The sequence below is a fragment of the Thalia democratica genome, chromosome 7, assembly GCF_965202585.1.
Source record: "Thalia democratica chromosome 7, ktThaDemo2.hap1.1, whole genome shotgun sequence".
NCBI lineage: Eukaryota > Metazoa > Chordata > Thaliacea > Salpida > Salpidae > Thalia > Thalia democratica.
In genome coordinates this window covers 43208527-43496884 of record NC_139171.1, presented here as the reverse complement: position 1 = coordinate 43496884, position 288358 = coordinate 43208527, and the positions used below count along the sequence as shown (strand labels likewise).

Below are 288358 nucleotides of genomic sequence, written 5' to 3'. Positions count from 1 at the left end.
TGTATTTTAATACTAAAAAAAAATACCAAATACCATCACAACTATTTTCAGATGAAGTCTATTTAACAAAAATTTGAGAAATTCAAATAAACAAATGTTTATCTTGTGGTTATTAAATTTTTAAAATATTTAATATAATAACATACAATAATTATTTTGCAATGGTGATATACAAATTTGTTAAAATTTTGCTACCCGATCAAAATAGCATATCACTCGTGCTGTTTGTTTGAAATAGTTTGACGTTATAACTATTGTTCTAATTTAAAGTCTAAACAATAGTTTTTAAATGACCACCCACAAAGATAAATAGCGGAATAAATGTCTAGGATACCAACCTAGTATATCTACAAAAAAGCTTTTTAATTTTCTCATAAAAACCGAAACACAACTTTTATACTTAAATAGTAATAAGTTTCTAAATATGTCATTATTTGTGTCGTTCGTAGAAGCCGTTGTTTTTTCTCACCTTCGAACATTTTTTACCACCTAAAGTTACGAGGGATTGCCCAATCATGCATAAAAGTTCGTAATTGGTCGGCTTAGAAATAAGGCACGCACAAACAGTCGCCATCAAAGAAAATTTGCCAGCAAACAAGTTAACAGCGCTACAACTACCATTTATGTTTATATTCGCCCTAGGAGACCACCCAAACCCTTGTGAGGGGTACGATAATCCATGGGGTGTTTGCCTTCTGTCACTTATTGAGGTGTGCACAGATGCTCGGTTGCCATCGCAACAATCAGCAAAATAGCGCTTTACGCTTCGATGAGCTTCGTCAAAAACTCGTCGCCGTCGACGAAAAGTCATTACTACGTTTGTGCTCGATGATAAGCGATAATAATTGACTAGTTTCGTTTATTAATGCTGGTGTTATAATTTCGTTCAGTTTTAAGCATCTTATTTTAACTCCGAGCTAAGATATGAAACGGCTTTTTAAATTGCACGCAAACTGCAAATAATGTTATACGATCATCTTTAAATCTTCTAAAAGCAGTCCGACGATAATAAAGACTTTTTAGTAAACGTGTTAACACAAAGGTAATAGTTGAAAAGAATCAGTATGTTAATTTCTATAAATGAGTTTGAACTTTTAATTACATATTAGGTTTAAAATAGGTATAAATTTTATTTTTAAAGTAGCAGAAAAAAAATCAGTTTGATGTACAATACTTTGAAAAGTGATACAAAACTTAAAAATTAAGCTCATAAATAAAACGTGCAAGTTATTAGTCATCATTTTAACCGGTAACTCATTCCACGTGTTTTTATGCCTACTTTGGAAAAGTAATTACTGATTGCCTACATTTCGAAAAAAGCTCAAGTAAAGTCTTGCTTTAAATTTCAAATAACTTTCTTAGTAATCCTAAGTTAGTAGCTCAGGGGCATTTTAATTCGAGTCAAGGATTTGAACAAACGAATCTTTTAAACATTAAACTTTGACTTTGTCAGTGAAGTTTTTGACAAAAACTTATACACATAATATAGTTATTATAGTAACAAACGCATGTTTATTTTAAAAACATACTTTTAAACAAGAAGTTGCATAACAAATTTTTTATCTCTCATTTAAGGATGACCAAAGACTTAATATTCTAAATTATCGTTTTGTGTTTTCTAATATTTTCAGAAATAAATAAAAATTGTTAAAATACATTATTAGTTTGCAAAAAATTTACTAGAAAATTTCAAAGAATTGTGTTTCATTATTATAATATATTTCGATTACTAAATTACTTACTTATTGAAAACAAATAAATAGCAATCAAAAACATAGCTTAAACAAATAACATGTTTTACACTGATATATACGTGTAAAAGTATAAATCAAAACAAAGGAAACTTTGGTGTTAGTTTAAAATCGTTTTATTACTAAAGTTTAGAATATTAGCAGATTTTAAAGTTTGAAAATAACAGTCAAGTATTAGTAAAATTAATTTAAGTAGTTTTCCATACTCTAGAAAACTATTTAAGTCATTTTAATACACCATGAAATAAAAAAAAAATTAAAAAAATATAAATTAAAAAATGGCATATTATTAACTTCCATATTAGTATTGTAGTTAATTTGAAAATTTAAAACTTAATTGATTTTTTTTAATTCCTTAAAAAAGAAAAAACTAAATTTATAATAGTATGTAATATAGATATCATGTTCTTATAATTAAATTTTAAAAACTTAATAAGTTAGAATAAGAATGGTGAGTATTACAACTAAGATGTGATTTATCATAAACTTCACAAATATCAAAGTATAGAATTATTTATAAAAACATCAAGAAAGTCGTAACTTTAAATAAAAATCAAGAGACAAAATATATATACTGTACATAAAAACTGCTTTGTATAACAAAGTACACAATATCTTGATTAAAGTAAATGGCAAACATACTGTATTTACTATTAGAATGATTATATATCACAAATAAGTTGTTTCTATATTTTTTTAAGAGTTTAAATGTAAATTAGCTAAATTTAGTTCTCATTGAATAGTATTTTTGCCATCATAAACAATAGATATTATTGCTAAATTAAAGATATTCAGTTTCTAACTGTGGGCAGTATAGAACAGTTAAAGTATTTATGTGAAGGATTAAAAAAGACTTTTGAAAAGATATGCGTATATAATGATCAATTAATAAATTAACTAGACTTTAAGTATATAAATTGTTTGTTTTATACTTGGTTGTTATTTCTAATATCAAAAGTAGCTGGAAATTTGGTTTATATCTGTTATAGCAATGCCTGTATTTCCTTTTTTCTAAAGATTTAACCAGCATTTATTACGGCCATCTTAAACAAAGTTGAAATGCTTCGCGTCATCAATAATAAACTTTACTACTTGGCCATCAACAACAGTGTCCAAGACAACCTACAACCGGTTTCGGTCTGACCAAGCGGGGTTAAGTACAAAGTACTGAAGCGACTGTTTGTCGGTAATGTTGAAAAAATTAACTTTTCAAAAATTATTTTAAAACTTATATAAAATTTACAAAAATTACTTTTTTTTTTAAATATACAAGATAGCGTAAAAATTGTTTACCATAACAGAACAGGTAGAAATATTAAAAAAATTAAGCAACTCTTACACAACGCCAAAGTTGGAAGCTATCCGACTAAAACAAGTTCGAACTACACTTCACGCTGTTGATAAAGTGTTACGATCTTTTTCTTTGTAATATTTGTCGTTTTATTTTAAGTGTTATACACAAAAGTTTAAAACACAGTTAAACAGTTATATTCTAATTTTTTAATAAATTTATAAAGTTAAATTTTATTTAAACTGGTATACTAAATTTTACTATAGTTTAAAACTAAAAGTTTAATAAATTAAAAAAATATCTAAAATTACCGTAGATATTGAACATTAAATTAACTAAAATGTTTTTTTCTAATATAAACTATACTTTATTTAATGTTTAAATAAGTTAGCTGTATACAGTACACTAAGTGAAAATTTTAAGCAGTCATTTAAAAGATGTTTCAGATGTCATAAATAGTTGCAAATAAACACATTTAGAAAATTACTACCATTAATTATAACTTAAAAGTATTTGTATATGGTATTTTAGGAATTTTTAAAGATTCTACACGTTTTATTAGAAAACTATAAAAGGATAACGAATAAATAGAATGCGATAATTATTTGTTCAACTGCAACCCTTTCGAGCTTCTTCTCTTTTCCAACGCTTACTTTTTTTTACATTTTTTTTTCTCGCCTTTGTAAGTAAATGTTTTGCTTTTATTGGTCAGTTTACTTTTTTGGTCATCTAAAATCTACAGTACTAGTCGGTAAAAACTCAAAAGATAACAGGAAAATTTCAAAATAAAAAAAGTTTGTTATTTTGAAGTTCAGCTTTTTCAGATTTTTAAAGGATACAACTAAACAACTGTTTTGTTAAAGTTCTTTGATCAATAAAACTATTTGCAAAGCTATTTACTATGATAAAATTGCTGTTATGGACAAGTTAAATAATACTTCATCGTCAACTAAATTAGAAACAGATCACTTAAGCACAGCAGCATGGTTTACAGACGGTCTAGAAAACAATTTTTTACAAGACAAGCTTTCATTACCTCAATCATCAATAGGAAATTTACCATATCTTTGGCAACAGCAGCAAAACTTAAAACTGTCGTTTGGAAGGTTTCAACCGATAAGCAGCGATAATTGTTTAAACAAGCAATTAGGAGTTCCTCCTTCTATCAACAATACTACAATTAGTAATTTGCTATCTGGAAGTAACAGCTTGTGGGCACAACAAGCAGCTTTAGTTCAAGCTAACGCACAGTATTTTCAAACACCGAACTTGTTTACTCCATCTGCATTTCAAATACCTAGACCTGCAACAAGTAGTACTACAGACTCAAGTTTTTCAAACATTGGAATAGAACATCAAATTAATCACATTAACGAATTGTCTCGAAACGGATTTCAGACACAATTAGATGTTTCAGCTCCTTCGAATCTTAATAACCGATCGATGTTCAATTTATCCCTCTACTACCCCTATTTGTTGCAACTAATGGCCTTTTACAGGGCAAAAAATCAAGCAGTTACTGAAAAAAACTTTAAGTGTAACCTTATGCAGAACAATCTTATACAAGGTTTGTTTCAATCAATAAAAAACAACAAAAATTTGTATAAAAATGATGCTTTGCAAAACACAACTTCGACCCAAAGTACCAACGCATTGCATGTACCTTCTACGTCTGAACACAAATCTTCATCAAAAACTGAAAAATTTAAGGATTATACTGAAGGTTTAAGAACTTCTGTTGATCAAGGGGCTCAGACCAAAAACAACATATCGACTTCAATATTTAGCACACCTCATCAAGTGTCAATGACTTTACAAAAAATGTCAAGTTTACAAGCTTTTAACCACGCTTATAAAGAAAAAGCAAACATAAGTTTACATGAATCATTTAGAAAAAATGTTGGCGCTAGCAACAAAGATTCAAACAATTGTACGATAAAAAGGACTCATTTTAATAAAGGTCTAACCAAAAAGGTTCCAACTCATAAGGTTATAACTAGTAGCAACGGAAAAACAAGAACAAAAAAGAGGTATATTTGTAAATACTGTGGACGTGAGTTCAGTAAATCCTACAACTTGCTTATACACGAACGAACTCACACCGATGAAAGACCTTATACTTGTGATATCTGCGGGAAAAGTTTTAGAAGACAAGACCATCTAAGAGACCATAGGTTAGTTTTTTTATTTTCAAAAACTTGATCAGATAAAATTATTAGGTCGGATAACTACTATTGTTTTAAACTGTTTCAAAGAATTTTTTTTATTTTGATAGCTTTTGTTTTTTTTAGGGTTACTTAAGATTTTTTATGTTTAAGATAAAACACACATAAAAAAAGCTCGGCGTCAATAACTACTACGTATAAAATCATTCAATTCATTAACTAAACTAAAAAAAACTTAACTTTTTACCTTTTTTTTACAAACAAAAATGGTTTTTTAAACTAATGGTCAAAGTACTTCAAGTTGTTTTATTTCAAAACTTACTAGTTACTTTTAAAGTTTATTTAATTTGAAAAAAAGTTTTTAAACAATGTTTAGATAATTGTATTTATAAATTAATAAAAAACATCAAAAAATTAATAAAAGATACGTAAACATTTTTGAAAGTTTTATGACTTACGTAGAAAAAGAGATTTGTTATACTGTCTTTTTATTCTAGTGTGTTTTTTTAAACAAATTAAGTTATATTCAAAAAGTAAAGCATTAATGGTGGTTCTAAAAAATATTATCTATACATTAACAATAACTTCTATCAATATTATCACTTACTTTATGTTATAACAATCACCGTTTTTATTTACTATTCCGGACAATTATTTATGAATATTAATTTTAGCAAACATAATTTTTTTTTTTAATATTAGTTTTTATATAAACTGGATTTATAAATCATCTTCTATATATACAAAAAAATATTAAAAATCCAAGTTTACATAAAAATTTATATTAAATAATATTTTTTCTGCTTGATAAAATAAATATTCATGTTTTGTATATACCTAAAAGACATTATAAGCTTACACACAAAGTTAAACGAAAACACCTCTAAGTAAAAAAAAATTAAACCCAACCATATACATGTAATAACCATCTCAAATTGTTTGAAAAAACTTAAGAAGGTTTTAATAACTTATTAGTTTAGTTTATAATTTTTAAATATGCAAACACTTTCTATCTTTAAATATCCTTTACGTAGAGATTAACATTGTTTTACATATTTACTAAAGTGCATTTCAAACTTTGTGGCGGCTGTTTTTTTATATATTTGGTTTTATTTTTATTCATTTCAGATAACTTCACTAAACTTTGTTTTAATTAAATAAACTTATTTCGATTTTGTACATTTAATCGTGGGAAAAAAAGTAAATAAAAACGTGGTTACTGAGTTAAGGGTAAGTCAAACAAGATGCTGGACAAAGTTCAATAGATGGGTGATGCTTTTGTACAGCCAGGTGCAACAATTCATCAGAAGTGTAATATAATACACCGCTTTTGATCACATTACGCCATTTTGACATTTTAAAACACAGAACGATAGAAATAAATTTGAAATAGTTTAATGTTAAAAGTTTAAAAGAGTCATATTTTATCGAATTTATATATTCCAACTTTTTTTTATTATTCGAAGAACTGTTTTATGTCTTTTATACAATCAACTGAATTTTAATAGTTTTACATCTGTTTAAAACTAAACAAACTTTTAAATACAGAAACAAAATGTAAAACAGTATAAAAATAATAAGGTGAACAAATTGTCTAAAAAAAATTTAGTTATACAAATAGATATTAAAGTATTGGAAACTAAATTTTACGATTTAAAATGATAACTACTGAAATTTAAACATAATTTCGATATACCTCGCCAGTCCACAAAGGCGTATTATACTTTTTAAATTTATAAATAAGATTCTAAAGTAGATGATGTATCTAAACGAAAAAGATAAAACCCCATCCGTCAAATTTTGCACGTTAATGATCCAAAACAGCCCCCGTTGCCACTTATTTGATGAAACCAAATAAATGTGCTTCAGGCGAAACTTATAATACAAAGATTCAAAACACACAGCTGTCTGCTTGGGTGGTTTAATGCAGGGTGAAATAATACCACCCATAATTTTGCTCCCATGCCAAAACAGTTACGGTGATAGGTGCTTAGCTAAAAGTTTCAAAGTAGCTTATAAGGTGTATTTTCTTTAATAAACATTCATATATTTCCTAAAATTATATGATGAAGGATTAATTAATGCTTTTTTTTTAATAAGTGAAGAAATACTAACGATGAAAACAAAAAAATTTGAAATAGCTTCTTTGAATGCTTAAAAACATCGTCGTATTTTTTTTGTTTAAGGTGTGCAGAGTAAAAAAAAAGCTATAAACTTTTCGTCAATTGCAATACTACTTTGGTATCATAAAATTTATCAGTAAATTCTAAACTCGAGTTGAATTGCCTAAGGGCTTAATTTTAGTGGAAAGCTGCAAGCTTTAAGTGGTTTAACTAAATTTCAACCGTAAGGTTTAAAAACGTATCCTACCAAGAAAAAAAAAATAGTTAGTAATGTCTTTAAATCACGTAAATAATACAATAATTCAGTGCATTATTCTTAAAAAAGATGAAAACAAAACAAAAATTTTATAAAAAAATATTTGCAAAAGTGGTAATTCATATGTTGTAACATAATTTATTTGATTTTTTTTAAGCGATCGAAAGATACCTCATTTAGGGGAAAAATTGTTTTTAGATGTTACACAAAACTTATTAGAAACAAATAACTAATTTTTTATAATTAATTTTATTGTTAAAAAAAACAGTTTGTAGAAAATTTATTTGTTGTTGAAATAGTGTACACATTTAAGACCAGGAGATAAAATACTAAAATAAAACCAACTCAAAGTAAACAGCAGTGAAAAATTTAAGCATAACAAGAAACCTGTGTATAGCTCTTTGCAATTATGTTTATTGGAATGAAGTTGCTGTGACGCATTTATGAGTAATACGCAGCTATAAAAAAACATAATCGTTAGCAGCCATTTTTTTAGAAGTGGTGCTATGGTTATTTTTAAAATAATACTTTGTAATCACATTTAAAGTATACATAGTTTCTCAAATTAATAAGAATTTTTTTGTTAGGATATAGAATTAAAAAATTATTAGAATTAAAAAAATACATTTTACATTTATCTCATACAGTTTTAACAAATATTTTTCTAACAACTTGAAACGATCAATTAAAAAACAAGAACAATAAATTTTTGATAAACTTAGAATCAAGAAAACTTCTTACATAAGTGACAAATATTTGATGTTAAAAGTTAATTTAACTTTTTTAAGTAATGTTAAAGTAGCATGAAATTTAAAAGTTGTGTAAAAACAAAACAAGAAGCGTGAACTACTTACCTACTTAAAGAATAAAAGAAAAATATTAATAATTTAATACTTCTTTTCAGTTAACTTTAAAGTCAAAGTAGCAGTTTTTTAAATAACAACTTTACTTTATACGACCAGATATCGAAAGAAAAGAAATAAATAAATATTGTATTGTAAATTAAAAATTATTGCAATAAATTTAACCGTTGGAATGACTTTTGATAAATTTAAAATCAAATTGCAGTGAAATTTTATCAAACTATACATATCTATTTTTTTAACAATGTTCGATATCTTTTCAAAGGAAAAATTTAAATTTAAAAACTTCTATATAGTTTTTAAAATTTACTATTTTTTTTCTAGTTATATATCAAAACTTAGATGAAATAACCTTTAAATTGTAAAAAAATAGATGGATAAAAACTATAAACAAGATTTAAAGTTTGGCATTTAACAGTTCTATAAAAATAAAAATATACTCATATATTTTAATTTATTTCACGAATCTTAAAATATTATTTAGTCAATTTATTTATGTTTAAGTTGTAATTGCTTAACCATTAATTTGCAAATATTTTTATTTCAGGTTTATCCACAGCAAAGAAAAACCGTTTAGGTGTGAAATTTGTGGCAAAGGATTTTGTCAAGCAAGAACACTTGCAGTACACAAAACTCTTCATATGAAAGTAATTTTTGTTTACTAGTAGTTTTGAAACTAACAAAAAGTTTTTATATCTTTAATTAACTATGAGGTTTTGAACAATTGTTTAGTGCTTATAAATATTGTTTATTGAACGACAAAAAAGCGTTCAAAATAGTTGGTCCTAGGACCTGGTGGTTATACTTACAATTCCCACCTGCACAATTCCCACCATTTTTTTTCTTTAATATTTTTATTTTTTACTAATACTTTTACCTTTAACCGTTACCATTGGCCGGTAAGTGGTTTTTAAATTTTATCGGGAGGGAATTGATTGCGAGTTGGAACTGAGTGGTTCCCGACCTGGTGTACGAAACATTCTACGATAATTTCTATACAGGTCATCCATCAAAAATTATTCAGAAGTTAAATAAATTTTGTTTAATGAAATTTTCTTTAATTTTAATATATAAGTAAATTATCTGATTAAACTAATACTTAGATACATAGATACATATAAAAGTAGACTTAAAAGCACTTTTAATGTAAATAAAATATATTAACGACTTGAAGCTTTAAAGCTTATCAAAGAAAATTACAGGTAATTTTAATACTTTTTCAAAAAGCAAGTAGTTTAAAAGCATTAAAATAAGCTAAAGTTATTTTTGAAACAAATTATTTACACCTTTCAGAATTAGCTTTAAAATCGGTTCAACTTTTAAGCATTTTTGAGTTGTCTAAACTTAAAAAAAAAAGATAAAGTTTAGCTCAAAACAGCAAAATGTCAGTATACTTTTTTTTTGATGTAATTTTTTATCTAAATAAAATTTGTTTACACAATTAAAGATAAAGATCTAAATTTTAAGTGCATCTTTCTAAGTAAACTTTATGACGAACTACAGTTTAATTAAAAATATAGAAGTAAGGCTTTTTTATTAAAATAAAGCAAGAATGCTAAACACGTTTTGTAATAAAATATGACACACAGATATATTTACTCTTATTCAATGATAATGTCGTTTGTTTGCTGTAATACACATATGTAAATCTGGTAAACTCAAAAAACGACTATACTTATTTGTTTTCTTTCTATTTTGTCTATATAACGTATTTTGATGCCTGACTTTATACTTAAAAAAACTTTGATAAAATGATCTCGTGCCTCAGTATTTGAAATATTCCTGTCAGTTTGTGTATGAGAAAACAATGAACGCATAAAGGGTATTCCCCAATAGTAGCTTACACGTCTTCAAAATGAGTGGCATATTTTTTCAATAAAAGGGATTATATTTTTAAATGTTGACCACCCACAGACAAAATTATTAAAAGAACACTGTTAAATATCTATTTTAAAAAATGTTATTGAATTTTAAATAGTATGTATATAAATTTCTAAGGTTGTAATACAAGCAGTCTAATAGTTAAAAAATGTTTGTTTAAAAAAATATATACATACAAAAGATTTATTCCAGATTAAATAAATGAGCCTAATCTAAAACCACCATTACTTTCAAAAGATCCATCAAAAAAACATTAAAGTCCAGTTTTAATAATGTTCAAAAAACTTTACATAAACTTACACTTCCGTGTTTGTTTTAAATACAACCATTTTTTATTATTTATTTTCGGAAATATCAATTATTAAATAATAAGACTTTTAATATGTTTAGTTCATATAATAATTAACAAGCAATGAATTATTTTAAATTGATCATTATGAATTATTTTGACTTATTAGTTTGTTATAAAAGCTTAACAGTTTAAGTAGTTATTTCAAATTAATATTAAGTTATGCCTTTTTGTAATAAATGACAAATTTTTATTAGAATCTTTTTCGATGCATATTAGTGTGCACATGTGCCTACTTACAGAAACACTTTTCTATTGCATAGCTAAAAACCGATTTTAATGACTTGTAGATTCTTTTCTCTAAGGCAGTTGTTGACCTACTTTTTTCAACTACTGATAAATAATTCAAACAAAGACACACAGTAGCTTCAAAAATTACTGTAAATATATCCTTTCTTTTCCAGCAGAAGTTTCTATTCTGTAACTAATGTAATGTACACCGTATAAAAAGACTAATTAATGCTATATTTAAGCTGATTAGATATACATTTTGTTTCGACGTTTAAAATTAATTATGACAGAAACGTTATGCTTTTTGTTTACTTCTCGGCAATTTTTTTTCCTAATTAGATTTAATTAACACTACAAATATTTTGTTACAATTTAAAAAAAAGCTCGTAAATCAGTAGTTATGAGTATAAAATAGTTAAATTCTGTTTTGTTTTAACGTAAGTATGTAAATAGGATCCACCTTTCAAGTGTAGTGTTTGTGGAAAAAGTTTTAATCAGAGATCAAATTTAAAAACACACCAGTTGACTCACACAGCAATCAAACCTTTCGAATGTAATAAATGCGGGTTAGTGTACACAATTGTTTAGTTGTTTATTTGAAACAGCATCACATAATTAGCTAAACTTACGTGTCATGCGTTAAAAGTAATTTTTAATGACATCATGAGTACTTTTCATCAAAATCTTGTTCTTTATTTAATTTAGTACTTATTAAGTGACGACAAATAGTTATAGCAAAAAAATAATTTATTTTTAAGATACTACGGAAAGATCTTACACTTGCATTTAAATATTTTAAGCGTGTATAAGTATAAACATGAAAGGTTAGAAAGACTAATAGTTACGATATTTTAATTGATGATAATATTTATCACACTAATTCAAAACTATATTGCAAGTAAGTGAAAATTACAATTAGTTATTGTATAAAATTATATCTATTAAATTTTATTTTAAGTCTTATTACATCAAAAATAATCTTGTACCAGTTTTAAAATACTTTAATACGGTTAGTTTAATCAAACAGAAGTAAAGTTTTATTACCAAATTTTATATAGAAAAGTCTGTACAATGATAAGTAAAATTACCAAAAACTTAATTGAAATAAGTTTCATAACAAATGTAGATTCTCAAATGGAACTAAGCTACAAATAAAAAAAAATGTTTAATTATTTTGCACTAAAACTAGATGTCATAAAAGTATTTTTCGATAAAATGCTTTAAAAAAATTAGACTTTAGAATACTGGATTTAACCGACCATATATTTATCTGGTTAACATAGGGATTCCGACAATAACTTTTTAGCTATAGTTTTTTAATTCATTAGATACTAAGGAAAGGCAATCAGTAAGCAGGTGGGATGTTTAAGTTTAACAAATTCATTCCATGAGTCAGAAGGGCGTTGGTAACAGTTATAGTTTAAAGGTAGCTGTGACAAGAAGTTAACGTGGAAAGGTAGTTGCCTTGACAATACAGGATGGGCTAAACTACTAAAGTAGTAGTCGCGGAGAAGGCAGAAATAAACAAACAAAACTTGAGTCATCGCATCATCTATAAAAATCTATAGCCTAAAGCAAATTTCGCTAAGGCGGTTGAATTCAATGGTTGTGCTTTTTCCATCCTAGATATATGTATTTGTTTGTTGTTGAACATTAAAGCACAGTTTAAAAGTAAAGTAATACTAGTTTTTTAATGTAGCAGAATAGCTAGGAATTTTCTTTCGTACACAATAGAAAGTTTGTATAAAATGAGCCATGTTTTAAAAGAGTTGGTTTATATATTCTAAAAAATATATTTGCAAAATTTACCTTTTTATAAGGTTAATTGTAGCGCCTAAAGGTAGTAGTTAGATGATTTTTTAAAAGTGATATATAAACTACATGACTTACTATAACGATCCATCCTTTACTTATCCAATATTCACTTTTTATTTCAAAAAAATACTAATTGCGCTCTTTTTTTACCAGTTTTTAACAATTAAAAAAAAATCTATACAATTTTTTTGCAGAAAGGTTTTTAGACGAAACTGTGATTTGAAACGTCATATGTTTACGCATTGCCACCAAGATAAAAGTGACAATTTAAGCAATGGTATAAAAGAAAATAAAGTAAGCACCTATGGAATTCTTAACAACATCCGAAACAACAAAGACAATAGTAGTAACGGTGTGATAACATCTTCTGTGCGTCATTCTGGTGATATGAGCTCTCAAGGAACAAATGTTTCATGCTGCAACGGAGACAAATTGTGCTCTCATAGTCATGGTGCACCTTCAACAACTGCTTTCCTACTTCAACATATTTCTACACAGCAGTTTATACAATCTTGCTTTGATTCGACGAAATTTCAAAAAGATATTTCTAATGTGAAAGTCGAAGACAAAGTCAACGATATATAACTTTAATTAGAACTTTAAATTAAGCTTTTAAAAAGTTATCCTTTTTATTAAGCTCGATACAGTATAAAACATATTAATGTAAAAAACAAAGTCATTTAAGTGCCTTTTACATAACTTAAAAAAAAAATCTATTTGTTCTAATTTTCAAACGTATGGAACGTCCGTTTAAAACAAAGAAAACAATGTTAAAATGTTGTTGGCTTTTAAATTTCTACACTTTCTATGTTACAGAGCAATTTTCACTGCTATACTTATTTATTTTAAAAGTAAAAATAGTATTACACAAAAAATACAAGTGTATTTGATATTGATGTTTTTAAACTATATTACGGATTAAAGGATATTTTAGTATAGATAAATAATTATAAAAATCACTTAAAGAGTTTTTTCAACTTTTCTAGCAATAAAAAACTGAACATTGACTAAAATATAGAAAATTTGATTGTTTTTTAACATAAAGTACAAACTTGTGGCTTTGTAAATACATGTTAAACTTATGCTTGAATTTAACAAATTTTTAGTTGATTTAACAAAAGCGTCACTTTTAACTTCTAAACAGTAAGAATGTTTTAAAGTTTTACACTCTATATATTTAAAAAAAACATGTGTTTAAATGTATTTTTAAAAACCTACGTGTTATAGAACAATAATTAGCTTCCTATCATTATGTAATACTGTATCTACAATTAAATTATTCTTACTCGATAAAACTTCTTTAACTTTGATTAAAATTTATCAGTTTAACTCTATTGTTTCAAAAAATTTAATTATAAGTTTGTGCAATCATAATGCATAAAGTTTGTACATAAAAAAAAAGCTTCTCTACTGTGTATAAACTAAGTTAGTACTTTACTTAAATTAAGTCGTTTTTGCTTTATATGAAGTAAGTCACAATTACAATAGCATATATTATTTTTTAGTTGATTGATAAAAAATATTAGGACTTTGGTCATTACAAAATTGCTTTAAACAAACTCTATACGATCATTACTTTCTCACAAATTATGTAACACATTTATTATACTTTTACTTATAGCAAATAAACCAGTTAGGATTGAAGTTAAAATATTTTTATATTTTTCTTAAATTTGTGAAACTTTATAACATTCATTCCAAAGTTTTAAAAGAAGGTTTTATGCGAATGGTATCTAATTACACTTTTTAAAAACATATGTTACATTTTTAACATATAAAAAAACAATAAGTTTTTTTAAAGTAATATTCTGTTTAATATAAAATAACTTTAACTAATTTTCGGACTAAAAAAACAAATTTGATTAAAACATAAAACTATACTTAACTATTTCTTGTCTTCAATAAATATCTAACAAAACTATTTGAATTAAACATTGAACATTTAAAGCTGCTTGAAATAATCATTTTAGTTTGTTCTATATGCTTCACTCTTTAAAAATGAAGCTGCTTTTGCTTTATTTTTTGCTGCATAAAAAAAACTGTTATGTTTTAACATAATGATTATTTCCATAGTTTTGTATAGATATACGACTTTTTTATGCTTTTAGTGTTATGTGTTGTATTTTTTATTAGCTTCGTAATAAATTGAATAGTATAAACATAATTCGGTTTGTTTAGTAATCTAAAAACACAAAGAAGCAGTTTAAAATCTTTGTAGCCTTAAAAATTTTACTTTTGTAATGTTAAATTTTTTTTCTAGTTGTAATGTATCTAAAACTTTAAAAAAGATAGAAAAATAAGTCAAATAATTAAAAATGTTAGTTTTTAAACTATTTACTGAAAATCAAAAAAGTTCGTTCGAACATTTGACCCTGAATTAATTTTTATAAGCTAATAAAAGTTATTAACACATAGTATTTTTTACTCATTCAGTAACTCATACGTTCAAGATCTGCAATACAAAAAACTTTTATAAAATGTATGTTGAACACACAAACTTGAAAAATATATATTTATTTGAACGTATATAGACAACCTGTTATAATAGTTATTTTAAAGCTTAGTTTAACTTATTTTGCTATTTTCATTGCTACAAATTAAACTAAAATTTTTGTTTTTAAATATAAAGTAGTTCTAGATCCATAACTATAACTTTAAGCATCACCCAACTTAAGTAAAAATTACAATTTACCTTATTTCTTTTTAAACAACCACAACTATTTTTCAACAAAATAATAAAACGGCTTTATTTTAAAGTCTTTATTTAGTAAACAATATAGCATTAACATTCTTATAGCTTCTGTTTTATTACTAAAAACTAATGTTTATTTTAGAAACATATTAAAAAAACATTTAAAAAAAGTATTTATTGGTCAATAAAAAAAAAAGTTAAGTAAAAAATATAAACTTATTACTAGATGTAACTTAGAATCCAGTTTTTTTTTACTTTTAAGGTTTTTTAAGTATTTACAAACGGTTAATTTTTTACTAGTCTGCTTTTTAGATTAAATAAAACTATATAACTTCATTTAATTATATTTTTTACATAAAATATCCAATGATGTAATATAGACAGCAGCATTAAATATATAGAGCTTAAATTCCTTTATCATGTTCTAAAATCCAAAGTTGAACTTTTAGAATTTTAAAATAATCAGATATAAAAGCTTAACCTTACAATTAAAATTTACATAAACTACCTATTTTATCATCGTAGCAATTCCTAAACAGTTAAAAGTAATTTATATAGCTTAAAGTATTGCGTTTTTATTGGATTAAGTAGCATTCAATGTACCTTCTTACCTTTGTAAAGTTGAATCAACAAAATAATCTTTTTTTATGGAAAACTGAAGTATAATAAAACTTAACTTTTCTAATTAATCTGTTTTTCATTAAAAAATATTATTTTAATGAAAACTTTTTTGAACAATAAAATCTTAAGCTGAATATTTTTATTAAAAAGCTTCTTTTTTCTACAAGTATAATCAAAAGCTTTAAACATAACGATTTTAACAGTATTTTTATGTAAAAAAGGTAGTTGAGTAATTATTGCAATTTCAAGTTTATAGTTACAGTCACAATTTACAATAAAAAAAAAGAATGTTGAGTATTATAAAAGCTTTTTATTAAATTAACTTTAGTTTTAACCACTTAGAATTTAAAAAAATCATTGTTGGTTTTCTCATCTACTTCTTAAGACTTGGTTTAAAAAGTTTGTTTAATTAGACAAGTGTAGTATCTCTAAAAAGCTTACTGTAGTAGGGTGAACAAAACTTCAAGCTACAAAATTTCATACTTAACACAAGTTTAGCTAATTAACGATATTTTGCGTGTTTTTATCATTTGAGTGACTTTCAACTTAAATAACTAGTAAATTTATAGAAAATGTTGTTTAGAATGTTACTTTTTTCTAGAGACATTTTTTATGATTTGATTATAATAAAACACATAACTTTTTGTTTAAAAAAATTCGACAGCTTTAATTGAGTTTGAAAAAAGTAAAGCTTTAAGAAAAGTAGTTTTTCAAATTTGTAAGTAAATAGTACTTTATGTACAAAATATATTAATTTAACACAATTTAGGTTACAAAGGTGTTTTGTTAATACCGACGTTTTTAAACTTAAATATATCAAATAAACTTTGTTTTTTTAGTTTTAAGTTGGTTTTGTTAAATTTACTTTAAGAGAAAAAAGTTATATTTATCTAACTTGTTTTTTTAGCAATCTATTGATTAAACTACAATTTTATTTTATCAACACAATATATATACTAGAAATTTTTGAAGTATAAACTTTCATACTTTTTTTAATTTGCTCTTTTTAAAATGCACACAGTATACTTGATTAGCATTTATTTAAATCGTATGGACATTTAAATGATAATTTGAGTTTTAATTCAAGGACATTTTTTTACAGATATGAAGTATTAAAATACTTAGAATTTGTAAAAGCGAAATGTATTTTTATATTCTGTTACCTTTATAGAAGAAATAACAAAAAACATACTAAAGCATAAAATTTAAGCCTATATTTTTATTTGATTCATCTTGACTATTTTATATTAACTAATTTAAAAAAGTTATAAGTATATACGTATATATATATATATTTACGTTAATTTTAATTTTAGTTGTTTGATTAGTTAGATGGTAGATCGATTTTTGTACTGAGTATTTGTAATGTACAATATTACGTCATACTGTTTTTTGTTTTTTTGCATAACTTTTGTATCTTTGTTTAGTACAGTGCTTTTTATTTTGAATTTAACTGGCTGATGATTAAAGCTTTACGAAAAATTAAAGCTTTATGAAACATATGTACCAGAATTTTTAAAATCGCCATTTCAATAAATTATATTAACCTAAAATTGTATATATATATATACATATTATTATAAATATTGTTTTGAAAAAATTAAAACATATGTTTCATAAAACCAAAAACCATCAGCTAGTACGGTGTGGAAAGTGTTTAAGTTAATTTAATCACGTTACTTTCTTTCTATTTATATAAATATATATATATATTTATAATATATTAAAGGTTTTATACAAAGTTCTGATCGATAGTGCTCGACAAATCAAATTGGAGCTTAATATTTATTTAATTATATAAAAACTATAATTTATAGTTTTTATATAATTAAATAAATATTTATAATATATATACACAAAACACAGGTACAGCTTTAAGCATGAAAAATATGGAAATGCGACAACTTTATCACAGTATATCTGGAACTCAAAAACAACAGAGTTAATTTCAAAATTTACTGGGAAATATTAATAAGAACAAAAAACAAATACAGTTTAAAAAATGGATGTAAATTATTCAACGCGGAAAAAGTAGAAATTTTAAACGTTAAAAAATAAGAATCTCTAAACAAAAAAAAAAGAATTGCAAACTCGTTGTTTACATTATCGAAAACAATTTATATAAAAACTGTGTTCTTAGAAATGTTCAAAGTACACTAATTAATTATTCTATTTTTAAGTAATATATAATTTTATTACTGTACTTAGAAGTTTGCCTTTTAATGAATAAAATACTTGGCTGAGGACGCGTGTTGAACGCAGAAACAGTTGTTCCAGGAGAAGTTAACTTTTGTGCAACTTAACTTATATATATATATAAGTTATTTAACTTAATAAATTAAATTTTTCACACTGAGCCCACCTTGAGGGCTTTATTAATAAAAAGGTTTATTTAAAGATGCAAAACTCAAAGGACAATATTGCCAAATGTCCTTTGAGTTTTGCATCTTTAAATAAACCTTTATATATATATATATATATATATATAAAGTCGCACAAAAATAAACTTCTCTTAAAACAACTGTTTCTGCGTTCAGCACTCGTCCTAAGCTAAACACCAATCTATATATATATATATACAAAATAAAAAGGTTTATTTCAAGATGTAAAACTCAAAGTACTCTAGTTTCGTGCTTATGCACTCATCAGCTTCAAAATAAGTTTAAAATAAAGCACAAAACAAAACACTCAAATGAAAGTTAAAAAATTTAGCATAAATATATTATGACGTAATTTTGAAACTATTAAAAATCATGCAAAAAGGCTTGTGCAAAAATTGATTTACCAATCGACAAATTTATGCTAAATTTTTAAACTTTTATTTATGTGTTTTGTTTTGTGCTTTATTTTAAACTTGTTTTGAAGCTGATGAGTGCATAAGCACAAAACTCGAGTATTTTGAGTTTTAAATCTTGAAATAAACCTTTTTATTAATAAAGCCCTTAAAGTGGGTTCAGTGTGAAAGATTTGATTTATCAAGTTAAATAACTTAATTCTATATATATATATTTATATATACATATATACATATAAAATAAGGTGGTTATTCAAACTCGAACACCTTCTACAGCGCCCACTTGAAGGAATTTTAAATAGTTTATTAGAAAAATACTATTTTAAAATAGTAGTACATATGTTACATAAAGCTAAACGTAAAAAAAACAGTTTTAATCATTAGCTAAATTAGTTTAAAATAACAAGCACTTTACTGAACAGAGATGCAAAAGTTATACAAAAAAACATGTTTAATGTGATGATTAAAGCGTTTAGCTTTGTGAAACATATGGACTAGTATTTTAAAATCGTATTTTTCTAATAAACTATACATGTATAAGTTTTAGCGTTTTTTTTACGGTCGCTGTATTTGATTGTCCTTTTTTTCTATGTAAAAGAGTTTGAAACTATTATTGTTAGTATTTTGTACGAAAGTTAAAAGTAACTTGTAATACTTTCTGCTAGTATCTAAATAAAAGTTAAAATATTTTAAGATTACGACTTAAAGAACTTTCCTCAATTAAAAATAATTTAAGTGTTAAGATAAACTAAGCTTATTTTTTAGCATGAATAACGACTAAACCAACAATTTTTAAAACAGAAAATTAACTTCTACTTAAGTCACTTAGAATCGTAAAAGTGTTTAGTTTATTTCATATTGATGACTATCGTTGAAGTAATCCAATAGAGATCATTGTCTACATGGGAGGTCTCTGCACAAGGTGTTAAGAAGGGGTGAAGCTTTTGAGTAATTTCAATCACTAACTATGTTTAAAGGGGTCAAACACCTGTTTAAAACTTACCACATCTTTCTGTGCTTTATTTATCCAAGCGTGAATTGTGTTTCTTTTTCAAGCTAAACGAAGTAAAAGTCGTTAAACGTTACAATTAGGTATATTGTGCATGTGGTAGACATTACAGTATGTGCGTGTTAAAAGTTGAAAGTATAAATGCTTGGATTTAGAAGTAGATCAGTAATAAGCTGCTATCTTTTCAGACCACCCATATCATACCTTGCTTAAATAACTTGTTGTAAAGACTACTGTTCACATTACACTACTTTTTACATGCAAAGAGTACTAAAAGTAAACGGCTACATGACAATTCAAATTCGGACAATTCAAATTCAGACAATTTAAGTTCTAAAAATTTATTCAAAGGGCCACAACTTAAAAAGTATTATATATTTTAGGAAAATTAAAAATATGTGTGTTGGTCTTATTAATATCTACAAGCCTTTTTTTTTTCTTTTTGTAAAATATTAAACACTTCTTAAGATGTTAAAAACATTATAAAAATAAGTATATTTTAAAACTTATTTAGCCACATTTAAAAAAATAATTTAATATTAAAAAAGAAAAAGCTTGTAGATATTAATAAGACCAACATACACATTTTTTTTTCAAATAAATACAACTTTTTAAGTTGTGACCTTTAAATTATTTTTAGAATTTGAATTGTCCGAATTTGAATTGTCGTGCACCCAAGGTACAAGGTAAAAGTTGTTTTTAGTTTTGAACTACTATTTAAATTAGAACAGATTTAGTACAAACCATTTCTATAGTAATATCTTTGTAATTAATCTAAAAAAAATTTAAACGACAACAAATTGTATATGAAAAATTCAGTTAAAAAATATGTTGAAATCTAATAGTATGTGAGTTAACCTAAACTGAAATAAATTTTAAAATTGATAAGATAACTACATGTTCTTATTATTAAAAATGTTAAAAACTTAGAAATCTTTTTTACATTTTATTTTCAAAAGTTGTTTCTTTTATTTGATTTCTATATTAAAAGCTCTTATATTCTAATAAAAGTAAAGAAACTTGAAAAGTTATAATAATATTTTTAAAGTTTGAGTTGCAATAGTAAACTTACAAAGTCAAAAAATCTAAAGACTTTGTGCAACTTGCACAACCAATTGCAGTGAAATTCGGTTCGTGCTTATATGAAATATTAAATATTTAAAATCATTACTATTTAGTAAGAAATTTTCAAACACATAGTTGTATATTAATAGTTACTTTTTTTTACTTATGAAATGCAAAAAGACAAACTTGAAGTTTTTAATAGATCGTGATTATAAAGACAACTTTTGTATTAGATAGACAAGTGTCAACATATTTTGTGGTCTATTAGGAGACATCGCAGCATACAGTTTTGTGGTTTGCACCACTTAAAATTTTATACTGTAAGAATGGATAGATAGCTACTAACTACTTGCCTGCAGCTACTACTTTGGATACAAAGATGATAAAATGTTGGAATACTTTCTATTTTATTCAAACAACCGCAATTTCTACATATCAGTTGTGTTTGACTAAGTTACAAGTGCTTAAAAAAATTATTGCTCCTTTTTAATTTATACTTTTTAAACTTTTATAAATTTATTTAAGATCTGGAAAGTTAGCCCGCAACATACAAACTTCATAACTATTTATAAACAGGCTTGCAGTTTACAATAACTTCAGGATTGAAAAATATTAGTAAAAATTAGGTTGCAGAAATAAACACTAAATAATAAATTGTCAAGTATTATATGCCTTTGATAAATAAGGTCAATTTTGTAAGTATTATGACATCATAAGTAAATGTTTATTTTCACTGCCATTCACCAAAGGTTCCAAAGGTACGAAACGTTACAGAGTGTAAATAATTGATTGGTCTCGTTCCAATTACTTCATATAACTTATATTTTATTAAACCTTAAATTACGATTTATTTATTTCTATATATCATATGTTTCAAAAATATTTACAGTTTAATTTTTATTTTTTAATTTGTTATAATAACTCTAAGACACAGTATTTTTATCCGACACAGTACTACATATCTAATATGTTAAAACTTCTACCAACAAGTCATTTTATAATATAACTTTTAACTATTAACACTGATTGTTTAATTTAAAAATATATACGAATATACTTTATAGAAACAGAAAAATTATTGATTTATGATAAAAGTTCTTAACAACCTTCGATTTATAGATTCTAATATTTTTTTATTACAAAAAGAATTTTTGATTTTGTGTTTTAAATATATAAAGTAAACTTTATATATAAGTCGTTACTTCATTCAACTTATTTAATAAGCTAAGTAGCTTTTAAAAAAAGTTTAAACATTTATATTGTTTAAGCTGAAATGTTTTCTTTACTAGAGCTTTAAGTATCAAACTAAATTAGTAATGTTACTTTTCAACATTTTTACAAAATTCTTGGAAAGTTTTAAAACGGACATATTTTTAAGGCCTTAACCTAGATTGAAAGTCTAGTTAGTATTTATATTATAACTAATTTTGTCTCTAATATTTCTTTATACAACAAAATTTGAAAGCTGTTAACATAACATTTTGTTTAAGAGTATAAAATAGAAAGTTCCATAATTTAAATAAGTTATCAACCATTTAAAGTAATACAAACAAAAAGTTTGAATTATATAGTGTAACCTAATTGTAGTTGTTACATTTTATTCTTTGATTTAAGATACTGGCAATGTTTTATAATTTTTCTTAAACATTAATATTTAAAAAAATATTGTTAAATTTTTTTTTAGATGGTTTCTTTTTACAAAATAGCTTTGTCTACGATAGAATAAACCTTGGTTTTGTTTTTAATTTTTTAGTAATGTGTAAAAAACAGCTTAATCAAATTAGATAAGTCAAACTGATTATGTATAAACATGTACCACTTTTAGACAGATGACCGAGAGATCATTTTAAACAGCAGTTCTTTTATCCACAGTTTTAAGTATTACGTTCAAACAAGATATACACAAAACCTCTAAAGTTTTTAGTATTAGACAGCAGCAAAATTTTTATTAAAACAAGAACAAAAATTTGGTAAAATCAAACTTAAAAGAAAATCTTGACGTATATAATAAGCGTGCTTCTTGAAAATTAAATAAATTTTTTACGCCTGTAGAATTTTTTTTCAAACAAAACAAACTAAATAAAATGTTTCCGATGTTATAATTAATTTACCGAAACTGAATGACATTTAAGGTTGAATTTTTTCTAATACCTTAAACTTGGAAATTATAAACAATTTCCGATATGCATTCTCAAATAGTAGTACTATAGTTGATTTGTAAAGTTTACTTTATCAGTATAATAAACGAAAGTAAAGATTAATTTTACTTATTAAGATTTATTTATTGTGATAATAAGTGTTTGTTGATCTACTTCCAAAAGTTAAAAGATTTTCCCATATGGAATTCTTGTATTACCTATTCTTTTCATTAGTGGAGGCAGCAAATGACAATATCTGTATCAATAAATCTTTTGTATGTTGCCGTAAGAATGCAAATGTGTTGTCAAGGGAACGAATTATTATAAAATTTTGTATTGAATTTCGTGTTATGATATCTTCTGTTATCAATTTTTTGAAGCTGGTAAAGTAGCGGAACTAGAAAAAAGTTATACATATTTAAAATTGCAAGAAATTAAAATAAGTATGAAAGAACTACTTTTGAAAATATTTAATTTTTTTACAAAACTTTATAAATAAACTTAAATAATTCTTCTTTAACTTACTCATAAATAACTTTTTGTCAAATTTTATAAACATTTTGTTAAGTTCAGGGATGAGTCTTGTTGTAATCTAACGGGGTTTCCCCTAATATTTGCTGAATCAGCAAATAAATTATAATTTTTCGATTTATAGTTTTAAAAATTTATTTTTTAATAATTTTTTAATATGTTTGGGTAAGGTGGATAAGGGTATAAATTAAAAAAAAATACTTTGTTGAATCAGCAAATATTAGGGTAAAACCCCGTTAGATTACAATCGGGATTGGCAGCCTTTTTAAGAGACGGGAAAAACTTTCCAGAAAGAGTCTTTTGCGGACCGCGGTTATTTAAATAAAAATTATAAAATTATAAACAGATGACTTTAAATCAAAAGTGTAACAAAGTATCAATAATTGATATAAAAGCCTAATTCTAACTTTTTATTTATGTTAAAAAAAAAATATGGTTTTGGCTCATATGTACATCGCGGGCCGCAGATTTCGGCTTTTTGGGCCGCATTTGCCGACCCCTTGATAAGCTCTTCATCAAATAAACATTTCTCAAAATATTTGTTTACAGGTTTTCAGCCTGCGAGTTCTAATTAATAGCGACTCTATTAATTTCCAACTTTTTTAAATGAGTGATTAAAAACTTAATGTTGAGTAAAATATAGTATAAAGACTTCAAACATTTATTTATTTAACTTTGTAAAAATGTGTTTTAATTGTTTATTTAGACAGGGTCAGCAAACTGCTTCCAGCAAAGCAAAAATATGCGGTCGGTGATGTACTTTTCTACATAAACTGTGCCTTCTTAAAAATTTTAAAAAGGTAGTGGTAAAAACTTATACTAAGGCTTCTAATTCATAAGCTACAAATTAATCCTCTTTTACTATGCTTTTTACCACGTTTCGGTTTAAAACAGTAATTTTATACTTCTAACTACAAATGTTTGAAAAAACTTCGGCCTACGGTATATTTTTCCATAAAATGCGGCACGCAAGCAAATTATTGTGGAAAACTTTACCTGTGGCTAATTAAAGGCTGTCGAATGCCGACCATTGATTGAGACACTATTATAATTATACATACTTAGTATTTTAATATTTGAAACAAATGTTTGTATCGTAGAAAATGTAAAAAAAAGATTTTTATTGAGTTATACACCTATGAACTTGTAGTATAACTTTTAATGGGTGCACGGCTATTCAAACTCGGACAATTCAAATTCTTAAAAAAAAATTGAAGGGCCACAACTGAAAAAGTAATGTATATTTGTCAAATGTAAAAGATACATATGTAGATTAGGTTCTACTAAAATCTACAAGCTATTTTTTTTCTTTTTGCAAAACATTAAATACTTTCTGAGATATGGCTTAAATAAAGTAAAAAATATAGTTTTTTTAGTAATTTTAAAGTATCTTAAAAAATATTTAAGAATTTAAAAAAAAAAAAGTGGCTTGTAGATATAAAAAAGATCTACATATGTTTTCTTTTTGAGATACTTCAGTTTTTTAAGTATTTAAAGTAATTATATATATTTTTAGCAATTATAGTCTTAAAAGTATTATTTTTAAGAATTTGAATGTCAGAGTTTGAGTTGTCCGAATTTGAATTGCCATGTAACCCTTTTTTTGTTTAGATTGTTTTTTGTTTAGACACTATAACAATTTAAAATACAAAAAAATTATAAAACATTTACTAAAATCTTAGTTACTTTTATTAGAAAACTCTTTAATTTTTTTCTTCAAAATGATGTTATCGTAGGACTTAAATTGCTTCACAAAGCTTCTGCGTAAAGTTGTTTAAAATATTGCTTCTAAACTAATCATCAGGCTTAAAAGCTTTAATATTTATGTTTAAAAGACAAAACTAGGTTTATATAACAACTGTAAAGCTTTTATGTTTATGTACTGATATAAAAGTTTTTACTAGTAAATAAACGAAACAAATGTATTGTAGACTTTTTTTAAGTTTATTTAATACGGTTTTTATAACTATAAAACTCTACAGTTTTAGAATTAAAATAGTTTTTTATTTTTGTCTAAGTCTGTAAAACACAAGAAAAAAACTAAAAAAATTAATAGCTAACTAGATTTTTAGTACCATATCCTAATCAACTTAAAAAAATCATTTTATATCGTATTACCATATAAATATTAAGTTTAATTTATGTAAAACGTTTTTAGAATTGAAACATAATTATTACAAAACATAATTTTTTAGTATACTCTGTCTAGAGGGGTTACATGACAAATTAAATTACAAAATTTAAACTCTTTAAACGAAACATATTAAAAAGGATATATCTCAAAAAAAAAAAGCGGTTTAAGTTTTTTTTATCTACAAATGATTTATTTTTGCAAAAAAAAGACTTTCTTGAAAGCGAATTTTAAAAATTACTTAATACTGTATTTTTAATCTTATTTTAATCATATCCCAAAAGGAAACTAAAAATTTTGTAAAAAAAATAAATTGTGTCTATTTTTAATAAAGTTACAACCGCATTTTTAACTTTTTTTTTGAAATAGATATAACTTTTTTTTATATAACCTCTTAGATGTATTTTTTTAAATTTTGAGTTGTCAGAATTTCAATTGTCCTAATTTAAATAGTCATGCCACCCGAGGACGGGTCAATGCACAAAGACACTTTTGCACGAAGTGTTATTTTTGAACGAGAGTAAAAATAAAACAAAAATAAATACCGACCAAGGGTAAGGGCTAGGTTAGGGGTAATATTTTTTTTTGAGAAACATATAGCTGAACATGGCATCCTTAATAAGACTGAAACTACTGGGTTAACGTTAATTCTGACCAAACAAAGACATGTGGGCATATACGTTATGCACTGACCATAAAGAAAGAAACTTTACAAGCTTACGGGAATTTTTAATGGAAAAAGATGAAGTTTTACGACGAGTTTTACTACCAAAAAAACAACTCCACTTTGTCAGTGGTCAGGACCTCAACAGTGAAGTTAAAAAGTAGCTTGCTGATTTGGAAGACAAGGAAATATTGCAGAGTTTTCTTTGTTTACACCTAATACCAAAAAATTTGAAACGTAACATATCCAGTAACCTATTCCTAGGTTTAGAAAAGTTCAGAAGATGTGTGATGTCAACATGTGGAGAAGACACGAGAAAAACAAGAGATGGGAAAACAGAAGGTAGTTGTATCAAGAAATAAAATGAGCAGTTCTCATACCAAAAATAAACTGCAAGTCCAACAAGTTGATTATGGGCAAGGACATCCTAGAAACCCCTTTGGCAGGTGTTTCAAAAAACAAAAATAGCAGTTCTTTTACCAGAAAATAAACAGCCATTCTAACAGGTCAATTATGGGACCTTCTAAAAAATCCTTTATAAGATGTTTTAAGAAACAAAATCAGCTATACTTTTACCAAAAAAGTGATGAAATGCTAGTCCAAAAAAAAAGATATGGACAGCCTAAGTCCAAACAAAACTGTCAAAATTCAAAAAGTTCTCAAGAAAATACAACCAACAAACAAGTGATTTTTTGCAACAGCAGCAAAGAAGCAAGTCTAATTTTACTCAGAGTTCTTATTGATCGAATTAGTTGTTCAGTCAGCAAAATCAAAGTTTAAAAAAGCAACGACATCTATAAGCACAACCAATAAGAACAGTAAAAGTCAAAATATTCTTACTACTGATGAAAACATTGTCAGACCCATCAAGGTGTCACCAACTAGTTTGACTTTTGAATCAAAAAGTTGGTTTCTCAAACCACCTCATCTCCACCAACTTCACATATTAATTTTCATTCGTCAAAAATTGATTTACCATCCCTCGTTTTAATTCTTAAACTGAAAATTATTCTTTATAAGTTGCGCCTTTGCAAAGTAAGTTAACCAAATTTTAGCAAAATGGGCGGTTCTGGCCTGACATGAAGTTCTCAAACATATCATAATTTCCAAACAAAAAAAGTAAACAAGTTAGCCAAATTAAATCCAATCTTTATCACCATGTTTCAATTGGTAAGCGTACTGTAACAGCCAATCCACAGTTTTAAACACAATATCTGGAACTATTTTGCTCAATATATTTTTTATGTTGCAGGAAATATTAAAAATTTTAAGCAAAAGCTCAGCAAATACTTATTAGAGTAATTTTGAAAGAATGAAATAGACTTTTTTGGTTTTAATCATCATAAATATTTTTATTCTTTTGGAAATATTTTGGTAGATGGATATTTTAACTTTTGGAAATGTTAAAATATTTGTATTTTTTTATTTTTGGAATTTTTTTGATTTTTTGAAATTTTTTTTTAAGGATTTTTCTAAGACTTTATCATGTGATTAAATTGTGAGAACTTTATAAACATGGTTTATTGGGGCCTATTTAAAAATACATTTTTTTATATTTTAAAGTGTTTTACACAAAAAATTAGGTTGAAAAGTATTTTCCTCAGATTTACTTAATAAAAAATTTTTTTAGTCAAAAAGTTCTTAAGCAAAAATGTTATTATTTAAATGTAATTTCAGAGGTTTTTTTTAATTCATATGTTTTTTTATTTAAAGATGTTGTAATATGCTGTGGTCGATTGAAAAAGCTTCTAAACAAAATTTCTAGCTAAATTTTAAACAAATCTAGTAATTTTAAAGCGATTTGATACAAATGTTTCGTAATGCTCAGTAGGGTCTCTCACAAACGACTCTAGTTTTGTAAAGTCAAAAGAAAAAGAAAAATCAAAAATAATAGCTGAAATAAATAATAGAAAAAAGCACTTTATTTTAAACGGTAATAAAAATAATTTGTATTGTCTACGTTTTTATTTTCGTTTTTAAAGGTTTGTAAACGGACATAAATTATTTTTAAAGTAATTAATAAGTCTGTACGTAAAAAAAAATTATATAAAGAGAAATTAAAAGAGAAATATTCTTTGCTTTCTAATAAAATAGACAAAGTATTGAAAGCAGTAGCATTTAGTAGTCAGGTGGTGCGTTGAGTGTTGCAAATTAAAGTTAAATTTAATCGAAAGTTTAGATTTAGCCAGTTCGCTATCTAAAGGTTTAATTATGAGCTTGTTTGTTATTGAGCTTCATATTTGTGTTCATCTATATTGTTATCAATTATTTAAGTTTTTTGTAGTGATAATTTTTATTTGTGTTTTTTAGTTTGTAAATAACTATATATTCTAAGATGTCTTCTATACTCTTTATATCCATTTTGATCCTTAAACAACCCCTATATTGCGATAATACAAAACAACTTATGCTGACTAAAGTATGTTCTTAAAATAAAAATAGTCTTTCCAGTAAGTTTTTGTTTATAAATGGCAATTCAGTTTTCAATATAAGTTATAAAACAGTTTTGTTATTTTTTAGTTTTAACTTACTTTTTATTAAAAATTAAAATAAAAACTTTTTTGTTTTGAATAATAAATTATTTTTATATCTGAAATTAAAATATTTTTGAATAACAAATAGTTTTTTAACAGTATTGTTTCGATTTAAGTGATAAACCATAAGTTACAATTAAGTGATATTTGTGTTTTCTTAGTTTATTTCATAATTGAAACAGTTTAAAATTAAGAACGTTGTTGTGAACCAAACCAGTTTAAAATTAATAAAATACAAATATTTTCTTTTTAATAAATTTTTTTCTTTGTTTTCCTTTAAATGTTAGCCCGTAAAGCTTTTTAAAAATCTAAGTGTTTGCTTGGTATGTAAGATTTAAAACTTTTCTTTGTTTAATAGCCACTCAAGTAGAACCCTAATAATTTTTTATTCTTCATCCACTGTGGGGGCTTAACCATCCTGGCCCAATGGACAACAGTGATATGCTGAATTGACAACATTAAATCCCTTTGTTCATGAAAGAATTTGATAACTCAAAAGTAACTACAACCTTCCACTACCAAGAGGTAAGATGATGCAGTGAAGTTAAAGGGACTGGTCATTAGATATAGCGGTGGAAAACCAACCTTGAAGATCCAGCGACGAAATTCGGACGCGGCGATAAGAGGGAACGGTTCAGACAGAAAGAAATGCTTGAAAAATTTAATGCTTGTGTATGTTTTATAAGGTTAGAACCAATTTTTTGTTTTTTTGAAGATATATAACTTTTTGAGGTATGTATTTTAGATTTTTTTTAAATTTGAACAGTCCAATTTAAATATTCGTGCACCCATGTCTAGGCTTGTAACGAATGGCAGTTTTGTGAATTGTGTTTTTGACCATTTTCGTTTGATACTGATAAATAATGTTTACATTGAGTTCCATCGAGAATTAATTTACTACAGTTTTCTTGCTGATTATAAAATTTTGTAATTGAAATATATCTTTATACTGCTGATTATTAGTATTTAAAATATTGACATTATTTTAAATTGTTAATTATTTGAATTAAATTGTAATAGAATGTAGTTAATAATGAATCAGGTGATCTAGATTATAAGATATATAGTATTAAGTTTACAAGTCCTTTTATTTAGCATTTATTTGTATTTAAATATAGTAGAAATAATTCCTTAACTCAGGCCTTAGGGATTATAGGCTAAACAGTTTTTGCTATTAAAACCATGTTATAATCATCTTTTTAACAAAAACGAATTGTAAAAGCTAGAGTAATTTTTTTTTTTTTTATTTGAAGTAAGTTTAATTATAATTTTTTTTAATATCTTAAAAAACACGATTTAAAATTAGTTTTCACCGTACTAAAAAGGAAACTTTAAGGCTATAAATTAAGTTATTGTGGAGTAAGTCGTCTCTATATAAGTTATTTTATTACCTTTATTGAAGTAAACAATTGACAATTTTTTTTTTTACTTTTAGAAATAAAACGATTACATGACAATTCAAATTACGATAATTAAAAAAGAATTTAAAAGTTTTAAGGGACAAAAAATCTCAAAAATACATCTAAAAAAATTCAAAAATTAAAGAAATTCGATGTAGGTATAATAAATAAGATTACGATAGTAAAATAATTTTGAAAAAAAAATATTAAAAGAGATATTTCATAAAAAAATCAAAGTTATATAAGTTTAAATTGTAAGAACTTGAGTTGTCGTGCACCCAAAAAAACAAGTTGCAACGTTTTTTCGTCTATAACTAAAAATGCTTTATAGAATTTTTTTAGGTCATTACGTGTTTTATAGTTTGTTCTCGTTTTAGGCTGTCAAAGTTGTTGCAAGCTTTTTTAAAACCGAAAAATTGTGTTTTTTTCTTAATTTCAAACAAACTAAAAACTGTTTTCAAACTAATTTAAGAAATAAAATACTTAAAATTGTATTTTTTTATTTTTAATCAAAATACATAGTGAAAGTTATTTCAAACTTTTTACTCGTATTTATAATCAAAAGAACAATTTTAATCAGTTATGGGCTTTTTCAAACGTTTAAGTTTTTTCAATATACCCTCCAAAATAAATTCCCATCTGATCAATTCCAACCCAAATCAATTCCCAACCCTAGAATTCCCATTCTAATCAATTCTCACCCGATCAGTTACCACCCAAGTTAATTGTCACTTTTGTACGACGTCATTTTCGCACCGCTTTCATTTTTGCACAAGCGTTACTTTTGCACGAGTATCCAATTTTGCATGACGTCACTTTTGAACAAGTTGTCAATTTAGCACTAAACGTAGCTTAATCACAGCTGACAGTTTTATACAGTTTAACTTGTGAAACTAAAATAAAATTATGTTTATTAAAATTTTGAATAAGTTGAATTTATATTTTGTAAACTTAGATAAAAAGCAAATAAATCTTAAACTATACTTTAATTTGTATTGTACTTTTTTTTCTTTAATACAAAGCTAGTAAATTAAAACAAACTTATCCTAAAATTAAAGTTAGAAAAAGTTTTATGGCTAATTAAAGTTTATTTATATATTTAAAAAACTTAGAAATTTATAAAATGTTTACTTTTTATTGACAAATTTTTTTAAATGAACTTAATAAAACTACTATACTGTCAAACAAGCAATAATAAACTAAAACTACGACACTGTTGTTTTATTTTACTTAAAAAATAATTTTTAAATAGAAATAAATTTAAACATAACTTTGATTTAGTTTAAAAATAAAATACAAATAAAGAAATAAACATAAAAGTCAACATTAAGAATTTAAAAGTAAAATAAATACACAGATGTACAAAAACACGAATCAGGATTGTGGAAAATGTTGTTTATAAGTTTTGTTAATAAAATTTTATCTTTTTAAGTTTAGTTGTAGACAAGATTTATATAAAATTCTTAAATCAGTCCAGAACACAGTCAATTTTTTATTTGTTGTTTTTTTTTGCATCAATAATTAGAAAAAATCGAAAGATAGTTTAGAAAAACCTACAAATTTATTGCTAATTAGTTAAGCTCAAAACGTTTTCGAATAAAAGTCTGCCTTTAGTAAACTTATGATAAACTAAAATATTTTTAAAGGCTAAAAGATTTATTACATTATAATGATATTTTTGTATGTAAAAATGAATTTAAATGAAAACATACTTAAAAAACACTTTTCCGATATAAACCTTAAATCAAAAACTATCTTAGTAAGTAACTGTTTGGTGTAAGTTATTGTTAACAAATAGTTACTTTTTTCGATGAAATAAAGATAAAATACTTTTTCTAAACAATACTTTAGGTAATTATAAAAAGCTATATTAATAAAAAACTGTATCTTACAAACTTCTTGATGTTAAAGTATTATCGACGAATAAAAAAAATTTTTTAAACAAAACCTAAGTTTAAAATAGGTAATAATAAACTATTAAATTAAATTGTTTTTAAAACAACTTTTTTTTCCTCAAGTATTTTTTTTTAATTAAAACTTTTACCAAATAAATAAACGATTAAAAACCTTTCTGAAACAAAAATTATTTTTATTAAAATTATCCTAATAAAAAATTGGTTGTTGTGAAATTATTGGTTTTATAAGCTTGCTATTATCTATTAAAAGGCAGTATTGTTTTATTTATGTTTATTTTTGCTTGTAATAAATTGACCCATTTACTCTCTAAATAATTTAAGTTCGTATGGTTGCTTGTTGAGTCTGTAAAGGTGACTAAATATGCTTCTTTAAAGGTTTTTCTCGATGTTTGATGTTTGTTGGCATAGTGAAGTTTGAGTGCAGCTCGATCATTTGTCTCGTTGGTGGTCATATTCTTCCAGTTATGTCTGTGAGAGCATCATCTTTGGGAAAAAAGACGTAATTGTCTTTCCCATGTAGTGCTCATCACAGACATTTCACTTTGCCACATAAATTTCAAAATTTTTGCAATTCAAATTCTTTTTCAGTTCAATAATTTTACCACTTTTTGATTTTATTAAATTATTTTTTTCATCATTCCGCCTACTCCCCCTCGGTTGCATAGTAAACATTTTCCACAAGGGAGACCCGCCAATTGCAACACTATATTCATGTGCTTGGATCTTATAGTTGGTTAAAAGTGCTGCAACTATTTGTGGACGTTTACATGCCACTAAAACATTCGAGTTCAATTCTCTTTCTTTCTTTGTAAATTTTAAAAGTTTTGGAAAGTTTGTCGTCCAAACACTTATATTCTCGTTAATTTCTCTTGCCTTCCTCATTGGAGGTCCAAACCGATCTTTCCATTCTGCTGTGATTTTAACCATATCGTCAACTAAAGCTTTACAGAAGGAAGACTTTAAACACTTATCTTTTAAAGACTTTATTGCTTCTAGATAATCACTGTCAGGTTCGCACAATCTCCATAGTCTTATTGACTCTTCGAGTACAATTGATTTGTAAATGGAGCGTGTATGGTGTGACTTTCCATTTACAAATACACATTTTTTTGTTGTTGGTTATATGTAGTCTTTACATAAAGGACGCCCTTTTTGTTTTGTCAGTGACGTGGTTTACATCCAAAAACTCCAGTTCGTCACCATATTTTTTTGTACATATTTCTCTAAAAACTAGTTTTATATTGTGTTCTTCAAACGCTCATTTAAATCGTCTTTTAACATTATCTGTAACATCTAATGTCTCAGATAAAAAGACAATATCATCAATGAAGCGTTTGAAGAGTTTTGTTGTTTTTATTGTAGTTGCAATCGGTATTATAACGTGGTGCAGTGCTATATTTGAAATTGACACTGAGTCGTGTCACCAGTTATAATTCCTTTAGATCGTTTGTAGAAGGAGTTGCCGTTTTTAACTACAATATTTGACAGAAAATTGTGAGGTCGATCAGGACTTTTCTGATTTCTTTGGTGTATTTTGTGCGTTTTTATACAAATTTGAATAATTTTTAAAATATTTTCTAATGGAAACAAATAGTTTTTAAATAAATAAAACAACAGTTTGATAGTTTTAGTTTGTTATTGCAAGTTTGGCAGTATAGTAGTTTTATTAACTTTATTTAAAAAATGTTTAACTTATCATATTACAGTTTGAAAATATTCCTTAAATTCTTATGTTTATTTTATAACCTTTTTAGACTTAATTTAAAACTATTAGTACATGTGTAACGATACGTTATTTAATTACAATTTTCTAATTGGAAACACTTTGTTGTTTGGCAAGCTATAAACAACAACAAATGAGATGTTGACAAGTTATACTACAAGAAGTTTGAAATTGTTGCTATAACAACTGTCATCACTCAAAGAAATCTCTATTGTGAGCTGGGGTCATTGTAAGAGACAGTAGTCTGAGTTCTGAGGAAAAAATTGGAGTGGAGTTGATTGTCGTCCAGTAGATCCACCTTTTCCTGTGTGCTAGTGACTAATTTTATTGACTTTTTTGATAACCAAGTTGCTTAAATTGTCTTCAGACAAATTTAAGTGTTCTGTTGATTTTTGTTAATATTGTTTAAAATTTCATAACAGTTTATAAAATTTTATTGATTTTCTCAAACCTGAGTTTTTTATTGTAATTTTTGTCTAATTTTAACTACTTTATTCATTTTAAGTTTTTTATATTTTGTTACAAATTGGTTTACTTTTAAGTTTTTAGTATATAAGTTTATCCCAACTGCTTTGTATTTTATATTATTAAATAGTTTTTGTTAAAGTAAATTCAAACTATGTCACGGGTCAGTCCAAATCCAGAGTGTCTTCCAGACACTATGATTCAAACTCGGGCTAAGAGTGCTCGCATTCAGAGCCTAAGACCTCTTAGCCATGAGTCAACCTTTAACCCCCCTACCCTTCTAAACAAACCCTTGGAAGTTTGTGTGCCAACCTCCTCTGGTTTCACATGTTAGTTTTTTAACATAAAATAACGTTTAGTCTAAAAATAGTTTTAAAAAATGTAGTGTAAATGTGTTTACCCCGTTTCGTGTGTAGAAGCAGTTTACAGCAATAATTTAAATAAATTAATATTTTGTTTTAAAGTTTCTGTCAAGATTCGTGTGTAATTAATGTTAGTAATTTTTAGTACAGTAACCTCTCGCTTGTTTACGCACATTGTGTCCACAGAAAAAGTGCGTAAAGATATGAGAGATCGTAAAGAAACGAGAGGTACAAAATATACTCACTATAATGGCTGTTTTTTTAATATTGCTTCTAGTTAAAAGCAGAATGGGCACTTTCCCACTTTTAACTATTTGTTTACTTTATTTATGAATGTGAAAACAACAGAAAAAACTATACATATATTAAAAAAAAGGATTTGAATTTCTATAAAATAATAATACGAGTAGAAATAATTTTACTATTTCAACAATAAGTAGAAATTATCTTTATTTATATGTGACATTTATATTCTATTCTTCTTACCAAATTCAATTTATAATTAAGCATTTTTTTACAATTATAAAATCGTATTTATTAATATATAGGGCAAGACTGCTGTATTATTTCTTTGTGTTTTAAATTCTCATTATTTCAATATACTTTCATTATTAAACACAGTCATATTTATTTTAGAATTTTTATTTAATCTCTTAATGTTAACAAAATTTCTGATATACTGAGGTATAACTAAATGTTTATCAATTAGTCAAGGAACATAAATTTACAAAGTCTAAAGATATAGAGAGGTGTGTTAGCATTCGAAAACATATTTTAATTTAAAAATATACATTAAACCTATTTTGTGCAATATTAAAAAAATTAAAATTTTCATTTTTTGAATTTTATAGAATTCTGAAATGCGTAACTAAACAAGAGTGCGTAAAGATCCGAGAGGTTACTGTATTTAAGTTTATGTTTTACAAGCTAAACCTGTCATACAACGTGAAGTTTTTTGTTGTAGAATGTTTTTACTGGTATTCAAGTGTGCTTTTCAGTTTTGTACGTAAGTTGGTATAAACTTTGAAATGGAAAACTTTTCAAAAAGAAACTGCTTCAACTAGGATACCCATAAAAGGATACAATTCATAAAAAGACCTACCGAACATTTAGAGTTTGTTTTAATTGCTTCTACATTGTTTGCTTTAGTTAGAAACAAAAAAAATACCTCAGTATTTTGATGACGTCATACAATATTTTGGATAGTTTTGATTTAAAAATTCCACAAAAAAGTTGTAAAAATACGTCGCGCTGAAAAGTAATTGAACAATTTTACATTTAAAAATTCCACAATAAATGGCTTCATTAAAAGTCGTACTGCTAGTTTTTGGAGCTTTATTTTTGTAAACACAAGAACAAGCGTCTCTGTTTATAAAAATTACGCTTTCTATGTGATTTTAAATTGTTAACAAATTCAACCACATGTATAAAAAAAAAAAACTTAAATATTTACTAAGTTTTAATGAAATGTAATGACAATTATAAAGTGGGTCGTTTTTAATTATGTGCAATTTTATTTTAGTCATGTGTACTTTATAAACTTATTTACTAAGTTATACCTACAGATGAATACAAATTTAACCGTAATTAAAAGTAATTTTGAAATTATATACTTGAAACTTTTTTGACATGATACAATATGACTTCTTCTATGATATGATTTTCGTATTAAAACATTCTTGACCAGTTAATATAATGATTAAAGCCGGTAATGTGATGTGTATAGATAAACTAAAATAAGGCATAACTAACCAATTTAATTTTTAATTAAATTAAAAGAGACTACTCGCATTTTGTTTAAAAATAAACAAAGTAAAGTTTTAATTTATTGTAGGCTGTTTAATATAATTATTCATATAATACTTTAAACAAGCCATAAGGGTTCTAAAACTATTTTTAACAAATTTAATTACTTGCTCTTATTTCTATTTAAAGCTTAAGTTAAAACTGTAAAATTATTCAATTATAAAAGTAACATCTTATTATAATTTGAACTTTAGATCGAATTCAAAGTTAACTTTAGTTGTATACAAAACTATATATCTCCTTTAATTTTGTTTAATAAATAAAGAATAGTTTGGTTTTGGTACTGGTTTTAATTAAAAAGTTTAAACATAACTGACTCATTTTCAAAAAAAAAAAAGTTTATTTATTAATTTCGTTTAGCTCTCTTCAGAATAACATTGCTAAAAACTATGAATATTGTAGAGTAATTTTAGTTATATATAATGAATTTGAAAAGTCTAACAAAAAATAGTTACGTCATAAAGAATAAAAGTCTGTTTAGAAAAAGTTTGAAAAATAGAATAGAGCTATACTGAACTAACTTAAAGTAATTTATAAGACAAAATTGCTAAAACAAAAACATTTAAAATAGTATAAATTTTTACCTTAAACTAAATTAAATAAAAAGCACATTAAAAATACGACAATAACAACAACGAAAAATAATACTACTAAAGACCCTATTTGTAAAGTTTTAAATTGTAAAAATCTCTTTGTTTGCAAATTTTTGGCTCGCGAGATCTAATAAATAGAGATTCTAGAACTGAAAGATGGTAGGTGTTTCTAGCTCGGGATAGGATTTCGAACCTATTATCCAGGTAGTTCTCGGCACAAACAGGGTTGTTGAGGAGGTGCTGATGAATAGATGACTGTTCACCTTTAGGCTTCACGTCGTCATTAAAAATAAACCTTTTAAGCTTTTTCGTGACATGCTGCTCTCGCCTGACGTGGAAACGTTGAGATGTACGACCTACGTAGTCATTTCCGCAATGACATTTAAATATGTAAACTACATTACTCAAATCATGGGTAGGTGTGGCATCTTTTACGATTCCGTTAAGTGGGCGGTTGGTGTTGTACACAACACGTAGCGAAACGCTGTTAAAGGTGGATTTTATAGCCAATGAAGCTTGCTTAGCCAGTCCTATTGAGTTTTCACCCATATAAGGAAGGCGGAGGTACACTGGGCAAGGATGTGGGCCGAAAAAGGGTAAGCGATTCATTTTGGACTGAGTTGCCTTAATTGTCTTCTTGATGACTGTTTCGGGGTAACCTAGTGAGAGAAAAATTTTGTAGATGTTGTCAAATTCTAGATTCAAACAGTCAGCAGTGCAAATTTTAATAGCTCTGTTAGTAATGCATTGTATGATCTTCAATTTTTGTTTAGTGGGACAAAACGAATTCCAGGAAATGTAGTGTGGACTAAAATTTTCTTTTCTGTAGACAGAAGTAGAAAAGGTGTTGTTACTGTTTCTAGTAATGTTAATGTCTAAAAAGTGAATTTTACCGGAAACTTCTTCTTCAACGGTAAAAGCTTTTATTCTTTATGACGTAACTATTTTTTGTTAGACTTTTCAAATTCATTATATATAACTAAAATTACTCTACAATATTCATAGTTTTTAGCAATGTTATTCTGAAGAGAGCTAAACGAAATTAATAAATAAACTTTTTTTTTTTTTGAAAATGAGTCAGTTATGTTTAAACTTTTTAATAAATAAAGAAATGAAACAATTTCGCATAAAAAAAATATTATTTTAAATTATGTTAATTTTTAACACACACAACATTAAAAAAAAACGTTTTATTTGCATGAATATATAAGATTCATGCTTTATTATAAAACACAAAAAAAATCACTAGTTTCAAAATAATCCAAACATATATTGAAAAAAATGTTTTTTAAGCAGAAAAGAAAATATCTATTTATTATACTTTTAAAACTTGAACTATTTAATACAAAAACAAATAATTTCTTCCATTAAATGTTTGAAAAATAAAGAAAAAGTAAAAACACGTATATAAATCTAAAACATACACTCTTTAGTATAATAAAAAAAATGAAATGTCATTAGTCCTAGGTAATCCTGTTAAAATAAGCAATGTTCGGTTATTAATATATATGCTATTAATATTTAAACAGAAAACTAACACTAAAAAATCTAATTTAAATGTTCACTGATAGTTATAGATCATAAAAAAACACAATTCTGATTTTATAAAACAAACAGTTAAGTATGTAACCATGATTTACTTTTAATTATATAGTCAAAAATATAAATAGACTAACTCATACAAAAATAATTTCCTATTACAATTGAACTAAAACAGCACTTAGCAAAAACAAAGTTAAATCTAACAGATAAAGAAACTAAAACGAAATACTGAAACAACTTGTGCACTACTAATTTATACAGGCAAATATAGTACTTTTATTCAATCACAATAAAAGTATATGAAAAAGAGTTCAAAGAACTTTATTTGAATGAAGTTCCTAAGTTTGTTTAGGGCCACTCAACACATGACAAAGTGTACACTTTGACACATTTTGAAGTTGATAGAGTTGCAGTCAAATTACAATTGAGATCATTCATAGATAGTAATCCGATCCTAAACTAAATGAATAGTCTAAAAGTATTTGCTTGAATTATCAAGAACAAAGATGCGGTTGTAAAAAAAAGAGAAAAGTACATACACTTTACAATGGACTCAGTATCTTCTTAATCAATGTAAGTGTGAGCATCACAAATATGGATGGGAGTTGACCACATTGCACGCAGTTGACACTTGATATATTACATATTATTATTGATTATTATTAACACATTCTATCCACATGTAAATGGTCTAGAAGATATTTCAGCCAAATTACTAAACACAGTTTTTAATTGTAAAGCTCTTGAAAACGAAGTAAGTATAACAATTCAACGGTCTTCAAAACTTTTGATACTAACAAATATTGGCAGCCAAACTATTTTGTTGTATAAGGCAACTTTTTATCAAAAAGCTGTATTTGCAAAAAAGGATTACTTTTTGAAAACATGTTCTGTTTAGTCACTATAAAATTTATGCGAACAACTCAAAGAATAGGATTCGATTAAAATAGTTTGGTATACAACAAAACATTCTTTAGATAAAAACTTTATCAGGGTGGTCACTTTTGTTATTTCTAAAGAATTTAAAAGAGCTCTGTTTCATTACAAAGGTACCCAACAATTGTCTATAAAAAAAATAGAGTTGATCCAATGTCCATCAAAAAAGTAAAAGTTGATATTCTTAAAAGTAAAAAATTAAAATACAATTGATAATCCAAATTTAAATAATAAGCAAACTAAAAGTGTGAAGTATAGAATTAAATACAAGCATAAGGACTTTAAAGAGAAAAATATAGCAAAAAATCTAGAGAGTTGCTTGAAGAAAATAGATGATGGACTCACCCAGTCTATCAAAATTTTCAATGATCCTATACTTACTAACGTCTATAAAAATTTACCTTCATTGATTCTTTTCACAGAGGATCAGTTTGTTTACATGGTCACATGTTCTGCTCAACTAGGTTCAGTTTTAAGTGTAGACAGAACTATTAATCTGGAAGCATATTTCTTGACAGCTATAACTTTCAAAAACAAAATAGTAACTTTCAGAAATAATTAATAATAGTTCTAATTCAGTATTTTTAGGTCCTTGTTTCCTATACAAACAAGCCAGAGAAGAAGATTATAACTTTCTTTTCTTTTATATAAAATCAAAAAATATAAATAAATTTCCTACACTCATTTTTTCAACCCTATGCTTTGTCACAGATGGTGAACAAGCACTTGTAAATTAAATCTACAAAAGTTTTCCTGACAACACAAAGCTTAGGTGTCATATACATATTAATAAAAACGTTTATTCTTTAGATAAAAAATTTATCAGGGTGGTCAAATGTTGTTTTATCTAAAGAATTTAAAAGATCTCTGTTTCAGTACAAAGGTACACAACCAATGTATTGTAAGAAAATTAGATTTGATCTAATGTAAATCAAAATAATTGAAAATTGAATTTATGTCAAAAATAAAAAAAATACTGATGACCAAATTTAAAGAGTAAGTCAATTAAACAACATCAAGTATAAAATTAAGATCAAGCACAGTGGCTTTAAGGAGAAAATTAAAGAAAATATATGTTTATGGTTTTGAAAAAGTGCGAGTTGCTTTAGCAATTTTCCTACTACCAGGTTTTTTAGCAGTGCTTTGTAAATGTTTAGGTATTCTAGTATAACCACTATCGGAAACTGAATATCTAAATGAATTTTATATAAGATCTTTATAGTGGTTGTTTTTGGCTGCTTCACTGAATGATAGAAACTGATGATATGAAAGAAATTTGAAGTTTATAGTCTCATTCGTCATAAATCGAATACTTTAAGTTATTATACTGGAATTTTACAATTGATTTTAAATTATTTATTAGTTCTGCAATACTTGTCTTTGTCCAATTCACATAATTCTTAATGACATGGTTAATTGATTCTAACTGGTTTGTTGTCAACGGATTTAATAATTTTTTTCCCATATAGGTTAACTTACATACATAAATTTTTTTTAATGAGCTTTTTTATACAACTTTCTGTTTTTTATCTATCACAAAATTCAAAATTTCTCCTTTTGTTTCTGCAAAACTTAATATATCTTTAGAATTAATTAAATTGTTAAATGTAAGTTATATTGTAAAATGAAGTCTGTGGGTAATCCCAATTGTAGTTTGACTGCAACATTATCGACTTTATGAGGTGGTTCAAAATGTACATTTTCTTGATATGGGTCAAGTGGCCCTAAACCAAACTTAGGAACTTCTTATGAAAAAATCTCTGTAAACTCTTTTTCGCCTAAGTGTTTCCACTTTTGAATGAAATTAAATGCTTCTTTTGCCATTTTAGTAACTCAACACTACAAATATACCTGTCTGTAAAACACAGGGTTGCCACTCGTTTTTTTCCAGGTTTTTAAAAGTACACATTTTTGGGTCTATTTTTAGTTTAAAGTTAATTTCTATGTAAGAAAATATGTTAAATACTGTAAAAACATTGAAAACATACTGTAAAATTACTTTAAATGTGTTTATAAATAAAAAAAAATTTGATGATGACAAAAAAATCTTATTTATATGATAAATTTTTGTCTCAAATCGAAATTTTATTACTGAAAATGTTAAAATTAAAAAAAAATTTCAGGTTTTTCCATGTTTATTGATAAAAATTCCAGGTTTTTTTTCAAAATTTCTCAAATTCCAGGTTATTTTTGCCAAAATTGTCAAATTCCAGGTTTTTCCAGGATTCCTGGATTAGGTTAAATGGCAACCCTGAAAACATTAAATTTAATTTGAAAATAATATACTTAGGACTTGGGGAGAGTGGGGTTATTCTTTTTTGTATAACTTGATCTTACTTTGTTGAATTTTAACTAAGCTTTGAGTTGCTTTTTAAAGAAATTTTATATCAAAGCAGTTTTGTGAGAAATAGCCTTTTTAAGTCAGAGAATACAATAGGTTCCTTATGGTAGGGGTAAACTAAAACTACTAAAAATCTTTCTCCTCCTACATTTTTGAGATCAATACCACAAACAGGTTTTTTTTGAAAATTTTCTCCATGTTTTCAGATTTTTTTAAAGTTTTTAAGGCAACAAGTATATTGATCTATTTATAGCATAAAATAATAAATTTAAGGTAAATAACTATCTTAAATAGTATAACAACACTAAAAAGATACAGTAAAAGTATTTAATACGTGTTTTTGGTTAAATAAATTTATTGATACAAATAAATACTCAAATATATGATAGACTTATCATATCTAATTAAAACTTTATTATTTTACATATAGAAATAGTTTAAAAATAACATCTTTTTTGGTAGTTTTTGTTTAAAATACCATGTTTTTCCTTTTTTTTCTTAATTTCACAAACTTAAGGTTTTCCAGTTTTTGTTTAACTGTCAAGTTCCTAGATACCAGGTGTTTTGGCAACCCTGCTCAAATTTTAAGGGAATATATCTTCTAATATTTATCAAAAAAAAGAAAACAAAAAAAAAGATGATAATACAAACCTACTGTACTCTCCTACTATAATGTTATATCTCAAAATTTGTTTTAGTATAAAAAATCTGTATAAGGCTACTTTTAGTTTACTTAAATATCTGTAAAATAACATCAAGTTGTAATAAAAGTGACCTACACCCTTCTGTAACTACACTAAGTATTTTTTTTAATTTCCTTTAATTTTTTTCTAAATTTAACATATTACAGTCTTATTTACTATTCTAGAAAACAAAAAGTGATCAGAATTTTAAGATATTCTAGGATTTTATACAACATACCAAGATTCCAATAAATGACCACCCTTTTAGCTTTATTTTAAACTAAAAAAATGCTAGATTTTATTGAATTACATAACTTATGTATAACTCGTTTTAATTTTTTCTATGACTTAAAGTCATCAATAATAAACTATATGGGAAAATTATAAAAAATAATAGTTTAATTTGTTTTTGAGTTTGAAATTGTAACTTACACAAAAAATATCAAAGTTATAAGTTATATTTCTATAACTTTAATAACAAAGGGAAATGTTTTGTACTGTTTTAATTCAGATATAATAATTTTTGTATTTAAATATAAAAAAATTGAACTTATCAAAGGCCTAAACAGCAATTTTGCTCTGTTTACAAAGTTCGAGCTTCAAAACTACCCAAAGTAAAGTTAATGACGTCATCGAAATATTGGGTACTTTTTTTGCAAAATTGCTGCAATCAAAAGTACCCAATATTTAAAACTACCCATAAAAAGTCCTACCGTTTTCTGCTTAGTAATTTAACTACTTAATTATCACCTAGCACCGAAACAAACGACCTTAAAAAGTAATTTTAGGCAATTTTTTTTTAATGTCCTTATAAATATATTTTTAATAATTCGTTTTATAACTTGAATATGATTTTTTATTACTTAATGTTTAAAAACTTTCTATATCTGTTAAAACTTGTACATTTTAAATCAATTAACTAAAATAAATAAATAAACTTATAAATGTTTACTTGTGTTATAAACTACAATAAAATATTTTTAGTTTGTTTTATGTTTCCGTACCATTTCTATGGTTTGACAATACACAAACTATTTTTAAGAAGTTTTAAGTAGTTTGGCTCATATTACAGAGGAAAAACTCATTTTCACAAAAGAAGTCTTGAAACATTAAAAAATTACAAAAAATGCTTAAGTTCCATTAATAAATATAAAGGTATGTTTTTATAAATTCTCAATTATGTATATGCCATCAAGTTTTTTGTTGAACATTTCAACTTTTTTTTTTAACTAGGTGTTACTTACAACCTTTAAAAAAGATATACACATAGAAACAAACAACTAAAATAGATTTGTTGTTTAATGTTATTGTAATGATATTTATTAAAAGTGTTTCTACTCAAAACATAAAAAACTGTTGAGTGACCAAAAATTATCGTTAAAGACCTTAGACTGTCCTGAGTCCTCATGAATTTATTTTTAATTTTTGGCAAGTGCAAAAACTAAAATAAACTTTTTAGTATCAATAAAAATAAGAAAATATTGAAGCTAGATCAATAAAATCTCACTCAAGATTTGTAAAAAACAGGCCTGATTTTTCTTTTTAATTATCAAGCTTATAACTTAATTTCGAAAAATCATAACTGTCCTGATCAATCTGAGTTTTGAATGTCGATCTGTAATCGATATCTGCCCTGCGTTGTGATAATAGTTAATAAGTTTACAAAATAACTAGTTGTAAACACTGACAAGTTTAAATTTATTAAAGCACTATGACGTTTGCTTAACGACGAACTTTTAATACAAAATGCTATTCTTGTTGTAGCAACGGTCAGTTTATTGTTGAACTCTGGCTGATGACATATCATTGAATTGGAACTCTGAGTGGATTGCAGTTGAGTGTTTAAACTTTTGTAAATTTGTTGCTTTAAAAGAAGTACCAAATTATAGATTAAACTTTGTTGCTTATTAAAGAAATTATTGAATTATTCTTTAGCTTTATCAACTTTTTGTATAATTTTACTTGAGTTAATACGTATTTTTTAAATCACATTTGTTATAAAATATTGTTAATTAAACTGTGCTGTGTAATTTATAACCGGTTGTTTTTAATTTAAGCTATTATTTAAGTGATTACTATACCATTAGAATGATTAAGACTAAGAAGGGCTTAAGACAAAAAAATAAGTTAACGGGTCTTGCAGATACTGAGCCATCAGTATCTGCTGACTTCAGATCTATCCAGAAATGTCCTGGTCTTATTATGTTAATCTGTTCTATTTATCCAGAGTGTGTGGCAACCCTATAGTAAAATTTTAGATGCATAGCAAGACTATTTTAAACATAAGGTTAAAATATAAATTTTAACACTTTTTTATTGATTAAGATAAAAAACGACTCTGAACAGATTGTAACTTTTCACAAGCCTGAATGTGTGGCAACCTTTAGGATACAAATATTAGGAAAAAAACTTGCAAGTTTCTAACAAATGTAAAAGACCTACTAAAGTTTTCAATACCACCATTTAGTTTTTCTTTAGAAATAAAATATTAAATAGAATAAAAATTTATTTGATGAAGAGCTACATATAGATTAATTACTTAACATAATACTAAGTGTGATAAAATTAACTTTTTACTTAATTATTGTGCAAAGCTTAAGTTAACATTGCAAACTATAAAAATGTACATTAACAAAAGTTATTTAATAACTAATAACTTACAAAATCAAAGATTAATGGTTTTTACTAGTTAATTGACAATCTGTCTTTAACTTTTTTTTTAGTTTAAACAGTAAAAAAAGTAAAATATTTTCCATCAGGGGGTATAAAAAAAAAAAGTTGAAGTACAAAATTTTAACCACAAAATATTAACTTAAAATATAACTGTTTAATGAGCCAAATCAGTATTTTTGCGGACGGCATGACATTATAAGTAAAAACATGCTTGCGGACTGCAGATTTACTCTTCAAGGGCCGCAGTTGGCTAGCAGGTCACTTGTTGCCTACCCTTGTTCTAGAGTCTATGCAGTTCAGGAAACGGCAATCTTTTATAAAGAATGCTTAAATTTATTCTAAAAGGTATTTCGCGAGCTGAAACTGTTATAAAACAAAAATCATGGATCACCGTAAGTTTTGAAGCTATGTTAATTCACTTGAAAGCAAAATAGTATGGATTCAAAATTTAATAAAACTATTGTGAAATAAAATATAAAGCAATCGAGTAACTAGAACTATTTACAAAAAGCTTTACTTTTGTTGATTTTATAGTTTTATAGCTAAAAGTTTAGTTGCGAGCAAAATTTGGCCTGAGTTTGCAAATTCTGGTTTAATTTAATAAAACATTGAACGGAGATGAGCTAAACAAAAGTTGATTTAATAAAGCTTCTTTACTTTTTTTATTTTATTAAATAGTAATTATTTTAATAACTCTACTAGTTTAAACTGTGCTACCTAAAGTTTAAAAGTTAGACCTGAACCTGATAAAAACTTAATTTAGTGACCTTTTTATCACAGTAAATTCATATTTTATTTTCTCCTCTATACAAAACTTAGACTTTTTTGTTTGTTACTTAGTTATTTACAGTACATCTGTTAATTAAAATAATTTATTTTCTTGATAAAAATATGCAATTATTTTGAAATACACGTATTTTATTATACTAAATAATAATATGTTTCATAAAAGTTCTCAGGAATAAATATTTCAAAACAGAACATTATTTGACTTAATAGTAGAATACTTTAAATTAAATTTCCTATGTTTTCAATGAAAACTTTATTTTAGTAAGTTAGATTTAGCTTCATGCAACAAATCGTCCGTAGCTGTATTTGCATCCTTATCTTCTAAATTAACTAGAAGAACACTTTTAAACTTGTTTTCTGTAACAAAAGCTTTCAGATTTCTCGTTACAGTAGAAAACAAGACAATTACGTACTTTTGCGATTTTTCCCATGGAATATCTTTACAAGACTTAATCTTAACAATTGATGTTTTGTTACTTACACCATCAGACATCATCGTCAAACTTTCAGAGAGTTCTTTGTGTAACCTTTATAGTTTAACAATTTAATTTTATTACTTAATTTTTAGCAAGTATCATTTTAAGTTTTTTTTGCAAATAGCTATCAAAAGTGTTATTTAAAAGTTTTGTTAAGTGTATTTAGTTAAGAGGGTGGCAACTGGGTTTTGATAAATTTATTCAAGGTTTTTGAAAGTGTATGTATTTGGGTCTTAAATCTTGAAGTTAATTTTAAGATTTAAAACTGTGTTAAGTAGCATTACAACCAGGGTTCGTGCGCGATTTTTTTTTCATTTAGCCTGACATTTTTTCAAAGTAAGGAAAATCCCCTTTAGAAGTCATTTTAGGTATTGGGGGCCTTGATTAGTACTATTGTAGTTTCCGACTTCTATCAGCTTTATCTCAAAAATATTTTGAGCTTTAAAATCTGTAACAAGCAACTCATAGCTTAGTTACAACTCAATAAAATAAGACTAAATTGTGAAAAAGGTGATTGACCCCTATGCCCTTAACATAACAAATTCAGTGATAAGTTTTAAAATAAGTGTTATATCTAATCTATTACTAGTGTAAAAATTTAATATATGTTACTAAACACAATTTTTCAATTTAGTTAAGCACTAATTAAAAGCATTATAACCAGAAGATTTATAATAAAACGACGTGCATTGTCGTGTTTTATTATAATTCAAAATGAAATGCTTACACACGAGTATTAAAATAAGTAAAAAATGTTTATTATTGTATTTTGACTAATACTTAAATATAAATCCTAAACTCTAAATAAATACAGTGATTGTTGATGTCATATCAGATTTAAAAAGCTTACACTTGAATTAAAAAAAAACCTTTAACATTTTGTTGTTGTATAGAAAAATGAATTGTACCTAAAATTTGTACTCCCACAAAACTTAGTACTTATATCTTAAAGCTAAGTTTTATTGTTGTGATTATATCTAATAACTTTAAACAGACAGTAAAATATATGAATAAGCTGTAAAGAGTTTTAATCTAAAAAGTATTTGGTATAAAGCCTTTAAATTAGAAATTAAAACAGTTTAACTAATCAAGCTCTGAAAAACGTAGCTGATGTACACAAATTTAAACGAACAGCTAAGTTGTTGAACTAAACTGTAATGTTTAAACTGTTTTTTTTATGAATTTTCATAATTATGACGTATATAATCTACTCAAAACAAAATAATAAAGATTTTTGGTTTTTTTTTAGAGATTCAGCAAAAGCATTTATTTTTACAAATAGTGACTGGTTTTGTCTTTAATAACAAAATTTTTATTTAGAAATAAATTCACATCCCAATTTGATCTTAAAAAGATTTCTCAATTTTTTTTAATCAAAAATTTTCAAGCATTTGAAATGAGAAAAACTGAGATTCTCAAATTTTAAATAAAAAAACTGATTTAGCCTGATGTGTTTCAACTTTTTAAAATAAACTGATTTAGCCTGATGCGCACGAACCCTGTTCAACATTTAAAGATAATGTAAAGCTATTTTAAATGTGTTTTTTAATAAAATAATAATATTAATGACAATTTTCTTTATCTACAACGTTAGATATTTTGTGTCAAATCAAAATTTTACTACTTAACATGTAAAAATTGTTTAATACTCCACATTTTTTAGTGATTTTGTTCGAAGTTCCAGGTTCTCTTTTTTTTTCTAATTCCAGATTTTTTAGCATAAGTTGTGAAATTCCAGGATTTCAGGTTTAATGGCCACCCTAAATAAATTATTCATTTAGTACATTACCTCATTAACTATCATATTTAAGTGAACTAGCTTTTAAAACAATAGAACAAGTTAAAAGTTGTTACTTATCATTAAAACTAACACATATTTTTTTTAGTTTAAATTGTAAGTTTTCAAAATATAAAAACATTTAAATTAAAACTGTATGAATGAAAAGTTTATTAGTTTTAAGTATGTATTTCAATTCTTCAAATACCTGTTTTCGTCTGACTTTTCTAAATCAAATCCATCTCTACTTAAATTTAAAAAAATAATTGTATAGTTACGAAAGTTAAATTTTTCTTCTAGAATTGCCCATGTAATTTTTGTTACGATTTCTATATCAAAAATAGTGTCATTCATAGTTTTCATACATTGAAGACTCCAATTGTCAGCACATTGACTCATTGTTATAACCTAAATTAGACACAATTATAAAATATTAATCATTAAATCAAAATAAAAAGAAGTTAAAATATTTTTTTTTAATTATACCTGATGTCTAAAGAAAAAAAACATAATTGATTTATTTGTGCTTTTAATATAAAATAATCAGGAACATAATACCTTTTGACAACCTTGTAAAGAGGCTGATTTTACAAGTTCTCCTAGCTCAACTTCATTTTTTGTGTCACAACATAGTAAAGTTACCGGAAGCAACTTTTTTTTTGCTTTTTCAAGTTTTAGCAACCTAAAAATTTAATTGTTCATAAACTGATACTATAAAAAAAAGTTATTATAATTTTGTTTAACATTGCTTACGCCAAAATAAAAACATTATTTTGAAAGTTAAAAACTTTAAGTGTAATTTTTAATTACAACATTATTTATTAACTAGTATGTACTTTTTAATTATGTGATACAGATATATATCAATAATACACTAAGTCTAACTGATACAATATGTTTCACTGTTCTGTTAGACAAAACAGCTCTTCAGTCAGTTTATTACAATAACATAGATATATGTATATTACAGTTCACTGTAGTTTACTGCTGCAAATCAGTCATTATTTATAATAATTGTGCGTGGTCGAAGAAGGATATAGGTGATGGTTTTGATATATCGCAGGGAAGTTTTCATGGTGCAGAAGTATGCGAACTAGTAGGGTTGCTTATACTATATGAAATTGAGAGGGAAAATATCTTTGAGCAGAACAAGTTTGGAATTTATAGATACGATGGCTTAGCGTAGAAAGTAAGTTAGGTCCAACTATTAAGCGGCTTTCGAAAAGGCTCAAAAAGGTGTTCAAAACTCGACTTAAAACTAATTATAGATTACAATCTTGTAAGAATTGTTTTTTTGGATGTAGATCTAGACCTTCGCAATGGCACTTATGCACAGTAGAGAAAACCAAATTTCCAAGCGACATATGTCAATCTCCCATCAAACCACCCTTGATATGTTGTAAACCAAGTACCTAAGCCCATCATTAAAGGTTGACAACTTAATCTAAGGATGAAAGATCTTTAACAGAGCAAAACAGCACTACCAGGAAGCATTAGTTAAAGGAGGTAACAAACGCTGTTAAAAATAACGCTGTTAACGATAAAAAGGCCAAAAGGAAAAGAAAAAACATTCTGTACTTCAGGCCTCCATTTGTCTGTCGGTAGAGACAAAAATTGGTAATCGGTTCCAGGAAAGTGATAGCCGAAACTTAGGCCTAAAGTACCCGTATCACAAAATTTTCAAAAGCAAACTGCTGAAAATTTCGTACTTGTGCATGGCAAATATGAAGAGCCGGATAATGTCTCATAAAAGCAAATATTAGAAGATAAGGCAGAGGAACGAAAGCAATGCAATTGCTGAGATAAAAACATGGTGGATGGTAATTGTTTATTAACAAATGTTATCTATATAGCGACGGTAATTACATCAGATAAAAGTAAGCAGTGTGTTGGCTCATCAGCTTTACCAATTAAAAGTAAAACACATAGCATAAATGTTCTTTTAACAACAGTAAATACATACTAAAAACTACGCTTTCGAAATATATTTGGGATTTTAAAGATAGAAATAAAGATTTTAGCAATAACTGGGAAATTTTGGCACAAACAAAAAACAAATTCAATTTAAGGGTATGGGGGAGGAGGAGGATCCAACATTAATGTTTACTAAAAATAAGATTGGTTATTATATAAAAGCTTCAAGTACAAACTACAAGCCAGTTTTTATAGAATTAAAAATCTTATTTAACTTTTGAGATATTGTAATTTTTGTAAAAAGTTTCCAATACAAACGTATGGACCGCAAATTTTTTGGGTTTAATTGTTTCAGAAATTTTCAAAATCACTAAAAATCCATCTTTTCCTTCATTTTTTGAGCTAGCGACCTCAAACTTTCAGGAAGCGTTCCTTTTATAGTTTAAAAGACTTTGAATGTTGCGATTTTAAAAATAGAAATTTTAGATGAAAAAATACAACAAAAAATAGGTGGTTTTTTATAATAAAAACTATATTTTTCAAAACTTAAAAAATTGCAGCATTTAATCTTTTTAAAATTTAATAATAGACTTTCTGTGAAAATTTGAAAAAGATTGGTTAGAAATTGAAGAAGATAGATTTTTAATGAAATAGTATTTTTTCGTATTTTTGTTTTGCACCTTCCATTAGGAACCTATTGAGATCACCAACTTTGATTGGTTATATCTCAAAAATTACTTTAAATTTTTTTAAGCAGTTAAAAATTTCTTATAGCTCAGATAAAATTCAATAAAATAAGACCAACATTTTAACATCAAGGTGGACTCCCCCCTGTGACCTTAATATGTATATATATAGAAGATTATGTGATTATATATACTAAATCACTTTTCACAGAGCTCACTTGAAGGGCTTTTAAATAATTAATCAAGAAAATCCGATTTCAAAAATACGGTGATAAAAAGAGCACAGCCAATAGCAGATAGTAATAACCCTGTTTGTAGGCTGTGCTTAAAAGTATCAACGGCCGTTGTGTATGTGTTGAAAAAAGAGGGGTGCTAACATAAGAGGAGTAAATTAATATCGTGTTGTCAACATACGAAAAAGATCCTCTTAAAATACAATAAATTTTAAACTATTTTGGACAAAAATCATTTATATGTAGTTTTGAGAATTTAAGTTGTTTGTTAAAATCAGGCAAACTTCGGCCCGCAGACCAAATGCGGCCCTCAAAATCAAAATCTGCGGCCTGCGAAGTAATTTTTAGCCAAAAAAATACTTTTTAAAAACATAAAGTAAAACGGGTTTTGCAATAAAAACTTACAATTAGGCTCTCGATTTAATAAATACTCTTTAAAGGTGCTATTTTATTGCTTATTTTTTTATATTTTAAGTTTAAAATAGTATTTTCCTACTAATTACTATGTTTGTTTTTAAATTACTGAGGCCCTTGAAGACTTTTTTCTAAAAACTGGGGCCCGCGAGCAGTTTTCTCTGAGAAAATTGGCCCTCAAGTCACAAAAAGCTACCGACACCTCGTTTAGATGGAAGATTAATTTTTGAATTGAATATTTGTACTGTACAATTCATAATAGTATTGTCATAGTGTTTTTTGTATTTTTGTATAACTTTTGAATCATTTTTTAGCAAATTGCAATTCATTTTTAACCTACAGCTGATGACTAAGAATAATTTTATTGTTCTTTTGAAACGAATTTTCTGTATTTCAAAATTGAATTTTCCTAATTGATTATTTATAGATATATATATATATATATATATATAAATAACTGCCTTCAAAAGATTTCTAGCAATCAAAGCATATTTAAGGAAACAACCCAACACTACCAGGAAGAATAAAGTGGATATGATCACGAGTTAGCCTGTAGCCAAAAATACAAGAAGAGTAAGAAGAAGAAAAGAAGGAGAATAATATACTATACTTCAATACTCCATTCTGCAAAACTTTAGCAACACGGGAAGGGAAACGCTTTCTAGAGATTATTGATAAAAACTGTACTGAAGACCATCCATATATAGTAAAGTTTTTAACAGGAAGACACTAAAAGTTTCCTATTCCTGTATGTAAAACATAAGACAACTATAATGGCACACAATCAAAATATGTTAGACACGCAAGTGAAAGAGAATCAAATGTGTGACTGTAGAAAGCAAGAATGTCTGGTTAATGGTTAATGTTTAACGGAAAATCTGATTTATAAAGCGACCGTGAAAAATGAAAACCAAACCAAGTTTTATATTGGCTCTACTGGACTAACATTCAAAGATCGTTAAACAAAACACAGGTACAACTTTAAACATTAAAAAACATGGAAATGCGACAATTTTATCACAGTATATTTGAAAACTCAAAAATAACAGAGTTAACTTTAAAATTTACTAGGAAATACTAACAAGATCAAAAACAAATACAGTTTAAAAAATGGATGTAAATTATGCAACGCAGAAAAATATAAAATTTAAACATTAAAAAATTAGAAATTCTAAAAAATAAATAGTAGTCATAACTATTATAAAAAATTCTAAAATCGAAATTTCTGTTCACTATTATAATAAACTGTAACTTACTGACGATCACATGAAATTTTACATTTCAATGTGTGAAACAGCTGTTTGAATTATAGTTTTTATATAATTAAATAAATAAATATTAAGCTCCAATTTGATTTGTCGAGCACTATCGATCAGAACTTTGTATAAAACCTTTAATAACATATATACCACAGATGTTCTTGTGCTAAAACTTTATTTCAACTAACGGCGTTTCACTGCTCTCGAATAAATTTAAGAACAGATCTACGGAGTCTCAAAAAGCTCTAAGAATAGGTATTTATTCCAATAAGCTTAGCTTATCAGGATCTCCAGGATTTAACGCATTTTAACGTTACACCCATTGGTACATCAAAGCTGTTCTTGTTATGCTTTTACGACCATGGTTCACCCTCGTGGAACAGTACTTAACAGTATACATATATATATATATATATATATTAAAGGTTTTATACAAAGTTCTGATCGATAGTGCTCGACAAATCAAATTGGAGCTTAATATTTATTTATTTAATTATATAAAAACTATAATTCAAACAGCTGTTTCACACATTGAAATGTAAAATTTCATGTGATCTTCAGTGAGTTGTTGTTTATTATAATAGTGAACAGAAATTTCGATTTTAGAATTTTTTATAGTAATTATGACGTAGTAATGGTACAGTTTATTGTACGATTAGTTGAATTTGAAATACGCTGTAAATGTTATTCTATGCTTTTTAGGAAAGTTTAAAAAGGTTATTTTGGGAAAAATGTTTTAAGCTATTAGAAAAATTTTTTAGGCTGTTGGGAAAAATTTTATAAAATGCTATAAAATACTCGTGTTTGCCGCTTCGATTTTATTTTGTTTTAATATTTAGTTGGTTTTAATTTTGTTAAAAAAGTATTTTTGATAATGGATGCATATGTTTTGTCTTTCGCTTTTCTTGTTTAGTGTTACGTTCTTATCTGATTTTTCGATTTCTATTTTTTCTAAGTTACAAAGTTTGCAGCCGAATTTAGTATTGAATTTTAATTTTGTCCTGTTTAATATTTCCCATTTAATTTTGTAGTCTGTATTGTTATCTTTTAAGTTCCATATGTAATTCGCTAGTTCTGTTGTGTGTCTTTTGTTAATATTGTTGAATGATGATTTGTGGTTTCTGTATCTTTGTTTAAAGGTATTTCCTGTCGACCCTATATACTGCTTTGTTGTTTTATTTGATGTTACTGTTGCTTTATAAATTATATTTGACACTAGGCATTTGTTATTTAAAGGGCAAGATTCTTTACGGCAATTACAAAGTTTATCTTTTATGGTGCTTTTATCGTCTATATTGCTTTTGTTTAATATTTTGTTGTTGTGAGCTATTATTTTACTTCTGAAATTATTTGTGCAACTGTAAGATATTTTGATTGTGTTTCGGTTGAATATTTTATGGAATGGGTGGTTTTCGTCAAATGATGTAGTAATCAGGTTTAAGAATTGTTTGCCTATTTTTGAACTTATATTTAGACTGAATGGTGGGTTGAAATATATTATGTCTCTTTTTCTTTGTTTTTTATTTCTTTCTGGTAAAGTGGTCTTATCGTATTTTAAGGTGTTTTTATAATTGGCCGAATTTAATGCTTTTTGGTATTCATTTTTTACATTGCTGAAGGATTCTTCGTTATTAGATAGTTTTATTAGACTTCTGTTTAATTCTAGTTCACCCGAAACAATAAACAGAAGACTAATAAAACTATCTAATAACGAAGAATCCTTCAGCAATGTAAAAAATGAATACCAAAAAGCATTAAATTCGGCCAATTATAAAAACACCTTAAAATACGATAAGACCACTTTACCAGAAAGAAATAAAAAACAAAGAAAAAGAGACATAATATATTTCAACCCACCATTCAGTCTAAATATAAGTTCAAAAATAGGCAAACAATTCTTAAACCTGATTACTACATCATTTGACGAAAACCACCCATTCCATAAAATATTCAACCGAAACACAATCAAAATATCTTACAGTTGCACAAATAATTTCAGAAGTAAAATAATAGCTCACAACAACAAAATATTAAACAAAAGCAATATAGACGATAAAAGCACCATAAAAGATAAACTTTGTAATTGCCGTAAAGAAGTGTGGCAACACGGGTTGGGAAGCGCTTCCTAGAGATTGTGGACAAAAACTTTACTGAAGACCATCCATATTGTAAAGTTTTTAATAGGAAGAAACTAAAAGTGTCCTATTCCTGCATGCCAAACATGAAACAACTTATAATGGCACACAATCGAAAGATGTTAGACACGCAGGACAATGAGAAGCGAATAAAGAGAGGCAAATGTGTGACTGCAAAAAACAAGAATGCCCAGTAAATGGAAGTTGCCTAATGGAAAATATTATATATAAAGCGACAATCATAACTGAAAATCAGACTAAGTTTTATGTTGGCTTGACTGGACTATCGTTCAAGAATCGCTACACAAAGCACAAGTACAGCTTCAAACACGAAAAACATAAAAATACGACAACATTATCGCAGTACATTTGGAAACTAAAAAATTACAAAGTCAATTTTAAAATTCAGTGGAAATATTAACAAGAACGAAAAATAACTATAATTTAAAAAACGGATGTAAATTGTGCAATGCGGAAAAAGTCGAAAATTTAAAACTTTAACTTTTGCATCCGTGTTTAGTAAAGTGCTTTTTATTTTAAATCAACTGGCAGATGATTAAGGCGTCTAGTCTTATGAAACATATGTACCAGTATTTTTTAAATCGTACTTTTCAATAAATTATATATACATATAATATACTGTACTTATATATATATTAAGTACAGTAACATAAAATAAACTTTTGAACTTTTGCCTGGAACAGCCGTTTCAGCGTTCTAAACGCTACCTCAGCCAGGTGTTTTATTCGAAGCAAACTCATAGTACAATAACAAAAGTAGATACTACGTAATAATAGCATGAGTAGTATACAATTTTAAAAACATTACAAATATGTTAACAATGTTTGTTGAAGTTTTTTTAGAACTCAGAATATCAAGCATATATAAAACTTAAAAACATAACAACGTCAATTAAATAGCTAATATACTTTTAATAAAACAAACTTAAATGTAAATTAAATATAAGTTTTATTGAAATAAATGTATTGAAAGCTAACTTACCTTTTTCTTATTAGTTTGTTGATATTAGTACTAGGTAAAGATGTTAAAGCAAACACAGGGTCACTTAGTAGGGGATTAATCTTTTTTCTTATTTGGTTTGATACACAGACTAAATTTAAATTTTCAATTTTTTCGACAGGAAATGCCTAATGGAAAGTATTAAGCCATTAAGTATTCAAAATATATTATTATTGAAGTTTATTGTCAAACGAATATATGTTAAATAAAAAACAAAAAACTTTTAGTTAATAAACAGACTTTAGACTTTGACTTATTTTTTAGGAATTATTTCATAAAGACACTTTAAAAAAAGATAAAAAATATAATAATGAAAAAAAAATCATATTAGTACAACTTTTACTTCATTTATTCAAATATATTTATTTAGGTTAAAATAATTATAGTATATTCAACATATTGTTTACTAAGTTATAAAAGTTGTAATTTTTAGTGTAGCTACTTTTTCATAAACTCAAATTTTTTTAACATAATTTTATCTAAGCTGAAACAATTAAAAGAGAACAGTAGTTTTATCCAATAAATTAACAAATTATCAACCATTTTTAGGTATTGATATTTTAGAAACTTTAACTAACTTTCAAGTTATTTTCATGAGAAAAATAAAGAGTTTTTACAAAATCTTTAAATTCTAATGCCTTTTTAATGTTTTTGTTTCCACTTAACAGCATTAGCTTATTCGATTTTCTAAAGCTTTCTTTGGATAGATTAGTTACCAAGTTTGTTAAATTCAGCGCAGTGGTAGTATTTATAGTAGTTATGTTTTGGTCCTTAAGAAAATCATGAACTTTACTTGCAGTTTTATTATACGAATCATACCTTTTAAGTTTTTTTTTTGCCTTGTTTGAATTTTTTCTTTTAGTGTCTAATTGTTTATAATTCTGTAAATAAACTTCATACTCTTTATCAGTAAGTTTTTTAGAAACTTTTCTGCGTCCATTGAAAAATGAGGTGTGCGAGAAACGACATTTACTAAGCTTAATAATACAAGCTAACATTTTGGTCTAAAAATAGCATCATAAGTAACAACTACAGTTTGTATTTTTATACACATTTGTAAATTATTAACTAAAAAATGTACCTTTCTAATTTTATGATTATGTTTTTTAGTAAAATAACACAGTAACTGAAATATATGACAACTTAATAAACATAACTACAAAATAAGACAGCAAGGTTAGTTAAACAATTTATATACCAATACATTTTACAATAAAGTTAATTATTATAAACTAATAACACAATTTCTAGGAAAAAAAAAGGCCATTCGAGTGTGTCTACCTTGATTTTGAACAATTTGTTTTGTTGCTTTTTATGCTGAACAAGATTTAAATTAACTTTCCATATATAAAGAATCAAACTCATTGAATTCAATAAGTAACTTACGGTTTCTACAAACCAAATAGGCTAAAAAGGTACTAATGTAGTAAAAATCTATTTTTTTCATTTTTTAACAAATATTCTTAATTAAATAGCTAGTCTAATACTAATCTTTAAATGATTACCAAAGAAGGGATATTTTATTTTTAAAATGAAAGTTTTTCGTCTAATAACCTATTTTTTGGTTACATAACAACTAAAATTTGGCCAATTCAAATTCTTAAAAAAATATATAAGAGACCATATCTCAAAAACTATTGTATATTTGAAATATTAAAAAAATCATTTGTAGGTCTTGTCTTCATCTACATTCTATATTTAATTTTTTGCAAATTTTGAAAATTTTTGAGATATGGTCAAAACGACTTTCAAATAAAAGTAGCTTTTAGTAGTTGTTAAATATATCAATAAATATTTTAAAAATTTAAAAAGAAAAAATATCTTGTAGATATTATTAAGACCTACATATGTATTTTTTCAATTATTTACTATTTTTGTCTATTATATATTTTCTAAAAATTTGAATTGTCAGAGTTTGAATAGCTGTGCACCACTTTTTTTTAATATAAAACTCTTTTATTTTGATACATTTGTCTTTTCAAGGATATAAATATTTTCAAATTTTTAAAAACTGTTTTAAAAACTTGAGTATTCTATCTTTGAAACAAAAAGAAAAACTCATAAATTATAAAAGGAAAAAAAAAATCTAGTCATACATTTGTATCTGAGAGTTTAAAAAAATTTAATATAACTTAAAAGTTAATGAAAACTTTTATGTTGTAAAAAAACTGACTTAATTAAGCTTAAATACAAACCCAAATTTCAATTTCAATGTAAAAGTCATTACTGTTTTATTATATTGTATAAGATTAAGACTGGTTTTTTGTATATTTCTCATGTATCATTTAATTTACTTTACAAGTTACGATGGTTCATAGCAATATAAATTAAGGGCATAGGGGAGATTATATTTCCACCTTTAATTTTACAAGTTAATCTTATTTTATAGGAGTTTATCTGAGTTATCAGACATTTTTAACCGCTTAAAAAAATTTATAGTATTTTTTGAGATATAACCAATCAAAGTTGGTGACCTCTATAGGTTCCTAATGGAAGGCTCAAACCAAAAACGCAAAAAAAAAACTACTTCATTAAAAATCTATCTTCTCCTTCATTTTTCAACAATCTTTTTCATACTTTCACATGAAGTCTATTATTAAATTTTAAAAAGATTGAATGCTGTAATAATTTTTAATTTAAAAAATATAATTTTTAATTAAAAAATTTTTTTTTTGCTTTTTTAATCTAAATAATTTTTTTTAATTGTAGCATTCAAAGTCTTTAAAACTATAGGAACGCTTCCTGAAAGTTTGAGGTCTCTAGCTCAAAAAATGAAGGAGAAAATATATTTTCTGTGACTTTTAAAATTTCTGAGAAATTTGACTCTGAAAAATTTGCGGTCTATACATTTGTATTGGAAACATTTTACAAAAACTACAATATCTCAAATGTTAAATATTATGATTTATTTTATAGGAACTGGCTTGTAGTTTGTACTTAAAGCTTTCATATTAGAGCAAATTTATTTTTATGCCCTTAAATAATTTTGTATTTCTTCTCTGTAAGTATGCCACATTAAGACAATAAAATTATTTTCATTAAAAAGTTTTGTTTTTGTTCAATGATAGGTCTTTATTCATTACATTATTTCAGTACGTAATTAATGGGTCAAAAAACTACAACCAGCAAGCATGTTTTTATTTCAAATGGAATGTGGCTATGAAAGGTAAAACCTGCAGCCAACATGCAACTTATATCTGCAAAATAAAATTTTGAAACTTACACTATATATTTTGAGGTTTGAAATGAAGAGCAAGAAAATAAGTCTCAGGTACATTCAGAGAAAATTCGAATTTGACTCTAGGTTTTTAGCGTATAAGATGAGTTAAAACAAACTAAAACTACTCACCGCAAATACTTATATTTTCAAAATTTGGCAAGTGAAAATCAAATGCCTGCTGACCTAACTTTATAGTTCAAATTAAATTACAAAAATTTAATTAAAAGATTGTTGGACAAACAAAAAATGTAATTTATACTCAAGTTTTTTTAATGATTTTGTTCAAATTCTAGGTATTTTGCTTACATTATCAAAGTCCAGATGTTTTGAGGTTTACAACTCTGTATTGATTCAATGTATAAATTTATTATAAATTGTATTAAGTTTATTAGTTTCATAAAAAAAATTCAAATATAATGAAATACAATTTAACCTCAGGCCCTAAAGTTATATACTGTTGTAGAAGATTTTTAAAAAGAATTTAAAATAAAGACTATATACATATAAATAGTTGTAAGAAAACTCTATAGTGTATAAGATTAGAAAATCTCTAAAACTAATGTACTATAAAATTTTGCTTATATCAATTATAGTTAAGTATATCAATCATAGTTAAGGCAAATTACTATACAGCTTATATCAATTAAAAGTTTTTATAAGTTAAGAAAACTAAATTCTAACAAAGATTCACTGCATTACCCTAGTTTATAACCTAAAAATATCAGTACCTACTCCCTGTTTTCAACAAAAAGCCCTAATAAAAAATTTCAACAAGTATAATTTCACCTTTCTCTTAAGTGATTAAGCTTTGCTATCTAAAAACAAATAAAGAAAAACAATGCTATGTTCTAGAACAGGGGTTCCCAACCAGGGGTGCTCGCACCCCCAAGGGGGTGCGAGGCAGCATTCCAGGGGGTGCGAGATGGCTTTTCATTTTTTATGATAAATAAGGAGATTTTCACTCTCTGATAAAGTTTATAAAGTTGAAATTTCAATTTGTTATAAAAAGAAGTTGGCGCTAATTTTCTGAATAAATAAATTTTATTAATACATCATAGAGAAAAAGCGCTTTTCTAGAAGTAAATTCATTTTACCATATTTATTAGTAGCTGTTAGTTTATAATTAAAATTTCAGTAAAGCTTTCTTAGAGTTTTACACCTTTAATTTTAATCATTTATTCTTTAAATATTTTATTTTATTAACGGGCCGTTAATTGTTTAAAACAGTTTATGAGCTAGCATACATTTTAATTGAAATATTTATATAAAAAATTAGTATCTTCAGCAGGTTTTTTATTAGCTGTTAAGTCTATTACATTTATAATGTAATCTTTTTTTAAGCTTAGTTGTGCAGAAAGTGGTGCTTAAAGATTTAACATCAGTAAATTGTAAAATTCTCAGCAATTACAGTGTTTTATACCATTTAATAAAACTTGTTTTTAGCTTTAGTGAAACTAATTTTTATAAATCAGCAAAAGTGTTCAATACATCAACTTTATTTCTATTCATTCCTTTTTTGAACTTAAACCGTCTACCTTTTTCAATCTACTTTTTTCTATTTATTTTGTAAGCATACAAACTTTTTTTTTGTATTTGCTTTTATACATATCTTTTGACAACTTAAGACTAAACATCTTTTAATTTTTTTTAATCTTAACTCAAACCTTTATTATTTTGAAACCTCCTAACTGTTAATAGTTTTAAAAATAAAAGATTACATAAGCTTAACTTAGAACAGCTGATTTTTATTTTTTAAGTACATATATTCATAACAAAATGTATAAAAAGTTAAGTTTTAAGTTTAAGCCTAATATTTATTACTTTTCTAGTGGTTTTTTCTCACTTCTAATACTTATTCAAATCTTAAATAACTAAATGACGAAGTCATAGGCTGAAGCATTGTTTTTGTATAAACTTTATGAAAAAAAAAATCTTAGTAATTAACTTTTTTATTTTTCTTAGAATACAGTTTATTTAATTAGTACTCAATCATGTCAAAGATAAGGAAGTAGAATGATAGTTAATTAATAAATAATTATAGCATATAGTGTTAGGGGTGCGAGATCAAATTAACAGACTTTGGGGGTGCGGGGCATCAAAAAGGTTGGGAACCACTGTTCTAGAAGAAATAAAGTCCATCATGGCTTTTCATTTGGCAAACAATAACAAAGTTTTATTTGAATATTAAAAACAACAAAATAGGAAGCTGAAATCCTAAAGTAAGTGTTTACTTATCCTGCAATTAAACAGTACACCAACAATCTAACTTTGTAATCACTGCCACCAAAGTGATTACACAATTAGCTGTTACAAATTAATTCATGTAATTTTAAATTGACAAAATACTATAAAATATAATAAAAAGTCCAAAATAGCCTGGAGTTGGCTTGACTTTTTAAAAAAATTCAAACGTCATGAATTAGTGGCAAGCCTGTGGGTAGCATATACTGATAATATAACCGCTTAAGGCCATAGGGGGGGTCCAACTTTTTTTTTACAAAAATAACTTTGGCTTTTATATGAAAGCTTTAAATACAAACTACAAGCCTGTTTTTATAGAGTTCAAACATATCATTTAACTTTTGAGATATTTTATTTTTTGTAAAAAGTTTCCGATACAAACATATGGACCGCAATATTTTCGGGGTCAATTTTCTCGGAAATTTTAAAACGCACTAAAAACCTATCTTCTCCTTCATTTTTTGACCTAGAGACTTCAAATTTTCAGGAAATGTTCCTTATAATATTTTGAAGAATCTGAATGTTGGAATTTTTGAAATTTTAGAAAATAAAAATTTTATCCACAAAAAACTAAAAAAAAAGGGTAGTTTTTTGACAGTAATTTTTTTTTTATTCAAAATTAAAAAAATTCCTACAATAGATCTCTTTAAAGTTTAATGATACACATTCTGTAAAAATTTGAGAAAGAGTACTCAAAAAATGAAGGAGGAGGTAGATTTTTAGTGAAATAGTCTTTTTTCGCATTTTTAGTTTTTGCCTTCCATAAGGAACCTATTGAACGCCCTTTCTTTGATCGCTTATATCTCAAAAGTTAATTTGAGTTTTTTTAAGCGATTAAAAGTGTCTGATAGCTCAGATAAAATTCTACAAAATAAGATCAAGTTGTAAAAAACAAAGTGGACCCCCCCCCCCCCCCCCTATGGCCTTAATGTTAATTAATAACAAAATAAAGTTGTAAAACTAAATAACAAATATAGTTCACTGCATAAGCCTAGTATAAAATTCAGTTACATAACACAAAATGAATAACATGGGTAGGTGTTAGATACGCAAAAAGGGACATTTTTACATGAAAGATTACTTTTGTATAAAGACACTTTTGCACGGGTTAAAGTATTTTTTTTAAAGTTTTTTTTTTTTATTATCACAGTTACCCCTAACTGTTTTAGCCTGATGTTTTTGAACTTTTTCCAAAAAAAAAAAAACGATTTAGCCTGATGCGCACAAACTCTGACAATGTGTTTTCATGATAATTGCCAAATGTAAAACAATTTTCAGCTGAAAACTCTAAGATCACATCTATTTATAGCATATACACAATTGGCTTTAAGTAATAGTCAGCAACTCAACCCCAAGCTCATATACAGTTATCCTACTAAGATTAAAAAAAAAACTCTAGGGATATTTATGGAAAGATAGCAAAACTCTAGATGAAAATTCAAAAAAGTTGAGTTTTAGATAACAACTGCTACTGTTTATGTTATTATTGAACTAAATTATTATATCAATTTATATGTTGATATACTTAGTTTTGATGATGTACTTTTTCATCAGTGTTAATAAGTTTACTTTTACTGACCAAAGTTGGATGTTTCCAAGTTGTTATGTATATTTTATATAGTTTATAGCAGTGCTTCTGAAATGGGGTTCCGCGACGCTTCTCAGGGGTTCCGGAGATTTAAAAAGAAATTTGAAAGAAAAAAAAACATAAATCGTAAAACTTCAAAAAAAATGGAAAACATATATAATTATAGCATTCATTGATCTGCTTAGTGTGTATCTAGCGGTAGGACTTTTAATGGGTATTCATTATTAATAGGTGTCCTGGTTGCCTAAATTTTTTGAACTTCTATTTTTAGTGAAGTCATGAAAATACTTGTATTATTAATAAGGCTAACAATGTAGGAGCAATCAAAATAAATTCTAAATGTTTACACAATAAAACTATATAAAAAATCTTTATCAGAAACTTATTTCTGGTATATTATATTGTTTTAAATGCTGTAAAAATGTTTAAAAAGATGTCTATTAGCTTGATTTAAAATTTAATATGTATAAAAGCTTATTTTTTACTTAAAAAATGCTATTATAATTTTTAAAAAATCTGGCCAGGTCTATAAAATTTTAACAGAAATTGAATTTTAAATAGTTTTTTTTAATTTACATGATAAAAAATGATACTCTAATTTTTAAAAGTTGTGGCCAGGTCTTTAAATTTTAACAGAAATTGAGTTTGAAATAATTTTTAAAATTTACATGATAAAAATGTTTAAATGTCTATGTGTTAGCAAAGTTTTAAATTTTGTTATTTAAGTAATTGCTTTTTCTGTTTAATTATTATAACTCAATGATTTTTTTTTTGATACTCATTTATAAAAAAACTTCTGTTAAAGTAATGAAATGTGTCGAAAATTATTTCATCAGCAAGGGTTCAGAGTGGAATAAATATGTCAGCATTTGTACTGACGGTGCAGCGTCTATGACTGGGTCCAAAAATGGTGTAGTGAGGAAAATGAAGGATAAAGCAGTTGAAGCTAAATGGATACATTGTTTTTTACATAGAGAAAATTTGGCAACAAAACATCTTCCTTATTGTTTACAAGAAGTTCTCTCAGCGTCGATTAAAACTGTTAATTTTATAAAGAAAAGTGACACAAAGGCCAGATGTCTCAAAGACCTATGTGAAAGTTTAGATGCTGACCATCTGCGACTTCTTTATCACAACGAAGTTCGCTGGCTGTCGAAGGGGCGGACACTGGTTCGTCTCGTTTAATTAAAGAAGCAGGTGTTCACCTTTCTTAAAGATGAAGGTTCAGAATTAGTGAAGTTCTTTGAAGATGATGTTTTTTTGACCAAGCTAGCTTATCTTACCAATATTTTCGAAGAATTGAACGCTCTGAACTTAAGCATGCAAGGGAAGCAAAATTCCATTTTTGTCATGACAGACAAGATTGAGGCGTTAAAAAATAGAATTAATTTTTGGAAGAAAAAGGTTAGCAATGGTAACTTTGCGATGTTTCACCGGTTTGATGAGGCCCATGAAAAATGCATAGAATTCAACTTTTCTGACAAAATATACAACCACCTTGATCTTTTGTCTATAAAGTTTCAACATTATTTTCCTGAAGATGTTCGCATCGGAAATTTATGGATTTTGAATCCTTTTATGTGTGATATTGCTTCAGAAGAAGTGAATCTTCCTACAGATACAGAAAACGAATTGCTGCAACTATCTGAAGATAGAAATTTAAAATTGAGTTTCAAAGGGAAGGAGCTTTTAGATTTTTGGATATGTGCAATTTCAGAGTACACTGTCTTAGCAAAGCGTGCAGTAAAATTTCTTTTATCATTCACCACCACTTATCTTTCCGAGTCCGGCTTTTCGCATGTAACAAAAATTAAAACAAAGCAAAGGAACTGTATGCTGACTCCAACCTTATCTGCCTGTCTCCGTCTCAGTCTATTCAAAATCCAGCCGCGCATTGACATGCTTGTTGCAAAGAGACAAGTTCAAGTTTTGCACTAAATGTTTTTTATTTATTTTTTGTTAGGCAACTTACCCGTTTATTACGGTAATCTGTGAACTTTATTAGGTTCATGTTCATTTTGTTATTGTTTGTAGCTCTCATTTTGTTTTTATTATGCAAGGAAAGATTTTTATGACGATGCGATTAATCATGTTTGCTTTCGTTTATTTAGTATAGAATCATAAAATACCTATTGCCTCTGGCGCACTTTGAGTTTGACTCGGCTTAATACTATTACAATCAGTATGATTTCTAACAATGATAAAGTTTTGATAAAAAATTCGTTTTTCACTGAAATTCTTTTGTTTTTGCAGGAAATATTATATTAAACATTTTATGTAAAATTAAATTAGGGGTTCCGCAGAAAAGTTGAACTTTGGAAAAGGGTTCCGCCACTAGAAAAAGGTTCAGAAGCACTGGTTTATAGCATATAATAGAAACTGTAAGTAGTGGACATTTAATCAGAAAATCTCACAAAAATGTCCACCTCAGTTTTTTTATTTGAGTATTAAAGCTTTCATCATAAGAAAAAAGCTTAATAACTTTTCTCTTGAATTTTAATAATTAAAATACTTTTTACATATGGAGCAATGCTAAAAATGCAAATGTATGACAACTTAGTAGATTTTATTAGTAATTTTAGCAAACAAACTACCATGAAAAATAGTTTTAAATAGTAATGCAATATCCTTGAAAGAATATTTAATCTCCTATGTTTTTAATACCAAACGAATTTTAGCTACTATACAACCTGTAATAAAAAACAAACTACTTTTATAAAAAGATTATTAAATATGTTTGAAGATGATTAAAAACAAAAAGGTGTCAAGAACAGGTGATTTTTGGACAATCTAAATAACTCTGTATACTTAAATTTCCACTGCTTTATTAATTCAGTCATCTGATGATTTTTGGATTTAAAATAGAAGAACTTGTTTGCCTGTGATAGATAAACACCCTGTAAATTTACACCACTGAGAAAAGAATTTACTATCAAGAACTTTTTGTCCAAGTTTTTAAATCATCCTCACCTAGCCATGAATTATTTAAGTGTGGTAATGTATTTTAGCCATATTTATATTAAACTTACTATACTTTTTTTAACAAACCTGAAAAATTTTATGAAAATAAAAATCAAGATTAACATTTAGTAGACTTACTAAACTATAAGCATTATCTAAGTTAAACTTAAAAAACTACTAATTGAGAAATATTAAGAAATCTTATTTTCACTATTGCTTTTGTCAGAGTTTGTGCGCAATTTTTTTTCATTTAGCCTGACTGAGAACAATTTAGCCTGACATTTTTTCAAAGTAAGGAAAATCCTCTTTATAAGTCAATTTAGGTATTGGGGGGTCTTGATCAGTACTATTGTAGTCTCTGACTTCAACCAGCTTTATCTCAAAAATATTTTGAGCATTAAAAATCTGCAAAAAGCAACTCATAGCTTAGTTACATAGTCATACTAGCCTCTTTACAAAAATCCTTGAATGTGTTAATTGAAAAGTATATTACAGGCAAAGAACTGAATATCTATTGACTGTAAACAACTAACTATGAAATGTTTTTGAAGTTCACATTTTTTCAAGCATTTCTATTGACAAATACCAACATATTGCTAATATTGCCCAGCTTTTACTGAAATTAACGCTACAAAAACCAAATGCTCATGAAAATAAATTCACAATATTAAGACTTACTCTAAAAAAATCCAATTTCCAAGCATTAGAACAGACAAAAACTGATATTCTAGTAATTTTAAATCATTTGAGCTGACAAAAACTTTCATTTAAAATTGCTATGGCTTATATTTTAGGATACTATAAGTTAAATATTAATGGGGTAGGTAAAATTATATATGATTTAACACACTCACTTTACCCCAAAAAAAAAATTTTTAATGGTAGAAAACCATCAGACTTACTTTTCCCTCTACAACAATAAACATTTTTTGAAGGTCAAGCAAGAAATTTGTTATCCTGTAATTCTACCTCCCCTTTAAACTAAACTAACCAAAAAATTTAAAAAAAAACTCTGTATTTAACAGAAAAAAATCCCTTGGTGACACGTCATTTGGCAAACACTCATAAGGTTAAAATCTCAACACTAAAAACCACTAAGTGTAGGAAAATCATAGAGCTCAAATCCCCAAGCAAGTAATTGTGGATGCTACAACAAAAAACACATCAACAATCCAATCATGTAATCACTGCCACCAGTGTAAACTCACAATCAGCTATTATATACTAAAATAAACCAATATCTAATTAAAAGTATTAAGTTCTATAAAAAAAAATAAGGATTAAGAATTACTGTAAGTAGGAAAGAATAAATACTGTTTGTATTTTAAAATATACATATATGTCAACAATACAATCAATTAAATAACAAGTTTTATACAAATTTGTTAGTATTAACATGATATAAAAATAAATAAAAAAAGATATTAATTTGTATTAATTTTATACTTTTACTTAGCATTTCTAATAAAAAATTAAAATTAAAAATTAAATAAATAATAATAAATGAACTATCTTAAATCTTAGACAGTAAAAAAAGATAACAAATAAAATAAATTAAGATTAAGTATAATTTATTTCAATAATTCCTAACAATCACTCTTTCATTACCAAGACATTCATAAAATAGAACACCCATCATAATCTGATGCCCATATAACATGAATCAAATTTCAACACAAACAAAACATAGATACAGAAGTAATCTAGATATACTCCTTCTAGTTATTTAAAGAAAAAGTTTTTATAACTTAATTTAAAACAATCTTTTTTTTTTAATTTTTAGGGACACTAGACCATAACTTGTGACCCAAAGACCTAAAGTCTTGTTCTAGGTCTTTTAACGTTGCAAGGAGTAGAGGTTAAGAGTCTTACTCTTACTTAAGACTGATGGTTTTTTACCATTAAAAAAATCAAAATAACATTAATCCTAAAATTGACAAAATTTTAAGTCCACAACTTAGATATTTTATGATTATAATTCATCAATTTTTTTTCTTTTTGGGGTTTTTTAAGTAATTTTATTCTATATTGCATAATAAAATATTAACCGATTAGAACTCAGAAGTGCCTTAGATTTGAGCTGACAGTTTTTCATTTTGTTATAGTTTTATTATCAAAGTTTGTTGAACGACAAAAAAACGTTCAAAATAATTGGTCCTAGAACGTGGTCATAGCGCAACAGGAACTTATAGATAGATTTTGTTTTATCTTTAATTAAAAAGTTAAATTTTTCTGATAAATTTAGACATAAGGCAGGTAGAATAACACGTGGACGTGATAAGCTCAACCTCACTCGCTTAACCTTCATAAAATGTTTATCGTTGCAGAGGGGAAAGTGAGTTCTGGTGTTTTTCTACCTTAGAAAAAAAAACTTTCGGTTATCAATTCACATACAAACGGAGTCTTGCTAAGGACAAAAGCATAAAACAAAAACAACAATCGTTTTAAAATAAAGGGAAGTTAAAAATAAAATTAACCTAAAAACTTCAACATATAAAAACTTCTTTATTCTTTGTTCTTACAGTATAATTTGTAATGAATTAAATAGCTAAATGAAATAGCTATAATAATTAAGGACTATGATTATTTTTTTATATATAGTTTTCATAATAAGATGTAACGTTAAAAGGCGATAAATCCTGGAGATCCTGTATACCACAGATGTTATATACCACAGATGTTTTTGGGTTAAAATTTTATTCCGACTAACGGCGTTTCACTGCTGTCATATAAATTTAAGAACAGATCTACGGAGTCTATAAAATATTAACACACATTAGAAAAAAAGCATGTATAGTTATGTACAGTGTTTATGTGGAATAAAAACATAAAATCATAAAATTGTCTACAAAAAATACAAATTTAATAAAAGCAAACACTAACCTTTGAAAACTTGCCTATTCTTAGAGATTTTTTGAGGTTATTGTTTGCTTTTATTAAATTTGTATTTTTTGTGGACAATTTGATAATTTTATGTTTTTATACCACATAAACACTGTACATAATTATACATACTTTTTTTCTAATGTGCGGTAATATGTTATAGACTCTGTAGATCTGTTCTTAAATTTATTTGAGAGCAGTGAACCGCCGTTAGTCGGAATTAAGTTTTAACACAAAAACATCTGTGGTAGTTTTTATAATATATCTTTCCTGTGAAGAAACTTTAATGCTTAGCGTTCTTTTTTGTATAAAACTAACTATTTTATAAGTTACTAGCTATTTTTGCTTCTGGTCTACAAGTAGGGTAGGGTCTTCTTGAATAGTAAAAAAAAAGTATTTTGTTTTAGGAAAATCTATATTCACTGAGCAATTAAGATATTTTAGTTATAACTTATAAATAATAAACAATGAACTTCACCGAACCGCGCGACCAACAACAACGGCATCCGAGACAACCTACGCTACGACCGGTTTCGTCCTTTTTAGGACTCTTTAGGCAGGCATAGTAGCAAGAACCGCTGTTATGATCTTAACCAAGCGGGCTTACTTAAGTGCATATAAAAAGAAGCAACCGTTTGTGGGTAGAGTCCGAAAAAATTGACGCAGCCAAATTGTTCACAGCCCAACGTCTAAGACATTGTCAGCTTATTTTGAGATTTTAGAGTCTACGCTCATATTTATCAATTTTAGCTAGTTTTTATAGATGGCGAAAAAATCTCAGTTTTGTTGATGATTGGCCGAAAAAAAAATGGCTAGTTATAAGTTATAACATAAAAAACTGCTATTTTTGATTTCAAAATGTAAGTTTAAGGTTAGCTTCAGATTTCCACTGCTAAAAAAATTCCCTCAGATACACAGTAACAAAAAAATATTAATATTTTAAACTAGAGCGAAAAAAAATGTTTACATATATAAAATATGATAAATAAAGAATTTTTTTTACATAACAGAAAATTACACGACAATACTTTATTTTTAAAACTTTATTATGCCAAAATTCGAAAATCTTAAAAAAAGTATCGAAATTTTTAAACCAGAGCGAAAAAAACCTTACACATATAAAACTAAATAAATAAAAGACAATTTTTTACATAACAAAAAATTTTACGACAAAAAATTTATTATGTCATAAATCGAAAATCTTTAAAACACGACAAAATTTATAGTGAAAAATAACTTATAACTTTATAAGCTTAAGTGAAGCAACTAGTTTTAAGTTAGTTTTATACAAAACAAAAAGGGATATGTGTTAATTAACTTAAGTGTAATATTTTGTTTATTAACAGTAACTAATATACAATTAAAAAAAAATATATATATAAGAGTGTAGAATAATACAAAATTGATGTTAAGTATTGAAATTTTAGTAATTTTATAGGCTTAAATAAATGTTTTAAAACTATAGCTGACTAAAGTTTTTCATTGAATTTCAAACATTAATGTTTGAAATAAAATAACATATAAAACTAAGAAAAAATTTTTGGTAATAAGTTATGTAACTAGCGATGTACACTAACAAACTTTATTTTTGAATCTTATAAATTGTTGATGTCTTTTGAACGACAAAAACAGCTCAAAAAAGTTGGTCATAGGACCTGGTGCACAAAAAAGCATTTCAGTTATCGCGTTGTTCACCACTTGGATACCTTTTAACGTATTGTCTAACTATCTTATATATAAAAGTAAATCTAATGATTTAATAATAATAAATCTAATAAAACATGTTTTAACTTTTATTTTAAATCTGTAAAAAATTTAAAATAGGCATCCTTGTTCAAATAACAACGTAATGTAATTTGTAATTAAATTAGACTTAAGAATTAAATACTTTTATTCGAAAATTTTTTATATCTTTATTTTGTATTAGGATTATATTTCTATTTCGAAAATTAGATTTTTAATAGTGAATAAAAATAAGCACTATATAACTTTAAATATACTTAATAATTTAAAATTTTTGAAACCATTGTTTTTCTCTTTTTAAAATTTTGATACAAAAAAGTTGCGGTCATTAACCAGCTTGTCTAACTTTTCAGTGCAGACGTTTTTAAAACGCCAATTTATGGGTTAGCCAGAGACCAACTCGCTGTAAAATAGAGAATTTACTCATAAATTCGGATGGCAACAGAATTTCACCATTTTAGAAATGTTAAGAAGTAATGGTCTCATCTTACCCACTATAAATTTAACCAAAACAAGCTTGGTCATGTTCTAAAAGTGGGCAAAGAACGAATCCCAAAGTCTTTGGTATTTAGAAATTTATCTAGTTGGCAAATGCAACTGCGCAACTTTGCAAGGACAAAAAGTGGTTTACATGTAAATGGTTTATGATAGCTGTTTATAAAGTTTTGTACATTAGTTAATAATATGATAAATTAAACTGAAGAGAATTCTTTTCAGCCGTAATATTTGACTTAAATAGTTTTTTTTAAAGTTTCACATCTATTTAAATTGTTTTTCAACTATTAACATTGGAAAAGATAAAAATTAGTTTCCTTCTTTTTAAAAGCTAGTTTTCTGGAAATGTTAACAAGCTCTAATATATAGTATGTAGTAACAATTGTATGTTGATATTAATTTTTAAATTTTGTAGAAGTAAATTGTATACTAATTTACATATCTTGTTTTTAGTAATTTGCTTTTAATAGTTTAAACTATTATTTAAATGGACGATGTCGGTAGGAAAATTTCTTCCAGGTTTCTAAAACTATACGTTTTAGAGTCTATTTTTAGTTTAAAATAAAGTTTAAGGTAAAAAACTGTATTGAATAGTATTATAAAAACAAAAGGTATCTTAAAGCTTCTTAGAATGTGTTTTTTTATAAAAAAATTTTTGATGATAAAAAAAAAATTATCTGTACGATAGATTTCTTGTGTCAAATTGAAATTTTAGTACTTTACACGTAAAAGTTTCTTAATATTCTAGGTTTTTTAATTTAATTTTGTTCAAAACTTCAGGTTTTTTAGTGATTTCAAGAAAAAGTTTGTAGCTGAGTGGTCTAGTGTGTTGGCATAACAACATTTAGGTTCTATGATGCTTATGTTTAAAGCCGAACAGTGGTACATTTTGTAATAATGTTAATATTCTCATTTACCATTTCTATCAAATAAAACATTTATAATTTATTATCAAACAGGTATTATAACATAAGGTATATCACCCTTAGTTTTACATTTTTTTATCAGAAAATAAATACTAAAAAAGTTATTGATTCCTTTATTTCATAATTAATACTGTAGTAACACATAGATACATATTTATCAAATTGAAATTTTATTTTTTTTGCACAAAATTATTAAAAAATAACAAAAGTATCACAAACGTGTTTTCATCAAAAACAAAATGAATAGAATCAGAAGCAGTAAAATATAATAACAAACTTACATAATGTTAAAAGTTTTTTAGTTTGTAAAATAAAAATAAATCATGTTTACACTCATTATTCAAAACTATACTAAAATCAAAAACAGTAAAAGTATGATCACCAACTTAGATAAAAATTGTTTAAGTATGATTTTTTAGACTGCTACAAAAATTAATACAGCTACTTATAATTGTGAAAATAAAGATTAATAAAATGTTTAAATTTGAGTAAGAAACATACTAAAAAATGTATGCAAAGTTTGTTACACCTTTATTGTCAATTCCTCTGAAAGCTACAGTAAGCAGGTTCTAACTTTGATGTCATGTTATTTTTTCCAAATCTTACTTAAAGTCTATGTTAAAATATAATTATCAAAGTACATATATAAATTTTACTGCAAGTAATTTAGCATGAATTTGTTTTGAAAACATAAACAAAACGATTAGTTATATCTTAAACGTATAATCTATCACATATATATTTTTATTCGAAAAAAAGCTTCTTTAAGTATTCCTTTTTTGACTTGCCTACCCCTGATTTAAGGGCATAGGGTGGGGGGATGCATAACTATTCTAACTCCGACGCAATTAAAGTTCTTGGATTTTTTTAAGAGGTCATGTCTCAAAAGTAATAAGTATTGAATAAAAAGGTTTTAAATTTTAAGGGTTTTAACTAAGATATAGGTTAAACTTTTTTAAAGATACACCCAGTTTAAGTCAGAGAGTATAATAGGTTCTCTATGGGAGGAGAAGGCTAAATCAGAAAATAAATGTAAATCACGAAAAATCTTTACGTTAAACAAGATGTTTTCTTGTTTACTTGTATGCTTTCTGCCTTAAAATAAGTAAATTTCATTTAGTTGTGAATAATGAACTTTGAATATTGTAAATGAAAACGAGGGTTACTTTGGCACAAGTGTGAAGTTAGCTTGGTAACGTTTTTCAATAATTTTTAAAAAATGTCCAAACTTTAGACCCAATTATTTTCCTTATCTTAATAACTAAATAATTTTTTTTTAGTCTAGAGAATGCTCCTTTGCCTTTAACTAAAAAAAAATCCATTGGGTTGGGGTTTGTATTTAGTGGTGTCGCCCCTTTAAAAACTTATCGTTCTTTTAGCTATTTTACTTATTTTAGCTTTTCTCCAAAAATAAATAAAGATTTTTTTTTTAACTTACATATTAAACTATGTTTATTATGATGAAAAAATTTTTTTTTATTGAACTTTTTTTAAGACAATTTTCAAAATTTCCAAATTAAAAATTTTAAAAGTATTCAAATTTATCATGGCTTTACTGCAAATATATAATATTTTTCAAATATTTTTTATTTTAAATATTCTTATTTAACTTAAGGAAATATTAATTTTTCCAATTTTTTTATTTATGACCTAAACAAGTTTTACATAATTCGAAGGACTTCTGGCTCAAGTGCAATTAATTTATGTAAAACTTTCACATTAACATTTCCTTTACATTAAACTTATTTAATAAGAATGTTTATAATAAAAATTATATGAAAAATATTATATTTTTGCAGTAAAGCCATGATAAACTTCAGCATTTTGGAAAGTTTAGTTTGAAGATATTTGAAGATGTCTTAAAAAAAAACTTTAAGGAATAAAAATATTATATCATAAAAAAACTAATTTAATAAGTAAGTTAACAAAAAAAAATCTAAATTTATTTTTGTGAAAAGCTAAAATATGTAAAAAGATAATTAAATTAAATTAAACGTTAAATTTTCAAAGGGGCCCCACTACTAAATTCAAACACCAATCCAATGGATTTTTTAAAATTTAAGGCAAAGGAGCGTTCTCTAGAAAATAAAAAAAGTTAGCTTTAAAGATAAGGAAAATAACTGGATCTAAAGTTTGGACACATTTTAAAAATTGCAAAAAAAGCTATTCGAGCTAAAGTAACCTTCGTTAAGTGAAAAGTATGTGAATTAAAATCATTCAAAAAAGTTTCAAACACTTGCATATTTGAGGATGGATTTTTAAGGCTGAAAAGACTTTGGTATATACTCAACCTTGAAACAAAACTTTATAGATAAATTACTTTAAATTTCATTAGGATATTACAAACTAATTTATAACTATCAACTGTGTTATATTATAATTTTTTTATTATTTTAAGTTATTGTTTTGTATTTTCTCATAAATTTGTATTTTCTAATTTCAAAAAATGGTTTTACATTACATATCGTTTTCAGCTTAGCATCAGTTGTTGTTAAGCTACTGTTAATACAGTTTCTGATTGGCTAAAAATAAAGTTGGCTCTGGTTTGCTAAAGCTAGTAGTGGAAATATATAGCGACCCATATTTTACTAAAACTGAAAAAGGTTTAAAAACCCTTATGTTGTTTTTGAGTTTTAGTTACATATTTTAATAAATGATTAAAATGTCATAACATATAGTATTTAAGCTATTCTGATTTTGTATAAAGTATTTTTAAGAAAAAATAAATTGTTATATGTTGAAGTTGTTAAGTCAAGAAAAATTTCTCCTCATTTTAGAATATTTAACTCTAAACTTTCGTACAAAAAAAAATCGTTGTGCAATGCGCATCATTTATGCACTCGACATTTAATATTTAAGCCACTGAAAAACATTAAATGCTAATAATAGTAAACATTGTTACAAACAAACAACAGAAAGTTCGATTACAGAAAGTAGTTTTACTATATGTAACAAAATCCTGATTATAAAAATTAAAATTGTTCAACACGCAAAAAAGAAAGAAACGTGGTATGGTAAAATATTTTTTAAGCCATTTAGTAAAACAAGCAATTGTAAAGGTTAATAGAAGTATTTAAAAATACTTTTTATAAAATGTGAGTAAACTAAGTAAATAATATAGAACGTATTTTACAAATTAATTTATTATTATTTTTTTTTGTTAAAAGCTCCTTAGCACAACATTAATGTATAATAAAATTAATAGAACTTCTTATAAAAGTAAAACATAATAAGCTATATAAGAAAAAAACTTTTATAAAAATCAATTTAATTTAAAGAAATATAAATGAATTCTAAATGTTCTTTGATAAACAAACTTTTTCTGTTTACAAAAAAACTTGGCTTACACAATTGTATAATAGGTAACTGAAAACGGGTTTCAAGTTTCAACTTGAATTATATTTAAAATTTTTGTTCTTGATGTTACTGACGCACTTATAAGTTTTTTAAGTGTTGGCTAATTAAGAAAAGTAAGTTTTTAGGTTTTTTAGATAAAAATTAAAATATTTTTGCACATGCTGATCCATCCTTAAGTTGAAATTTTAATAAGTCTTATTTACGTATCACTATCACAGTGACATCTGAACTTATAGATGACATCAGTGGCGTAGCGTGGTATTTTGGTCAGGGTGTGCGCAATTTATTTTCTCAAAAAATCCCCTTAATAAAAGCTTTTGTAACTAGCTATAAAAAGATCTTTTTATAAGTATTATCATTTAAATAAATTCATTAAATAAAATAACTTCGAATTTACTGTTTTAAAAAATACTTATATATTACAAAATTTAAAAAAAAAAAAAAGGATATATTTCATTAGAATTACTTATACTTGCACAAATATAAACTTATCAAATAAAAATTGTTTTTACTACTTACAACAAACTTTATATATCTAAAAATGAATATGTTCAATAAAGCAAAAGTATATGTTTTATTTGCGAAAAAAAAATCAATCTCGTTTATATACAATACAACAGTGATAACAGTTATAATAGCACCTCATTGCACATAAGTTAAATAAAGTTATACAGAAATTAAAATAGACCAACTTTCTAATTGTTATTACAATTTATTTCAATTTTATAAATAGTTAATAGTATACTTTTTAAATTTAATTCATCTGATTGCATTTGTTTAAAATAAAATCACAAACAAAGTTTATTTCATATAGGCCGACACGCTTTTTCTTGTATGTTTACAAAAAAAAAAAAGATCAGAAAACTAGCAGTAGTCTTAACATCTATTGTATCATAAAAAAAAAATTGTAAAATTGTTTAATTTTCCTTTTAGCGTGACGTATTTTTGTGAACTTTTTGTAGAAAAATCTGTCATAAGGTTATACTACTGCGGTGCATTAATTAGTTGCGTTCATTTTAAGTCTAAATTCTTATGAAGTTAATGAAGTTATAAAAATTTTCCTTATGGCGTTTTTCATCAACATCGGTGCGCACTTTTGCTTGCGCACCGAATCAGTATATTTGGTAATTTCCCTAGTTTGTCACTAATTGGTATTAAAAATTTCGTTTAACTTTTCGAATACTAGATAAATATAGTTAAAAAAGGCAAATTAGGCTGAAACAACAAACAATAAAGGATAAAGATATTAAATTCTTTTTTTACTTCTTTTCTTTTTTTGGGTGGCACGCATGCGCCAGTGTCCCTCCCCACGCTACGCCCCTGGATGACATGATGTTTTTTTTCTCGGGGAAAAACATCCCTTGTAGATTCAACTTAGTGTTCAGTTAGTGTACGAAACGTACATAAGGGTCGGCTGCAGTAGATATGGTGTAGGACTTGATAACCGAAAAGTTTTTTCGTATTCCAGGTTCTTAGACCAAACTTTTTGAGCGCTTTTCTTTTTACAACAAGTAAAGTTTATAAATTCAATAACAAAAAAATCAATGAGGCGTAAAATTTTAATTTTACTCATAAACAGTTCTTAAATATGATGACTGATTTTACCAGCACTATTTTCTAAAATAACCAAAAATATAGCGTACTCATCATTAACTGTTCACTAAAATTAACTCACAAATGCTATCCATTAAAAATATATTATATACTTTTTTATAAAAAAAACTGAACATTTTGAAAAGTTGTGGTTTTTATAACCACATCTATTTATAAAACAAAACTTAATTATATTACGTGCCATTATTAGTTTAACTAAAAGTTTCTAATGCCCCCTAGCTCATTTGTTAGTATAAACCAATAGTTTTTCGTTTTAATTTGATCAGTCTTGACAAAAATGTGCGAGTAAAATTTTATTTTACGTACTTCTGCAAATAAAAAGTTTTTATTATATAGTCTCAAACCAAGTAAGTTTTTAAATACCATAGCATTCTAGGTTAAATGTTTTTACTGTAATTATGAAAATTAAATTTAGTTTTAATATTAGTAAAAGTTATTTTGATATTCAAAAACTACACCTTTTAATCGTAAGATAAAAAACAGATTTTGAAAAATCAAAATTCAAGGATATTTGTAATATCTAATGTAAGTATGTCTTTATTTAACTCTTGTAACATAAGCTCTTTTTATATAATTATATTTCAAGTTTTAGAAAGTGCATAAAGTTAAAACTTTATTTTTATTGTAGCTACTTGAAAAAAAGTTTGCTTTTTTCTAAGAAGTAATTTTTTCATGATTGCCTTTCTTAAAACCAAAAACGTAAGTTTGAGTCAGCAAAAGTCAACTTGAATTCAACATTAAACTAGCCTGATTCGTCCTATAGTTTTGAAAAAATATAAACTCTAAAAGCTAAAGTTAGTTAATTAATTCGCTCCTATAGTTAATGAATTTTGATTATATAAAAATAATATTTAGGTTACAAAAAATTTTAAAACAAAATAAAACACACTTTTAACCTAAAAAAAAATTTAAAGTCATAAATCTAGCCTCACATTTAATAAAACATCGCTACCAGGCTAAGTTCTTTTTTTAAGTTTTCAAACACCTTAATTCAAACTAATTAAAAAGTATATATACCAGCCTGAGTTGGCTAGAGTTTTTACTAAATCTTTGTTAAGCCTGAGTTTGAGGCAACCCTAAATCATACTAAAATCTTTAAATATGTATAACATAGTTGCCAATTTTTAAAACAAAAAAGTTAGTCAGAAAGACCATATAGCAGCCTGAATTGCATCAAGTTATCCTGCGTCATTCTGAATTAAAAAAATGTATACAATTAATAAAACTTAATTACTTATAATTGTCATAGGAAAAGTAAGTGAACTAAATAGTTAAATGAAAATTTTACGACAACTAAACAACTTACTAGATAGATAAAATACAATTAAATTTCTGATAAACAAATATATTTCATGGTATCTTCTTAGTTGTTTACGTAGCAATAAATGGTCTTGTTTTTTTAAACTTGTGTACTGAAAAGGTAATAATCGCACTTTAACTGAAAATAAGAGTAACTACCAAAATAAATTTTGTAAAAACAAATATACAAGCAATCTAAAAGTTAAATTTTAATTACAGTACAAAAATTTAGACATTACAGTTTATAAACCCAATTACAAAAACAGAGAAAAACTGTAGTCAAAGTTTTGCTTTTAACAAAGTTTAGCTACTCTTGATAAAATACAAGTGGCTCCTATTTTATTCAGATCAAAAGTGCTATAACAATTTTTGATTTCGTTAAGACAGTTTTTAAACTATAATTATTTGCACGTTCAAGTTGTTTAATAGATGCTCTGACATAAATGATCGTTTCGAAGCATTCAATACTTTTGGTAGGTTTATTTTCTTTTCCAGCTGTTTTTAATAAGTTTTCTACACTCGTTGGTAGATGTTCCTTAGTTCTCGTACTAATAGTCCAGATGTTATTCCGGCATAAATTGCTTTAAAAAAGGATTTATACTTATAATACCTTACTAAGTTCGCATATCGGATTTTTACCACCGGGTCTTTATAGTGGTCTAGACGTGAAAATAACTCTGGGTTTCGCTGAGTAACAAAATTAATATTAATATTATTTCGTCAAATGTTTAATTCTTGTTAATAAATGTTAATCTAAAAGTGACATGACATTTTTCTGGTCCTGCAGTCTTTATTCAAATATTTAAGGTAAGTTTGAACTGCAGGGTTGCCAGTTATAGAATAAAAAATTGCCTTGAGTGACCAAAAACGTCTTGAGCTGTTTAAACTATCCTGAGTTTAAAAAAAAAGCTTATACCTCAAGTAAATTTTTCTTTCTAAAAATAAAAACAAAAGCCAAATGTTTATAATGTTTCTACTTTGATGGTCAAGGCCGCGTCGCTCACCCTCGCTCTGTTTCTGGGAAACATCTGCTCAACACTGCTCTTTTAACGGACAAAAAATCTATATGTGCTTAGTAGCTTTAAAAAAGTAATAAATAAAAATATCGGAAAAACATCTGGACTATTCAGTGAGAGAATCAAGGAAAATTTACTAAAGAATATAGCCAGTATTTATTTCGGCCATCATCAACAAAGTTAAGATGTTTATGCCAGCGATAACAAACAATGAACTTCACCGCACGATCAACAACAACAATATCCGAGATAATCCTACGACCGATTTCGTCCTAATAAGGACTCATTCCTGCCTGAAGAGGACTAATTAGGACGAAACCGGTCGTAGGATTGCCTCAGATGCTGTTGTTGTTGATGGTGCGCTGAAGTTCATTGTTTATTATATATTTACTTAAGAATATAGAAAACTTTAGTAAAACAGTTGGAAAAGTAAACATATCAGTGTATGTCCATTTCAGTACATTTAGTTTAAAAACGTGAATGTGCAAAAAATTATAGTTTAAACAGACTTGAAATAACTTAAAATTGTTATAGCATTTATGATTTGATTTAATTAGAAGTCATTTGTATTTTTTTTAAGAAGCGAACATTTATTATTAAGTGTATCTGTTGAAATATTACTAGACAAAATCCAAATATATAGTGCTGATATTTAAATTTAACGCTAACAGGATTGAAAGTACATTGTGACTCGTAAAACTTTCTTTAAAAAGTCTTCCCGTCGACCTAATGTAAATCCAATCACTACTATTATCAATATACTTTTGTTGTACAAAAACTCTAAATATAAAAATTATTAAACTATCAATTTGTTTATCAAACTGTTAGTAAATTATCATAATTTTTAACAACAAGACTGATCTTTATCTACATGTTAATTTTTTTTATTCAGAATTGAACAGAAATTGTATGAAACATTTAGTCATAAAGTATACTTACTGTTTACAAAAAAGTTAAAAGAAAGATAAAACAATTAGATTTAATTTTTTATAATGAATCTATCTAAATTTAAAACAAAGATAAATACTCGAAAAAATTCTATAATGTTTCGAATTAATTTGCATAGTTATAAGATGAAGACACTTTGTAATCAAATTCCTTTTGTTTGCTTAATTCTGGTTTCTCTAAAAATATATAGATTGCCTCCAACTTCACGAGATCATATACACTATTGCAATGATGGATTATTTTAAGTCTAGATATGTCATGTTTTCTAGCACAATCTCTATTATTTATTAGATGTTCTGCAACATAAGATCTTTTTGTTGCGTTTTTGGTTGCCGCTGTTTTAATTTTAAGTTCTTTTTCAACACACAAACAGGTAAATGTTCTTTTATCCTGGTTTTTAAATGCCTCGATGTCTGACCGATATAACTCTTTTCGCAGGAGAAAATTAACTTGTACACTATACCACTCATGTCTATAGAAAAACAACTTTCACTGGGCAGTACTTACACTACAAATCTTTTTGTAATAAGAAACGAAAAGTAAACCTAATAAAGACACTTTACCATAGAGCCTACAAATTTATTCTAATGAATTACTTCATTCAAAAGTGGATGAATAAAAGATATTTCGATAAAAATGGATACCCACCAGATATGATCAAGAGGGTTATAAAATCACATCACAATAACCTAAGATATACGAACCAAAGAAGTTCCCAGCAGTTTTAATACTACCATATATTAGAGAATTACCACGTGTATTTGAGAAAAAAGTAAGAGATTTAACAAAAACATCTTACAAACAAGTTAATTCAAGAGTCATATTTCTCTTAAAATCTCTATATAAAGTGCAGTTGAAGGACCCAATACCAGACAAAAGTAGTATAGTGTACAAGTTTAATTGCTCCTGCGAAAAGAGCTATGTAGGTCAGACTTCAAAGCATTTAAAAACCAGGATAAAAGAACATTTATCAGCTTGAGTGTTGAAATTCATTGAAAAAGAAGCTGAAATTAAGACAACGGCAACCAAAAAAATTTTCAGATGCAGAATTTCTAATAAATAATAAAGATTGTACTAGAAAGTATCATTGCAATAGTGTATTTGATCTCGTGAAGTTGGAGGCTATCACTATATTTTTAGTTATAAGATATAACTAATATCTAAATATAAAAACTACTGCGATTTTTTGTACCTTCTTCCAATACAAAAAAATTACAGCTAATTAGTTTTTTCACATTAATACTTTTAAATAAACGAAGATAACTTGTGAAAAAAACATAACAACTTAAATTTTGTGAGTTCTAGCATAATAAGGAGAATCTTAATCAAGTATGTTTAAATAAACAGCTTTTAAAACTGAATTCTTAAAATTAATACAAAAAATTGATTTCGTGCATATCTTAACCGTTCCTTATACTGCTGGATTTATATAAAAGTGTTAAAGAATAATAAAACTTCATACTAGTTAATTTAAACGGGAACGGGTTGAAATTGCACGAAGGGTCAATTTTGAACGAAGACAAATTTGCAAGAGGGGACAAAATTGCACGAAGACTATTTTGCACTAAGGTTCATTTTTCCCCAAGAGTAACAAAAAAAGATAAATAAATAAAAAGCAAAGAAAAAAAAGTTACTAACCGAGGGTAAGGGGTAACAGTGATTGAAAAAAATTATAAAAATTATTGTTGAAAAAAAAATCATAAAAATGAATGAAAAAAATAAATTATTTTAAAAGAAAAAAAAAGCTACCGACCGAGGGTAAAAGTGATAGTAAAAAAAAAAACTAAAATTATGTAAGATAAATTTAAACAAAAATAAAAAAATTAACCCGTGCAAAATTGTTTTCGTGCAATTTAGTCCCCTCGTGCAAATTTGACACCTACCCAATTTATAAATTTTCTAAAAAATATTCTGGTTAATTTTCATTAGTTTTATTCTTGCTAGTTATCAAAACTATATTTTATACAAAAAAAAAAAGTTTGCAATGTTTTATTAATAAAGATAAACAGTGAAAATAGTAATGCACTTTTAAAACATATTTTACAAAAATAAAGTTTTGATACTATTTAATAGTTACAGATGTTAGTCAAATTTTTAAAGTATACGTATATGTAGTTAGAACAAAGTAATTATTAAGTAAATACTTACCTCGTTTACTGAGCCAGGAAGAAAAGTTGTAAAGAAATTAAATAAAAGTAAAAAAAAAACATTACGATTTTTTTCATAGTTTTGTGGAGAACGGTTTTTTACTATATGCTTTAGAATGTTAATTTATAATTCAAATAGCTGGAGATTAGTTATGTTGAATATTTGTTTTACTGTTTAAAAACTTTGCATTTTGAAGAAACTTATTTAAAAACATTTTTAAATAGACTCAGTAAACAAAGAAAAAAACTGATTTAGTTACTAAAACCTTATTATTTATATATATGTATGGTATACTATCAAAATCCCCGTGTTCAAAATCCACCTGATTTTTTTTTTAATTAATTTATTATATATATTCTTAGCATTTATTTATTTGTTTTTTACATTCACTGTTACCCATATTCTTTACCCTCGATCGGTAAGCGGTTCTCCAATTTGACTGGGTGGATTTGAACGCGGTGGATTGTGTCCCATATGTACACTTGGTTTGTAAAGTCCGTGGTTATCAATGTAGGTTTAATTATTTTTAAATTTTACATAAATTTGTTATATTTTAGGATTATTAAGATAGCTTAGACTAAACAAATTATAAAATATTTTTGTAGTAATTCAATATTGAAACAAAACAGTTCATAACAAAAAAACAGCGAATATTACAGGGTTGCCACTGGTTTTCGGGAAATTTTCATTAGGTTTTCAAAATTTTCTCCATGTTTTTAAAAGTACACGTTTTTGGATCTATTTTTAAATTAAATTAAGTTTAAGGTAAAAAATTGTGTTAACTAGTATAAAAACAAATTATACAGTAATCTTCCTTTATTCTACCAACATATGTTTCTGTGTGTCAACGAATCAACACACTTCAACTGAGTTCTGTAAAAAAATAATTACTGTAATGAGAGAATAGAAGCATAGAATAAAGTAGGTGTATACATGTTTTCATTAAAATAAGATATTTTCTACAGATAATAGTAATTAATAGGTGAAATACTTAATATTAAATCCGACTGTTATAAAACTATATAATATTTGTGATTATTAAGTCTAAAATAAGTAGAGTAAGCTAAATTACACAACAAAACATAATATAAAAAAACAACTCACGTTAATGGGAAAGATAACTAATTCAAATTTTATTGTTGTTAATTAGTGAAAAATACATTCGTTACAACTAATAGTTACGTCACAATGTAAATGAGGTTATTTAAACTATTTAATTTGTATTGCAAAGAACATTAATTTAGTTTTTATGTAATCTATTTTGAACAAAAATAAAACATTAACCATTAGTTAGTGACTAGTTAGTTAACTAGTATAGCAATATTGAAAAGATACTATGAAGCTACTACTTTAAATGTTTTTATAATAATTTTTTTTTGATGATGACAAATTTTTTTTATCCATATGATAGATTTTTGTGTCAAATCGAAATATTACTACTTAGCATGTAAAAATTTTCAGATTTTTCGGTTATTTTTCTTCGAAATTTCAGGTTTTGTGGCAACCCTGCGATAAGCCGTAGGCATGTAAATTTAATAATCTCAAATGTTATTATTTGTTCTAATAAAATATTTGACATGATTACGGCAATATAGACTTATATAAAAATTTAATTGTAATATGACAAAAAAGTTTTTAGAATTTGGTTTAAGATACTGGCGAGTTTTGTTCCATATCATCATTTAGTGAGTGATAAGTAATTTCTAAGTTATATTTGCTTCTTCTCTGAGGTCCTGTTATAATTATTTATAATCAGTTTTAGTACTTGTTAGCTTAGAATTTTCATCAAAACTGTTGAAACAAACAACAGTTCAATCTATAATAAATTTGAAAGTAGCATTTACTTTTAATTTAATTACTAACTTTACATTTACAGTAAAAGTTTGTTAATTAAAGACTAAAAACTTTTTTCATGCTTATACTAGATGTCAAAGAAGTATCACCAAATAAATTTTCAGCTATGTTAATAATTAGGTAGCTAATAAAAAATAAAAAAAAATATTGTGCACAGATCTTTTTCTAGAAGTTAGAAAAGCAAAAATAAAATCCTCAAGAATTTATTGGCTGCATGACGACTTAATATCTGACTTTTTAATTTCCGACTTTTCAATTTCAAGTAATTGTGAAATATCTCTTACAATAACTTTTATTTTAATTAAAATTTCTTCACGATAAATAAATAAGTATATATATATATAATTTATTGAAATGACGATTTTAAAAATAATGGAACATATGTTTCATAACGACGAAAAATATTGTCTTTAATCTTCAGCCAGTTTAAATTTAAATAAAAAGCACTTTGGTAAACAAAGATGCAAAAGTTTACAAAAAAACAATATAACGTAAGAATTGAACATTGTACATTACAAATATTCAGTACAAAAATCGATCTACCATCTACCTAATCAAACAACTAAAATTAACGAATACAACAGTTAATTGACTATAAAATACTTCAAAATTTGTTGTATTTTAAGAGGAGCTTTTTCATATGTCGATAAGACGATATGAATTCACTCCTCTTATTTAAACAACCTTCCCTTTTTAACGCATACATAACGGCTGTTGATTCTTTTAAGCACAGCCTACAAACAGGGTTGTTACCATCTACTATTGGCTGTGCTCTTTTTATCACCTCCCAAGTTAATTTAAAGTCAACGTTTTTGCGCTTAAGGCCGCAAACATACTTCGAAAGCTCAGTCTCATTTTCGCATACCACCTTTAAAGGATTTTTTTGGTTAGCATACCGAAATCTGAATTGAGTGGAGCATAAGCAATATTTAAACATATGTTCCAGTATTTTTAAAATAGTCATTTCAATAAATTATTTAAAAGCCCGTAAAGTGGGCTCAGTAGAAGGTGTTAAAGTTTGAATATTAACCTTATTTTATATATGTATATATATATATTAAAGGTTTTATACAAAGTTCTGATCGATAGTGCTCGACAAATCAAATTGGAGCTTAATATTTATTTAATTATATAAAAACTATAATTTAAACAGCTGTTTCACACATTGAAATGTAAAATTTCATGTGATCGTCAGTAAGTTACAGTTTATTATAATAGTGAACAGAAATTTCGATTTTAGAATTTTTTATAATAATTATGACGTAGTAATGGTACAGTTTATTGTACGATTAGTTGAATTTAAAATATGCTGTGAATGTTATTCTCAATCAACAAAATCGGCGAAAGTCTGCAGAACAAGTCCGGACTTTCGTTTGCCGTGAGACAAGCTCAAATTTAACAAAAGGGTTGATCATGCCAATTCGATCATCAGACCACAAGTTTCGGTAGACTGGGACCGGTTTCGTCCTTATTAGGACTCATCAGTCAGTCACAACCGAAAAACTTGTAGTCGTCAATCTACAAACGGTTTATCATGCTTTCGCATGAAGCAACCATTTGCTGGCAATGATTAGTGACGTCAGCATTGTCTTTGCCGTGCAACGTTTAAAACATTGTCCACTAGGCAAGACATCTGGTACGCTCGTTTTAGTACAATCAACAAAATCGGCGAAAGTCTGCAGAACAAGTCCGGACTTTCGTTTGCCGTGAGACAAGCTCAAATTTAACAAAAGGGTTGATCATGCCAATTCGATCATCAGACCACAAGTTTCGGTAGACTGAGATGTTATTCTATGCTTTTTAGGAAAGTTTAAAAAGGTTATTTTGGAAAAATGTTTTAAGCTATTAGAAAAATTTTTTAGGCTGTTGGGAAAAATGTCATAAAATGCTACAAAATATATTTCAACCCACCATTCAGTCTAAATATAAGTTCCAAAATAGGCAAACAATTCTTAAACCTGATTACTACATCATTTGACGAAAACCACCCATTACATAAAATATTCAACCGAAACACAATCAAAATATCTTACAGTTGCACAAATAAATTCAGAAGTAAAATAATAGCTCACAACAACAAAATATTAAACAAAAGCAATATAGACGATAAAAGCACCATAAAAGATAAACTTTGTAATTGCCGTAAAGAACCTTGCCCTTTAAATAACGAATGCCTAGTGTCAAATATAATTTATAAAGCAACAGTAACATCAAATAAAACAACAAAGCAGTATATAGGGTCGACAGGAAATACCTTTAAACAAAGATACAGAAACCACAAATCATCATTCAACAATATTAACAAAAGACAACATAACTAGCGAATTACATATGGAACTTAAAAGATAACAATACACACTACAAAATTAAATGGGAAATATTAAACAGGACAAAATTAAAATTCAATGCTAAATTCGGCTGCAAACTTTGTAACTTAGAAAAAATAGAAATCGAAAAATCAGATAAGAACGTAACACTAAACAAGAAAAGCGAAAGACAAAACATTTGCATCCATTATCAAAAATACTTTTTTAACAAAATCAAAACCAACTAAATATTAAAACAAAATAAAATCGAAGCGGCAGACACGAGTATTTTGTAGCATTTTATAACATTTTTCCCAACAGCCTAAAAATTTTTTCTAATAGCTTAAAACATTTTTCCAAAATAACCTTTTTAAACTTTCCTAAAAAGCATAGAATAACATTCACAGCATATTTCAAATTCAACTAATCGTACAATAAACTGTACCATTACTACGTCATAATTATTATAAAAAATTCTAAAATCGAAATTTCTGTTTACTATTATAATAAACTGTAACTTACTGACGATCACATGAAATTTTACATTTCAATGTGTGAAACAGCTGTTTAAATTATAGTTTTTATATAATTAAATAAAATTTATATATATATATATATATATACCTAAAGAAAAATTTAAAAATTAATTAAATATGGCTATTTTTTTATTCTTATTTACTTTTTTAATAAGTATCATATTTTTCCCATCACAATTTTATAGTTTAACCCCTAAAGTTTTCTTTTTTGAATGTCGAGTTACTTTTGAGATAAACTTTAAATATTTTGTAACCCTTTTTATCGTATAATGGTAAATTTTACAATGGAGCCTGATGAATCCTAATAAGGACAAAACTAGATCTCAGAATGTCACATGTACTGTTGTTGATGGTCATATAGTGCAGTATACTGTTTTTTGTATCACACATTTAAAAGGTTAGTGTATAGAAGGAGTCTGACAAGAAATTAAAGTGGATTCAAAATTTAAAACCATTAAACACTTAAACGTGCAGTATATATACTTAAACTTATGTACTTTTTTAAGTTTTAGTTGCTAAAGTTGTGTTATTATTGGTAAAACTAGCAGATCTTATAGCGTTTCTTTTTAAATAACTCAATAAATTAGTGATGGTTGAATTTAGACATAAAAATTATACGAGAGCCAATACTGTTTACCTGTTTCGATTTTTATAGTTAAGCATAAATATTTTATGATATCAAAGGAATTAAATCCAGGTTTTATTTATCGATAAACTAACTTTTCACAACTTTAAGCTTTTTTAAAAATCAACTCATTTAAGCTTTAAACTTAATTTATATTTTCAAAAAGCTGAACATAGAAATTTAGAAAAAATAAAATAAAATCTGTTTAAGATAAAATTAACTAAAACAAACCAAAAAAAGATAGTACTACAGGTAAAAATATGAGACCATGTGCAGCACCAAGCAAAACTACACTTAGATACATTCGAAAGTAGAAAACCGTAAATATTTGTGATTTGCTCAAACCCAAAATTAATATTCCAACGAATTTCGTCAACGTGATACCACTCATTACCTGTAGATGTTCAAGTAAAACTAAATGTTTTGATTTTAACTTTCTATCATTAATAAAACTTAAATTTATATTTTAAAAAGCAAAAATTGTTAAACAGAATAAAACCAATTTCAAATATACTAAAAGCTTAAATTAACTAATTCCCTACTACGCCACAAAAAAAATTACTTTAAAATAATTATGTTAGTTGTTTAAACATAAATATTAAAATTTTATGAAAACCAAACCGAAGATCCTTGTTGGGCGAGAGCATCTTTAGCACGTTGTATTCTGGTGTTGCTACTAGAAGAAATAAAACCACTAACAATATGTGCGCAGAACTCCACCGAAATTCCTACTGTCTGAAAAGAGTAAACGTTTTCAAACTTACTTATAAAGTCAAATAATGTAAAACTATACTGCGTATAACTACAAAAACTAATGTCTATTTATACTATACTGAGTAAGTTGTTTTAGGAAACAAACTCTATCTTCATTTAGTAAATTTTGATTGTGTTTTTGTATAATTAGTGGATACCAGGGGCGTAGCGTGGGGAGGGACACTGGCGCATGCGTTTCACCAAAAAAAAAAAGAAAAAAAAAAAGTTTTATTTTTATCATTTAATTATCTAATTTCACTGCTTAATTTTTTTTTCAACTATTTTTATGTAGTATTCGAATAGTTAAACGACTTTTTCGAATACCAAACATGCATAGCCGGGTTCCGGTGCGTAGAGATCATTGTGTACTGGCTTTGATGAAAAACTCCATAACAAAAATTTTTTAAATTCATAAAAATTTAGACTCAAAAAGCGCACAACTATCGTAGTGCACCGCAGTAGTATAACAGTTATGATTGATTTTTATACAAGGAAAAAAGCTAACATTTTGTAAACAAACCATCAAGCTAAACCTATCCTTGGTGATAATGATTCAAGAATAAACAAATTGCAACAAAAATAGCAATAAATAACTACTAATAAAGTAAAAATAAATTAATAACAAATAATATTAATATCATATTTTAATAAAATAAATAATAAAAAGCAAAAAAATTTAAATAAGTTAAACAATTATAAATAAAATAAAACAACTAATAAATAAACAGTTCATACTGTGATTACAGTGTTAATCTTACTTTACAAAAAGTTTTATTTACATTTCAGCAAACTTAAAATTTTTAGCAAAAGTAGTTTCTTTTTTACTTAGATAATAAACAAATCAAATGTTGTTATTCTATCAACCATAGAATTGAAAAATTTATCAATTTTTGAAGCAAATTATTTTATAATTTGTTTAGTCAGATTGTGAATAAATTTTAAGCAACTTGTAGAAACAGACCTTTTTCAAAAAAAATTTAATCGAAAAGACAAAACTGATTTATTTCAAATTTATTTTATTTCAAATTACATTTAAAAATTGTATTTAAAAAAACCTGTTTTTCTGCAAACTTTTTGTAACATTTAAAAAATGCTATCGTTTTAAGATTTTAGATAAACTGATTTTAAGATAAAGGAAAAGTTATATATTTGGTAAATTTTTAAAAACTTAGAAAAAATTGACCTTTAAAAATTTATCTCTTAATTATTTCGTTTTGTATCAGAAACTTTTAGTAAACTTTTTCCTCACACTCAGGATAACTCAGGATTTTATGAAGTTTTTGAAAACTTTAATATGATTTAGTACAGCTCAGGATAACTCAGAATATTTTTTTTAACTCAGGTTGACTTAGGATAACTTAGGCTGGCTTTGTTTTTTTATAAAAAACTCAGGACAGTTTTAATGTTTCTAAAAGCTTTTAGAAAAGTTTTTTTATAGATTATGAACGATATCTAGTTAATTTAGTTGAATTATGTGTTGTTTTGATTCAAAGAGTGGCAAGGAAATCTTGATATCCTCAAACTTCATTGATTTTTTTATACAAAATGTATATAATAATATTTAAAAAATTAGTGAAAATTTGCTTGATAAACTTTTAGATTGTTACTAAAACAAATATGAAAAGTACCAAAAGTAGTATTGTATGGAACGTTACAAATCTAAAAAATGTCAGATTAGAAAATGATCTTTATATACCATTTGCAACTTAATATCAATAGGTTCATTTTGTTTTTTATATTTTATTACACAAAGCTTTTCAAAATCATACAAGATTTCTTTGTCAAGTGATAAATTTTAAATGAAATTTGAAAAAATTTTCGTTGAGTGAATAGCTTAAAAAATAACTTTAAATTATGACGTATGAATAAATTAAAATTAATACAAAAATTAGAGATTCAGTAATTAAAACTAAAGGCATGTTTATTAATAGATTGTTAATAATTTTGTTTTACCATTTAATGCTACTTGCGTATTTAAGTTAGGTCGCTCTTCTTCAATCAATATTGATTCCAGGCAGTAAAGTTTGCTTTTCTTACATCGTATTAAAACTTTAAAATTTTGAACAATGTCAGAGTTTTGACAGGAGGTGCAATTAAAAAGATGTTCAAATATTGCGCTGTTTTTATCTGTTCCGCAGTGGTCTGTAATTCGTCGGAATATTTGCCGTGATGTTTCTCCAATGTAAGAGATGCTCTGATCTGCAGAGCAGGTATATTTAAAAATAACATTTGCGTCAAATACTTCCGAGCATTTACTTTTGTTGCTGAAGTAGTCAGAAACCTTTTTGCTGGTGTAGGCTGGTTAAATACTAATGTTGTGTTTTTGAAATATGGATGCTATTCGTTTTTGGAATCTTATTGAACAGCTTCCAACGTAAACTGTTGTGAAATAAGCGTAGTTTTCGGTTTCTGTTTTCTTTTCATTTTTTGTGTTAATATTTTCATTTTGTTTAAATGTTGAATTGTCGATTTTGTGAGCTTCAAGAAATTTGTTGATTTTCGACTCTATAAGGTTTATTGGATACTGATTCTTGAGTAATAAGTTTTTAATTTTTGTAAGTTCATCTTCAAAAGCGGTAAAATTTGAGCATATATTAATCGCTCTGTTTATTAAAGTTTATTAAACCGAGTTTCCAAGATTTAGGACAAATACTAGTATATTGCATAATTAGACCTGTGTCTGTTGGTTTTCTGTACACATTTGTGTGTAGTTGGTTTGATACTTGTTTTACTTCAGTGTCGAGAAACGGTATATAAACACGTTCAAAAACCTTCCTATAATAGTACTTAAGAAAATGATCTGAAGTTGAAAGGCTCAAAAATTGAAAAATAGCAGACCAACACCAGATATTACTATTACTCAAGACTGCAGTTTCAGTGGTATGAAATTTTTGTTTTAAAATTGTTTATGTTTCAGATTTTATTCATTTGTAAAGATTTATTTTTATAGTTTTATAATATAACAAAGCTAAAAATATATAAATTAAGACAAAGAAAAAGCTTTTTAGATTTATTTAAATTTTAATACTTAAGATTTTTCATTTATGTTAAAAAATTAACTATATAGATGAAGGTAGTATATTAAAATCTGATCTAAAAGTGTGAGTTATTTCGAGTTTAATACAATTCTATCTTATTGATATAAAATAGAAATTGATTTTTATTTTCTTATTATTATTAAAAATAGTTAGCTATTTTATATGAAAGGTTTAGCTTTAAAAAATGTATTAATAACTTTGGTATTGTTTTTCAAGTTACTTGCAATAGAACATTTTTTTAAATATAAAGACTTTTGTATTTTATTAATTCGTTGAAAAAATATTTTTTTATGCTTTTTTCTTGTTATTTAGATATTTAGTTTTACTGTCATAAAGTCTTACGTTTCAAACTTGCCATAAAACAGTTTTTCACTATGTCTTGTGTTTTACATTTGTCATTCAATATGTTTCTTTTTTGACAACTTTTGATTCGTATTGAATCAAAATTTAAAAATATGCAATAAACTTAGTTCATCTTGCTTTAACTTTCTTATAATTCAGATTTAATTTTCTAACTTACATTAAATAAACAAGCAATCTATTCTATTTATAACATTTCATTTTCTTTTGCTAAATTTTTTTTATGTAATATATATAATGTGCAATGATGTGCTGTTATCACTGTTGTATTGTATATAAATGAGATTGATATTTTTTTCGTTAATAAAACAGATACTTTCGTTTTATTAAATATGTTATTTTTTGTAGATATAAAGTTTACTGTAAATTGTAAAAAGTAATTTTTATTTAGTAAGTTATATTTCTGCAATTATAAGTAATTCTAATGAAGTCTTTTTTTTAATGTTTTAATTGTGAAATATATAAGTATTTTCAGAACAGTAACTTCGAATTTATTTTATTTAGTAAAACTATTTCAATCATATTACTTAAAAAATATCTTTTTATAGCTAATGACAAAAGTCTTAAGTTAGGGGATTTTTTGGAAAAAATTGCTGACTTAAGTACCACGCTACGCCTCTGGTGGATACTATAAAAATAGCATAATTAAACGCGTTAAAAAAAAGTTTAAGCTAATTGTAACTAAAAAAAAGCTCTTTTTAATAAAAAGACTAAATAATTAACTGTCCGTCAAATATATAGTCCGATATTCCTTAAGTATTTTATTCTAAATAATTAATTTACAAAAACAACTTAACTACCATAACAAGATTAACGAGAGAGACAGCATTGAGTGGAATATCCCATAAGTACATGACACCGAACATATCCACTGTTATCATGCTGATCGTCAAGCAAACAAACAAAGCTGATACAAAATCAAGTCCAAGCAGTACAAAAGTTACTCCGAAAATTGCAGCCAGGGACACGACTGTTTGAATTTTTTAAGTTTTATTTTTAAATTCTAAAAAGAAGACTTATAATTAAAACGAACAGTAAATAATGTTAGAACTTTTAATAAACTATAACTAGAAAATTCCTTAATCTTACAGAATATTTCTAATATAAAACAAGGTTTACCACAAAAAGTATTAAAAATAATGGTAGTTTTAATTAATATATTTATCGTTGTAAGGACTAATTCAGTTAAATTAAAGTTTGAATACGTTATAGTTTACTATAAAATAAAAGTATGAGCTATGTATTGAAATTTATTTGTAACACTCTGCCGCGATTAGAGGTAGAGAGTTGGTCGCTTTTTATTTCGTTCACTTCTCTCAAAATATCTTATGTTGATCAGCACTCGATTCGTTTGAATGCGGTAGGCTTTGTTATTGTCTCTTACGAGCAACCATGCATGTTTTAGCAGTTTGTTAAACATCGTTACTAGCAGTGGCGTCGCGTAGTATTTTTCTTAGGTGGTGCAGAAAAAAAAATCCGAGTTTAACGTGATCGATTTGCCCCTATTTGAGTTGTCCCTGCTCAATTGCCTCTGCTCGACTTGTTCTGCTAAAGTTGCCTCTGCTCGAGTTGCCTCTGCTCGAGTTGTCTCTGCTCGAGTTGCTTCTTCTCGAGTTGCTTCTGCTCAAGTTGCTTCTTCTCGAGTTGCTTCTGCTCAAGTTGCTTCTTCTCGAGTTGCTTCTGCTCGAGTTGCCTCTGCTTTTTTCCACTTAGCTTACTTACCGCAAGATATTGATTTTTCGGTAATTATTAAAGAAATTTTGCTGTTTTGAGTTCAATTGCGACAGTCAGCTAAGAGTTTGCGGCAGTGAAGTGAACAAAATGGTAGTTTTCCAAATTGGAGGTTTATAAGATATTTTGTTCTAAAAATAACGAAAAATTTATAGATACTGAATTTTTTCTTACAAAATTTTAAGGTGGTGCAATTGCGGCAGTGCAACACCCCACGCGACGCCCCTGGTTACTAGCATAAAGATGTCGATTGTTTTTAACTTAGGCTCTTAGGACGAGGTCTTTTATTTTTCTAGTAAAATTTATTGTATCTTTTATCTTTATGTGTTAATAAATTTTTACTTTCTGCGCACATTTGTTCATTGTTAATACACTTTTAATTCACAGTCTCGATTTCAGTTATACAAGTAGTATAAGTTATTTAACAACTTCATAAACCTACTTCCAGGTAAACAGTAGTATAAGTTATCTAACAACTTTATAAAGCTACTTTCAGTTGAACAGTAGTATAAGTTATCTAACAACTTTATAAACCTACTTCCTGTTAAACAGTAGCATAAGTACAATAAACCTACTATATTAATTAACTAATTCAGTCTAAACACTAGCTAAAGAACTAACTTAGGATATTACTGTATTAGCGCGTTAAATTCAATTATAACCAGGTCCATATCAAAATATAAGTAGCATACACCTTAAACGGTAGACTATACATATATGAGTAGATGCTTCAATGTTGAACAGAGCGTCAACTAATTTACATAGCCTTGCTCCATCTCAAATACCACATAACCGAGTTGAAAAAATGCTAATGTTGCTATGCAAAACGTTTGTTTGTTTAAACTTGTGTGGCTTTTAACCTATTAGTGCAACTATGCCACACAATACTCTTCGAACATGAAAAATTTATGTAAAATACAAAATCTTACCTAAATTGAAAATAGTATCTTCAACAATAGTTAAATACTGTTCATAAAAAGGATAAAAAACGCTATATGGAAACACTTGGCTTGATGTATTCCGGGATATTTCTTCGCTAATTCTGTTTGCTTGTTTTAAGCAAGAAATGAAATCGCTAGAAGTTCTCGTGATAGTGTGATACGTCATAAAATATGTAGCTAAAAATATTTTTTTATCAAATTTATTTTATTAGTTTAAACACTTATCATAAAGAATTTTATTATCACGACATGACTATAAAAAAAAAGACAAAACATAAAAAAATTAAATAGTAAATTTTTATTTTTAGTTAAGTCAGATTAAAGAAAAAAACAAATAAAAAACAACACTTTCTGTCAGTTATCGAGTTTAATAAAATTAAGGTTAATCATGATACTTAGTTCAAGTTAAATTTTTACATAAGCCAACCTCCAACTCTAGCGCTTGTTTCATTGTTTATTATTGTTACTGCGCTATTGTATGCAGCATGTCCACTAAAAATTATAGAATACTAAAATATTATTAAAGATTACTAAGGATTTACTATTTATCTGTATGTACTTACATATTATATATAAATTATGACTGCTACTGTAATTTTACTGTTTATACATTCATTAATAAACTAAAATTAAAAGCTTACGGTCAATATCAAAATTATGAAATAGATGAATATTTTTTCAAATCGGTAAGCAGAAATTAAATACAGTAACCTCTCGCATCTTTACGCACTCGTGACGTTACGCACTCTCGTTTAGTTACGCATTTTAGAATTCTAAAAAATTCAAAAAAAAATTTTAGTATTTTTTAATATTGCACAAATTAGGTTTATTTTATATTTTTAATGTAAAATATGCTAACTCACTTCATCATATCTTTAGACTTTGTAAACTTATGTTCCTTGACTAATTGATAAACATTTAGTTATACCTTAGTATATCAGAAATTTTGTTAACAATAAGAGTTTAAATTAAAGAAATATGACTGTGTTAAATAATGAAAGTATAATGAAAGTTTAAAACACAAACCAATAATACAGCACTCTTGCCCTATATATGAACAAACATCTAAAAACGAAATCTTATGAAACTTCCTAGCAAAAAGTAGCAGTGATACTGATTAATTTAGAGTTTACATTTAACACAAATGCTTAACTATAAATTGAATTTGCTAAGTAGAATAGAATATAAATGTTTAGTATCAAATAAATCACATATATATAAAGATAAAATCTACTTATTATTAAATTTAGTAAAAATTTTCTATAAGTATTATTATTTTATATAAGTTTAAATCCTTTCTTTAGATATATGTATAGTTTTATCTTTTGTTTTCATATTTATAAATAAATTAAACAAATTTTTTAAAAGTGAGAAAGTCTCCAGTCTGCTTTTAACTAGAAGCAATATCAAAAAACAGCCATTATAGTAAGTATATTTGGTACCTCTCGTATCTTTACGATCTCTCGTATCTTTACGCGGTTTTTCTGTGGACACAATGTGCGTAAATAAGCGAGAGGTAACTGTACATGCTGCAGAATAACAGTTGCGTATGCTACTAAGTATGGACTTTTTAATGATAACAAAATATAAATATTGATTATTTATACAAAAAACTTTTTTATTACCTATTTCTTAAAAGCATTAATTAATTATTATTCGTCGTACTAATTCATATATAAACTATTTGGAAAAGTAGCTTATAATAAGAACTTTAACCATTTTACTTATTAGAATGACATTTAGATCTAGCCAAGGTCGGCAGGTGGTCACGGGCTAAATAAAGAAAATAAATGTCTACTTTTCACGGGTAAAATTCAATTTATAGTAAAAGCAAGCTCGCAGGCCGCAGTTTGCCGACCGCTGATCTAGACATTTACAAGCAATTTAGAGTCAACACTTTTTATTTTATAATAACGAGCTTATAAAAATAAACATTTAAAATGTCACAAAAACTTAATAATTATATACAACACTAACCCTTTACTACAGTTTATGCCAGGGTTGTCGTTCAAAAACCAAGGTAAATAATCTATAAATTCTGAAGCACTAGGACGCACATTTTCACGAACTTCAACAAAGTTTCTACATGACGTGCAAGATTCAGATTCAATCTGCAAAGTAATTTTTGTCTGCATTTATATAACGAAATTAGGTATTTGAGCCTCCTGTATACATTAATAAATAATGCAATTTTAGAATAATTAAATAAAACAAAAATACCTTCGAAATAGATAAAAAGTGATACAAGCAACAAATTGCTAGCAAAAAAGGTGTATTTCTATTGAGTTAAACATGTTTAGTTTTATTTGGATGTGCTAGCTTTTAATTTATTCAAGCTATTTATAAGTTTATTATCAAACCAGTTATGTATAAATTTACTCTTAATAATTGTAGCTTGTTATATTAGTAAACTATTTTTTTGTTGCAATTCTAGACAAGCTTAGTAATATCATTAAAATTAAATATAAGTCTATGCGGCAGTTTTTTAAATTTGTATACAATTCAACTTGTAAATAACATTTACTCATATCAACGCCATTAAGCTACAAAGAAACCTATTCTTGTTTTTTCTAAGTTGTGATGAAGAAATAAAAGTTTTTCGCCGCTTTTTAAAAGCAATCGATTTCGCTTTTATTCGTACAAGTTACTAGCTTCTGAAAATAAACTTTTTCAGAAAAAAACAGAAGATGGGGAATACATACTTATACCTTATAAACTTTTTTCTTTTAAAAAATAACAAAAAATATGTAAATTCCGCTAAATTTGATGTTTAAAAAATTTATGTTGTGATAATTTGTCAAAGTTTAAAAAGAGATAACCACATGGATAAAAGAAAATTGAAGTTTTATAATCAAGTCTTTCAATAAATTTGGTCATATAACACAAATTAAGTTATATAATGGTAGTGTTACTAGTACATTCTATTCTCATTTAACATCTAAAATACATTTGTGAAGTTTAAAAAATCTTAAAACTACCCAGAGTTTTTTATATAAAACTTAGTAAGCATTATTTTTTTTTTTCAATGTTTAACTAGGCATTAGTCTCTTGAGTTATCTAAAATGTTTAAAAAACTAAAAAACATCCAGAGTTACCCTGAATGTACTTAGTATACTGAGTTTGTGGCTGACATTCTAGTTTAATATAAAAATTATCCTTAAGAAATTTCTTTTTATGTATATACAGAAAAAATTATTTAAAATAGTAGGTTAGTACAATTTTGAGAGGCAGCAGTGGTTCAACAAAATTTTAAACTTTTCACCGAAATATATTATTTTACCATATACTATTTTTAATCTTAACTTATTTTGCTAAAAAGAAACTTATTTTGCAAAGTAAAAAATTAAAAAAAATTGTTGAACAACTGCTGCCTCTTAAAGTTAAGTAATTAAATATTAAATGAGCTGTATTTGTAGAGTTTTTACATTATTTAATATATTTAAATGACAATAAAATAGTTGAATTAAAATTGTAAAGACTTTTAACAAACTGAAATAAATTATATAGTCAGTAAAAGAATTTAATCTGCCATAAAATTTAAATTAACAATTCACTATTTCTACTCTAATGGATATATGTACTTATATGTCTACGACAAATGATTGAATTAACTAAACTTTAATTAGTCTGTTCCGCTTGACTAATATTACATATATTAAACATTCAAAACATAATAATCTAAGTATATAAAACTAAAAGGAGCTGATCGCAAATAAAGAAAAGTCTTTCCAAAACAACTGGATCTGGATCTTTTTTAAATTAGGATCCGGCCGGATCAGGATCAAAGCAAAAAACAGCCGGATCCAGATCTCGGATCCTGTAGACCACTAACTAGAAATAAAACTATCATAGATCACTAAAAAAAACTCAAATAATTAAATAAAATTATATAAACACGGTTCTAGTACTTTGACTCAAAGAGATCATTAAAATACCAAAATCTGTAGGTTACTTCCAAGGAACAAAGTTGATCAAAATGTAAACTTACAACCATTTAAAAGGGAAAGTGTACTAGATAATTTTTGGATGGGTAGGCATCAAAATTGCACGAGGGGACAAAATTGCACGGAGACACTTTTGCACGAGGGGATATTTTTGCACGGGTTGAATTTTTTATTTATTTCTAATTTTTAATTATTATTATTTTTTTTAACTTTACTATCACTGTTACCCCTAACCCTTACCCTCGGTTGGTAACTTATTTATTTTTATTTTTTCATTATTTATTTACTTTTAATTTTTACTATCACTTTTACTCCTAACCCTTACCCTCGGTCGGTAGCTTTTTTAATTTATTTTAAATTGATTTATTTTTGTTTTAACATTTTTCTTGTTTTTTTAATACTAAATTTTATTAGTTATATTTTTATTTATACTATTACTGTTACTTTTTCAGTAAAAATAAAACTTTGTGAACAAATTGTCAGTCTAAAATTGCAAAGGTTTGCGTACAAACCCTATGGTTGTTACACTTAGGACAACTCAGGCAGGGTGGTCACAAAAACTGGAAAAACATGGAATTTGTTAAATTTTGATAAACATAGAATTTTGTACAAAATTCACTAGAAAACATGGAATTTTAAACAGTTTTTACGGGTAGCTGTCGAATTTTCATAGCGTACAAAATTGCACGAGTTGAATTTTTTTATTAATTCTTTTTTTTGTTTTTTTTTTACTATCACTGTTACCCCTAACCCTTACCCTCGATCGGTAACTTATCTTTTGTATTTTATTAATTATCTTTTTATTTCAATTTATTTTTTTTAGTATCACTGTTACCCCTAACCCTTAATAGCTTTTTTTATAATTAATTTATCTTTATTCTTTTTTTTTAATAATAATTTTTATTAGTTATTTTTTATACTTTTATTTTTACGCTCACTGTTACCCCTAAACCTCGGTCAGTAACTTTTTTTTTTGTTTTTTTTTTTTTACTTTCGTGCAAAAATGACCCTTGGTGCAAAATTTTCTTTATGCAATTTGATCCGTTCCCGTTTGGATATATCCTGAAAAAATTATAATAAATCTGCTCTCTGACATTTTGTAGTGTTCGAATATATTTAATCAGATTTCAGTACTTTCATAAATAAAATTGTTTTTTTTCAAATAGAATTTAAAAATAAGGATTATTGAAAAAAAGTTATTCTAAATAATAAAAAATATTAACCAAGAGAGATTTTAATTAGAGAATAACAGCTTATTAGTTTATTTTTCTACTATAGCAACCCTATGTCTTGATCACATTATATCAAGTTTATAGACAAACATCAAAAAAAAACTCGAGAAAATATCAAAAAAAGTTTTCATAATTTTAACAGGCATCTTTAAAAAAAATGAGACTTTTCAATTCTTATAATCTTTACTCACTTTGATAAAAATAATTTACAAATAGTTTAGAGAAGATCTCGTAACATATATTTTATAACTTATAAATATATTTATGGTAAAACTATGTAGTGAAGTCTTACTGAAGCATTACAAAACTGCTTGTCGTCAAGACTTGATTGGTTGAATCTACAGCAACCCGACAACGGAAGCAGCCAATCATAGTAATCGTCTAACCAAGAACTAGCTGGATATGCTATAGTTGAGCTGTTCATGATTAATTTTAATTAACAACTCTAAAAAAAATTTAAAAAATATTCAACTTCATTAATAATTTTCTAATAAGTTAAATTCTTTAAGATTTTTACTGATAACATGACTATAACAAAAATCATAAAAATATTCTGATGATACAAAAACTTATTGATTTAGATGCTACTTTATTTATTAAGGAGAAACATTCTAGTAATTAAGTGATAAACATAGACTTACAAATTTTGAAAAGCTTTAATATTCTTAAGATTAAACTATAGTGAAATAACCTTACAACGTTAAACAGTAACATTTTTTCATAAGATAAGTATCATTTTAAGAAAACCATTTTTTACTAAAATAAAAGCGTTTGTGTATGTGCTTATCAGGCACGCAGCTAGTTTTTTTTTTCATATAATATTAAATTAGTTTATTTGTTTAGCTTCGATAAACTGTGCTTATTTAGGTTTAGTATATATTTATAGATATTTTAGTAGTGCTTAAAAAAGACTGTAGAATATAGAAGTATTTACTAGCTCTTTAGCATTTTTTGTCTTAGTACTTGTTAACAAACAAGTTTTTATAAAAGAACCTGGAATTTTATTTCAAAAATTTCAAAAGCTTTTTTATTTAAGATACATATATGAATTGAAAACAAAACTTACTGCTTTGTATAAATGATAAAAAAGGTACTTAAAAGTAATACAAAGGGAGGGGTAACTTAGCGATTTACTATCATTTATAACTCACGATAATTTAAAACTTTTTATGCTGTATGTATAACAGTTTAACTAGCTTATTCAAATAACAGCACACATTTCATTATTTTTTATACTTTTTACTTTCAACGAAAACTTATAAAAATTATATCTTTGAAAATTGAACTGAAATTTAATTATATTAAAATAAAAATGTTTAAAACTTTTTAAAACATAAAATAACATAACAATAGAATGTAAATTTAGACTTAAAAAACTAAATGTCAATGTTAGAGAAACATTACTTTTTACTGTTGAAAATTTTTTGATTTAAAATCATACTGAAACGAACGAACAATAAAAACTTACAACAATAAAATTAAATTTTAAAAGTATCTAAGAAAACGACTACTTTAAAACTACACAATATAAATATTAAAAAAGTCTAGTCTGGTAAACGAATTTTTTCTGCTAAACAGCATGTGCAAATCTTAACAAGCTGGTCTTAAGGTCTTTTGGAAAAACCTGAGAAAAACTATTTTTCTGCGATTTGACTTAGTTGATAATCATGAGTGTGCCAGTAACTACGAGGAGAGATTTTCAATGTTATTGCTAGCTGAGAACTCTTATGAGCTACATATTCTAGAAGCTTTGTGTAACAATCAATAAAGCCTAATAAGCAGAAAAAGTTTGTTTATCAGGCTAGTCTGAGAAAAAAAAACTTGAAAAAGTGAAGAAAAATAGAAGTCTACTCACGATTATTAACGGAAAACTATTGCATGGCAAATTATATACACCATTATATCTAAAAGATAGTAAAACTTTCAAAATTAAACGCGTAATCAAATTGATTCGTTTTATAGTTTAAATATACAGAACTTACTTAGTCTTCAAATTTAATACAGTTATATACTGTAAATTATTTATACTATAATTTATGGGTCAGTATTATGGTTGATGTACAATACTAGGGGGGTTAGATGTTACTATTTGTATCCTTTTCTTTTATTTGTATTTTTTCATGAAAAAAAGTAACTTAGATAATTAATTAATTTGTTAGTTTAGTTTACAAAATACTCATTTAAATGAAAATTAACAGAAGTATTTAAACCGAGCGTTTTTAGAAAACCGTGCGAGCAATTTTTTAAACTGATCTCGCTTAAAAATTAATACTTTCAAAGATCCAAAAGTTAATGTCTGTTTTATATACAAAACAGAGAACAGTTATTTAATTACGTACAAAAATATCTTTCGTTTTAAAAATAAGTAGTTTCTGTTTATGAACTTTAAGTTAATGCTACATTATGTAATAAATTAAATATTCTAATACAAAAAAATCATGATACATATTTTTTGTATTCACTTGTATACAAACATTTGTTCTGTTTTAAAAGCTGAAATAAAACTTTAATACACTTTTTGAATCAAAATGAGTTAAAAATAAATTAAGTATAAATAAACATTTTTACTACATTCTTTGTATACAAACATAAATTTATATATTCTTCTTAAACATCTTTTTAATGCAAGAATAAAAGCATAAGTTAAAAAAAACCATTAAACAAGTCAGAAAAAAGTTTAGTGCTATAAAAATATTTAGTGTTCTTCTGTATTTTGCACTTTAAATGGTGTAGTTTAATTCAACGGTTACAATAGATAAAATATATTGTAAATATATATGATATAATTTATAAAACTATCTAGCAAAAACATCTAGTTATATTTATACTTTCTTTAAAGTCCACTTTATGTAAATGGCATTTTGTAACCTTAAATTTTAATTTTTTATTTTATATGTACTTTAATACAATTTTTTTTTATTGAGATATTATACTGACGAGGCTTGGTTGAATGGGCTAAATAAAAATTTTACTAGTTAATCAATGTGTTGTGTAAATGTTAATTTCAGTTATGCACTTGAAAAAGTAATGAAAATACCAATAAGTTTTTCTAAAAATGGCTAGAAAAAAGCTTCTTACTAAAATACTTAGTTTAGTTTGGGCTTAAAATATTTAATTATGCTTATTTAAACTTGTTATTGTAATTCGCTTTAAATTAAACTATTGAAAGTACTTAACTTAAGTAGCTTTAAAAAGATTAGTTATATTTTATATTCATAGTTTATTATAAACAAACCAATTTTTCACTCTTATATTTAAGGGTAGGAGTCAAATATGCACGAAGGGACAATTTTGAACGAAGGGTCACTTTTGCAAGGGTTGAATATTTTAAAATTATTAAATTTATAAAAATAATTTATTTTTACTATCACTGTTACCCCTATACCTAATCCTCGGTCTACAACTTTTTTTTTAACAACTTATTTTTGTTGTTTAATAGTGATTTTTATTATTTATTCTTTTTAATCATTACTTTTACTATCACTGTTACCGCTAACCCAGGACACGTTCGGAATCCATCCGCGATCAAAATCCACCCAGTCAAATTCGAGAACCGCTTACCGATTGAGGGTAAGGGTTAGGGGTAACAGTGATAGTGAAAAATAAAAAATACGTAAAAATGCAAAAAGTAAATAAAATAAATAAACTTAAAAATATATCAGGTGGATTCTGAACACGGGTGGATTTTGATAGTATACCCGCTAACCCTAACCCTCGGTCGGTAACTTTTTTTTACTCTCGTACAAAAATGACCCATCGTGTAAAAGTGTCCCTTTGTGCATATGTAATGCATCCCTGTCTTGAATATAAAATGAAACTGTACAGCCAATCATAATCAGCACATTGCTAATCACTTATTATTGTTATGCATAAAACTGCATTGATGTTGCAAAAAAAGGAAAATATATTAATTTCTTATTATTGCAGTCACTTCAGTGTTGTCAGGCTACAAATCCTTTTTTTGGGTTTTGAGTAAGTGAAATCAGTCCACTTATAGCTCATTTGATATGAACTTGTAGCCTGTTGGAACTCAAGTTTTATATTTAGATTTGAGTGGTGGAATCAGTCTACTTATAGCTTGTTTGATTTGAACTTGTTGGAAGTCAAGTTATGTATTTGGATTTGAGTGGTGCAATCAGCTCACTTGTAGCTAGTTTGATTTAAACTTGTTACTTATTTGAACACAAACTCTGTACTTGATTTTGAACAGTTGAATTTGAACTCAGCAGTTAGCTTCAAGTTCAAAATAAAATAATTTTTTTAACTGTCTATTTCTACAATTCTATTAGGGGCTTATACTGTTACATTGCTAGGTATTTTATATTTGACTTATTCACTGATTTATACAATTTTGTTAGGACTAATAATTGTTTAAAGTATTTTTTATATTTGACTAATTTCCCTATCTTGTAGATTTGTATTTGTTTGTATTGAATTTAAAGCTTAATAAATTCATTATCTTACATCGACTTTATTTATTTGAATTATCTCAGTCTCAATTATACCTAACATGGACCCTAACTATAAATCCCCCTCTAGTCTAGATGTAGCAAAGCTACCCTCTAGAAAACCTTCCCACGATTTAGAATGGCCACTAATGTGTCCACCTCTCCCGGGCACTCCCCCTGTAAGTTACACATATTTCACTCATTACCTATATTTAGATATAAGAAATCATCCCTATTATTTTGACAACTGATGATCTCTTATATCTTAATAATTGAGTGCAACACAGTTTTGTTTATAATAAACTGTGAAAATAAACTATAACTTACCTAAACTTGTAATAAAAAACTGCTCTTAGAATATAATGCTTCAAAATATGTCTTTCTTAAAAATAAAGCTAAATGAATGAGAAACTAACTCGTTAGAACGATATGATTCGATATTGATAGTAGCAACAAGTGAGTTGTTATTGCAACCACTTCCTCCACATATTTGGTTCGCTTGATCTTCTAGTTCGTACCTTTGGTTGTCCTTTACGACGAAATAAACAGGAGCACCAGTAGACAGATACTTTTTCATGGACGAGAAGTAAGTAAGGACGTAAGAATCACGTGGCATCGAAAGAGACTGATCGAGACCTATTTGAACATTGTGAAGATTGGCAACACTGAAGCAAGCAACACCTAATGAGAAAAAATTAAATTAAGTTCGGAAAAAATTAATATTTAAGGAATTTACTCATCAATTTCTTTGCATTAATAAAAATAAATAATGAACTTTTCCACAGGATCAACAACAGCAGCACCTGTTAATAGCAATGCTGTTGTTGTTGGTCGTGTGGTTAAGTTCATTATTTATTATTGATGGCGCGAAGCACGTCAACTTTGTTGATAATGACCGAAATAAAAACTGGTTTGCAATAACAACATAGGTATGAAAGTACTTACAAAACTAAGATTAAAAATAAGTACATATATAACTAAAATTAACAACTATAGAACAAAAACTAAAAATAACTTAAAAGAAAGTTTTAACGTATTGAAATCAAAAAATTATATATGTAACTAATTTATTAAAAAAAACCTTTATTCTAAAAAGATCTCTTTTGTAAAATTTTGAAATCTTTTAGTTAGTCTTGATTTTCAGGTATAAACATATTTTACTTTTACTTGAAGCAAGAGTTAAGAAATTTTGTTTTAGGTGTCAAGTATTATTTCAATCTAAACTAAAACAGTTATTTTACTCAAAAATTAAAACTAAGATAATACATAAAATTGAATTTTTAACTATTTTAAACTTATATGAAAGGATTTTTACTTCAGATTTTAAATTTTTTGTTCAGTTTGATCGAATAAGTAAAGCTTATGTGCAATATAAGATATTTTGAAAAATTTATCTAGTTACTTAGCATAATAAAAATGATGTCTCGTATTAAACTGTATACCTTGATCAATTTAGTTTGTAAATAATTTATCATTACTTAAATTGGCTTTGGTTAATTTACAGGTTAGATTATTTTAAATAAGTATCTTGTTTGTAAATCACATTTGTATGCAAAGCTATTAACTTAAAAGTATTGAAAGTTTTTGTTAACTTATCATAAATATCTAACACATGAGCTATGCAATATACTTACATCACTTAGGTTTTTAAAAAACTAGATTCAGTTCGCTTGGGTATAAACAAGAACTGATCATACAAAACCTATTTATAAACAGCTAATACTTTATAAAAATAATTTTATAATCTAATTTGGTTATAACTCATTCTATTTAAAGTTTTATCATTTTTACAAACATAGTTTTTAAAAATTACACTTGTGTGTTTCGTTGACAAAATATATCTCACTTTATACCGTCTATAGTAAAAAAAACTTAAAAAGTACACCTATGATAAAGCTTTAAAATAAATTACAAACAGTTTCAATACAAAAGTATATAATAGACAAGTTATCAATATTTCAGATGATTGAAATTAACTAACCAATAAATATGTATAATACAATGGGTCGCACATATTTGTTTAAAACAGAAGGAGCAACATAGTTTTTGAATATTGTGTATAAATAACCCTCTTTCGAAGCTTCTTCAACTTGAACTTCACCAGTTGGTAAGCAACATGCACAATCATACTTTCCTTTCTCCTGCAAACAACGCATATCATTCAATTTAAATAAAATAAACTCCTTATTACAGATAATACTTTTACACACAAAACTTATTTACAATTGCGATTTTACAAAAAAAATATTTATCAATATTTACTTTAATTTTATATATGGTAAATTATACATAGGTATTAAAAATATATATAACTAAATCCAGAGTTTTTACAATACTTATCAAATGACAATAACAGATAAATAAATTATAGCTTATATAGATTTTAATACAGTCAAAACAGCTCTTATCTAATTGTATTTTTTGATTTGTAATTTATGCTTATTTAACAACTCTTACTTATCAAAATATCATTAAATTAAATATCTTTAAGTATCACTTTTAAACTTTAAATGCTTAAATACTATCTTCAAAAGTAAATAAAGTTTAAGCAAAAAAAAGAGAAAACGGCGTTGTTTAAAAAACAAATAATTTAAAGCAAATACTCTAAAGTACGGAGCAAGTTTAAGTTTTTATATAGAATGAATTATTAAAATTATTTATAAGTTAATCCATTTCACTGTTTAACTTCAGTTAGATTTAAAAACAATTTATATTTTATCTCATTCTATTTTTACCTAGAAAAATATATAAGTATATAACTTAAAATATCTTTTATGTACTTATTTGTAACTTAAATTGTGAAAAAAATAGTCATTCCTAGTTTGTTGTAAACAAATAGAACTGTGCCTATTTACTTTTTTAATGTAGATAAAAAAAGATAATTAGGAAATATAAATAAATACATTTAGTAGACTATTATTTGTAATTGGTTAAAACTTAGTTTTTGATTGAAGTTTAGACTAACGGTAATTTTTAAACTAGATTTTAAAAGTAACAAAATCTTAGTTTAAATAAGCTAAAAGAAAAATTTTGAACAAACTTTACGTCGGGCATCTAATGAAAGTATAGATACAAAACAAGTGATCTGCAACAAAAAATCACAAAAAACAGCCAATCCTGCAAACATAGAAAAAGTCTTTACAGCAGGCATGGTCGATAATCCCCCTGAATAAATATAAAAAAACGTTATCAATTTTTACAGTAGTTATTTACAGCATAAGCAAAAAAAAAGTGTGATAATAATTTTAGTTGTGAATTAAATAAAGTCTTCGGATTATTTAGTTTAACATGATACTAAAAAGTATTGAATGAATAATATAAATGATTGAAAACTTGTACAAAAGTATTTTGAATTAACATAAGTTAATTAAAATACTTTTTATATTTATTGTTTAATTTCAAGCTATGACAACAAACCTAGAAAAAAAGCAACTGTTTCACTTAATGCGCTCAAGAAAATACTTGGTGCAACTTCACCTACAATCCTTCCCAACTGATCTTCCAAAGACTCCCCTGAGCGTCGTTCATCTCTTCAAAATAATAGAAATTAGATTTTCATTTAGTACAGTGTAGAACTTTTACATTTTTTTCAACATAAAGTATTGTTGTAACTATTTTTAATAGGTTACTACAAATAGTAAAATCTAAAATGAAAATATTTAATACGTTTGCTATTACCACAGCTTATAAGTGTATTTTTACAAAAAACTAGACTTTTAATTATCGAATTAGAAATAAATGACTAAATAACTAACCTGTGATACTTTTGAACGATGATAAAAATATTGTCTACTCCAACTGCCAAAGCTAAAAATGGTACGACTTCAGCTATAATAAGGGTTATTGGTACATTGCAGTACGAAAATATTCCTAATGACATAATAACAGAGAAAAAAACAATAATAACTCCACTCAATCCAACTGTTAATTGTAGCTCTATCTGCGTAGAGATTATAATGAGTAGTAAAGTACATATAGTTTTTATATAATCACTACTTTCTATGTAAGTCAGTGAATGATAAAAGAGGCTCTCCACTTTTCAAGGTGCCAATAATAAACTCTACCTGTACAGTTGTTTCAGCGTTTTTAAAATAGATTTTAAAACAGAAAGTTTATGCTAATATAAAAAACCGTTTTGTAGCTTGTTTCCTTGCGTCGGCTGCAGCACTAAGTTTTTTGGAGTTTTGATCATTTATAAATTTATGCAAAGGAGGTAAAGTAATAATACAGCAGTACATTAATAACATCTCTAAACTTCTATCTCAAACCTACTTCACTCTAAATTTTAAGTCTTATCCCTAACCCACCTTACCCAAACATAAAACAAATATATCCAAAAAAAAAGTATATTAATTAAAATTTAAAACAAACAAAAGCTAAATTTTAGCCAATCAGAAGGGCCTATATTTTTCGGTTGACAGCGTTCTTTCTGTTCAGAAACTTTTATTTTTACTCGTTTAATTTTTTTTTTGCATTACATAATTTACACCTATTTTTCAGACTGTAATAGTATTTCGTTCTAGCTTATATTTGCCAATTAATTCTAAAATTAATTTTATTATTCTAAAACTTCTTAACATACTGTTATAAAATTTGAAAAACTTTTTCCTGGTGCATAACTTATTCAAAGCATATAACAACACACATTTCATTATTGTTTATTCAAGTAATTTCGACCAAGACTTACCGAAAACTGTATTTAGTTAATTAAACTGAAATAAAAGTTTACTGTAGTGATAACGTTTATAAATTTTAAAAACTACATAATAATTGAGGTTAAAGCTAGAATTTGATAATTTAACTTAATGTTAGAGATAGAAAAACTTACTACTGTTTAAAATTGAAAATTATTAGTTTTAAAATAACAGTGAAAACTAATAACGATAAAGCTTACAATAATAAAATTACACTTTTGAAATATTTAAAAAAACGATCACTATAAAACTATAGAATTCAAAAACGTCATTTAACTTTTGAGATATTTTATTTTTTGTAAAAATTTTTTGATATAAACGTATGAACCGCAAATTTTTTGGGGTCAATTTTCTCGGAAATTTTAAAATTAACTAAAAATCTTTTAATAATTAAAAAAAAAAAATTCATCACAAAAATTAAAAAAAAAAAGTGTTTTTTTTTTCAAAAAAAAAAAAGTTTTTACAAAAATTTATTTTAATTCCAAAGTAACGTTTTTTTGTTATTGTATAAAGATTAGACTGTTCACTTTGAAGAAGATTGCTTGAAAAATGTAGGAGGAGATAGATTTTAAATGAAATAGTCTTTTTTCGCTGTTTTAGTTTCCCCTTCCCATAGGGAACTTATTATGTGGCCCGACTTTGACTGGTCATATCTCAAAAAATAATTGGAATTTTTTTAAACGATAAAAAGCATCTTGAAGCTTAGAAAAAACTCTATAAAATCAGACCAACTTGTAAAAACATGGTTTACCCCCCTATGGCCTTAATAAGTCTAGTCTGATAAACAAACTTTCTCTGATAAATAAACTGGGATTAAATGATTGAATACATAAGGCTTTCAGAATATGTAGCTGAAAAGAATTCTTAGCTCGTATTAAAACTGAAAAGTTCTCTTTTTTGGAATTATACTGGTGTTGTCTAATCGCATAAAATAGTTTTTCTCAGGTTTTTCCGACAGACCATTAAACCGGCATTTTAATATTTTTGGCACATGCTGATCAAATCGTAAATGAAATCTTTGAGACGTCTTTCCAATGTAGTCACTACCACACAGGCAACTTAATTTATAAATAATATTACTTTTTTCTTGGGTGAGTGAAACGCTTTTGTAAATTCCACTTCAAGGCCAGTTAGTGTGAAAAATAGTTCTTAAACAAATAGAGCAAAAATTTAGTATACTTCCTCAGAAACATTACCTGGATAAGAAAGTTTTAGATACACTGGACACTTCTGAGGGCCAATCATTCTTAAAGCTGTTGAACTTTTGTTCTTGTTATAAATTTTGATACTAAGTTATCTGGATAGCTAAATGATAGGAAAGTATTTAAAAGTATTTCAAACTCGCCTTCAAGATAGTAATGAGAACAAAGTTTAGTGAAATTTTTCACCATGCCCGTTAAAACAACTAACTTATGCTTGACCGTACTACAAGATGCCAAGGAGCATATAATGCCTCTGAACTTAATTTTCAATGGATTTTAGCAAGAAGTTCACCATTGACTGATCTGATCGCTTGACACAAACATCTAAACAATTTAATGAGATATTCTGTTTTTCTTCCTTTTTTGAAAACTTAAGGTTTTTGTAAGAATTGTTGAAGTAATTTATAAATTTTTTGTTCATTTTAAAAAATAACAAAAGTGTCATGTACGTATCGAAGATACACAATAAGACTTACAGTTCGAAAATAGCTCACTTTCTAGGTAGCAAAGAAAAATGTTAGCCAAGATTGGATCCAGAGGTTAAACAATTTCCACCCAAATGTTATAAAGTTGAAGCATTGACAAAAGCGGTACTCATTTTTTAAACTGCATTTGTGTTTTGTGTAGCAATTTTTGAAAGAAAATCCGGTCGAGCCAACAAAATAACTGGTGTCATTTTCTGTTAAGCTTTTGTCATCAACAAGACATTCTTATTTTTCAGAATCGCTTTTATTTTCCATATCTAACAGTTTACAATAGTATGCCATTTTTATTGTTTCATGTTTAGCATACAAAAAATAGAATAGTTTTAGTGTTTTCCTTATACAAAACTTACTGTATGACGGATCTTCAGCATTTTTTTTTACAATTTATAGAAACCCGCGTCGCTTCACTTTTGCAAAAAGGAGCTTTTAAGTATTTCATATTTTATCTTCATTTTATCTTGAAAAAATTTAAATGTGAAAAAACCGCAATCTCTAAACAAAAGGAACGAACTGTGAAGTGATTGTTTACATTACCGCAAGCAATTTACTTAAAAATGACTGTGTTTATCTTATTATTACATGAAATATAATTTCATACAAGTTTTTACGTATGCTTATAATTTTCTTTTTAATGAATAAATGTATTGCTGATCAACGCATGTTAAACACTGAAACAGCTGTACAAGGTTTGTTTCTGTGTATAAAACTAAATTAACTGCATACTTCTTTTAGCTAAAAAATGTGAAAGTAGAGAGGCTTTTGACAAGGAATTGTAGTTGCAAATATATATTATTTATAAAACACTACGATTTTTTTATCCAATTGCTTCCCTGTCATAAATAGAAAATTTTATTTACAATATGTACTGGACTCTATAATTCCTTGTGGAGAGCCTCTGTATTTTCACATTTAGTTAGCAAAAAGAGTTATAATTTAACACCATTTTTTTGTGTTTAAAGCCTCTTAAGTAACAAAATGACTGCAAACACTTCAGACTTACGCCAATCTATCTTGGGTATTCATTAAAAATGTACCACTAAGTAACAGTAAACATTACTTGGTCAAAACTTACCAAATGACTGATTAACTAGTTGGTATAATTTGATGGAAAGTTATCTATTTTTATTTGGATGATAAGGAACTAGTTAAAAAAGAATATGGTGGAACTTTTCCATCAATAGAAAATCTTAAAAAAGATAAACATCTAGAAAGGTTTGAAAAGGATTGATATGATTTGATAATATGTTTAAAGATCATAAAAATAAAAAAAACGTTGTTTATAAAAATGGTTTATGGTTTAAATTAAATAAGAAGATCAATTAAGTTATTTACCTTTGCTGGAAAATAGTTAAACATATGTAAAATAGAGCTTTAAGCATTACAAAAAACCGCTCGAGATAATCAAATTGCAAAACGTGTAATAGTAATTGAGTAGAAAAGAGTAATATAGAAGCACAAAAACTAAAAGTAGTTAAAAAATTTTACCCATAAAATTTCAACTATAACATGGAAGCTTATATACAATTGAAATAACAAATCTGAATTTTTGACAAACAAATTTTAGAAAAAATAAAATGTCTAAACCAAATATTGGTCAAGTAGTTAAGAAAATTTTAAATAAGCTAGTTAATTGAATGAGTTATGTTTTAAAATTGAATAAATTGAAAAATACCAAATCCGTTACTAACTTATGTAGTAAAATTAAAATCAAACAGGAGCAGATTAAGTTTGATGACAATGACTTCTACCAGAGTATTTCTAGCAATACGCTGCTAGAATTAAATTTTATGTTATTATCTATTCAGGGTTGCCGCTCGTTTTTTCAAAAAGTTTTCCAGGTTTTCCAATTTTTTTCAGAATTTCTTCCAGGTTTTTGAAAGCACATCTGTTTTTGATAAGTTTTAGTATTAAGTTATTATTTAGTTAAAAACACTGCTGTTTAAAAGATATAAATTACTTAAGAGTTACTGTAAGTATCATGGTTGCCACTGAACAAGCTGAGAAAAATTTCCCTGACTTTTCCTGACTTTTTACCAAAATTTTCCTGACTTTTAAAAATCAAACTCTTAAATTAAACTTATTCTAAAATACATAATCTAACACTTGAAACTATATAAAGCTGTTCAATATGTTAATAAAAATTTTTGCAGTTTTATAAAGAATATTTTACTAATTTACACCAGATGAAGACATTGAAAATAAAATTAAATATTTTTGTAAATTTCTAGGAAAATTTTGGAATTTTTTTCTGACTTAAAAGGATTTTTAAATAATTTTTACCATTTAAAGGCTTTGGAAAACAAGAAATTTTGTAAACTAAAACTGACAAAATCTGACTTTTTTTTAAATTTTATCAAATTTCCTGACTTTTTTTCAAAACCCCCCATTTTTTCCTGACTTTTGTTATTTTTTAAAACTTTCCCTGGCTTTTCCTGATTTCCTGACCGAGTGGCAACCCTGAAGTATTGCAATTTATTTTATCATGTTGGAACCTGTACTAAATTCTTCTAAGATGGTTGTTCAAAAGCCGTTATGATGGTTTAATACAAATAGCTAAAAGTCTACTTAATTTTTTTCTTAGTTTGAACGTGTTATCTTTATTAATTCTTGTTTACTATTTTATTGAATAATTATTTGATATTTTAAATCTATTTAAACTATGATATTAAATGATTGTGTATATTTTAATGAAACAGCAAGTGAAACTGCTATTTCATTAAAATATACATATATTGTAACTAATCTTAATAATATTTTTCAAGCTTTATAAAACTTTTTAGAAAAATTTTATGAAAAAAAAAAATTCTGAAGTATATTAAATTCATCTTGTGCTAAAATAGAATAATGATAACATACAAAAAATTGCAAAATTTTTGTTACAAGTAAAAAGTTCGGCTTTTATTTCTTTCCTAATGACTTCCACTCACGAACAATATCAACAAAAAGTTAATGTTAAAACATTATTGTTTCCATAACAACAAAGTAAGCTAAAACTACAGATTTATAAGTCATAAAAACTAAGTATCCTAACATTATTAATTTTTTTTTGAATATTACTTTTTGTTAAAAATTAACAAAAACTCTAACTTAAAAAGTTTCAGGTTTTTTGTTCAAAATTCCAGTTTTTTTGCCTAAATTGTCAAATTCCAGGTTTTTCCAGGTAAAGTGGCAACCCTGTCTATTTAATAAATTGATTGCACAACTATCTTATTTAATAGGATAGGGAAACAATTAGGCCAAAAAAATACCTTAGTGTTTTATAATACTAATTACATATACATAATTTACGTTAAGTTACTGATTGTCAAATTAAATGTTTTTCAAGGTAGAACTAAATTAACTTGATAATTTCACTTACTAATACTCTATTAAAGTTGCATCCTCTGAATCTCCCAAGAGATATTGCTACATAAGCAAACATAAGTAGATATGAAATAATAATTGTAGAAACATCAGCACTAGATTCTCGATTTATTTCATCTTCTATTGAACGTTCTGATGAAAATGCTATAGAAAGATTAGTATTTGGCCGGTTTTGGTACAGTTTCATGAAACTCACAAACCTATAAGAAAATTTGTTTTATTTTTATTACGGGGTTAAGGTTATAAAAGTAGTTTATGAAAGAAGAACAACATAATCAAATACTTTATTTTTAGAAATGTATGCATAAAATATTACTAAACAACCAACTCTTTTTCCCAAGTCATAGCACGCTCAACTTTTTCAGTGTCATTGTAATAATTAATTACAGGCACAGTAACAATGGCTGCTCGTGCTTTCCAATACTCTTTAGTTGGATACCCGCCGAGTGCTACGTATGGATAAACCGGACCTCCATAATCACCAAGACAAGACAGATTGATGTCGTCGATTCCGTCATCAATAGACTGCGGTGATTTCAAACACGAAATAAGATGATCGTGGTAATCTACAAAATAGTTTTAAACGTAACTAGTTTTAATTTTAGTTCGTAACAGTATTTTTGTTTGTATATGCTTTATAAATTTTTATTTTGTAGCTATTGTTACCTTTGAAATAGTAATTATTAAAGTATTGAAAAGTTTTAATTACAAACCAGCAACACCAAAATCGTCTGTTTTATCTATATTTTCGTGCTTGTTTTGAAAGTAGTTTACAACTGACATTGTAGAGCATAGATCATTAAAACCTTCAAGAGGTTTCAAACAAATATCTTGTAATGTGATGTTTTTGTTATTGTACAGTGCTTTTATGTCAAAAATTTCTTCTTGCAGAGATAAAATCTGTTTTAAGATTTTTTTTACTTATTAATTGCTAAAATAGAACTTTTTTTTTTCAAATATGTTTATATATTAAACACAAATACTTTTAACAAAAACAATAAATCAATCATTTTTGTTAGTTGCCTAAAAACATTAGATAAAATTTAAAAGTATATCTAATAAGTTATCTAATTTAAAAGTAATACTTTAAATAGATTTTTTTTTTCTAATTTTGAACAAAAATTTTTACTTCGTGCAAGATGCTTTGTTGCAAAACAGGTCCAAACTGCCAGTCAATGCCATTTGAGTCAGTGTATATAGAGTAGTTTGAATTAGGAGCGGTTATTATAAGCTGTTCTGTCCTTCATAAAAAAAAACTTCTTTCATTATGCAAATAAATTTAAAAAAAAATTTTACCTAGTAAGAATCAATTAATATAGCTAAAGATACTTATATTATAAGCTATGATGACGTCATAAGGGATGTAGAATAACATAAAATACTTCAAAAGTTGTATTTTTGTAGTTTAGTTAAAAACTATGCAATGTTAAAACTGCAAATTAATTTAAAACGGATGAACTAAGTATAAGAAATAAACATAACGTAGTTTAGTTGCTCAACACCCCTATGATATCACCATAAATCGTATCTAATCATAAAATTCATAAAAATTATTTAACGTTTTCTACAAATCGTTTGTGCCAACAAGCTTCTTATTGACTATAAAACACATAAAGATCTTGGAAGTCTGAAATTAAAGTTATAAGAGAGTAGTTTAAAATATAAAATGTATGAAAAACCTGTAGAATGGCCCAAAATGCATATCAAAATAGTTTTTATTTATCCTGGCATCACTTGTAGGTGACGACCAAAGCTCAACTGGGTCAGTTGTTACTTTAATTTTTATAAATCCCAATCCACAGACAAGAACTACAATAAAACCTTAAAAAATATTAATAGTTAATAGATTTATTTAGTTTAGCTTGAGGCTATACTAAAACATTATTAAGCATCAAATGGATTGATTACATCATAAACTCTGACGTGATCCTAAAGGCAACAAAATTGCTGCAATTAAACCTTTTTTAAAGTTATACTTACTCTAGGAAGTAAAGTAACGAAAACGAAAAAACAAACGCTCGTCAAAAATATACTGTATAAAAATTATTAAGTGGTTGCTGTGTAGTAGAAGCATTTGAAAAGAAGCATATACATCTATTAAACAAGCTCTGTGAACTTATATTTGTAAAAAAAAATTCTTAATTTGTATTAACTGATTCTGATCGTTAAATTTAAAATTAATTAAGCTACCTCTTAAGTTAATCACAGCATATTCGAAATCTTATTTGAGAAAAAACGACAATGACTCAAATGATGAAATTATAAATAAAAGCTCAAACATACTATGTGGTACTTACTGTGGCAAGATATGGTAAACAAATATTTACTTTAGAAGTATATTTATTCTATTATTAGTTTATTTTGTCGTCTTCATTTTGTGTAACTGTACTAATAGTGTTACTTATACATATATATAATTAGATCAGGCTTTCTAAAACATTTTTTCATAATGACCCCTTTGAGAAATAAAAAAGCATTTGCCCCCTTCAATAAGGTTTAACAAAAACTACCATTAAACACGCCTAAGATCTTTTGTTTAGCTCTTCATCATAAACTCTAGGATATCTAGTATAAGTCAGGGTTGTAAAATTTTATTTGAAAATTTTTCCAGGTATTCTGAATTTCTTCTAAGGTAGTGAAAGAACTAGATTTTTTATTCATTTCTAGTATAAAGCTAAATTTAATGTAAAAAACTATCTTAAATAATAAATCATATTTAAAAGATTTTGTAACGTTACTTAAAAGTTGTTATATAAAAAAACACTTAATGATACCAAAAAAAATACATATAATACAATGATAGATTTTTCGTGTTGAAAATAAAATTTCATAATTTCACATGTAAAAATTGTTTAAAATTCCAGGTTTTATAGTGATTTTGTTTAAAGCTCCAATATTTTTAGTGTCTCAAATTCTACGTTATTTTTGCCTAAATTGTCAAATTCCAGGTTTTTCAAGGATACAAGGTTTTTTGGCAACCCTGGTAAGTTTCAAATTATGTCCTTATGCCCACTGTACTAGACGCGCGCCCGTGGAAAAAATAACTTTAAACGATACAAAAAAATTATTGTATTTGATAGATTTTTTATATCTAGTAAAAGTTTCGTTGTTATATTGTAAAAAATATTAGAAATTCTAGGTTTTTAAGTAGTTTTTGTTCAAAAATACTAAAAATTCTTGTTTTGTTTTATGACAAATGTCTAAATTTATTTTATATAAATTTAAAACAGCTTTAAATATTAAATATAAATCGGCTGTACTTATTAAAAATGCGACTAAACACCGTTATTATTCTGTCTAGTTCTCAATCCTAACAAAGCTATTGTTTTTATAAGATATATTATATATATTACTAACATTTTGTTTGTTACTTAAAGTGTGATTTGGAATGATTACTGTATAAAAATTATATTTAAATACCTAATTCCAAGGCTATTTACAACATAAAAGACATTTATCTAAACTACAACAAATGCTATTAAAATCGCTTTTTTAAATTATAGTATAAATATTTTTAAAACAATGATGTAGAAAGTTTTACAAAAACTACCATTTTACAAATTATAGATACTTAGGAATGTTTTATGATCTTTTTCAACCAAGTAATAAGATCTAAACTATAACTTATAAAAAATAAAATTCACTTTTAGAAAATATATAAACTATGAATAAGGTTTTAGTTATTAAAATAATAACTATGTATTTAATAAAATTGTGTGACTTGTTAATACCTTCATGTAAATAGAAAACTAAATGATGCAAATGAGTAAGTAGTATGTAGTGAAACCAAAGTAATTTTAAGTCTAAATTATAAAAACATTAATTTAAAATTAACAGACTGTTCAAAAAATCTAAACAAGAAATTTTAACTATTGCCTTATAAAATATCAAAACTTTTAACGCAACTTGAACAAAGAAAACTGTCATAATTAAAATTAAATAAAAAACTAAGTTTAACTTTCAATCATAAATAACTTTGAAATAATATTACTAAACTTTTAAATGAGTTTAAAGAAATTTATTAATAAGATTTTAAAAAACACTAAATTTTGATTATGAAACAAAACTTGGTTTCTTATGCAGTTTTTCAGAGTAGTTATCTTTACTCAACAAAAAAATTACACTAATATAAGATAAGATAAAATTTTGTTGCAAGTTGTTTAACCTTACTGAATTAAAAAAAAAACTTAAAAACATTGTTCTCTCAAAAGCTTAGGGTTTTATTTATTTCAATTCAATACTTATCGTTTGCGATTCATTAATTGAATTGAAGTATGTACTTTGTATTTGAATGGCTTATAGTAAGAAAATAAATGTTTTAATACCTTAGTTAAAACACACACAATACAAGTATATATATTTTTAATAATACTAAAAGCGTTATAAAAATTATTACACTACAAACCTAGAATTAGAGTTTTGATTGGGTTGTAAGCACAAAAAGTCGCTATCATTCTAAAAACTTTGTATAAAAAGTTGTCAACTTTTATTCTAAGTTTATCTAAGCAACTTGCTTGTTCAACCGATATTTTGTTGTTGAGCAAACGGCTCCCAGAATACTCTCTGTAAGTATAATTTTTGTACGTTAATTTTAAACCTATAAAATGTAAATCTTTTTGTATAGCCTACTTAAACTATGTACACAAAATAAATTATAAAAACACAAACTTGTCGTTAGTGTTGCCAAGATCGTTGATAAATTCAGATACATTGTTATCATGTTGAGAACGAGAAGTTGAATAAATTGCAACATAGTAAATTATTAGATTCAAAACTGTCGATAATTAGGTCTTTTATTAGTATTTACTAAAAAAAAAAAAATAGCTAACTTCAGTTTGTAAAAAATACATAAACACATGCATACATCTACTATATTTCAGGGAATCTTCGTAATTTCTTATTTTTTTTTTCAAATGTAATTATCAACATTTACTTGTTATTTAAAAAACTTCGAATACAGTAAATTTGTCTATGATTGAAACTTTTTCATCAATTAAGATTGAATATTTTAAGGAGGTAACAGCTTTTTTTGTGGAATGTAATTTAACCTAAGATAATGTATCAAAGCCTTATTACAAGTTAGTTGCAGAAACTCTTATTAATACTTTTTTTAAGATATAGTTACTTCTAAAAATGGTTGGTACAGTGAACTTAAGTAAGATTTTTTGTTCACGTTTTGCTTTTAAGTAGTTAGAAAATAATAAAGTAAATAGTTTGCATATATTTTTGAATAACTAAAATGTAGTTTAGGTTTTTAATTAAAAGTCAAACTCTTTAAAAGTATATATGGTAAATAAAACTTTATCGGTATCTATTTTTCGTAAAAAAAACAAACGAAAAAGATTTATAATTTAGACACACAGTAATAAAAATAGCTGCAAAATATCAAATAAATATAAAAACATAAAGAGCAAAACTATAGTATTGTATAATTAGTATTTAAAAAAAGCTAAATAGTATATTGTCGATTAGTTTAAGCAAATATATCTATAAACAAATGTTTTAAGCTAGAGGTATTTCAGATATTAAAGGTAGATATATAAATTAAAAACATAAAGTTATTGAATAATAAGTACAACTTTTTTTAATTCTAATTATATTTAACCAAACTTTTAATAAACAAAAATTTTTGATTATAAAAAACTTACTAGTAATACCACCAAAATATGCGATAGCCATTACGTAATACATTCCATCAATGCTTTTAACCCAAGGAACATCTTTTGGTAGGTTAGAAGGCGTTGGGCATTTTACAGGACAATCAGAACAACTACAAGAACCTATTATACACATTTATAAAGCTATCATCATTTTTATTATTGTGCAATTTTGGACTTAGGCACTATAATCTTAAAAGGACACACAAGAAGAAAAAGACTTATTTTCTTTAACGAAATATTAAAAACTACTTTACTATAAAAAAGTATTTTTTTCACTAAGGATGCTAATTAATTCTTAAACTTTTGACTAAACGCAAGCAATAAAAGCAATTTACAAACTATTACTTATTAACTTTAAATGGTAAAATACTTAACAATAATTTTATTAATAAGTCTATTAAAGTCGTTATTTGCTATGAAAATTTATGTTTAATGTTTTATTCTACCTTCTCCAGTTATTGAATTACTTTCATTACATGCAGTAGTCTGGTATTTCATTCCAGAAGACTCGGAAAACTTCATGGTTATTTGAAATGGTGTTTGTCCATTACTGTAACTTCCAAGGTATTCCATTAATTTCTGTTTGTATTTGTTTAGTCTTTTTTTCAAGAATAACTCATGTATATTAAATTTGAATTACTTTAAGTGTATACTTTTGTTAATATCCAAGCAAAAATATTTAACAGTTTTATTAGTAACTGCATCACAAAAAAATGTAAACTTTTCTATACTACTATTCTCTACGACAGAATAAGAAAATTTATTTTATTAAAACATTATATTTATAGTCAATTTGCTTGAGAAGGTCCAACTTTTTTTTGAAACTTTAAAGATATTTTTATAGTGTAGTTTTCTTTACCTACACTGAGACAAAAAATATGTAAAAAAAAAGTTCCTTACTAATGTAGAACCTTTATAAATAAATATAACTATTAGACTGCAGAAAGTATTACAATATTATAAATTAATTTAGCTGTGTTTAAATATCTAATATCCTTCCTAAATTTTTATTGGTGACAAACTAAATGAGCTACTTAATTTCAGAGTGTTTTTTTTTTTAATTATAGGCAGATATTCTATCTTTTAGTCTATTATTAATAAAGATGGTGTTACTTTGAACAAAAAGTATTTGCTCTACAAAGTAAGTGTTTAAATTAATTTTTGGAAAAAAATCCTTTGTATAGTTGCAGTAAAAATAACTATATGGTTAGTAGAAAATCGTAATTTAGATGAACATAATCGTGATTGAAATATTTTATGTATAAGTACAACAATATATCAAGGAATTTATTTTTTGATTTTTATTCAAGAATTTTTTGAAAAGTATAAAATTTATAAGGTCAAAAACGTATATTGCTTTAACAAAAGTAAAATCAAATTGTACAGTAGTATTCCTTTATTGTACCAACATATGTTTCTGTGTGTTAATAAATCAACACACTTCAACTGGGTTCTGTAAAAAATAATTACTGTAATGAAAGAATAGAAGCATAGAATAAAGTGGGTGTGTACATGTTCTATTCTATGCTTCTATTCTTTCATTACAGTAATTATTTTTTACAGAACCCAGTTGAAGTGTGTTGATTCGTTAACACACAGAAACATATGTTGGTACAATAAAGGAAGATTACTGTACAATATGTTTTTATTTATATTCCAGTGAAGTTACTTCACTAGGATCTTTTGTTAGCAAACGATTAAACCAATATTTTGAACAGTTTAACAAAAGTATAAATTTTTGAAAAAAATGGTTTTTAAAATTTATTTATTTGTTACAATTATTCAGTACTGGACACCTAGTCATACGGTAAAGACATATCAATTAATTGATTAATGCCGAGACTGAACAATGTAACAAACGAAAGTTTTTTAAAAACTTTTTTTTATATAAAAAAGTTATTTAGATAACTAATATCTAACAGTCTATTCCAGAAAAACAAGCAAATTTTTAAACTAATTTTCAGAAGTAATGAAAGTAGATTTGTTTATATTAAACATAGTATAACAAGTAGTAGCTTTCTGCTTGTTTCTAAGGTTAGCATATTGAGAAAACCTTTTTGTTAAACTTAATAAAAACTAGTACTCAGAAATTCAACAGAACAAACAAGTATAGTAGAAAGGGTAGTATAACAAGATTAGTTTACGAAGAAGTACAACGAAGAAGTCAACAATAAGTTTAAGTACCAGGCGGAAATTATAATTGCATGAGTGCAATGTAATCATTTTAAATATAGTGAATTTTCCACTTGTTTTCTAGAATTATTACAAAACAGTCAACAATAGTTTAAATGGAAAATTACAGAAAGCTTTTTTCTTGTGACGTAATAAAGTAGAGAAGAGAGTAAAAACCAGAAACAGATTTTCTTAGTAAGTTAAAAAAATGTTTGTTGTTGTTTGTTGGATGGAACGGGCATTAGAGACAGTCAGAATTAATGCAGAGAAACATTTATCGTATTGAAGTAAGATAGAAGAACATAGTCGTTAATAAGTCTTAGCCGATTGTTAGTTACTAAGCTTACGAAAGCCTTGAGACAGTTGTGGTAGAACTGTGTCACTTTATCACATATTATTGTTTTTGTACTCGTACTATATATATCACAATTCACTTAAAATTGTGACGCTATCATTAGCTTGGTAGTAATATTCATACATTAAATTTAACGAGCGTTCCATTTGAACGTTTGTAATACTGAATTAAATAAATTATTAGATAATGTCGTCTAAACGCTTATCGTTAGGCGACATAAATAAACGTATTACTAGGTCGCAGGCCCAGGAAAAAACCCAACATTATCAACCCCCTAACTTGACTACGAGCGAGCTATCGGTCAGCGGTTATAATAGATTTTACATTTACTAATTTATATATATATTTGTTTCCCAAATAAAAGTAACATCAGCAGCTCAGTAGGCAACTAATAACAAAGGGACAAAAGAGAGGGTGACAATATGTTAGTAGGCGAGAAGGAAATCTGAAGAGATTGCAAAGGACGTAGCTAAATGCATTTAGTAAGTGTGATCTTAAGAAGAATCATTAAAAACAATATCGGATTTCTTCTCTACAAGATGGGAAAACAATAATACCTCAAACCTGTCCAAAAGCAAAGAAGACTTGATAAGGCAAATATTCTTCTTAGAGATTTAAAGACTTGCGCAACAGAGAAAATTTTTGTTTTGTTTATCAATATGTCATTACAATTGGTGTTTCTTTTAATAATAAGAATGGACGAGTGTATACAAAGTGTACTTAGGATTGCCTTTTTTTTTTAAAGTTCCAGGTTTTCTGATTTCTTCCAGGTTTTCTAAAGAGCATTTTTTTTAGTCAATTTTGTTATACAATTAAATAAAATTTAAAAATCTGACTTAAATAGTTAAACAATATTGAAAAGATACTGTAAAGCTACTATAAATGTGCTTTTAAATAAGAAAAAACAATGATACAAAAAAATCTTAACTATAAGCTGTACTTTTTATATGTAATTGAACTCTTATTACTTTTAGGGTTGCCAACGATTTTTTGTAAATTTCTTCCATGATTTCTGAATTTATTTCAGGTTTTTAAATAAAAAGTCTTTTGGTCGGTTTTTAGAATAAAATAAAACTTTAGGAAAAAAATACTATCTTAAACAGTATAACAACGTTGAAAAGATAGTGTAGAGATACTTTTAATGTGATTTTTAATGATGCAAAAAATTTCAATGATACAATATTTTTTTTTAATCTATATGATATATTTTTCGTATCTAATCGAAATTTTGTTACTTTACATGTAAAAGTTGTTTAAATTTCGAAATTTTTCCAGTTTTTTTAACTATTGAATTAAAAACAAACTTGACAGAGTAATCTATCCAAGAAGGAGATTGAAATTTAAAGTTTTATTATTTAAGAAACACAAATATACTGTTTCACCGCAAAGCGGATTTTCAAATTGTGAATCTGTAATTAAATAATAATATTATATGTTTTAATTTTTTGAGAATTAATAAAAAGATCTCAACTTCTATTTGAATAAGATTCTTTATAAGAACTGACTAGGTATTTGACCGAAACTTTGTTGCATTACAAAGTCTTAATAGAATAAAATATAAAATAATAAAAGTAAAGATGACAAATAAAATGATATTTATATGAATTAAGTTATATCTTGATAAAATTAAATTAAAAAAAACTAATAAAAACGTACTAAGAAAAATATTAATGCTATAAAACCTTAAAAATACAGGGTTGCCATTCGTTTTTTCAATTTTTTTTCCAGGTTTTCCAAATTTCTTACAGGTTTTTAAAAGTACACATTTATGGGTCTATTTTTAGTTTTAAGTTAATGTTAACTGTGTTAAATAGTATAAAAATATTGAAAAGATACTGTAAAGTTACTTTAAATGTGTTTTATAATAATAAAATTTTTGATGAAGACAAAAAATCTTAATTATATGATAGATTTTTTGTGACAAATCAAAATTTTACAACTGAAAATGTTAAAATTATTAAAAACTCCAGGTTTTTTCAGGTTTTTTGATCAAAATTCCAGGTTTTTCGAGGTTATTTTAGCCTAAATTGTCAAATTCCAGGTTTTTCCAGGTAAAGTTGCAACCCTGAAAATATTAACTAAATTATAAGCTATAAACAGGTAAAGGCAAAATTTGAGCTATAGTATATAGTAAGGCATGAAAATTAAATTAATTTAAAAAACTAAAAAAATAAAATTAAAAACTATTGAGTCAGAAATTAATTTGTCATGAAACACGCTGTGTCCTATCGTTAAATTATAACGTATTAATGTTTAAGGGCATAGGGGGGTCCAACATTCTTTTTTTACTAAAAATAACATTGGATCTTATATGAAAGCTTGAAGTACAAACTACAAGCCAGTTTTTATAGAATTAAAAAATCTTATTTAACTTTTGAGATATTGTAATTTTTATAGAATGTTTCCTACAAGATGTTTAAAATTCATTAATGATTGTTCTGCGAAAATTCTAATTTTTTTTCTCAAAAATGAAGGACTAGATTGATTTTTAGTTAAATGGTAAACTTTAGTCTTTTTAGTTTGTGAATTTTATAAAAAAACCTATAAAAATCTCTAACTTTGATCTCTTATATCTCAAAAATTAGTTCAAATTTTAACAAGTGGTAAAGAGTAACTAAAAGCTTTACTAATTACGTAAAAAATAAAACAAAATTTCAAGAGAAGTGTTTTTCGCCCTCTATGTCCTTAATTTTATAGAGAAACATCATTTCATTACTCTGAAAGACATAAGGGATATCCACCTTCTAAATTAATACTTTATCTTTTGTTGTTAAGTTTTATACCAGCTATCAACATTTTTTAAGTCGCTAAAAAAATTCAAAGTTACTTTTAAGATATATGTGATCTAAGTTGGTGAGTTTAATTTGTTATGTATGGAAGGTACAAACTAAAACAATGAAAAAGATTAACTAACAAAAAAATTTCTACTCCTTCATTTTTAAGTTATCTTTTTCAATTTTCACATTAAGTCCATTACTAATATTTAAATGTTACTATTGAATTTTTTTTTATTAAATGATTCAAATGCCTACTTTTATCGTTGGTTTTCAAATCTAGAGTTTCTGTTTTTATATTATATTCAAATTATAACACTAAAAAACTGTTAAACTATTTAATAAGCACTAGACTGCACCACACAACCATCAACAACAGTTCATGTGACATTCCGTAAACTGGTTTCGTCCTCATTATAACTCACCAGACAGACATAGTCATGATGAACTGTTGTATCAATAAGACCAAAAGTGATGTGTACTTCCGCACTGGAGCCTGATAAGTGTTAATGAAGACGAAACCAGGTCATAGAGATTTTTGTTGATGGTCTTGGGAGGTAGTCTTGTGCTTATTGAACAATTGCATAAAAAAGCATCTCTGCTTTGCTGAATGTAGCCGTAAAAACTACTGTCGTGGTGAACACTCGATAAATTTATTTAAAAGCGGATGTTGTAAAGTGTTTTACGCAGATTTCGTGACGTGCTTCCAGTATTAAAAAAACAAACATATTTTTATATTAGGAGTTAAACTTCGTTTGAATTAGTATAAAATCAGCACTTTTTCTTAAAAAAGGCAGTTCTAAAAACCATCCGTAGCAGAACGTTGTTATAAACTGTGGGAATTATCGTCGTGGAGAATCAATCACTCAAGATATTAAAGCATTAATTGCTATCGACGCATAAGTAGCTAAGAGTACGGAAATTCACTACAATTGTTGGGCGATAGTTAGTATAAATTCGAGAAAACTGTTAGTTTTATTGTACGTATTTTTCAATCACGTGTTGTAGTTTTTGCATGCACTTATTTCTCTTATAATTTTGTAAATAAATTTCACAACTAAAAAAGAAATATATTTTAGCTTAACCCTACTTTAATTAAAATTATCTATGTCTAAAATTCATAATAAGGATAAGAATAAACTTAAAACACTGTCATTACAACAAATCACGACTCGTTCGAATAAGAAGAAAATGGAAACCAGGACAGATACGGCAGGTAACACTACTAGTTTAACTATCTTTTTTAATTCCTGAGAATTTGTAGTTTAAAGCGCGAAAAATAAAAAATAAATAGATGTTTTGTGATTTTTCAAGTTTCTTAACAAACTGAAAAATAAGTAATTGTGGTCCACACTTTTTAATAGAAAGCTTTTTTCAAAAATTAATTATATTTCAAAAGTTAACTGAATTGTTACAAAAATCTCTCTTAAAGTTCATACTTTAAGCCTTCCTATAAAATCAAAAACTATTTTTAACGAGCTTAATACATAAACAATAAACTTAAACTACTTTAAAAAGTGTAGTATTTTTTCCTGTTGTATATTTATATTAAAAAAAATAAGTTCTGGTCGATAGTGCTTGACAAATTGACATGGAGCTAAATATTTAATTAATTTTATAAAAAAAAAAACAATAGGTTTATACGATCGTTTCGTTTATGAGATATATTAACTTAAATGTAACTTACTGTACAAAAAAACCTTCAGTATCACTACGTCATAATAATTGTAAACATTATAAATTTCTGTTAAACACTGTAAACAAACCTTAGCTTTATTGATGAGTATATGAGGTAATATATCTCCTATACGAAACAGTCGTATAAACCTATTGTTTTTTATATGATCAAATAAATAAATATACAATAGCTATAGTATAAAAAAATATACTTATGAAATTAAACTGATTGTGTAATCTAATAGAATAAATGCATTGGAAATTACTCGAAAAATGACTGGTAAAAATGGAAACAAACGTGAGCATCACAGCTATCTGAAGAGCCACACATCATACTTGGCATAGCAGGCTTACCAGTTGATGGAAACACAACGTTTGAACAAGAGTTGTACATTCCATAAGCAAAATCATTACTTATGCTGTATTCAAGATTGCTAATAAATTGAGTGTTGTTTTTACCAGGCAGAGATGGATATGAAAAGTTACCTGTATAAGTAGATAGCAATACTTATTAAAGTTTTTAAACTAGTTTTAGCAACAAATATAGGCTTATAAACTTGCTATAACTTTTAGATTTTCATTTTTACTAAGAATCTTTAATTTCTTTTATAATAAATTCAAAGCTTGTAAAATGTTGTACTTGCAAATAAATAGTAATGTATACCAAAACAATAGCTAATATTTTGTAAAAAATGGATTATTTTTCTTAGTAAGTGATAGTTAAAGTTAGAAATAGCTTAATATTTTTTATCTTTAGTAAAATTAACACAGTATTATAGGTTAAATAATTACTACATTTAAAATATCGAAACAAAAAAAAAACGATTAAAACATATGTATACAATCTGATAAAGAATCATTACTCTAATTCAATATTGTTAAAAGTGTAAAATAAATTGAAACTAAAAAAGACTTAATAAAAATTGTTTTATTTGCTATAATAAGGCAGCTTTTAAAATTTGTATAAATAAACAATTGTAAATTTATTTCTTTTATTTTTTAAATACTTTTTTAAGGAATACTAACTTACTGCAAACAATTTCTTTGCTCATTAATTTTTAGATAATTATAAGAGTGTGGCAAATTATAAATTTCTTTTAAAGAAACAACAACCATTAGAACAGTGGTCATCAGAAATCACAATACTTTACTGTGCACAGAAAATTTAGTAAAGTGAATCTTTTTAAAAGACACTTGTTTTATTTTCAATAAAAAAAATTATTACAACATAAATTTATTAACCATTATTAAATACTTTCTTCTTCTTTTTTAAGACACTCAAAGGATTTCTTAAAAATTAGTTTTATTATATTTAAAAATTTATCATCTAATGGGCACAGAATCAACATTCTAATCGTTTACTGGTTTAAGAATGAATGGTTTGAAGGTAGTCTACCTTTTTTATATAAAAAATAAGACAGCTTTAATAAAAAATAAACATATAATAACATTAGAAAAAAATTCATTTCGTATTGTTTAAACATTTTCAAGTTTGCTTATTTAAAAAGAATTACTAAAGTAATTTCTATTTGAATATAAAGAATTGAAATTGTTTTAATAAAACGAAAAATATCTGAATCTGTTGTTTCTGTTTTTAAAGAGTTTTACAGTTTTTTTTTAAACTAATTTTATAATTAGTAATTTACTGTGTACAGCTTTTGAAAATATTAAAAACCACTTATTAGAAATCATTTTTTTTTACTATTTTTGTCTTTAGAATAAAAATAGTTTAATATTAAACATTATAATAATAAAAAGGGTCTTTAAGAATTTTTTCCAACATTTCTGAATTTCTTACAGGTTTTTGAAAATACACGTTTTTGGGTCTATCTTCAGTTTAAGGTAAAAACTGTGTTAAATAGTATAAAAATATTGAAAAGATACCGTAAAGCTACTTTTAAATGTGTTTTTAATATTTTTTTTGACAATGACAAAAAGTTTTTTTATATGATAGATTTTTCGTGTAAAATCAAAATCTTACTACTAAACATATAAAATTGTTTAAAATTCCAGATTTTAGGATAATTTCTCAAATTCCAGGTTTTCTAGCATAAATTGTCAGATTCCAGGTTTTTTCTAGGTTTTGCGACAAACCTGTAAAAAATCAACAAAAAAAGTATAGTTACACTTTATACATTAAACGACATTAATTTGACTTTTCTTTTATAAATGATGAATTAATTTAACTTCAATTGTATTTTTAACATGCAGAGATGTAATTTAAACAGTTTATAAATCTAACTAATTGTTTTTAAAAGTGAATGAGTAATTGTAAATTAGATCAAATAGTTCAAAAAGCAATAACTAATGCAAAAAACAATTGTTTAATACCTTAATAGATATGTCTACTAATGATCTTTTTTTAATATAAAAAACAAATTAAAAATAACATTTAAAACTAAAATACCTATAGTGGTAGTATCAATTTTAAGAGGATTCAGGTACATGCTTTGGTTTGAGTTACAAGCCATTTGACAGAATATAGCTCTAAAATTTGCATAACATGAGGGACATCTGGAAAGTAACTGTATTGGCAACTTTAAGTTTTCTTTTAATGACTTCAGTTGATTTACAGTGCAACATGTAGTAGTACTTGATCCTAAAAAACTCATAGTAAAATACTTAAAAATTTATTTTATTCTTAAATATATTGTACATTTTTTAATGTTTCAGCTACTAGAAAATAATTTATTAAATAACGCAATTTCATGTATCAATAAAAGAAATAAATTCATCAAAATATTTTTAAAAATTCAACCATTATGAGTTTATATAAATAACTTTAACAAAAACATGATCAACCATTATATAGATATGGACATAATTCCTGGATAAGATTAAGACTTTCACTATCATTCATATTTTTAGCAGGTCCATTATAGAAGCAATTAACATTTTTTCCTCTTAATGAATTAGTTCCACACTCATCCCTCATCATACAATAACCTGGTTTTTTAATGTATTCATCTCCAATTGATTGGGGAACAAACTGAAATTTTGCATTGTTTATAATGAAATCATGGTAGAAATAGTAAGCTTTTACCTTAGAGATTTTAATGATTTGATATATTTTATTAGCTATTTCTTTTTATGAGAAACATTCAAATAAATTTTTAAATTAAAAATTTTATTGTACGTTTTCATTTTTCGAAAACTAATAAAAAGAACTTCTAGAGGATAAATTATATTTATTAAATTATTTCAAGATATTTTAAAGCAGACTCAGTTTCAGTCAAAGACCTATTTCAGTGCTTATTTAAAAAATATAATAAGATATATTATAGTCATGGAAAACAGTGTCAAAACAATAAAATAATAAAAACAAATAATCTTTACTTAAAAAAAATCTTTACTCATAAAACAAAACAAATTAAATTTTTATATTACGGTTAAATGTATCTTACAGTTTAAATGTTTTTTGGCTAAGTATCAAAATTAAAATGTTAATCAAAAAGTATATATTCGAACAACAATAAGAACCTATATACAGGTTTCTTTCTTCTTGAAAGTTTTCAAAGTAAACATTGCTAAAGTAAAATTGTACTATATTTGTAATGCAAGAGCTTAAATTTAATTTTTTTTTTAATTTGAATTATGACGTAGCTATAGAAAATCAAAAGAAATAACTGTTTTTATTGGCTATAACAATTTGAAATTTTGCTTAGGTGTTGTACAACTTTTAGATTGTTAATAATAGTAGTCACATAAAAACTTTATAAGAGCGTACATAAACTAGTACTGCAGACAATTTAAGACTTAAGTTTTAAAGAAACATATGCTTGTAATGACTAAGAAAGTTTGAAATTTTGCTTGAATACTAAATAGACTTTTAGTTTTTTGAAAACAGTATCTACATAAAAACTTTTTAAGAACATACATAAAACCAATATTACTAACAACTTAAGGTTTAGTTTGAAAATGTAGTTTTTAAAATGAAGTGGGAACAAGAATAAAATAGTTTGTAACATTTGTTTAAGTTATCCCTTCTGTCAGCATTGGCAATTAATATTTTTTCTAGGGTTCAAGTACTGCAAATATTTTGAAAATTTTTTGGCTTTGCCAATGTAGTGGATTATTTCCCAGTCAATTTTGTAGTCAATGTTATTATTTTTAAGCTTCCAGATATACTTCAATAATTCTGCGCCGTTCTCTTTGTAGTTTTAAAAGTTTCTAATATGGTTGTACCATCTTTTTTTTAAAGTGCCACCCGTTGAGCCCAAATAGTTTTTAGTTTTGTTTTCTGATCTTATTATTGATTTATATATTACATTTTCAACTAAGCGTTTATTTTTGAGAGGACGTTTGTTTTTTGTTCTGCAGTTGCAAATCTTTTTTTTTTGTTTTTAAGTATATTTAGTTATGTTTTTGGATTAAGATCTTGATACTGCTCATGCAGCTATATGAAATTTTACAATTGTTTCTATTAATTATTTTGCTTAGTTTTTGATCTTTTTTAAAATGTTTGTCTATTAGTTGCAGAAAAGTTTTGCCTATATTGGTTCTTACTGACTGGCAGTAAGGTAGATTAAAGTAGATTGTTTTTCTTGTTCTTGTTGTTTTTTTTTGTTTTGGTTGTTTTGTTGATTTGAGTATTTAAGTTTATGTTTGAAATTGGAGTTAGTTAGTGCATTTTGGTATCCGGCTATTGACTCTTTAAAAACTTCTTTGCTTTTTGATAGTCTGTTGAGTCTTTTTTCAATCATTTTTGGAACTTTTTTTTTGGTAATGGACGGATAGTTCGAATAGATGTTAATATAATTGATGCTGGAGTTTTCTTTTTGGTATGGTTTGAATGTATTGTTAGTAGTATCTAAGGATATATCTAGGAAATTACACTTAGTCGCACCTACATTAATTTTTATTTTAAAACCAAGTTCATTAAAAGTTTTTATTGTGATCTTTTTTAGTCTTTCTAACTCCTAGTTACTTTTTCTGTTAATATTGCAAGGCCATCATCCCTATAAAGTCCAATATCTTTGTAGCTATATAAGTGTCTGAGTTTGCTTAAGGCATACAGACCTATCAGGTTGCAAAGTTATTGGTACATCAAATTGGCTGTAGAAATATTAAAGTATATCAGGAAGCTTTAAAATAAAAAATATTGAATACAAAATTGACTGTGAAATAATCCACCACATTGGCAAAGCCAAAAATCCACAAAGTATTCCTAATCACAAATTCCTAGAAAAAATAGCAATTGCCAATGCCGACAGAAGGTATAACTTAAACAAACGTTACAAACTATTCTATTGTTAACCTTATTTTATTTTAAAAACTATATTTTGACATTTAAACCTTAGGTTGTTAGAAATATTGGTTTTATGTAAGCTCTTAAAAAGTTTTCATGTAGATACTGTTTTCAAAAAACTAAAAGTCTTTTTAGTATTCATGCAAAATTTCAAACTCTCTTAGTCATTACAAGCATATGTTTCTACAAAACTTAAGTCTTAAATTGTCCGCAATGTTAGTTTTATGTACGCTAAACAAAAGGGTTGATCATATCAAATTGATCATCAGACCACAAGCCCTTGGTAGACTGAGACCGGTTTCGTCCTTATATAGGACTCATCAGTCAGCCTTAACCAAAGAACCTGTAGTTGTCAATCTACAAACGGTTTATACATGCAAGCATGAAGCAACCATTTGCTGATAATGATAACCGACGTCAGCATTGTCCTTGCCGTGCAATTTTCAATACATTGTTCACTAGACAAGACATCTGGTACGCTTGTAATATATACAATCAACAAAAACATTGGCAAAAGTCTGCAGAGCAGAAGCCGGGACTATTGTATGCCATGAGACAAAGCCATGAGTTTAAAAATAAACTTGAGCTTTGTGTCATGGCATATGAGAGTCCAGGCTTCTGCTCTGCAGACATTTTAACTTGTATTTATTTAATTGTTTAAAGGTTATTTTCCATGACTGTTACATGTCTTTTTAGATTTATTTAAGCACTGACAAGGTCTTTGACCAAAACTTAGTTTGTAAAGTAAATTCTTGAAAGAATAAATTCATTATTTCTCCTCTAGTAGTTGAGATCTCTTTATTTGTTTTCTTAAAGCCAAAACATATAATTAATTTTTATTATTATTTTTTATTAATCAAAGCACCTGCTACAGCAGTAATATTTTTAAATAGAATTAAGTTTTCAAGAGAACAATTGTGCACAATAACGTAGCTGTATACAAATTTAACTTACTATTGCTAATATTGCAAACCACACTATACTTAATTTAACCATGTTATACACAGATCCTGTACAAAAAAACAAGTTTTTTTTTTTTTGATATCAAAAACTGTATGCCATAAAACAGAGGTGAGCAGAATTTTATAAATAAAGCAAAAAATTTCCTAAAAAAAGTTGTTTCAGCCACTATACAAACTACAATGTATAGAACAAGTTTTTGGCAGTACAAAGTTGTTTAAAATAATTTTAGTTATCAATTTAAAAACTATTTTAAAATGTAATAAAATAAGCAAAATAAAACCATATAAAATTGCTAAATATTTAATAAGAGTCTGGTTGTATAATTTTACAACATTTGTTATGTTTGAAAAAGTATATCTTCTATAAAATATTTTTTATAATTAGTCTCTAAACTAATGGTCCGCAGCCTTTTGTAACTAAAGAGTCAATTTTACAATTAAAAATTGATCGTGGACCGCACATTAATAAAAATGTCTCGAAGGGCTGCAGTTATTTGAAAATAATTTTAAATACAATGAAATGAGCAATAGTAAAACACTAGTAAATAGTATTTATTGTAGTAAGAACCTAATTCAATTATTTTTAAATAATAAAAAAGCACTTAAAAAAAAACAACTCTAACAACTGATTTGCGTAGGGTAATCAATTGAATTTTTATTTTGGTTAATTCAAATTTAAATGAACGCTTATATATAGTTAATCACTTGAGAAAACATATTTAAGGTTGCTTTGAGTTGGAACTAATATAATTTTGTAAAAAGCATAAATATTTTAAATAATGTTAAATAAAAGATTAACTTGTTGAAGTTTTTTAAAAAGAATGAAAGAAAACAGCTTAGACATAAAGCTTAAAAGAAAAATCAAACTTTGTGTACAGAAAACAGAAATATCAAAATAAAAGAAAAGATTAGATAAAATATAGGAGGTTATAATTACTTTTCAACTTAAGTAATTTTTGTAATGTATGAAGTTCAATAACATTGTTTTATTTATTGATTTTGTTTTTAGTTTCACATGAATTATATATTTATTAAACTAATAATATCCATTTTATAATAATTGTATGTTTTATTATAAATGTTAAGCACCAGTAATTATTTTAATGATATTAGTATATATATATATATGGCAAAGTTTTACAAAATAAGCAATTGATTATTCGATAAGAAATTAGTTAAAATGTTATGATTGAGTATTTTTTCACCATTAAAAGGATTTCAGTAAAAAAATGTGAATTGGAATTGCGCATCATGTTCTTACTTGGGGTATATTGATAATTCACACAAGGAAAGTATGTAGCCACTGCATTTATTTTTCTGTTTGTATTTTCTGTTCATTTATTTTTAGCTAGAATTTTAATTAACTAACTTTTTTTATTTATGTTTTTAAATGTAAACAGGTTCATGATTAAGTCTAAATATTTTTAGATAATTTTTCTCATTATTAGTTTAATAAATATCTAATTCATGTGAAACTAAAAACAAAATCAATAAATAAAACAATAATATTGAACTTTATACATTACAAAAAATTAATTAAGTTGAAAAGTAATTATAACCTCCTATATTTTTATCTAAACTTTTATTTTATTATGATATTTCTGTTTTCTGTACACAAAGTTCTATTTTTCTTTTAAACTTTATGTCTAATCTGTTTTCTTTCATTCTTTTTTAAAAACTTCAACAAGTTAATCTTTTATTTAACATTATTTAAAGTATTTATGCTTTTTACAAAATTATTTTAACTCCAACTCAGAGCAAACTTAAATATGTTTTCTCAAGTGATTAACTCTCTATAAGCGTTGATTTATATTTGAATTCACCAAAATAAAAATTAAATCAATTGTCCTACGCAAATCAGTTGTTTGAGTTATTTTTTCTAAGTGTTTTTTTATTATTAAAAATCATTGAATAGTTAGAAATAGTTTTTAGTTACAACTTTGGACTCTGAAGAACTCATAAGTATTTTTTTAGATCTTAAAAATAAATATAAAGTACTTAAACGTTTGAAAGAAAATTGCTTCAAAAATTATGTAATACGTGAATGTATACCTATATATACACTGATAACTCCTTGTTAATTGGCTTTAATGTACTTGATGTTTTGCACTCTAAAAAGAAGTGCATATAACTCTAAAACATAAATAAAATTTATAAAACAAAAAAATAATATTGGTTATATTATCACCAAAGTTTCAATCACCAAGTTAAAAAACGTAATTTATTGGGATTTCTAGGGATGTTCACATATATTTCAATTTTTTCTAGGGATTTTTCAGAATATTACAAATTTATAGGAAAGTGGGAACCCTGAGTCTAGGTTGTATTGCAAATATAGAAAAATTTCCTTTCTAGGGGCAGCTGGTAAAGATTTTGATGGGTGTAGTTCTTCCTAGACTTTAAAAGCTAGCTGAAAAAGTATATCCTAAGTTGCAATGTTGATTTTGGTATAAACGTTTTAACAATGACATAATATTCTCTTTACTACAACAAACAGAACATTTACATTTTAAAAATACAATATGATGATAGTGTTTTTGTATAATTTGAAATAACAAATGGGGTAGAGAAAGGCTGTGTACTTGCTCCAATTCTTTTGAAAACTTTCTTTATAATGATTCTAAAATGCACTTTTTAAATATCTAATATAGGAATCAAGCTACTTACTAGAACTCATGGGTAATTTATTTATTAACATTTAATTAATACATAAATAAATTTATAAAATTTATCTATAACTAATAATTTTGCTACTTACACTTTCATTATAGTTTTTATAGTACATACAGCTTAGTAATATAAATATATAAATTAAACCTTAGTAAATTAAACCATAAATAATAAATAAAAATTCTATTTGAATAAGGTTTTATATAAGTAAAATAGAATTATTAAACGAATATGGGTGAGAGAGTTACTAGTGTTATGTTGAAAAGATTGATTGAGAATTCGACTTTAGTGCATAAAGAGTCAACTGATAAGCTTAGTACTTAAATGAAGGAAGTTACTGATAAGTTAGCTGATCAAAAAAAAGTGATGGACTCTTTGCAGCATTCACTTGATTTTTTGTATTCAAAGTTTGATGATATGAGGACAGAGAATGAAAAAATCAGGGAGGATGTAAAAACTGTGAAATTGGAAAATGAGAAGTTGACTAAAAAAATGTTTGATATGGAAGAAAATGGCAAGCAAGCAAACATTAAGCTGAATCAGATTGAAAACTGGATGAAAGGCAACAATGTTGAAATACAGGGTGTACCAACTTGTGAAAATGAAAATGTTGAGATTGTTGCAATGAAAGTTTTAAAGAAAGTAGATCCAAGAATAGAGAGACATCAGGTCAGAAAAATTAGGCGCTTGAGGACCATAGATGCTGGAACCAACCAAGAGAAGAAGGAAGGAAAGAGGATGTTTAATCCTATATTAGTTACATTTAAATCTCGAGATCAAAAAATTAAAGTTATGAAAGAAAAAAAGAAGTTAATTAATGCTGATTTGACTGACATAAAGGCTATAAGGGTTTATCTCAACAGGGTTCGTGCGCAAAATATTTTTCATTTAGCCTGACTGAGACCAATTTAGCCTGACATTTTTTCAAAGTAAGAAAAATTCCCTTTAGAAGTCATTTCAGGTATTGGGGAGTCTTGATTAGTACTATTGTAGTCTCAGACTTCAATCAGCTTTATCTCAAAAAATATTTTGAGCTTAAAAATCTGCAAAAAGCAATTCATAGCTTAGTTACAACTCAATGAAATAATACTAAATTGTGAAAAGGGTGATTGACCCCCCTATGCTCTTAACATAACAAATTCAGTGGTAAGTTTTAAAATAAGTGTTATATCTAATGTAAAAGTTTAATATATGTTACTAAACACAATTGTTCTATTTAATTAAGCACTAAATAAAAACATAACCAAAAGATTTATATTAAAACGACGTGCATTGTTGTGTTTTATTAAAATTTAAAATGAAACGCTTACACAAGTATTAAAATTCAAACAAACAGCCAAGTTATTGAACTAAATTGTAATGTTTAAACTGTAGTTTTTTAATGAATTTTCACAATTACAAGGTTGCCACTAGTTTTTTCAAAATTTTTCCAAGTTTTTAAAAGTACACATTTTTGGGTCTATTTTTAGTGTAAAGTTAAATTTAAGATAAGAAACTGTGAACAATAGTATAAAAAAGGTTGAAAAGATACTGTAAAGCTACTTAAAATATAATTTTTAATAAAAAAAAATTTGGTGATGCCAAGATTTTTTATCTATATGATAAATTTTTTGAGTCAAATCGAAATTTCACGACTGAACATGTTAAAATTCTTAAAAATTCCAGGTTTTTCCATGTTTTTTTTTTTTAATTTCTTAAATTCCAGGTTTTTTTTTTTTGCTTAAATAGTCAAATTCCAGGTTTTTCCAGGATTCCAGGTAAAGTGGCAATCCTGTAATTATGACGTATATAACCTACTCAAAACAAAATAATGAAGGTTCTTAAAAAATTTTAGAGATTCAATAAAAGGTTTTAAGCATTTATTTTTACAAATACTGACTGATTTTATCTTTAATAACTAAACCTTCATTTAGAAATAAATTCACATATCAATTTAATCTTAAAAAGATTTCTCAATTTGTTCTAATCTAAAATTTTAAGCATTTGAACTGAGAAAAACTGAGATTCTCAAATTTTTAAATAAAAAAACTGATTTAGCCTGACGTTTTTCAACTTTTTTCAAAAAAACTGATTTAGCCTGACTTAGCCTGATTTAGCCTGACGCGCACGAACCCTGCTCAATGAAAACTTGTCAAAAACTAGTAGGAACCTTCTTTATCTTGCTAGGAGGTTTCAAAAAGAAAAAGGTTGGAAATATGCATGGTCCTCAAGTGGTACAATTTTGTTGTTGAGAAAGGATGAGAAGTCGAAAGTGAATGTTATCAACTCAGTTGAAGATATTGAAAAACTGCAGAACTAAGAATAATTTATTTGTTTCAAGTTATAAATATACTATTTTTTTTTTGTTTAAATGAGTTCTTTAAAACTGAAGTTAGATAGATTAGTTGATTTAGAATCTGTTTGTAGTGTATGTCAAAAAGATTTTGAATATCCAAAAACAAATTATATTTGTTGTGATAGTTGTGAAAAATGGTTCCATTTAAGTTGTTGTGGAATATCTGAACATGAGATTAATTTTTATATTAATAATGAAGATCCTTTTTATTGTATAGACTGTGTAAATAACCTAGGACTAATTAATGTTGGGAGTGATGATTTCTGCAAATCTTGTTTTAAAAAATTCTCTAATTTATATGATTATTTGTTTTGTGAAGGCTGCTTTAAATGGATACATCTTAAATGTTCAAAAGTATCAAATAAAAAGTTTGCAGTAATGTGCAAAAATGATTTACCCTTTTTTTGTGAAACCTGTGAGCTAAAAATGTCTGTATGCCTTAAATGTAAGTTGTTTTGTAAAAACTTGAAAAATTGTTTAACCTGTTTTATATGCTTTCAAAAATGTCATGTTGAGTGTGCTTCTGAAAATAAAATGAAATTAAGCCTATACAAACAAGGTGATTACAAGTTTTATTGTGGAATATGTAAGGAGTCTGTTTTTCCCTTTCAGAATGTTAACAACTTTGATTGTTTTTATGTTTTGATTGTTTTTATGAATCTGTTAAACCTAGTATTTCTGAATTTAAGAATAAGAGTTACTTAGATCTGTATAGTGTGAAATTTAACAAGAAAAATTGTATTAGTATTGTCTTTATGAATATAAGAAGCTTGAATGCAAGTCTTTATAAAACTGAGGAATTTTTGAGTGTAACTAAGGGGTTGCCTGATATGATTTGTGTGTATGAAACATGGCTAACAAATCTGAGACCTTTTGTAGGTAAGTTGTATGGATATGATTTTGTAAATAAATTGTCTAATAGTAATCAATCTGGTGGTGTTGCATTTTTTGTTAGAGCTTGCCACTCTTATGAGATTGTAGAAGGTGTGTCTTTTGAGCAGTGTGATGTAGATGATTTGTGGATCTCTATTAAACTTGAAAACAATAAATATTTTGTAGTTGGTAATGTATATAGACATCCAAGCACTACATTTGATAGTTTTAAAGAAAATTTCCTTTAAGTTTTAGACCTATTAAATGAAAAGAATAAATATTTTATAATTGGTGGTGATATAAATATAAACTTGTTTAATAGAGATCAGCGTACTTTTGACTACTTGGATTTTATTTCTAGTGCTGGTGCTTTGCAATTTGTTGATTTGCCAACTAGGCATTCTGCTGATTATTTGTCTAGTTCTTTGATTGATCATGTTTATTCTAGTTTTGATTGTGAAAAGCTAAATGTTAATGTTGTGGATTATGATATATCTGATCATATGCCTGTTATCTGTGAAATTTAATGCAAAAAGTCCAAAAATGAGTATTGTGATCTGAGGTCCTTTCAGGACTTCAGTAAGTTTGAAGTTGGAGCTTTTCTGAATGACTTGAGTGTGAAATTGAGAGGTATGAACTTATGTGCTGAAAATTTTGAAGATGTTAATAAATGATAGGATGAGTTTGAGAGTATTTTTAGTGGGGCGGTATTTGATCATGCTCCAGTCAAAATTTTAAGTAAAAAAGAACAAAAACTAAAAGCTAAACTGTGGATAACAAAAGGTATAATAATCTCAATTAACTTTAAAAACTTAATGTTTAAATTTGCCATTAAAGATAAAACAAAAAAAAATTCTGTTTGTTTTAAAAAAATATCGAAATATACTAAACAGAGTAATAGAATGTTCCAAGCGACTTTATTATAAACAACTAGTTAAGAAGAATAAACAAAATAGTAAAAAATTATGGAAAATTGTGAATAATATCGTTTCCACTAAATCTACATCTAGTTGTAAAATAAAAGGTGTGCTTGATGAGTGTGGTGAAATTGTGAATGACCCAAAATGTGTAGGCAATCTAATGAATAAAAATTTAGTAACTATTGCTGACAATTTGTTAAAAAAGAGAAAAGATGTTGTTGATGTAAAGAATGATGAGTATTTGTCTGGTTCAGTTGAAAATGATTATGTCTTTAATGAAATTTCTGATAGTGAGATTCTGAATTATAATAAAACTTTAAATCCAAACAAAAGTGTGCGTTGTGATGTCCCTAATATTCGTTTTGTGAAGCTCAGTGCAAAAATAATTTCTCCTTATCTTTCTAAATTGTATAATAAATGTGTTGAGTATGGTGTGTTTCCTGAGTCGCTTAAATTTGCCGAGGTAATCCCTATTTATAAATCTGGTAAAAGAAATAACATTAATAACTACAGACCTATTTCTCTTTTATCCCCATTTTCGAAAACTTTTGAGTTTTTAGTGTGTGAGAGATTGAAAAAATTCTTTTTGTTGAATGAGGTGCTACATGAAAAACAGTATGGGTTTAGAGAGAATAGTACGACTGAACTAGCTGTGAATCAGATTGTTGATGAGTTAATTGAGGCTGGTGAGAGAAAATTAATAAATTGCTCTGTATTTTTGGATTTGGCTAAAGCATTTAACACAGTTAATCATAAAATTCTAATATCTAAACTTAAAAATTATAATATAAAAGGTTCAATGTTAAATTTACTTAAAGATTAATTAAAAGATAGAAGTCAATCAATGGTCATAAATAATGTTGTGTCTGAGCTTGAAATTGTGAATGTTGGAATACCACAAGGTTCTTGTTTGGGTCTTTTGTTGTTTCTTGTGTATATTAATGATATTTTTTCCTCTACTGAGATAAATATGAGATTGTTTGCGGATGATGCCTGCTTGAGCTACCAACATAGTGATCCTGAGTATTTCAATGAAATTATTAATAAGGAGTTGGTTAAAGTTGATAAATTGTTGCATGCTAATAAACTTTTTGTTAATTATTCAAAAACTAAATTTTTGCTTTTTAATAAAACTTCAAAAAATTGTGAATTTAGTGTCAAGGTTAATGGTTTTCTTATTGAGCAGAGTGATAGTATAAAATACTTAGGTGTGGTTTTGGATGATAAGCTGAATTGGAAGAAACATTTGAGTTCTCTGAAATCAAAATTGTCTAGGAGTTGTTATGTTTTGTCAAAATTGAGATATTATTTGGACACATTTACACTTAAAATGGTATATTATAGCTTGTTTTATTCACATATCCAATATTGTATATCTGTTTGGGGTAGTGCTGCTGACTGTTACTTAAAACCAATTGTTTGTATGCAAAAAAGAGTGATCAGGTATGTTTGTCGTGTGCCTGCCTTGACAACAACAAACCCTTTATTTAAAAAAACTGGTGTGCTAAAATTAAAGGATGTGTATAAATTGCAAATTTGTAAGTTGATGCGTAATACTATAAAAGGGTTTGATGTAGAACACAATAGATTTACACTTGCTAGCTCTGTTCACACACACAACACAAGATTTTCAAAGAAAGTGAATTTTGTAACTGAATGACATAGAACAAGACTTGGCCTAAACTGCTTTAGGTATTTGGGTCCCAAGTTTTGGTCTAGTGTCCCTGAAACTTTTAAAAACTTAAAGAAAGATCCTTTTGAATTTAGATATAAAAACTTTTTGTTGAATAACTACATGGAGTAGATCTAGAGTGCTTCTACATGTATGTTTTGTTTGAGTTGAAATTTGATTTATGTTATTTGGGCATCAGATTGTGATGTGTAGGTCTTTACTTTATAATTGTCCTGGTAATGAAAGAGTGATTGTTATAAATTATTGTAATAAATTTGTTTATTGTTGAGTTATTTTACTTGTTTTTATTTTGTTATTGTGTTAGATTTAAGATAGTTTTTTATGCTTTTTATTAAAAATTAGATGTATAAGTATAAATTTGATACAAAATTTTTATTAATTTTTTTAATTTTCTTTTTTTTTAATTTTAGTATTTTTTTTTTAATTTTATTTGATATTTTATTTATTTTATTTTTACTTATTTTATTTGTTTACTTTTTATTTTATTTATTTTTTTTTTTTTTGAGTTTTGTACAAACTTAATACTTACAAATTTTTAAAACTCTTATTATTTATTGACTTTATTGTTGATATATATGTATATAGTATTATGCATACAAATAGTATTTTTTTTCATACTACAGTAATTCTTTATTCTAGCTAGTTTTTTATGTTTTTAGAACTAAATACTTTTAATTAGATATTTGTTTATTTGAGTTTGCAACAGCTGATTGTGAGTTCACACTGGTGGCAGTGATCACATGATTGGATTGTTGGTGTGTTTTTTGTTGTAGCGTCGGCAAATACTTACTTGGGGATTTGAGCTTCATGATTTTCCCACACTTTGTGGTTTTTAGTGTTGAGATTTTAACCTTGTGAGTGTTTGCTAAATGACGTGCACCAAAGGATTTTTCAATAAAGGGTTAGGATTAGTTTTTATTTCAGTTAGTTAATTTTTTTTTCTTTTTTATATTACATAGACATTTTTATTTTTAGTTAAAAGGTAATTTTTTTTTCTTAGTAAATTTAAAGATAGGGTAGGTGGAATAACATGTGATGAGCTCAAACTCACTTGCTTGACCTTCAGAAAACGTTTATTGTTGCAGAGGGGAGAGTGAGTATTTTCTGATGTTTTTCTACCTTAAAAAAAAAAAAAAAAAAAAGTACATTGATTAAATTAGATTGAAGTTAAATTATTCTACCCTGCTACAACAAAGTGAATAATGTGACTGATGAAGGCTTAAGAACTCATGAATGCAATAAGATTAAACAATAAAATCCTTAGACCAAACTTTTTTTTTATCTTTCAATAAACTTACTTTTTCAGATTTGTAAAATACCTTGTCTAATAATAAAATCCAAATTTATTTATTGACTTAGTTTTTTTTTTTGTTAATGTGTCTACTACTTGGCATGATCTTGCAATGTTCAACTTCAAGAGTTTTTTAAACAATTAAGACCTGACTATCTTAATACCCCAACTATCTTTCTACATTTTTTGAGTTTATTTTGACCATCATCAACAAAGTTGAATGCTTTGAGCCATCAACAATAAATATTGAACTTTAACACACTATCAATAACAACAACATCCAAAACAATCTAAAACGTTTTGTCTTAATTAGGACTCATCAGGCAAGCATAGTTTCAAGTAACTGCCGTTGTGATCAAACCAAGCTAGTGTTTACAAATATCACATCATTCGCATTAAAAACAAACAAACATCATGAATACTCAGAAACAGTCAAGCCCCTAATCAAGATATGTCAAGATATATCAAGCAAGAAAATAAAAAAATTTTCGCTAGATTCAAAAAATGGTTAGATGTCAAATTTGCACGAGGGACAAAATTGCACAAATATACTTTTGCACGAGGGGATATTTTTGCACGAGCAGACAATTTTGCACGGGTTGAATTTTTATTAGTTTTTTTTTTAATTTTTTTTTTTTTTTTTTAATTTGATTTTTTCTATCACTGTTACCCCTAAGCCTAACCCTTACCCTCGGTCAGTAGCTTTTTTTAATTTTTAGTTATTTTTTTTAATTATTCATTTTTTTTGTTTTCTTATTAATAATAAGTTAATTTGTTATTTTTTAGAATTTAATTTTACTATCACTGTTACCCCTCCTAACCCTTAACGCGATCAGTAACTTTTTCTTTCTTTTTATTTATGTACTAATTTATTTTTAAGTTTCTTTTTCTGTGATTTTTTTTTATGTTTTTATAACTCTTGTGCTAAATGACCATCCGTGCAAAATTGTCTTGGTTCAATTTTTTGCCCTCGTGTAAAAGTATCTTCGTGCGATTTTGACCCGTTTCCTCAAAAACATACAAATAGTTTACATATTTGCTGAGTCAGCTCAATTTTTCTTATTTTTAATTTGAAATATTTGAACTTTGTTTTTTGATTTATTTGTTTTATGCTTGGGTAAGGTGAGGTAGGGATAAAGGTTAATATTTATTAAAAAAATTAAAAGTCAAACAAAAATCAAACTGACTTATAAAATATGCAAACTATTTGCTAGTATTTGAAGCTACCCGATATTTTTAGCTTAAATACTAACGAGCTAGTCATCTTTAAAAAGTCTATTCATTATTTTCTATTTATTGGCAATGATTTGTAATCATTACGTACCCTGTAAAATTGTTTTAAATTAATTTGTAATATCGTTTATATTTTATACAAGTAAAGTTTATTTCAACATAAGCTTTTAATAGATAGTTAAGAAATTCAGTTTAAAATAAAAGTCGTAAGTACATACTGCATTGCAATAAATGCTTGCGCCTTAAGCTTAACATGGTGAAAGGCACCGCTTTGTTTACTCGAGCTTTAATTTACTAATTTAAAACAAACCAAAGTTTATACCCTTCATTGCTGAGTTACCATAGTAACTATTAGAACTTTACTAACTCTGCTTGCGCCTGTCATGACAGTTGCCAGTTGCTACCAAAGAAAAATTTAAGCAGTTTTTAAAATGAAACAAAAGTAGCTAGAAGTTGAAGAAGTATATATTAATTTTAACTATGTAGTATTATTTAAATTTTACGGACAATAGGTTTTGCAACATACCACAATAAACTTTTACGTCGTTAAGTAACGAATAAAAATTATTTTAAATAATTGTCCTAATTAATATAATTCGATTTATGCAAACTATATATTTTGTTTGCGACCGGTTTCGGTGGCAAAAAATTCTGACCTTTTCAACCAAAAATAAAATATTAAATTGCATATAACAATGTTAGTTATTTTTACTGTTATTTAAAAACTTATTCATGCGTGAAAAATATAAACAAAAACTAAAATTTTGCATATTCGAAAATTCAAGCATGTCAGGTCAGAGTATAATTAGGTAAAACTGGTACTAGTTTTTAAAAACGAATTGAATTGATATTAATATAATGAGTTAAAAACAAAAACTAAAAAATGAATTCAGAGCTTTAAAAAAAATATTTATACCTTGTAATTTATCCCAATGAAATTAGGTAAAACTGGTACTAGTTTTTGAAAACAAATTGAATTGATATTAATATAATGTGTTAAAGAAAAAAACTAAAAACTGAATTCAGAGCTTTTAAAAAAGAAAAAAATATACCTTGAAATTTATCTAAATGAAATTAAGAATTGTCTAGAATTGTGATTTTAAGCCAAGAGTCAACAAAACATTAATAAAACTCAAAGTCGCTGAAGATTTCAAAATCTAATTTGTGTTAAGTTAACATAACAGTCAAAATTTAAACGGATTTAAGAACTATCAAAAAAATTATAAAAGTTTATCTAATGTAAATTAAGAAATATCTAATTTTTTTTAAAACCAAATATCAACAAAACTCAATGAAAAAGTCAAGGAAATAAACCTTTTTTGTACTATAGTGCTATATATAGTTTGAGTTTTATTAATGTTTTGATGAGTCTTGGCTTAAAAACACAATTCAGACAATTCTTAATTTCATTTAGATAAATTTCAAGATATAAATTTTTTTTTTTTTAAAAGCTCTGAATTCAGTTTTTAGTTTTTTTCTTTAACACATTATATTAATATCAATTCAATTTGTTTTCAAAAATTAGTACCAGTTTTACCTAATTATAATCTGAAGTGCTTGAATTTTCGAATATGTAATATTTTAGTTTTTGTTTATATTTTTCACGCATGAATAAGTTTTTAAATAATAGTATAAATAACTAACATTGTTTAATGCAGTCTAATATTTTATTTTTGCTTGAAAAGGGCGCAATTTTTTTTCATCGAAACCGGACGCGAATAAAAAATATATTTTGCATAAATTTATTCTAATAAGCTTTTTACATCCTAGTAAATTGAGCATTCTTTTTTAGTTAAGGCAAATAAATATATAATAATAAAAAAAAAAAAAAAAATTAACCGATGTTTGTCGATTTGAACAATATAACAGCTTTAATAATTACTATGAATAAATATTAGAGACTACGTTTTGTAGATTAACTCAGACCCACGGGCAGCAACTTTCCAATCTTTATTATATAAAATACATTGAAATGTCTAAATTACTAAAACAAAAACTAAACTAATTTTTATTTTTAAGTTGATTTATAAATAAAATTTACTATAAAAGTCATACACGTACTACAAATATAAAACTTAAAAGTTATTGCATTTAAGTCTAACTTTATTGGTTTATGAAGATTAACCTTATAACTTTAATCATGATCTTAATTTATTTCTTAATCTATTTTCAAATATAAAAAACTAAATAAAATGGGAACGGGTCAAAATTGCACAAAGAAAATTTGCACGAAGGGTCATTTTTGCACGAGAGTAAAAAAAAACAAAGAAAATGTATAAAAATAAGTTACTGACCGACGGTAAGGGACAGTGATAGTTAAAAAAAAAGTTAATTAAAATTATCATAAAAAAACAAAAAAAACAATAAACAAAAATTAAGTTACCGACAGAGGGTAAGGGGTAACATTGATAGTAAAATTAAAAAGAAAGTTAAAGAAAAAAAAACATAACAAATAAAAAAGTCTACCTCGTGCAAAAATGTCCCCTCGTGCAAAAGTGACCCTTCTTGCAAATTTATCCGCTCGTGCAAATTACCTACCCAAATAAAACAGCTATAATAACAACTTTCACAATTTGTTTTTAGACTTTATTGCTATAATTTTTATAGTTAATGTTTAAAATAAATTAAACAAAAATGTTAGAGCTGTAATGGACAAATATAAGATCTATTTAATTTTTAAATTTTGTGTCATTAATACATTTGATATAAGTTTACCTAAGGTTGTGTAAGCTTTTAAACAAAACCTTGAGTTAAATATAAGTTATTTTTTAGTTCTATTAAACTATGTATACAAACTAACAAAAAAAAGTTTTTTATATTTTCTTTATTTTAAATTAATGTACAGTTATATACAACATATACATTTACTTACAAACTTTGATGCAGACCATATGCATATCTTATTTTGATTATCTTATTGATTTATTTTACCAGAAAAAGATTTTTTTTAATTAAAATTTTTAACAGTGCTTTTAAAGACTAGAGGTTAAAATTTAGACAATTCATGTATAGAAACTACAGAAGTTTTTTTCATACTTTTCGTTTTTATTACACAATCTTTATATTCCAATAATACAAATGTATATACATTTCGTAGTTTTAAACAATAAATTTGAAATGATATGAAGAAACTATAATCTAGAACAGTATATATGAATTCTAATTTAATTTTCAAAAGTTAGTTTCGCGTAAAGACAGATAAAATAAGTGAGCATAATACTAGATATATTAAAACAAATTCGTTGTAAAACAATCACATATAATATCTAGTAAAAATAACAGCTTAAGGAGTATTTCATAAAAAAGCAATTGCATATCTTAGTTCTTTTCTGCAAAACCTTAAATTAATGATAATCTTCAAAAAAATTCTATAATTCTTTGACTTTAAATAGCTGCAGTTATGTTGATGATTACCTTTATGTTTTTTATGTAAAATATAAAGATTATTTTAAATTTCTTTAAAACTTTTTCGCTTTTTGTTATCATTAAAGGTAATTTTAAGGGATTATGTTAAATAAAACTGGTTTATTGAAATACTCTCAACGGCGATAGAAAAATAGCAAATTTTTAGTTTAAGGCAACCACAGTTCGCGTTTTGTTTTTTAAATTGAAAACTACTCGTTCAAAAATGAATTTTCAACAATAATTTTTTGGTAAGTACACTTAATTTCATTTTTAGTACACAGTGAGTAGTGCAAACTAATTTTATATTTTTAAACAGTTTTAAAAGTATGAATTTAAAAAAACGCAAACACTTTTGTTACAAAAAATATTTTTACGGTAAATCTAACAATAAAAAATAGCCAAAAGACTAATAAATTGCCCACCTGTAATATAAGTGCTATTTCTATTTGATCAAATCGTATTGATTGTCAAAATAGAAAACAATAGTCCATATAAAACAAAATAGTAGTTCATTGTTTTTTATTTAAAAGTATTTCTATCAAAGTTAAACCTAAAATGTTTATTGTAAACTTAAACAGAAAATAAAACTCTTTTTGATTGTTCATTACTCGTAACAATTTTAATTAGGACAACTTGTCGTAGATTTCTAATAAAATATAAATCAAGTACAAATACTTGTTACTAATTAAAGTTACATAAAGGCATTAAATAAAAAAACTACAGCACATATAAGTTTTATTTTTACACTTTTATAAAAACGTATTCTATTTAAAAGCAGAGGTAATTCTCATTGTCGAAAAAAGTATAATACACTTAACAGTTAACAATATTTAAGCAATATAAACAATTGAAAATATGTTTGAAGAATGAAAGGTTTTAAAGCGTATACGAATGCAATGATTTATTTTAACAACTTAAATTTTGTCAGTAGTTAATTTTGAAAAGTAAAAACAAAAATTTATTAAAAATAATTATGTTTTAGTAGGCTATATACACAAAGAAAAAAGGTTTGAATAAAAAACAATTTAGGAACGTATATGTATGCAATGATTTGTCGTGAAAAGTTAACAATTGTTTGTAACGTAATACTATAAACTTTGAAAGTTAAAAAATAAAAACTTGATTAAAACAATTAATTTTTGATAAACTCTTAGCTACCAAGCTTTTTTAGCTTGGTCATTACTTGAAAACTTTATTTTATTGTCATCTAATTCATCTTTTTTGAAAGCCATGTTTGTATTTCCTTTATTTCTATTTCCTCCGTCGCTATAAGGTCGATTTTTTTCAAGATCATCATCATTCTGATTGACTTCAGTATTTCTTTTTACTGCAGCATTTGCACTTTGAGCTAAATATCTTTTAGATCTTTAAATAGATTGTAAGTTTACTATATAGTAAATTTAATTTGAAGTATTGAATAGACCTAAGCTAAAGTAAAATGCTAGTATTTTATAATAACTTGGTAATAAAATAAAACATATAAACTATAAAGTTCTTATTGTTAAAAAACGGCTATTTTTAATAACTATTTAATTTAAAAAGTTATGAAAAACTAGCATTTATGACTAGTTGTAATTATCTTTTACTAATAGCTAAAAAAACAACTTTGCGTACTCTAAAATTTAAATTAGTTATAAACATAAGAAAAGTAATGACAATGGTGTAATTTTTAACAGCTTAAAAACTTACTTTTTATTAGCTGCTAATGATTTATTAGCTTCGTCCAATTGGCATACTACTTCTAAAAATGATAAAATGTATAAGAAAGTTTAAATTAATTTATACTTTAAATTAAAAAAACACGAAGTTTATAAAAAGGTTTATTTGTAAACTAAATTTCAGATTAAGTTTATTAAAGATACTAATAAATTTGTTACTCCAAAATAAATGAATAAATAAGCAATACACAATGTAAACTTAATACAGTAAATAAAGTTATTGTATATTCCTTCTTATAGTACTTAATGCTTTATAGTCGGATACATGTAGGAGAACATATCTTAAAAACTTATTTACATCGTAAAAATCTCTTTCGCTGTATATACTATAAGTTAAATTTAAAGTTAACTATTTTTACACCAAAAAATTGATATTTACACTTTTCCAGGCAAATAATTTTTGTTTTATTCCCTAAAAAATTCTTATGTCTACTTTTAATTTATGTAAAAACTTATAAGATTTGGTTAATTTGCAACAAACTTGTAGTGAAATTTTTACATATGAGTTTTAAATTTACACATTGAAATTTTATTTTGTTTTATTTGTATTTTTAGAGCATTTTGATTCGATAAAAACCATCAGCAGTCATTTTATAATAAACAAATAACTTAAGGTAGCTATTAAATTCTTTTATTTTTATCAATCACACTATTTTTATTTAACCTTTTTTTGGTCGAGAGAAAACTCCACTGCCAGTTATTGATGTGTAAGTTGATATATCGTTGTCGTTACCTGTATTCTGATTTACTGATGAACATTTTTCTTTGTTTATCATTGATGCTTTTTGACTGTTAGAAGGTTCTGACATCTACAAAAAAAAAAGAATTAAGATAGATAAAAAAACATTTTTTATTGAAAAAAACTTTGTTTTTTCACTAAACATAATAAAACTAGTATAAATAGCTTAAATTTTATACATAAATCCCTCATTTTTAAAGTTTGAAAGTCAAGTAAATGTTTTTGTTTAGCTCTCCTCACAACAAAATGGCTAAAACTGACATTAGTATAGTAAATTGTTTTTAGTTTTAATATTTAATAAAAACAGTTGGTAAATAGTCTGAGTAAACATTTAAATTTTAAATTCAATAATTCTTCAACGATTTATAGTTAAGTTTGAGAAAGAATTAGTATAAAAAAACTTTAGATAACAGAAAAATTACATGAAAGTATATAAAAAAATAAAAGACTACACAAACGACAATATAAATAACATTAAAAATACTAGTTATATATAAATACAATTTGCAATTAAAAAGTAAAACAGTTTTTTTTTTAAATTTTTAATAGTTATTTTTTATTTGTACTATCACTGTTACCCCTAACCCTTGCCCTCAGTCAGTAATTCTTTAAATATATATTAAATAATTTTTTTTTCTGTTTTTTCTGTATTTTTTTACTCTCGTGCAAAAATGCAATTCGTGCAAACTTGGCTTCGTGCAAATTTGGCTCCGTGCAATTTTGTTCTTTCGTTCAATTTTGTTCTCGTGCAGTTTTGTCTTCATGCAATTTAGACCTGTTCACAGTTTTAAGTTACGCACATCACGTTATTTTAAATTTTTGGAACGCGGGTTCTGATGATTAGCAATTATAGAACTGAGATTGAAGTAGTAGTGTTTTGTTCTAGATAGAATTTTCTTAAGGATAATTCCTTGTTGAACTAAGTAAATTTAATAACAATGTAAAATATCTGAAACAAAACAAGTATAAACATATAAACTAAAATGAGCTAAAGCTTAATAATTCTACATCCCCTTCAGCTCATTTAAGGAAAAATAAACTTAGGGTAAAACAAAGCTCAAATGAGGAAATCTAGATAATTAACAAAAATCATTTATTAAAAACTGAAATAAAATGGATATACTAATAAATTCAATTGGCTTAAACCAAAGAAAACGCTTTAAAAAAAGGATTTCTTTTAAACAAATAAATAATATAACTGTAATACAACAAAAAAAAACATTACAATTAAACCCTACATAACTAAACATATCCAATTTAACGTGAATCCGTTCTTGCTTTGTTAATATCACCAACTTGGACCTGGGGCATTGAAGTCTTTTAACCTACGCAGAGCAAGTGGTACTTTCTTTTTTATGGGAGCCATAGGAGTAGTAGTGTGCTTTTCCTCAACATTCCTATGATTCCCATCAGCTTCATTTGTCTTATTAGTTCTGGCATCACTCGAATCATCTGAAAACATTGAAGGCGAATCAGGAGATTGATGAGTTACATTATCTTCTTGGGGGCTAGGTTGATCTCGACGCCAACTATAAAATACCTTTACATCAATACTCTTTGAGATTGGGTTGTACAACCTCAAAAACCTTCTATTCCTTCGCGTCAATCTCCGTGAGCCATCAATTCTCACCACAAACTGATCATGTGGGAGCACTTCGATTACAACTCCACTCCTATCCCATTTACGTGGATGGTTGCCACTCTAGTTCTGTAGTAAACACCTACTGCAAACGTTTAAAGGTCGCAACTTCCTAGCTTTGTGGTTGATAGCTTCTGCATTTTTGACGAATCCTGTACGCAGTGCCTCTTCTTTTACTTTCCATGCTTCTCTCCATACAGGTCGCACCGCAGGATTAGAAAGTTTGTCCAGCTTGTTTAAAAAAGCAAAACCATCTCGCAGCTGTCGTCCATATATAATTACAGCTGGGGATACTTTACAGTCGCTGTCAGGGGTGTTCCTAAACTGAAGCATCGCACTTAAAAATCTTTCGCTATCTAGGCTACCTGATTCAGTAACATTAACCCTTAGAGTCTTTTTGCTTGCCTTACAGCGACTTCTGCTCTTCCATTTTACCTTGGATAGTATGCTGAAGCTACTCGATGTGTAACATCTCAGGTTTTAAAAAATTCCTTTGTTGAACTAGACGAAAATTTGGTCGACTATCACTTGATATCTCCTAAGGTACTCCAAATCTAAAAAATAAGTCTCGTAGGCACTTAATCAAACCACGCGAACCTGCTTGAGATGTTCCGCTGAGTGTTGAAAATATTTTTGCCCAACCTGCCAATCTGTCGCCTACTACTAGAAAATTATTTCCAGCAAACTAGAAAAATCTGAAAATATTTTCTCGAAAGGACTTGTAGGAGGATCAGATAACTCTTGTAGTAACGATGGTTGAGAAGAAAAGTTTTGGTTGCAGTATTGACACGTTTCTCGAATTAAATCAATGTCCTGTGTAATCCCAGGCCAGAAGACAATCTGTTGGGCACCAGCATGTATAATGTTACATCTTGGTGCGCTGAATGTAACTTATTGAGAACACGAGGTCGTGAACTTAAAGGCATTACTACTCTGTCCTTGTAAAGTCTAACTCCATCACTCACGTACAAAGCACCATCGTATTTAAAATAAGCTGACAAAAACTCATCATGTTTTAAACTTCGACCTTCTTCGATACACCTAAAAACTATTGAAAATAGTTTGTCATTTAACGTTTCTTCTACAATTTCCTCCCAAGTGATTGCGATTGAACGGCGTACTTCATTACTTAATGAAGCAATAAGAAGTGATTCATTAGTCAAACCAACATCATGCGAACTAGTTTCACTTGACAAGGTAGGATAGTGTGATGCAGCGTCTGTAGCTAAATTGGTTTTACCAGGCATGTACTGTACTTCAAAAATCCATGGTAGTGTGCGCTGTTTCAGTCTAAATATTAGTGTGTTCTGAATTTCGTTTAAAGCACGATCACCAAAAATCTTTACTAGTGGCTTATGATTCGTAACAACTACAAGATCTTTTCAGCCCATAGTAAAATCAGCTTTGTCTGCTCTAACGACTAAGCAATGGCAAGCGACTCTCCTTTAATGGCAGCATAATTATTTTCTGCTCCATTTAAAAACCTTAAACCTGCAAGTGTCACCTTCCAACCAGTGGTGCAGCAGTCTGGTAATCGACGATTGCAATTGCAGTGTTTCTGCATGAGAAAGTAGTCTAAGCCTTGCTTCGACCAGTCAGGTCTTAGACATGTCAACTTTCCAAGATCAAAAAGTTGTACACCGCTTATTATTGCATCAACTATCATTTGTTTTGACTCTTTAAGTGCTTGGTTCAAATTTTCTGTCCAAATAAATTTTTGTTTTGGGCTGAGAAAGTCTCTAAAAGGTGCCATAACTTTACGAAGTTTGGCATAGTTGGATACTTGATTTATTAGGCCAAACCAACTCCGTATATCTGTGGCAGACTTTGGTGTTGGGAATTTCCGAATTTAGTCCAATAAGATAATTTACATGAAGAATAACTCTTTGTTGAACTAAGTGAATTTAAAAACAATGTAAAATATCTGAAACAAAACAAGTAAAAACATATAAACTAAAATGAGCTAAAGCTTAATAATTCTACATTTCTAATCTTTTATCTATAAAGTTCTCAGCTCAAGTAGGATTGTTGAGGAGGTGTTCATGGATGAGTGATTGTTAACATTTGGGATTTTCGTTATAATTTAGATTTAACTTTTACTTTTTTCCTTACCTGCTGCTTTTGTCTGACATGGAAACGTTGAGATTTACAGTCACTTAGTCATTTGCATAATGGCTACTAAAAACTTATACTACGTTGCAAAACTAATGGTTAGGTGTATTCTTTAATCTTCCATTAAGCGGACGGTTGGTGTTATGCACAACACGTAACGACAAACTATTAAAATTCAAATTAGTAGCTATTGAAGCTTGCCTTTCCAACTTACTGACATTTTTGCCCATGTAAGGAAAGCGGAGGTAAACTGGGAAAGGATGTGGACCGAAAGAGGGTAAGCTAACCACCTTGGTCTGAGTTGCCTTAATTGACTTGCTGACGATTTTATAGAGGTAATCTAGCAAAAGAATTTTTCAAAATAAGTATTATCCGATTGTTTATTCATGCAGTTAGGCACTACTTGTTATGCATTGGATAATTTTGAATTTTTGTTTTATACATAAAACGAGTTCCAAGAAATTTTCTGTGGAATGAAATTTTATTTTTTGTACTCAAAAGTATAAAGCGTGTTGTCGCTGTTTCTATTAATGTTTATGTATAAGAAACGAAATTTTTCTGAAATTTATTTTTCAACGGTAAAAACTAAGCACCTATACAATTTAGGTGAAAATGCAAGGTATTATCAAGTGCTGAAATTATCCAAAATATTTTAAGAAGTTTACTTATATTTTGTACAGAAAAAAAACTAACTTCAAGTAAATCAGTTTCAACACTGAGAACTTCGTCTGAAAGTTTTTGAACCCTTTCTATTTTTTTCAACATCAGCTCAACTGAGTATGACTCCAAACGATCATACAAATGTTGCATGTGTACAGAGTCCATAGGCTCTCTGTCTTCATAAGGTTGCTGTCCTAACGTCAAGTAGTCGAACACGGATATTGAATGGTCATCTGAATGAGTAGCACTTGTGAACTCCGAAAACCCTTTAATATTAACTACTTTTATTATCTCAATACTTATAAATTATTAGCCGAAAAAAAAAAACTCTAAATAGATTTGTAGCTAAAAAACTATGACTTTTAAAAATTAATGAATCTTTAAATGTTTTTTTTTTACTTGTTATTATTAAAAATTCTTAATTTTTAAGTTTCAAAAAATAGCAAGTTTTTCTCACCAGAAAAGTAATAAAGACTAGATCAAAAAGTCTAAAATAAAATCATGTAAAAAAAACGGTAGTTGGGTGCAATAAAAGCATCTTTATTATTACTCCATAAACTTATTTAACAAAAATAACTATATAAAATAACTAAGATTACAAAAACAATTATGACTATAGTAGCTTTGCTTAAAAGTAACAAAAAATAGACCAAATGTTTTTAGAAAACATGCTATACTGCTAACAAAATTTTTACTAGCTAAAACTACATGGAATTGGAAATCTTTGTTAGTGAACTGATTGTTTATTCTGCTTCCTCAGTTAGGATATAAAAATCTACTATTTTGTTATTGACTCCTAACTACAGTATTACAATAATCCTTTCGGATATTGCAAGTATCAAATTTAGTGACATTATTAAGAATAAGTATTCAAAATAGGCTATAAAACTTTATCGAGTTGTTATATCCTGCTGTTAAAGAATTCTAGTTTGCCAAATATTTTGGGCTCTTAGTTAGTAATGACAGCTATCTTTTTTTTAAGTCTAGAAGTATAAGTCTTCAAAAGAGCCACAATTTAAATTGTTCAAAACACTACGCTTATCTAAAATCAAACGGACAAGTTTTCTACTTAAATTGGTACTACTTTTTTGAAAACATGTTGAAGTATTCAACATTTAAGTTAAATAGCAAACTTTGAAGAAAATATTATGTTTTGTTAAAAGGCATCTCACATATAGTTTTAATTAATATATAAGTACTCGCAAGAAACTTTATAAGCATGTGGTGTACGACTTGATAATCAAAAGGTTCCTTTGTACAACAGGTCCTTAAAGCAAACTTTTTGAGCACTTTTTTTATCGTTCAGTAAACAATATATAAATGAAGAATAAAAAAAAAAAAAAACAAGTCTAAAGGTAGTTTTTAACTTTTATTTAGAAAGATAGTATTTAATTAAGCTGTTTTTAGTAGCCTGTTAAAACAGTATATGTTTAAAATTCTCTATAATTAAGAAAAAGTTGTTAATTAAAGTCAAAATATAATCCAGCTCACATCTATTTAAAATAAACAGTAACATAATTTAAGTTTTATTTAGTTCGTGTAATACTAAATAAGTATATTTATCTTAATTTTCCGAATAGTTTTAACGCTAACATACTCATAAAATCAAGTAGGAACTAATTTTTAATTAATTATGTCATTTAAACTGCTATAATCCTCTGATTCTAGTAACTAATGCGTCATTCCGTAATAATTTAACTTAGTCTATATAAATTCTGATGACTTGATATATAATCTTAATACAGACTAGAAAGTTACTAGTTATTGTAATCTTAGTGATCTCAACGTATACTTTACTATATAAACTTAACATAGAACAAAATACGATATACAATGTTATCAATTTTAGAGCTTACTTTACTACGTTCTATTGTTAATACTAAAAGTATAGGTTCGGCACTCTAAGTTATTTTACAATGTTACTTAAAGCGATAAAAAATAGCACTCACACATGCAAGTCATAGCTCGACGGTTTGTTTGCAGGGTAACTTTTATTAAATGTAATAGCGTTTGTTTACAGTCCTCAGCAAATCTTACTGAAGTCAGAGCCAAGCTAGGTGTTAAAGCGTGTGAAAAGTCTAAAAGTCCGCTTTGGTTGAACTACAGTAGAAGTTTCTACTTGAGAAACGTTTGTTGAAAAAACAACGAAAGCTGGAAATAAATACAAATCAATATACACTTGCTTTAGTTTTTCGGCGATTCTTACAGGAAAATAACTCACTGTAGAAGTGTGGAGCTCAAAAAACGGTTGTAACAAACAACGAAAGCTGATAAGTGTATTGAATTACGCTTGCTTTAGTATTTAGGCGATTCTTACAAGAAAATAACTCACTGTAGAAGTGTAGAGCTCGAAAAAAAGTTGTAGTGATCAACGAAGCTGAAAAGTGTATTGAACTACACTTGCTTTCGTTCCTCAGCGGTGTTTATTGAAGTCAGTAGACTAAAATATAAATGCAATGCTGAGTAACAGTAGCTAAAATAAACAACGAAATCTGAATGTATATAATCGCTAAACTAAGTGACGTTCTGGTTAACGTTTCTAAAGGTCCTTTTTGTTACTAAGTCAAACAATACACAGTTCTAATAAAGAATAGTGAAATCTGGTTCAAAAAGAATCTAAAAAGTCTAAAGAATATCAATTAGCTGTTAAAAAATACAACTTTGAATATGAAAACAAAATCTGCAAAAACCTAAATTTAAAAAAGTTTTATAGCTACGTGAAATCTAAACTTAAGTTAAATAGTTCCATACATCTCTTATATGATAATGATAAAAACAAAACAATAACCTCAGATTTTGAAATAGCCACACTTTATAACGTAAATTTTCAAAAAGTTTTAAAAAAAATGAGTGTTACCAGTTTTTTAAGCTACCCCAAAAGAATTGTAGTAAAATGCAATTTTTTTTCATAACCTATGAAGACATTAAAAGTTCAATTAACCACCTAAAAGATAAAATAATTAGAACGCCAGAAAACATTCCACCCTATTATATCAAGCATGTTATCCAATCAATAATTTTTCCACTATCATTAATATTTAATTGCTCTCTAGAACTATCTGATGTTCCTAAACAATGGAAAACATCTTTTATTATTCCTGTGCACAAGAAAGGCAATATGCACAGTGCGTTAAATTACAGACCAATATCTCTAACAAGTGAATTTATGAACATATTGTATCTGTAAAAATTCTCAACCACCTATTTGATAACAAATTATTAACTAACAAACAGTTTGGTTTTGTCCCAAACCGCTCATCAACCATTCAACTATTAACATGCTTACATTCTTGGTTAGTTCCTTATCTCAAAAATGAATTTACTAAAGTAGTTTATACGGATATTCAAAAAGCCTTTGATTCAGTATACACAAAAGATTATTAAAATTTTTAAATCAGTATGGGCTACATGAAAACTTAATTGATTGGTTTGATAACTTTTTAAATAACAGATCACAAAGAGTAATCATCAATAATACGCTTTCTGACTCTTTAAAAATCTTCTCTTTTTAATTTATATTAATGATATTTGTTAAAACATTGATATTAAAAGTGAGTTAAGCTTATTTGCAGATGATGCCAAAATCTTTAGTCAGTCAAATACTTCATTACGATAATATTTACATATGTTTAAAAACAAGAGAGCTAAACTTAAATCCTAGCAAATGTAAAATTCTAACCATTAACAAAAAAAATCTTCTCCAACTGACTTCTTAATCAATAACATCAAGTTACCAGAAGTTAAAGTTTTTGAAGATTTGGGAATTTATATTTCCAAAGATTTAAAATGGAATGAACATATCAACTATCTATATAAGGTTGCATAAACTACATGTTATCAAATATTAAAAAGTTTTAAAACTAATTCTGCTTCAATTCTGACAAAACTATTTAAAACATACGTTCGCCCTAAACTTGAGTACAGTACCCAAATTTGGTCCCCCAATTTAAAAAAGGATATTAATAAAATTGAATCTGTGCAAAGGGGTTTTACCCGTCATATTTGTAGTCGTTGCAACATATCTTACACATCATATAATGATAGAATGATTAAATTTGGTTTGGAATCACTGGAATATAGAAGATGGGAATTTGATCTATTACCTCTTTACAAAATTATCAATGGCAGTTGTAAAAGTTTTTTTAACCAGTTTTTTAGTTTTTCCCAAAATAGATATCAACTAAGAGGAAATAATTTGAAAATAAAATGTAACAGAACAGTCAGTGGCAAGGCGCATTTTTTCACAGAGCAAAAGCTATGTGGAACAGACTACCTCAGGATATAGTATCTTGTAAGGGGGTTGAACAATTTCGTTTAAAGCTAAAAAGATTTGATTTAAATACAATAAATACCAGTAAAATTCACTAACTTTCCACTATAAACAAAAGAAAAAATATTCTTTTCCCTACGCATCCCTCCTACAAACTATTGGTTTACTTATTTATTTTGTAATTATGAATTTTGTTTTATAAGCGATGATTTTAGACTAACTTCTTTATTGTGTGTAGTAAGTGATATATAAGTTTGAAATTTTAAAATTCATTATTTTTTAAATTTAGTTCATTTGTATATCATATTGTGTTTAACTTTGTGTTTTCATTTAAATTATGTTTACATATATATATATATATATATAATTTATCTTAAAGTGTTAAATATAAGTTTATTTTCTTTTTCTCTTTTTGTGTGTCCTGTTTAAGTGACTCAGGTTTTGATGCCTGAGTTCAACATTGCACAATAAACAATATAATAATAATAATAATAATAAAGTGCCTGCTAAAACAAAAGAGCGTTTGATTTTATTGTAACTAATTGTAACGATTCTTGCCAACAATGATAGCTAGCCGAAACGAAAAGCGAATGAACCTGCAAATGCAAAGCGTACTCGTTTTAAACAAAAAGTTGTGACGCTTAACTACGACGGAATTTTTAACATTCTACTCAAGAATATTCAAAAACTGCGCTGAAAGTTTTAAAACTTTATGCAAGAATATTTATAACATTGCAAAAAACTCCTTTTTCAAGCAGTGCTCGGCTTTATTTAGTGTTAAACTAAGGTAAACAACTCTTCTCTTTTATTAAGTCTCTCGGAACAAGCAGATAATGTTTACACTGCGTCAACTACAAAAAACTAGAATAACAACTAGTATAACAGGGTTGCCAAATGTTTTTGGAAAATATTTTCCAGGTTTTCAAAATTTCTTCCAGGTTTTTGAAATTACATGTTTTAGTACCTACTTTTAGTTCAAAATTAAGTTTAAGGTAAAAAAACTGTATTAAATAGTTTAACGACATTTATTAGATATCTTAAAGCTTCTTTAAATTTATTTTTTAATAAAATAAATTTTTGATGATGGCAAAAAAAATATTTATACGATATATTTTTTGTGTCAAATCAAAATTTTACTACTTAAACCTAATTTAGTTTTATTTTAACTAATACTACTTGAGAATTTGGTATAATATATTCCTTTACATTTTATACAAAAAACTTTTGTTTATTTACTTAGTACCCTTTTAAACCAGAGCTCAAAATTTTTAAACTGAATTTCAAACACTAACATTATAAAACTCAAAAAGTTTCAGGAAATATTGACTAAATAAAAACAGGTTAAACTAGCCAGAAACATCAGAACACTGTGAAATTCTTCCTGGATTAAAAAATGTTTGGAATGAGTCTGTAGTTGACAACGTATCAAATGAAGAACTTCTGGATAACCCTTCAAAGTGAACAGTTGGTCTGTACTGTAATTGTTATTAAACCAATAAGTTTTTAAAGTTTACGCATTGTAAATTATAAACGGTATTAATTAACAGTTGCTAAATAATTTTATAGAAATTAACTAAAACTAAGTTGTAACCACTTTTGTTTTAAAATGAATTTAAAAGTACTAAAAAAATCGTAAAGAAAACATCAGTATTAGAAAAAATACTTTTAAAAAATGTTTCAAGCTTCTTAATATTAATCTTTTTCAAACTAACTTGTTTAGCCTTTTCTAGTCCAAGTCGAAGTTTTAGTCTTTTAAAAAAATAAGACGGTACTTGGGAGTCAATGGTTGAATTTAGTTTACGCATCATAGGAACTTTATCATTTGTATTTCTTAAGGCTTCTATAACAACTGACACAAATAACCTATCCATGTTAAAAAATAAGAAAACATTAAACGTAAGTTATATTATCAAGTAAAATAAAATTTATCTTTAAAAGCCAATATTCTACGAGAAGATAACCAAAGCTACATTTAAACTAATTTCAAATATAGGTTAAAAAATAACTTTAGGTATAGATGCTAAAAAGCAACTAGTGTACTAACGGGTAAAATAAATGGAAATAGATTTGGGTATAGAGAGAGTATATTGTTAAGTGCGTCCTTATTAAAACCAATCATCTATTTTTTTTAACAAAATGCTAGTGTGACATTTTTTATTTATACAAAATAAAGCAAGTGAAGAGTTAAATTTAACTACGGCAAACTAGACTAAAACTAAAATTGAACACAAATGAACAACAAGAATATTATTAAGTATCTTAGAATTTAAGACAACGAAGCATATTATCTTTAAACCTAACAAACTTATAACACAACATAAAAACACACATCACCACCATTTCTTACTGCTAGAAATTGCAAGAAAAGTGCTGTTTTATTGCAAAAAAGTGTAACTCCTTGTAATAAAATGTTCTAATTTATTAAAAAAAAATCTATTGAAAAACTTTAAGGCGTTATTTAATGGTTTAACTGTTTTTAGCATGTTTGCGTATCACTTAAAATTTATAAAATCAATGAGCTTTAGCGGTGCAGTGCGAAATTAACAATTTTTTTAGATGTAACTTACAACTTTCAAAATTTTTTCAATTGTACCATAAAACAAATTTTTATGAAATTTTATTAATGTTTACTTACTAAAAAATTCTTCCATTAATGAAAAAAAGCCTTCCAAGTATTTTTTTCTCAAACGAGAAACTATTTAGTGAAATTGAAGCTCTAAGAAAAAGAATTTCAAAACAGAGGTTTTCAATGTAAACTAAAGTTTAAAAGATTAGATAAATAAAAGAAACTAAAGCGGTATAACCTCTCTTATGGTTCTTTTAGAATTATTATTTTATGAAAAAACCTTATAACTTGTTAATAAACATTTTCTTATCAACCATTTTTGTTATAAAAGTTTCATTACAAATACTGTCAAAAATTTCTATAGTTGCAGGAGTAATATTAAGTTTTCAGGAGTGGGGAGTCAACAACTTTTTTAAAAGATAGTTTTACTTTTGAAATTAACAAGTAACCTACCATTTGTTTTTATCGTTTTTTTATGAAAAGCGCAAACTAAAAAAGTATAAAAAGATTTTTTCACTTAATATCTATTGCTTTCTAATAGTTTTGAGCATTTATTTAAAATTTTTTTGTTTAGTTTTAAATAAATTATGGACAAATTAAAAAAAAAAAATTTTTGATTTGATCTAAATACTTTTGTTAATAATATAAAAGTGTTTGTTTTGATGCCAAATTTTGGATTTTTATTAGAAAAATTATCTATAAACCACTCATGTTTGAAAGTTTAAAAAGTCTAATTAATGCTTTCGTTTAGCTCTTTTCAGAAAGAAGTTACTAATATTTGAAATAAGTGTAGTAAACATTTAGTTTAGTATAAAAATATCAATACAATTAGTTTACATCATAAGGAGTCAACTCTATACAGTCTGTGTAAAGATTTTAATTTTGAGTTCAGTAATACTTCAACGACTTAAATTTTGTTTAAGATAGAATAAACAGAATAAAGAATCTAAGATTTACATGAAGCTGAATTGAAAATTAAAGGTTACAAAATTTGTAATAATAAGTATACTATAATCCTTTGTTGTTACAGTTGGTTCTGATAACACATCGTGTTGGTCAGGAACTGCATCAAGCTCGGGATTACCTTTATGAGTTTGCCTACTAGTGCCTGATGTCTTCTCGGCCAGTTGGGCACGCGTAGCGTGCTTAGTAGCTAGCTTTGTAAGGCTATTGGCCGAGAGTGCCTTGGGCTTTTTACTGGTAGTACTCATAGCTTACTATAAATAGAATACCTTATTAGTGACCAACTAGACCGTATCTACGTTTAACTAGTTGTCTTGAGATAATCTTAATGAAACGTTTTATACAACTTTTAATATTAACTATCGTACTTATCTAACTTAGTCTACGAAGATTCTAATATTTACTAAATATATAATCTTAAAATAGACTAGAAAGTAAATTCTTATTTTAATTTTAGTGATTTCAACGTATACTTCACTATATAGTTTTAATAGAAAACAAAATACGATACTATAATGAGATTAATATTACACTTACTTAATTACCTTTTAATGTTAATACTAAAAGTATAGATTCGGCACTCTAAGTTTATTTTACAATGTTTAACAACAAGCGATAAAAAATAACACTCACACGCATGCAAGTCAGAGCCCGAAGGTTTGTTTGCAAGGCAACTTTTATTAAATGTATTAGCGTTTGTTTAGTCCTCAGCTATTCTTACTGAAGCTAGGACTTGAAGCGTATGAAACGTCTAAAAGTCCGCTTTGGTTGAACTATAATAGAAGTTTCTACAAGAGAAACGGTTGTTAAAAAACAACGAGCTGGAAATCAATACAGGTCGAAATATACACTTGCTTCCGTTTTTCGGCAATTCTTACAGGAATATAATTCACTGCAGAAGTGTAAAGCTCAAAAAACGGTTGTAGCGAACTACGTAAGCTGGAAAGTGTAATAAACTACGTTTGCTTTAGTTTTTCGGCGATTCTTACAGGAATATAATTCACTGTAGAAGTGTAAGGTTCGAAAAACGGTTGTAGCGATCAACGAAAGCTCAGAAGTAAAATGAATTACACTTGCTTTGGTTTCTCAGCGGTGTTTATTGAAGTCAGTGGACTACAAAATAAAATGCAATGCTGAGCAATAGTCGCTAAAAAACAACGAAAACTGAACGCGTATTCGCTAAAATACAAATTAAGTGATATTAAATGTGATTCTAACAAGAAATAGTGAAAGCTGGTTCACTAAGAATCTAAAAAGTGCCTGCTAAAACAAAAGAGCGTTTGCTTTAGTTGTAGCGTATTGTGACTATGCTTGCCAACAAGGTTAGCTAGCCGAAACAAAAGCGATAACGAATGACCCTACAAATGCAAAGCGCATTCGCTTTAAACAAAAAGCTGCGACGCTTAACTACGACAGAAGTTTTAACATTCTACTCAAGAATATTCAAAAACTGTAAAAAAGACCTCCCTTTTTGAGCCGCGCTCGGCTTATGTAGTGTTAAGCTACAGTAAAAAAAAATATTTTCTTTTTTTAAAATTCTCTCCAAACAAGCAGGAAATGCTTACAACACTAAAAATACATATCGTTTTAAAATATACACACCTCCTTGGTTACAAATTTTCGGATTGCGGGTTCTAATGATCAAAAGTTCTAGAACTAAAAGGAGGTAGGTATTTTTGCTTTAAATAGAATTTTGAATTTACTATCCATGTGGTTCTCAGTACAACTAGGATTGTTGAGGAGGTGTTCATAAATGGATGATTGTTAACATTTGGGCTTTTCGTCACCGTTAAAAATAAACCTTTATAGATTTTTGGTTACATGATAATCCCGTCTGACATGGAAACGTTGAGTTGTACGGTCTACGTAGTCATTTCCAAGCGACAAAAAGCTTAAATGTAAAAAATCATCCAAAGAAAAATGCTCAAATTTTTAAATTTTTGTTCTAACAAATACTTATTGTCAAAAATCCGCTTCCTACAAGTAGTTTACAATACTTTAAAAAAATCTATAAATTTGTAGTGAATTGCTATACAAATGTAGAAGGAAACAAGTATTTAGTTGATTTTATAAAACCCTAGAAAAATGGCTTAAAAATTTTCTTTTTCATACGTTTGTGTCAGAAATTTTTACAGAAGTGATTATATCTTATAGGTTAATTGAAACTTTTTATTCAATAAAGAGTATTATGTAGTATATACTTTAAGCTTTTATTGAGAACCTTATTTTCTTTTAGTAAAATAAGTGGTGGACCTCACTATGCTCTTAATACAGTACAATAACAGAATAGTAATTTCCAAAAGAAATATATCAAAGTGTAATAACCAGTTTCACTTGCTGTTCCATTTAGTTGAATATCGAATAATATAAATTTAGTCAAGAACAACGCAAGTTAACTGACCTAATAATGGTTCAAATTTACAACATATATATATATATATATAGAGTGTTTCATAGAGCTTTGGTTTTTCATGGGGCTTTGGTCATCAGCCAGTTGAATTCAGAATAAGAAGCACTGTATTTGTAATGTACAGTATTACGTTATACTGTTTTTTGTTTTTTTGCATAACTTTTGTATCTTTGTTTAGTACAGTGCTTTTTATTTTGAATTTAACTGGCTGATGATTAAAGCTTTATGGAAAATTAAAGCTTTATGAAACATATGTACCAGAATTTTTAAAATCGCCATTTGAATAAATTATTTAAAAGCCCTTCAAGTGGGCTCAGTTGAAAGTGTTTACGTTTAAACATTAACCTTATTTTATATATATATATATATATATATATATATATATAAATTAGCTGCAGGGAGTGTGTAGAGATTTTTGAGTCAATATCTTTCAAAAGTTGCTCTAGAATTGAACTTAATTATTATATATATTGCTTGTTATAAAGTAAATTCTTTAACATTTTTATTTCTTAAAAGCATTTTATGATTTAAAGTTCTATTATTTAATTCTCATTTTAGATTATATACTTCCTAAAACATACGTCTCTTGGATATAGCTCATGTGTAAAGGCTTTGATTCGGTTTAAAAGTATTTTCTAAAGTATATAGTTCTTAATATTATTATTTTGTGCATGATTCTTTGTAAAACAGTATAAACACTCATTTGTTGTGCCTAGTTGTAACATGTAAAAAACTAACACTAAGTATAAGTCGTTAGTAAAAATCGAACCAATATGTGACAAAGTACAAAACTCGTAAAAAACGTGTACTTATCATATAATAAATTAAGGTTACTGTCAATTAGGAAGCAATTGTTTAATTAAAAACGTTGTTTATAAACTAAAAGTAAAGGTCCTGAAAAAAATATATCGGCCCAACAGAAGGTAGTTTTTAATACTAGGTCATAAACACACTTTTACAAACACATAAAAAACCATCGGCACAAGCTACTTTTGAATAAAATAAAACTGAATTTTTCAAATATCTTCCCACACAATAGACTTTTTCACATAAACTCTAGCTATACCCATTTATTAACTTTCACTACATAGGTTCATAAACAATAAACACAATTATACGTAAAATACTAAGTATTTTTTATCATTTCTGTCGTATTTTCGTATCATATTTCAAATCTACTTAAAAGCTTGTATTTAGATGATCAAAATAAATAATTCAAATCAAGTTTAAACAACGATGCCAAACTTTGTAATTTGTTTCATTTCATTTAAGTTTTACAATTTAGGTTTTTATTTTGTACTTTTATTTTAATATATTTTATATCGCCGTATTTGATTTCATGTTATTGATTGTTAGTAAAACGTTTTTATTTGCGTTTTTTATTTATCAAAAAATTAAAGAGTTAAGTTTAGTTAGTATAAAAGCGCTAATACATTACTTAATAAATTGTAGTAAAAAAAATTCAGTTAGTAGTATGGTGTAGTTATTTTATAAAATATTATAAAAAGCAAATTCTCGTAAAACATGCATACTTGGAAAATAGTTTGTTATACTTTGTGTGTTTTTAAAGCAGTTTTTAAAATATTTCTTGTAATTTTTGAACTTGATTTACATTCATAACAATACATACCACTTATATGTCTATACCCTAACTAACTTAACATAACTAAGTCATACTGTTATTTCTTAATCAATAAAAAAAAAAGTTATATAAAGTAGATTTCTAAAGAAAAACATCTTACTTTTTCTAATGCTATTTTGTATGTGGTTTGTATTTTATATTATATGTAAATAGTAAATATATTCAAAAAAAAAAAAAACATTGGCGAAAGTCTGCAGAGCAGAAGCCTGGGCTTTCGTATGACCTGAGATAAGTTCAAGTTTAACATTAGGGTTGATCATACCACTTCGATCATCAGACTACAAGCTTCGGTAGACTGAGACCGGTTACGGCCTTATTTGGGCATAACAGTAAGTTGCAACCAAAAAACTTGCAGTCTGCAATCTCCAAACGGTTTATGATGCTTTCACATGAAGCAATAACTTACTGGTATCGATCAGTGACGTCAGCTTTGTCTTTTGCCGTGCAACGTTTAATACATTGTCCACTAGGCAAGACATCTGGTATGCTCGTATAAATACTTTATAAGTATATTCAATTATTTCTTATTCAAAACATAAATAAGTATTATACAGTTTATGCATGCTGTTTCATAATGTACGTTAATCTTCACAGATACTGTATATCTGTTTATACTTTATGGTTAGCGAAACATAGTCAGTCTGGCAAAAAAATCTTCAAAAATCATATGTTCACAAAAAAAAGTAATACATGGACAAAAAAAAAAACTTAACTGAATAAATAAACTTAAATAAACTCATTAAATACTGTTTAGGTATTAGACAATTAGTTAAAGTACTTCTACGCACTCTTACAAATAAATGAATAATATATCTATAAAACTTACTTGCTGATTATTAGAAAGAACCATAAAAAGTAAGAAAAAAAGAAGACAGTTGAAAAGATTGGTGAAGCTGAAAAACAGTCATACACTTGATTAAAACTTCTAAAGGCTCCAAACATCGACCCAAAACTTGTTGTAAAGCTATTGAAACTGCTGATAGAATGTATTGCTCCTAATCCAAAAATCTAAAAGTAAAGTTTTATTTTTTACATAGATATTTTCAAATTTAAAACAACAATAAAAAGATAAATCACCAAAAAAAGTATATTTATAGAATATAATTGATAATATTAACATGCAAATTAATAATTTTCAAATATAAGTTTACTTACTAAATATCCTGTAATTGAATAAGCCAGTACAACAATTAACATAATAATGGTTGCATTGAACAACTTGTAAGCACATCTTTCATAAGCTTCACCAAATTTACTCCAGCCTTGTATAAATCTTAGCAACCTTACCAACTGTATTAAAAAATTAAAACGTTAAAGTTTTCTTAAGTTTATAAGTTTAGGAAAACATCGGCGAAAGTCTATCAGACTAAATTCTTGACTTACGTGTATCATGAGACAAGCTAAATTTAACATAAAGATTTGATCGTACCACTTCGATCATCAGACCACAAGATTTTGGGGGTGGATTGAAAACTCGGTTTTTTTTTATTGTAATCTTTTCAAACTAAATTTAAAGTAAGGTTTTTCAAATTAATATTCATTATAGATTTTACACCAGGTCCAAACATCTACATATATAGAGTGCATGAATACTCAAATTCGGATTAATCTTTTCTTTTTTTAATTATTTTTATTAGTTATTTTTTATTCATATTATCTCTGTTACCTCTAACCCTTACCCTCAAACGGTAGCTTTTTTTTTACTAATTTACCTTTTAGTTTTCTTTTTTTTAATAATTTTTTTAGTTATCGTATTATTTTTATTATCACTGTTACCCCTAACCCTTACCCTCGACCGGTATCTTTTTGATTATTATTTATTTACTCTTTAGTTTCTTTTTTTTAAAATAACTTTTGTTAGTTATTATTTTATTTTCATTTTTACTATCACTGTTACCCCTAACCCGTATCCTCGATCGGTAGATTTTTTAAATTTATTTATCTTCTAGTTATTTTCTTCTATTTTTTTTTACTCTCGTGCAAAAATGACCCTCTGTGCAAAACTGTCACTCGTTCACAATTGTCACTCGTTCAACTTTGTCTTAGTGCAATTTTGACCCGTTCCTATTTTTATTATATATGTTTTAATTTGAAATGCAGCTCATCTTGTTTGTATTATTTACGTATATTGAGTATCAAAACAGAAGCAAAAATTTGTTCTTTTAAAAATATAAAAGCAGCTTTGTTCTGGTTGGCTTAATAAATAAAACGAGTTTTGAGTCCACCCGATTTTGGTAGATAAGACCAGGGTTTCGTATTTAATGAGACTCATCAGTCTGTTGCAACCGAAAAACCCGCCATCTCAGTTAATAAACGGTTTATAATGTTTTACTATCAAGCTACCGTTTTCTGGTATGATCAGTGACGTCAGCCTGGTCTAGTTGCCTTGCAACGTTTATTACATTGTCCATTTACAAGACAGCTGGTACGCTAGTTCTTATTATAAAGCAGTTAATTACTACTAAATTTTTTATAGTGTTTTATAGCTCCTTATAAATATTAAAATATTTGGCGTACTTTAAATACTATTTATTGATACATGCAACTGAATTTATGAAAAACAATAATAACTAAGCTTTAAAAAGCCAAGCTTAAACAGAATATCAATCTTATATTAGTTAAGTTATTTTATTTACTTATTTTTTAACTAAAGATTATGTTTTAAATTGTCAAAATTATGGTTTGCATGTTAAGGTATTTTTTACTGAGTTAAAAAATAAATATCTATATATAGTTATTAGGTCCCAGTTTCTTATAAAATTAGACACTTTATTTCAATTTTGAAGCTAAAAAAATAAAATAAAGTACAATTTGTTTGAAAATACTTATAAAATAAATTTTAAAACCTGTGTTCACCAAATAGATTGAAAAAAATTGTAGTTTAAATATATTAGTAGTCTACTTATTTTTAGGTCAGTTTTTATAGTCATTTACTTTTGTGTTTCAATTAAAACAATACTAAAGAGAAAACTTAATTACCATCAGTATTTTTACAACAACTTACATATTTAATATTTAAAGTACACTAAGCAACTTAGCTATCTCCTTTATTGTTTTAATGAATTTTTTTTTTGTGTTTTTAAATCTTTTAAACAATTTTTCTTAAACTACGTACATTTTATTTTTACTTCCGATTTCCTTGCAATAGAATTTCCAGTTAATTTTTTTTTAGTTTACTGGATTTGAAAAATAGTAATTATAACATAACAATTTGCGTAAACTACGGTAAAAAGTTGTTATGATAATCAATTATATTTCTTATTTTACAGTATCTCATACCATTTTAAATGCTTTGATTAGTTGGAACTGTATAGGAGCTAAAAATCATCAAAAACAGTTATGGTTTTTAAATGTCTAAATCAGGGTTTCCAAAAATGGGCCAAGTGACCCCCTTGGAGGCCGTGACAGAAATTTAGGGGTCAATGAAAAGCAAAGAGGGGACCATGAGCTGTAAAGGGGCCACAAAGGGTCTATGAGGTCATAATTTGAAACTTACACTAGGTATTCTGGAGTTGATGATGAAAAGGAAAAAAAAAAAGTCTTAAGTGTTTTTAATGGTAGTTTTTTGAGTAAACTTGTTAGAGGGGGCCATAGCTTTTTTAGTTTCTGTTTAGGGGGCCTTTTAAAAAAAGATTGGGAAACCCTGGTCTAGATTATATCCTTAAAAGTTCTATGTATGATCAAAATCTTGGGTTATAAAGTTATTACCTCTAAGAACAGCTCTAAATCTACTTAAAAATTGTTTGAAAAAGGTCTGATAATTTGTGCAGATTGTATGTACTTGCAACTGAAATCATTAAGTTTTTATTTAGTTGCCTTTCGCAGACATTTAAGTTTTATTTTATTTGCTCATAAACTGACAGAGTTTTGTGTAAATTGCAACAAAAAAAACACATGTAATAACTAACAGAAAAAAATATTACATGCTTAAAAAGTAATTAAGCAGACTCACTTAATAAATTATTAGAAAATATGAAAATTTACTTTAGGTACATCTAAGTGTCTAATACAGGGATCGGAAAAATGCGGCCTGCGATCATGTTTTTTTATTTTATGGTTTGCGGCCTGCGAGCATGTAAAAATAATTCGCTAAACAAAAATACTTTTTTGTTAAACTTTTTTGTTGAAAACTTAGTTTGATTAATTTTGTTTCAAGTCCTCGGATAACATTTTAAAACCATGAAAAAATTTACTGCCTAAGCATAAAAATGTAAAAATAAACAAATAGCAGTATTTCTTTTAAGTTTAGATTTTTTTTTCTTTCTACAATAACAATTAGGGTTTTTAAACAAAAGCTTTGGTATAAAGTAGACAAGCTAATATAGCATTACTGAAAAAATCACTTGGTGCTATATTTTTTAATGTATAGTAACTTAGTGCTTAAAAACAAACTTAAATTTAAACATTATATTGTAATATACAACATAATAGAAACATATAACATAAGATTAGGAAGTATAGATTAATACTAGTTACCTTTGCCATTAAAATAGTCAGCAAAAAAGAAGCAAGATAAATAACACAGTTTGAATAATTGGCTGCAGAATAAAAATCAGTGAATCCTTTTTTGTTGCTTAAGTACGTCTGCATTGTGTACTCGATTACTACTTCCCTAGTAAGTTTTTAGGTGAACAATAAATAGAAATTTCATTAAATAATTTTTGATTTAAATTTTTAGGTTTTAAAAAAGCTTACTTAAAGAAAGAACTAAGATAAAACTTTAAAATAAAGTTTAAGTTATCAGAAAAAAAAAAAATTCTGACCAAAGATTCTTATACCTTACTTCAAAAGTATTTTATAATTTTCTGCTTTTTTTTAGTTTTTCAGTACAACATTTTATAAAATACATTTTTAAACTACCTTTAGAATTTTTTTTATATGTAACAAAAATAAAACTAACTTAATGACGAAAAGAACACAAATAGCTAAAAGAATGAAGTTTGTGAAATTGTTCATCCAATTTGTACCCTTCTTTAAATAACTCATAATTTTGGTTCTTGAATAAAATATTTTTTTCAACTCTCCTACCCACAAAACTAAAGTAATCAGAGCAATAAATACCTAAAATGTTTGTAAATCTTTGTTTTAAGTAAACAAAGCTGACATTAAAAGATATATTAAGCAAACTCAACCAACTTTTTACCGGTGCATAGCTTAAATAAAAAAATTGATAGGACACGTTTTAGTATCCATAATAAACAGTTTATTGTAAAGATTATTCGACAAAAGCTTTTCAAAACTATATTTTGGTAAAAGCAAAACAAAATAAAAAGTATATTATATGAAATATCTATTTTATTTACTTCAAAAATAGCATATAATTTTAAACGTTAAGAAACTACCGGTCTAATTGAATTATACATTATTTCATATGAGTTGTGCAATTTTTTCTAAATTTTCGGAAAGAATTGAACTTTCGTATTAAAGAAGATTTTTAGGTTGGTTAAAAACAAAAACATAAATGAAATAATGTATATTTCTATTATACCAGTAGGTTCTTAGCTTCTAAAAATTTACGTTCTTTCTAAGATACATAAAAAGAGTTGTCCTTTAAGACCAATTTTGTCTTATCTATGGTGGTAGGTTCACTACAAAATGGTTTTGGGATTTTTTTAGTAGTCAAAACAAACTTACTTGTTTTAGGTAAGTTTTCTAAACACAATGTTAACGATTTATTTAAGTTTGTAGAAAATAAAAAATATTTTCTGACTCTAAGCTAAGTATAGTCATATAGTTTAATATTACATTAAAAGCTTGTCCATTAATATTCCAGTAGTGAAAGTTATTTAGATTAACTTAAGGGTGTTGTAACATTAAGGTTTAAAAAAACCTCTTGGGAGCTAATTTAATTTTTATTATAAAATTGACAAACAGGTTGATGGGGTGGCAATGGGTTCACCTCTGGTTCTATTCTTGGCCAAATTTTTGTTGGCTACCTAGAAAGTGAGCTATTTCTGAACTCTAAAAGTCCTCTTGTGTATATAGTTATGTATATGACATTTTCTAACGTCAGAAAATAAGCAAGACAGTGTCTGTTTTCTAAAACACTTAAACAATCCATACCAAAACCTTAAGTTTACGAAAGAAGGAGAACATGATACATTTTTAAAATTTGTGGATGGTTGTGTCTGGTGACCAGTCAATAGGGAACTACTTATATTGAAAATTAAAATCAGAGACATAAAATGTATCGTGGAAATCTTTTGGTCTATTAAGCAGATGTTAGGAGTTTTACCAGGTATGGTGAAGCGTTTCAGCAGACTTTTTTCTCCTCAATACCTTGATGGCAAATTGAAAATACCTAAAAACACTTTACTCTTGTTGTTTATCGAGGTAAGTTATTATCGAAAGCTATTACCCAGAAGCTAACAGAGTTAATCACTATTGGCCCTCACAAAAGTCCAGTTTAGTTAAAACTTATTTAACTTGACAATATTTCTGAGAGGCTTTTAACATAAAAATTCTGAGTAAGTTAAACAGGTTTTTGAACTGTACGCTTAAGAACAATTTTTTACACTAATAGACCTCTAGTGGAATTTACAAGGATGTTTTCTACACCAAAGAAAAAGTAACATCATTTATAAGTTTAGTTGTCACTGTAGTGGTGACTACGTGAAAAAGATCATCTTTAAAGTTTCATTTAAAAACTGATCAGTATGTGCCAATAATCTTAAAAAAGTTTGATCGAAGGGTCTATCATAAAAAACACAGAAAAACTATTTTTCCTGTGATTGACCAAAATTCAATTAACAATCAGCAGTGTGCCAGTATCTTCAGAAAATATTTTTTTTTTGTTTAAATGCGAGCTGAAAACTCATTTCAGCTTCATAATCTCGAAGCTTTATATACAATCGTTAAAGCTCAGTTTGTGTAAAAATCTTTTTTTTTGTCAGACTAGACTTTTTTTTTTTATTGGACTAGTCTTTTTAAGTCTTTGTACTTAGTAAATTTATTAAAATTGTTTTTAAAAACATAACAATACACATTCTAATTAAAAAACTTATTTGGGTACCATCAATTAAGGCTTTTCAAAAATTGTACCTTACTAAATTGAAATGAATTGAGTTGAAATATAATTATAATGTAGTATTAACCTTAAAGTTTTCAAATATAAAATGACGTAATAATCAAGTGTAGAATTAAGTAAACACTAATACTAAACAACTTTGCCGTACTAAAAACAACTTCTTAGATTATAATAAAACTAAAATAAACCAGCGATAAATACTTACAATAAAAATAAAAGTACACTTTTTAAAATATTTCAGGAACCAATAACTTTAAAATTACTTAATATATTGATTTAAAATGTCTCGTTTGATATACAAACTTTTTCTGCTTACATTAACTGGGCCTTAAAGATTGTATGCATAAGGCTTCCGAATATGTAGCTGAAAAGAGTTCTCCACCCTCATTAAAACTGAAAATTTCTCTTCTTTTTAATTTCTCGCAAGCTCATGATCGTGCAGTAAATGTTGTCCAATCGCAGAGAAGTATTTTTTTCGAAGGTTTCTCCGAACAACCATCAAACAAGCTTTTCAAAATTTTCGGAATATGCTGATTAATTCTTACGTTAAACATTTGAGATGTTTCAAACGTAGTCACTATCACAATGACACCTAAATTTATAGATGTGTACTTGTTTTTTGGGTGAGAAAAATACCTTTGTGAATTCCACTTTCAGGTCGATCAATTTACAGAATTTTTCTTAAACGAACAGAACCGAAAATAAGGTTTACTTCCTTAGAAATTTTCGTAGAAAACCTCTCAGAAACATTTTCAAGGTACGAAAGTTTTAAGTACACTTTCAACCTCAATATGAGGGCTAATCATTTCTAACAGTTGAACTTCTTGCTCATGTTATAACCTTAGAGACTAAGTTACCTAGATAACCAACGGAAAGGAAAGTATTTTGAAGTGTTTTCAACTCGCCTAGTCTGGTAAAACGCATACCCGTTAAAACTTCTAACTTCTGCTTTACAGGACCAAAAGATGCCCAGGGAACATATAATTACTCTGAATTTAACTTCCGATGGTTTTTAATGAATTTGAAGTTGAAATAAAGAACAGATACATCGAAATATAAATCTAGTCCTAAATTAAAAAGTTATTTTAAACGATGAAATCAACAATAGTTCAAATCTAATCAAGAACATTAAATTTTCTTACCAAAAAACCTCATTGATGTTGATTTATGAATTTCACTACTTGAAATATAAAGATATTTAAAACATTTCAGTTTTGTTGATAAAAAAGAAAAGTTGAAAATAATTACATAAATTGTTAAAAAAAAAGATTTGGTGTGATTAATGATAATACTGGCATTATTATAAACCTATCTAATTAAACTCTTAATACAAATAAAATATATGTTCTAAAATTAGGTTTAAAGTTTTCAATACCAATAAAACACATAAATCTTGAGGTAGTCTTTAGTAATTTTGAATATTTGTCAGCACAGTTAAAACATCCTAAGCCAATAAGTATTGAAGCTCGTAACAGTTTAGATGCCAAACTTTGTGACTTTGCCCATAGTTATAATGGTACGCAAATTGATTTAGGTGAATTCAGAAAGATTAGTGGTTGCATAAGAGAGATAAACAACTCAAAACGATAAAAATATCATTATTAGAAAACCGGATAAAGGTTATGGTGTTGTAATTTCAGTTCTCTAGATCAGTGCTTCTGAACCTTTTTCTAGTGGCGGAACCCTTTTCCAAAGTTCAACTTTTCCGCGGAACCCCTAATTTAATTTTACATAAAATGTTTAATATAATGTTTCCAGCAAAAACAAAATAATTTCAATGAAAAACGAATTTTTTAACAAAACTATATCATTGTTAGAAATCATACCAATTGTAATAGTATTAAGTCGAGTCAAACTCAAAGTGCGCCAGAGGCATTAGGTATTTTATGATTCTATAATAGATAAACGAAAACAAACATGATTAATCGCAACGTCATAAAAATCTTTCCTTGCATAATAAAAACAAAATGAGAGCTACAAACAATAACGAAATGAAGATGAACCTAATCAAATTCACAGATTACTGTAATAAACGGGTAAGATGCCTAACGAAAAATAGATAAAAAATATTTAGTGCGAAACTTGAACTTGTCTCTTAGCAACAAGCATGTCAATGCGCGGCTGGATTTTGAATAGACTGAGACGGAGACAGGCAGATAAGGTTGGAGTCAGCATACAGTTCCTTTGCTTCGTTTTAATGTTTGTTACATGCAAAAAGCTGGACTTGCAAAGATAAGTGGTGGTGAATGGTAAAATAAATTTTACTGCACGCTTTGCTAAGACGGGGTACTCTGAAATTGCACATATCCAAAAATCTAAAAGCTCCTTCCCTTTGAAACTCAATTTTAAATTGCTATCTTCAGATAGTTGCAGCAATTCGTTTTCTGTATCTGTAGGAAGATTCACTTCTTCTGAAGCAATATCACACATAAAAGGATTCAAAATCCATAAATTTCCGATGAGAACATCTTCAGGAAAATAATGTTGAAACTTTATAGACAAAAGATCAAGGTGGTTGTATATTTCGTCAGAGAAGTTGAATTCTATGCATTTTCATGGGCCTCATCAAACCGGTGAAACATCGCAAAATTACCATTGCTAACCTTTTTCTTCCAAAATTTAATTCTATTTTTAAACGCCTCAATCTTGTCTGTCATGACAAAAATGGAATTTTGCTTCCCTTGCATGCTTAAGTTCAAAGCGTTCAATTCTTCGAAAATATCGGTGAGATAAGCTAGCCTGGCCAAAAATACACCATCTTCAAAGAACTTCACTAATTCTAAGCCTTCATCTTTAAGAAAGGTGAACACCTGCTTCTATAATTCAACGATACGAACCAGTGTCCGCCCCTTCGACAGCCAGCAAACTTCGTTGTGATAAAGAAGTCGCAGATGGTCAGCATCTAAACTTTCACATAGGTCTTTGAAACATCTGGCCTTTGTGTCACTTTTCTTTATAAAATTAACAGTTTTAATCGATGCTGAGAGAACTTCTTGTAAATAAGAAGGAAGATGTTTTGTTGCCAAATTTTCTCTATGTAAAAACAATGCATTCATTTAGCTTCAATTGCTTTATCCTTCATTTTCCTCACTACACCATTTTTGGACCCAGTCATAGACGCTTCACCGTCAGTACAAATGCCGACACATATATTCCACTCTAAACCCTTGCTGATGAAATAATTTTCGACACATTTCATTACTTCAACAGAAGTTGTTTTTGTGGGTAATTCTCCACAAAATAATATATCTTTGTTGAATCCTTCCTACCCACAATATCTAACAAAAACGAGTAACAAGGCTTTGCCGCTTACGTCAGTGGATAGTTGAAGTTTTATAATTTATGTTTTTTTTTTCTTTCAAATTTCTTTTTTAAATTTCGAAAGGCTTCGTGGAACCCCTGAGAGGCGTCGCAGAACCCTAGGGTTCCGCGGAACCCCATTTCAGAAGCATTGCTCTAGATTATGTTAGAAAAATGGAAAACACATTAAACGATTGCACTAAATTTAAACATATAAATTTTGTAAACTATTTTGATTTCACATCACGCATTAAACTTTCATATCAAAGAAAATGTTAGGTTGGTACAAAAACAACTACATTAATGAAATTACGTATAATTAAATCATACCGGTAGGCTCTAAGCGTCCAAAACTTTATGTTCTTCCTAAAATTCATAAAAGCGATGTCCCTTTAAGGCTAATTTTATCCATAATAAGTTCTCTACAAAATTGTTTACCAAAATTTTCAGTAAACACACTTGCACTATTTAAAAATAAAATTTCAAATTATTCTGTTTTGGTTCTGTTAAACTTTAAGAAAAAATAAAACTCATTCCTATTTCCAAAGTCAAAAATAGCTATATGATATCATATGATATCAAAAGCATGTTCGCTAATATTCCAGAAGTGGAGGTTATTGAAATTTTTTTAAAGGTATTGTAGCACTCTTATTTAAACCATCCTCAGATGCCAGAGTTTGTGTGCAAAAAAAATGCAACACATGGCTGTTTTGGGTGTTGAGTTTAGTTTTGATGGTAAAATGTACAAACAGGTAGATGGGGTGGCAATGGGTTCACCTTTGGGTCCTATCTTGGCCAACATTTTTGTTGGCTACCTAGAAAGTGAGCTATTTCTGAACTCTAAAACTCCTCTTATGTATCTTCGAAACTTAGATTACATTTTTTTCATGTTTGAAAATAAACAAGAAAGTTCACGTTTTCTAAATTACCTAAACAATCCATACAAAAACCTTAAGCTCACAATACAAGAAGAACACAACAATTCATTAAACTTTTTGGATGATTGTGTTCAACGATCAGTTGATGCGGAATTTTTAATTAAAACTCATAGAAAGTTAAATTCAGAGGCATTATACGTTCCGTGGGCATCTTTTGGTACAGTCAAGTTAAAATAAGGAGTTTAAACTGGTATGGTGAAGCGTTTCACTAGGCTTTATTCTCCTTGCTATCTTGAAGGCGAGTTGAAAACACTTCAAAATACTTTCCCTGGGTTATCCAGGTAACTTAATCTCTAAAGTTATAACAAGAGCAAAAAAATTCAACTGTTAAAAATGATTGGCCCTCATATTAAGGTTGAAAGTGTACTTAAAACTTCCGTACCTTGAAAATAGTTCTGAGAGATTTTCTACAAAAATTTTTGAGAAAGTAAGCCAGGTTTTCGGTTCTGTTCGTTTATGGACAATTCTGTGTACTAATCAACCTCAAAGTGGAATTCACAAATGTATTTTTCCCACCCAAAAGACAAGTACATCATCTACTGTGATAGTGACTACGTTTGAAACATCTCAAATGTTTAACGTAAGAATTAATCAGCATGTTCCGAAAAAAATACTTCTCTGCGATTGGACAACATTTACTGCCCGATCATGAGCTTGCGAGAAATTAAAAAGAAGAGAACTTTTAAGTTTTAATGAGGGCGGAGAACTCTTTTCAGCTACATATTCGGAAGCCTTATGCATACAATCTTTAAGGCCCAGTTAATGTAAGCAGAAAAAGTTTGTATATCAAACGAGACATTTTAAATCAATATATTAAGTAATTTTAAAGTTATTGGTTCCTGAAATATTTTAAAAAGTGTACTTTTATTTTTATTGTTAGTATTTATCGCTGGTTTATTTTAGCTAAATTATAATCTACAAGTTATTTTTAGTACGGAACAGTTGTTTAGTATTAGTGTTTAGTTAATTTCTACACTTGATTATTACGTCATTTTATATTTGAAAATTTCAACGTTATAACTTCATTATAATTTTAGAAATTAAAATGGGATGAAGGTAGTCTTCCTCTTTTAGTTTTAAAGACCGGACAGGATTGAATTTTAGGTAAACAAAAATAAAAAAATGGTTAGACCCATCAAATAAATCAGTGTCAGCCTTATACAAACGCTTTGAAGAGATCTTTCGTTTATTAAAAAATAAACATTTTCAATTCTTCTCAATTTTCTCAATTTTCAAATTCTAAAAAAGAATTGAAAATGTTTGTTTTTTAATAAACGAAAGATCTCTTCAAAGCGTTTGTATAAGACTGAGACTGATTTATTTGATGGTTCTTATTTTTGTTTATCTAAAATTCAATCTTGTCCAAATATTAGAATCTATTTGAATAAGAATTGAAAATGTTTGTTTTTAAATAAACGAAAGATCTCTTTAAAGCGTTTGTATAAGACTGAGACTGATTTATTTGATGGTTCTAACCATTTTTTTTTTTGCATAATAATTTTATTTCAATTTCAATTCAGTTTTATTTAGTAAGATACAATTTTTGACAAGCCTGACTTGAAAGTACTCAGATAAAAAAAATAAAATAAGTGTGTATTGTTATATTTTTGGAAAAAGTATGTACCGATAAAAAGTTGTCGAATAATTGTTGTTTTTATAAAATAAAATACTTTTTTTTATTATTTTGATTAAGCTTATCGTTAAATCGGTTTAATAAGTTCTAAATTTAAAAAATTTTAAAGTAAAAAGTTATGTAGTTCTACCTCTAAGATAAGTCAAAAATTCAAATTTTCACACGACAATAATATTCATTTTTTATCTTAAAAATGGTTTAATCTTTTGTTCATAAAATACAATATAAATAATTTACTCTAATTTTATAAAGATATTGTATTAAAAAGTCGCGGTCGAACGATTTGCATAGCTTTATTAAACTAATAAAACTGTTTTTGACAAAAACTTTATGCTTTTTAAGACTTGGAATATTCTTTATTGAATTCCGAATAAAAGATACTGTCACTTACTATGAACACCATATCTAAATAAATTCCAGAACTTGGTCTGAAGAGCCGTGAAACTGTAGCCTGATACGAAGACAAAGCAGCACCACTAACATCGAGCTCAAAAATGATTGTGGAAACTATAAACCTAAAAAAGTAGTTTTTAACAATCAAACTCTAAATAGTTTTGCAGTTTCAAATTAAAAAAATTTAGAAATTATATTTAGTTAGAATTTACAGATTAAAAAATAAATAAAAGACTGTACATTAATTAAGGATTTTGCATATAACTTAACTTTGCTTAAAAATATGGTTGTAACAATTCAGACATGAATTAATAGGTGTATTTGCTGAAAATTGCTTATACTATTTCTACAACAAAACAAAGTAATTGTAGCTTAATTAAGTTTTTTTTTGATTGAACATGTTTTTTTGAACTTAATGGTAATAAAAACTTGAAGTTTATATATTGATAACTTCAAATGTCACTAAAACTAGTTTTTTCAATTACATTAAATTATTTATCTTGTTTATTTTGAATAAATGTATACAGTGGGCCCACAACTGGAAACAGCAAAAAAAAGAATTTCTTTTTTAAAATTTGTGTGTATAAAGCTTTGCTCAGAATATAGCGCATTTAGTACTTCAAACTAAACAAAAAAATTTCACCTATAACAAATTATGCCAGTTGGCGCAAGGCGAACTGAAGGGTTTTTGATAAGTTTAAATTTTGATGTCTTTAAAAATTGTTAATAAAACGAATAAATACAAAAAAATTTAACATAAAATTGTTTAATTGCTTTGTCATAGTTTGAAAAAGGCATTTCAAAGATTCGTTTAATATAATTATTCAAGATTTTTTTTGTAAAGTAAAAAAAATAAATAAATAAAATATGTATTTTTTGCATATTTTTTTATTGACACTCTAGTAAAATTTCTAAAATTAAGGTATTTTTCGCGCCCTGTTACAAAAAAAATATATAATTTTATGAAACCGGTTTAAATTGCACGAAAACAAAATTGCACAAGGTATTTAAATTACACGAAGACAACTCTGCACCAAGGGTCAATCTTGCACGAGTTACATTTTCCACGAGAGTAAAAAATATAGAAAAATAAAAAAAAAAAACATAAAAAAATAAAATAATAATTTAATAAAAAAGAAAAAAAAATACTGACCGAGGGTAAGGGTTAGGGGTAACAGTGATAGTAAAAAAATAAAAAGTATATAAAAAGATTAAGAAACAAAATTTAAAAAAAAAAGAAATACAGAAAACTTACCGACCGAGAGTAAGGGTTAGGAGTAACAGTGGTAGTAAAATAAAAACAAAAAAATAAAGTTGAAAATAAAAATTAAAAAGAAAAAAAAAACCTGTGCAAAAGTTTCTACATGAGAAATTGTCTACTCGTGCAAAAGTGTCGTCGTGCATTTTTGTACACTCGTGCAATTTTGTACGCACGTGGAAATTTAACAGCTACCCATAATTTTAATACCTCAGATGTAGTAGATTCAAAATAGAATTAACAAAAAAATTTAACAGTATGCGGTTTTTAATTAAGAAGTAAACATTCTAGAAAAAGTTAGTCGACGTATATTTTGAAAACACCCTGTAGAAATTATGTTATAAATTTATAAATAACTTAAGTAGAAAGAGTTCTCTTTTATTATTAAAACTTTGTATTTAGTATCTTTTAAACATATTCCAGCTGTAACATACGGTAATGAATTCAAAATGAGTTAAGTTTGCCTTACTTTTAAGTTTAAAACAAAGACATTTATAATACATAAAATTCATATGGGTGTAAATTAAATTTATAAGATCTATTTCTTAAAGTTCAACAACTTTGTTCTATAAGAAATTTAATAGATACAACCTTAGACTATATTAGAATTAAGTATATGTAAAGTTTTCTTTCCCTTTTTCAAGTTACACACTGTGATGTAGTTATAAAATTGTTGTTGTATGAAATCAAAGACGTAGTTTGTAACAACATCAGTTTTAATACAGTACATCGTGTACATCAGTTTTAATATAAATTTAAAATACATCTAAAGGTTGTACAACATAAAAAATACTAGTAAGCTTTTGAAAATTTTTTTTTTCAAAAGTAGCAAACAAGAAGGCATTCTAACAACTTTTGAGTGTTAAAGGTTTTTTTAGTAAATTTTATCATAAAACAACTAAAAGTTAAGAGCTTTAAAAAAAACCAATTAACACTTAATATTATAACCCAACTATATGTTGTAATACTTATCAAAATTACAAGTATAACTAATTTCTTCACCATCATATACTTTTACAACAGAGTTTTATTAAAAGTAATTGAGCAGAAACACAAACCAGTAAGTAACAGGGTTCATGTGAGTCATTTCTAGAAAAACAACTCTTGATTTTCTATCTAACCATCTTTGATCATTTAACTCTGAAATAGTTTCTTGCCAGTTGTTTTCATTCATTTGTACGGAATATCCCGATTCATCATAAATTCCTTCTTCGCCAAAATATGGAAACCTAAGAAATATAACATTTTTAAACATAAAGTTTCACAACTATTGATGGAGCTCTATCAAATTTCTGCGTTTTAAACGATATATTTATATACAAGAACATATATATTTATATCGTAAAGCTTGTTAAAATATTTTAAAGCTATTAGTATTTAAAGTTTTTATTATAAATAATAAAACCAATACAAAGAAAACTTTTTAATTAAAACATCGAATAAAAATACATAAAATAGTTTCCGTGCTGATAAGTCCAGATTGATTCAGTAAACCGGCTATTAAGTATGTTTTTCCAATGTATACTGTAGTTTTCTTGGTCAGCTGACCAGTCGGTGCTTAGACATGAGCTATTTGGAACATTTATTAGACCAGCATAATGTGTTCCTTCTATTGGACATTTACCTAAAAAATTGTTATTAGACTAGCATACTGAGCTTCTTTAATTAGACATTTTCCCTAGAAAAATAAAACTAATTTTAAAACATTTAAGTGTACCTAAAAGTTTTAACACTTTAAACACAATATTTGGTGTAATAAATAAATGTATAAAGTGTACATTAGTCTAGATTTCAATCGAACTAATTTAAGTTTTATCTTGGTAGTTCTATTTCTACAAAAAAAAATAAATAAAGACTTTCAAAAGTCATGATAAAAAATATAACCTATATTCTAGACAAATTGTAAACAAAAGTTTTTTTTTCATGTCAGACTATTTATCATTAATAAAAAATATCAAATTAGGTGTATAAGGTACTTTTTAAAGTATTATTTAACTAAAGCAATATTACCAGTTTGGCCTCTTTGTTGTCTCAAGCGTATAGTTCCAACCAAGTAGTCATAAGTAGGACTACTTTCAAGGGGACTTGATTTGTTGTACAAAATAGTAGGTAACAAGGAGTTATTTAGCCACGGAATTATATCATCAACGCTGTTATGAAAATTAGTGATATTTTTGGAGTTTAGCAGTTTAAAAAAAATTGTATCAAAAAGTATAAAAAGTTCAAACAGGACAGACGAGTTTTTCGTATACACCTGTAGGACAATTTTAATATTTAGTTTTGTCTGTAACAGTTAATATTTATTGATAATTTGTACATGAAAAACTTATTTTGAAATTATGAAATGTAGTTAACGTTTTTGTTTAGCTACTCATTGGTTAAAACTTATTTATAAGTACTTACGCCTAAAAAATGTTTAAGTTTTGATAATGATGATTTAGTATGCTTTTTTATTTGTTTGACCAAAAAAGTGATCATAATAGAACGCTTTTCTTAGAATTAAATGTAAAAAACTTTTACACTTCTGTTTATAATTATAAATAAAATATTATTGTTGAACTTTTATTTTATTAGAGGAATTTATAAAAATAGTAGTACAAACCTTATTCAAACTAAATGTAATAGTTAAAACAAAAAGTTACGTTTTTACAGAGTCTAGCGAATGATTCCTGCGAAAAATTATTGTTTTGATGGCATGGTGAGACCAGTAAGATGATGAGTTTCTATCCCAAAAAACAAAAGCCACTAAACTCCATAAAAGCATTGTATGGATAGAAAATTGGTACGTTAATTGTTGAAGTCGTCGCGCTTTTAAAGCTTCTTCTTTGCATTTTTGTAATGCAAAACCAGCTGGAGGTCTAATTCGACTTCGTTTGCTCTTTAATTATAGTGTTACATTTCTAAAATGGTACATACACCTTGAAAAATATTAACATGAACTAAAGCTCTAACTTGAATAACGTCTTCATGAATTTCACTAATTGGATCACTATGTTGTATAGCATCATCAGGGTGGGTTTTTTTTTCAAAACACGTCATTAAATATATAACAACAAACAAAACCTGTTAAAGTAAAATACTGTGTATAAATCTAAGCAACAATTTATTATTTGTTTTACTTTTTAAATTTGTTTTTGAATTAATTTGTATTTTAGTTAACTCTAATACAGTTATATTTGTTCAAACTACTTGAACTGTAAGTACACAAAAAATAAGGAAAACTCATGAATGATAAATTATTAAAAACTAATATCAATACATAAAATTATTTTTAATAAATTGCTTTGAAGATAATTACTTTTATTGGTTCAATTATAAAAAAGCTTTCCAAAAGTGAAACACTTAAAGAAACAATCCATCTTTTTGACGCAGTAGGTCCTAATTCATATCCTTTAAGCATAATTATAAACGAAGACAATGCAACTATACTGAGGGAAACAAAATATGCGATGTAGATAAAAACATGTGGTAAAAGAAACTCCTTACTTTCTTCATCTACGTCATCTATACAAAAAACTATTTAATTAGTAAAAAAACACTAATTTTGATTATTCAAATTCAAAAATTTTCACATAAAAATTGTATTTGAAATTTTTTAACGATTACTTGCATGTTATAGTAATTTTTGTCTAAAACATTACAATCTTATAGATGCTATAAAATTTACCTAGAGATTCATCTATTGACACAGTAGATTCAAACATTATACTTCTTGGAGAAATTGCTTCTTTTTTTCTAGTATTATCAGCATCATCTATATTAACAATTGACATTGGGTTAAGTATCTCTTCTTGGTCAAATATTGTGTTTTTCGTACGTCTCAACCCTCCTCTTTTTATTTAAAATAAAGTACACTAGGTTAAACTACAGAGTAACTTTGCTTAATACTTTTAGTTATACTTATAATGGTTTAACAAAACTTAACGTTGTCAAGGTTTTTATTCATAAGGGAAACTTAAAAACTTTAAAACAACTAATTGAAATACTAAACTAAATCCGGCTTGTGATTATCAAAATTACAAAAAATTAAAATTATCTTTATAAATTAATATTTTTTGTTAAACCGAGTACTTGTTGAATTATAAAAAAATTACTTAAAAGCAACATGAGGTTTTTCTATTTCTTCAACACTTTCAACCAAAGTTTCATTGGAGAGATCTAATTTGAGAAGCTCACTTTCTAAATCATGCTTATCAATGTTTCCTCCGTGCCTTCTTCTTAGATTACCTCCTAACCCCCCAGTGGGTAAGCTGAAAAAAAAAGTTCTATTAAAACAAACCGAATGGACGAATTATAGTGGTATGTAGTAAAGTAGTTCAAACTTGAAAATACTTAAATAGAAAATGTACTTATAAAAATTTTCCTAGATATTACAAAATGGAAAAAAAAAACTTTTACAAAAAATAATACTTCTCAAATTATTCTTTGAAGTAATCGATAATCTTAAAATATTATTTCATTTTTATGGACTTTAAATAATTTTTAAAGAATACTTGTTTTACATGTTGAAACTAGTTTTACTCTCAGGTTTTGTAAAACTAAAATTAAGAACACTCATATATCTACTATGTTTTGTATGTTTTTAAAGAATTTAAATTCTGAAAGTGCTTAAATTTTAATAAGTGTAAAAACATTTTTCTACTGTAAATGTTGGTTTATATAAAACACGATGACAAAACCTCTAATGACATTATGTGATCACAAAACTTCGTATAAAAAAAACTATCTACAGACTTATTTTCTATTGTTGAAAACAAATGTGCTCCACTTGAATAGCCTGTATCTTTTGATCCAAAAGATAAACTCGATGATGAACTTTTTCTATAGTCATACAAGCTCTGTATAGTGAACATTTTTTTGATACTCTACAACTTTATAGAAACAAAATTTTCAAAATACTAAAAGCTGTTATTATAAAAGTATAACGAACTAAACATCTTGAAATTGTTATAAATAAAAAATACTTAAACTTACTTTTTCTGTTTTAACTTTCTCACTTTCTTTTATACTTTCGTCCTCATCCTGCATAAAAATGTTTATAAAAATCTTAATTATACCTTAAAAATATAAAAGTTATTTTTAAATAACCGACTTCGGATATAACAGTGAAAATTTCTCTGGCTACATTTTCTTCTTGAACTTGTGTATTTTCCGCAAACTCTTCCTCAACTTGTTCAATTTCATTAAAATCTATTATATTTCTCGGATCTTCATCGAGAACTTCAACTGTCTCAGCTGTTGGCATCCGTGACCTCCACGAACCTCCCACACTTAGCTAAACATATGAATAATATAAAATTCAAAAAAAATTTTTAACTATATTTCCAATTAACTATTAAATCGTTAAAAACTTTAACATCATTTACCTCAACCTTAGACCTTTTGAATAGAAGAACAATAAATATATTGATAGGAAAAACAAGTATGCTGACAATTGCTCCGACTGCAACGTCTTTCCATCTAAATACTCCAACATTATCATCTGTTTCATCATAATCTTGATACCAAAGCGAGCTATAAGTTGTTTATATCAATTAAGTAGAACATTACAACTATAAACTAAATCGTCAAAAGTCTAATATTTTATATAAATATACACCAAAAACTTTATAAAACTATTAAAAGTATTGGGTTAGCAGTTAAAAACTAAGTTATTTTCGTTAAACAATTTAGTTTATTAAAAACACCAAAATCCTTATTTGTTGTACATTTATTTTACTTATTAAGTTAATCTTAGATACAGTTATTACTAGTGTGTTATGAATGTAAAACACACTATGGAACTATAGTACTAATATTTAAGCTTCACTAACTTCGAATATTACAACTTACAGAAAAAAAGGCTTAACATCTATTTAGTGTAATGTTGAAAATTGTTTAAATATCTAAAGACATATTTTTGCTCAATTTAACAAACGACGATTTTAATATATGAGAAATACTTTCTACTGACCTGAGCGCCATAAACGAAAAGAGAAGTGTAAAACAACAAGTGAGGCGCTGAACTCTAGTAAACTTGCTTCTTTGTGGACGCTCGATGAGTGACCACCATAAATGTGTGTCTTCCCAACCATGCTGTATATTTGAACCAAACATCCGAGAAAAATTTTGTAAATCTTCTTCACCTGGTTAAAAAAGTTTCAATAACTAGGTTTGATAACCTCTGTTACGGTAAACTGACTTGAGTTACTAAAAAAAGTTAAACACAGTGAGCACAAAATATGTATTTTAAAAACACTAACTCTTTACTAATCATCTATAATTTACTTGCCTCTGCAACTTTTGCAAACAGCTATAAAAGTTCAGAATCTAAAAATAAGATAAGCAGACAGAGTATAAAAAAGGCTGAATTTACAAATCACATAATTCATTTTGAAAAATTTATTAGAATTTTAAAATGTGTTTGTTTTGTTTTTGTAGCAAAACATCTGCAAAATTATACTTTATATCGTAGATTTCTTAAAGTGACTGACAGCCACGAATCAAAACTATGTCTAATGGTTTACTAATAGTAAGTTTAATACAACCGACCTACTTTAAGAACTGTGAATGAGCACAAAAGAGTTATTGCAATCTTTTTAAAATACTTACTGGCTTTAAAAACAACGGTACTCAAACAAGTTTCCTCATCATCGTCGTCTGGGTAAACTTGCAGCCACGTGTCAACCAAAAAGTACCACTTCGTCCCTTTTCCGTCTTGAATCATCACTCTGCTTACGTTCCAACCTGGGTCCACTCCTGTGTTATCATGCCAAATTTTAATCTTAGTCAGCTCGCCTAGGTCTGTTTCAGAGGCGACATAAAAGGAATCAACGCTACCACGCTGAAACGCCCCCTTGCGGAAAATATGCGTGGAGCTCGTACGACCTTCCATGCCGTAAATTCGAATCCCAATATTTGCTGTCGTTCCTAATAAAACAAAAGGTAATTTTATAAAGTGTTGTGTATAATACTTTTAATACAGTTAATACAGTTTAATAGGTTTATAAAAACTAAAAATCTGAAGTAATAAACTTAAAAAACATGTCATGTTTTTTACTCTTATTAGGTTCTATTGGTCTTTCTTAATGGCCGTTGTAAAATATTTGAAACTTTTTAAATGAACTGTTAAAAATTAAATAAAACATTACTTACCACTTCCAATACTTGAAGATGTTTTGACAGTGACTTCATACTTAAACGAGCCATTTCGACCACAAAGAGGAATCATCGTTGCTTTTTTTATATCTCTTCTATCAAAGCGATAACAAAGAATTACAAGAAAGAAGTATAAACCGAACGTTGACACTACTAGTATAAGAGCGACTGGATTTTTACTAACGTCTAAATTCTGTTTATTATTTTATAGTTATATATACACTACTTATAATACTTGTATTTATATTAGTTCAAATAAATTTCTAGAAAACGTGAACGTGTTTGCAATTTAGTCAATAGTTCTATATCTGTGCACATTTAAAACTCAAAGTAAAAAATTACAACTAGAGCACTCACTTGATACTTTTAAAGGGGAAATTACAAGTCTAATCAGTCAGAAGTTTATTATAATACAATATTTCGTTCTATTGGGATTGTCAGTTAAAATACTTGTAATTTAAATAAAATCCTAACACTATATAAAGTTAAATAAATTGCAGTTTTTATAAAGTTGTACAAATGTGTTCTATTAAAATACTAAAACATAATAGTTATTTCTTAACTTCTAAACTACTAAAAAACATTGTTGCTGTTTTTGTAAATCTTGTTTAGAGTAAACCTTGCAAAAAATTTAATTCAAAATACTGTCATTCATTAGTAAAGTATTTCGTTCGTTTCAAAATTTTTAATATACTATAAATAAATAAAAACAACAACAATAAACTTAATAACACTACTTACAGTTATTTCGTCAAAGTTTGCAAGACTTGGAGGACTAATAACAAAAGAACCAAATGAAGTTAAATGGCTGGAGTAACAAACAGTCACTGATGGAGTTGTTTCTGCTGATGTTTGCAATCCTTCGTTACTCCATTCTTCTGACTTTTATGTTTAAAATTGAAATTAATAAGATCATAAATGATACAAATGACAAAAGTATTTTGTTCTAAGTCTAATAACTTGTTGACCCAGAGTTTAAGCTATTGCTATGTATTACTATAAAAAAGAATTGTTATAAATTTTGCTTACATTTGACTGCCTGTCTATTTAAAATAAAATTAAGTGAATTGACTAAAAATATATATTTAGACTTGCAAGTAAGTTAAAAAAAACTATTATTATTTTAGTAAGTTTATTAAGCTGATATAAAACATTTAATTAACTATTGTAGTAATAAGTTTACAGCGAATAATATTCAAATTTATAAAAAGTTTGATATAATTTCAATTGATTAACATACATAAAAATCTTTCTAAATCAATCTATCATAAACAAACAGCAATATACACTTAATCAATAATGAAAAAAGTTAATAACACACTCCATGTAAACTTTTGTAAACTAATTTTTCTTAACATTTAGATTATAAATAGATTTAAAACAAAAAAAGCAGTTTTGTAAGCATAATATTCGTTAAAAAAACTATTTTAGGTCACTACAATAAAAATTTTATAAACTGGAAAATAACGTCAAAAAAACAATAACGTCAAAAAAAAAGAGCAGAAGCCTGGACTTTCGTATGCCGTGAGACTTGCTCAAGTTTAACAAAAGAATTGATCATGCGAATTCGATCATCAGACCGGTCTCAGTCTACCGAAGGCTTGTGGTCTGATGATCGAATTGGTATGATCAACCCTTTTATTTTTAAAGATAATAAATTCTTTTAAAAAGTTTTAAAAAAATCAATAAAGATAAATGTAGTTTTAAAATATGTAATTTTTTAAAGGATATACGAAAACAAAACATAATTCTAAAATTTATTTTTGTGATAGCAACAAAGACTTTAAAAATAGTAATTAAAGTAAGTAAAATATCTGTACTCTAAGGTAATACGTAATGTAAACACAATACCTTAATAGAAAAAAAAATGGTGCACTTTTTAACTTATATTTAAATTTTCTAAATGTTTTGATAAAAAAAAAAAAAGTTCAAACAAAGTTAGTTTTTAAAAACCTATACAATCTGTATAAGACTTTATTTTATGCATAAAATTAAAAGAAAAAACTAACCCGAGTATCAAAAAACTGACAAGAGCTGTAGTAAACTCCGACTTTAATGACCACATCACAACTTTGATATCGGCTAGTAACATTTAGACGACTCGAGTGTACAGAATACCCTTCTCTTTAAAAAACACAATTAAATTAAATTCATTATTTTTTATCGTTAGTATATTACCAAATTGAAATGCTTAGCTGACTTACGTGGGCTCTAAATAAAAAGTATATTCCTGATGGTTTGAAAACTCATCTACAGTTGCTTCAGTAAGCCGAAGTGTTCGATTATGGTTATTCTCATCAGGTATTTCATTGAATTTCAAATAAACATCTGCATATAAAACATTCAAGTATTTTTTAATAAATTGTTTTTAATAAATTAACCTACAAAACCATTTTTAATTTATGTTCAATAATTTTAATTCTAAAAGTTTCACATAAGCAAGTTAATATAAATACATTTCGTCAGAATAAAGTCACAGTATTTAAGGGCATAGGGGGATCCAACATTTTTTTTTACTAAAAATAACATTGGATCTTATATGAAAGCTTGAAATACAAACTTCAAGCAAGTTTTTATAGAATAACAAAATATTATTTAACTTTTTAGATATTTTAGTTTTTATAAAAAGTTTCCAATACAAACGTATGGACCGCAAATTTTTTGGGATCAATTTTCTCGGAAGTTTTAAAAATCAATAAAAATCTATCTTCTCCTTCATTTTTTGAGCTAGAGACCTCAAACTTTCAGCAAACGTTTGTTCTAATGTTTGAACGACTTTGAGTGTTACGATTTATAAAAAAAAAAGATAAAAAAACAAAAAAACAGGTGTTTTTTTTTTTATCAAAATATTCCTGCCGTCAATCTTTTTAAAATTTAATAATAGACTTTCTGTGAAATTTTGAAGAAGATTATTTAAAAAATGAAGGAGGAAATAGATTTTTAGTGAAATGTTTTTTTTTTTCGTTTTTAGTTTGCGCCTTCCATTAGGAACCTATTGAGGTCACCGACTTTGATCGCTCATATCTCAAAAATTACTTTGATTTTTTTTAAGAGATTGAAAATGTCTGATGGCTCAGATAAAACTCTATGAAATAAGATCAACTTGTAAAAATCAAGGTGGACCCCCTTATGCCTTTACTTTAAGACAGTGTTGTGCAACTAATTTGTAGTCTTTGAAAAAGTATAAAACTATTTTAAACATTCAAAACTTTTATTTAATCATTTGATAACAGAGATCCTAGCGAAGCAAGTTCACTGGAATATATAACAACATATTTTCACAGTACTCTTTCGTTATAAAACTAACATATATTTCTGTGTGTTTACACACTTCAACGAAGCTATGCAAAACCAATAGATACTTTTGTATTTTTATAGATAAAACTAAGTTTTGTCTTTTCCAAACTCTCCAAGTCCCCAGTCGATAAAAAAGTAAAAAATATAAATGCATCTTATTTAAATAGGACCTAGATATTTATTTATTAACTGATTTGCAAAGTTTCAAACAAAACTAAAGAATATTTTTGATTTTATCATCGTAAACATTTAACTTCATTATTTGTTCACACTCAGTAAGTTAAGAGTAAAAAATATATTTAAGATATTTCATAAAACAAAATATCTTTATAAATTTTGCAAGCAAGTTAGTTAACAAAAAATCTAGATTCCATTTTATTTATTTGCAATAATTCAGGTTAGTTTTTTATTTATACAAAAAAATTGATATAAAATACTACCGAGGTTTGTAATCCTTCCCAGTTTTTATTTTGTACTAACTATACTATTTTGAAGTTTTTGTATATACAACTCAAAATAAAGACTAAATTATCAGTTAGCTTTTTATTTTAAAGTTTTCTTTATATTTCAAAACTGCTTTTTTATCTATACTGGATATCTAAACAGTAAGATTTGATAATTATGAATGAGGTTGTGTAGACTGTCAAAATAAAGCATTACACGAAAAAATTCTAAATTGCACACAAGGTTTCTGACAGTGACGTATTTGAAGCAGGTGTACCGACTTGCGCAGATTTTATAAGGTGTAGTTCAACACGTTTTGGAGCCCAGCTTTTAAAATACCATTCGTATATCAAGTAAACGAAATTTGATATGATTAAAAAGTTATATCAAAATAATTTTAAAGAATTATTTATAACAAATATAAAAGTAGTCGATAACAAGATAGTTTTTATCAAAGTTTTTGCTGTACAGTTTTGAACTGATATATTTTCTAGCTGTTTTAGAAATTTATCATTATGTATTTAAGATTAAAAAAACCAATGTAAGGAGATAAGTCCGTGCAATCTGGTTTTAGCTTTTCATAAACAACCATGATATGAGCTGATGCTTTTGAATCAGTATTTTCATTGCTGATTGTTACAGATTTCCACTCTCCTGCCTTTAATTCTTGTGAAGTGAATTCTACACCTTCCTAAATATTAACAATAGTTTAAATATTTTTAGCTTATTAATTATTTCTAATTTAAATCGTTTAAAAAGCATAAACAACTAACTCTAGGTGTGTATGTTGTATAATCAGTCACTGAAGACAAGTTTTGCTTGTAGTCACTAGTTATAAACTGTCTATCACCAGGAGCCATGACTAATTTAATCATATTATTCTCAGAGTCTGGTGTAGCAAGATTACTGATAACAAGTGGGTCCAACGATGGTCTTTTAAACTGAAGAGATGGAACTCTTGTGGAAATATTTGCCACTCCGTTAGCATTTGTGATATTTGTGTTTAAATACCCGTACGTAAATGGGTTCTGTTATTTAATAACAGTTACATTTTATAAAATAAAAACTAGGTAGTTTTTTTGTTTCAAAATCAAAATGAAACTAAGTTACTTTTATCATTAATATACTTACTTTACTAGTTACATCTAGATTCTAGAAATTTACAAGAATATTTATTGTATAATTCAAGAATTATTTGTTAAAATCTAAATGCCATTTGCAACTAACGGTAATATATATTTATCAAAAGTTGCAAATAAAGTTTAAACACTAGAAAAAATCTTATTACAATAGTAGCCATAAAAAGAACTATTTCAAATGCTTTAAAACACTTTAAATGTTTTTAAGAGCTAAGTTTTAAATTAAATCACTTATAGCTTAATTTTAAGTAATAAAAATGGTTTATGACTTAAAAATACAGTTTTTATAACTGCAATTAGTTTTGTAATATATAGCTTTTACTTTTACACTAACAGTTTAGATAAAGTTAGCCTATACAAAACCAAATCTTGAATGTAAAACAAGAAAACAAACCTGCTGCGAAACGATAAAAAGATAAAATATTTCTTCGTTTAAGCCTATAGCATCAAATACATTACTGGGTAACAAAATATAGCATCCGTCATTTATAAGGGTGCTGTGAAAATAAGTAAAATTAGTTTATAATGCCTTATTATCATTAATATATGAATTATTTGTAAGTCGATCAACAAAAAATGTAGTAATGCAAAAATAAAACATATATAGCAACTAAAAGTAAAGTAAAATATCAAGCTAATTATTATGTTTAGACGTTTATAGAAATTGTTTGAATAAGAAAAATAAAGTAACACAAATTGCGTTAAATAGAATTAAAAACTCATCAATTAGCACACTTTAGCAAAAAAAGTATACGGTAATTTTTTTCTTTATTCAAGTGTTTAATGTTGTCTTGTTTTTGCAAATATGATATGATTAAAATTAGAACGGAATAGAAACATTGTTCAGGACCACCAATGAAAAAGAAATTGACATGAGTTTTAGTAATGGTACAATGAACTTTCCAAACTTTTAAATCTAACACAGTAGGAAAATTGTGTAGGAGTCAAACATGCACGAAGGGACACTTTTGCACGAAGACACTTCTACACGAAATCGCTTTTGCACGAGGGGTTACTTTTGCATGAAGACACTTTTACACGGGTTGATTTTTATTTTAATTTAATATTTTTTTATTAATTTTAATTAGTTTATTTATTTTTACTTCTTATTAATTTAGTTTTTAAATTTTTACTATCACTGTTACCCTTAATCCTTGGGAAGCTGTCTAAATTGCACGAGCATACAAAATTGCACGAATATACTTTCGTACAAAGGGTCAATTTTGCACGAAGACACTTATGCACGAGCAGAAAATTTTACACTGATTAATTTTTTTTTACTTAACTTATTATAATTATTCTTTTTAGCTCAGTTTGTTTTTATTATTACTCTTACCCTCGGTCGGTAAGTATTTTTTTTACTATCACCGTTACCTCTAACCCTTACCCTCGGTTCGTACCTTTTTTTTTGGTTTTTTAATTAATTAAAAAAAAATTTATTTATTACAATTTTTGTTAGTTTTTTATTATTTTTGCTATCACTGTTACCCCTAACTCTTACCCTCGATCAGTAAGTTTTTTCTTTTTTTATTAAATTATTTTTTTTTTCTGTCTATTTTTTTTTTCTGTATTTTTTTACTCTCGTGCAAAAATATAGCTCGTGCATAATTGACCCTTAGTGCAAAATCGTCTTCGTTAAATTGTGTTCACTCGTGCATTTTTGTGCCCTCGTGCAAATTTGGCTTCGTGCAATTTTGTGCACTAGTGCAGTTTATTCCCCTCGTGTAATTTAGTAACCTCGTGCAGTTTTGTCTTCGTGCAATTTAGACCCGTTTCTAATCTTTACTCTCGACCAGTAACTCATTTTTATTTTCTATTTTTCTTTTTTTTTTATAATGTTTTTTATTATTATTTTTTTACTCTCGTGCAAAAATGACTTTTTCCAGGTTTTTTTAGTGATTTTTGTAAAAATTCCAGATTTTTCCAGGTTATTTTTAAAAAAATTCTCAAATTCCAGGTATCTTAAGCTTAAGTTGTCAAATTCAAGGTTTTTCAAGAATTCTAAGTTTTGTGGCAACTCTGATACTCAATTATTTTATAGATTCAACAAACAGTCGTACGGACATAGAACTACTTAGAAAGACAATGAATTCATGTTTTACAAGCAACCATAAATAAAACAAACAATACCTACTTTTTATCGAAAATAATATAATTTTAAGACCAGTTTAGTTTATAGTTCTTTTATTAAGCTAGCTTTTATTTTATATTTGTTTCGGAAAGATTTTGTTTTTTATTTCAATTAAGTACGGAAAAACAGTTATCTTTTACTAACTTCATTCAAGTTTTTTTTTACAAAATAATTGTACATTTTTGGAATTATTATTTCATAATAGTATTTTTTTTCCTAATTTTAGTCTTACTGCAAAATACCTTTTAGATTCATAAACTTTATTTTTAAAATTATTTAAAGTTACTGGAAACAAGAGTAAATTTCAAAAGTACTCTAAAATTTTAATGTGCAAATATACATTTTATTTTTTTAAAACTTTTTTTAAAGTACTTAATATTAAAACTGAGAAATTTTTTTTTAATTACAAAAATCTGAGAAACAATTGTAGACCAACATAGATAATTAGCATAAACCTAAGAAAACAATAGATAATTAAAATGAATATATGTAATATGTTTTTACTTATTGGTAAAAAAACGAAATAAAAACTAAATTAACTAACATTTAGTAAAATTAAAAAACAGTTTAGTCCGTTTTTAAACTTAAGTTTTTTACTTAATCCAAAACTTGTTTACTTTATATACGTTTTTTCAACGACAACTAAGAAGTAACAAAGTATATTTGTACTTATCAAAGTAACCATAACTTATTTCATCGTGTAATAGCTTAGCTTTTGTATGTCTGGTTTTTACAGTTTAATTAAACATATATATTCATACGTGCATATATCTTTAAAAACAAATGCAAAAACAAGTGCTATTATATATAAGTTTAATAAATAAACTTAATATTGTCTTTCCTATATCTTCTTTCAGCTAAAAAGGTTCTAACTCAGCTGGAACTATCTTTTTTAGTTGGACTTGTGTATAGGCTAATATTTTTCTGGCTTACTAGCAGCTTCATGTGCAGATTTAGTGTTACAAAATTAAGTTTGTGTTGATTTCGTTTAGAATTTTAACCCATAAAGTAGATTAAAATCTTATGTATTTTTTCAACATCTTAGTTTAATGGAATTTGAGATCTTAAAGGAACCTTGGTGAGATCAGTATAACATCATTTTCAAATTTTTAAAATACTAAAAAAAAGGAGTTTTTGTAAGTATAGTCACTTGTATATTACTATATAGGAAATCGTGATCATTAGCATATACCTATTCATATTAGATGTAGTAGTTCTTTTTCCATATGAAGAAAATAAGGTAGTATTAATGTATGTCGCTTCTTCCCCTTCTACTTTGCTAAGTAATACATTATTGCTTAGCTGTACCACTGAAGTCATTAAAACTGACATAAGCTCTTTTCTATGCTCTTCGCTATATAGCGCAGTATCATTTGATTCATCTATTAAAAATTATTAGTAAATTTTTTTATTTAAAAACCTAACAAGATAATGCCTAAATAAGATTTATATATGCTGCATTTTTAAATGAAAAACCATAACACTTGTCTTTAAAATACTAGCCTAATCGATCAATAAACGCTTCTCCAGTAGTGTAATAGTGATAGTTAACAGAATCTATCATGTAGCTAACGGAATCCATAAGGTCACTAATTACTTCGAGATATCGTGTTTCGCTCGTTTCAATGTTGTACGTCTGAATTTGAACTGAAATTTCTTGTAATTTATTGACACCGGTTGCCTGCAACTCCTTATCTTGCAGCTCAGACGGTACGCTCTATGTTTTAAAATTATTTTGATATATTTTTTTAAACATTTATTTAAATAAGTAACTTAATAAGAAACATCTAAAAATTGCACTTTGGTTTATTAACTGTAAAAATAAATATAACCAGACAAAGTAACGTACTATATTAAGAAATGAACTAAACTTGAGTATTATGTAGAAAACTACATTCTAGGCAAACTTAATACCTACTTGTTAAATTAAATTACTGCTTTAGATAATGGTAGCTGCAATTTAATTCAAAGCTTTTCCTGCTAAAAATTATAAGCTGAATAACAGAAAATGACTCTGAGATAAAGTTTAAAAAAACTAATGATTGAATATTCAAATTTTTAAATTAAAAAACAAATCCTAAATTAAAATTTAAAAATAAAAATAAAAATATATTGGAACACAAATGACCATTAATTATACAATAGGATATACAAGACACACATTTTCAATAAAACTAGATATATTTTGAGCAATTCTCATCAGCAGAGTACAAAGCTAACAAGTAATAAGATTTTACAAACTTATATAGTAACCAAGTAATCATAAAGTAATCAAGAGATTAATAAAAGACAAAAGCAATTAGTAACAGTAAAAATGATTTAAGTTTACTTACGTTATAATTCAGGGGTTCCCAACCAGGGGTGCGAGATAGCTTTTAATTTTTGTATGATAAATAAGGAGATTTTCACTCTCTGATAAAGTTTAAAAAGTAAATTTTGTTATAAAAAGAAGTTAGTGCTAATTTTCTGAATAAATTAATTTTATTAATACGTCATAGAGCAAGAGCGCTTTTCTAGAAGTAAATTCATTTTACTAATTTCATTTATTAGCTGTTAGTTTAGAATTAACATTTCAATAAAGCTTTCTTAGAGTTTTACACCTGTGAATTTTAATCATCTGTTCTTTAAATGTTTTATTTTCTTAACTGGACATTAATTGTTTAAAACAGTTTATGAGCTAGCATCTATTTTAATTGAAATACTTATATAAAAACTAGTATCTTCAGCAGGCTTTTTATTAGCTGTTAAGAACAGGTTCTGTTAAGTCTATTACATTTATAATGTAATCTTTTTTTAAGCTTAGTTGTGCAGAAAGTGGTGCTTAAAGATTTAACATCAGCCAATTGTAAAGTTCACAGCAACTCCTGTATGTTATAACATTTAAGAAAACTTGTTTTTAGCTTCAGTGAAACCATTTTTTATAGATCAGCAAAAGTATTCAATGCATCAACTTTATTTCTATTCATTCCTTTTTTGAACTTAAACTGTTTTTCAATCTACATTTTTCTATTTATGTTGTAAGCATACAAAATTTTCTTGTATTTGCTTTTATACATATCTTTGTACAATTTAAGACTAAATATTTTTTAACTTTTTAAAATGTTATCTCAAATCTTTATTATTTTGAAACCTCCTAGCTGCTAATAGTTTTGAAAATAAAACATTACATAAGCTTAACTTAGAATAGCTAATTTTTATTTTTTAAGTACATATATTCATAACAAAATGTATAATGAGTTTAGTTTTAAGTTTAAGCCTAATATTTATTACTTTTCTAGTGCCTTTTCCTCACTTCTAATATTTTTTTAAATCTTGGAAATCGTTTATCATTGCAGTAGGAAGAGTGAGTTCTGATGTTTTCTACCTTATAAAAAATAGATAAAACTTGCTTGAATATAGTTTGTTATGTTTTTAAATTTCCAAGTATCTTATTTTTGTTAATATAGTACACTATCATAAAAATTAAAATACAAATTATTAATTAATGAAATCAATGATTTATAATCAAATTATTAATAAATAATTATAGCATGTAATGTTAGGGGTGCGAGATCAAATTAAGAGACTTTAGGGGTGTGGGGAATCAAAAAGGTTGGGAACCACTGTTATAATTGATCTACAGTAAAACTAAACTCTAAAAAAATTAAACTTAGTTTTAATTCCTTAATTTATTCACAACAAGACGGGATAGCCATGGGATCCCCCTTGGGACCAACATTGGCTAATATATTTATGGGTTATATTGAATTAAAAGTTGTAAACTTTCATAAATAATTATTTGTACCTAAGGTATGTTGATGATTGTTTTGTGTTAGTTTGAAACGAGAAACTTAGGAGTGAATTTGTAACGGAACGTTATTTAATTATATTATTATATTTTTCAATTGGAAACACTCTGTTGTTGGGCAAGCTATAAACAACAACAAATGAGATGTTTACAAGTTATACTATAAGAAATTTGAAATTGGTTGCTATAACAACTGTCATCACTCTGAGCAATCACTACTGTGAGCTGAGTCATTGTCAGAGACAGGAGTCTGAGTTCTGAGGAAAGAATTGGAGTGGAGTTGATTGTCGTCCAGTTGATTCACCTTTTCCTGTGTGCTAGTTAAAATTTTATAACACTATTTATAAAATTTTATTGACTTTTTTAAAACCAAGTTACTTAAATTGACATTAGACAAATATAAGTGTTTTCTTGATTTTTTGATAATATTGTTTTAGAATTTTATAACAGTTTATAAAATTCTACTGATTTTTTCAAACCTGAGTTTTTTATTGTAACTTTTGTCTAATTTTAGCTACTTTATTCATTTTAGGTTAGTTTGCAAATTGGTTTACTTTTGAGTTTTTAGCATATAAATTTGTCCCAACTGCTTTTTATTTTATATTATTAAATAGTTTTTGTTAAAGTAAATTTAATTTATGTCACGAGTCAGTTCAAATCCAGAGTGTCTTCCAGACACTATGATTCAAACTCGGGCTAAGAGTGCTCGCATTCAGAGCCAAAGACCTCTTAGCCATGAGTCAACCATTAAACCCCCTACCCTTCTAAACAAACCCTTATAAGTTTTAAAGTTTTCAATATTTTGAATAATGTTCATAATTCTATCAGTTTAACAATGGAAAAAGAAAACAATAACGAACTTGCATTTTTAGACGTACAAGTTGAACGAGTAGAAAATAGATTTTTAACTTCGGTGTACGGAAAGAAAAATTTTACAGGTTGTTATTTGAATTTTTAATCAAACTGTGGTTTAAATAGAAAATTAAATCTAATCACAACTTTTTCTCATCGTGCAACTAAGTTAGATCAGACAGATAAGTTACTACTAAACAAAAACGGTTACCCACAAGAGTTAGTATAAAACAATTCATTTACATTTGAAAAAGGCAATAGGACCGAAGATCTTGTAGTTACTTTAAAAATTCCATTCATTAACAAAAACTCAGAAATGTTAGAAAAGAAGACTAGACAATTAATAAGAAATACTTATTATGCAGCAAACCCTAGAATTGTTTTCACCTCTAAACATTATTAACACCAAGTGGTAAGGATCCAATATCAAACTTAAATAAAAGTATGGCAATTTACCAATACAGCTGCTGTTGTAAAGCAAGCTATATTGGATGCACAACAAGGCAACTAAGGAAAAGGATAAAAAGCATGCACCAAAAAATGTAGAGAATTTTTGCTTTTCAGATAAGAAAGATGATATACCGGTCAAGGTTTTAAATACATTTAAAAGCTCATCTATTGCAGAACATTAGGTTAACAATTCAATTTGTGAAAAAAGTTATAACATAATAGATTTAAAATTATTAAAACCTGTAGTAATGTTTCCGATTTGATTAAATTAGAGGCCATTTGTATTTTGTTAAGGAAAGCTGTTTTATGCAAGCAAACATATTTTGACTATACTGTTTCTTTTTTTTCGTAATACTTTATAAGTTTTGTTTTCATTTTATTTATGTTTAGTTTTACTGTAGATCAATTATAACGTAAGTAAACTTAAAAGACTTTAACTGTTACTAATTGCTTTTGTCTTTTATTAATCTCTTGATTACTTTATGATTACTTGGTTACTATATAAGTTTGTAAAATCTTATTACTTGTTAGCTTTGTACTCTACTAATGAGAACTGCTCGAAATATATCTAGTTTTATTGAAATTGTGTGTCTTGTATATCTTATTGTATAATTAAATAAATATATGTCAGTTATTCATAAAAATATAAAACTAACCTAAAAGTTTTTGTTGAATAATTAAAAAATTTAACTTAAACTCTAATTAATTTACTCATAAAAATTGTAATATTAAATGCGAACGAACTAATAACTTACCAGACATTGTTTGAATACTGCACTGACTTGCCTAATTTCATCAAAAGTATTAGTGTCAAGTGATGTTACCGCTTGTGTTATATTCTTTCTTATTTCTTCCCTACTAGTTGTTTGAGTATTCGAAGAAGTTTCCAAGTTCTGAAAAGAATTAAACAATACTTAATAGCTTTATAAAACAATTGTAGAAATATGTACATACATAATCGTTTAGTTAGCTAACTACTATATTAAACATTTATAACCAGTAATTATTCACTTCATTTAATTATTTTCTTATTTATTTATTTACTTCATCAACAAAGTTGAGATGCCTCGCGCCATCAGTATTTATTATTAAACATTTATATTAATTTAAACAAACTTTAATTTCATTACGACTAATAGTAAACAAACCTGATTAAGAACAGTTACAAGTCCTGTTATGTAGTCAGCTACAATCTGTGGGTCACTTGTTTTTTCCAACTCAAAAAGCTCAATTCTCGTTTTATTTTCAAGCCATTCAATCGCATTCACATTACCTTCTGTTTTAAGGCGAACATCAATTGATCTAAAAATATTTTTATTATTTTATGAAATATTTATACTAACTTGTATGAATTCATTTTTTTAATTAATAGTCTGTTACTCAATTTATACAGTTAAAATAAAGCCGAAGCTTTAGTAAACTGTTTTACGTAACACAATTTTAGATACTTTTTAATAAGGTTCTTCTTAACAGTTAATTTGAAAACAAAAACACTTAATTGTAATAAATAGTTCATATTACGTTTAGTTGATAGTTTAATTGATTACTAGTGACTTCCCGGATACAAAAATTAGTATCCGAAAGGATTCAGCTAATCTAAAACTATGTTGAACTGAACTTTAAACTTTTTTTTTTAATTGAAAAAAAAAAGCTATTTTATTTAGTTCAGTGCTTACCACTTATACGGACGCTCACATATCCTGACAGTTTCAGAAAAACTCAAAAAAAAAAAATATTAACTACAAATATTTAATCTTTCATGCTGTATAAAAATTTGAAGTGTATTTATAAATACTGCAATCCAGTTCATTATTTTGACGAAATAATACTATTAAAGCTTACACTCAAACTTTGTAAAAACTAAAGATAGGTCTACATAGTTTTCATTTTAATTAATTTGTTTTTGTTTTTAAATATAAATTTAATTTAAAAAAAGTTCTTTTTCTAATTAAAAGTTAGGGCCGATGGAATAATAAATGTTGAATTTTACTTGGTTGACCCTCAAAAAACGTATATCGTTGCAGAAGGCTAGCAAGTCTGATGTTTATCCACCTTAGAAAAAGCAACTAAATAAATTAACCTAAAATTTAGCTTTAACACTTATAATTTTGCTTTCTTTTACTCATAATTACTGTTTGTTTTTACTGTAACGCTTTTGTTATTTATAATGCATTGCATTGTATACAGTTGTTATATTGTTGTATAAAAAAAAATTTGTACTTATCCGGACACTTTTAAAGAAAACTCTTGCCCAACATGTCCGGATAAGTGAATAAGCACTGTACTTACCTAAGATACATTACCTTATTAGAGAAATAATAAAATGTCCACGATAAAAAAGATAATTAGACTAAAAATCTACATAAACAAGTTTGAAGTTAGGCAATGCCGTCCAATAAACAGCCTTAGACTTTATCAGCCACAAACATAAATAATAAATATTTTTTTAAAGTCACACATCAGGGGAAAAAGAGAAAGCCAGCCGTTGATTGCACTGCAGATCCTACAAACTTAAAACCCAAAGATAACCAAACGCCCATAGGGTTAGCGTCATTAAAAGTTTAAAAAAATAAAAATATTGTGGATTTATTTATGCTAGATGGTTTACTTGTGTCTTTCTAGAGATTTTTTGTTATAAATTGTATTAAAAATTTTTTTCAGGGTATACGTTATGTTTCTATAAAAAAGTTAGTATTACTCTTTTTAAATTATTAAATCCGGACCTTAATGGAACGAAATCAATCTTAAATCAACATCTGGCCGCATCTAGACTTTTTTTTAATTAGGAGCCAGCCGGATCTGGATCTTGACAAAAAAAGCCGCATCCAGTTGGATCCTTATCCTAGATCCGGTAGATCTTTATTGATTACATAAAGTGCATAAAAGAATTTTTATAGTAAACTGTGTGTAATACATACTTTTTAGTCTACAAGTTATTTATAAATTTAAAATTACAAATATAGCATTTTTGTCAAATTAGATTTAGAAGAGTACTTAAATTAATTAAATTCTAAACGCAAAAACTAAAAAAAAACCAAAGCTATGTTTTTACTTTTTTCAATTATAAATGGTAAATTTTTGTTTTTGAAATAAAATTTTAAGGACGATTTTTGAGATTTACAGTTTTTGAAAAATAAAATGAAAAATGTTCAGATATGTTTCTATTTATACTAAACGTTGCAAAAAAAAAACATTTTCTAAACTATTTTGTTCGTGGTATTCTTAAATAGAAATTTGAAATCAAATACTATCTTGCATATTTTAAATCAAGGAAGCAGTATTAATAATATATATTTTCTGACAAACACTTTTCAACCTTTTTTTTGTAACAAAATCTAAAGTTAAAAAATTCAAAGTAATTAGTTCTTGAATATAGTTACGTTATGATCAGTTATATTTTAAACTGAGTTTAGTTAATACCATTTATATTAATTGTATTTTAAGCTGGACGTACCTAAAATTAACATTAAAACATAATTAATTGTGACACAACCATCATTCCCTTGATGTTTGTTTTTAACTACTGGTTAATAAATTTAAGTATGACCATGTTAAACAACTTATTACTCTAAAAAATTATACCATTTTTTTTACATTAATAACAGAAAACTATCTATATTTTTTTTCTTGTTTTACTGCTTTCTTGAGTTTAAATATGTAAAACAGTATTTTTCTCAAATTAAAAAAAAAGCCATTTCTATTTTTGAACTTGTTAATTTCATAAGATTAAATACCATTTGAATTCAAATACAAAATCTGATATATATGAGGTTTTAGCTATTTAAATTAAAACAAAACTTTTAATTAACAATACCTCTTTTGAAGGTTTAGAATAATTTAATTGCATGAAAAATTTCATATTTTTTACTTGTTAAGCCCAACATTGAAGGTTCCTAATTCATCTTCAACTAGTACTTGTATATCAACTCCATAGTCGCTACCTTCAGTTCCAAGAGGTAAATAAGTCTGTTGTGTAAGCATATCGTAAACTGTAACTTTTTTAATATAGTCAAAGCGCGTTTTATGAACCGTAGTTAATTCTTAAAACTTATTATAGTTTTTCATGTTAAGGAGTGTTTAGTAAAGTAAAAATAGAATTACACCCAGATTTTGTACAAAGTACTAAAAACACTTCGGAAGAAAGATTTTGATAGTGTATGTGACTTATTGTTAATTAAGAGCAGCATAAAACAAGACCTTTTCATTAGTTTAGGTAAATATACATACAGTATATTAAATTATAAAGACTTTAAAAAAAAACTATTGTAAGCTCTAATAAAAAATAAAACCTAAAAGTGCTACTTAAAGTGAGTTATGCTTATTAATAATCATATTTATGGCTTAAAAATTAAATTTCTGATTGTACTAAATGTTAAGACAATTTTGATGACATTTAAAAACTTAAAACTTTTAAAACCAGTGAAAATAGATTAATTTCTTCTTCCAAATTTTAGCAGTAACAATAATCATAGAAAAATTAGTCTACAATACTAGAATGTTTTTTATATATCTAAATATCAATGTTTATTTTAATTTTTTTTTATCTAGTATAGTTATAAATTCAAAACCTCATAAGTTGGCGATGTTCCTTTATAAAGAACAAAACTGTCGTCTTTTGAAGCACCATTCTGACGTGTTGCAATAATAGTGTATATAAAGGGAGACAAACTCTCATCAGTCCAACCGGAACAATGAAATCTATAAAATTTTGATTACGAATTTTCAAAAGACTTTTAAGTAAAACCATCATATAGTTTTAAAAAGTACAGTGACTACTTAGAAATAAAAAAAAATAACAAACTTTTATTAGTCCAACTGGAACAATAAAATCTATAAAATTTTGATTTCAAATTTTCAAAAGACTTTTAAGAAGAACCATCATTTAGTTTTAAACAATACAGTGACTACTTAAAAATAAAAAATAATAATCAAACTCAAACTTTGTTTAAATTTTTTATAATATTTTCTATTATATGAAAATGTTTTTTAACATTGTTAATACTTAATCATTTATAAGTACTTTGTTCTATGCTATTATAATTATTGCTAATGTTAAAATTATTATTATATAATCATTATTATATCGTTTATTGTGCAATGTTGGACTCAGGCATTAAAATCGGAGCCACTTGAACAGGACAAAAAAAAAAGAAAACATGCATAAACAAAACTTAATTTAGAAAGAAATAAATTTAACGTTTAAACTAAATGTTTAAATAAATAAATTATGTGTTTAAAATAAAAAGCGTTAACCTACTACACACAAAAAACGACTTTTTTAATTTCAAGTAATAAAACCATTTATACAAAAAACTACAACTAAAAGGAAATTTTTTTGTTGATTTTCATAAGTATTGTTTACAAAACATAACACATTTGTACAAATTTTATAAAAGTAAATAAATAATATGTAGGTGGGAGGCGTAGGGAAACTAAAAAAAATAGTACTATTAATAAAACAAAAGTTATTGACAGTTGTAAAAAAACAAAATTATAGATATTAATTTTTAATTTTAATGAAATAATATTTAACTTTTGTATAATGGTACTCAATGCTTTATAAATAAAACAGTGCATTATATATTTAAAATAAAAACAAGACTGCTTTATATATGTTTCAAGTTTAATGTTTAAACATCAAACTATTTACACTAAACATAAATAGTTTAACTAATTGAATAAAATATTAATGTTTACATACTTTATATACATAATAGTGAAATATTTGTAGTTAATAAAGTGTGTTTACATCATAACTTTTATCAAGAAAACAAACCTTTTCTGTCTTTTTTATATTTAAAGCTATTTTGGATGACAGAGAAATCAAGTTTTCATTAATTGAAAACCTTTTTAAATTAAATATACTTTTTATTGGATAAAATTATCGTTAATAATAACATACATTATAAATAATAATACAAATTTTAAAATTATATAAAGTTGTGATATAATATTTTTTAGTTTTTTATAAAATAGCTTTACAACCTATAATTGTATACAACAATAGAAACGTTTAAAAAATTAAACGTTAAACTTTAAATTCATTTCAAAGCTATAAATAAAGTTCGTTTGTTAGTTGTTTTTCAGATGTATAAGAAATTTCCTTACGAATTTAACAGACTAATTCTTAACTGTTTTTATTTGAGCAGCTAATAAATTTAGACTTATTTAAAACATCAATTTACTATACCTTACAAGCGTTTCAAGTACATAAACATGTTCCCCTTCATACTTCATTTGACATACTCCATTACTAGGTGGTTTGTTTGCGTGCAAAATCAATTTTGAAACTCCAGTAGAATCTGAGTCGCTCATCTAGTGCAAAATATAATTTTCAAGATAAAGAAAGCAAATGAGGAAAAAATTACTCACAGTTAGTGTGAATTCGTAATCATAAAACGGTAAAAGTTCACCAGTTCTTACAACTAGATATCTTCCACTAGCACCTGTTGTTGTTGTTCTTTCATTTAATGGAAAACTAGCAGAAGTACCATCTAACACGCTTATTTTCTTTGCAGTCCAAGTGTATGTGCTCTATTTAGTTGGTGTTATAAGATATATAAGTTGAATAGGAAGTAGGTAATATACAAATTAAGTTTTATCTTGAAAAATATCTATTTAGAACATGATTCGGAACTTATTATATAGCATTAGCTTATTACTATATGGAGCGTTACTAAACTTCAAGTTAAATATTTTATGATTTCACGTTTTTAATGTGTTTAATGTTACAAACAATGAGTTGTTTTAACATTTTTATAACAATTGGTGTGTGTTAAGTTAAATTATAGTCACACTTTATAAAACTTCTAGTTTACTGACTCTAAGCTAAAATAAGTTCAGAATATGTTTTTAATTAGTATTGCATAGCGGAAAAAGCTAGCTAAACTTGAATATAATAACCCTGTTTTCTTACTACTAAAATTCTCCTCTTAAACTATTCTAACTTTTGTAATGTTTCCGAAAAACGTAAAGTTTCAAGAAAAAATTAAAAGATTAATAAGCATGTGTAATTTACAGGAATTCTTATGACCTATGTTTTATGGGTGCACGACAATTAAAATTTGGAAAATTTACATTTTCAAATTATTTATAAAGGCCAAGTCTCAAAAAGTAAAATATATTTGAAAAAAAAAAACTTAGTCTAATTCAGGGGTCGGCAGGCAATTGGTGGTCGCGGGCCAAATTTCAAGTTTCCAAAGTCTTCGCGGGCCGCAGTTTTAGTTTTAGTGACATTTGAATAATATTTTGGTTTTAGTTTTAGTCACACTAAAGAAAGGTTTTACTTTTATTCACCTTATTATTTTAAATGACTTTTAGCAATACATAGAATGCCTATTTAGATTAATATTTATTAGAATAGAATTTACATTGACTAATATACTTAAGTGTTAATAAACTATGTACTTTCAAAGGCATTTAAAAAGTTAAACTTAATATTTTTGTAATTTTACTTACAACCTAACTCTATATAAAAACCTAACTTGAAAAACAGTTTATGGGTTTCTTTTATACATTTGTTATATTATAAAATTTTCTAATTTCATATTTCTAAGAATATTTACTTCAAAAAAAGTATTTGCCTGTTAAATAATTTACATTCATTAGAAAATTTATTAATTAGTTAACTTAATAAAAGTAATACCTGTTTGTATTCCAGAAAGCTAAAACAAATTCTTTAACATAACTAATTCTCAAAAGTTTTAATAAAATATCTTATAAGTAATTAGTATTTTACATGGTTGCCACTTAAAAAGCAAAAATGTCTGAGTTGTATCAAACCAGCCTAAGTTTATTAAAAGTTGAAAAAACTTATAAATAGTTGTTAATCAAGCTTAAATACCTAGTTAAAATATCATCATTATCAAAAAGTACACAAAATTTAGGAAAACAAGAAAAAATTACAATTAGTAAACTACACTACAGTCATAAAAACTATTCTAAAAATTGAAAGATTTCTTTAAAGTGTTTGAAATAAAAGTTTCACACACACCTGAGTTTTCAAGCTTTTAAAATAGCCTGTTTGTGTAGCAACCCAGTTAAAATAAAGTTCACAACATAAAGAAATAACGAAGGTTATTAACAGAAAATAAATTACATGCCAAAAAAACATAAGTCAGCTGGAATGGGCAATTAAGATTTTTAAACAAATTTAACAAAAGTTCTATTGAGTCATTAGCGAAGTAGAAAAACTAATTTTTAATTAAGCATTTAAGCAATTCTTTATCTGAAATAAGAATATTGCATTTAAAAATAGTAATTATAAAATATAAGACGAGCTACAAGAATAAAAAAAAAACTTTAGCTTGGAGTTATTGCGAGAAACGATAAAAAAACAAATCACCAAAGTCAGTTTTGCCAACAAAGCACATGATTATCTTAAGTTACTACAGAATGATCAGAAAAAATTGTTAAGGCAAGTTATAAAGTAGCAAAATTTACTACTAAAAATGAGATACCGTTTATAATTGAAAACTTTTCTAAAGAATTTATGTTGGCGGTAATGAAAAGCTTTTATTTATTTCTTCAATGACAACTAGAAGTAGTGTTTAGAAAATGCATTAAGGTTATAGTCGCATAAATCAAGTTAGGACTTTAATCAATCTGTTAACATGAGAGCACTGATAAAAAAAGCTATTGCTCATCTGAGAATTTTTATTAAAGGTGTTTTTACTAACTTTGACATTTAGTAGAATTTCTTGGTTCAGTTTCAAGGCGAAGCACAACAATCGGTGAAATTTTACAAGTAAAGGTGCAATTCACCAAAACAAAGTTTTTGGAATTACAATTCCTTCTTTTATTTTTAGTAGAAAGTTTAATTAAAGTTAAAGGAAATGTCTTAACAAATATATCAATATTAGAAAATACTCTTAAGCTACTTAAATATATTTTCTAATAGAAAAATATTTATTTCATAAGTTTTTTGTGTTAAATCGAAATTTTATTACTTTACATGTAAAAATTGTTTGAAATTCCAGGTTTTTTCAAAAATTCTCAAACTCAAGTTTTTTTCCAGAATTTTTAAGCATAAATTTTCAAATTTAAAGCTTTTCCGGGATTCAAATTTTTTGGTAACACTGATTGTTCACACTTAAATGTGCACAATAATATAAACAACACTTTGAATTATATAAGCTGAAGACTTGAAATTTAACATATATTATAGCTCAAACTAACACTGTGGATTTAGCAAAACATACATCATAAGTTTAATTAATGACTCTTTCAAGCAAAAAAGCCAGCCTGAGTCAACAAAAACATCCCTGATATTTTTGTATACAAAAAGCAATTCTAGCCAAAAACTTTAAAAATGACTTAGTTGGCCTGAGATTTAAAATCTTCAAATATTGATAGTCTGAGTGTTTGGCAATGTTTAGTTGTTTATTTGCTTGAATTTGAACTATTATTATTAACAATGTACAAACTTAATCAACTTACCATCCCTAAATCTAGTTCATATTAAATAGGTAGCTCTAAAAAAAGCAATTGTGTGTATTGATATGCAAGGCATAAAAATTAACCAAGTTTGACAAAAAAAAATTGAAAAATGAAAATGTATACCTAACAAAAACTATATTAATTTATGTTATATATATTTTTTTTTAAATGTGTGTGTATAATTTAGATATTACATATAGAAACAACAATGTTAGAAAACTACGCATAAACTAAACTTTAACTAACTAAAGTATTAAATAAAAAGTAATTTAAAATATGAGCATCTTTTTAAGTTGGTGTGCATAGAAATTTATTTTAAGTGCAAAAGAAACTTTTAAAAAATTAAAATGTGTCAAAACAAAAATCAAATAACCCTTATTTATTATTAATATGTTATGTTAAATATTTTTACACTAAAATATAACATTTACAAATAAAAAATTTATAAAGGAAACTTAGGTATAAAATTATGAAAAAGAATATCTAAGCTGTAAAGAAATGACACTTTAGCTAATTACAAAAATAAAAAATGGTTAGAACCATCAAAAAAATCAGTCACTGTCTTTTACAAGAATTTCAAAGAGATCTTTCTTTTATTAAAAAACAAATACTTTCAATTCTTAAACTATATCTATTTCTATTTGAATAAGAATTGAAAATATTTGTTTTTTAATAAACGAAAGATCTCTTCAAAGTGCTTGTATAAGACTGTAACTGATTTTTTTGCTTGTTCTAACCATTTTTTATTTTTGTATATCTAAAATTCAATCCTGTTCGGTCTTTAAAATCAAAAGAGGAAGACTACCTTTATCCCATTTTAATTTAGTTAATTACTTGCATTACTTTTGTATAAAATGGAAAACATTTGCATTTAGTTTATTTAATAAATAGGTATTATATATCTAATTTATTAAATCCAAGCACTCTTTATACTCTTTTTTTAGATAATTACTTGCTGTTGTAAAAAATAAGTTATTATGAAACTGAGAAAAATATCCTGTTAGAATGCTAATCTGTCTTTTTCACATTTTTAAACTAAAGCAGTAATTTCTTCTAATTATTTTAAAGTATTATACAGAGACTTAAAACCTAACTAATCAAATTAAATCGAATTACCGAACAAATTTAACTTGAAATAAATTTTTGCTTAGCGGGCCACATTTACATACTCGCGGGCCACAAAATTTTTGTTCGCGGGCCGCATTCCATTCAAAAAAATAACGTGCTCGCGGGCCGCAATTGGCCCGCGGGCCGCAGTTTGCCGACCCCTGGTCTAATTAATACCTACAAACTATTTTTTCATTTAAAAAATTTTAATTACGATATGTCTAAAATAAGTTTTAAAAAATAGTTATTTTTAGTAAACTTTAAATTAATCATAAACTTTTTTAGAGTTTGTTTATTAATATCATATTTCTAATAATTAGATATACAACCATTTTTTTTAAAATACTTATTTATTTTTCAGATATGGCCTATATAACATTTTTCTAAGAACTTGAATTGTCATGTAACTATGTTTTTAATACTTAATTTACAGTTTTTCCTTCACTAATGTAACTGTATTTTTAATTACTTAAAGTAGTATTAAAAGTACATTTTTATATCAATAAAAAAACATTAATTATATAAAACTTAAAAAAAATTTTTTATATGTAATTCACTGACCAAAACAGATTCAAAAGACCCTTGTAAAACTAAATGATGTGAAGAGCTCACTTCTAAAGTAGAACGGAACCTACATGAGGTACATGTTATTGTCACTGTAGGAATTTTTGTCTCTACAACACTGACCTGTTTTTATACTCTTATTTTTAAATTTATTTTTCAATTAAACTAATTTTCAAAATACTTTAAATTTAAAATTATTTAAAGTTATATTTCTTAGTTTAATTACTATTCTACTTTAAAGCAGTATACACATTGTCGAAGTCGATCCAATTAGAAACAAAACAAAAACTTAAGTTAGTAATTAGAATTTATTAAAATTTAACTAGAAATTAAACAATATTTTGAAAAAAGACAAATTAGACTAATAATAACGCTTTGCCATGTTGAAACTGGGGTTTTATCTTTTTTCCATGTCATCATGGTAATATTATAAATACGATCAGGCTGTAAAATTCCGGCTCCCATAACAACTTTTGTGTTGTTATTCGGTTCAAAGCAATTGTCGGATGATGATAACTGAAGAAAAATAAACGTTACAATTAGGATTATTCTGAAAATATAGATGTTTTTAAACATGAAACAGTTTTACAAAATATTTATATAGAATAATGTTGAATAAAAACGGTTTTTTTACTGTTTTGTAACTTTTTTTGGTAAATTTTAGCTGGTTTTGCAATGAATTATAAATAATAATCATCGACACAATACTTATTTTGTCAAAAAAACTGAAACTTTAAACCCTTTATGAAACAATAAACTTCTTATCATTTTCATTTGTTAAATTTATTAGGCTTGAATAAACGATAAATTTCGTAATAACTTAGTAATATAATATCGTAATATAAGATCCTAGTGAAACAAGTTCACTAGAATATAAAAAAAAAACAAATCATACAGCAATCTTCCTTTATTGTACCAACATATGTTTCTGTGTGTTAACGAATCAACACACTTCAACTGGGTTCTGTAAAAAAACAATTACTGTAATAAGTTTAGAAGCATAGAATAAAGTAGGTGTATAAATGCTTTCATTAAAACTAAAATAAAATTAAATAATTTCTACAGATTTTTACAGGTTAATATTTAATAATAGGTAAAACACTTAATGTTAAATCCGTCTGATATAAAACTATATAATATTTGTAATTATTAAGCTTAAATTAAGTAAATTGTGAACTAAAATACACAAAAAAACAACAAATCATAATATACACAAACCACTTAGTATAATGAAAAGAAAAACTGATTCAAATTTATTTTAACGTTGTCACGATTGAGCAAAATACATCCAATAATTACGTCACGATATATATGAAGATTAATACAGCTATTTAATTTGTATTGTAAAGTTAGTTAATTTAGTCAATTTGGATAAAAATGAAACAAGAACCATCAATTAGTGAATCAATAAAATTTAACAACGGCAAAGACAATAAAAGTCACAGGAGCTTGATATAACGTTTGTTTTCTATATTAAATGTTTGTAATGATTAAATCTAAAATTAAAACAAAATCAAAATTAGATACAATTAGGAAGCAGATTTAGTTTAAATGTAAAAATTTAAATTTAAGAAAACAAAGCAGAAAAACAAACAAACTTGTTATTAAGCTTACAAAGCACTGACCGACAATTAAGTTACAGCGACATACATAAAATCACAATAAATCACAAATTAATACAATCACATAATAACTTTGTTTAATATAAATATAATGAGTTGACAACACAAATTAATAAAAACAATAACAAACATAACACCATTAATGATAATAACAACTATTCAGATAACACACATGTAATTAATATTAGTTTAGACAGAAACGATAATAGTTGTAAAAACAACAAGGTTAATATAAACAATAATGATAACATTAATTTAATTAATAAAAACAATAATAATAGACCTATAACTAGAAGTATCAGTAAAAACCTAACTATAAACATAAACTCGATTGTACCTAATGATTCATGTACTAATAATAAAAATAATAATAGTAATAACAATAATAGTGGTAATAAGGGTAATAGTAGTAACCATATTGATAGTAATAATGATAAAAGTATTAATAACAACAGCATAGCCAATAGTAGTGACAACAATAATAATATTAATAATGATAACAATAGTGATAATAAAAATAATAACTGTATTAACCAGAATTATATCAATATCAGTAATATTAATAACAATGAAGTAATTAAACGTGGTTTTAAATTCAAGAACAATGTAAGTAAAAATTGTAACTGTCGTAAGTCGAATAAACTAAACTGTCCGTTACATGGTTACTGCATAATTAAAAATCTCGTGTATAAGGTGCGTGTTAAATGTAAGCTTAGTGAAGATAATAACAAAAAAATAATAACAATAATAATGATAATAACAAGGATAAAGTGTATATTAGTTCGACAGGAGGTCATTTTAAAGATAGGTACACCGAGCATAAGTATACTTTTAAGCTTGTAAATAAAAATAATAGCACAAGATTGTTAGATTTCGTTTGGCAGTATTTTGACAGGTTTGAAACCAAACCAGAAAGCATCCTTCACCACGCCAACAATAACATCAGTAGCGCGAGCAAGATCTGCCAAATATGCAACCTTGAACGAATGGCAATTTTAGCAGAAGATAGTAAACAATTACTAAATAAAAGACGTGATATTTCAAACAACTGTGTAAACAACCGACGGTTCTTCTTCAAATAACACCTTGGCGCTTTCTCACCTTCAATATTTTTCATTCACCTTTCACATAAACACACACACTCACTTAATATATATTAATATAATTATATATCCTAAGTAAAATATAGTTTTACCATTTATTATTATTAAATTTATTTCACACATGTCATTTTCTATTCTCCGACATTTCATATATTCACTTTACCCTCCGACTATAGTTCTTCACATCTTTATGTGTTAAGTTCCAAGTTTAATTGGAAGCCTCTATTCAAATCACAGATAGACCGTGCTTTTTTACCTACTACGCCCAATAGAACGGCTAGAGGTTTTTTTACTACAAGTTTATACTTAGCATATGACCACCTTATTGTTTTATGTTTTACATTTCAACTTTCATATATAACACAGTTTAATTATGAAATATTTAAAATATCTGTATGGGATCTTTAATTTAAACACCCGACTGCTACTTTATAAAACAACAATCAATTATTTTAATAATTATTTTATACAATATATGGAATAAAAATCATTGTGATTTAATGTATATCGCTGTAACTTAATTATCGGTCAGTGCTTTGTAAGCTTAATAACAAGTTTGTTTGTTTTTCTGCTTTGTTTTCTTAAATTTAAATTTTTACATTTAAACTAAATCTGCTTCCTAATTGTATCTAATTTTGATTTTGTTTTAATTTTAGATTTAATCATTACAAACATTTAATATATAAAACACACGTTATACCAAGTTCCTGTGACTTTTATTGTCTTTGCCGTTATTAAATTTTATTGATTCACTAATTAATGGTTGTTGTTTCATTTTTATTCAAATTGACTAAATTAACTAACTTTACAATACAAATTAAATAGCTGTATTAATCTTCATATATATCGTGACGTAATTATTGGATATATTTTGTTCAATCGTGACAACGTTAAAATAAATTTGAATCAGTTTTTCTTACCATTATAGTAAGTGGTTTGTGTATATTATGATTTGTTGTTTTGTTGTGTATTTTAGTTCACACTTTACTTAATTTAGACTTAATAATTACAAATAAAATAAAGTTTTATAACAGTCGGATTTAACATTAAGTGTTTTACCTATTATTAAATTATTAACCTGTAAAAATCTGTAGAAACTATTTAATATTAATGAAAACATGTAAACACCTATTTTATTCTATGCTTCTATTCTTACATTACAGTGATTGTTTTTTTTACAGAACCAAGTTGAAGTGTGTTGATTCGTTAAAACACAGAAACATATGTTGGTACAATAAAGGAAGATTGCTGTATAATTTGTTTTTATTTATGTTTTAAAAGTATCTTTTTTGTAGTCAAATTTGTTTTTGTTTAGTAAACTTATTTTTAAAAAGTTATAAAATGTGAAGATGCGAAAACATCAATAAATAAAGTAAAACTTTTTATAGATTGAAATAATTTACTTGAATACTAACTTATTTGATTTTTATAACTTTATGTTTAATACATGCAGTAGTTTCAAAATTTATCTTTATATAGTTGAGTTAGTTTACAAACAACAAAGCTAACTGGAAGTTTTGATGAGTTTGTTGGTAAAGACTTGCATCCCCACAAGTACGATAGTTGTGTTTGCTTGTCCATGTCGAGGTCTGGATCAAACGAAGATCCAGCATCAAAGCAAACATCGACTAGATTCGATACAGACCTGTAAGTTCCACCGCTTATAACTGCGGCTAAAGGTGTCGAAATTATCTGTGTTATTGAATTCAGTAAAATAATTGTATTTATATTTAGTAAATTACTATTAAGTTTCACTTTTTTTTAAACCTTGATATACGTCTGCACAGAACTGGTTAGGGGAGTAAACTCGTATGAAGCAATTGTTTCTACACAATAAATTCCTAAATTTAAAGTCAAAGACGAAAGACTAAGCAAGGGACTTGAAGGTGTTCCTGGAAGTTCCTGTTGAGGAAACACTACGTTTAAAAATCAAATATATATATATATATTTATTTAATTATATTTATTTAATTATATAAAAACTATAATTTAAACAGCTGTTTCACACATTGAAATGTAAAATTTCATGTGATCGTCAGTAAGTTACAGTTTATTATATATATATATATTATATATAATATATATTATATAATTATATATAATATATATATTATATATATATATATATATCAAACAAAACCCATAAACAAAAAAATATATCTACTACGCCCAAGAGAGCGAGTAAGTTTTTTACTGCAGGTTTATACTTAGCATATGACCACCTTGTTGTTTTACATTTTAACTTTCATATATAAAACAATTTACTTATAAAATATTTAAAATATCTGTATGGGATACTTAATTTATACACCCAACTGCTACTTTATCAATCAATTATTTTAATAATTATTAAATGCAATATATTTGTAATCCAAGTCATTATGATTTTACATATGTCGCTGTAACTTAATTATCGGTCAGTACTTCGTAAGCTCAATAATAAGTTTGGTATTTTGTGTTTTGTTTTGTTAAATTTTAATTTTTTTAATTTTTGATTTTTGCATTTGAACTAAATCTGCTTACTAATTGTATATAACCTTGATTCAATCATTACAAACATTTAATATATAATATACATGTTACATCGAGTTTCTGTGACTTTTATTGTCTTCACCGTTGTTAAGTTTTATAAAATTTTATTGATACACTAACTAATGGTTAATGTTTTATCTTTGTTCAAAATAGATAACAGACATAAAAACTAAATTAAAAAACTTCGCAATACAAATTAAATAGTTGAAATAACCTTATTTATATTGTGACGTAATTATTAGATGTAATGAATGTATTTTGTTCATTCGTTAATAACAGTAAAATTTGAATCAGTTATTCTTTCCATTAACGTGAGTTGATTGTTTATATTATGATTTGTTGTTTTGTTGTGTATTTTAGTTTACTTTACTTATTTTAGACTTAATAATCATAAATATTATATAGTTTTATAACAGTCGGATTTAATATTAAGTATTTTACTATTATCTGTAAAAAAGAGTTTATTTTAATGAATACATGTATACACACCTACTTTATTCTGTGCTTCTATTCTTTCATTACAGTAATTATATTTTTACAGAACCCAGTTGAAGTGTGTTGATTCGTTAACACACAGAAACATATGTTGGTACAATAAAAGAAGATTACTGGACAATTTGTTTATATATATATCAAACAACTTTATTATATGAGTAATGTTGACCTTAAACTTATATATTTAATCTTTAAACATCAATCAAAAAGAATACTATAAGTTGAATGTGATAAAAACAACTTTAGAAAGAATATTTTGTTGGCTGCCTAGAAGGTGATTTAATTTTGAGTTGTAAAAGACCCTTGTGTATCTTCGATAAGTACATGACACTTTTGTTATGTTTGAAAAAAAAAGAAAGTTCCAGTTTTCTAAATTACTTAATTTTTTTTTTACAAAAATAGAATAAGACAACAATTCATTAGAATTTTTGGGTGTTTGTGTCCAACGATCCATCGATGGGGAAATTATAATAAAAATCCGTCGGATATTAAATTCAGAGACAATATATGCTCCGTGGGCATCTTTTGGTCCAGTCAGAGCAGACGTTAAGAGTTTTAGGGTATGGTTAAGAGTTTCACTAAACTTTGTTCTCCTTGCTATCTTTAAGCCTAGTTGAATACACTTCAAAATGTTTTCCTTTCCCTTGGTTATCCAGGTAACTTAGTTTCGAAAGTTATAACAAAAGCTAGAAATTCAACAGGTTTAAAAATGATTGGCCCTTAAAAGTGTCAAGTGTACTTAAAACTTCCGTACCTTGGAAATACTTCTGAGAAGTTTTCTAAGAAAAATTCTGAGGAAGTAAACCAAGTTTTCGGATCTGCTCGTTTAGCAACAATTTTGTATACTGATCGACCTTTAAGTGGAATTTATAAAGATGCTTTTCTTATTCAAGAAAAAGTAACATTATCTATAAATTTAGTTGTAAATACTACGTGGGAAAAATATCTCAAACACTTCACGTAAAAATTCCACAATCTTGAAAAACTGGTTTGATAGTCGTTCGAAAAAACTTGCGAAAAATACCTTTTTGCGATTGGACAACATTTGGTGGACAATCATGAGTGTGCGAGTAATTATAAAGAAGAGAATTTTTCAGCTTTGATGAGAGCGGAGAACACTTTTTAGCTACATATTCTGGAAGCCTTATGCATCCAATATCTAAGGCCCAGTTTACTTAAGCATAAAACAATTGTATTACAGACTAGAATTTTTAAATCTTTATACTAAGTAGTTTTATAGTAATTGTTTTTTATATATTTTATAAAGTGTAGTTTTATTTTTATCATTGTTAGTTTTATCGCTGGTTTACTTTATTATGATTTTAATTTATCAAGTTTTATATAAACAACAAAGTTATCTAGTATTAGCATCAAGTTATCATTTTAAGTCTACACTTGATTACTACTTCATTTTATGGTTTAAAACTTTAACTTTCTAACTACAATTTCAGTTTAATTTAATGAGATAAAACTTTTGATAACTTTTAATTGATAATACTTAAATAAATAATAAAGAAAAGCGCTTTTTTATACTTTTTGAAATTTAAGAAATTAAAGTTAATGAAAACCATACTAGTTTTATTCTAGTTATGTAAAAATACTGTATAAAAGATTTTCGCACTAAATTTACAATCAAAAATTACTTAAACTAAAAAAGTGCCAAGCATTTAAACTCTAAAAATACTATTACACTAGTTTGTACTTGTAAAGAATGTCATACAATTATACAATTTAAACTATTTACTAAAGTACTTAAAATATGTACAATGTTTTTATTAAAAGTAGCTTTATGTGTGTTATATAGAAGTTCACTAGTCAATTAAAGTCAAAAATTTACAATTAATTTATCTGTTTGAAGAACATCACAAGTAGATTGGTTATAGACATTCCACTGGTATTTAAGTTTGTATGCTCTGCAACTATGAGTTTCTATTGCGATTTCAAGGTAAATTTCTCGGGATCTATAAAACTGTTGGCCATCCCCACCAACGTACAACAGTTCAGGACTACTACAAAGCAACTCTTTAACGTAAATTTGATAATGTTTTGTTTCCTGTGACAGTTTATTTTCATTAGTTTTTTGTTTAGGGAATTAACTTTGTTCTAAAAAAATTATATCATTATCAAAAGAGTTACACTATAATTTTATTTATTATGTTAGTTTTTATGGGTGTACTAAATATACAGTAATTATGTTAAGTTTTCTACTAATTTCATGCTAAAAAAAGCTATAAAAAACCTTATATTGTCGATTACAAAATTAAGAAAAATTTGTTCTAGTTTAAATAATAATATGTGTATAAGTACTTGCCTAGCTACAACTGTAGATTTATATTAATAGTGAAATTCATTATGTTTTGTTTTATTTCAGATTTGGTCATTTTCGTAACTTATTTGTTAATATAACTAAACCAAGAAAGATATTTATTTGATATGTATATTTTTTTATAAATATACAGCCTTGATGTACTGTTGTAGGAAAGTTTTTGTAACTTTTAAGAAACTATTTAAAAGATATAAAGTATATAAGCAGAACTTAATCATTATCTTTTTGTTTTCAATTTTACACAAAAGCTTTTAAAATTAAGAACTGTATGTCCTTATCAATAAAAATATGAATTTAAAATTACTTACTAAATAGGTTATAATTAAATTTGTACAGCTTTTGCTATGTTTACTAAAACTCTAAAACAAATTTTCGATTAACTTATTAGCACTTCTTACAACCGTTTCAACATTTTTTAAATAAGATAGTCTCAAACTTTTACATACACTTAAATTTACTACTCACCGTTGATACATTGTTAAAAGCAACAACTTTGATCTGTTTGTCACCCTGTGTAGAATAAATATGACTAACAGTTGTTTCAGTGGTATTTACTAAAAAAGGGCTGCCGTCACCAAAATCATATGTTACTAGTAGATTTTTACCCTAAAACATGACATTACTTTATATACAAACTAACATTACTTAATATCTAATACAATCATATAAATATCAAAAACATGATTAGGTATAAAGAAAACCTTTTAAAAAATACTTTTATAAGCACGTTATTTATTTCTGAACACATATAAACTGACTACAGAACTATTAAGAGTTTTACTAAAACATGTATTTCTGAAGAAAAAATCAAAAGTATATCATTATTGTTATTGCAAGTTTATTGTCCATATGATGGACCTAGGCATCAGAACCTAGGCCACTTAAACAGAAAGACACATAACGAAATAAATCACAAGTAAAAATAAAACAAAAAGTTCATTGTTTAAAACAAAGATGAAAACTTATTTCAATAAAATATATCAAAATTATTGAAAATAATCCACTAACTTTTAAAATAATCACTTCAAAAGTAACGTTATAGTCAACGTATTGGTACGATTCATTCCTTACTTTAATCGAATATTGTAATGAGTCTTCTACCTGTATTTAAAACATTTTGGTGTTTATAAACTTTTTTTAAACTTAATCTATCATTATGATTAAAATACAAAAGCACTATAAAAACTTTTCTCATCAAAATCTTTTTGATTATAAATAAATTTTGCACCATTAATCTATACACGATAACTGTTTTTAAACTAGTTAGTTTTAAAAATGAAGAAGAACACAGTTTCAAACTTACCATAAAACATAATGTAAAGTTTTTTTGATCAACAATGTTATCAGCTTTTACATCAATACAAACGAGTCCAGCTTTAAATCGCAATGTATTTTGAATTCCTTTGAATTCAGACACGTTACCAGTATTATTTACAGTCCAAGTGAATGTTACATTTGTACCCGAGATTATTTTTGCAGAAATATTTTTGTCTACTCCACTTCTGACAAACTGTTTTTATAAAATTTACAATATACTATTACTTTTAATTAATATTAATATATTGCATTACTAGGCATATTTAACAACTTTTATACAAATTTATTATTGAACTGCTAGGCCATTGTTATTATAAAAAATCATAAAAATAAAAAACTAGCATTAGATTACTTTGATTTGGATTAATAAAAGACAATAGCAATACCAATAACGAAACTTAAAAAATGATAATTACAATAATAATATAATAATTTTTTTATAATAACAATGGCCCAGTTTGTAGCTGAAATCCGTGACGTATTTATATGGCAACTTACCGTTAAATACGCCTAAGAATTTTTTTAAAATTTTTGATCTTCACCATCAACTTCAGTAAGTTTCGAAACTACCCTTTATTAAGCTTAAGACTTTTTTTGCTCTTCATCATTAACTCAAGAATATCTAGTGTAAGTTTCAAGTTATGGCCTCCCTATGGACCCTTTACTAGTAACACCCCCCTCCTTTGGCCCCTCTGCAGCTTATGGCCCCTAAATTTGCGAGATGGTCCCAAAAGGAGCCGTATGACCCACTTTAAGACACCATGCTATAAACTAATCTTAAATTATTACTGTATATTGCACTAATCTCTGTGCCTATTAGTTTACCGATAGGTTAAACTTTTGTTTAAACTATAAGCACTTGTAAAAAGAAACTGAAGCATTTATCAGCAAGTAGTCTGTCTCTAAAATGGTGACTAAGCGCGCCACGCGTGCGCAAACAGCTATAAAGACTTATTAATAAACCTACTAGGAAAATTAATCCAGAGCCAAACATATTATCAGACCAACACAATGTGTGATCAGACAACACAAACGTATTAGCAGAGGATTATAAACTTAATTGTGGGTGCAACTGTTTTTTTGAATTCCATTGGACAACTATTTGGTGTTCCTTCTCTCAGCAGCAGCTTGATACTAGCGCTAGTTCTTAACCAGATTCTATTAAAAAATTTCCTCGCAGTCCTTCGTATGACCTAATTTAATTTACATGGTCTGTTTAAACACGTGCTTCTTAAGTCATTTTAACTCATCATGACTTTATCAAAATAAGAGGTAGCAACCCCTTAGTGATTTTTTTAAACTATTCTTTGTTATAATGCTTACTTTTCAATAAGGACTCTAGGGCATTTTGATATATAGTTTCTTAGACTCTAGACCGACAATTAAAGACAGAGGTGTTTGGAGATGTTGAGATATATTGCATAAAGGATTAGAGCTTCTTGACTCGATGTGTAGTATTTATAGTTACAATACTCAACTGCAATTTGCGTAGCTTTTTAGTTACTGCATTTACTTCTTTTAAATCTGCATTTTACAGTAAACCATCGAGTGATGGCTGTTGCGAGATCTAGTTAAGATGATATAATTTAGATCAGGGTTTCCCAAAGTGGGCCATTACAGAAATTTAGGAGGTCAAAAGCAGCAAAGGGGCTAAAGGAGGGGCCATGAGCAGTAAAGGGGTCACAGGGGGGCATGAGGTCATAGTTTGAAACTTACACTAGATATTCTGGAGTTGGTGATGAAGAGCAAAAAAAAGAAGGGGTCTTAGGTGTTTTTAATGGTAGTTTTAAAACTTATACTAGATATCAGGGAAAAATTTCAAGAAATTTAGGAGGTCACAAGCTGTAAAAGGGAAAGCCACGAGGCCATAGCTTGAAACTTGCACTCAATATTCTGGATTTTATGATGAAGAACAAAAAAAGAAGTTTTAAGCATATTTAATGGTAGCATTTTCAGAAGTCTTGTCGGAAGGGGCAAAAGCTTTTTTTAATTTCTTTAAAGGGGGGCTTAGAAAAAAAATGGGAAACTCTGATTTAGACGGTGACGTCTTACTAGATTGAGATCAATCTGACGACAGTGTTTGGAATGAGGATGTCTCCAAAAAATATGTGTTGCGGTTTGGTCTTGAAAAATTAGTTGGTTTAACAGAGACTTTGTGCATGACAAAACTCTAAAAGGTTCTGAATGTTCGAATACCGGATCAAGTGTTCTAAACAAGGGTATTGATTAGCTTCGCTTTTAAGTTACTCATAATAACAATATGGTCATGTTTGAGTAGATCACTAATCATAAATTTTAATATCTACTAAGATGCATATTGAAGTAGCGTGTCAGAATAACAACAACGTGATTTGCTGTATCGTTCGTTGTCCTCTAATCAACAATAGAAGTGGATTCACGACAGCAAAGCTTACTTGTTAACAGACCTGTTGTAAAAAACGATGTCAACTATTACTTTTTCTTTTGAAGCCTCGACCAGCAAGGTGTGACTCTTTAAGAGCTGCAATATAAACATTTAGCTTTAGACGAAAAAGTTGAATGTTTATGATGGATGTTGCTCTTACAACAATGGTGCTGTAAAAAACTCTGTGTCTATGCCAAAAGTCATAGACGGATGTTTTGTTAATGTAGAAAGGATATTAGCTAAGTGCTATTTTAAAAGCTCAAAAATCATAACCTAACTAGCTTTAAGAGATCAATAAATATGAAAGTGAGTAGATCACACACTATTTTTTAAATTTACAAAACAACTTTGAATGTAAATGTTTTTTTAATCAAAAAAAGTTCCTTTTATAGTTGTGTGATTAACTAGTATTACAGTTTTTTTATTTGTGAAAATTTACTATGTTCAAAAACAATACTTACACATCCTTCACAGCATCCATCTATTGAAAGGCCTTGTATGAGATCTCTTACGTAAATTAATTTAGTTGCACTAGCACTCGTTGCATTGTTGCTTGCAGTCACAGAAACCTTTAAAGTGCAATATATTGTAATATATATAAAAATATTACTTAAGTAAATTCATTAAAGAAAAGAAAATATATCAAGTCACTATAAAATGTTTCAAATGTACTCATACAAAAAAAAAACATCAGTACGTAAACTTCTCTAAAATTTAACTAACTAAAAAAACCCCACTCGTATTGTAAGTATAATTAAACTCAAAAAAATGATTTGATGTTCCTGTTAGAATAGATAGTGGTTGTGATTTTAATTGCTCGACTGAACTTCTATCTCCATAATCGATTTTAAAGTTAAGCGCTTCTGCTTTTGTTGAAATATTTACGGCTATCTGTAATTCACAAAATATATTAAAAATTCTATATCAGCTATTATAACAGTTTTTGAATTCTAATGATTTTTCTAAAAAGTTTTATTTTTAAAATTAAAATTTATTTTAATATAAACTTACTGTAAAATTCAAACATATTAAAAAGGAACATACTTAAATACTTTTAAACTACTTATCGGTTTTAAAATTTATTATATTTTCCTTTTATGCTTTTTTCACTTATTGTCAAAAAAAATATTTTTTTATAAACCTTTTGCCAAAAATATATGTTAAGTACGTTTATTTAGATTAAACAACATAACATTTTGATTAAGTTTTGTTTTTAGTTCGTATTCTAAAAACAAACTTACAATAGAATTTTTTCCAGATATTAAGAAATCATTTTCACTCTTCAAAAATAAGTCAAATACTGGGTACTCAGAATAAACTTTTAAACTTGATTGTTTCCAACTGACAGGGTTTGATGCATTTAACGAAACTGTGTAAGATCCAGGCTATAAAACACGCTAGTTTTATCTTATACACTAAAACAAAACATATAATGTTACAGTTTCAAGTGTTGTTTTAGACCAATAATGTCTAAATATAATTTTTTGGAAATAAAATAAATTAGTCATAAAACAAACAGTTTGATTTTCAAAAGATTTAGTACTATAGGAATACATTAGAAGTTTAATTAAAAAGAAAAACCGCTTAAAAATATATAATCAATATGTTCCATTAAATTATAAAAATATTTAAACATTATAAAAATACATAAAGAAAGAATATATTTAAAAAATAAAAATGCTAAATCATCAAATGAACTATTTGTGTTAACACTAAGCAGTGGTTTTCATGGTGTGCACCTGTGCACACAAAAATATTTTAGGGTGCACAATTTGTTCGGGTGTACGAAATTGTTAAGCGATTTGCACTCTGCACAGAAATAAAAAATAAAGGTATTTTATTTCTTTCAAAATTTCAAGCAATAGAGCTGAAGTTAAAGCTAAGTTAAGGCCTAGTAGTTAATTAATTTTCTTAGATTTAATATAAGGGTCAGCAGGCACTTAATAGTCGCTGAACAAATTTAATAATAAAAATCTTCGCAGGCCGGAGTTTTAGATACAATAGAGGTTTTTTTACTCATCAAATAACTTAGTTCAACAAAAACCAATGTAGTATTATAAATAACTAAATTAAAACTAGGGGTAGCTGTCAAATTTGCGCGAAGACACTTTTGCACGAGGGGACAAAAATGCACAGAGACACTTTGCACGGAGACATTTTTGCACAGGTTAAAATTTTTTTTAAATGTTTTTATCAATCTAATTATTTTTTTTTATTTAGTCTTTTTTTTCAACATTACTGTTACCCCTAACCCTTACCCTGGGTCGGAAACTTTTTTTTTCTTTATTTATTAATTTTTTTTAGTATTTGTATTAAATTTCTACTATTACTGTTACCCCTTACCCTCGGTCAGTAACTACTTTTTTCTTTTTGTTTTTTTATCAATTTATCTTTTAGTTTTTTTTTTCTCTCGTGCAAAAATGACCCTCCGTGCAAAATTGTAATTCGAGCAAAATTGTCTTCATGCAATTTTGAACCGTTCACAAAACTAGGGGTGCACTATTTTTTTTACTTCCGTAGCACAGATGTTGACTACCTTGAAGACTGCTGCCCTAGATAACCTTATAGCTTTTGGAGTTTAAGTCAATCAACTATACTCTACGTAAAAACTTTAACAAATGTTTTTCTTGTTGAATCTATTTTAAATATCTAACTTATTACAGTAGTTTAAATTTAGTTAGTTTGTTAACTTTGGTAACTAACGTCTTTAAATTCAAAGATAAACTTGTTTCCACTCGCATAAGCATTATTGTTTCCAGGCCGGCTTTCATTAAATACTAGTGTATCATTTACAGTTACAACCCAATGTAAGGTTATGTTTTTTTCATTAGTCTCAACAAGGGGAAGAAACAATACTTTTTTGTCGTTTCTTGTATAAAATTCTTCAGGGACATCATCATCAACACTGATGCTCACATCTACAAAAACAAAATCAAAAGTCATAACTAATTTTTGCAGAAGCAGAAGGACAAACTTGTGAACACAAATCTTTTTATTTAATTTACATATTTTTTTACTGTTTATGAAAAAACACCTAAAAGTTTAAAACCGTTTAAAAAGTTTTGATAACGAATGTTTTATTTTTCAAAATCAACTTAAAGTGTAATATGATTTCTGAAAAAAGAAAGACCTAATAATTAAATAGTTGTAGCACTTCTTATCTGTGTATAAGGTAATATTATTATTCATTTTAATTTTCACAAAGCGAAAATAACAAGTAAAGTATACTAATTAGTAAAATTATTGATAAAATATTACCATATAAATCTTGAAGTTACCGCTCACCGAAAAATAAATTTTTTGAAATAGAATAATAAAAGGCACATAACAGTACTAAGATATCGGACAATTGAAGAAAAAATATTGATAAGCTTATCAAAAAATTTTTATAAGAAAACTAAAGATTGTAGGACTTAATAATAAGAATCATACGTAAAAATCCGCGTAACTGTATTTGAGATAATCTTGTAGAACATTGAATCTTAAAGAATCAGTAAAAATATAAAATCATCAACTGGAAAAATAATCTATAAGAATAACTTTTAAGAATAGGTTATACATCAATGACAAACCAATTAAAAACAGCAATAAACTGTTTGAGAATAAAGGTTTACTGTAGCATTATTCACACTATTTATGAGAGTAAAAATTATTCTTTATATAATTTCATATTGGATATACTGCATTCATAATCATATACTTCAATCTTTATTTGAGCTTTGATATTTAGTATTTACAATCTTTTTATCCGTTTTGTTTGTAAATAAAAATACGACGTCGAAATCAACTCATAAAAACGTAATAGTCAAAATTAACGTTAAATATAATACATTTTGCTTCATTATATTTCACATTATTTACAACTTTTCTTATTTATTAATTCTTATTAATAAAAATCAAATTTAAACAAAGACTACGTCTAAATTTAATAGGATACAATAAATCACAAAAAAAACTTTTTTAATCTATTCAGATAGCTTAATTTTAATTTTTTTGAAATCATCCAGTGATATCACTTTCAGCAAAACACAAAAATGATTATGAAAAAAAGTTGAATTAAAAATGTCTTTTTTAACAGCTGGAACTAAATAATAAAGTTCAAAAAAATCTAAGTTTTAAAAAGTTTTAATCAATTGAGAACCTAAATTCGTTCAGTGTAAATTTACAAAAACTTGTGGTAAAATAAAACAATAATTTTGTTCTTAATTTTTTGTGTTAAATGTTCTATTGTTATGCAAGTACTTTTGCCTTAACTTTAAATTTAAAAAAATTGTCTGGAACATCTTTTTTTAGAGTGTCCTTTAAAATGAGACCTATCAAAAATCACATAAGATAATCATATAATTGCATCTACACCAAGAAAACTTCTTGGAACTGTGCTATCACTTTAAATCAGAAAAACGTACATCAGTTTTCAATAAACTTTGTAACACTTTGTAAATTGTTGTTGTATATTTCAACGACCTTGTTTCGTTTGCATCTTCATAACAAAACATTATTCTACTATTTATTCAAAACCTATTCCTAAAAGTTTTCTAATTTAATTAAAAAAAAAACTTTTTGCTTTAAAAATACTTGGTTATTTCATTTGATTTTAAATAGGTCTAATATTTTTAAGAAAAACGTTTAAATTTCAAAACAAACCTGCTCAAGAATATTTTTTTTTTAATTGTGCTTTTGAAGTTTTAAAAATAAAAATTAGAATAGTAATAAAAACGAAATACCTACCTGTTTTAAAAAAATATATTTTTTATTTAGTTTAGAATGCGTTTTTATTTTGTTTCATGTTTTTAAAATTATTTGTTTGTATTTTATATGCATGTTTTTTACTTATTTTAAAAATGTTAATTGACATTGTTATCAGTTAAATGTTTTAACAGAACATCACTATAATTGATCACTACTTAAAATAAAATATCATATGACAATAAAACTAAAAAAACATCTAAAATCTTATAGCAGGGCTTCCCAAACTTTTTTTCAAAAGGCCCCTTTAAAGAAATCAATAAAGCTTTTGCCCCTTCCGACAAGACTTCTGAAAAAAATACTATAAAAAACGCATAAAACCTTTTTTTTCTTTTCTCATCATCATTAACTCCAGAATATCTAGTGTAAGTTTCAAAATATGGCCTTGTGGCTCCTCTTTTTAAGGCTTGAGGCCCCTTAGATTTCCTAAATTTTCCATAATATCTAGTATACGATTCAAAACTACCATTAAAAACGCCTAAGACCTTTTTTTTTCTCTTCATCATCAACTCCAGAAAATCTAGTGTCAGTTTCAAATTACGACCGCATTGGTCCCTAATTTTCTGCAATGGGCCCCAAGGGGGCCGCTTGGCCCAGTTTGGTAAACCCTACCTTATAGTCTTGTTTACAAAAGTATACAAAATTTAGTTGTTATTAATTAAAGTCTTTCAAAAAGTAATAAATAAAAAATTAGAACTCACAAAATGCTATTGTGTATTTAACAGGGTTGCCACTCTTTGAGTCAAAAAATCTTCCCTGAGTGACCAGAAACTTCTCTGAGTAACCTTAAACTGCCCTGAGTTTCCCTGATTTTTTTTCGAATTCTTTAAAAAAAAATTCTTCTGGCGCAAATTACCAATACCTCATGCTCATTTTTGTTCTTTAATAATAAAAGGAAGGTTGTATGTATATGCTTCTGCATTAGATGCTTACTAAACTTATGAATAAACATGCTTTCAAAAGTTCAATGTTAAAAGGTTAAATCAATTTAGATTAAAAAACAAAGTTTGTGCACAAGATTGTGTAAACTGGTTGGTTAACTTTATACATAATAGAAAATATTTTAATTTTTTCGACATTTTAATTGACAAACTTTAATTATTCTTTAATAATTACTTCCACATGAACTACTCACTTAAATGCATATATAACAACTTCAATGTATGTCTTTCCTAGCAACTGTTCTAAATGCAGTAAACAAAATTCAAAAGCTTAACATTGCTGTAAAAAACCTGCAAAAAAACTTTAAAGAACTAACTAAAGAAATACCTCATATCAAAGTACTACTTAATACCTAACAATTGATACAACATAATCTAAAAGTAAGAGTTTATTTTATTAATGGGTTTAAGATTCTTTCATACACAATCTATTTAGAAAACTAAAAACATAATTTTGATCGACTTAATAAAAAATCTATAAACCTCCGCTGTTACATTTCTCTCTTTATTATAAGGCCCCGCTGTTACATTTCTCTCATTGTTATAGGCCTCCGCTGATACAGGGTTCTCTGAATTATAGACCTCACCTGTTACAGTGGGGTCTGTTAACACATTTTGTTGGTCAGAGACTGTATTGAGCTCGGGGTTTCTTTGTTGGGCGCGTCTACTAAAACTTACTGCCTTATCAGCCGAATGTGCACGCTTCGCATGCTTCTTAACCAGATTAGTGAGACTGGTTGCTGAAAGGGTTTTGGGTTAGTACTCATTGCTACGGTGTCAACTTAACGTAGTTGATAAGAATAAACCGTAATAAACCGAGTCTGGTCTCGGTGATATGAACCGAGTCTGGTCTCGGTGATATGAACCGAGTCTGGTCTCGGTGATATGAACCGAGTCTGGTCTCGGTGATATGAACCGAGTCTGGTCTCGGTGGTATGAACCGAGTCCGGTCTCGGTGATATGAACAGAGTCTGGTTTCGGTGGTATGAACTGGAATAAACCGTAATGAACCGAGGCTGGTCTCGATGTTACGAATTGGAATACCATAAACTAAACGCAATATATCGTAATATAAAGGTTAACCTACAATATACTAGTAATAATAATCTAATATTTACTTAACTACGTTCTATTGTTAATAGAAAACTATTTAGCCCTCAACGTTTAATCTAAAAATAAAAATACAACACGATATAAAAAAGAAAACACTCACACACGTACTTGACTTTCATTAACTTGTTTAACCAAATGAATTTATCAAAAGACTGCAACTAAATCAAAAGACCGAATCGAATGACTACTTCAAAAACTGAATCGAATGACGGCCTGAATCTAAAGACCAAAACAAATGACTAAATCGAATGACTGTCTAAATCCAATGATAAGCTCAAGTGACTACGCTCTTCTCGCGGCGCTTGATTTGATGCAGTTTACTACACGCAAAAAAAGACTCTTCTCTTCTCTCGGAAAGCATGTGCAATGCTTAAAAATCTATTGTCTAATAAAAATATCTTAAGGGCATAGGGGGGTACCACTAAGCCACCTGTTTCACAATTTTGACTTATTTTCATTTATTAACTTAAATTCACTTATTTTATTGAGTTTTAACTAAGCTACAAGTGCTTTTTACAGATTTTTAAAACTCAAAATATTTTTTGAGATATAGCCGGTCAAAGTCGGAAACTACAATAGGTTTCTTATAGGAGGCGCAAACTAAAACGGCAAATAACTATAAATCACTAAAAATCTATTTTATCCTACGTTTTTTGAGATAAATACCTCAGACTTTCAGGAAATGTTTCTTGCAGTATTTAGAAAATTATGTCGAAACAAAATTTAAAAACATTAAAAAAAAAAATTATGACAAAAAGACAAAAATAAAACTGTTTTTTTGTTTATTTTTTTACAAAATTTTAATTTCTTGATATTTTTGTAAATTTCTTGCGACAGAACTTTTTAAATATTCAAAGGAACATTTCCTGAAAGTTTGAGGCATTTATATCAAAAAACGTAGGAGGAGATATATTTTTAATGAAATAGTCTTTTTTCGCCGTTTTAGTTAGCGCCTCCCATAACAACCTATTGTTGGCTCCGACTTTGACCTGCTATATCTCAAAAATTTGTTTGATTTTTTTAAATCTGTAATAAGCAACTTGTAGCTTAGTTAAAACTCAACAAAATAAGATCAAATTGTGAAAAAAAGTGATTTACCCTCCAAAAGTGATTTACTCTACAAAATTTCCTGAGTCTCCCCGAGTGTGTGGCAACCCTGATATAATTTATAGAAAATTAATTCTGATTTTTACAGAATTGGTGTAAACGATGTAAAAATCATCATTATTTGAATAATTAGAAAAATTAAACTTTTACTTGATAAAATACAGACCTGTTACATTACTAAGTACAGCAATAGTGTAGTTTTCCTTTTTTGTTTCCAACACATTTGTAACAACGAGTTGTACAGTGTATACTTCAAAATCTGGAAGAGAAAAAGAAAAACTTGTTGAATTGTTCCCATTCACATCGTCAAGTTCAAGGATTGACCATTTCATTGAATCAATAGTTCCAAAACTAATATTGCTCTGTAAAATAGTAATCATAGTCTAGCTTATTTATTAAACAGTAAAGTAATTTTTCTACCGTTAAAAAAATACTACAATGCACATTTTTAAATTTTGCATACTGGATTTTTTAAATTTTAAAGTATATCTAAGTTTAGCTGTGAATTTTATATGCAAAAGTACTACAGAATCTTAAGAACTTATGATACTAAATTTAAGTAATAAAAGCAAAAAAAAAACCTGAATTGTTACAGATTCGCCAATTACAGCCAAATGCGCAAACCCTTTAGTTTTGGTAAGAGTTATGTCACCTATTCGATGTTCAGCAAATACAATTTTATTCGCAAACCCTCCTGATACGTAATTGGAGGCATTTACTCGTACTGAGTAGCTTCCGCGAATAGGAAAACCAAAATTTACTGACGACTCATCTAAATATTAAGATATTATTCATATTGAGAATAAGTTGTAATTTTAAATAAAACATAGTTTTCAATTCCTATTTGCAACATTTTCACTTCAAACCGTTTTACATGATATGTAACTTAGTCATTTTTTCTTCAAAACTACAAACTAAAAAGGTATACTTTTTTTGACAGTTTTACTTATTAGATAGGTTAATGTACAAAAATATACTTAGTTTTGGCTTTAAAAACTAATTTAACTCATTTATTAGTAAACCGCTTTAGTTACCAAACTAACCTTGTAATAACAAATCAATTATGTTTTGATCAAATGGTTTATATCAAAAGTTACAAAAATGTTATATGTATTAAAGTATAATTAAATATTTACTTGAGCTGTAGAATTTTTTGAAAATAAAAAAACGTTAATGTTACAAAGTATATAGAAATTCAAATGACTTGTAATTTTTTTTTCGTATGGGTAATTATCCCCAGTAATATTCCACAAAATTGAAACATATTCTTCAAGATTTCCAGTTGAACTTATAATAGAAAACCCATCAGTTTGAAGCACTGATAAACTTGTTGTTTCACCCACTGCTACATAAGTTTGCTGTACGGATGCAGTATCATTTACAGTAATAATGAGATCTTTTAAAACTTCTATTGCTGTAATCTTTGCAGTCACGTTTTCAGAGTCCGCCTTTTTATAAAAAATTTAAGTGAGTTGTTTAAATAAAATAAACTAAAAATCAATAAAAAGTTTGTAACTTTGATTAAATTAACTGCACAAGGAAAGTTAAAAAAAAAATTAGACAAAGTTTTAATTAATTTTTACTGATTTAGTCAATACCTTTAAAATTTCCTCTAAGTTATTGAACATTATTTTTAATTTATTTAAAAACTAACTGAGTTTCTTGCAGATAATAAAATAGTAAATACACCAGGTTTTTCAAAAGTATGTGTGAAAAACCTTCCCTTGTGATCCCATTCAGTATTTGGTGTTAATGTACCAGGATATACCTTAAATCATTTATATTGGTTATTTTTAAGAACTAAGTAAAATCATATACTTTAGATAAAATATTTAAAAAGTGCACTAGTCCCAAAACAGAAAATTAAATAAAAATAAATAACCTAAAGGAAAAGCTAAAATCTAGGTATTTGTTTGTTATTCAATTAACTTATGTTAAGTAAACATTTAAAAGTACAAAGCTATCTAATAATCACATACTAATTACAGTTTTATCAGAAGACATTAAGTATATTAGACAAAAAAAAAATTAAACTATTTAGTTTAAAAATGCTACTAAAGTCATAAAGAATAGAAGATTATGGCAACTAACCATCCAACAAAACTCTTCAGCTCCAACTGAACCATTTTCAGCTAGAGTAATTGGACTTCCTACAATCATAATGGCCTGATAGTCACTAATTGTCGTATCCTTTACCGGTGCTCTTACAATAACCCGTTCATTGCGCTCTTTTGTATCTACTAGGTTTGAAGCAGTCACCCTCAAATTAAGATTATCATTTGTTGTATAAGTGTAAGTAACCTGGTTAAACAGAAAAATATTAGTAAAAATTTTAACATTATCATAGTAACTATTTTAAATCTCAAAACTGCTAACAATTTTATTAAAATTTTTAAGTTCTTGTGTACAGTAACTTCTCGCTTATTTACGCACATTGTGTCCACAGAAAAAGTACGTTAAGATATGAGAGATCGTAAAGATACGAGAGGTACCAAATATACTTACTATAATGGCTGTTTTTTGATATTGCTTCTAGTTTAAAGCAGACTTTTAACAATTTGTTTACTTCATTTATAAACAGGAAAACAAAAGATAAAACTATACATATATTAAAAAAAAGTATTTAAATTTATATAAAATAATAATACTTGGAGAAAATTTTTACTAACTTTAATAATAAGTAGATTTTATCTTTATATTTTAACCTACTTAGCAAATTGAATTTATAATTAAGCATTTTTAAGCATAATTAAACTTTTTGCTAGGAAGTTTCATTAGATTTCTTTTTTAGGTGTTTATTCATATATAGGGCAAGAGTGCTGTATTACTTATTCGTGTTTTACACTCTCATCATTTTATTATACTTTCATTATTTAACCCAGTTATATTTCTTTCAGAGTTTCAATTTAATCTTTTGTTGTTAACAAAATTTCTGATATACTGAGATATAACTAATTTTTTATCAATTAGTCAAAGAACATAAGTTTACAAGTCTAAAGATATAGAGAGGTGAGTTAGCATTTAAAAACATATTTTAAATAAAAATATAGAATAAATCTAATTTTTGCAATATTAAAAAAAATTAAAAAAGTAATTTCTAAAATTTAATTTAAGTTCTAAAATGCGTAACTAAACGAGAGTGCGTAACGTCACGAGTGCGTATAGATGCGAGAGTAATTGTTTATTTACTTTAATTCAAAATACCTTTTTAATAATATCTAAAAAAACAACTAAATTCTTTGGCTACTTTAATTCCTAGAAAATCGACCAAAAGGAGATTTTTTAGTAGGAGTTTCAGTCGTAGCCAATATCAACATATACTATGACAAGGCTCTGTCATACCTTCTCTGTTTTTGTTGTTCTAAGCATTGACGGCTTAGTAAATTGTAAAGACATTGTAAAGAAATATCGGACAAGCACAATGCAGGCTAAAAAAAAAAGAAAATTTAAGCAAAGTTTTCTGTCAATAGTGAGAGCATTGGTTACTCTGTAATTAGTAGAAAGATAAACTGAACCTAACAGATAAAAAAGTGAATTAACATTTTTTATCTTTTTTAATACTAAATAAGACTAGAAGCATTCCATCGAGACTGGAGAGAAAGCAGTACCATTTCATTGTACTAAAGTTTTCTCGATGTAACCTTTGACTGTATAGTTTACACTGTCGCTCAGACTACTCGTCGAAGAAACTGTGAGAAAAGCTGAGACGAAGATTTTATTCATTGGGCAATGGTAAAACCAGCTGAGATGACACGAGAAAAACTTAAAAATGTCTTGACAGCTTACATTCGTAGTGTTCTTAATTATTAGTTAAACAACTTAAAAAGTAAACCGAAGACACAAAGAGAAAACTCTTCGCTTACCTAAAGACCACTCGAGACGCACGGTGCTTTAATTAGTCTCTAAGCCAAGACTTTAGCGAAGAGATATAATGTCTGTAGCTTATGTATAAGAAACTAACAAAGCGAACATATAAAGCATTTTTTAAACTTGTTTGCCATTAAGCGATAGAAACAGATAAAATATTCCCTGAATTGAATTGAGTAATGTGTTGGTTGGGGAGGATATGTGGTCACGATTAGAGTTTTTGTAGACAAGCGGGTCGATATTATCGAACCTGACTTTAACGTCTATACCGAAAAGTCAGCATCTCGCAGACTATTTGATTGGCGGTCATCAGGAGGAACTTATATTTCCTGAAAACTTACGGCGGAGAGGTGTGCATTTCACTTACTACTATGAAAAAGAAAAAAACTGTCTGGGATAAACCGACAAACTGGTTGCAAATTCGGTGTGCCACAAAATTTATCAATGAGAGTGTTCACGTACTCCCAATCCTTATGTACCGCTCTTTCAAGAATTTATGTTAGCCTTGACATCTAAGATTAAAGCAAAAGAAAATGTTATTTGATTAGGTGTTAAATAAAAAGTTTTTTGAATTACTTAAAAAGAATATTTTCTTTTATATTATTTGATAAATTAAGTTTGTTTTACTTGCTAAGTTTGAAAACCAGTAATTAGCTTAAAATTAATAATAAGAAAAAAGTGTTAGGACGTTATATTCTAAAAACCCAAACAACAAAAAATCTAAAAAATATATCTAAAATATCTAAAAAATATGATTCAATATTAACAAACACTATATTACTGACTTGTTATATAACACATATAACGCCGATAAGAAAATTAAGTTTTTACTAACTGAAAAAATTGTTTTGTAAAATAAAAACTAAAACAAAGACAAAAACTTGTTTTTTCTGAGTTCTTTTCTATTACTCAATTTGATGAAATACTACAAACTAGTTTACAACAAGTACTTATAAACATTACCTCATTTCCTAATTTTGAAACCCCAGATTCAAATTCCCACGTAACAGTTACATTTGTCCCACTACTATAACTAGCCATGTATGTTTCTGATTCACCATTCACGACGTGGAATCCCTCACTACTATAAATTGCTGAGGACTCCACCACAAAACCTTAAAAAGATATATTTTGATTTTTTTGGTTAATTAAAATTAGCTAGGTAAAGTTGTTGAACTTCACTGTTTAATATTTTTCAATACAAAGTGAAATCATTTGTTTACCTAAATTATTTTAACATAAACTTTTACCATTTATAGGGTACTGGACCAAAAACTTCATTTTCTGCTCAACTCTTCCAACTGAATTTTCTGCCTTAACAAGTATAACATACCTACCTTCTTTAGTATAAGAATGAGTAAAATTGCCTGTTTGATATATATTTTTTGTAAATAGATTTTTTTTTCAAAGCAATCCTTATTATAAGAGCGTAACTTAGCACACCTTGATTGTTTTAATTTCTTTGCTACTGAAAATCTTGAACAAGTCAAAAAATAATTCAAAAAACTTTTTATACAAGTTATAACTTATATAAGCTACAGAGAAAAAATTCAAAATTTTTTTGTAAGTACTATAAATATGAACAAGTCACCATTTTTAGTTGACCAATTAAATAGAAAAAAAAAATTGATAGATTTGTAAAAAAGGTTATAATAATTTAATATCAGTTTACGAGTAAATAAAAAAAAAACTTTGTGTTAAACAAAGAATTAAAACTCTTATATTTTTAAACATCAGATAAAGCTATCCATCAAATAACCTGTAGTTGAATTTAAAGCTAAAATAGTGTCGCTTTCAGCAAATTGTACTGTAACATTAACATTGCTTCCTCCTAGAACTGTGTAATCTACAACAAATTGTTCATCAGTTTTAACTACGAACCCATCTGCAGTTTTAATTGCTTTGCTAGACGAAAGAGAAATATTTTCAATTGGGTCTTCTACCAGTATTGTGAAATTCTAAAAAAAAAATTTATCTAGTCCAATATTTAGTTTACTTTTTAAGAATCTTGTTGTAACGATTTTTTTTAATTTACTAAAAACATAAAAAACACATTATAGAACTTATTAAAACGATAACTCATGTTACCTTTGAATGAGAAACTCCAGATGCAACACTTTTAACAATTACTCTTCCATCTTTGTACCCACTTGAATTAAATACATGCTTAAATGTTCTGTTTCCATTTACAACTAAATCCTTTCCAAATACCGACCATGTAAAGTTAAACTTGCCGTTTCTTAAAAGTATAACGATCTCATAAAAATTTATCAGCCGTTCTATGTTTTGTTATAAAAAGTACAAACGTGTAAAAAAGCTCTACATAAATTTGTAGTGTGTACACTACATTCAGACACATTAATGCCAGAACCCTATTGCGACCTAGTAACAAGTCTAAAGGGTATATTAGTAACATTTAATAATTTATTTTGTTGGCCTACACTATCCTTTAAAATAAATGTAAGTGTTGACTAGTTATGGATATAAGGATAACATTGTAATATGAGGAAAACTTAAGAATATATGCTTAGCTTAACAAAATAAGATACTTTTTTAAATAAGTTAAATAATAACAAGCTTAGTTGAACTAATACTGTAACAAATAGTCCTTATTATTTTTGATTTTGATTTCTACCACACTAATTTGTAAATTTGGCGCTAAAGAGTATTGATGTTTTCTTATTGATTAGTTTTATTAGTTGTTACAAAACTTAATTGTAATAATGCTTTGATAATTAAACACTATTGAACACAAATACTACTAGAGTGTTATGTATATGTGGAAGTAAATGCTAATTTGTATTTATAAAGTAAAAGTAGTCCCTCCACCGAGGCCAAAGGTTACAACTGGACCAAATGATGACTCGTATTCTAAAAGAGAAATGGGACCTCCTGATACTACAGATGTAGGAAGACCAAACTCTTTAAATTTAAGAAATGACAGTAGTGCCATGATGGCAGGAAACTTAACTTCTATATCAAGAAAACCAACAAAAACTTTAGAGGATGAAGTAAAAGAGTTAAGGTTGGTGAATGAAGAACTGGAAAGACTAAAAGCAGCTAGACCATTAGAAGATGAACTACAACAGCTGCGGCGCAGAAACCAAGAACTAACCAGGCAGATGACTCACGTTGAGCAGAGTGAAGAGATAGGTGAAAGAATAAGAACAAGTCATGAACAAAACAGTGTTGGCATTGGAAAAGTTTTTTCCACAAATGCATGAGAACACTTGCACTACAGTAAATCACCAAATTATTCAGCCAGAGATACTAGCACAAATCATCCTGATAGAGATACTAGACAAAATCTCCCTACAACTGTAAGAGAACCGTTGCACTTCAGGGAAAGACCAAACTACAAAGAGGAATATGAGAGTATGCGAAAGCGTGAACCATGACTCAATTAGACGGGGAGATCACAGACTTAAGTGGCTAAAGACTTTCAAATTTGACATTGAAGATGCGAAGGTTAAGTTCTCGTACTTCGAGGAAAGAATGGCTAACCATGGCATTACTGGTTGAGAAATACTGGGTGCTTCGCGAATTTTGGCCTAGTAATGACATATCAGCCTATTTACGATGCACAGAAGCTAATTATAGGAATTTTAGTAGTTTACATAGATATTTCATGAGATAAAAGGTGGATTAATACCAAGGGTCTTACTGCCAAAAAAAACAACATCACTCTATCAGTGGATGTGACTTGAACAACGAAGTCAGCAAGTGGTTGATAGAATTAGAAGATAAGGAAGTTTTACAAAAGCTCATTTTCTTACATTTAATCCCAAATCATTAAAAAAACAGAGTGTCAAGTACACTTTCACTTGGGTTGGTTGATTTCAAAAGATGCGTCAGGACATCAACAAACCTCAACAGAAACAGCAATTTACATTTCAAAAGAGAAATGAACCACGAACTAGACAGGTCAAGTATGGGTACGGACGTCCAAAAAACTCGTTTGATAGCGCTCACAATCAAAACTATAGTAACAGACGATAAAGAAATCAGGTAAATGATGAGCGTTGTTAAAGAAACCGAACACAAGGCTACAATGCTACTCGGTGCGATAGCCCTAACACATGCCCAATGAGAGATATTATTGCGCTATTAACATCAAAAAACGGCCACCCGTCCTCCTCACAGTGAGAGGATTAGAGGATGGGGGTAAATGTCCTCTCTCAAAGACTGTTATGACTAGCAGAACCAACAAGCTAAAATCAGTCACCGAAATTTCAAGATCATTGTCGTCTACGGGAGACAAAAGCAATAACTTATTTGGTGAAGATAATAATCATAATATAGGAACAAGAGCTGTGGACAAAACCGGTCAATCTGCTCCACCCTACTTACATGAAAGTATAATACCAGTTAGCACTGTATTGCAAACAAAGGGAAAACAAAGTCAACATAAAGTTGTTGAAAATAAGGATGAAGTAGATTTTAGAGATATTGTGTCAGACAACCTTGTACAGGCCACAGAAGGAAAACAAAGCCAAAAAACGTTTGTTGAGAATCAGGATAAAAAGAATTCTGACTTTGAAAATTCTAGACGGCATGCAGAAAAATCTCTCCCAGTTACTCAAAAGTTTATCAACGAAAGACAACTAAAGACAGTGCCTAATACAAAAGAGAGTATAGTACAAAAATGGATATTTACAGTTAAATGGGCTCCAGCAATCGACCCAAAAGACCTACCAAAAAATCTACATTTTGTAGTAGATACCAACAGCAATGTTGTGTTCCTTGTAGATACAGGAAGTGAAATATCAATTTTTGTTGATATGGAGTTAATAGAAATCTTCCACCCCAAAGTAGCACGATTCAGGGAATAGGAAAGGGCGTAGTCCACCTTTTTTGGATCCTCCAGGAACCAGAAAACATGGTATTATTGGTTTAGACATACTGATGAACCATCGTCTAACCATATCACCGGCTACAGCAGAACTATGTGTAATAGGGTCAAAACGAGTAGCCAAACTGTCTTATCCAAACGAATTGGCTACAAAAATGTCAGTTTCAGTTAACAAAATGGTGGTCACTGTTCAAAAATATTACTCATTAGAAGAGAAATGCAGAAAACTGGTAGAGGGATTTCCAGAAATCACCAGAGAGCCAGACTACAACACAAGTCCAAAACATGATCACACTCTTGACATTGTTGTGGATAACTACAACCCAAAATTTATCAGACCCCGAAGATGCTGGGGGCAAAGAATTAAAATAGAAGAGCATTTTAATGACCTGTTACAAAAGAGAGTTGTCAAGCGATGTAGTGAGGACACGTGTGCCTCTCCTGTCACTTGTGTGAAAAAGAAGAAAGGGGATCTACGAATTTGTGTAGATTACACCAGATTAAAATCCTTCATGTTACCCACTTCCAAAGATCGATGAGTTATCTGCTATCATTCCAGGTGGAACCAATTTTTTTTATAAACTTGGACCCTTTAGCTTACCTATAGCTGTTAATTCCAGAAAGTATGCAGCCGTGATAACTCACAATGGAATATTTATTCCGTCATGTTGTCAATTTGGGCTAAAAATGTCCCCATGCGCTTTCAGAGCATAATGAAAAGCCTACTAAGAGGTTGTGAAAGTTTTACATATGTGTATTTTGATGACATACTCGTTTATTCCAAAACTGAAGAAGAAAACATCATACATGTGAAAAAAGCATTAAGTATATTATCTCAAAACAGTTTTTTTCTCAATACATCAAAGTCAACTTTTGCAAAACCACAACTTAAACTTTTTGGTCACTGTGTAGGTGTCAACGGAATAGACGTCATAAGTATAAAAGTTCAAGCTATTAGGGAATACCCCGTACCGTTAACCCGCAATTACCTCAAAAGGTTCTTAAAGTTAATAAATTATTACCATAAGTTCATTCCCAAAATGACAGAGATCTAAGGGGGCCATTACAACTGAAGTAAGAACATGTGAGATCTTTTGAAAATGCAAAGTTTGCCCTTGCTGAGGAAGCAACGTTAGAGTACAAAGATCACAATAAATTGTCATCAGACGCCTCTGACACTCATGTGGGGGCAGTCCTAGAGCAGGAGAAAGAAGATGAGAAAATAGTTCTCTGGCGTTTTATTTAGAGAAGCCTACCAAGGCTAACTGGGGTACGCTCTGTTTTCTATAAAGAACTTTGAGCCCTTTTTTCACTTTCATTCAAAAATATTGGGTCGAAAACTCAAAATTAGATCTGATTGTTCAGCTTTATGCGGTAAGAAACGAGCTTAAAGACCAACTACCATCTGAACAAAGATATGTTCAGAAAATTAAAGAATATGACCCTGAAATGGTACACATACCAGGATCAGTAAATATCGTTGCTGATGCACTCAGTCGGCCACCACAAGCAACGTCAATGGACTCAGACGTCGTCAATCAGAATCAGATTATGAAGATTTGTTTGACCCAGAATCATATATTGAAGAGGAGCCGCTCTCTCAATCAGTAGATGGCCACGAAAAATTAATTGGTGCAGAGAAGATTAAGAAGGAATCGATTGCAACACTCCAAAGAAATGAACCCAACATGATAGAAACAGCTCGAAGTTTAAGGAAGAAAGTTGAGTTTCTTCAACCAGAAAATCTAGCTGTTGTAGTTGAGGAAGGTAATAATCGAATAATTTACCTATTGAATTACGACTGGCAGCTTTTAATGTAACTCACCAAAGATCACATCTAGGAATAGACAAATCCACAACTATGGTTGCACAAGATTACTGGTGGCCGACTTTGAAAGAAGATGTCGAGTATTGGACTCGGTCATTGGAGTGTCAAGCTGTCAAAATAACCCGTCACAATAAACCTAAAATTGTTTTTTTTTTTTGGCAGCGAACTGAACGTTTCCAGTTTGTGCACATTGAAACTATAGGTCCAATGAATGTAGCCTTACAGAACAACAAATATACTCTCACAATGAAGGATCGAGGCACATGTTTTTAGTCACTGTTCCAATGCCAAACAAACGGGCAGAAACAATACGAAACGCATTCATCCAACAGCGGTGTGGGTATTTTGGAATTTCACAAGTTATCATTAGCGACAACGGAGGAGAATTTAAGAATGGTTTACTTGAAGAAGCTTGTGAGCAGTTGGGAATAGAACAACGAACAGTAGTACCATACAGTCCCCAAACAAATGGATTTATTGACCGCCAGCACCGTGTGAAAAATCAAGCTGTTCGTACAGAAACAATCAAGACAAACTGGGCATTAAGATTTACGGTAATAACAGTAGCTATTAATAATACCTCCATAGAAGGGACACCATCACAACACGCACTTGGAGCGTGTGTGAATCTACCTGGACAGATATTTATGAACAAAATCTAGAAGGAAGTAATGAACTGTTTAGAAGTAGACATGCGGCTCTTTCTTAATGTAATGGCAAACGTTTGTAAGAAAAGCAAGCAGTACAAGAACGTTAACATCTATTATGAACCAACACTCTTCAGTTGCAAAAGGGTTTGACTCAAACGGGTAAACAAAAAAAAATGAATACCTTATATCACAGGCCATACAAAGTACTGGATGCCTCCGAAAATAGTATGCCAATACTAATAAAAAATGGAGTAGAGAAAGTTTCTATTTTAAATGTTAAGGTTTTCATACCTCGTGAAAATCAAGACTTAGGTGATTAGTACTATTGTAGTCTCCGACTTCAACCAGCTTTATCTCAGCTTTAATTTTGAGCTTTAGAAATCTGCAAAAAGCAACTCATAGCTTAGTTACAACTCAATAAAATAAGACTAAATTGTAAAAAAGGTGATTGACCCCCCCCCCCCCCCCCTATGTCCTTAACATAACAAATTCAGTGATAAGTTTTAAAGATAAGTCTTATATCTAATCTATTAATAGTGTAAAAATTCAATATATATTACTAAACACAATTGTTCACTTTAATTAAGCACTAAGTAAAAACATTATAACCAGAAGATTTATGATAAAACGACTTGCATTGTCGTGTTTTATTAAAAATTAAAATGAAACGCTTACACGAGTTTTAAAATAAGTAAAAAATATTCATTATAGTATTTTGACTAATACTTTAAATTGATAAATAATTATAAATCCTAAAATCTAAATAAAGACAGTGATTGTTGATATTATATCAGATTTAAAAAGCTTACACTTAAATTTAAAAATAAACCTTTAATATTTTGTTCTTGTAAAGAAAAATTAATTGTACCTAAAATTTGTAATCCCACAAAACTTAGTACTTATATCTTAAAGCTAAGTTTTAGTGTTGTGAATATCTCTAATAACTTTAAACAAACAGTAAAATATATGAACGAATATATAAAACTGCTAAGAGTTTTAATCTAAAAAGTATTGGTATAAAGCCTTTAAATTAGAAATTAAAACAGTTCAACCAACTAAGCTCTGAAAAACATTGCTGATGTAAACAAATTCAAACAAACAGCTAAGTTGTTGAACTAAACTGTAATGTTTAAACTGTATTTTTTTATGAATTTTCATAATTATAACGTATATAATCTACTCAAAACAAAATAATGAAAATTCTTAAAAAAAATTTATAAATTAAACAAAAGGTTTTAAGCATTTATTTTTACAAATACTGACTGATTTTGTCTTTAACAACTAAATTTTATTGATAAATAAATTCACATCTCAATTTGATCTTAAAAATATTTCTCAATTTTTTTTAATCAACAATTTTCAAGCAAATGAACTGAGAAAAACTGAGATTCTCAAATTTTCAAATATAAAAACTGATTTAGCCTGACGTTTTTCAACTTTTTTCAAAAAAAACTGATTTAGCCTGACTTAGCCTGTATTAGCCTGACGCGCACGAACCCTGCATTTTGTAATTGTATATGTAAAAATTTGTTGAGTATAAAATATTTAATTTTTAAACTTTAAGTTTATCTTTTAGTAAAAAAATCATAAAAACCCCTCCAATGGTCTTCAGTTAGAGGATTAAAGGAGGGAAAATGTAACAAATTGTCCTTCGTTATTTTTGATTTTAATTTCTACAACACTAATTTGTAATTTGGCGCTAAAGAGTGTTTAATTTTTTTTATTGATTTGTGTTATTAGTTGTTTAAAACTTAGCTAGTGGATATGTATATTGCTTTTGTTTCATAAAACACTTGATCACAGTTATCGTTAGAATTTGATATATTTTTGGCAGTAAATAACTATAAATAATTTGTGATAATATTGTAATGAGTGACTCAGATAGTACTTTCAGAGTTAAACGCTCAAAACGTGTGGCTAAAAAAGAAGCAAAGCTATTACTGCTAAAGGTAACAACCCTAACCAGGCTGGGTCTGTTACAATACAAAAAAACTAAAAACTTTTATTTTAAGTTTAAGTACCAAAAACAAACTTAGACAAACTTTTTTTTTATAATTAAAACTAAATAATTAAATTCTCTATCAAATATGAATAAAGTACTAATTGTCAAAAAGGTTGAGGAATGCCGTTTTATGCATAATCTAGCAATAGCATTTTGAAATAGAGTAAATATTTTTATTACAATATGAGCTAGCAATTAATTGTTATTTTTGGCAATAAACTAATATTACAGAATAAATCAGACATAACAAAATACCTAGTCGTCCGCGTTGTAATTAGTAGTTAGATAAAAGCTAAAACTAAATTAAATCAAAACTGATTACCAAGCGAGAAAAAAATAAGAACAAATTATTTAAAGAGTCTTCAACGGTAATGTTTAAGTATAAGTCTTTATTTGTTTTTCACAAGTTCGGCTTTTAAAATAAATGATAGTTTATATATACCTCTTATAAATTTGTACGTTTTTACATTCGAATACTATAAAAAACTTCTTCTATAAATTATAAGTACACTTACACTTCATCAAGTGGTAGTTTTGCAAGTAAAGTTCCTTCAGAATTTGTTTTAAAAACAGATGGTTCAAACATTATATCTAATACTTCAACTTGAAATATTTGTACCTAAAAGAGTTGTTATAGATCCATGGTTATTATCAAAAGTATAGGAAAAAAATGCTTAAATTATACACAATAGGAAAAAGTTCAATTTTAAGAGTTGATATATAATTATTTAAAAACAGTTTTAACTAATTCTGTTGTCGGAAAGAGTTTTGTTGTATTTAAGTACCGCTAGCAACTTAAAATTAATATATTTTTCATTATCAATTTTTTAAACTATAAGCTTTTCGAATCTAACCTCTGATTCTGTTTCAATAATTAAACAAGATGTTAAACAGTTTTGAATAGTGATATAAAGAATTTTAAACGTATTATGACATAGTTGTACAAAATTAAAAAAAAAATATGCTAATAAAACAAAAATTATTAACGATAGTTGAGTTAATATACTGTTAGAAGGGCTATCTTTTTATTTCCAAAAACTTGCGTATTTAGTTTTGTTTTTTCTTTTTACTCCAAACTAACAATGCTGATCAAAAAGAAAAATCAAAACTAAATACGCAAGTATCTAGAAATGGAAAGATAGCCCTTCTAACAATACATTAAGTCAATTATCGTTATTAATTTTTGTTATACTAGCATGTTTTTTTAATAACTTTGCACAACTACGTCAAAATTAGTTTTAGAATTTTTATATCACTATTCAAAACTGTTAAACATTTTATTCAACTTTTGATAAGGAATCAAAGATAAAAATCGAAAAGCTTAAGTTTTACAAATTTTTGAAAATGTAAAGTATATTTATGTTAAGTTGCAAGTGGTACTTAAGCTTAAACTAAATTTTAATCTAAGTTTGACGTATATGTATAAAGTACTTTTATTCAACAAAAAAACCTGGCATGAATAAGTTTCGTTGTTTATGTAGTGAGTAGCTGTAAGTGTTACATTATAGAAACCACTTTTGTCGTATACTCTTTGAAAGCTAAACCACTTGGTTGAGTTTAAGAGAGTAATTAACTTATTATCAAGTTTAGTGTGTCCAAAATTCACTACTATATCAATAGCACTATCAAAGCCAGAAGCCGCAGTAACATTAAAGTTAACTGGTTTATTCACTTCAGTCGGATCATCTCGGTAAAGATACAGCCCTTTGTATATCACGCTTTTTATTATTTAAACAAGTTGTTTTTTATAAGAAATATTTGTTTTAACTATTTACATTATTTAAAACAAAAACTCACTGAAACAAAATAAAGAGTAATAAATACACAGGGTGGCATAAGTTTTTTTTTTAATTTCAGACTATTTAATGTACAACAGTTTTTAGTATAAAACTAAATATGAAGTAAAAATTTGTCTTAAATAGCAAAACATATTTTAAAGTTACTATATAAATATTTTTTATAATAAAAAATTCTAAATGATACAATAAAATGTTTTTGAATATGATAGATTTAAAGATATATCGTATCTATCTAAAATTAATCATTTGCATGTAAAATTGTTTTAAATTCCAGGTTTTATAATATATTTTTTGAAAACTACAGGTTTTTTTTTCCAAATTTCTCCAATTCCAGGATTTTCAAGGCCTCCGGTTTAATGGCAACCCTATATACACTACTTTAAGATGCTGATAAAATAGACGTATTTAACACACAAAAAAAGTTGTTGTAATTACTTCCATTACAAAATTTAAAACGATTACATAAAATATAACCACCAAACAAACTGGTTGTATTTGCTTATAAATCAAATAACTTATATAAAGATAAAAAAAATAATTATGAAAAGGTAGTAAACAATATAGTCTATTTAAATAACCTAAAGAAAACATAGTTAGAACGTCAAAAAAAAAGCCCTATATTAAGCCAACTGTAAATAGAATTTACTCTACAATGAACAGCTTATAACAAAGAATAAGAACAGAAAACGCTACATAATCTACTTTAAGCCTCATACAACCTATACGTCTCAACGAAACTAAGCAATCAACTCCTAAACCTAGTTAACACATTTTTAAAAACAACCATCCATATGAAAAAAAAATCGTAATACAATAAAAACTCAAGCTGCACCAGTAACTTTAGAAAAAGAATAATCGATCATAACAGTTTTTTTTTTTTTACAAAAACTACAAAAACAAATTTAAAAATTATGCGACTTCCGAAAAGAAATATGCACTATAAACAACCAAATACAAACCTTATTGATAGAGCCACCTTAAAATCCAAAGTTTTGACATAACTTTTTACTGGTTCAACCGGAAATACATTAAAAGAATGATACCAAAATAAAAAAACATCATTTACAAACGAAAATAGAAGACACAAAACATAATTATCTAATAATACAAGGAGCTTAAGGTATAAAAATACAAATTACAGTATAAAAAATTATATAATAAACAAAACAAAAGCAAATTTTTGATCAAAAAACGGCCGCAAATTATGCACGTTAGAAAAAGTATAAATTAAAAAGTCGGCAAAACATAAGTTCTATATAAAAAATAAGGATAAAACATATATATGAAGTACCAAAAGTTCGTTTAAAAGAAAACTAATACGGCCTACCTAAAAACACAAAACCATACAGTTAATACGAGCAGTCTTTATTAAGTATTCGATTACATTGTTATTAAATTTTTATCAAGTTTTTTATTAGATGTTTCTTCAAGATTTTTTCAACGTTTTATCAAATTACTTTTGACTTTCATTAATTGTTACAGCCTTAACCAAATATATGATCTATAATTTAATTATTTATAGTGTTATCATAACAAAGCAACTAAATTTTGAATTGTAGAGTGAGTTTTATAGACGGTAAATAGAATTATAAAATTGTTTGTCTTATCATCAGTTTATTACGCATATTTACTGGATTCCAACTTTAATGTAATAATAAACACAGTCTGAAAAATACTTAAAGCGTTATGCTTTAGGTAGAAACATGTACAGTCTCTTGTTTTTTGTTTATACCATAAATACAAGTATCACTATAATTAGTTTTATAAAACTTTTTAGTATCACTTAAGACTTTTACGTTTTACAGGGTCGCCAAAGATTTTTTTCAGGTTTTATAAATTTTTTCCAGGTTTTTATTTCATTTTTAGTATAAAATTAATTTTAAAATAAAAAACTGACTTAAGTAATATTAACAACATTGAAAAAATACTGTATAATGACTTTAAATGTGTTTTTTATCTTATAAAACATGATAAAACTTGCTTTTCTATACGATAGAATTTTTGTATTTTATCGAAGGTTTATTAATCTATATTTATTTTTGTTTTATGTTTATTAGTTTTTTTACGCATCAATGAGTTCAGATTCACATTACTGCCAATGTCTAAATGTTATTTACTGTTTTGAATTTATTTGACAAGGTCAGCTAACGCTCACCGAAACCAGGTAATAAACCAAAGCAGTACATAAACATTTGTTTTATTAATCTATATTTAAAAATTCTTTAAAATTTTAGATTTTTCAGTTTTTTTTACCTAAATTATCAAATTACAGGTTTTTCCATATTTTCCAAGTATTTTGACAACTATGAATTTACTAACATTTCTAGCTTTCACGTCAATTTGATGTTTTAAAATTTAGTCGGCAAGCACTTGATAGTCGCGGACCAAGTTTTGATAAAAATTATCGCAGACTGCAGTTATATTTAAAGTTACAACAAGAACCTTTTTTACAGCACAAACCCTATATAACTTATGTGAGTTTTAATTTTTTTAATTTAGCAGTAAATTAAAATTTAATTAAACTAAAATTACATTAAAATTACATTAAAAATAAATTAAAATTAAATTAAATTAAAATTAAAATTAATATCAAATTAAAATAAAATTAAATTAAAATTAAATTAAAATTAAATTAAAATTAAATTAAAATTAAATTAAAATTAAATTAAAATTAAATTAAAATTAAATTAAAATTAAATTAAAATTAAATTAAAATTAAATTAAAATTAAATTAAAATTAAATTAAAATTAAATTAAAATTAAATTAAAATTAAATTAAAATTAAAATTAAATTAAAATTAAATTAAAATTAAATTAAAATTAAATTAAAATTAAATTAAAATTAAATTAAAATTAAATTAAAATTAAATTAAAATTAAATTAAAATTAAATTAAAATTAAATTAAAATTAAATTAAAATTAAATTAAAATTAAATTAAAATTAAATTAAAATTAAATTAAATTAAAATTAAATTAAAATTAAATTAAAATTAAAATTAAATTAAATTAAAATTAAATTAAAATTAAAATTAAAATTAAATTAAAATTAAATTAAAATTAAATTAAATTAAAATTAAATTAAAATTAAATTAAAATTAAATTAAAATTAAATTAAAATTAAATTAAAATTAAATTAAAATTAAATTAAAATTAAATTAAAATTAAAATAAAATTAAAATTAAATTAAAATTAAATTAAAATTATATTAAAATTAAATTAAATTAAAATTAAATTAAAATTAAATTAAAATTAAATTAAAATTAAAATTAAATTAAAATTAAATTAAAATTAAATTAAAATTAAAATTAAAATTAAATTAAAATTAAATTAAAATTTAAAAAAAAAAAACAAATTAAAATTTAATTAAAATTAAAATTGAATTAAAATTGAATTAAAATTAAATTAGAATTAAACTAAAATTAAATTAAAATTAAATTAAAATCAAATTAAAACTAAAATTATAATTAAATTAAAATTAAAATTAAATTAAAATCAAAATTAAATTAAAATTTAATTAAAATTAAAATTAAATTAAAATTAAATTAGAATTAAACTAAAATTAAATTAAAATCAAATTAAAACTAAAATTAAAATTAAATTAAAATTAAAATTAAAATTAAATTATATTAAACTTAAATTAAACTTAAAATTAAATTAAATTTAAATTTAAATTTAAATAAAGTTCAAAAAAATAAAATAAAAAATAAAAAAAGTGAATTTTAAAAAGTATTCCGATTCATTTTTGTGACTGCGATTTTATCAAAAAATATAAATATATGCGTTTCAAATGCTTTTGTTATATGATATTTTTGAAAGGAAGTTATTATTTAATACAAACAAATTGTTAATGGTATAATGTAATTAAATAAAAACTTATTATTTTTTAATTTGTTGCATATTACCTTTTAGTTGCTGATAAACATGAAAAGTTATCAATTTTGAGAAAGAGCTGACATAATTTTCAGCGGTCAAGTTTAGTGTGTAATATCCGCTTTTAATAAAAGTTTTGGTGAAAACTGATGTTGTGTAGTCGTTCGTTTCAACTTCGCCATTTTCGTTTCTCCATTCGGCTTTGTATGTAACCCCACGACTAGATATATTTAAATTCACCGCAAACTAAATAACAATAGTTACTGTTTACTTCAAGTTTTTAAAAACTAATTAAAATTCTTAGAAATATTTAACATTTATTACACATTTAAACTTTTGCGCATAAATATTTAGAATAAGTCTGAGTTATGTTTACAGTTTTCATTATAATAGTTTAGAATACTTGATTCTTTAGTTTAAAATATACATATAGATTTTTCTCACTGTTATAAGTTGGTATGCAAAATAAGTACACTTAATTTTCACTAACATCATTAGGCAAATTTACACCTATTTTTGAAGGAACAGTGATGTTCAACAAACTAATTTTCTGCCTAATGTCGAATATCAATGATGATTGGTCACTACTGTAATCGCTTTTAGATTTTACCTGTAGATATTTTATTTTTAGTGTAATTAAATTAAGTTAGTATTTGCTTACATTAAAATTTTTTAAGTATAACAGTTTTTTTTACTTTTTTTTAGATTAAGAAAAAATCATTATTTATCGTAATATGCAAAGAAGTCTACTTAGCGTAAGCTAAAACTGGGAGCCGATCATTTCTAACCCGCGATCATTTCTAACCCGATCATTTCTAACCCGATCATTTCTAACCCGATCACTTCTAACTCAATCACTTCTAACCCGATCATTTCTAACCCGGTCATTTCTAACTCGATCAATTCAACTTAAAACATTATAAGCATAAACAAAACAACAACAAATACAAAGAACTTTAAAAAAAAAAATTTAAAAATTACTTATAGTTAAAGTAAGTACAATTACAAGCAAAATATCGTAAAAACTCTTCTTTATAAAGTAAATATAATTGTAAAAAATAAACACATCAACTTAAGTACTATTTTATGTCGTTGTTAAAACATTTTGATACTATATAAACTTAAATAAAAAAAATTATAAGTAGTAACTAGACGAGATTTGATAACCCACGGACTTTTTGAATTAATAAACAAATATGTTTAAGTTATTATATCTAAAAGCTATGATTTTAACTAAATAAAGCAAAAAAGTTCAAGTTCGTTTAATGTTTCACTAAATTTCAACACCTAATAAAAAAAAATTAAAGATTAGTTTGATTTCAAAAAAAACACATATTAAAATAAATCGAAAAAATAAAAAAATTACTGATCACGTTAGAAAATATCAGGTTAAAAATGATCGGGTTAGATATGATCGGGTTATATATGATCAGTTAGAAGTGATCGGGTTAGAAATGATCATGTTAGTTCGGGTTTAAAACGATCGGATTAGATATGATCAGGTTAGAAATGATCGAGTTAAAAGTGATCAGTTAGAAGTGATCGGGTTGGAAATGATCAGGTTAGTTCGGGTTTAAAACGATCGGTTAGATATGATCAGGTTAGAAATGATCGAGTTAAAAGTGATCGGGTTAGAAGTGATCGGGTTAGAAATAATTGGGTTAGATATGATCGGGGTAGAAATGATCGGATTAGAAATTATCGCAGGTTCGAAATTATAGTAAACCGATACAAATATAGGCTTTTTAGGTTTATTTGAATTAATTAAATTTTTCAAAAAACCAATAGAAACTTAACAAAAGAAATTATCAAACAACTAAGCTTTACTAAAATAAAGTAAAACTATGATATTACAATACAAATTATTTTGAAATAAACATTAAACATTCAATAACTAATTATTTGTTTAAAATATTAAAGTTTAAAAAGTTAAATAAAACTATTTTTATAGGAAACTTTCATTGTTTAAAAACCTCAGGTAAAATTTTTAGTTTTGGCTTCTATATGAAATTTGGGAAAGATATCAAAATATCTAAAAATCGTAATTCTTTATTATCTTTTAAACTTTAAAATTGATTACAAATTTAAAAATAAATCAGATCAATAGTTGTAGATAGACTCATAATTATTACCTCCAAAGTTAACTAACTTTATTTTTTATGAACTAGCACAAAATATTAATACATCAAGCGGTTAACAAAAAACGTATTTTTAATTAAAAACTAGAACGAATTTTTTTCTGAGTTAAATTTTTTTTGTTATATTGTATAATTATAAACATAAACAAAACCTAATAAAACTTCCAAAATTATTTTTCAAGGGAAAGCAGCAGAAAATAATTCACTACGTTATATAAAAAAGGTAACTTAAGTTAATAGCAGTTTTTCAATTTGAAAAACACAAACTTATTTGTACAGTTTACCTTTTTGTATTCTTTTATGAATTCTACAACAGTGTTAAAGCTTGTATAAAAGTATAAATTTTACTTAAATGCAGAAATTATTAAAAAAAAAGAAGTACAACCTTGATCTTAAACAATTAAAACAAGTACATGTAAACTTTGGAATGCATGATTTAGTTTACAACACCTGTTTACGATAAGGGTTTTTTTTTATTTTACTTAAGATTGATTGATAATCAAAGAACAACAAGTTCTTAAAAGATATACTGGTAAAAGTATTTTGTAAAAAGTTTTACAAAATACAACTACGGAAAAATATTTTTCCTAGCTTAAGACGCAACTATTAAATGACAAACCTTTAATACCCACTCTCCTTCTATATCTAGAATATAGTTTGCATTTACACTTTGTATAAGTTTAGACTGTTTTGGTGAAGTAGCAAAGGTATAATTATAACTCCAGTTTTGACACGTTTCATCTTCATTCGGTGGTTTTACACATAGCTGGGCGATTGAGTCTGGGTTTCTATCGAACTCAAACTAAAAATAAGTATAATATTAAAACAAAAATTTTAAAGATCCCGTAATCATTTTTTCAAACTTATAATTAGAGCAAGAAAGTATGCTAAAGCTTTTGTTTTTTTGTTTTGAAAACTTCTTTTGTACAAATTTGCTTTTAATTAAAGACTGTAAGACATGTTTATGGGTTTACAATAGTTAATCACTTTAAATGGGTTTCAACTACTTGGTTGGTTGGTTTTAAAACAATTATACGCTTTTGATAAAATTAAATAGTATTGTTTACCAGTTTTGTTTTTGTTTAATTTTAACCTTTAATCTAAAAACTAACTAAAGTTTACAGAACTGTAGCTACTAACAGTTTTCTAATGATAAACTTATAAATTATAAAAATTTATAGGTATGAGGTAAAAACAAGTGTATATATTGTTGATTAATGATAGTAAAAAATTAAATTAATTCTGAAATTAAGAAAACTAGAATTCTAATACAGTTACATAATACAAAAAAAACTTTCAACAATTAAAAAACAACGACTTTAACTACAACAGTTACTTTTTTATAGCTTTTTAGTATTTTACTTGCTTAGAGAACATTAAAAACTTAAGTTATTAATTAGTCTAAAAAATTAAGGAAAACGGCTAGTTTGAAAGTACTCGAATACTACCAAACAGATATAAATAAAACAAACTTCTGAGTTTACGTTTAATTCAGTATGTATAACAAACACAGATTCATTTCCTTTGTCGGTTGTAAATGTTTTAATCCTTGTGGGAACTAGATTTTCAACAACAACGTCACTAGAAACCGTAGTATTACTAGCTCCGTTAGAAAGAAGCATCTAAAAATTGTCTAATTATATACGAAAGTAATGTTTTTCGCTTGTTATAGAAATTTTTTTGTAAGTTTTTTTCTCTTATATACAGTACAATAACTGTCTGTGATTTAACTGTGTAAATCAAAAAACCAAAACAAAAAATAACAAAATCCAGTCAAAAAGTACTAAATTAAACAAACCTCTTAAATAAAGTTCATAAAAGAAATATGCTAGGTACCTATTTTGTATTATAAATTTAGTTTTTAGTTTGCTTTTTAAAATACTTAGTAGGTTTTCAATGAACTAGTTAAACTTTAGTTTACTTATATCAATTCTAAATTACTCCTTGTTACTGACTATTTTAATACATTAAAACGTTCTTTCAAAATTTTCATAAAAACTGAACTCACAGTTAGTGTGTAGTCTCCAATTTTACGAAAAACTACATTGTAATCACTTTTTGTAACTTTATACTGTATAAGATCATCAATATACCATTGCGTCGTGACATTAGTTCCCTTTTCATAGTATGATGTGAATATCTAAGAAAAATAATGTGTTAGTTATATCGACACTGTAACTAAATTTAGAAAGAAATATTTTTTTTTTTAATTCCCCACACAAAATAGTTTTTACAAAACTTGAGAGTCATAAAAAATTATTTAAAAAATTATTACTTGCTGAACGCCTTTCACAATTCTTCTCAAATTATCAGGCATAATTTTTTCACCACTAATACTTTCTACAACAACCATTTTAATAAGCTTGCTCACAGATTTCGACTTGATTTTACCGATTGCCTAAAATCAAACTTTTTTTTTATTAAAATACTAACACTTAATATAATAACATAACAAAATCTTCTTTTTCAGACTTTGAGACAACCCTGTACAAGTCAACCTTAGTTAATTTACAATCTTAAAAAGAAACTTTGCAGTTTTATCACTATTAGTGTCTAATTAAGCTTCTACGGCCTAAATTTTACTCAATATTAAACAAGTGAATAATAACACAATTTTACTAAAATTTAAGAGCAGTTATAAAACCTAACTTTAATTAAATTTTAAAAGTTTGTAATTAAAAAATATCTACTCAAAAATATGATTGTATATATACAGCATTAGTAAACACTTTTGCTAGCTTTATGTAACACCACAACTTTTTTAATAGAATTTTTAATATTTACTTAATTTGTGCCTGAAATTGCGAATTGACCTTGATTTATAAATAAGAGTTACACTTATTTATAAACAAATTATCAAGAAACACTGCTAATTTTTAGTTTTAAAATGTTATCATGGCGATTGCATAACGACCGATTTTTGATACAAACACGGTTTTTAGCGTTAATAACAGCAGTTTAGAGATGAACTCTTGTTGATGACATTGTATCAATATCCTTCTACTTTGAATTGGATTGTATACTTCAGTTGGAACTTTAGTTAAGCGAATAGACTGTATTAAATACTTTGTTGCTTTAAATTTCAAAAGAAAGTACTAAATTATTAAGTTATATTTTTAGCATCATTAACTTTTTATGCAATTTTACTTATTTTAATACGTCTTTTTAACTAACATTTTTTATTTATACTGTTTGAAAGTTTTGTTGTTGTAAGTTTTAACCAGTGATTTTTAATTCTAATTATCATTGAAAATTATTATTTAAAATTATTTTTTAAGTTGTTATCTAAACATACTCTCCTCTATACTTAGTAAAAATAATTAAGTTGCCGAAGAAGAGCTTAAGATTTAAAAATAAACGTCTCCTAAGCGAACTTGAGTTAACGGGTCTTGCAGATACTGAGCCATCAATGTCTGCTGACTTTAATGGCGACTCCAACGTGATATCAAACCCACAATCTTCCAGAGTTATTCAAGCGACCATAAACAGCACTTATGACACAGAAGAAAGCGCGCAGACTAGGGAAAGTAAAGAAATTGATACTTTAGATAAAGTTGATTTAGATATTAAGGATTTAGCTCACTTAATAGAGCAAGCTAAGATTTTAGAGAAAAAATAAGTTAAAAAACGACTTAAAATCAATTTATAGGAGATTAAATACAAATAAGACCATAAATAATAGCGGCCTCGCTTTAAGCAATCAGACCTCCGCACGCTTTAGGCAAAACAACGATACACAAGAGTTTTAAAAATAAAGCTCTTGAAGAATGTAAGCTCTTCCAAAAAATTGATGCTGTACATGACTCAGCAGTGGAATTACATTTTTTTTTTTGCAGACCGATGTACGGCCTACGAGATAACCACCGACAGTGAGAAGTTTGAAATTCTCCAGAGAATATGGCCCCGTTCTGATATTATAGACTTTTTGGAAACACATAACGAAGACAGAACCTACAGCAGTCTTATTAAGTTTTTACAAGGCAAAGGTAGTAAATTGTCTCGTATCTTAGCTGCAAGCCCATCATGACCAGAGCCAATAAAATTCCAGGATTGGATTTCGTCAGCTAAACAATGGGCAAAGGCAAAAGAGGAAGATATGGTTAAATATTTTATGCACAAACATTTTACCAATAGTTTAAAAAGCAAGATTAAGGAATGTTTTGGGCTCAATTACGACGAGTTTCTTAGGCGTACGGAGTTAATATGCGATATCGAACAACAGATGGTCTTTGAAAATGCTTAAAAAAAATTATACAAACCTCAGCGTGTCAAGCACAATAAGAGGTACCCTAACAAACAAAAATGGCATGAGAACATCCCACTGAGATGGGAAAATTTCCACAACTATGAACACAATCGTAGCCAAGGGCCTTTCGGGTATAACCAGCACGCAAATTACGACCGAAACACTCTTTGTGACAAACATGCTAACTTCGGATATAGTGCAGACTGTTGTGCTGCAGTCGCAACTTGTCCTATGTCTCCATTAGGGCAACAATCCCACCAAAAAAATCGAGCTCCCGTCCTACACACAGTAAGAGGAATTGAGGACGGGGTCATAAAACGTCTTACAAAGATGGTTGAAGCTTCTCATTGTCTGTAAAGCCACTTAGTTCCAACCAACGTGACAATTAAATCCACTAAAAAGCAGTCAAAAGCCTCTAAGGAAGAAAGGTTTTGTTCCCAGAAAACCTATAGCCTTTAGATTGACTGGTCAAGTCAAATGGTTTCATATTCGCAAATGCTATGGTTCCATCCATAATGGAGACTTAAACAGTGACATTTTTATCCATTATAGTGCCATAATCAAAAATAACCCTAGGAAGTTTATGAAATCAATTGCAAAAGGGGAAGTAGTTGAGTATGATGTAGTGATGGGTAGTAAAAACTTACCAGAGGCTGCTAATGTTACAGGTCCAAACAATAAACCAGTTCGGGGTTCACGGTATGCTGCGGATAAGAGACACAACTATAACAAAAGTTTCAAATTGCAGCAACTACCTCTACGAAATAGTTACATGAACTATAGCTGCAACAAATTAAGCAACCAGCAGCAGCGAAACAGGAGATCAAATAGTTACAGAAGGTATTACAATTCCAATTCAAGCCCACAGCTTACAAAAAAGGATTTTAGAAGCTATAAGTAAAGCTTCAATTATAACAAGTCTCGAGATTTTTCATCGAAAATAAGTGAATCTGGTTACAGTCAGAAAAAAGTATGATTTTTCAGAATATTTCAGGACAAAGGAACGTGAAAGCTTATGTTCCAAGGGTCGCATCGTGTAGGGAGATCGATAGCATCTAGCTCAGATGAATTCTAAGCGTTCATTCGGCGTAATTTTTTTTTTCTCTTTTAAGCGTTTATGTATATTTAGAAGTACTTAATTTAAAAAAAAAATGACTATAATTTTATTTTATTTCAATTTATTGCTTCTGGTAACTAACTTTTTTTTTTGATTATTTTATTAGTAGTTAATTTTTTTCAATAGTAATTGCAAGAAATATATGATGTTTAATAAAATGCCTATACATATTTAATAAAAGTTTTTCTCTTTTTGTTTTCATTTTGAGATATTTTTCTTTCGAGAGTAATTTAGAATTTTTAATTTAGTACTTTTTAGCAATTTAGTGACATTTGTGAATTTACCAGCATTGGCTAGGAAAGTGTGACGAGTTGCAGGCGGATCTGTTTCAGCTGCAAGAGAAAAGTTGAGAAAAGAGCTACGTAAGTAGGAATTAAGCGAATCATTATATATGATATTTTTTTCCTGTATACTCATGACTAAAGGCCTGGCCAAGAACGCCAAAAAAAAAGGTAAATCGATAAGGGAAAATGTGCCGGAAATCGCGAATTGTCCCTGATTTATAGATAAGAGTTACTTATTGATTGTTGTTTTTATGACGATTGCATAACGACCAAACTTTGATACAAATACGGTTTTTAGAGTTAATAACGGCAGTTTAGAGATGAACTCTTGTTGATGACATTGTATCAATATCCTTCTACTTTGAATTGGATTGTATACTTCAGTTGCAACTTCAGTTAAGCGAATAGACTGTATTAAATACTTTGTTGCTTTAAATTTCAAATAAAAGTATAAAATTATCAAGTTATTTTTTAGCATCATTAACTTTTTATGCAATTTAATACGTCTTTTTAACTAACATTTTACTGAATACTTTTTATTAAAATTTGTTGTTGTAAGTCATATCCAGTGGTTTTAATTCTAATTATCATTTAAGTTGTTATCTAAACATATTCTCCACTATACCTCGTATAAATGATTAAGTCGCCGAAGAAGAGCTTAAGATTAAAAAATAAGCGTCTCCTAAGCGAAGGGGTCTTGCAGATACTGAGCCATTAAGTATAGTAGAATAAAATTAAGCTAATTTACTGCATGTAGTTTTCAGATGAATTATGTAGTCTAGATTAAAATATAGATTATTTTGTTTTTTCTATAAAGTAAATTATTTAAAAATAACAAAAAAAATACTGAACACTTCAAAATTTAACAAACAATAGACCCTCAATTCTGTTAAGGAATTAGAAAAACATAAAGGAACATATTTTTGTCAAAAAATAAAACATTATTATTAAGAGGTTATTGTTTAAATGCCATCAAGCATTAAAAACACTAGCTTAAGTTTTGATAAAATATTTTAAGTAGGCTAATTTATACAAACATTTCGATAGTTTTAAACTAACCTGAGTGACATAAAACTAACTAAAGCTTTGTAAAACTTTTAAATACCAACCTAAGTAAACAAATTATGAAAGAAATACAATCACTTTAAGTTTACAGATAAGTCAAGCAGTAGATATTTAGTATTTTTTTGACTATCATTATTTCTTACTTTCACAGTCTTGTTTCCAACAGTTTTGTATGAAACTGATTTCATACTAGTTCTAGAACAATTTATTGAACTTGTTGTTTCACATAAAGTCGATGATGGTTTTGATTCACCTTAAAACATACAATAGCTATTTATTTTAAGATAGCTCAAATAGAACAAACATAAAAATTGTTTTTTTTAACTAACTTAAAACATTTTGAATTAAAGTTCAGTCCTTACAAGGGTTACAAATTAGATAAAAAAAATTATTTATTGCCTATATTCGTTCTTTTAGAAATTTCTATATAGAATACTCACAGGAGGTACAAAATTTAAAAACGATAATATGGTTTATATAGCAAAAATAGCCTACTAAAAATTATTGTAAGAATTGAATGTTTGTAAGAAGCATTCTTCCGCACAAAAGATTTATTAATTAATTAGCTTATGGGCTGTAGATCAAGAAAACAAAAATTAAAAGATAAACCTTAAGTTTACACTTTATTGACTTAATACAAACTTCAAGAAGAATTCAACAATTTTGTTTTTAAGTACAGTTGACAACTGCATACACCTAAAGGTTATTAACAAAATTCAAACAGTTATTTCTTTAATGTTTTTTTAAGTATACGCTTTTTTCTTTTATTTTTCTATACGACTTTAGTTTTTATAAACATAAATATGTTTTACTACTAAGTCAATAAATTTTTGATTCAAACAAAAAGTACTTAAAACTAACCTAGATTTCTGTTTCTTAGTTCTAAACTACTTTCTGAATCTTCTCCTTCGTAAGTCCATTCAATAATTTCTTTTTCATCTCCACCAACAGCTTTGAAAACTAATGTGACATCTTCATCTCGAAGCAAATATACTACTAAATTTCCGTCAGCATCTTCAACTGCCTTTGGTTGAATAAGTAAAAGCTCTCTAAGCTGGTTATTTACTTGGATTTTGCAGTTGTGAAATGCACCATGACCTAGTTGATTGGCAGCAGAGCCTAAAACTTCATACGAACCTTTGACCGTCTATGAAATAGTTTGTAGAATTTAGATATATACATTTGTAAATCATTAACATACTTGTTATTGTATATTGAAAAAAAAACAATTACAGTTCTCAATTTAAGATTTTACAAAAAATAAAATATAAGTTTAATCAAAAAAAGTTTGTTACAATAAAATGTTTCTTCTACCAAAATCATCGTTTATACTACTTTTGAAAAATAAAATAAACATAAAGGAGCCTACTAAATTTTTGTATTAATGCTTAACTTAAGTTTACGAGCTATACTTTTTTAGTTATATAAAACATAAACAAAAAAACAAAGAACTGAGTACTAATTTAAGAAAACGCTATATAAAGCTATATAAAGCTTTAAAGCTTTACTTTGTTTAAGTTATGAACAATTAACGACTATAATAACTGATATTGTAATGGAACTTACTCTAAACTGACACTAAATAAAAATTTGATTTGTGAAAACTATTATTTAACAAGCAAAAACTACTATGAATATGGCTAAAAACTTTATCTTAGAGCTAAGTTGTTTGCTTGTGAACAAAGTTTAATAAACAGTGAAATTTAAGTTATATTAAAAGTTCTAAAGGATATTTGAGGTTTAAAATTTCTAAAGTATAGAATTTAAACATCTAAAATACAACTAATCAGTTATTTAAAATAATATTCTTTAAAAGTTAGTGTAGGTATAGAAACGTAATGGACTATATTATAAGTTTTTAAGACTTTAATTTTTTTTTTCAAATATTATTTGGACACAAATTAATCAAGAAGATGTAACTCTGTTAAATTAGACTATTAAAACTATTAAGTTCAATAAATATACTTATCATTAGTGTGTTTGTTCAGCTACGTTTTCAAAATCTTAATTTAGAAGTATTTTTATTAATTTATTTTTAAAAAATCTTCAATATCTTAGTTTTTCACTTTGAAACACTTTAAATATAGTCCATAACGTTACTATGTCAGTAATAACTTTTAAAACGATAGTAGTTCATATTATTAATTAGTTATCTTTTAAATACTTTAAAAATTTCAGACCATATACTTTCTTTAGATTTTTTATTTTTATTAAATTTTTACTGTTTATCAAATTTTGTTCACAAGCCTAAAATTTAGCTGTGAGGTAAATTTTCTATCCATATTCATAGTAGTTTTTGTTTATACAACAATAGTTTTCATAACTTTAATTTGATTTTGTTCTAAATTACAGTAAACTTTTACAGTGTATCAGATTTTACAGTAGTTTTAAAACACATAATTTTAAAATAATAACATTTTTTATTTTTCATAAAGACTTTTTTAATTAGTATTCAGTTATTTGATGAAATTCCTTAGTAATATTTTATTGATATTTCATATATCCCACCAAAAATAGCTCACAGATTTAAGTTGAGCTTTAATAAATTCCTTTATGTTGATTTTATTTTTCAGAAGTATTATAACTGACAATTTCTACAGAGAGAAACATTGTAGTGCAATAAACTACTGATTGATGTGACAGTATACTTGTCATATTAAAAAACACTTGAAAATAATAACATACTGCAACTAATACTAAAAAGGTTATTTCAGTTTACTTCCACAATCTAACTAAGGTAAGAGCAGGGTTCTAACTAAAATTTCAAAACAATTTATAGGGAAATCCATAAAATATAGCCAAATTATAAGGAAATTATCAAAAAAAATTGCTTAATGATAGTGTTCGAGAACTTCTACTGTTCATACTCTTCTTTAACTTAATTTTAATATCAATTTATATGTTAATATTTCAACACTTTTATCATCAATGTTAATAAGTTTACAATATTAAACAATAGAGTTGGATGTTTCACAGATTTTATGTCTATTTTATATAGCTACTACCATATAATAAATACTTTAAGCTATAGACAGTACTAAACTACGTGCGGAAGCAGTATTCTAGTAGATCAATATAATAGTTAAGATATAAGATGCATTTTGAACAGTTTTTAAAGGCCTAAGTTATTTTAAATAGCAAATTTCAGCTTTTTATTTCTGAAGAATAGTATAGTTGATATAAGAGTTGATAAACTACTTTTAAAGCTTTATAATAAATTGGACAGTAATGTCTATCTAAGTTTTATGTAATTGGGCAGTAAGATTTAATTAAAATGTGTCAATTTTTTCTGAGGTAATAAGCATGTTACGTCACTTAACAATTTTCATGCAAAAATGTACTTTTCAACTCATATAATGATACAAAAAAATGATGCTAAAATATTATTGTTGCTACAGCAACAAGAATTTTTTTTAAATGCACTCTATGTTTTGCACTCTGAAAAGAAGTGCATATAACTCTAAAATACAAATAAAATTTATATAAATAAAAAAACGGTATTGGTGATATTATCATAAAAATTTCAATCACCAAGCAAATACATAATTTTCAGGGATTTTCACATATTTTTTAAATTTTTCTAGGGATTTTTTTAGAATTTTAAAAATTTCTAGGGAATTATAGGAAAGGGGGAACCCTGTAAGAGTGCTTTTTTTAAAGAAGTTAAATATTCAAAAACCTAAAAAAGCAATACCTTAATTAGAGTTATAGTAATTTTAACGTAAGTAAAAATATTAACTTCTTAGCTAGCTTTTACAAAGTACTTCTAGATTTCTTTACTGGTTGAACTATATTTAGAAATATAAAGGCAATTTCAAATGGACTGAAATCATTTTGTTAAGTTAACTAAATATGAAAACAGTTAGTTTACAGACTAAAGATAACTATGTGTTACGAATACTACAAATATTGTTAACATACAGTTATAATTTGTAGAAAAAATAGTATTTGTGATTTTCATCTGTTGTTGAAAAATAAACTGTTTCTTTTTTTTGCGTAATATAATTAAATTTTCCAGGGTTGCCACAAATAGAGCTGAAAAAAAATTCCCGACTTTTCTATGTAATTTTCCAGAAGTTATTGTAAAGTTATTTTTATCACTTTTTGTAAGTTTTCTTAAAATTCTAGTTGCCTTGTTCAAAAAATCAAGAATTACCACCATAAAACTTTTTTAAATTGTCTTAAATTGTGCACAATGTTTTTTTGTGATATGTAATTGCCAAATGTAAAAAAACTTCCAGCTAAAATAGAAGAAAATCTTTAGAAAACTACCAAGGTTAAAGTTTCTTCAAATCATCTAAAATCTTGCACAGGGTGGTTTTGTGGTATTTGGCAAATGTAAAAAAAATTTAGCTGAAAACTCAAAGGTTGCCGTTTTTATAGTTCTACCTAATGAACACTATATGCATTTAAAATTATTTTTATCATCATCTTTATTGAGCCATTCAGAAACTCATTTTTAGAAAGCCAAGAATTCTTGAAACATGTTGGTTTAGACGTTGAAATAACTTAAAATATTTTATAGGTATAACAAATTAACCAAAATATTAAAAACTGATCTGAAAAAAAACAACAATGACTAGTCTAAGTTTGAAAACCCTATATATGTAGTATTAGTTTTCCGTACAACTAACTTCAATTAAGTACCTTATAACAAAAAATAAACTCACTCTCTATCACATAGTAAACACTTACGTGAGATCAAAAAAGTTTTCAATTTATTTTAAAAATTCAATTAGACCATGAAAAAAGATAAACTGCAAAAGCTATAATTTTTAGAAAACAACATTAGCAAATGAAGTTTTAGTGATGATAAACTTTCTTAAAAAACATAACTAAATCTAATTTCCTGGCTTTTCCTAACTTTTTTTTCAAAAACCCCCTTTTTTTTCTGACTTTTGTACTTTTTTTTGTTTTTCCTGACTTTCCTGACTTTGTGGCAACCTGATTTTAGAGATAAAGTTACATACGCAATACTTAAAACTAAATAATTAATGTAAGTTGTTGAATATAATTGCTGTATTTATTTTTAAATATTTAGTTTTTTTTTTTATCTTAAAGTAATACTGTGTAGTTTTTACTTTATAGACCACAATAAAAGTTCTCGACTTAATGCTAAGGAGATTGATCAATTCAATTTTTTTAATTTTATTAACAAAACAATGTTTCACTCATTTGAACTAAATCAAAGTAGATCATCAGTTGACAACAAATGAAAAATTGTTTGTTAATACAATTTAAAAATTTGAACTAAAACTAATAAGCTTATTTTTTATATAAATAAAAAAATTGATAAAACTGTCTATTTTATATGATAATATTCAAATGCTCTATTTGAACATTGGTTTTTAAACGTAAACTTTAGTTTGGAGAGTAAAAAGCTTACACTATATTTAAGTGTTAAATTTTTCTAGATGATCTTAATAAATTGAATAATAGTCCTGAGTGTTTATGTTAAGGATATACATACAATACTTTTGTCAATCTAATACATAGCTACAGTAAATATGATGTTGTATATGTATTGCATTCTGGCTATTAAGTCGAGGACTTTTATTGTGATCTATAAAGTAAAAACTACACAATATTACTTTTAGCAATTAAAACATATTTTGTCATATTTGAAATTAACTTTGCACTTATTGAAATTTCCACTAAATTTTAGTTAAAATATTTGTATTCTGAAAAAAACTGTTAAACTTTTACCGAAGAATAAAGGTTTATTTAAAGAACTAACATGGTTTATTAATTTTAAAACATCAAATTTAGTTTCACTGGGTGATGAATAGTGTACTCTGATGTCACATCTTATGTTCTTTATCCATTCAACTGATGCTGCTTTAGACAAATCAATATAATCAAATTCATCAACTTGTACCAAAACTGCGTGTTGTTTCCATCTAGATTAATCTTTAATTATAAGCTAATTCATCAAAAAAAGTATAAAATAAATAAACAGTTTTACGCTTTACAACGTATATATAGACAGTTAAAAAGTTTAAAAAGTAATGTTAATAAATATAATTACTTTTCAATTTTTTTTCTTTATAAAATAAGCAATCTTGTTACTTTCTATACTCTAAAGTCTAATACCTATTATAATTGTTGAAAACTTACTGGCTTGAGTTTGATGCCTCGCAAACTAATGGTAAACTATCAGAATCAGAAGGTTTAAGAGTTACGTGTGACTGAAAAGCAACTGCAAGAACGTCATTACGTTCTATCTCAACATCTTTATCTCCCGTAAAGATGCTCTGTTCATTAATATCGTACTTATAAACCATTAATATAAATAACTTAAATTTAGTATTGTGAAATTTACCAATATGCCCAAAATTTCAAAAGCTAATTTAACGCAAACTAATTAGTACTCTTCATGAAGTATTAGTTCATTTATATAGACAAACAATAAAATTTGTAATTTTGTTTGTTTTACCTGATAAAGGCGCACACCGCTTTCTGTAATAGCCAAAGATTGATTTGAAACTAATCGATACTGAGAAAGCTTGCTTGACGAATTTGGTGAAGAAAAGTCAACGACCCCTTCAAAAACAGGATTGCATGGTTGTGTCGCATTCTAAAAAAAAGTTATCATTAATTCTAACAAAAAAGTAATTAACTACTGCAACTAAAAACATTTTTATGGTGGCCAAAACGATTTATCTTTTTTTTTACTTGAATAATAATATCAACAAATTTTTAAGGATTTAATAGTAAAAGAGTATTTATAAACAATTCTTAAGAACGTAATTAAATTTAAATACATTTTAAAAATATTTCGTACATAAATTTATTTTCCAATTTTTTTTCTAGAATCCTTTATATAATGAACTGACGAGCTCTTTGAGCAAAATTTTGTTTGCTGAATAAATTTGAGGAAATAAATTTATTTATTTACCTTCTATGAAGTAAAATCTTTTTTCTAACATGAAAAACTATAGCAACATTTCGTTTATTTTAAACATATCTTTTTTGCTATTTAGAAGCTTATTTAAAACGAACCCTACAAAAAGAAGATTTAGTTTTTGCAAGAAAGCATTGATACTGATAATCAGGACAAACTTCTGTTGGACTCTTTTCACCAGATTGTTGACATGTATCTAAGCTACAAGAAGCGACAGGATAGTTTATACAACCTGTATAAAATCAATATAAATCAAATTGAGTTTAACAGTGTAATAGTAGTAAACAAGTAGTAGAAAGAAATCTAACTTTGTAGCATTTTAAAAATAATAATCTATAGAAACTTTAATTCAAAAAATTTATGTTTAAAATAATTTGTTCAAATACTTTAATCGACTATAAAAATATAATTTAATTTAAAAATAAGAAGCTATAATAAGACTTGGATCTAGTAAAGTATTTAAAATTTAAGTGAATTTGTAATCTAATAACTATTTTTTAAATGGGTTGTTAAATAACAATAATTTATACTTTATAGCTTACTTTACAAAATCCAAGTCAATAAAACATCAGCTCTACTTTAAACAGTAAAATTTAGCTAGTTTAAACATATCAAATATATGCTAAACTAAACTGCTTTACTAAATCAACTTATTTTGATAGGCTGACCGTTTTGTATATATAAAACCTTAATGAAAAATTTGTAAAACAAAAACTTTGTAAATTGTTTACATTATCTACTTTAAACTTATTAATTAGATTATATAAAAATTTAAACAAGAATACAGTTTACACAAAAAGTCTATCACTCAATGTTTAATTGAAAAATAACCAGGTAACAATAGGTTGTATGAGTTATTGCAGATAGGACGATATATCTGCATGCTAACAACATCAGTGTTTGACTTTGAATTAGATCTTAGTACAGTTTCCCATCCATTTAGTTTGCCATTTTCAAAAATCCACAAACCAGGAAATAGCATAACGTAATTCTGTAATAGTTTATTTTCATATAATTTTACTTATTCTCATAGACTAAGAGTGGGCAACTTTTCTTGTAGGCTGGCCAAATTTACAAGAAAAAATCCTTCGTGGGTTAGACTTGTTAAAACAAGTCTTATCTTACTTCAAAAAAGTTTAAGTTTTATTAATTTTTTTTTTTAATTAGTAAATTTGAACAACTTTTTCCGGTACATAAATTATTCAAAAAATATAACAAAACTCATTTCATAATTATTTATAGTTTAGTACTTTCCACTACGACTCTTTTAAAACAATACCTTAGTAAATTAGCTTCAAATGAAACTGAAACAATCATATATTGTAGTCAGAACGCTTAAAAATTATTAAGTATATCAATTAAACTAAAAGGAAAACAAACTTTCTACTTGACTGCATTGTCATTGTAAAATAAACAAGTTCAATCAATAATCAATATTACGACTATTAGTAAACTACTATCATTAAGCTTATGCCTCTTTTTTTTCCGATATAAAGTAGGAAAAAATATAGCAGTTCCATTAGTATATGAATTCATTTTAATAACTGTTGAAAAGGTAAACTTACTACTAAAGTTTTATTTTCTGCAAATGAATTTGTTGATTGCAAAGTCGATAAGTTATGTGCTAAAGCAGTTTCATCATGAAACACAACACTTCCCGATAGATAATGCTTTGGTTCATTTAGCTCATCTGTGTCAAAAAAAAAAGTTTAAAAATTTATAAAGTTATTGAATACATATCAGCTATAATTTTTGACCTTAACGGTTATACCACAATACAAATTTGGATTCTCAACATACCCACATTTTGAAACTGACAGTCAATATTCGACAATTCAAGTTCCGACAATCTAGTTTAGCTATGTTAATTTTGTAACATTAAACACCTAATTAAGTCATAAAAGTTCAAATTTGGTTACATAAACAACATTTTTAATTTAATTAGTTTTTTTTTTGACTTATTCAAGTTGTAATTTTTTATTTGATAAAAGTAATCACTCTTCAAAATTAATAAATTAAAGTTTTATTTTATCAACAAAAATTCTTTTTTTTATGTTTGCATTATCTGACAAGCACAATGCGTTATCAGAACTTCATAATACGATTTTAGAGCGTTGCATGTGTGGTCAGAGAACATAAAAGTGATAGCAGAGGATTAGAGTGTAATTAAAGTTAAAACACTATTGAAAAACTAATCAATGATAAAAAGGGTTGGATTGTATGTTGTTTGACATTAATTTATGTTAATTAAACATTTTTTTTTTACTTTTTAGTATACAAAATGTTTTGATGTAAGTTATTGTAAACTTTAATTGAAATAAACTATAATAATTTATTATTAGCTTTTTCGAATTGAGTTATATGTACACTGATATGACTGAAATTTACTGGATAAAACTATAACTCAAAACGCATCCAAAGTATCCATTTATGAACAAACGATAAATAATTATACCAATATTCTTTTTAAGATTTAAGGATAAATAGTTTATTACAGTAATTTACACACATCTACATTAAATTAAAGTGGTAAAAAACAAAAACAAACATTAATTCCTAACAAAAACTATTAAGCAATGTTTTAAAGTTTAAGCAAAAAATTAAAGTGTAGAAGTCGTCTATTATAAAATCTACAACCTTTAGGAAATTTTAAATTTCATAAAATTAATTTAATACCTCCTGATTAAAAATATTAAAAATCATAAAAAAAGTTAAAATATTACATTGCAAAAAAAACCTCACTTTTTTTGTATAAAATGATAATATATTTTCTTTTGTTAAAAGTTAGACTTCAAAAAACAAAAAATATATAACATTACCATGTAAAACATATTTATTTAATGCAAAAAATCAATACATATCTATGTTGTAGTTCAAGTTTTACTAAACAGATTAGCCAAAAGTTTTTCGTAAATTTATTCAAGGTTTCCAAACAAGTTTTTTGGTCCATTTAAACTAAAGTTTTTTAAAAATTTCTTCAATACTATAACAACATTAAAAATATACTGTAAAGCTACTTTAAATGAGTTTTATTTTGAAAAAATTTTAAATGATACAAAAATGTTTTTGTTTTTATGATATATTTTTTGTATCTTATCAAGTTTTCGTTACTTTACATGTAAAAATTCTTTAAAATTTCAGGTTTTTCAAGTTTCTTTTTTTAATTTCTCAATATCCAGGTTTTATTCTTAATTCTAGGTTTTTCCGGGATTCCTGTTTTTTTTTTGGCAACCTAGACTAAAATAAGAGTTGAAATAAAACCCATGAACATTGGCATCCAGTCGCACATAGAGTTTATTTGATCTAGACAGTTCTTTTTCGAAATAATCTTTAAATCACTTACTACTTACTTTGCTTAAGCGCGCAGAAAGGTTTTAGGCTGATATATTTCTGCGGTTTTACCACTCATGATGGTTAATTTACTTTATAACTTAACTGTATACAAATTTTAATATATTAAACTAACTTTACTACTAGCTAATACTAATTATTTAATAAATAATAACACAGACAACAAAGTTAATTTTTACTTATAAAGAATAAAAAACTGATTATACTAAAATAAATATAGACACAAGATATTTTCAAACCGTTAATAAGTTAGCAGTAATAAAACCTAAAATAAAAATTCCATAACTTTAAACCAATGAAACACAGTAACTTTAAAGTTACACACACTCTTATAAAATAATCTTAAATATTAGGTTGAAATGCAATACTAAACTTTTTATTAAAAAGACCATTAAAACTTTAACAAATAAATAAAACTTTAAAATGCAACACGGTTAGTATTCAAATACGTTATTTAATTCTGAATCAGACTTGATACGGCAACCTAGTTTGTGGATGTTGAACTGCACTCTGAAACCATCTCTTTGGTTGTAATTAGCAACATGTGTTGTTTGCTTGAACGTAATTTTAGACTGAGCTTGCAAGCTAAAAATCATTCGTTTTATACTGATTTGCTGATACGTTCGTGAACTCAAAGTGTCTATCTAAACTAGTTGCTGGTTCTGGCAACAGTCTATGTTTCAAACTTGAACATAATAACAAACTAAGCAGAAAGTAAAACTTAATAATATAAGCTTTAACAAATTAAATATTTAACATGCTTCATACATTTTAAATAAACTGCAATTACATGATAAACACCTTGACAAAAAAAGAGTTGTTGTCATCAAAAACCTACCTATTCTACTCTAAATTTTTATTCAAGAGAATTAAAAAAAAACTCGTTTAAATATTTTGTTATTCACTAAATATTGGTTTACTAAACAAATTATGATTATCGCCCAATTTGCTAAAAAGTTGAAAATAATCACCCTTATCTAAAAATTATATCACCCCTTACTATTTATCGCAACAAAGAGAGTGATACCCACTTTAAGAAACCCTGGATAAATGTGATATATAGTAACAGTAACTTCATCTATGAAGATGTTAGACCAGAAAATACATGAGTACAATATGAAATTTAACTTTAATATATTAGCTTCAAGCATATTTTTTAATTTTACTCCAAAAACTGGACTTTTTATGTTTAAATCATATCTCTAGATCAAATATAGAATACTGGGTTTTCTACGTAAAATGTAGACGTTTCAGATTGGCATTCCTCGATCTAGACCAAATTTATCTGACATTTTCTCTACCTTTTGTTGGTTGGCGCCCAGTGTAGTTTATAACCAGATAAAACTAAGAAACATTAGATTAGTGTTAACCTCAAGGACTACTAATAATAAAAACTTTTTACTACATTTTTTTTCGTTAATATCTAAATTTTTTAGATATGACCCCTACAATATATAAAAAATGTTTAAGTTTTCTGGAAATTATGTCATTCATTGTTATGTAACTGCTACATACATAAATGGTTTTTTATTTTCAGAGTGCTATCTCACTTGTTCTTAATGTTTTGAATAACTTTAACTCCATCAACACTGCTAAACTAGCTTTATGATTATTCCTTTTCAATTATAAATATACTAACTTCTTTGCAAACAATCCTTGAACGCGTCATTTGAAAAGTACATCACTGGTAACGAAGTTAATAATATTTACTCAAAACAAAATAAACCTCAGATTTATTTTTTTAATTTATATATTTTTTAAGTATATATACAAAAACTAAATGCTGATTAGAAAAGAAATTGAATTTAATGGTCTACTCAAAAAAATATATTCTCAAACTTGTATTTAAAAATTTGTAAACATTCTAACTGATAAAAACTTACTTACATTTTATAAAATTTATTAAAATAAAAACTATAAAAATCAAATGCTTATTTAGAAAGATATTCACAACTTAATAATCTACTCAGAAAAAAAAATACCTTCAATTTTTTAAGAAATTAAGATATAATCAAGAACTTGAACTGACAAAACTGACATTGAGAAATTTTGAAGCATTTGAACTGATAAAAACTGACGTTTTGCCAATGTTTCCGAATAAACTGATTTAGCCTGACGCCTATGAACCTTGTAAATAGCAAGTTAAAGTTATTCAAATAGGAAGCTTAACATTTTATGAATTCCTAAAAAGTTATCGTTGATGTCATCAAATAAAAAAAACATTTTATTGAAAATCATTTTTAGTTTAGCAGGTATAAAATTTTGGTTTGAAAAAGTTGCAGTTGTCCTAAATATCTAATTTAAACTAAGCACCGAAAAAAAACTAATAAATAAAAATTGAAAAAGAAATTATTTTAATATAGGTTATTTAGATCAAGAAAATCTTCTAAAATACTTTGAAAATACACCTGTAATCACTAAATATTATATGTTAAACAACAAACTATTCTCGTATAAATTTTTATTAAATATCTAACCATTTTTTACTTCAATATTTTAAAGAAAAACATACTTTTAAAGAAGTCTACTTACCAGTTGGAGAATACTCGCAAATAAAAGGAAAAGAATTCAGGCAATCAGAATCGAACCATTTAAATGAGCTTGTTCCCAAATACACACAGTCCTTAAAAATATTTTCAAATACTATATATTGCAAAACAAAAACAAAGTAAAAAACTAATTAGTGTAATTCGATAGATTTGAAGAATGTCCTAAAAGTTGTACTAACATTATAAAACACGCATCATTTTTTTGAATTAAAAAAAGTAAAAATAGCGTTCTTTCGGTTTTTTTATAACTTTTTGTTAATCAAAATACAATATTTATCTGTTTTACTTGATACTATATAACCAGATACTTTATTGTTTACTATACAATAATAATTAATTACTTTTCTTCTTAAAAAAATATGCAGAGTTTGTAAAATTTGTTTACTTTAGAAGGTTCAGTTGTAATTTTATCATTTGGTTGTCCTCTACCCCATGGAAACTCAGTAGGTGAGCAATTGGATGAACTGATGTAGTTTCCTTCTTTTTCTTTATCGTTAAATCCAGTCCAATAACGTCTGTTTTTTATGTGTTTAACAGACGAAACTGTTGCTTCCGTTATAAAAATATAACTATTGAAATTTTAAGTAAAAAAAATGTTAGGTATTTTTTAATGACAAAAGTTTTTATTTTCTTTAAATAAACTTTAAACTCATTTTATAAAGTGAAATGTATAAAAATCTTACTTTGATTTAAATTTCAATTGTGACTTAACAAAATTAATTCTCTCTGCAGAATCAAGGGTTGCAAGATGACCTCCTCTGTGAATCTTACTGCAAACTTCTTCAGCTTTCATCCAATCAGTGGAATTTTCAAATACCTTAAAACAAGTTCTATCGTTCGGAAAATAAACAACAACATTTTCACTAGTTTCTTTTTCACTTCCACACATATCTACTCCTGACAATCAAAGAAGCATTTGTTTTTAATTTTTTTTAAATATTAGTTTTTAAATCTTATGAAAAGTTATAGGTTCTAACTTATTTAAATAAGAAATCTCAAAACTATTCATTTTTTTAGTATTTAATTTTAGATTTAACTGTTTTATAAACTATAACTAAAAAAATAGATTATAAAGTTAATCTATAAACATATGATATGTTGTAGTTTTTATATCGAAATCTATTTTACTTGACTATAATTAATTTTATACCTATCTATTTAGCTGTCATATACTAAAAAACATGCAAACATAGTTAATTAAAGGTTTGAAATGGAAAATTTAAAAGCACTGTTTGTAAAAAATATTATTAATTATGTTTATTGATACTTTATAAAATTAGTATACATACAAGAATTCATTTAAAAATTTCATTCAAAATTGTAAGAAAAAAATTCAATTTTTCTAAACGCACTTGAAAAAGTCAAGTGTAATTATAAAAACAAGTACTGAATGAAGCATACCTTAAATTTAGAACTAAGTAAAATAATAAACTTATCTAAATAAAACTACTAAGTAACTACTTTTTACTTTTCAAAAGTTTATTCGGCAAACTCAGTTTCGCTCAAAGAGCTCTTCAGTTCTTAAATAAACTAAAAATTTCATTTAAACAGAATAAAAACAAATAAAAAATAGTTTGTTTTAAGAACTGAAAATCTATTAAAGCAAAAATGAATTTTTCAAAAAAAACTTTTGAAAAAAATAAATAGTATGTTTGTTTCCCTTTTACAAAGAAGAGACCTCTAAATATTTCTTTAACAACCAAACGCATAATACTTGGTTATTACTGTAAAAATAAATCTAAATACTAAATAAAATAAACCAGATATGAAATCTATAATACCAAACAACAAGTCCAGATACTTTTCTTGTAATTTTTTAAAAACTATAAACTTAATATATAATAAACTTAATAATAGTTAAATATTCATTTATGAACAAAATTATTAAAATAATACTACAAACATGTGTCGTAAATACTTCATTATTTAACTTGACAAACTATACAAACAGGCGATATTTCTAACAGCAGATTTTAAACTTAAATAAAAATAACTGAACAAAACTGAAGTATTAGGATATGAAATATTATATTATCAAACATTTTATACTACATAAAACTTAAATCTATAATAAAATTATTGTTTTTAATTTCGACAGTAAAACAAATGCAATTTAGTCGATAAATATATTTATCTACTTTAATATTTCTAAGTTTTAAAATAGTTTTAGCCTTTGAACGTGTTTAGTAAACCATAAACTAAAAGTTTAAAAAAAAGTAATGAGTAGTTATGTCCTTTTTTAAATAGCAGCTACTATGCCTTAACAAATTTTTAAGTGTGTAGCTTGCTGAACAGCCTACTTTAAACTTAAATATTTGCAATACTTAATCGAATATTAGAGGGTTTTAGTTTAAAGTATTTAAAAATTGCAGAAAGTTTTAATTTCAAAAGAGTTTGTATAAACAATTTCATTACTTGTCTTTAATTAAAACTACGGATATTTTTACAAGTGTTCTTTAATTCGAAAACTTTTCTATTAGTACAAGCTTTAAATTTCTCACTTTTCTTTACTTTCTAAATAGGTAATATAAATACAACTAAAATTCCTTACAGCTTTGCTATATAAACATTAAACAATAAAGTTTATCTAATTTACCTCCTTGGCGCATTGAGCTACCATCATGATTTATAGACCATGAAATATAAGGAGAAGTTCCTTGTTTAACATTAACATTTATTTCAGAAGATTCTCCAATATTTAAAGTTGAAGGACATTCTATATTCAAACCTTCAAATGCGCTAAGTATTTCCACAGGAAAACTGGGAACATATTAAGTTTATTTTTATTTAAACTTTTTTCTTATTTAATATTTTTTATATCCTTATTTAGCAGCATAATTTAAATAATGATAACCCAACTTATAGTATAATAAATATATCACAGGGGTCGCAAAAAACTATCATTGTTGATTACTAAATTTATTTTAAATAACTGTGCATGCGGAAGACTTTTCTCTATTTTTCTAGAAAAATTTTCCTTTAGAAACTAATCATAATGTTATAATTGTATTTTTTACCAACACAATTTTTGTCAAGGAATGGAAAACATATACTTCACTTGCCGCATATTTTTATATACATGCAAAAAAAGTTTTGTCTTTGGCTTTAGCTATAATACTAATCAAAAGTAATGGTCAAAAACCTGATTTTTTCCAAACCGATACCACTTTGGACAATGGCTGAAACGTGATACAACCCAGAGGTAGGAAACTTATGATCAACTTTCGTTCCACCAGTATATGGAGAGCTTCCGTCATTAAAATACCAAGTAACTTGCTCAAATATCTTAATTTGAGCCACCATTTCAAAACTTACCTATAAGTAAATTAATAAAACTAAGTATATGATATAAATAAAACTAAAAACAAAATAACAATTGTAAACACTTTTGAAATCATAAGTATAATACAATTTAACTACTAAAAAAATATTATTAATAAAATGCTTTAATTTAAGTCCCTTTTTTAACTGAACTTTAAAAATTAAAGTTTTTTTTATCATAAAACTGTAAGTACTGAACTTAAACTAATAAGAGTAAATATTCTTAATAATGTTGCACTTGCTGATACAAGCTTATTTCGATCAACTAAACAATAAGTAAAACTAAACAATAGAAAGTAAAATTTTTTGTACATTTTGTTTAAAAATTATAACTCAAATCTGAATAAAAAAATCTGCATTTAAATTAAATACTAGTTAAAAATGTAGTTCAAACTTCGAACACTAAAACAACATTTTTTTAAATATCTTTTTTACTATTTTTCTTATTAACTTATCAAATAACCGTTTCATATTGAGAAAAAGGTCTTAATCCCTTGATACTAAGACCTAGAGTAGCAGAATAGATGTTTCCATGAACAACCTGTAATTTTTGTTTAGATTTTTTATGCCTGAATAAAAAAACTATAGTATAACATAGTACAAGTTCCTAATTTTTAATAATACATCTTAAAGTTGAAACTAAATTTTACTTTTCTTCCACAACTGTTAGAAGGTCGTGATGCATCACAGGCATTAATACATGGTGTATTTTTGCCTTCGGTCGAGAACGCACATAAACATTTTCCGTTCTATTAAAAGCATAACACATGTTATAATAAATATTAAAAAGTTTAATTAAACTAGAAACGATTTATAAGTTTTTCTAACATAAATAGTTGCATAAAAATATCCTCCTCTAAAGCATAAAATTATACAAGCATCTGCATCAAGCTCTGAAGAAGTTTCATCAATTGCAACGTGTTTCCAGATTAGAGGAACTGCTTCATTAAATTTCTCTGACCAAACGCATGAAACTAAACTGTTTGCTGTTTTAAAATTTCTAAATTTATTTAAGTTTAATAAATGTAAAAAAAATATAAGTGAAAGTCGTCAGAGCCAAAGTCTGGACAAAAGTGTGCCGTGAGACAAGCTCAGATTTTTGTTAACAACAATTTTTGATTATATCACTTTGATCATCAGACCAAAGCTCTCGGTAGACTAAAACTAGGGTTTCGTTTTCATTTAAACTTATTAGTTAGTCTTCATCGAAGAAAGCTGTAGTCGTCAATTTAGAACAGTCGTACATAGCAGCAAACAGTAACTTCGTGGTAAGACATCAATTTACCATCGTTTTAATTAAAATAGAAACATTAATATAGGTCATTACGTCATCTCAAACAACAAATTGTATAGCTAATTAAATTACATAAAAAATCGTTGTAGTGCTGCTAACTAAATCCTTACAACTAAACAAATATTTTATGTTAACAGAAAAAAATCTAAAAATTAAAAGTGTTTAAGTTGTTACTAATATTGAATACAGAAAAAGCCAGTAAATTAGTTATTGTTTACAGCAGTCCTACGTAATAAATTAATACCATTAAAATTGTAGAAATTTTTTTTTAAGAATTTATGACAAAAAATTTGGAAGTTTAAAGTTTAATATGAAAATAACTGATAACATACCAATCTAGTAATCTAGTAGCTTAAATCAAAATTAAAATTAGTAACCAAAAGCTTAAATGAGCAAAATACATCCAATGAATACGCAAATTGGTTACTAAGAAGAAATTTTCATAAACTTTTTACTGTCTAAAACATTATTAAAAATAAAACTAAATAAAGAAATAAGCAACTAGAAAAATTAAAGTTCAACTAAAAAACAAGCAGAAAGGACTCTTGGATTTCAGGTTAGGGGTCGGCAAACTACACAATAAAATATATATTTAGCATGCAACTTATGTTGAAATTAAAAACTTGTTTAAGACTAAACTAACAAATATAATTTAAAAAAATCTATAAAAATTTCTATTTTAACTGTAAGTATATAATATTGATAAATTTTTTGAAATTTAGATTCTAGACTTAAATTTATTTCTTCAAACTACTTTGTAACTAAGTACATAAAACAGTTTTTAAATAGAATGTAATAAAAACTAAAATTTAATTATGCGATAGTTATTATTTAAAGTTTACGTAAAAAAATTATTCTAAAAATAAAAGAGTTTATTTTGATACAAAGTAACTATTTCTATAATTTACATAAAACTGATAATAAAAACAAGTTTTCAAAGTATTAAACTAACATATGTTATTATGTGTCAAGCGAGTTAACACACTTCAACGGATTTTTTTTTTTTTAATAAACACTGTACGAAAAAATAGAAAATAAAATACGTGAATATTTATGTTTACTAAAGATAAGTGAAGTAGCAATCATAGATTAATAGTTAATACTAGGTACAACATATTTTATTAAATCTGACTGTTATAAATTAGTAAAAAAGGAGTAAAACAACAAACTATATTAATAAATTTTTAAAATTCAATACGTGAAGTACTACGAAATTATATATACTTATCGTTTAACTGTAGAAGATATTTCAAGCTATATAAATTTGTGTTATTAAAAAACTATACAAAAATAATAAAAAAATAAATAATTATCATATATTCCAGCGAACTTGTTTCGTTAGGATCTTTATTAACTTAAAATTTTAAACATTTATAAAACTTTTCAAAGTCGCTAGATTGTTAATATAATTTAACAGTGTACGTACACTAAGGTGCTTATAAAAACAGTAACCTTTGAGTTTTCAGCTAACTTTTTTTTTACATTTGGTATATACCACAAAAACACATTATGCAAATTTCATATAGCTTTCAAAAACTTTCATGGAGGCACTTCAAAAGTGATAAAAATTACATTAAATCAAGAAGTGCCTCTATAAAACTTTCATCAAATTGTCTCAAATTTTTCCAGTTTGCTTTTGTGATAATTGGCGCATGATAAATATTATCCAGATAAAAACTTTAAGGTCGCATTTTTTGGTTCAATACAGTTTGCATTGAAGTGGTTTTCAGAAAATTGAATGGTGCCTGTGTGAAAGTTTCTTCAAATCATCATAAGTTTAGCATAAATTGCTTTTATGATATTTGCCAAATGTAAAAAAAAACTACCTGAATCTCAAAGGTCGCCGTTTTTATAAACGCCTTACCATACACCCATTAACATTTGCAAGTTAAAAACAAAAAACTCATAAATAAAGTTTCTAAGTTAATATTAAAACTATTTAGAATAGATTGTATTTTTAAACGTCAGATACTCGATTTCACAAAAATATGAAACCTTGACATTGCTGATAGTCAGCCAAAACTATAAACAAATGTACATTGTACAATTTTACTTAAAATATTTTAGAGCACTTCTTAATTAATCTTCAAAAATTTATCTTAATAATACTTAAATGTGTGTTACTAAGTAAATGCTTGATATTTTTGAAAGTTTTACCTACTTGATAAATCAAACAGTAAAAACATCTGCTTCTAAATACATTAACTATTATCTTTTTTTTAATCAATTTAGCTCAAACAGAACTTTTACATAGCATGTATATTTATCATAAGTAAATTTTTATCTATTTTAAGTTACTAGTATATTTTAACTAATTCTAATGTGTATATTATTTTTTTATAATTAACAGTAAACTTAATTATGGCTGCATTTTATTACAGTGTGCAAGCGACAAAGAATACGTGTTTATATGTTTGAGTTTATTACTAAGGAAAAGTAATTTAAGGGCATAGAGAGGTCCAATTTTTTTTAAATCTAATATTGGCTCTTATTTTAAAGCTTAGAGTATATACTAAAACAAACTTTTAGAAAAGTTTATAGAATAAAAAAAATACCTTTGAGATATAACAAGTTTTGTAAAAAAAATCCGATACCAACCATATGGAATCAAAAAACTTTAGACTTATTTTCTAAGAATTTTTTAAAAATTACTAAAAATCTATCTACTTCTTCATTTTTAAAGAAATTTACTTCAAATTTTTAGAAAATGTACTTTTAAATATTACAAACAACTTGTACGAAGCATATTTTTAAAAAAGACCATAAAAAAAAATTTGATCAAAATTAAAATGAAGTTTTTTTTTGTGTTTCTATTATAAATTACTTTTTTTACAGAAATTAAAAATATGTTTCCTACAAGTTGTTCAAAATTTGTTAAAGATTACTCTTAAGATAATTTAAAAATAATTGCTCAAAAACTTAAGCAGGAGACAGATTTTTAGTGAAATAGTCTATTTTTCCCCTTTAGTTTGCGCCTCCCATAAGGAATCTTTTGAACGCTCTAACTTTGATCGCTTTTATCTCAAAAGCTACTTTGAATTTTAACAAATGGTAAAGAAACATGTAGCTTATCTAAATATGTAAAAAATAAAACTAAACTTCAAGAAAAAGTTTTACCTTTTATACCCTTAACAAATAACACAGTCTAATACATATGAACAAAACAAACAGAAATTATTATTTTTAAGGGAAAAAAAACTGCACTCAAATAACTAACGACTTAAGGAACAGAAAAGTTGAAATAACAAATGCGCACATTAAACAGGAAAATCTTTAAAACTAGAAGATATCAACACAATGTGTACAGTTTATGCATGCTATGTAATACGTATAGAAATTACAATACTGTAGGTTCCTGAAACAAAATAATAAATAAAAAACTGTAAATTTTTTTTCATTAATTTTGGACTTTTAGATTTGTATCTCTATTTATTTCTTAATCGCACAACTAAAATAAAAATAAACAATAACATGCTATCTCACATACATAATAGTCATAGTTTATAATATATATAAGAAGAGTGTAAAAAAATTACCACAAAACGCATCGTCTAAGTCAACAGACAAAATATGCAGATTCTTTTTTTCAGCTGGATACGCACATAACACCTGTTGAAGGTCGTCTACTTTTTCTTTGTTTTCTAAAATCCACTGTTTTAAACCAACCATTTCACAGTTGCAAGACCATTTATTATCAGACAATGTTCTGAAAAAATATTATATACTATTTAAACTTTTACTTGAAACAATGTTTGAATTAGGAAAATAATATTCAAAATAGTATCAATTCCCACCCAATTCACTTTGATCAAATTGACTCCAATCCAAATTGGTTCATATCCAATTATTTTCCATTCAAATTATTTCTTATCAGATAAACTCTAAAACAAATTAACTTATACATAATCTTCCTATCCAAAACTGTTTATCATACCCTCAATTCACAGCCAAAAAAAATTCAACCCAATAATTTCCATAAAAATACTTTGGTTAAATGACAATTCAAATTCCGCCAATTCAAATTTTAAGAAAAGTTTAAATAGCCACAGCTCAAAATGTAATACATACTTGAATAAAAATAAAAATGTGTATGTAGGTCTATTTAATGGGTGGGTGTCACTTTTGCACGAGCGTCACTTTTGCACGAGCGTCACTTTTGCACGAGGGGACACTTTTGCACGAGGGTCACTTTTGCACGAAGGGTCACTTTTGCACGAGGGGACACTTTTGCACGGCGACTCTTTTGCACGAGCGTCACTTTAGCACGAGGGGACACTTTTGCACAGCGTCACTTTTGCACGCAGGGTCACTTTTGCACAAGGGGACATTTTTGCACGGCGACTCTTTTGCACGAGCGTCACTTTTGCACGAGTTGCAAGGAGGGTCACTTTTGCACGAGGTGACACTTTTGCACGGCGTCACTTTTGCACGGCGACATTTTTTTACGATGACAATTTTTTACGGCAGCATTGTTGCACAACGTCACATTTTTACAATGAAATTTTCGCACAGCGACATTTTGGCATGATGAGTTTTTCGCACGAAAAATCAATTTTGCACGCAGGCCGATTAAAAGTTTTTTAGCTACTACCAAGTCTGTAACATAAAAAGAAACTGAAAACTAAAATTTTATAATATACCTATATTAAAGGCAAAAAATGAAAGATCTAAAATTTTAAAAAGTATAAGTTAATGTTAGAAACAAACTAACGAAAAGATAAAATAAAATTATTTATAAAAGATTTATACCAGGGACAATAAAGTTAATTCATTTAAAAACTAGGATAAAAAATACTTTAAGTGTAAGTAAGTTGTTCTAGCTTATTTTGAATTTTAATATATTAATCAACAACTATGTCTTTTTATATATTTTACTATACGGTTACAAGTTTATTGTTCATATGATGAACCTAGGCATCAAAACCTAGACCACTTAAACTGGAAAACACATTAAGAAAAAATAGAATCACACATATAGTACATTTATTATAACAAAAAAAAAATTATTATATAAAATTTATAGGTTAACATAAAAAGCAAAATTTTAACCACAAACTTATATTTATTTACGCTTTGATGTAGAACGATCATCATCAAGTATTTAAATGCATTGACTAACAACAAAAATAAAAACCTACCGCTCCAAAGACATTAACGTTAGGCTCTAATTGGCTTATTTCATGATCATGGAATGCTGGTGTTAGCATCTCTTGATACTTTTGATGAACATAAGTTCAAACTTCCAAGTGTTACTCTCTCATTGGCTTATCATGATCATGCAACATTATTGTAATGAAATAATCTAAGTTTAAATCATGAAAAATGCGCTATTCTATTCTCATGCTAAATTAAAAAATAAAAATAAACATCAGGTAAAATATGAAATACCTTTACACTTTATAAACTAACTAAATCTTTTTTTTTAATTTAGCATGTGTTTGAAATAAAAATAAATTTAAATTATTTTTTTAACAGCTATATAATGCTAATTATAACATCAAGAGAAAATAAGTAAAAATAATACTCAAAATTCGTGTTTTAAGCCTTACTAAATTAAGTTTATCTTTCTGTTTAAAAAGTAACGAAATTCAGATTATTTTCATTTAATGTATTCAAAATTTTTTTTGTTTAAAATTAAAAATGTGTATTCAACTAGTTTATTTAAATTAAGCTAATAAATATAAATTAAAGAATTGTGGTACGTTATTATACTGTTCTACGTAAAACTTCAAAAAAAACTTTAAATTAAAATTTCTTTAAAAAACTACCACGTTTTAGTTATTTACAACAACTTGCGTATAAAAGCGAGTATTATTTACATAAAAAAAGAAAAGTTTTTTAATGTCGCTGTGCAAAAGTGTCACCTCGTGCAAAAGTGACCCTCCGTGCAAAAGAGTCGCCGTGCAAAAGTGTCCTCTCGTGCAAAAGTGACCCTCCTTGCAACTCGTGCAAAAGTGACGCTCGTGCAAAAGAGTCGCCGTGCAAAAGTGTCCCCTCGTGCAAAAGTGACCCTGCGTGCAAAAGTGACGCCGTGCAAAAGTGTCCCCTCGTGCTAAAGTGACGCTCGTGCAAAAGAGTCGCCGTGCAAAAGTGTCCCCTCGTGCAAAAGTGACCCTTCGTGCAAAAGTGACGCTCGTGCATAAGTGTCCCCTCGTGCAAAAGTGTCTTCGTGCAAAAGTGACGCTCGTGCAAAAGTGACCCGTTCCCCTATTTAATACCTACAAGTTTTTTTTTTGTTTTTGCGAAAAAAAAATACCAAAAAATATTTTAAATAATTAATTTTTTTTTAATACTTTCTTTAGCCATATCTCCTAAAATACAATTAAGAAAAAAAAAAGTGTTTGTAAGTATTAATTAATACATACATATATAATACTTTTTGAGTTGTGGCCCTGTAAAAAATTAATAATTGTTATTGTCAGAATTTAAATTGTCGACTTTAAACAGTCGTGCATCCAAATTTTTCTCATATGATAAAGTCAAATCAATACCATTTCTATCTATTAAGTTTCTATTAAGGGCATAAGGGGATCCAATATTTTTTTAATAAATTTAAAATTGGTAGACAACCTACATGACAATTCAAATTCGGACAACTCAAATTTCGACAATTCAAATTCTTAAAAAAAATATTTAAAAGACTATATATAAATAAGTAATATAAATTTGAAAAAATTAAAAATACATATGTAGATCTTATTAATATCTACAAGCCATTTTTTTCTTTTTTCAAAATCTAAAATACTTTTCAAGATATTTCAAAATTACTGAAAATACCTATGTTTTTTACTTTATTTAAGCCATATCTCAAAAATACTCAATGTCTTGCAAAAATAAAAAAATAGCTTACATATATTTTTTATATTTGACAAATATACATTACTGTTTTATTTGTGGCTGTTTCAATTTATTTTAAAGAATTTGAATTGTCAGAATTTGATTTGTCCAAACTTGAATAGTTGTGCTCCCTAATAAATCAGAAATAAAATACTTGGCTAGAGAACAATTTGGATGAGACTGTTATAGATTGGAGTTTATTGGCTAGAACTTAATTTCAATGGGCATTGATTGTATAAGAATGATTTGGATGGGGATTGGTTGGGTAAGAAAAGAAATTGGATAGAAGTTAATAGGATAGGAAACAACTTGAATGGAAAATGAGCTGATAAGAGCTGGTTGTGTTAGAGTTGGATGTGAGTGAGAATGAATTAAAGAGAGAAATTAGCAGATTCTATCAAAAACAATCCATGTTCTAGCAGTAAATAAGCTATTTTAACAATTTCATTTATATTTGCCTTTTTTTAAATTAGTTTAATGAAAATGATAACTTACATATTTTGAAGATTGATCTGTCTTAGAATATTTGATCTTAAATGCTGTAGCTTGTTTCCATGTAAATAACTATAAATTAAAACTTATAAGCAGATGTATTGAGAAAATATATTATTTCTAATCAATCAGGTACATCAATGTATACATATATATACATATATATATATAGAATTAAGTTATTTAACTTGATAAATCAAATTTTTCACACTGAGCCCACCTTAAGGGCTTTATTAATACTTTATTAATACTTTACATCTTGAAATAAACCTTTTTATTATATATATATATATATAAGATGTAATGTTAAAAGGCGTTAAATCCTGGAGATCCTGATAAGCTAAGCTTATCGTAATATATACCACAGATGTTCTTGTGCTAAAACTTTATTTCAACTAACGGCGTTTCACTGCTCTCAAATAAATTTAAGAACAGATCTACTGAGTCTATAAAATATTAACACACATTAGAAAAAAGCAGAAAAAGCATGTATAATTATGTATAGTGTTTATGTAGGTAGTAACTATAAATGAACTTTATGGTTTAAAAACGAAGTTTGGGATAAAAACATAAAATTATAAAATTGTCAACAAAAAATACAAATTTAATAAAAGTAGGCACTAACCTCAAAAAGCTCTAAGAATAGGCAAGTTTTTAAAATGAAAATTAAATTGAGTTGTGCAGAAATGTTACGTCATAATAAATTTAACAAATTGGTCAATAATTTATACAGCTTAAAAACATGAAGTATTAAACTTGCAAGTGTATGTGATTGTAATGTGAGTGTTGTGAAATAAATTAGTACGTAAGTAGACAGAGTTATTTAAAGTAGAATCGTCGGTTGTGGGGACAAATATTCGATAAATCTTGCCGCTTATTCAGAAGTAGGTCTTTATCTTCTGCTGCAATTACTGCTCTTTCTGTATTGCAAGTTGGGGAAATTCTACTTAATTATTTAACGAAATAAAAGCATCGTACGAAAATGAATTAAAAAATCGAGGTTTTAAATGTAAATTAAAGTATGAAAAATTAGATGTAGATAAAAAACGCAAAAAACCGCGTAACCGACATATAATGTGGTATAATCCTCCATATTGCTCTTCAGTTAATATAAACTTAGGTAAAGAATTTTTAAAGCTAGTCAATAAACACTTCCCCGATAGCCACTTTTATAAAAAAAATTTTAATAGAAAGACAGTTAAAATTCCTTATAGTTGCATGAGTAACGTTAAAACTTTAATACAATCGCACAACAAAACAGTAATTTCAAACTTTAAAAATAGACATATCAAAGCTAATACAAATAATAATTCTAGTAATAAAGTTAGTAATAACGTACATATGTACAATATTTTTAATTATACTAATCATATAAAAAATAACAGTAATAATAAAAATGATAATTTTAATAATAGTAATAATAACTGTAATAATAATGATAATCCTAATAGTAAAAATTTTAATTATGGTAACAAAAATGTAAAACATATTAAAACTTTAAATATTAAAGATATAAGCTATAATGATAACTTTAATATTAATGATAATGAAAATATCCATATCAATAGTACTAATAATAGTGTAGATTATAATAATCAACGTATAACTAGAAGTATTTCTAAAATGATAAAAGAAAACTTAGAACAAGTAAGTGATAATAGCGCTAAAAGTATAAGCAAAATGCATAACAATAAAACTATAAATAAATATTCAAAACCAACTAACCCTAATAGTAATAAGTTAAGTGTATGCCTTAAACATGTAATTGCCGTAAATTAAACAAAGATAACTGCCCATTAAAAGGTAATTGTTTAATTTAAAATGTAATTTATAAAGTTAAAGTTAAAAGTAAGGTCCCAGATAACATTTATATTTGAAGTACAGCAGGTAGTTTCAAGGATAGATATGCTAACCATAAACATACTTTTAAAAATATAAATAAAAAACAAAGCACGCATTTATCGGATTATGTCTGGAGCTTTTTTCACAAGTACGGTAAAAGGCCAAACATGGAGTGGAGTATTGTTTCAAAGATCAAACATGCATCCAACGGAGTAAGTAGAATTTCCCCAACTTGCAATACAGAAAGAGCAGTAATTGCAGCAGAAGATAAAGACCTACTTCTGAATAAGCGGCAAGATTTATCAAATATTTGTCCCCACAACCGACGATTCTACTTTAAATAACTCTGTCTACTTACGTACTAATTTATTTCACAACACTCACATTACAATCACATACACTTGCAAGTTTAATACTTCATGTTTTTAAGCTGTATAAATTATTGACCAATTTGTTAAATTTATTATGACGTAACATTTCTGCACAACTCAATTTAATTTTCATTTTAAAAACTTGCCTATTCTTAGAGCTTTTTGAGGTTAGTGCCTACTTTTATTAAATTTGTATTTTTTGTAGACAATTTTATAATTTTATGTTTTTATCCCAAACTTTGTTTTTAAACCATAAAGTTCATTTATAGTTACTACCTACATAAACACTATACATAATTATACATACTTTTTCTGCTTTTTTTCTAATGTGTGTTAATATTTTATAGACTCCGTAGATCGGTTCTTAATTTTGTTTGAGAGCAGTGAAACGCCGTTAGTTAAAATAAAGTTTTAGCACAAGAACATCTGTGGTATATATATAATTTATTGAAATGACGATTTTAAAAATGCTGGATCAAATGTTTCATAAAGACAAAAAAGATAGTCTCTAATCTTCAGCCAGTTCAAATTTAAAATCTACTAATTTAAATTTGAACTGGCTGAAGATTAAAGACAATCTTTTTTGTCTTTATGAAACATATGTTCCAGTATTTTTAAAACCGTCATTTCAATAAATTATTTAAAAGCCCTTCAAGTGGGCTCAGTAGAAGGTGTTCAAGTTTGAACACTAACCTTATTTTATATATATATATAATATTTTTTTATTATTATAATTTTTGTTTTTTTGTAAACTTTTGTATCTTTGTTTACCAAAGTGCTTTTTATTTTAAATTTGAACTGGCTGAAGATTAAAGACAATCTTTTTTGTCTTTATGAAACATATGTTCCATTTTTTTTTAAATCGTCATTTCAATAAATTATATGTATATATACTTACTTATTTATTTATTTATTTAATTAAATTTTGTATTGAGATTTAAATACTTCATTTTTTGTACAACTGAGCACTTATTGTTACTTATTGAAACTTACAGCCTTTTGATTGAGGTAAACCCTGATATTGATGACTGACCAAAATAATCTAGTTCATTTTTTGAAAGATCTCTATACAAAATTTTATTTTTTAGCACTGTAACAAAACTAAACTTACTAGTAAATAATTTACTTTATGAATTTTATGAAGTTTTTTATTAAAGTACTGTCAAAACAAATCTTTTATTAAAAGACTATTTGTACATAATTTTGGTTAAAACTCAAAGCTTAAATATAACACTTTTATAAGTAAAGCAAACGTTGATAATTTGTTTTTTTAATTCTAAATTATAATAAAACTTTAATATACTACTTATTTATTTAATTGATATATAATATAATTGTACAAATATAGCTTAAATAGACTTACAATACACAAGGTTTAGTACTGCATTCAGAAACATGTTGATATGATGTTTGAAATGTTTCAAGCTTTTGGTCTGAACAATTGATTAAGCAAATACCTTCTAATTTAGTTGTACAAAAACAATCTGGAGGACAACTTAATACCTATAAAAAAATATGATTTGCTTTTTAACTAACATTCAAAACATGGAACAAAATTTATACATTAGACAATTTAAACATTAAAGTATAGTAAAAATCTATAATAATTACTTCGATCAAAAACAAAACTTTAAAACAATTTTTAGTAATTTATAAATTTCTGTACAGCATTTTTTTTACAAGTTACTATATGGCTTAAAGTATTTTTTTTTAATAAAAGTTATACTTATTTTAACTTATTAAACATAACTCTATAAACTTTAGTCTTTTTATCAAACCGCTCAATGATTCAACATTTTTAATTACATTTTAACCTAGAAGTATAACCTAAAATTTAATTTTTTTGGTAAAAATAATACAAAAAACCTCTTTTAAAAATATTATTTTGGTAGCTTTTAACATTTTTTAGAGTAACTTAATACTGTATCAAACTTTATACAACTTTAAACATACTTTATCCAATTTTTGTAGTACAAAAACAAATACAATAAAATACTTAATCACAGTACTTTTACTTGACATTTTGCTTTCATAATTGACAGTTTATAATTTCTGTTAAACAATTTTTACATAATTTAAAATACAATAAATCACAGTATATAAATCAAACACTAAAGTAAGTTTTAAAGTAATAATAGTATGAATAAAAAAAACTATCATAATGACAAATTATACAGTATCCTTCTTTTATTACACTGACATATGTTTCTGTGTGTTAACAGATTAACACACTTTAACTAAACTCTGTAAAAAAAATAAATACTGTAAGGAAAGAATAGAGTCTAAAGTAGGTGTATAAATGTGTTCATTATTAATGTGAACTTGTTTCACTAGGATCTTTTGTTAGCAAACACTTAAATTTATACTTTGAATAGTTAAAATAAACTATCTAAATGTTAAGTGAAGATTAAAAATATATTTTTAAAGAAGCTATAATTGAATTAAAGTTTTTAAGCAAATAACAAAAAAAAAACTTGTTAAAATAGAACTAAAAATTAGGTGTATTATAAGAAGTCCCTTTGGGAGATTAGTAAGTTTTAATATTGGAATCTTTTTAAAAAATCCTAATGAAAATTTGAGTAATATTAGGTTGTTATAAAAAACTTTGAATATATAAATGTTAAATAGATGTTAAATAGAATTTAAAGATTTTTTGTAGTACAGCCTTTAAACATAGTCCGATTAAACTGAAACTAAAAAAAAAACAAAAATAAAAGTTAAACAGAAGATTGCTTAAGTTTTTATTGAATGAATATAAAATTATAATAAAAATTTCAAGTATTTATACACAACATAACTAACAGCACATTTTATCTAACAAAAAACAAAAAAAAACTCTGTTAAAAAACATTTTAAACTTAGGTACATGTTAGTTTACCAAAATAATTTTAAACCAGTTTTTATAATCGAATAAAAAATTATAAAGTATTTTGAATAGTATTTTTACTATTCAATCTAATTCTAATGGTAAAACTGATTGTGCGAGTGGTGAGTGAGGTTAACTTGTCTTTGATTCTAAAGAGACAGTCAAGCAAGCAATTTTTCATCACCTGCAAATCTACCTCCCCTTTCAAATTAAAACTAAACTAACCA

The 288358-nt window shown here is 26.4% G+C and overlaps 3 protein-coding genes across 3 annotated transcripts; all 3 read right to left on the bottom strand.

Annotated features, from left to right (window-relative positions):
- Positions 1-46266: 46266 nt before the first annotated feature.
- On the bottom strand, positions 46267-57044 carry LOC145840862 (rRNA methyltransferase 3B, mitochondrial-like). The gene is made up of 5 exons (XM_082948203.1): positions 56626-57044; positions 56030-56175; positions 48945-49068; positions 48595-48794; positions 46267-46660 (listed from the first exon to the last, which is right to left on the bottom strand). The coding sequence occupies exons 1-5, from the start codon at positions 56716-56718 to the stop codon at positions 46387-46389; spliced, it is 837 nt and encodes a 278-aa protein (XP_082804329.1). The 5' UTR covers positions 56719-57044; the 3' UTR covers positions 46267-46386.
- Positions 57045-82313: 25269 nt separating this feature from the next.
- Positions 82314-132890, bottom strand: LOC145840600 (NPC intracellular cholesterol transporter 1-like). Its single transcript, XM_082947906.1, has 26 exons — positions 132839-132890; positions 129439-129625; positions 129044-129235; positions 126935-127122; positions 120105-120237; positions 119647-119778; positions 118667-118772; positions 118404-118561; positions 115678-115819; positions 115128-115239; positions 114712-114898; positions 114327-114564; positions 113994-114198; positions 108010-108194; positions 107672-107784; positions 107295-107419; positions 106236-106395; positions 104671-104935; positions 100099-100222; positions 96608-96741; positions 95058-95122; positions 94619-94807; positions 92759-92928; positions 88429-88542; positions 88039-88201; positions 82314-84219 (listed from the first exon to the last, which is right to left on the bottom strand). The coding sequence occupies exons 1-26, from the start codon at positions 132878-132880 to the stop codon at positions 84134-84136; spliced, it is 3915 nt and encodes a 1304-aa protein (XP_082804032.1). The 5' UTR covers positions 132881-132890; the 3' UTR covers positions 82314-84133.
- Positions 132891-148129: 15239 nt separating this feature from the next.
- On the bottom strand, positions 148130-287319 carry LOC145841724 (polycystin-1-like). Its single transcript, XM_082949073.1, has 90 exons — positions 287219-287319; positions 286629-286768; positions 286259-286330; positions 283056-283124; positions 279260-279429; positions 275258-275415; positions 275080-275178; positions 274893-274970; positions 274251-274423; positions 273705-273868; positions 271792-272005; positions 271494-271623; positions 271092-271182; positions 266774-266898; positions 266040-266199; positions 265307-265440; positions 264741-264881; positions 264422-264558; positions 264042-264204; positions 259166-259451; positions 258448-258557; positions 253868-253990; positions 253601-253732; positions 253065-253214; positions 252212-252394; positions 249945-250064; positions 249487-249700; positions 245236-245489; positions 244301-244404; positions 236542-236692; positions 236213-236411; positions 235704-235820; positions 235417-235568; positions 232678-232887; positions 232241-232354; positions 231791-232034; positions 231168-231358; positions 230753-230948; positions 225383-225597; positions 223921-224064; positions 223403-223570; positions 223141-223248; positions 220262-220468; positions 219967-220059; positions 219424-219564; positions 218470-218685; positions 215373-215507; positions 215115-215297; positions 211253-211396; positions 210878-211003; positions 206144-206305; positions 205962-206086; positions 204340-204469; positions 203640-203737; positions 200920-201073; positions 200527-200664; positions 196186-196399; positions 195875-196064; positions 192946-193048; positions 192186-192440; positions 191950-192103; positions 189876-189999; positions 189681-189795; positions 188413-188553; positions 187669-187864; positions 187126-187443; positions 186488-186659; positions 185901-186048; positions 185627-185809; positions 185509-185556; positions 185269-185372; positions 184629-184784; positions 184202-184365; positions 183833-184038; positions 183487-183597; positions 183177-183412; positions 182545-182684; positions 181984-182158; positions 181593-181763; positions 179275-179398; positions 170886-171046; positions 170462-170597; positions 167141-167275; positions 166812-166993; positions 160117-160267; positions 159756-159879; positions 154168-154400; positions 149649-149793; positions 148956-149007; positions 148130-148631 (listed from the first exon to the last, which is right to left on the bottom strand). Exons 1-90 carry the CDS (start codon positions 287285-287287, stop codon positions 148421-148423), a joined length of 13902 nt encoding a protein of 4633 aa, XP_082805199.1. The 5' UTR covers positions 287288-287319; the 3' UTR covers positions 148130-148420.
- Positions 287320-288358: the final 1039 nt, after the last annotated feature.

Excerpts from the sequence above, each read along its gene's own strand:
- LOC145840862 (XM_082948203.1), bottom strand. The coding sequence starts at position 56,718 with ATGCTGTTAAGTGGAAACAAAAACATTAAAAAGGCATTAGAATTTAAA. Across the intron at positions 56,176-56,625 it reads CTCATGAAAATAACTTGAAA|GCATTTCCTGTCGAAAAAAT; the intron begins GTTAGTTAAAGT and ends ACTTTCCATTAG. Across the intron at positions 48,795-48,944 it reads CTTTACAAGGTTGTCAAAAG|GTTATAACAATGAGTCAATG; the intron begins GTATTATGTTCC and ends TGTCTAATTTAG.
- LOC145841724 (XM_082949073.1), bottom strand. The coding sequence starts at position 287,287 with ATGTCAAGTAAAAGTACTGTGATTAAGTATTTTATTGTATTTGTTTTT. Across the intron at positions 271,183-271,493 it reads TTACAACTGAACCTTCTAAA|GACTGTGTGTATTTGGGAAC; the intron begins GTAAACAAATTT and ends AATATTTTTAAG. Across the intron at positions 149,794-154,167 it reads TTGAAACTGATTTACTTGAA|ATGTCAGAACCTTCTAACAG; the intron begins GTTAGTTTTTTT and ends TTTTTTTTGTAG.
- LOC145840600 (XM_082947906.1), bottom strand. The coding sequence starts at position 132,880 with ATGGTTAAATTAAGTATAGTGTGGTTTGCAATATTAGCAATA. Across the intron at positions 114,899-115,127 it reads AACAAAGCATCTTGCACGAA|ATTTTATCTCTGCAAGAAGA; the intron begins GTAAAAATTTTT and ends ATCTTAAAACAG. Across the intron at positions 92,929-94,618 it reads AGATACTATTTTCAATTTAG|TCGTGTCCCTGGCTGCAATT; the intron begins GTAAGATTTTGT and ends AAATTCAAACAG.